General features: G+C 47.1%; 3 protein-coding genes and 1 pseudogene across 3 annotated transcripts; 2 read left to right on the top strand and 2 right to left on the bottom strand.

Annotated features, from left to right (window-relative positions):
- Window positions 1-76,129: 76,129 nt before the first annotated feature.
- LOC134945596 (5S ribosomal RNA) lies at window positions 76,130-76,247 on the top strand (annotated as a pseudogene).
- Window positions 76,248-84,647: 8,400 nt separating this feature from the next.
- Window positions 84,648-183,372, top strand: CDC20B (cell division cycle 20B). Its single transcript, XM_063946513.1, has 12 exons — window positions 84,648-84,869; window positions 86,917-86,988; window positions 131,367-131,586; window positions 131,687-131,826; window positions 141,959-142,055; window positions 152,158-152,247; window positions 168,350-168,546; window positions 170,292-170,386; window positions 180,461-180,686; window positions 181,175-181,300; window positions 181,499-181,616; window positions 182,922-183,372. The coding sequence occupies exons 1-12, from the start codon at window positions 84,807-84,809 to the stop codon at window positions 183,023-183,025; spliced, it is 1,548 nt and encodes a 515-aa protein (XP_063802583.1). The 5' UTR covers window positions 84,648-84,806; the 3' UTR covers window positions 183,026-183,372.
- On the bottom strand, window positions 112,223-127,654 carry GPX8 (glutathione peroxidase 8 (putative)). The gene is made up of 3 exons (XM_063962099.1): window positions 127,390-127,654; window positions 126,188-126,449; window positions 112,223-114,127 (listed from the first exon to the last, which is right to left on the bottom strand). Exons 1-3 carry the CDS (start codon window positions 127,594-127,596, stop codon window positions 113,964-113,966), a joined length of 633 nt encoding a protein of 210 aa, XP_063818169.1. The 5' UTR covers window positions 127,597-127,654; the 3' UTR covers window positions 112,223-113,963.
- Window positions 183,373-190,505: 7,133 nt separating the features above from the next.
- LOC135056645 (granzyme A-like) lies at window positions 190,506-269,198 on the bottom strand. The gene is made up of 5 exons (XM_063962085.1): window positions 269,074-269,198; window positions 233,578-233,731; window positions 217,095-217,239; window positions 197,950-198,210; window positions 190,506-190,948 (listed from the first exon to the last, which is right to left on the bottom strand). The coding sequence occupies exons 1-5, from the start codon at window positions 269,126-269,128 to the stop codon at window positions 190,796-190,798; spliced, it is 768 nt and encodes a 255-aa protein (XP_063818155.1). The 5' UTR covers window positions 269,129-269,198; the 3' UTR covers window positions 190,506-190,795.
- Window positions 269,199-288,358: the final 19,160 nt, after the last annotated feature.

Raw genomic sequence — 288,358 nt, 5'->3', positions numbered from 1 at the left:
GCCAGGGCCAGTAGCATGGTTACTTTCCATGTAAGATACTTCAACTCCACCGATTTGAGCGGCTCAAACCAATGGGATTTGAGAAAATCCAAGACTACATTAAGATCCCACGGTGCCACTGGGGGCACAACCGGGGGCTGTATATGTAGTACTCCTTTTACAAAAGTCTGGACTTCAGGAACTGAAGCCAATTCTTTCTGGAAGAAAATCGACAGGGCCGAAATTTGAACCTTAATGGACCCCAATTTGAGGCCCATAGACAATCCTGTTTGCAGGAAATGTAGGAATCGACCCAGTTGAAATTCCTCCGTGGGGGCCTTCCTGGCCTCACACCACGCAACATATTTTCTCCAAATGCGGTGATAATGTTGTGCAGTCACCTCCTTCCTGGCTTTTACCAGTGTAGGAATGACCTCTTCCGGAATGCCTTTTTCCCTTAGAATTCGGCGTTCAACCGCCATGCCGTCAAACGCAGCCGCGGTAAGTCTTGGAATAGACACGGTCCCTGCTGAAGCAGGTCCCGTCTTAGAGGTAGAGGCCACGGATCCTCCGTGAGCATCTCTTGAAGTTCCGGGTACCAAGTTCTTCTTGGCCAATCCGGAGCCACTAGTATCGTTCTTACTCCCTTTTGCCGTATAATTCTCAGTACTTTTGGTATGAGAGGCAGAGGAGGGAACACATACACTGACTGGAACACCCACGGTGTTACCAGAGCGTCCACAGCTATTGCCTGAGGGTCTCTTGACCTGGCGCAATACCTGTCCAGTTTTTTGTTGAGGCGGGACGCCATCATATCCACCATTGGTTTTTCCCAACGGTTCACAATCATGTGGAAGACTTCTGGATGAAGTCCCCACTCTCCCGGGTGTAGATCGTGTCTGCTGAGGAAGTCTGCTTCCCAGTTGTCCACTCCCGGAATGAATACTGCTGACAGTGCTATCACATGATCTTCCGCCCAGCGAAGAATCCTTGCAGCTTCTGCCATTGCTGTCCTGCTTCTTGTGCCGCCCTGTCTGTTTACGTGGGCGACTGCCGTGATGTTGTCCGACTGGATCAACACCGGCTGACCCTGAAGCAGGGGTTTTGCCAGACTTAGAGCATTGTAAATCGCTCTTAGCTCCAGTATATTTATGTGAAGAGACATTTCCAGGCTTGACCATACTCCCTGGAAGTTTCTTCCCTGTGTGACCGCTCCCCAGCCTCTCAGACTGGCATCCGTGGTCACCAGGACCCAGTCCTGTATGCCGAATCTGCGGCCCTCTAACAGATGAGCACTCTGCAACCACCACAGAAGAGACACCCTTGTCCGTGGCGATAAGGTTATCCGCTGATGCATCTGCAGATGTGATCCGGACCATTTGTCCAGCAGATCCCACTGAAAAGTTCGTGCGTGGAATCTGCCGAATGGAATCGCTTCGTAAGAAGCCACCATCTTTCCCAGGACTCTTGTGCATTGATGCACAGACACTTTCCCTGGTTTTAGGAGGTTCCTGACAAGTTCGGATAACTCCCTGGCTTTCTCCTCCGGAAGAAACACCTTTTTCTGAACCGTGTCCAGAATCATTCCCAGGAACAGCAGACGTGTCGTCGGGGTCAACTGAGATTTTGGAAAATTCAGAATCCACCCGTGTTGTTGCAGCACTAGTCGGGTTAGTGCTACTCCGTCCTCCAGCTGTTCTCTGGACCTTGCCCTTATCAGGAGATCGTCCAAGTAAGGGATAATTAATACGCCTCTTCTTCGCAGAAGAATCATCATTTCGGCCATTACCTTGGTAAAGACCCGAGGTGCCGTGGACAATCCAAACGGCAGCGTCTGAAACTGATAATGACAGTTTTGCACCACGAACCTGAGGTACCCTTGATGTGAAGGGCAAATTGGGACATGCAGGTAAGCATCCTTTATGTCCAGGGACACCATAAAGTCCCCTTCTTCCAGATTCGCTATCACTGCTCTGAGTGACTCCATCTTGAACTTGAATTTTTGTATGTACAAGTTCAAAGATTTCAGATTTAGAATAGGTCTTACCGAGCCGTCCGGCTTCGGTACCACAAATAGCGTGGAGTAATACCCCTTTCCCTGTTGTAGGAGGGGTACCTTGACTATCACCTGCTGAGAAAACAGCTTGTGAATGGCTTCCAATACCGTCGCCCTGTCTGAGGGAGACGTTGGCAAAGCAGACTTTAGGAACCTGCGAGGGGGAGACTTCTCGAATTCCAACCTGTAACCCTGAGATACTACCTGCAGGATCCAGGGGTCCACCTGTGAGCAAGCCCACTGTGCGCTGAAATTCTTGAGTCGACCCCCCACCGCTCCTGAGTCCGCTTGTAAGGCCCCAGCGTCATGCTGAGGGCTTTGCAGAACCCTGAGAGGGCTTCTGTTCCTGGGCAGGGGCTGCTTGCTGCCCTCTCTTACCCCTTCCTCTGCCCCGAGGCAGATATGACTGTCCTTTTGTCCGCTTGTTCTTATAGGACCGAAAGGACTGCGGCTGAAAAGACGGTGTCTTTTTCTGTTGGGAGGGGGTCTGAGATAAAAAGGTGGATTTTCCGGCAGTTGCCGTGGCCACCAGATCCGATAGACCGACGCCAAATAATTCCTCCCCTTTATACGGCAATACTTCCATATGTCGTTTGGAATCCGCATCACCTGACCACTGTCGCGTCCATAAACTCCTTCTGGCAGATATGGACATCGCATTTACTCTCGATGCCAGAGTGCAAATATCTCTCTGAGCATCTCGCATATAAAGGAAAGCATCCTTTAATTGCTCTATAGTCAATAAAATACTGTCCCTATCCAGGGTATCAATATTTTCAGTCAGGGAATCCAACCAGACGACCCCAGCACTGCACATCCAGGCTGAGGCGATGGCTGGTCGCAGTATAACACCAGTATGTGTGTATATACTTTTTAGGGTAGTTTCCAGTCTCCTATCAGCTGGATCCCTGAGGGCGGCCGTATCAGGAGACGGTAACGCCACTTGTTTTGATAAGCGCGTGAGCGCCTTATCCACCCTAGGGGGTGTTTCCCAGCGCGCCCTAACCTCTGGCGGGAAAGGGTATAATGCTAATAACTTTTTTGAAATTAGCACTTTTCTATCTGGGTTAACCCACGCTTCATCACATACATCATTTAATTCCTCTGATTCAGGAAAAACTACAGGTAGTTTTTTCACCCCCCACATAATACCCCTTTTTGTGGTACTTGCAGTATCAGAGATATGCAAAGCCTCCTTCATTGCCGTGATCATATAACGTGTGGCCCTACTTGAAAATACGTTTGTTTCATCACCGACGACACTAGATTCAGTGTCTGTGTCTGTGTCGACCGACTGAGGTAAAGGGCGCTTTACAGCCCCTGACGGTGTCTGAGACGCCTGGGCAGGTACTAACTGGTTTGCCGGCCGTCTCATGTCGTCAACTGATTTTTGTAATGTGCTGACATTATCACGTAATTCCATAAACAAAGCCATCCATTCCGGTGTCGACTCCCTGGGGGGTGACATCACCATTATCGGCAATTGCTCTGCCTCCACACCAACATCGTCCTCATACATGTCGACACACACGTACCGACACACAGCAGACACACAGGGAATGCTCTTATCGAAGACAGGACCCCACTAGCCCTTTGGGGAGACAGAGGGAGAGTTTGCCAGCACACACCCAAGCGCTATAATATATATGGGAACAACCTTATATAAGTGTTGTTCCTTATAGCAGCTTAAATATATCAAAATATCGCCAAAAAATGCACCCCCTCTCTGTTTTACCCTGTTTCTGTAGTGCAGTGCAGGGGAGAGTCCTGGGAGCCTTCCTCACAGCGGAGCTGAGCAGGAAAATTGCGCTGTGTGCTGAGGAGAATAAGCCCCGCCCCCTATTTCGGCGGGCTTTTCTCCCGGAGTTTTAGATATCTGGCATGGGTTAAATACATACATATAGCCTCAATGGCTATATGTGATGTATTCTTTTGCCATAAAGGTATTAAATATTGCTGCCCAGGGCGCCCCCAGCAGCGCCCTGCACCCTCCGTGACCGCTTGGTGTGAAGTGTGTGACAACAATGGCGCACAGCTGCAGTGCTGTGCGCTACCTTCATGAAGACTGAAGAGCCTTCTGCCGCCTGTTTCCGGACCTTCAATCTTCAGCATCTGTAAGGGGGGTCGGCGGCGCGGCTCCGGGACGAACCCCAGGGTGAGACCTGTGTTCCGACTCCCTCTGGAGCTAATGGTGTCCAGTAGCCTAAGAATCCAATCCATCCTGCACGCAAGTGAGTTGAAATTCTCTCCCCTAAGTCCCTCGATGCAGTGAGCCTGTTGCCAGCAGGACTCACTGAAAATAAAAAAACCTAAAAACTTTTTCTAAGCAGCTCTTTAGGAGAGCCACCTAGATTGCACCCTGCTCGGACGGGCACAAAAACCTAACTGAGGCTTGGAGGAGGGTCATAGGGGGAGGAGCCAGTACACACCACCTAATCCTAAAGCTTTATTTTTGTGCCGTCTCCTGCGGAGCCGCTATTCCCCATGGTCCTGACGGAGTCCCCAGCATCCACTTAGGACGTTAGAGAAATAATAAGAATTTACTTACCGATAATTCTATTTCTCGTAGTCCGTAGTGGATGCTGGGGACTCCGTAAGGACCATGGGGAATAGCGGCTCCGCAGGAGACTGGGCACAAAAGTAAAGCTTTAGAACTACCTGGTGTGCACTGGCTCCTCCCCCTATGACCCTCCTCCAAGTCTCAGTTAGGATACTGTGCCCGGACGAGCGTACACAATAAGGAAGGATTTTGAATCCCGGGTAAGACTCATACCAGCCACACCAATCACACCATATAACTTGTGATCTAAACCCAGTTAACAGCATGATAACAGAGGAGCCTCTAGAAAAGATGGCTCACTACAGCAATAACCCGATTTTTTTTTTTGTAACAATAACTATGTACCAGTATTGCAGACAATCCGCACTTGGGATGGGCGCCCAGCATCCACTACGGACTACGAGAAATAGAATTATCGGTAAGTAAATTCTTATTTTCTCTGACGTCCTAGTGGATGCTGGGGACTCCGTAAGGACCATGGGGATTATACCAAAGCTCCCAAACGGGCGGGAGAGTGCGGATGACTCTGCAGCACCAAATGAGAGAACTCCAGGTCCTCCTCAGCCAGGGTATCAAATTTGTAGAATTTTACAAACGTATTTGCTCCTGACCAAGTAGCTGCTCGGCAAAGTTGTAAAGCCGAGACCCCTCGGGCAGCCGCCCAAGATGAGCCCACCTTCCTTGTGGAATGGGCTTTTACAGATTTTGGCTGTGGCAGGCCTGCCACAGAATGTGCAAGCTGAATTGTACTACAAATCCAACGAGCAATAGTCTGCTTAGAAGCAGGAGCACCCAGCTTGTTGGGTGCATACAGAATAAACAACGAGTCAGATTTTCTGACTCCAGCCGTCCTGGAAACCTATATTTCCAGGGCCCTGACAACGTCTAGCAACTTGGAGTCCTCCAAGTCCCTAGTAGCCGCAGGCACCACAATAGGTTGATTCAGGTGAAACGCTGAAAACCACCTTAGGGAGAAACTGAGGACAAGTCCTCAATTCCGCCCTGTCCGAATGGAAAATCAGATGAGGGCTTTTACAGGATAAAGCCGCCAATTCTGACACGCACCTGGCCCAGGCCAGGGCCAACAGCATGACCACTTTCCATGTGAGATATTTTAACTCCACATATTTAAGTGGTTCAAACCAATGTGACTTTTGGAACCCAAAAACTACATTTAGATCCCAAGGTGCCACTGGAGGCACAAAAGGAGGCTGTATATACAGTACCCCTTTCACAAACGTCTGAACTTCAGGGACTGAAGCTAGTTCTTTTTGGAAGAAAATTGACAGGGCCGAAATTTGAACCTTAATGGACCCCCATTTCAGGCCCATAGACACTCCTGTTTGCAGGAAATGTAGGAATCGACCTAGTTGAAAATTCCTCCGTCGGGGCCTTACTGGCCTCGCACCACGCAACATATTTTCGCCAAATGCGGTGATAATGTTTTGCGGTTATATCTTTCCTGGCTTTGATCAGGATAGGAATGACTTCATCCGGAATGCCTTTCTCCTTCAGGATCCGGCGTTCAACCGCCATGCCGTCAAACGCAGCCGCGGTAAGTCTTGGAACAGACAGGGTCCTTGCTGGAGCAGGTCCCTTCTTAGAGGTAGAGGCCACGGATCCTCCGTGAGCATCTCTTGAAGTTCCGGTTACCAAGTCCTTCTTGGCCAATCCGGAGCCACGAATATAGTGCTTACTCCTCTCCATCTTATAATTCTCAGTACCTTGGGTATGAGAGGCAGAGGAGGGAACACATACACTGACTGGTACACCCACTGTGTTACCAGAGCGTCTACAGCTATTGCCTGAGGGTCCCTTGACCTGGCGCAATACTTGTCGAGTTTTATAAACATGTGGAAGACTTCTGGGTGAAGTCCCCACTCTCCCGGGTGGGGGTCGTGTCTGCTGAGGAAGTCTGCTTCCCAGTTGTCCACTCCCGGAATGAATACTGCTGACAGTGCTATCACATGATTTTCCGCCCAGCGAAGAATCCTTGCAGCTTCTGCCTTGCCCTCCTGCTTCTTGTGTCACCCTGTCTGTTTACGTGGGTGACTGCCGTGATGTTGTCCGAATGGATCAACTCCGGGTGACCTTGAAGCAGAGGTCTTGCTGAGCTTAGAGCATTGTAAATGGCCCTTAGCTTCAGGATATTTATGTGAAGTGATGTCTCCAGGCTTGACTATAAGCTCTGGAAATTCCTTCCCTGTGTGACTGCTCCCCAGCCTCGCAGGCTGGCATCCGTGGTCACCAGGACCCAGTCCTGAATGTCGAATCTGCGGCCCTCTAGAAGATGAGCACTCTGCAACCACCACAGGAGAGACACCCTTGTGCTTGGTGACAGGGTTATCCGCTGATGCATCTGAAGATGCGACCCGGACCATTTGTCCAGCAGGTCCCACTGGAAAGTTCTTGCGTGGAATCTGCCGAATGGGATTGCTTCGTAGGAAGCCACCATTTTTCCCAGAACCCTTTCATTGATGTACTGAGACTTGGCTCGGTTATAGGAGGTTCCCGACTAGCTCGGATAACTCCCTGACTTTCTCCTCCGGGAGAAACACCTTTTTCTGGACTGTGTCCAGGATCATCCCTAGGAACAGAATACGAGTCGTCGGAATCAGCTGCGATTTTGGAATATTGAGAATCCAATCGTGCTGCCGCAACACTACCTGAGATAGTGCTACACCGACCTCCAACTGTTCCCTGGATCTTACCCTTATCAGGGAATCGTCCAAGTAAGGGATAACTAAAATTCCCTTCCTTCGAAAGAGTATCATCATTTCGGCCATTACCTTGGTAAAGACCCGGGGTGCCGTGGACCATCCATACGGCAGCGTCTGAAACTGATAGTGACAGTTCTGTACCACAAACCTGAGGTACCCTTGGTGAGAAGGGTAAATTGGGACATGAAGGTAAGCATCCTTGATGTCCCGAGACATCATGTAGTCCCCTTCTTCCAGGTTCGCAATCACTGCTCTGAGTGACTCAATCTTGAATTTGAACCTCCGTATGTAAGTGTTCAAGATTTTAGATTTAGAATCGGTCTCACCGAGCCGTCCGGCTTCGGTACCACAACAGTGTGGAATAATACCCCGTTCCCTGTTGCAGGAGGGGTACCTTGATTATCACCTGCTGGGAATACAGCTTGTGAATGGCTTCCAAAACTGCCTCCCTGTCAGAGGGAGACATCGGTAAAGCCGACTTTAGGAAACGGCGAGGGGGAGACGTCTCGAATTCCAATTTGTACCCCTGAGATATCACCTGAAGGATCCAGGGGTCTAATTGCGAGTGAGCCCACTGCGCGCTGAAATTCATTGAGACGGGCCCCCACCGTGCCTGATTCTGCTTGTAAAGCCCCAGCGTCATACTGAGGGCTTGGCAGAGGCGGGAGAGGGCTTCTGTTCCTGGGAACTGGCTGATTTCTGCAGCCTTTTTCCTCTCCCTCTGTCACGGGGCAGAAATGAGGAACCTTTTGCCCGCTTGCCCACGAAAGGACTGCGCCTGATAATACGGCGTCTTCTTATGTTGAGAGGCGACCTGGGGTACAAACGTGGATTTCCCAGCTGTTGCCGTGGCCACCAGGTCTGAAAGACCGACCCCAAATAACTCCTCCCCTTAATAAGGCAATACTTCCAAATGCCGTTTGGAATCCGCATCACCTGACCACTGTCGTGTCCATAACCCTCTACTGGCAGAAATGGACAACGCACTTAGACTTGATGCCAGTCGGCAAATATTCCGCTGTGCATCACGCATATATAGAAATGCATCTTTTAAATGCTCTATAGGCAATAATATACTGTCCCTATCTAGGGTATCAATATTTTCAGTCAGGGAATCCGACCACGCCAACCCAGCACTGCACATCCAGGCTGAGGCGATTGGTGGTCGCAGTATAACACCAGTATGTGTGTAAATACATTTTAGGATACCCTCCTGCTTTCTATCAGCAGGATCCTTAAGGGCGGCCATCTCAGGAGAGGGTTGAGCCCTTGTTCTTACAAGCGTGTGAGCGCTTTATCCACCCTAGGGGGTGTTTCCCAACGCACCCTAACCTCTGGCGGGAAAGGATATAATGCCAATAACATTTTAGAAATTATCAGTTGTTATCGGGGGAAACCCACGCATCATCACACACCTCATTTAATTTCTCAGATTCAGGAAAACTACAGGTAGTTTTTCTTCACCGAACATAATACCCCTTTTTGGTGGTACTCGTATTATCAGAAATGTGTAAAACTTTTTTCATTGCCTCAATCATGTAACGTGTGGCCCTACTGGAAGTCACATTTGTCTCTTCACCGTCGACACTGGAGTCAGTATCCGTGTCGGCGTCTATATCTGCCATCTGAGGTAACGGGCGCTTTAGAGCCCCTGACGGCCTATGAGACGTCTGGACAGGCACAAGCTGAGTAGCCGGCTGTCTCATGTCAACCACTGTCTTTTATACAGAGCTGACACTGTCACGTAATTCCTTCCAACAGTTCATCCACTCAGGTGTCGACCCCCTAGGGGGTGACATCACTATTACAGGTAATCTGCTCCGTCTCCACATCATTTTTCTCCTCATACATGTCGACACAAACGTACCGACACACAGCACACACACAGGGAATGCTCTGATAGAGGACAGGACCCCACTAGCCCTTTGGGGAGACAGAGGGAGAGTTTGCCAGCACACACCAGAGCGCTATATATATACAGGGATAACCTTATATAAGTGTTTTTCCCCTTATAGCTGCTGTATTTTTAATACTGCGCGTAATTAGTGCCCCCTCTCTTTTTTAACCCTTTCTGTAGTGTAGTGACTGCAGGGGAGAGCCAGGGAGCTTCCCTCCAACGGAGCTGTGAGGGAAAATGGCGCCAGTGTGCTGAGGAGATAGGCTCCGCCCCCTTCTCGCGGCCTTATCTCCCGTTTTTCTGTGTATTCTGGCAGGGGTTAAATTCATCCATATAGCCCAGGAGCTATATGTGATGCATTTTTTTTGCCATCCAAGGTGTTTTTATTGCGTCTCAGGGCGCCCCCCCCCAGCGCCCTGCACCCTCAGTGACCGGAGTGTGAAGTGTGCTGAGAGCAATGGCGCACAGCTGCAGTGCTGTGCGCTACCTTGTTGAAGACAGGACGTCTTCTGCCGCCGATTTTCCGGACCTCTTCTGTCTTCTGGCTCTGTAAGGGGGCCGGCGGCGCGGCTCTGGGACCTATCCATGGCTGGGCCTGTGATCGGTCCCTCTGGAGCTAATGTCCAGTAGCCTAAGAAGCCCAATCCACTCTGCACGCAGGTGAGTTCGCTTCTTCTCCCCTTAGTCCCTCGATGCAGTGAGCCTGTTGCCAGCAGGTCTCACTGAAAATAAAAAACCTAAAACTAAACTTTTCACTAAGCAGCTCAGGAGAGATACCTAGTGTGCACCCTTCTCGTTCGGGCACAAAAATCTAACTGAGGCTTGGAGGAGGGTCATAGGGGGAGGAGCCAGTGCACACCAGGTAGTTCTAAAGCTTTACTTTTGTGCCCAGTCTCCTGCGGAGCCGCTATTCCCCATGGTCCTTACAGAGTCCCCAGCATCCACTAGGACGTCAGAGAAAAGTATTTACTCACCGGTAATTCTATTTCTCGTAGTCCGTAGTGGATGCTGGGAACTCCGTAAGGACCATGGGGAATAGCGGCTCCGCAGGAGACTGGGCACAACTAAGAAAGATTTAGGACTACCTGGTGTGCACTGGCTCCTCCCTCTATGCCCCTCCTCCAAACCTCAGTTAGGATACTGTGCCCGGAAGAGCTGACACAATAAGGAAAGGATTTTGGAATCCCGGGTAAGACTCATACCAGCCGTATAACTCGTGATACTATACCCAGTTAACAGTATGAAAAATAACTGAGCCTCTCAACAGATGGCTCTAAACAATAACCCTTTAGTTAGGCAATAACTATATACAAGTATTGCAGACAATCCGCACTTGGGATGGGCGCCCAGCATCCACTACGGACTACGAGAAATAGAATTACCGGTGAGTAAATTCTTATTTTCTCTGACGTCCTAGTGGATGCTGGGAACTCCGTAAGGACCATGGGGATTATACCAAAGCTCCCAAACGGGCAGGAGAGTGCGGATGACTCTGCAGCACCGAATGAGCAAAAGCAAGGTCCTCCTCAGCCAGGGTATCAAACTTGTAGAACTTGGCAATTGTGTTTGAACCCGATCAAGTAGCAGCTCGGCAAAGTTGTAAAGCCGAGACCCCTCGGGCAGCCGCCCAAGAAGAGCCCACTTTCCTCGTGGAATGGGCTTTTACAGATTTAGGATGCGGCAGTCCAGCCGCAGAATGTGCAAGTTGAATCGTACTACAGATCCAGCGAGCAATAGACTGCTTTGAAGCAGGAGCACCCAGCTTGTTGGGCGCATACAGGATAAATAGCGAGTCAGTTTTCCTGACTCCAGCCGTCCTGGAAACATAGATTTTCAGGGCCCTGACTACGTCCAGCAACTTGGAATCCTCCAAGTCCTTAGTAGCCGCAGGCACCACAATAGGTTGGTTCAAATGAAAAGCAGATACCACCTTAGGAAGAAATTGGGGACGAGTCCTCAATTCTGCCCTATCCATATGGAAAATCAGATAAGGGCTTTTACATGACAAAGCCGCCAATTCTGACACACGCCTGGCCGAAGCCAAGGCCAACAGCATGACCACTTTCCACGTGAGATATTTTAGTTCCACGGTTTTAAGTGGCTCAAACCAATGTGACTTAAGGAAATCCAACACCACGTTGAGATCCCAAGGTGCCACTGGAGGCACAAAAAGGGGCTGAATATGCAGCACTCCTTTAACAAACGTCTGAACTTCAGGCAGTGAAGCCAGTTCTTTTTGGAAGAAAATCGACAGAGCCGAAATCTGGACCTTAATGGAACCTAATTTGAGGCCCATAGTCACCCGACTGTAGGAAGTGCAGAAATCGACCCAGCTGGAATTCCTCCGTTGGGGCCCTTCTGGCCTCACACCACGCAACATATTTTCGCCATATGCGGTGATAATGGTTTGCGGTCACCTCCTTCCTAGCTTTAATCAGCGTAGGGATGACTTCCTCCGGAATGCCCTTTTCCTTCAGGATCCGGCGTTCAACCGCCATGCCGTCAAACGCAGTCGCGGTAAGTCTTGGAACAGACAGGGTCCCTGCTGCAGCAGGTCCTGTCTGAGCGGCAGAGGCCATGGGTCCTCTGAGATCAGTTCTTGAAGTTCTGGGTACCAAGCTCTTCTTGGCTAATCCGGAACCACAAGTATAGTTCTTACTCCTCTCCTTCTTATTATTCTCAGTACCTTGGGTATGAGAGGCAGAGGAGGGAACACATAAACCGACTGGTACACCCACGGTGTCACTAGAGCGTCCACAGCTATCGCCTGAGGGTCCCTTGACCTGGCGCAATATCTTTTTAGCTTTTTGTTGAGGCGGGACGCCATCATGTCCACCTGTGGCCTTTCCCAACGGTGTACAATCATTTGGAAGACTTCTGGATGAAGTCCCCACTCTCCCGGGTGGAGGTCGTGCCTGCTGAGGAAGTCTGCTTCCCAGTTGTCCACTCCCGGAATGAACACTGCTGACAGTGCTAACACATGATTTTCCGCCCATCGGAGAATCCTTGTGGCTTCTGCCATCGCCATCCTGCTTCTTGTGCCGCCCTGACGATTTACATGGGCGACCGCCGTGATGTTGTCTGACTGTATCAGCACCGGCTGGTGTTGAAGCAGGGGTCTTGCCTGACTTAGGGCATTGTAAATGGCCCTTAGTTCCAGAATATTTATGTGTAGGGAAGTCTCCTGACTTGTCCATAGTCCTTGGAAGTTTCTTCCCTGTGTGACTGCCCCCCAACCTCGAAGGCTGGCATCCGTGGTCACCAGGATCCAGTCCTGTATGCCAAATCTGCGGCCCTCTAGAAGATGAGCACTCTGCAGCCACCACAGTAGCGACACCCTGGCCCTTGGAGACAGGGTTATCAGCCGATGCATCTGAAGATGCGACCCGGACCACTTGTCCAACAGATCCCACTGAAAGATCCTTGCATGGAACCTTCCGAATGGAATTGCTTCGTAAGAAGCCACCATCTTTCCCAGGACTCGCGTGCAGTGGTGTGCCGACACCTGTTTTGGTTTTAGGAGGTCTCTGACTAGAGACGATAACTCCTTGGCCTTCTCCTCCGGGAGAAACACTTTTTTCTGTTCTGTGTCCAGAACCATCCCGAGGAACAGTAGACGCGTTGTAGGAACCAGCTGCGACTTTGGAATATTCAGGATCCAGCCGTGCTGTTGTAGCACTTCCCGAGCTAGTGCTACTCCGATCAACAACTGTTCCCTGGACCTCGCCTTTATAAGGAGACCGTCCAAGTACGGGATAATTAAAACTCCCTTTTTCCGAAGGAGTATCATCATTTCGGCCATTACCTTGGTAAATACCCTCGGTGCCGTGGACAGACCAAACGGCAACGTCTGGAATTGGTAATGACAGTCCTGTACCACAAATCTGAGGTACTCCTGGTGAGGAGGGTAAATGGGGACATGCAGGTAAGCATCCTTGATGTCCAGTGACACCATGTAATCCCCCTCGTCCAGGCTTGCAATCACCGCTCTGAGCGATTCCATCTTGAACTTGAACCTTCTTATATAAGTGTTCAAAGATTTTAAATTTAAAATGGGTCTCACCGAACCGTCCGGTTTCGGTACCACAAACATTGTGGAATAGTAACCCCGTCCTTGTTGAAGGAGGGGCACCTTGATTATCACCTGCTGAGAATACAGCTTGTGAATCGCCTCCAGCACTGCCTCCCTGTCCGGGGGAGCTGTCGGCAAGGCAGATTTGAGGAAACGGCGAGGGGGAGACGTCTCGAATTTCAGCTTGTACCCCTGAGATACTACCTGTAGAATCCAGGGATCCACCCGTGAACGAGCCCACTGGTTGCTGAAGTTCTTGAGACGGGCCACCACCGTACCTGGCTCCGCCTGTGGAGCCCCAGCGTCATGCGGTGGACTTAGAGGAAGCGGGGGAGGACTTTTGTTCCTGGGAACTGGCTGTCTGTTGCAGCTTTTTCCCTCTACCTCTGCCTCTGGGCAGAAAGGACGCGCCTCTAACCCGCTTGCCTTTCTGGGGCCGAAAGGACTGTACCTGATAATACGGTGCTTTCTTTGGCTGTGAGGGAACATGGGGTAAAAATGCTGACTTCCCAGCTGTTGCTGTGGAAACGAGGTCCGAGAGACCATCCCCAAACAACTCCTCACCCTTGTAAGGCAAAACTTCCATGTGCCTTTTAGAATCTGCATCTCCTGTCCACTGCCGAGTCCACAATCCTCTCCTGGCAGAAATGGACATTGCGTTTATTTTCGATGCCAGCCGGCAAATATCCCTCTGTGCATCTCTCATGTATAAGACAGCGTCTTTAATATGCTCTACGGTTAGCAATATAGTGTCTCTGTCTAGGGTATCAATGTTTTCCGACAGGGAATCTGACCACGCAGCTGCAGCACTGCACATCCATGCTGAAGCAATAGCCGGTCTCAGTATAATTCCTGAGTGTGTATATACAGACTTCAGGATAGCCTCCTGCTTCCTATCAGCAGGTTCCTTTAGGGCGGCCGTGTCCGGAGACGGTAGTGCCACCTTCTTTGACAGGCGTGTGAGAGCTTTATCCACCCTAGGGGATGTCTCCCAACGTGACCTATACTCTGGCGGGAAAGGGTACGCTATTAGTAACTTTTTAGAAATTACCAGTTTCTTATCGGGGGAAGCCCACGCTTCTTCACATACTTCATTTAATTCATCAGAAGGGGGAAAAACCACTGGTAATTTTTTCTCCCCAAACATAATACCCTTTTTTGTGGTACCTGGGGTAATATCAGAAATGTGCAACACATTCTTCATTGCCGTAATCATGTAACGGGTGGCTCTATTGATAAAGCTGAATATTTATCTTACTTAAATCCCTCTAAAAGGTTAAAGAACACAGTACGCAATTGGCGCAAAAAGTACCGCAAGGGTACGCCCTTAGCGTAGCAGACGCTGTGCACAGGGTGTGAACACAGGCGTTGCAGATACTTACAGAATTAAACTAGAATAACTATACCTTGAACAGTGGGGTATATTTACTAAGCTCCCGATTTTGACCGAGATGCCGTTTTTTCATCAAAGTGTCATCTCGGTAATTTACTAAGCAATAATCACGGCAGTGATGAGGGCATTCGTAATTTTATGGAAGTCCAACAAAAAAAATACAAATGAATACACCATCGGTCAAAACGCGGCTGTTTAAGTATGAATCTCGGTAATTTACTAAGAAGTGCAAAGCAAAAAAAAAACAAACACTGCCGTGAAAAATTACAACTCGTAAAAAATAAGAATTTACTTACCGATAATTCTATTTCTCGGAGTCCGTAGTGGATGCTGGGGTTCCTGAAAGGACCATGGGGAATAGCGGCTCCGCAGGAGACAGGGCACAAAAAGTAAAGCTTTACGATCAGGTGGTGTGTACTGGCTCCTCCCCCTATGACCCTCCTCCAAGCCTCAGTTAGGTACTGTGCCCGGACGAGCGTACACAATAAGGAAGGATTTTGAATCCCGGGTAAGACTCATACCAGCCACACCAATCACACTGTACAACCTGTGATCTGAACCCAGTTAACAGTATGATAACAGCGGAGCCTCTGAAAAGATGGCTCACAACAATAATAACCCGATTTTTGTAACTATGTACAAGTATTGCAGACAATCCGCACTTGGGATGGGCGCCCAGCATCCACTACGGACTCCGAGAAATAGAATTATCGGTAAGTAAATTCTTATTTTCTCTATCGTCCTAGTGGATGCTGGGGTTCCTGAAAGGACCATGGGGATAATACCAAAGCTCCCAAACGGGCGGGAGAGTGCGGATGACTCTGCAGCACCGAATGAGAGAACTCCAGGTCCTCCTTAGCCAGGGTATCAAATTTGTAGGATTTTACAAACGTGTTTGCCCCTGACTAAATAACCGCTCGGCAAAGTTGTAAAGCCGAGACCCCTCGGGCAGCCGCCCAAGATGAGCCCACCTTCCTTGTGGAATGGGCATTTACATATTTTGGCTGTGGCAGGCCTGCCACAGAATGTGCAAGCTGAATTGTATTACACATCCAACTAGCAATAGTCTGCTTAGAAGCAAGAGCACCCAGTTTGTTGGGTGCATACAGGATAACAGCAAGTCAGTTTTCCTGACTCCAGCCGTCCTGGAACATATTTTCAGGGCCCTGACAACATCTAGCAACTTGGAGTCCTCCAAGTCCCTAGTAGGTGCAAGGCACCACAATAAGCTGGTTCAGGTGAAACACTGACACCACCTTAGGGAGAGAACTGGGGACGAGTCCGCAGCTCTGCCCTGTCCGAATGGACAAACAGATATGGGCTTTTTTGAGAAAAAACCACCAATTTGACACTCGCCTGGTCCAGGCCAGGGCCAAGAGCATGGTCACTTTTCATGTGAGATGCTTCAAATCCACAGATTTGACTGGTTTTAAACCAATGTGATTTGAGGAATCCCAGAACTACGTTGAGATCCCACAGTGCCACTGGAGGCACAAAAGGGGGTTGTATATGCAATACTCCCTTGACAAACTTCTGGACTTCAGGAACTGAAGCCAATTCTTTCTGGAAGAAAATCGACAGGGCCGAAATTTGAACCTTAATGGACCCCAATTTGCGGCCCATAGACACTCCTGTTTGCAGGAAATGCAGGAAACGACCGAGTTGAAATTTCTTTGTGGGGCCATCCTGGCCTCACACCACGCAACATATTTTCGCCACATGTGGTGATAATGTTGTGCGGTCACCTCCTTTCTGGCTTTGACCAGGGTAGGAATGACCTCTTCCGGAATGCCTTTTTCCCTTAGGATCCGGCGTTCCACCGCCATGCCGACAAACGCAGTTGCGGTAAGTCTTGGAACAGACATGGTACTTGCTGAAGCAAATCCCTTCTTAGCAGCAGAGGCCATAAGACCTCTGTAAGCATCTCTTGAAGTTCCGGGTACCAAGTCCTTCTTGGCCAATCCGGAGCCATGAGTATAGTTCTTACTCCTCTACGTCTTATAATTCTCAGCACCTTAGGTATGAGAAGCAGAGGAGGGAACACATACACCGACTGGTACACCCACGGAGTTACCAGAACGTCCACAGCTATTGCCTGAGGGTCTCTTGACCTGGCGCAATACCTGTCCCGTTTTTTGTTCAGACGGGACGCCATCATGTCCACCTTTGGTATTTCCCAACGGTTTACAATCATGTGGAAAAAACTTCCCGATGAAGTTTCCACTCTCCCGGGTGGAGGTCGTGCCTGCTGAGGAAGTCTGCTTCCCAGTTTCCATTCCCGGGATGAAACACTGCTGACAGTGCTATCACATGATTTTCCGCCCAGCGAAAAGTCCTTGCAGTTTTTGCCATTGCCCTCCTGCTTCTTGTGTCGCCCTGTCTGTTTACGTGGGCGACTGCAGTGATGTTTTTCCCACTGGATCAATACCGGCTGACCTTGAAGCAGAGGTCTTGCTAAGCTTAGAGCATTATAAATTTACCCTTAGCTCCAGTATATTTATGTGGAGAAAAGTCTCCAGACTTGATCACACTCCCTGGAAATTTTTTCCTTGTGTGACTGCTCCCCAGCCTCTCGGGCTGGGCTCCGTGGTCACCAGCATCCAATCCTGAATGCCGAATCTGCGGCCCTCTAGAAGATGAGCACTCTATAACCACCACAGGAGAGACACCCTTGTCCTTGGATATAGGGTTATCCGCTGATGCATCTGAAGATGCGATCCGGACCATTTGTCCAGCAGATCCCACTGAAAAGTTCTTGCGTGAAATCTGCCAAATGGAATTGCTTCGTAGGAAGCCACCATTTTTACCAGGACCCTTGTGCAATGATGCACTGTTTTTAGGAGGTTCCTGACTAGCTCGGATAACTCCCTGGCTTTCTCTTCCGGGAGAAACACCTTTTTCTGGACTGTGTCCAGAATCATCCCTAGGCACAGCAGACGTGTCGTCGGGATCAGCTGCGATTTTGGAATATTTAGAATCCACCCGTGCTGTTGTAGCAGTATCCGAGATAGTGCTACTCCGACCTCCAACTGTTCCCTGGACTATGCCCTTATCAGGAGATCGTCCAAGTAAGGGATAATTAAGACGCCTTTTCTTCGAAGAAGAATCATCATTTTGGCCATTACCTTGGTAAAGACCCGGGGTGCCGTGGACAATCCAAACGGCAGCGTCTGAAACTGATAGTGACAGTTCTGCACCACGAACCTGAGGTACCCTTAGTGAGAAGGGCAAATTTGGGACATAGAGGTAAGCATCCCTGATGTCCCGGGACACTATATAGTCCCCTTCTTCCTGGTTCGTTATCACTGCTCTGAGTGACTCCATCTTGATTTGAACCTTTGTAAGTGTTCAAAAATTTTTTAGAATAAGTCTCACCTAGCCTTCTGGCTTCAGTACCACAATATAGTGTGGAATAATACCCCTTTTCTTGTAGTAGGAGAGGTAATTTAATTATCACCTGCTGGGAATACAGCTTGTGAATTTTTTCCCATACTGCCTCCTTGTCGGAGGGAGACCTTGGTAAAGCAGACTTCAGGAGCCTGCGAAGGGGAAACGTCTCGACATTCCAATCTGTACCCCTGGGATACTACTTGTAGGATCCAGGGGTCCTGTACGGTCTCAGCGCCATGCTGAGAACTTGTCAGAAGCGGTGGAACGCTTCTGTTCCTGGGAATGGGCTGCCTGCTGCAGTCTTCTTCCCTTTCCTCTATCCCTGGGCAGATATGATCTTATAGGGACGAAAGGACTGAGGCTGAAAAGACGGTGTCTTTTTCTGCAGAGATGTGACTTAGGGTAAAAACAGTGGATTTTCCAGCAGTTGCCGTGGCCACCAGGTCCGATGGACCGACCCCAAATAACTCCTCTTCCTTTATACGGCAATACACCTTTGTGCCGTTTGGAATCTGCATCACCTGACCACTGTCGTGTCCATAACATCTTCTGGCAGATATGGACATCGCATTTACTCTTGATGCCAGAGTGCAAATATCCCTCTGTGCATCTCGCATATATAGAAATGCATCCTTTAAATGCTCTATAGTCAATAAAATACTGTCCCTGTCAAGGGTATCAATATTTTTAGTCAGGGAATCCGACCAAGCCACCCCAGCTCTGCACATCCAGGCTGAGGCGATCGCTGGTCGCAGTATAACACCAGTATGTGTGTATATACTTTTTATGATATTTTCCAGCCTCCTGTCAGCTGGTCCTTGAGGACGGCCCTATCTATAGACGGTACCGCCACTTGTTTTGATAAGCGTGTGAGCGCCTTAGCCACCCTAAGGGGTGTTTCCCAACGCGCCCTAACTTCTGGCGGGAAAGGGTATACCGCCCCTAATTTTCTATCGGGGGGAACCCACGCATCATCACACACTTTATTTAATTTATCTGATTCAGGAAAAACTACGGTAGTTTTTTCACATCCCACATAATACCCTCTTTTGTGGTACTTGTAGTATCAGAAATATGTAACACCTCCTTCATTGCCTTTAACGTGTGGCCCTAATAAGGAATACGTTTGTTTATTCACCGTCGACACTGGATTCAGTGTCCCTGTCTGTGTCGACCGACTAAAGTAACCGGGCGTTTTAAAACCCCTGACGGTGTTTTTGAGACGTCTGGACCGGTACTAATTGTTTGTCGGCCGTCTCATGTCGTCAACCGACCTTGCAGCGTGTTGACATTATCACGTAATTCCCTAAATAAGCCATCCATTCCGGTGTCGACTCCCTAGAGAGTGACATCACCATTACAGGCAATTGCTCCGCCTCCTCGCCAACATCGTCCTCATACATGTCGACACACACGTACCGACACACAGCACACACACAGGGAATGCTCTGATAGAGGACAGGACCCACTAGCCCTTTGGAGAGACAGAGGGAGAGTTTGCCAGCACACACCAAAAACGCTATAATTATATAGGGACAACCTTATATAAGTGTTTTCCCTTATAGCATCTTTATTATATATTTCTAACGCCAAATTAGTGCCCCCCCTCTCTGTTTTAACCCTGTTTCTGTAGTGCAGTGCAGGGGAGAGCCTGGGAGCCTTCCCTCCAGCCTTTCTGTGAGGGAAAATGGCGCTGTGTGCTGAGGAGATAGGCCCCGCCCCTTTTTCGGCGGCCTCGTCTCCCGCTCTTAACGGATTCTGGCAGGGGTTAAATATCTCCATATAGCCTCCGGAGGCTATATGTGAGGTATTTTTGGCCAAAATAGGTTTTCATTTGCCTCCCAGGGCGCCCCCCTCCCAGCGCCCTGCACCCTCAGTGACTGCCGTGTGAAGTGTGCTGAGAGGAAAATGGCGCACAGCTGCAGTGCTGTGCGCTACCTTTAGGAGACTGAGGAGTCTTCTGCCGCCGATTCTGGACCTCTTCTTACTTCAGCATCTGCAAGGGGGCCGGCGGCAAGGCTCCGGTGACCATCCAGGCTGTACCTGTGATCGTCCCTCTGGAGCTGATGTCCAGTAGCCAAGAAGCCAATCCATCCTGCACGCAGGTGAGTTCACTTCTTCTCCCCTAAGTCCCTCGTTGCAGTGATCCTGTTGCCAGCAGGACTCACTGTAAAATAAAAAACCTAAGCTAAACTTTTCTAAGCAGCTCTTTAGGAGAGCCACCTAGATTGCACCCTTCTCGGCCGGGCACAAAAATCTAACTGAGGCTTGGAGGAGGGTCATAGGGGGAGGAGCCAGTACACACCACCTGATCGTAAAGCTTTACTTTTTGTGCCCTGTCTCCTGCGGAGCCGCTATTCCCCATGGTCCTTTCAGGAACCCCAGCATCCACTAGGACGATAGAGAAAAGTGCTAAAAAAAAACAGACCTGCTTTTTTAATCCGTGATTGTATAGGCATGCAGGGATCCATGAGATCCGTGCATGTATATCAGTGGGAAGGGGTGGGAAAGTGGTTATTTTATTAAAAAAAATTGCGTGGGGTTCCCCCTCCTAAGCATAACCAGCCTCGGGCTCTTTGAGCCGATCCTGGTTGCAGAAATATGGGGAAAAAATTGACAGGGGTTCCCCCATATTTAAGCAACCAGCATCGGGCTCTGCGCCTGGTCCTGGTTCCAAAAATACGGGGGACAAAAAGAGTAGAGGTCCCCCGTATTTTTAAAACCAGCACCGGGCTCCACTAGCTGGACAGATAATGCCACAGCCGGGGGTCACTTTTATATAGTGCCCTGCGGCCGTGGCATCAAATATCCAACTAGTCACCCCTGGCCGGGGTACCCTGGGGGAGTGGGGACCCCTTCAATCAAGGGGTCCCCCCCCAGCCACCCAAGGGCCAGGGGTGAAGCCCGAGGCTGTCCCCCCCCATCCAATGGGCTGCGGATGGGGGGGCTGATAGCCTTTTGTGATAATGAAAAGATATTGTTTTTAGTAGCAGTACTACAAGGCCCAGCAAGCCTCCCCCGCATGCTGGTACTTGGAGAACCACAAGTACCAGCATGCGGCGGAAAAACGGGCCCGCTGGTACCTGTAGTACTATTACTAAAAAAATACCCAAAAAAAGACAAGACACACACACCGTGAAAGTAAAGATTTATTACATACATGCACACAAACATACATACATACTTACCTTATGTTCACACGCAGGTCGGTCCTCTTCTCCAGTAGAATCCAAGGGGTACCTGTTGAATAAATTCTACTCACCAGATCCAGGGACCCAGGGTCCGCGGGGCAACCATTTGTAATCCAGGTACTTGAATAAAATAACAAAACGGAGAGCCGAGCCACGCACTGAAAGGGGCCCCATGTTTTCACATGGGACTCCTTTCCCCGAATGCCAGAAACCCACTCTGACTGATGTCTAAGTGGGTTTCTTCAGCCAATCAGGGAGCGCAACGTTGTAGCACCCTCCTGATCGGCTGTGTGCTCCTGTACTGTATGACAGGCGGCACACGGCAGTGTTACAATGTAGCGCCTATGCGCTCCATTGTAACCAATGGTGGGAACTTTCTGCCCTGCGGTTGACCTAAAGTGACGTCACCGCTGAGCAGAAAGTTCCCACCATTGGTTACAATGGAGCGCATAGGCGCTACATTGTAACACTGCCGTGTGCCGCCTGTCACTCAGTACAGGAGCACACAGCCGATCAGGAGAGTGCTACAACGTGGCGCTCCCTGATTGGCTGAAGAAACCCACTTAGACAGAAGTCAGAGTGGGTTTCTGGCATTCGGGGAAAGGAGTCCCATGTGAAAACATGGGGCCCCTTTCAGTTCGTGGCTCGGGTATCCGTTTTGTTATTTTATTCAAGTACCTGGATTACAAATGGTTGCCCCGAGGACCCTGGGACCCGGGATCTGGTGAGTAGAATTTATTCAACAGGTACCCCTTGGATTCTACTGGAGAAGAGGACCGACCTGCGTGTGAACATAAGGTAAGTATGTATGTATGTTTGTGTGCATGTATGTAATAAATCTTTACTTTCACGGTGTGTGTGTCTTGTCTTTTTTTGGGTATTTTTTTAGTAGTAGTACTACAGGTACCAGCGGGCCCGTTTTTCCGTCGCATGCTGGTACTTGTGGTTCTCCAAGTACCAGCATGCGGGGGAGGCTTGCTGGGCCTTGTAGTACTGCTACTAAAAACAATATCTTTTCATTATCACAAAAGGCTATCAGCCTCCCCATCCGCAGCCCATTGGATGGGGGGGGGGGACAGCCTCGGGCTTCACCCCTGGCCCTTGGGTGGCTGGGGGGGGGGGACCCCTTGATTGAAGGGGTCCCCACTCCCCCAGGGTACCCCGGCCAGGGGTGACTAGTTGGATTTTTGATGCCACGGCCGCAGGGCACTATATAAAAGTGACCCCCGGCTGTGGCATTATCTGTCCAGCTAGTGGAGCCCGGTGCTGGTTTTAAAAATACGGGGGACCCCTACTCTTTTTGTCCCCCGTATTTTTGGAACCAGGACCAGAGCCCGATGCTGGTTGCTTAAATATGGGGGAACCCCTGTCATTTTTTTCCCCATATTTCTGCAACCAGGATCGGCTCAAAGAGCCCGAGGCTGGTTATGCTTAGGAGGGGGGACCCCACGCAATTTTTTTTTTGATTTTACACTGTTTAATTTAAAAAAAATAAGAATTTACTTACCGATAATTCTATTTCTCGGAGTCCGTAGTGGATGCTGGGGTTCCTGAAAGGACCATGGGGAATAGCGGCTCCGCAGGAGACAGGGCACAAAAAGTAAAGCTTTAGGATCAGGTGGTGTGCACTGGCTCCTCCCCCTATGACCCTCCTCCAAGCCTCAGTTAGGATACTGTGCCCGGACGAGCGTACACAATAAGGAAGGATTTATGAATCCCGGGTAAGACTCATACCAGCCACACCAATCACACTGTACAACCTGTGATCTGAACCCAGTTAACAGTATGATAACAGCGGAGCCTCTGAAAAGATGGCTCACAACAAATAATAACCCGATTTTTGTAACTATGTACAAGTAATGCAGATAATCCGCACTTGGGATGGGCGCCCAGCATCCACTACGGACTCCGAGAAATAGAATTATCGGTAAGTAAATTCTTATTTTCTCTATCGTCCTAGTGGATGCTGGGGTTCCTGAAAGGACCATGGGGATTATACCAAAGCTCCCAAACGGGCGGGAGAGTGCGGATGACTCTGCAGCACCGAACGAGAGAACTCCAGGTCCTCCTTAGCCAGGGTATCAAATTTGTAGGATTTTACAAACGTGTTTGCCCCTGACTAAATAGCCGCTCGGCAAAGTTGTAAAGCCGAGACCCCTCGGGCAGCCGCCCAAGATGAGCCCACCTTCCTTGTGGAATGGGCATTTACATATTTTGGCTGTGGCAGGCCTGCCACAGAATGTGCAAGCTGAATTGTATTACACATCCAACTAGCAAAAGTCTGCTTAGAAGCAAGAGCACCCAGTTTGTTGGGTGCATACAGGATAACAGCAAGTCAGTTTTCCTGACTCCAGTCGTCCTGGAACCTATATTTTCAGGGCCCTGACCACATCTAGCAACTTGGAGTCCTCCAAGTCCCTAGTAGGCGCAAGACACCACAATAAGCTGGTTCAGGTGAAACACTGACACCACCTTAGGGAGAGAACTGGGGACGAGTCCGCAGCTCTGCCCTGTCCGAATGGACAAACAGATATGGGCTTTTTTGAGAAAAAAACCCACCAATTTGACACTCGCCTGGTCCAGGCCAGGTCCAAGAGCATGTTCACTTTTCATGTGAGATGCTTCAAATCCACAGATTTGACTGGTTTTAAACCAATGTGTTTTGAGGAATCCCAGAACTACGTTGAGATCCCACAGTGCCACTGGAGGCACAAAAGGGGGTTGTATATGCAATACTCCCTTGACAAACTTCTGGACTTCAGGAACTGAAGCCAATTCTTTCTGGAAGAAAAATCGACAGGGCCGAAATTTGAACCTTAATGGACCCCAATTTGAGGCCCATAGACACTCCTGTTTGCAGGAAATGCAGGAATCGACCGAGTTGAAATTTCTTCGTGGGGCCTTCCTGGCCTCACACCACGCAACATATTTTCGCCACATGTGGTGATAATGTTGTGCGGTCACCTCCTTTCTGGCTTTGACCAGGGTAGGAATGACCTCTTCCTGAATGCCTTTTCCCTTAGGATCCGGCGTTCCACCGCCATGCCGTCAAACGCAGCTGCGGTAAGTCTTGGAACAGACATGGTACTTGCTGAAACAAGTCCCTTCTTAGCGGCAGAGGCCATAAGTCCTCTGTGAGCATCTCTTGAAGTTCCGGGTACCAAGTCCTTCTTGGCCAATCCGGAGCCATGAGTATAGTTCTTACTCCTCTACGTCTTATAATTCTCAGTACCTTAGGTATGAAAAGCAGAGGATGGAACACATACACCGACTGGTACACCCACGGTGTTACCAGAACGTCCACAGCTATTGCCTGAGGGTCTCTTAACCTGGCGCAATACCTGTCCCGTTTTTTGTTCAGACGGGACGCCATCATGTCCACCTTTGGTAATTCCCAACGGTTTACAATCATGTGGAAAACTTCCCCATGAAGTTCCCACTCTGCCGGGTGGAGGTCGTGCCTACTGAGGAAGTCTGCTTCCCAGTTTCCATTCCCGGAATGAAACACTGCTGACAGTGCTATCACATGATTTTCCGCCCAGCGAAAAGTCCTTGCAGTTTTTGCCACTGCCCTCCTGCTTCTTGTGCCGCCCTGTCTATTTACGTGGGCGACTGCCGTGATGTTTTATCCCACTGGATCAATACCGGCTGACCTTGAAGCAGAGGTCTTGCTAAGCTTAGAGCATTATAAATTTACCCTTAGCTATATTTATGTGGAGATAAGTCTCCAGACTTGATCACACTCCCTGGAAATTTTTTCCTTGTGTGACTGCTCCCCAGCCGCTCGGGCTGGCCTCCGTGGTCACCAACATCCAAAACTGAATGCCGAATCTGCGGCCCTCTAGAAGATGAGCACTCTGTAACCACCACAGGAGAGACACCCTTGTCCTTGGATATAGGGTTATCCGCTGATGCATCTGAAGATGCGATCCGGACCATTTGTCCAGCAGATCCCACTGAAAAGTTCTTGCATGAAATCTGCCGACTGGAATTGCTTCGAAGGAAGTCACCATTTTTTTACCATGGCCCTTGTGCAATGATGCACTGATTTTAGGAGGTTCCTGACTAGCTCGGATAACTCCCTGGCTTTCTCTTCCGGGAGAAACACCTTTTTCTGGACTGTGTCCAGAATCATCCCTAAGCACAGGAGACTCTAAGTAAGGGATAATTAAGACGCCTTTTCTTCGAAGAAGAACCATCATTTCGGCCATTACCTTGGTAAAGACCCGGGGTGCCGTGGACAATCCAAACGGCAGCGTCTGAAACTGATAGTGACAGTTCTGTACCACGAACCTGAGGTACCCTTAGTGATAAGGGCAAATTTGGGACATGGAGGTAAGCATCCCTGATGTCTCGGGACACCATATAGTCCCCTTCTTCCCGGTTCGTTATCACTGCTCTGAGTGACTCCATCTTGATTTGAACCTTTGTAAGTGTTCAAAAAAATTTTTAGATTTAGAATAGGTCTCACCTAGCCTTCTGGCTTCAGTACCACAATATAGTGTGGAATAATACCCCTTTTCTTGTTGTAGGAGGGGTAATTTAATTATCACCTGCTGGGAATACAGCTCGTGAATTGTTTCCCATACTGCCTCCTTGTCGGAGGGAGACCTTGGTAAAGCAGACTTCAGGAGCCTGCGCAGGGGAAACGTCTCGACATTCCAATCTGTACCCCTGGGATACTACTTGTAGGATCCAGGGGTCCTGTACGGTCTCAGCGTCATGCTGAGAGCTTGTCAGAAGCGGTGGAACGCTTCTGTTCCTGGGAATGGGCTGCCTGCTGCAGTCTTCTTCCCTTTCCTCTATCCCTGGGCAGATATGACTCTTATAGGGACGAAAGGACTGAAGCTGAAAAGACGGTGTCTTTTTCTGCAGAGATGTGACTTAGGGTAAAAACGGTGGATTTTCCAGCAGTTGCCGTGGCCACCAGGTCCCTTCCTTTATACGGCAATACACCTTTGTGCCGTTTGGAATCTGCATCACCTGACCACTGTCGTGTCCATAAACATCTTCTGGCAGATATGGACATCGCACTTACTCTTGATGCCAGAGTGCAAATATCCCTCTGTGCATCTCGCATATATAGAAATGCATCCTTTAAATGCTCTATAGTCAATAAAATACTGTCCCTGTCAAGGGTATCAATATTTTTAGTCAGGGAATCCGACCAAGCCACCCCAGCTCTGCACATCCAGGCTGAGGCGATCGCTGGTCGCAGTATAACACCAGTATGTGTGTATATACTTTTTATGATATTTTCCAGCCTCCTGTCAGCTGGCTCCTTGAGGACGGCCCTATCTATAGACGGTACCGCCACTTGTTCTGATAAGCGTGTGAGCGCCTTATCCACCCTAAGGGGTGTTTCCCAACGCGCCCTAACTTCTGGCGGGAAAGGGTATACCGCCCATATTTTCTATCGGGGGGAACCCACGCATCATCACACACTTCATTTAATTTATCTGATTCAGGAAAAACTACGGTAGTTTTTTCACATCCCACATAATACCCTCTTTTGTGGTACTTGTAGTATCAGAAATATGTAACACCTCCTTCATTGCCCTTAACGTGTGGCCCAAATAAGGAATACGTTTGTTTATTCACCGTCGACACTGGATTCAGTGTCCCTGTCTGTGTCGACCGACTAAAGTAAACGGGCGTTTTAAAACCCCTGACGGTGTTTTTGAGACGTCTGGACCGGTACTATTTGTCGGCCGTCTCATGTCGTCAACCGACCTTGGCGCGTGTTGACATTATCACGTAATTTCCTAAATAAGCCATCCATTCCGGTGTCGACTCCCTAGAGAGTGACATCACCATTACAGGCAATTGCTCCGCCTCCTCACCAACATCGTCCTCATACATGTCGACACACACGTACCGACACACAGCACACACACAGGGAATGCTCTGATAGAGGACAGGACCTACTAGCCCTTTGGAGAGACAGAGGGAGAGTTTGCCAGCACACACCAAAAACGCTATAATTATATAGGGACAACCTTATATAAGTGTTTTCCCTTATAGCATCTTTTTTATATATTTCTAACGCCAAATTAGTGCCCCCCCTCTCTGTTTTAACCCTGTTTCTGTAGTGCAGTGCAGGGGAGAGCCTGGGAGCCTTCCCTCCAGCCTTTCTGTGAGGGAAAATGGCGCTGTGTGCTGAGGAGATAGGCCCCGCCCCTTTTTCGGCGGCCTCGTCTCCCGCTCTTAACGGATTCTGGCAGGGGTTAAATATCTCCATATAGCCCCCGGAGGCTATATGTGAAGTATTTTTAGCCAAAAATAGGTTTTCATTGCCTCCCAGGGCGCCCCCCTCCCAGCGCCCTGCACCCTCAGTGACTGCCGTGTGAAGTGTGCTGAGAGGAAATGGCGCACAGCTGCAGTGCTGTGCACTACCTTAAGAAGACTGAGGAGTCTTCATGCCGCCGATTTCGGACCTTCTTCTTGTTTCAGCATCTGCAAGGGGGCCGGCGGCAAGGCTCCGGTGACCATCCAGGCTGTACCTGTGATCGTCCCTCTGGAGCTAATGTCCAGTAGCCAAAGAAGCCAATCCATCCTGCACGCAGGTGAGTTCACTTCTTCTCCCCTAAGTCCCTCGTTGCAGTGATCCTGTTGCCAGCAGGACTCACTGTAAAATAAAAAACCTAAGCTAAACTTTTCTAAGCAGCTCTTTAGGAGAGCCACCTAGATTGCACCCTTCTCGGCCGGGCACAAAAATCTAACTGAGGCTTGGAGGAGGGTCATAGGGGGAGGAGCCAGTGCACACCACCTGATCCTAAAGCTTTACTTTTTGTGCCCTGTCTCCTGCGGAGCCGCTATTCCCCATGGTCCTTTCAGGAACCCCAGCATCCACTAGGACGATAGAGAAATAAAAAAAATAAAACCCCAGCACGGATCACACAGATCCGGCCGAGATTAATTTTTAAAAAGTCGGCAGTGTTTTGCTAATCACTGCCGTTAAAAAAAAAAAAAAAAACACGAATGACATCGACATCGGAACAAAAGAAAAACCCGAATACGACAGCTTAGTAAATCCGTCGTAACAAATTCAAAAAGTTGCAGTTTTACACTTTCGATGTCATTCGTGATTATTCTCCCACCAAATCGGGAGAATTACGAATGTTAGTAAATATACCCCAATGTATCTATACAGTAAACCTTTGTGCAGTGATAAGGTGTAAATGCAACACAGTGTAACCTTATTAGCTTAAAAGCTGTATGAGCGTATGTGACGCTCTGAGAACCCTTTATCAATATAATAATCAATCAAATACCGGTCTAAGGTTCTAACGCCTTTAGTGAGAGAATGAGAACGTTCACTTTGCAAAAGAATACACTTTACAAATTATACACTACCAAGATAACATAGAATACCTAACCAAGTTACTACACATAAAATACAATAAAAACACAATTACTTTTAAGGGGAAGGAGAAGGAGTACACTAGTCTCATCATCGTCGACACTGGAGTCAGTATCCGTGTCGACATCTGTGTCTGCCATCTGAGGTAGCGGGCGTTTTAGAGCCCCTGATGGCTTTTGAGACGCCTGGGCAGGCACGAGCTGAGAAGCCGGCTGTCCCACATCTGCTATGTCGTCAAACCTTTTATGTAAGGAGTTGACACTGTCACGTAATTCCTTCCACATGTCCATCCATTCAGGTGTCGACCCCGCAGGGGGTGACATCACATTTATCGGCCCCTGCTCCGCCTCCACATAAGCCTCCTCAATCAAACATGTCGACACAGCCGTACCGACACACCGCACACACACAGGGAATGCTCTGAACGAGGACAGGACCCCACAAAGTCCTTTGGGGAGACAGAGAGAGAGTATGCCAGCACACACCAGAGCGCTATATAATGCAGGGATACACACTACACAAGTGATTTTTCCCTATAGCAGCTATATATATATTATATGCGCCTAAATTTAGTGCCCCCCCTCTCTTTTTTACCCTATGTAGTCTGGAAACTGCAGGGGAGAGCCTTGGGAGTGTCCTTCCAGCGGAGCTGTGAGGGAAAATGGCGCCAGTGTGCTGAGGGAGATAGCCCCGCCCCTTTTCCGGCAGACTTCTCCCGCTTTTTAAATGTATATTTGGCAGGGGTATTTTACACATATATAGTCTTTATGACTATATTATGTGGTATTTGCCAGCAAGGTACTCTTATTGCAGCCCAGGGCGCCCCCCCCCCCAGCGCCCTGCACCCATCAGTGACCGGAGTGTGTGGTGTGCATGGGGAGCAATGGCGCACAGCTGCAGTGCTGTGCGCTACCTTGATGAAGACCGAAGTCTTCTGCCGCCGATTTCCAGGAACATCTTCTTGCTTCTGGCTCTGTAAGGGGGACGGCGGCGCGGCTCCGGACGACCGAGGCTGGGCCTGTGTTCGATCCCTCTGGAGCTAATGGTGTCCAGTAGCCTAGAAGCCCAAGCTAAGGACAGGACAGACATTCAAAGTCAGAGAAGAAATATCATGCCACACAAAGGGAGTCATTTATCTCATCACATGCCCGTGCGGACTCCAATATGTGGGACGCACAATTAGGACATTAAAAGTCCGAATATCGGAACATATACAAAACATCAAAAAAGGTTACGATAAACATAGTGTGTCTCAACACTTTAGAGACAAACACACACAGGATCCGACACAATTGAAATTTATGGCCATACAACAGGTGACGAACAACTGGCGGGGAGGTGACTTCATAAAAAGAATTAACAGGGAAGAACTCAGATGGATTTTTACCCTCAAAACCCTCACACCGAAGGGGCTCAACATAGAGTACAACATTTCTTCAGTATTATAGTGGACACTCACCATCTAACAAATAATCACCGTACGGATTAGGCTCATTTAACACGGTATGATGAACCCATACCTCGGGTGATGGGACTACAAATGTAGGGGTATGACAAGACGTCTAGGGACTTAGATTAATTCATAAGTAAACACATGGTCAGTACCATTATATTAGTCCTACACTGAGGCAATCCACTCATCCTTAGAAAGCCATAAACATTTAGGGTCAGTGTAACATCATTAAATCAGGAATGTAACCGCCTCCTGAGCTCTTACTACCAATATACATTAAAGTACTCACACACACTCTGATCATTAACACATTCCTCATTCTTATTTTTATATATATTTTTTTTTTATTATTATTATTATTTTTTTTCATATATATATATTTTTTATTTATTTTTTTAATTTTAATTTTATTTATATTTATTTTTATTATATTTGTTTATTTTCATATTTGTTTATTTTTATATTTATTTTATTTTATTTTTTTATTTTTATTGTTTTATATTTTTTCATTATTCATATTTATTTTTATTTATATTTATTTTTATTTTATTATTATTTTTATATTTATTTATATTTATTTATTTTCAATCACATATCAATCATATCTATTATTCATTTTTCATTCATTAATCATTTTTCACTCATCGTTACTATCTTTTCCTTTCACATCTCTTTCATCCTGTCATGCAATTGCATACATCGATATCCCACGTTACAGACAATTACCTAATATCATCACATACTATCCAAACCAATCATGTTATCCCCCCCCCCAAACCATGTTTATCCCATCCACCTATGTAATTATCATAACTTTTTCAATCTATACAATATATGCACCGACAGTTCTATCATACATTATCCCCCATCTTTTTTCACACATGTATTACCCATTACTAGTAATCAATCAGTGTTAACAGACATCCCAAATTAGGGACAAAGAATACGTCTCTTCCTATCAACATTGGAGAAAGCCGATTATATAATACTGTCCATTAACATAAAGGGGCGTGCACATACATTGGGAACCAATCAGTGCCATGTAACAAGCATATAATGATCCAAGGACTCAAGACTTGTAATCCTAGAAAAAGGCAGATTGCTGAAACGCGTTGGAGGACTTGTCTCACTACACACTGCATTCTACAGACACCTCTCCCCGGCTGGAGAGAGGTATCCCCGAGCAACAGGGGCTAATTGAACACTCCCGCTCACGTGACACATCACGTGAGCGGCAAAGCAGGAAGTCACAGACAGGACCCGGCGGAGGAAGGAGGAAAGCGGCGGCCGCTGACCGACCACGGGGACCGAGACGAGACGGCCTGGACATCAAAGGACACCGGAGGACTCGGGAACGGAAGCTGAGCCGGCACAGGCGCGCGGAACGCACCCCCGGCGGTAAGTGTAAGAACCAAGCCCGTACCCCCGATTCCTCATTTGGTGCACACAGGGAGGTCTGACAGGCGGGACGCCGCAAACTGTCACATACCCCACCACGACTGATACTTACCTAGTTTCAGAGCCACATAGGTAATACCATACCTATGGTAAAGGTGCACCCTTGGGCATACCTGACATTCATCCCGCAAGGGACCTCTGAACATTAGGACTCCTAATTGTGCCAGATTTACGGAGAGGCACATACTTTTACCCACCACTCTTATTATTAATTCTAGAAGTTTTGAGCAGAAGTGTACCATTCAGGAGGGTACACTGAAAAGGGTGGTCTGCATGACACACCTGACAGTGGGAACATACCACCCTAATAAACATCATTATATTACGACATATGGTCATTTGTGAACACTATCATACATCAAATTGTCACATCACTTTCTTCCCATTTTCTTTCATCCCTTCTTTCTCCATCCCTTTCCATCTTCACCCTATCTCTCTCATTCCTTCTCTCCCACAAGTGCGCTGACCTCACCATTGCTTAACATTAGTACGGAGGTAGGACACCTCTAGGCCTAGCAGCACTAACCCCCCATCCCAGTGAGCGCAGTCTCTCTCCAATTATCTAGAAGCCCAAGCTAGCTGCAAGCAGGTAGGTTCGCTTCTCTCCCCTTAGTCCCACGTAGCAGTGAGTCTGTTGCCAGCAGATCTCACTGAAAATAAAAAACCTAAAATATACTTTCTTTTCTAGGAGCTCAGGAGAGCCCCTAGTGTGCATCCAGCTCGGCCAGGCACAAAATTCTAACTGAGGTCTGGAGGAGAGGCATAGAGGGAGGAGCCAGTGCACACCAGGTAGTCCTCTTTCTTAGTTGTGCCCAGTCTCCTGCGGAGCCGCTATTCCCCATGGTCCTTACGGAGTTCCCAGCATGGTTGAGGCTAGATCCAAGTGGCCTAAGGGACCTTTTCCGTCAGGAGGAGGAGCCACGACACAAGGGGGAGGAGCTAGGCCAGCGGGACAGTTGCTCTACTATCCCCGCCACCAACTATTACCTTTAGTAATTAGGTGGCGAGCGAAGCGAGCCACCGAGCCCGAAGAGTGGCGAGCGAAGCGAGCCCGCGAGGGTACTTTTCGGGTACCCTGTTCGGCCGTAGCTCCTCCCCCTGGTGACGTGTCTCCACCCCTAGGCACATCACAAGGTCCCTTCTCCCACTCCGATATAGAACCAACCTTCCCAGCATCCACTAGGACGTCAGAGAAATGTATATAATACATGTAACTATGATAGGGAAGATGGCCCCTCTCAGCTCTGGGCCCCATAGCAGCTGCACTCCCTGCACCTATGGTAGCTACGCCCTTGGGCACAGCTCTGTAGGAAGACTCACTCCTCTATGGCATCAGTTCCTGTGGCACAGCTCTGTAGGAAGACTCACTCCTCTACGGGCATCCATTCCTGCGACCATGAAGGATCAAGTATTTGTCTTTTCCGGGGGAGCTATTTATGAAACACATCTGCACTGTGCCCAATGAGTTACACATAATTAGAATGCATTGAGTCTTTTTTCTTCAGTATTCTGAGCAGTTGGAGAGCCCATGTCCGTGTTAAGCTTTCTGAGACCTAATTACAGCTTTGAAAAGTTAATTATAATAAATGGTCATTTCCCCCTCATCATACAGCGGACTGTGGCAATTCCTAGCCGTAGCTGCCTAATAACACACTAACAGTCCTTATCACCAGCCGCTGCCATTATTTCTATAATATAGCTTTTCATTTTACTTTCTCTTAGTAACGAGCTAATTAATGATGCTAGTGTAGTGTACTGTACAGAGTATACAGTGGACCACCCTGCAGCGCCACCCCGGTCCTGGCCGTCACGCGTAATCACTGTGACCGCAGCAGCCAACTGCCGCCGCTTGCGACTTTTCCTTCTCCCCTCAGGCTGCGCACGTGAAAGCGCGCGCTGCCTTCCTCAGCCCGCCAGCCGCCAGGCTGCAGCTGTAGTCTCGGCCGTTGGCGCTGACAGTTCAACAGCTTTTCTGTCAGGTGACCTTTTTTTTTTCTTTTTTCCTTCGTTCTTTCTCCATGGAGACCAGTCTGTAAGTAGGCGCCGGCCCCGTATCCATGGAAACCAGGACGGTTGGATGCAGAGGAACGGGGAAGTTACTGTAGTTTACCTCAGCGGCCAGAGGTGCACTCCCTGTGCGTTACACATAGCTGGGCGCTGTGCAATCATGTCACACTGTACCAAGAACCACTGTTGCCCTGTCCTAACTGAGAAACAGCTTTAGTCCAGTCACATGTTTTTTTTATATAGCTGCTGTCCCATTGTAACATGGCTTCTATGTGTTACCCTACAGTGTAAAAGCTTCTATGTACAGTACTGTATAAATAATAATAATATTATTATTATTATTATTATTATTATAATGATAATAATAACAACGACAACACCTTATAGCAGTTTCCAAACTTTTTTGAATCACGGCACCCTAGCTTATAATAATTTTTCTCATACCTCCTACAGGATGCTGGGGATGACATCAAGACCATGGGGTATAGACGGGATCCACAGGAGACATGGGCACTCTAAAGACCTTTCATTGGATGTGAACTGGCTCCTCCCTCTATGCCTCTTCTCCAGACCTCAGTTAGAAATGTGCCCAGGCTGACTGGATGCACTCTGAGGAGCTCTACTGAGTTTCTCTGAAAAGACTTATGTTAGGTTTTTTATTTTCAGGGAGATCTGCTGGCATCAGACTCCCTGCTTCGTGGGACTGAGGGGGCAGAAGTAGGAATCAACTTCTTAAAGAGTTTCATGGCTCTGCTTCTGGCTGACAGGACACCATTAGCTCCTGAAGGGAACTGAACGCTAGCCGTGCCTAGATGCTCACTCCCACAGCACGCCGTCACTCCCCTCACAGAGCCAGAAGTCAGAAGACAGGTGAGTGTTAGAAGACAGATCTTCAATCAAGAAAGTGACGGCTAAAGGTACCGTGCGGCTGGCGGGAGCGCAGCGCGCCATGTTGCCCACACATACACAGGCACTGCAGGGTGCAGGGCGCGGAGGGGGCGCCCTGGGCAGCATGAAACCTATGGAAACTGGCATAAATAAGGGGCATAAGTTGCTGAGGCACAGTCCTACCCCCGCCAGTATAAAAAACTACCTCATAAAAGCTGAGGAGAAACACACCATTGAAGAGTGGAGCTTCCTCCTCAGTCACCCAGCACACTGCTCAGCGCCATTTTCTCTCAGGCTGCAGAGACAACACTGGTCCTCCTCCAATACTGAACAAGTATCAGGGTGCAAAACAGGGGGGGCCACAGTGAATTTGGTGCTATATAATTGTGTGATTAACATTATTAAAGCGCTGAATGCCAGTGGGCATTTTGTGTTCACAGACATTGTGTTACTGGCGCTGGGTTGTGAACTGGCAAAATTCTATCTGTGTCCCTCTGACAGATTTTACTGTGGGTCTGTCCCCTATAAATCCTGGAGTGTCTGTGTTGTGGTTCTGCATGTGTGTGACATGTCTGTGGCAGGGAACTCTGTGGAGACATGTTAGGGACACAGAGGTGTAATATGACACCAATAGCCTGACTGGGTGAAAGGTTACATGATAATCTGAATCATATCATTAAGAGGTTGGACTGAATCTCATAAAGAAAATGAAAATAATCTGTTGAAGATGTGATTTTTAATAGTTCTGCCTTTCATCCACAGAGACCTTTCTGGGTCACATACAAATTTGCACAAGTAGTACAAACTGATACCGACATGGACTCTGATTCCTGTGTCGACACTAGTGATTCCAGGGGAATAGGTCCTAAGTTAGCAAAAAAGCATTCAAAACATGTTTTAGCTATAAAGGAGGTGTTAGAAGTTACGAAGCCCCCTCTTTTACCACAAGGAGAGGGTTTACTTTAGTAAAGAAGTAATGTAATTTTCCCTCCACCTCAGGTCTGATTTAACCTGAAAAGAAATTTCTGATTCCCAAAAGGATATCAGGCAGCTTACCTTTTTCCAAAAAAGGTGGGAGTCACCCCTCATTTTAGACAGGGCCCTGTCATAAAAGAGAAAAGGTGTTTCTCTCTGTGCCTGGAATGGCTTCACTTAAGGAGCTGACAGACCGCAAGTGAGTGAGGTGATTTATTGATGTGGCCAATGGGACACTACTCAGGCCTACCATTGTCTCTGAGTGGGTGAGTAGTGCTATTGAAAAGTGGTCAGAAAACTTGTCATTAGACATTGACACAATAGATGGAGACGAGATACTCCTAACGTTAGGTCATATCAAAGACGCTGCTGCGTACGTACTAGAATCCATGAAATATATTGGTTTCTTGGGATCAAGAACCGCTACCATGACAGTATCGGCTCGGAGGGCGTTGTGGATTCGCCAGTGGAATACTGATGAAGATTCCAAAAGAAATATGGAGACTCTCCCGTATAAAGGTGAGGCCTTGTTTGGTGATGGGCTGGATGCATTAGTCTCGGCGGCTACCGCATGTAAGTCGACATTCTTGCCTTATGCTCCTACACCTGCGAAAAAGACACATCACTCTCACATACAGTCCTTTCGGCCCAACTAATACAAAAAGGCCAAAGGTCTCCCCTTTTTTTGCAGGTAGGGGAAGGGGAAAAGGAAAGAAATACGCAGCGTCTCCCGGATCGCAGGAGCAGAAGTCCACCCCTGCTTCTGCCAAATCTGCAGGATAACGTTGGGGCTCCCTTGCGGGAGTCCGCTCGGGTGGGAGCACATCTGAAACTTTTCAGCCAAATCTGGATTCAATCTGGCCTGGACCAATGGGTCTTACAAATAGTGTCCCATGGGTACAAACTAGAGTTTCAAGACGTCCCCCCCCATGCCGATTTTTCAAATCGACCTTGCCAGCTTCTCTTCCGGGAAGAGAGGTAGTAACAATGGCAATTCAAAAATTATGTCAGGATCAGGTCATTGTCCTGGTACCCTTGGCACAGTAAGGAGAAGGTTTTTTATTAAAGCCTCTTCATAGTTCTGAAGCCGGACGGCTCAGTCAGACCGATTTTAAACCTATAAAATCTGAATCTCTACCTGAAAAGGTTCAAGTTCAAGATGGAATCCCTGAGGTTAGTGAATTCCAGTCTGGAAGAGGGGGGACTTCCTGGTGTCAGTAGACATAAAAGATGCTTACTTGCATGTTCCCATTTATCCTCCTCACCAAGCTTATCTGAGATTCGCAGTACAGGATTGCCATTACCAGTTTCAGACGTTGCCGTTCGGACTCTCCACGGCACCGAGGGTATTCACCAAGGTGATGGCGGAGATGATGGTCCTCCTTCATTAAAAAGGAGTCAATATAATTCCTTATCTGGACGATCTCCTGATAAAAGCGAGATCCAGGGAACAGTTGGTGCAGAACATCGCACTCTCCCTGTCAATACTCCAACAACACGGTTGGATCATGAATTTTCCAAAGTCGCAGTTGGAACCGACGACAAGATTGTTCTTTTTAGGGATGATTCTGGACACAGAAGTACGGAGAGTATTTCTTTCAGTGGAAAAGGCTCTGGAAATCCAGAAAATGGTCAAACAAATATTGAAACCAACAAGCGTATCGATCCATGAATGCATTCGGTTGTTGGGGAAGATGGTAGCGGCCTACGAGGCCATACAGTTTGGCCGATTTCATGCCAGAGTATTCCAGTGGGACCTGTTGGACAAGTGGACGGATCCCACCTACACATACACCGGAAAATAATCTTGTCCCCCAAAGCCAGGATTTCGCTCCTGTGGTGTCTACACAGTTCTCACCTACGAGAGCAGGCATTCCCAACCACGGTCCTCAAGGCACACCAACAGTGCAGGTTTTAGTGATATCCAGGCTGCAGCACAGATGGTTAAATCAAAATAACTGAGCTACTAATTAAGTCATCTGTGCTGAAGCCTGGATATCACTAAAACCTGCACTGTTAGTGTGCCTTGAGGACCGTGGTTGGGAATGCCTGTACTAGAGGGACGCAGGTTTGGGATTCATGACTGGGTCCTAATAAACACGGATGCAAGTCTCCGAGGCTGGAGAGCTGTCACACAGGGGGAAAGCTTCCAAGGAAAATGGTCAAGTCAGGAAGCCTACCTTCACATAAACGTTCTGGAATTGACAGCCATTTACAACGGCCTTCTACAAGCGGTACATCTTCTTCAGGATCCCGTGCAGATCCAGTCGGACAATGTAACAGCAGTCGCGTACATAAACAGGCAAGGTGGAACGAAAAGCAGAGCAGCAATGGCAGAGGTGACAAGGATTCTCCTCTGGGCAGAAAGACATGTTAGAGCTCTGTCAGCAGTTTTCATTTTGGGAGTGGACAACTGGGAAGAAGACTTCCTCAGCAGACACGATCTCCATCCAGGAGAGTGGGGCCTCCACCAAGAAGTCTTCGCAGAGGTGACAAGTCTTTGGGGAGTTCCTCAAGTAGACATGATGACATCTCGTCTAAACAAGAAGTTTCAGAGATATTGTTCCAGGTCGAGAGACCCTCAAGCCATAGCAGTGGATGCACTGGTGACCCAGTGGGTGTTTCGGTCGGTATATGTTTTCCCTCCACTTCCACTGATTCCAAAAGTTCTCAAAATAATAAGAAGAACAAGGGTTTGAGCAATCTTCATTGCCCCAGACTGGCCAAGGAGGTCTTGGTATCCAGATCTTCAGGAGTTGCTCATAGAAGATCCTTGGCCTCTTCCTCCTCGAGAGCACCTACTACAGATTTCGGACTTATCAGTTTTCTTTCAAAAACAATTGGCCTCCTTTCCAAAACTTCAGACGTTCGTGAAAGGGGTTCTGCACATCCAGCCTCCATTTGTGCCTCCAGTGTCACCATGGGACCTTAATGTGGTGTTGCAGATCCTTCAATTGGGTTGTTTTGAGCCTCTACAAGAAATAGAGTTGAAGTTTCTCACTTGGAAAGTGGTGATGCTTTTGGCGTTGGCATCCGCAAGGCGGATGTCTGAATTGGGGGCCTTGTCCCACAAGAGCCCTTACCTGATCGTCCATGAAGATAGGGCAGAGTTGAGAACTCGTCAACATTTTCTTCCAAAGGTGGTTTCCTCTTTCCACATAAACCAACCTATTGTGGTGCCAGTTGCTACTGACACGTTCGCTGAGTCAAAGTCTCTAGATGTGGTTAGAGCTTTGAAAATCTATGTTGCTAGAACAGCTCGTATACGGAAAACAGAGGCTTTGTTTGTCCTGTATGATCACAACAAGATTGGCTGTCCTGCTTCCAAGCAGACTATTGCACGTTGGATTAGAAATACGATTCAGCAAGCTCATACTACGGCTGGATTGCCGTTACCGACGTTGGTAAAGGCCCACTCCACTAGGAAGGTGGGCTCATCCTGGGCGGCTGCCTGGGGGGTCTTGGCATCACAACTTTGCCGAGCAGCTACTTGGTCAGGGTCAAACACATTTGCTAAGTTCTACAAGTTTGACACCTTGGCCGATGAGGACCTAAAGTTTGGTCAATCGGTGCTGCAGGGTCATCCGCACTCTCCCGCCCGTACTGGAGCTTTGGTATAGACCCCATGGTCTTGATATCATCCCCAGCATCCTCTAGGACGTATGAGAAAATAGGATTTTGATAACCTACTGGTAAATCCTTTTCTTCTAGTCCGTAGAGGATGCTGGGCGCCCGTCCCAGTGCATACTTTACCTGCCATTTAGTTATTACAGTTACACAAGTTGTGTTATCTTGGTTTCAGCATGTTGCTGCAATTGGTTCATGCCTGTTGGCGTGTGTTATGTTGAATGCCATGTGTTCGGCATGGTTGAGGGTGTGAGTTGGTAGATATCTCACCACTAATTTAAGTAAATCTTTTCCTCGAAATGTCAGTCTCCCTGGGCACAGTTCCTACAACTGAGGTCTGGAGGAGGGGCATAGAGGGAGGAGCCAGTTCACACCCAATGAAAAGTCTTTAGAGTGCCCATGTCTCCTGCGGATCCTGTCTATACCCCATGGTCTTGATGTCGTCCCCAGCATCCTATACGGACTAGGAGAAAAGGATTTACCGGTAGGTTATCAAAATCCTATTTTTTCACGGCACCCCAAAAGTTTCTTATAGAGAAATTTGGAAAGAAATATTAAAATAAGTAAATTGTGTTTATATGTCATCCTTAGGTTCAACTGTATATTGAGGGGAAAGATTTGCTTCTGTTTGTCCACATATTTTATGATTGCCAGCCACCAGCACTAGTTTTGCATATTACATTGACCATAAATAATTTTAATTGGTCCTGGACCACAAATCCAACGCACCCCTGCAACTATCCAAAGCACCCCAGGGTGCCACGGCACACAGTTTGGGAACCACTGCCTTATAGTACTATGGGCCTAATTCTGAGTTGATCGCAGCAGCAAATTTGTTAGCAGTTGGGTAAAACCATGGGGGTAATTCCAAGTTGATCGCAGCAGGAATTTAGTTAGCAACTGGGCAAAACCATGGCCCTCATTCCGAGTTGTTCGCTCGGTAATTTTCTTAGCATCGCAGCGATTTTCCGCTAATTGCGCATGCGCAATGTTCGCACTGCGACTGCGCCAAGTAAATTTGCTATGCAGTTAGGTATTTTACTCACGGCATTACGAGGTTTTTTCTTCGTTCTGGTGATCGTAATGTGATTGACAGGAAGTGGGTGTTTCTGGGCGGAAACTGGCGGTTTTATGGGTGTGTGTGAAAAAACGCTGCCGTTTCTGGGAAAAACGCGGGAGTGTCTGAAGAAACGGGGGAGTGTCTGGGCGAACGCTGGGTGTGTTTGTGACGTCAAACCAGGAACGAAACTGACTGAACTGATCGCAGTTGCCGAGTAAGTGTGGAGCTACTCAGAAACTGCTAAGAAGTGTCTATTCGCAATTCTGCTAATCTTTCGTTCGCAATTTTACTATGCTAAGATTCACTCCCAGTAGGCGGCGGCTTAGCGTGTGCAAAGCTGCTGAGCGAACAACTCGGAATGACCACCCATGTGCACTGCAGGGGAGGCAGATATAACATGTGCAGAGAGAGTTAGATTTGGGTGTGGTGAGTTCAATCTGCAATCTAAATTGCAGTGTAAAAATAAAGCAGCCAGTATTTACCCTGCACAGAAGCAAAATAACCACCCAAATCTAACTCTCTCTGCAAATGTTATTTCTCTGACGTCCTAGTGGATGCTGGGAACTCCGTAAGGACCATGGGGAATAGCGGCTCCGCAGGAGACTGGGCACAAAAGTAAAAGCTTTAGGACTAGCTGGTGTGCACTGGCTCCTCCCCCTATGACCCTCCTCCAAGCCTCAGTTAGATTTTTGTGCCCGGCCGAGAAGGGTGCATGCTAGGTGGCTCTCCAGAGCTGCTTAGAGTAAAAGTTTTAAAGACTCCAGTGTCGACGGTGACGAGACAAACGTAATGTCCAGTAGGGCCACACGTTACATGATCACGGCAATGAAGGAGGCTTTGAACATTTCTGATACTACAAGTACCACAAAAAAGGGTATTATGTGGGGTGTGAAAAAACTACCCATAGTTTTTCCTGAATCAGATGAATTAAATGAGGTGTGTGACAAAGCGTGGGTTTCCCCCGATAAAAAACTGCTGATTTCTAATAAATTATTGGCATTATACCCTTTCCCGCCAGAGGTTAGGGTGCGTTGGGAAACACCCCCTAGGGTAGATAAGGCGCTCACACGCTTATCAAAACAAGTGGCGTTACCGTCTCCTGATACGGCCGCCCTCAAGGAACCAGCTGATAGAAAGCTGGAAAATATCCTAAAAGGTATATACACACATACTGGTGTTATACTACGACCAGCAATCGCCTCAGCCTGGATGTGCAGCGCTGGAGTGGCTTGGTCGGATTCCCTGACTGAAAATATTGATACCCTGGATAGGTACAGTATATTATTGACTATAGAGCATTTAAAGGATGCATTACTATATATGCGAGATGCACAGAGGGATATTTGCACCCTGGCATCAAGAGTAAGTGCGTTGTCCATTTCTGCCAGAAGAAGTTTATGGACACGACAGTGGTCAGGTGATGCGGATTCAAAACGGCATATGGAAGTTTTGCCGTATAAAGGGGAGGAGTTATTTGGGGTCGGTCTATCAGACCTGGTGGCCACGGCGACGGCTGGAAAATCCACCTTTTTACCCCAGGTCACCTCTCAGCAGAAAAAGACACCGTCTTTTCAAACTCAGTCCTTTCGTCCCCATAAGGGCAAGCGGGCAAAAGGCCACTCATTTCTGCCCCGGGGCAGAGGAAGGGGAAAAAGACTGCAGCAAGCAGCCTCTTCCCAGGATCAGAAGCCCTCCCCCGCTTCTGCCAAGTCTTCAGCATGACGCTGGGGCTTTACAAGCGGACTCAGGCACGGTGGGGGCCCGTCTCAAAAATTTCAACGCGCAGTGGGCTCACTCGCAAGTGGACCCCTGGATCCTGCAGGTAGTATCACAGGGGTACAAATTGGAATTCGAGACGTCTCCCCCTCGCCGGTTCCTGAAGTCTGCTCTACCAACGTCTCCCTCCGACAGGGAGGCAGTATTGGAAGCTATTCACAAGCTGTATTCCCAGCAGGTGATAATCAAGGTACCCCTCCTACAGCAGGGAAAGGGGTATTATTCCACGCTGTTTGTGGTACCGAAGCCGGACGGCTCGGTGAGACCGATTTTAAATCTGAAATCATTGAACACTTACATAAAAAGGTTCAAATTCAAGATGGAATCACTCAGAGCAGTGATAGCGAACCTGGAAGAAGGGGACTATATGGTGTCTCTGGACATCAAAGATGCTTATCTCCATGTCCCAATCTACCCTTCTCACCAAGGGTACCTCAGGTTTGTGGTACAGAACTGTCATTATCAGTTTCAGACGCTGCCGTTTGGATTGTCCACGGCACCACGGGTCTTTACCAAGGTAATGGCCGAAATGATGATTCTTCTTCGAAGAAAAGGCGTCTTAATTATCCCTTACTTGGACGATCTCCTGATAAGGGAAAGGTCCAGGGAACAGTTAGAGGTCGGAGTAGCACTATCTCAGGTGGTGCTACGTCAGCACGGGTGGATTCTAAATATTCCAAAATCGCAGCTGATTCCAACAACACGTCTACTGTTCCTAGGGATGATTCTGGACACAGTCCAGAAAAAGGTGTTTCTCCCGGAGGAGAAGGCCAGGGAGTTATCCGAGCTAGTCAGGAACCTCCTGAAACCAGGACAAGTGTCAGTGCATCAATGCACAAGGGTCCTGGGAAAGATGGTGGCTTCTTACGAAGCGATTCCATTCGGAAGATTCCATGCAAGAACGTTTCAGTGGGATCTGCTGGACAAATGGTCCGGATCGCATCTTCAGATGCATCAGCGGATAACCCTATCTCCAAGGACAAGGGTGTCTCTCCTGTGGTGGTTGCAGAGTGCTCATCTTCTAGAGGGCCGCAGATTCGGCATTCAGGACTGGATTCTGGTGACCACGGATGCCAGCCTGAGAGGCTGGGGAGCAGTCACACAGGGAAGAAATTTCCAGGGCTTGTGGTCAAGCATGGAAACGTCTCTTCACATAAATATCCTGGAACTAAGGGCAATTTACAATGCCCTAAGTCAAGCAAGGCCTCTGCTTCAGGGTCAGTCGGTTTTGATCCTATCGGACAACATCACGGCAGTCGCCCACGTAAACAGACAGGGCGGCACAAGAAGCAGGAGGGCAATGGCAGAAGCTGCAAGAATTCTTCGCTGGGCGGAAAATCATGTGACAGCACTGTCAGCGGTGTTCATTCCGGGAGTGGACAACTGGGAAGCAGACTTCCTCAGCAGACACGACCTCCACCCGGGGGAGTGGGGACTTCACCCAGAAGTCTTCCACGTGATTGTAAACCGTTGGGAAAAACCAAAGGTGGACATGATGGCGTCTCGTCTCAACAAGAAACTAGACAGATATTGCGCCAGGTCAAGGGACCCTCAGGCAATAGCGGTGGACGCTCTGGTAACACCGTGGGTGTACCAGTCAGTGTATGTGTTCCCTCCTCTGCCTCTCATACCCAAAGTACTGAGAATCATAAGAAGGAGAGGAGTAAGAACTATACTCGTGGCTCCGGATTGGCCAAGAAGGACTTGGTACCCGGAACTTCAAGAGATGCTCACGGAGGACCCGTGGCCTCTACCTCTCAGAAAGGACCTGCTCCAGCAGGGACCTTGTCTGTTCCAAGACTTACCGCGGCTGCGTTTGACGGCATGGAGGTTGAACGCCGGATCCTGAAGGAAATAGGCATTCCAGATGAAGTCATCCCTACCCTGGTCAAGGCCAGAAAGGATGTAACCGCAAAACATTATCACCGCATTTGGCGGAAATATGTTGCGTGGTGTGAGGCCAAGAAGGCCCCTACAGAGGAATTTCAACTGGGTCGTTTCCTGCATTTCCTGCAAACAGGACTATCTATGGGCCTAAAATTAGGGTCCATTAAGGTTCAAATTTCGGCCCTGTCAATCTTCTTCCAAAAAGAACTGGCTTCAGTGCCTGAAGTTCAGACGTTTGTCAAAGGGGTACTGCATATACAGCCTCCTTTTGTGCCTCCAGTGGCACCTTGGGATCTCAATGTAGTGTTGAGTCTCCTAAAATCACATTGGTTTGAACCACTCACCACTGTGGAATTGAAATATCTCACATGGAAAGTGGTCATGCTGTTAGCCCTGGCTTCAGCCAGGCGTGTCTCAGAATTGGCGGCTTTATCATATAAAAGCCCTTACCTAATTTTTCATTCAGACAGGGCAGAACTGAGGACTCGCCCTCAATTTCTCCCTAAGGTGGTTTCAGCGTTTCACATGAACCAGCCTATTGTGGTACCTGCGGCTACTAGGGACTTGGAGGACTCCAAGTTGCTGGACGTAGTCAGGGCCCTGAAAATATATGTTTCCAGGACGGCTGGAGTCAGAAAATCTGACTCGCTGTTTATCCTGTATGCACCCAACAAGCTGGGTGCTCCTGCTTCTAAGCAGACGATTGCTTGTTGGATTTGTAGTACAATTCAGCTTGCACATTCTGTGGCAGGCCTGCCACAGCCAAAATCTGTAAAAGCCCATTCCACAAGGAAAGTGGGCTCATCTTGGGCGGCTGCCCGAGGGGTCTCGGCTTTACAACTTTGCCGAGCAGCTACTTGGTCAGGGGCAAACACGTTTGCTAAATTTTACAAATTCGATACCCTGGCTGAGGAGGACCTGGAGTTCTCTCATTCGGTGCTGCAGAGTCATCCGCACTCTCCCGCCCGTTTGGGAGCTTTGGTATAATCCCCATGGTCCTTACGGAGTTCCCAGCATCCACTAGGACGTCAGAGAAAATAAGAATTTACTTACCGATAATTCTATTTCTCATAGTCCGTAGTGGATGCTGGGCGCCCATCCCAAGTGCGGATTGTCTGCAATACTTGTATATAGTTATTGTTACAAAAATCGGGTTGTTTATTGTTGTGAGCCATCTTTTCAGAGGCTCCTACGTTTATCATACTGTTAACTGGGTTCAGATCACAAGTTGTACGGTGTGATTGGTGTGGCTGGTATGAGTCTTACCCGGGATTCAAGATCCTTCCTTATTATGTACGCTCGTCCGGGCACAGTATCCTAACTGAGGCTTGGAGGAGGGTCATAGGGGGAGGAGCCAGTGCACACCAGCTAGTCCTAAAGCTTTTACTTTTGTGCCCAGTCTCCTGCGGAGCTGCTATTCCCCATGGTCCTTACGGAGTTCCCAGCATCCACTACGGACTATGAGAAATAGAATTATCGGTAAGTAAATTCTTATTATCTGCCCCCCCTGCAGTGCACATGGTTTTGCCCAACTGCTAAAAAGTTTCCTGCTGCGATCAACTTGGAATTACCCCCCATGGCCCTTATTCCGAGTTGTTCGCTCTCTAGCTGCTTTTAGCAGCCGTGCAAATGCTAAGCCGCCGCCCTCTGGGAGTGTATTTTAGCTTAGCAGAAGTGCGAACGAAAGGATCGCAGCTCTACTACAAAAAAGATTGTGAAGTTTCTGAGCAGCTCCAGACCTACTCAGCGCTTGCGATCACTTCAGACTATTTAGTTCCTGTTTTGACGTCACAAACACGCCCTGCGTTCGGCCAGCCACGCCTGCGTTTCCCCAGGCACGCCTGCGTTTGTATCTGACACGCCTGCGTTTTTCCACACACTCCCAGAAAACGGTCAGTTACCTCCCAGAAACGCCCACTTCATGTCAATCACTCTGCGGCCAGCAGTGCGACTGAAAAGCTTCGCTAGACCTTGTGTGAAACTACTTCGGCTGTTGTGAAAGTACGTCGTGCGTGCGCATTGCGCCGCTTACGCATGCGCAGAAGTGCCGCTTTTTTGCTTAAATGCTGCGCTGCGAACGAAAACAGCTAGCGAACAACTCGGAATGACCACCCATGTGCACTGCAGAGGGGACAGATATAACATGTGCAGAGAGAGTTAGATTTGGGTGGGGTGTATTCAAACTGAAATCTAAATTGCATTGAAAAATAAAGCAGCCAGTATTTACCCAGCACAGAAACAAAATAACCCATCCAAATCTAACTCTCTCTGCACGTTATATCTGCCCCCCCCCCCCCCCCCCCTGCAGTGCACATGGTTTTGCCCAATTGCTAACAAACTTGCTGCTGCGATCAACTCAGAATTACCCCCTATAACATTTCATGTTACTTCTTTGGACAACAATATGAATTTATAATATGTTACTTTAAAATGCAAAAACATTCAATATTGCCTGATGGTGCAGAAGCAATTTATAATTATCTGGAGTGTAATAATAATTATTTCTCTTATGTCCTAGAGGATACTGGGGTCCATTTAGTACCATGGGGTATAGATGGGTCCACTAGGAGCCATGGGCACTTTAAGAATTTGAAAGTGTGGGCTGGCTCCTCCCTCTATGCCCCTCCTACCAGACTGAATGTGCCCAGAGGAGCCCGTCACGCTGAAGGAAGTTCCTGAAGAGTTTTCACTATGAGAGGATCCAGCAGCTCACCAGCGCCATTTTCCGTCTGCAGTGGACACAGACGCTGACTGACAGGGACGCGCAGCTCCTCCAGTGTGACTCCAAATTACCTCAGCGGTACCAGGGGGTCATAGCAGGGGGGGAGCGATTACTAGTGTACTAAGTCCCCTTTCAGGGTACTTAGTCTGCGACCCGGCTAAGCTTGGCATTAGCGATAAGGGCGCGGGCTGCTCCAAACATCTCTGTGTCTCCCTGAAGGGCTCTTTGTGGGTTAATTGTATTCAACCTTTCCTGTGTGTGTGTGCTCTGTCACATTACATTATGTCTTGCAGAGAGTGCGTGTCTTCTACCGCAGAGTGTTCCTCTTCACCAGGGGGTTCACTACTGGGTACTCAGGGTTCACAGACTAGCGGGGCTGAACCGGAGAGGGTTAATTCTCTTAAGGGAATGATCTCAACTCTTTCTACTAAATTGTCCCGCAATGAGAAAGAGACGCAAGACTGTGGATGAGTTTATGAACAGAGACTCAGTCCCCAAGACAGCGTCTCAATCCCCTCCCATTTGTCCGCAAAAGCGATCTCTGGCCCATATCCTGCAGTCTGACTCTGACGCTGACAGGTCAGACATGGAGGAGGGGGAGGGGGACTCAGAGGGGGGGAATGCAGCTCTGTCACAGGGAATAGAGGCTCTTATAGAGGCTATCAGAGATGTTCTGCATATTCCTGATAAGGTATCAGAGGAGTGTGAGGAATCTTATTTTAATGTAAAAAAGAAGTCCTCAGTCACTTTTCCTGCGTCAAAGGAATTGAATACCCTGTTTGAAGAACCATGGGTTAATCCTGATAAGAAGTTTCAGATCTCTAAAAGGTTGCTCTCATCTTTTCCTTTTCCTCTAGAGGATAGGAAAAAATTGGAAAATCCACCGATAGTGGACGCATCAGTCTCTAGGCTGTCACGTAAAATTGTATTGCCTGTTCCTGGTGCAGCCTCCCTGAAAGACACGGCTGATCGTAAAATTGAGACTACACTCAAATCATTGTACACAGCTGCTGAGGTGGCCCAAAGACCCACTATTGCATGTGCGTGGATCACTAAAGCCATTGCAAAATGGTCATGTAACCTAATTGAGGGGTTAGATTCCTTATCTAGGGGGGAAGTTGTCTTACTCTTGCAGCATATACAGGACTCTGCAAATTTTATGGTGGAAGCCATAAAGGAAATATGCGTAGTTAACGCACGCTCCACCGCTGCTGATGCGGCTGACGCGGATTCCAGGAAAGGCCTAGAAGGCCTACCATTCACTAGAAAGGCCTTGTTCGGAAATTAATTAGACAAATGGATCTCCACAGCTACTGCGGGTAAGTCTACGTATCTTCCTTCCGCAGCCCCCCCAACTAAGAAGACTTATTCAGCTTCTAAGTTACAGTCCTTTCAGACGGCCAAGTTCAAGGGCAAATCCAGAGGTGCTTCTACGTCCTCCAGCGGCGCAAGAGGTAAACCACGCAAACCAGCAACAGCTGGAGCTCAGGAACAGAGCTCAGGCTCTGCTTCATCAAAGCCTTCAGCATGACGGTGGACCGCGATGCCTGGAAGGCTGTCAGATGGGAGCCCGACTAAAATTCTTCAGTCACATCTGGTCAAGTTCGTGCCGGGATCCCTGGGTCTTAGATCTTAGATCTTATTTCCCAGGGCTACAGACTGGAGTTCCAAGAGCTCCCACCTCACAGATTCTTCAAATCAGGCTTGCCAGTTTCACAAGAGGCAAGTATAACTTTACAACATGCCATCCACAAACTGGTACAGACTCACGTCATTGTTCCAGTTCCACCTCATCAGCTAAACAAGGGGTACTATTCCAACTTGTTGAACCCGTACTTCCGAGTGTTCAAATTCAAGATGGAGTCTCTGAGAGCGGTGATCTCAGGTCTGGAGGAGGGGGAATTCCTAGTGTCCCTGGATACCAAGGATGCGTACCTTCACATTCCGATCTGGCCGCCTCATCAGGCTTATCTGTGGTTTGCACTGCAGGACTGTCACTACCAGTTCCAGGCCCTGCCATTTGGCCTCTCCACGGCACCGAGGGTGTTCACCAAGGTGATGGCAGAGATGATGTTTCTACTCCGCAAACAGGAAGTGAACATAATTCCGTACCTGGATGATCTCCTGATAAAAGCACCGTCCAGGGAAAGGTTGCTGGACAGCATTGCTCTCTCAACCAAACTTCTCCAGGATCATGGGTGGATTCTGAATCTTCCAAAATCTCACCTAGAGCCAACACGGAGGCTCCCATTCCTGGGAATGATACTGGATACGGAGTCGAAGAAGGTGTTTCTTCTGTTGGAAAAGGCATTAGTAATCCAGTCGATGGTTCGGGATGTCCTGAAGCCAACCCGGCTATCGGTGCATCTAGGCATTTGCCTTCTGGGGAAAATGGTGGCCTTTTATGAGGCTCCTCAATACGGAAGGTTTCATGCAAGACCTGTTGGACAAATGGTCCGGATCGCATCTTCACATGCACCAGAGGATCCGTCTGTAGCCAAAAGCCAACATTTAAAATATTGACGTAGATAATCCGGGTGTAACATGATTTATAGTTGTTAACTAGTAATAAAACATTCTTCAGCAGGTACATTATAATCAACTCAACTTAATACAGAATACAGGTTGAACACAATGGACATTTTGCCTCTTTTCAACCTAAATTACTATGTTACTATGTTACTATCTCCCTTCTGTGGTGGCTACATACTTCTCACCTCGTCGAGGGTCGGAGGTTCGGAATTCAGAACTGGATTCTGCTAACCACAGATGCAAGCCCCAGGTTGGGGAGCAGTCACTCAGGGGGTGCAGTTTCAAGGAAGATGGTCAAGTCAGGAAGTCGTCCTTCCAATCAACATTCTGGAACTCAGGACCATATACAACGCCCTTCTGCAGGCCTCACATCTTGTTCAAGATCGGGCCATTCAGGTCCAATCGGACAATGTGACGTACATAAACTGACAGGGTGGAATGAAAAAAAGCAGAGCAGCAATGTCAGAGGTGTCAAGAATCATCCTCTGGCCAGAGAGAAATGCTGTGGCGTTGTCAGCGGTCTTCATTCTGGGAGAAGACAACTGGGAAGCAGACTTCCTCAGCAGACACAACCTGCACCCGGGGGAGTGGGGACTTCACCCGGAAGTGTTCAGGTGTTTGACAAGTCGATGGGGATATCCACAGATCGACATGATGGCCTCCCGTCTCAACAAGAAGCTCAAGCGGTATTGTTCCAGGTCAAGAGACCCACAGGCGGTGGCGGTAGACGTCCTGACGACTCCATGGGTCTATCAGATGGTGTACGTGTTTCCTCCACTTCCTCTGATCCCAAGAATTCTAAAGAGAATAAAAAGGGAAAAGGTTCAAGCAATTCTAATTGCTCCAGACTGGCCAAGAAGGGCCTGGTACGCGGACCTTCTGGAGATGCTCCTCGAAGATCCGTGGCCTCTACCTCTTCGCGAGGATCTTCTGCAACAGGGCCCGTTCGTCTATCAGGAATTACCGCCGCTACGTTTGACGGCATGGAAGTTAAATGGCTGATTCTAGACAGGAGAGGGATCCCTAACAAGGTTATCCCAACTATGATCCAAGCCAGGAAGGGGGTAACGTCGAAGCATTACCATCGTATTTGGAAGAAATACGTCTCTTGGTATGAGAGCAGAAAATTTTCTGCGGTGGAATTCCATCTAGGAAGTTTCCTTCTTTTGCTACAAGCAGGAGTGTATGTGGGCCTAAGTCTGGGGTCCATAAAAGTCCAGATTTCGTCCCTGTCCATGTTCTTTCAGAAACAATTGGCTTCTCTCCCTGAGGTCCAGACGTTCTTGAAAGGCGTTCTGCACATCCAACCTCCCTTTCTGCCTCCCACGGCACCTCGGGATCTTGATGTGGTGCTGCATTTCCTCCAATCGGACTGGTTTGAGCCGTTGCAGGAAGTGGACGTAAAATTTCTTACGTGGAAGACCGTCACACTGTTGGCCTTGGCTTCAGCAAGACGTGTGTTAGAGCTGGGATCTTTGTCTCACAAAAGTCCCTATTTAATTTTCCATGAGGACAGAGCTGAACTCAGAACTCGTCAGCAATTTCTTCCTAAGGTGGTGTCTGCGTTTCACATCAACCAACCTATTGTGGTCCCGGTTGTCACCGGACAACCTGTTTGTTCTTTATGATCCCAATAAGATTGGGTGTCCTACTTCAAAACAGACTATTGCACGCTGGATCAGACTTACTATCCAGCATGCTTATTCCACGGCATGTGTGCCATGTCCAAAATCTGTACAGGCCCACTCTACTAGGTCAGTGGGTTCTTCCTGGGCGGCTGCCCAGGGTGTCTCGGCTTTACAGCTCTGCCGAGCAGCTACTTGGTCAGGTTTGAACGCGTTTGCAAAGTTCTACAAGTTCGATACTTTGGCCTCTGAGGACCTTCAGTTTGGTCAATCAGTTCCGCAGGAACCTCAGCACTCTCCCACAGGGTTTAGGAGCTTTGGTACATCCACATGGTACTAAATGGACCCCAGTATCCTCTAGGCTGTAAAAGAAAATAGGATTTTGATTACCTACTGGTAAATCCTTTTCTCGTAGTCCGTAGAAGATACTGGGCGCCTGCCAAGTGCTTCGTTCTTCCTGCACTGGTACTTGGTTAAGTAATGTTGGTTCAGCCGTTGCTGTTCCTGTTCCAAGTTTGGTTAGCTTGGCTTTCCTCTTGTTGTGTGTGCTGGTTCGGAATCTCACCACTATACTTATCTATCCTTCTCTCAAAGTATGTCCGTCTCCTCGGGCACAGTTTCCTAGACTGAGTCTGGTAGGAGGGGCATAGAGGGAGGAGCCAGCCCACACTATCAAATTCTTAAAGTGCCCATGGCTCCTAGTGGACCGTCTGTACCCCATGGTACTAAATGGACTCAGGTATCCTCACCGGACTACGAGAAAAGGATTTACCAGTAGGTAATTAAAATCCTATTTTTACATCTAATAGTGCAGTAACATGAATACATACACTGCTATAACAATAGTATATATGTCATGTTACCTAATGGTGCAATGACAATAAATTATTCAATGAAACCTTATAATGCAGTTAAAGTCGGATTGAGATGGTGGGAAACGGGGCCAAAACCTGTCGGATTTGGCCTCGTTTCCGACAGAAGCACGTGGATTGGCGGCTATTCAATACACCCCAGAATAATCCGAAAAGTCAGGAATTCCAACTTGTCGGATAATTCTGGGGTGTATTGAATAGGTCGGAACCCCTTCCGACCTAAAAAAGCCGAAAACTGACGTCTTTCCGACGGACGTCAGCTTTCGACTGCAATTGAATATACCCCATAATCCTGTACTGTATATATTTACTCCCTCTGATTATGTACAACTGATTATGGGATCTACAACTAGGATCAAGAAGCTGAGGATAATACCACAAAACAATAGCCCATAATCAAAGCATGAACAAAAGATATGAACAAAATGTTTGGTACGGTGCAAATTCTCAGGTTTTGTAATAGTGTGTTATTTTGTTTGTGATTTTAGGTACAAAACCTCCAGTAATTGTCACCCATTTTCTGCAGGTAAAATCGCTCTTATATTTGGCAACTCTGAAGATTGTGTAAAGTTTGGGACATCTTCAATTCTTGTCAGGAAAAAGACAGGGATATTTTGAAACCCAGAGTCATTTCATTAACAAATTATAGGCATCCCTGCATTTTTTAACCCATTTTAAAATGTGTGAGAGCTGTAACTGTACAGAGATACCATGTAAAGCAGCATGTTACAGTGCATTGGGCATCTCACTGTTAGATATGTTTGTGTCATGTATGAGCTGCTCCATGCTTGATACTGAGTGACAGTAGTGTGTTCATGGGTTATGGGAGCCGCACTGACACTCTCTGATATACATGCAGGTGTCCGGTGATATAGAATTACATGTCGATCCCACAACTCCACGGTTAAGATATAGACAGAATCAGCACACGGCGCAGTATTCAAACCGTTTTTGACTTACATGATTGTCCCTGTAAGAAAGTATGTATAGGGAGAACGATAGAACGATACGCATGCTTAAAGAGAGGAACACTATGCATAGATCATCTATAAAAAAGGCATACCAGAAGCTGGATGGGAGTACTCCTCCCGTTGCTAAACATTTTGTCACCCTTGGACATAAACTGAGTGAGTTCTCATATATGCCCATTGACCATGTACCACCCCTGAGAAGCGGAGACATAGGCTCCTACTGCAGCAAGAGTGCTGATGGATCTACCGCATGGAGGCGATGACCCCCAAGGTCTCAATAAGGAGTTTTCATTCGTTCCTTTTTTGTAGGTACATTGTGATCTGGTGGGCCCCGTTTTTGTATATATTTTCCTTGTATTTTTTTGTATATGTAGGGGGTAATTCTGAGTTGATCGCAGCAACAAGTTTGTTAGCAATTGGGCAAAGCCATGTGCACTGCAGGGGGGGAAGATATAACATTTGCAGAGAGAGTTAGATTTGGGTGGGTTATATTGTTTCTGTGCATGGTAAATACCGGCTGCTTTATTTTTACACTGCAATTTAGATTGCAGATTGAACACACCACACCCAAATCTAACTCTCTCTGCACATGTTATATCTGCCTCCCCTGCAGTGCACATGGTTTTGCCCAACTGCTAAAAAAGTTCCTGCTGTGATCAACTCGGAATTAGGCCCATTGTACCTTGAGTACATATTGAGGCTATCTATAATATCATTATGTCTTCTCCTATTTCTAGATGTGCACAATTTCTGTTATTTCTATTCATTTCTACTTGTGTGCAGTGAGCTTATTGACATCAAGGTTTCAGTAAGTCACTTATGATTGAGAGTATATATGTGGAGCCTAATGGTTTATTGGTGGTCTTCTGATGTCATCTGGTCCCTGCGCACATGTTAGATGTTATTTGTTAAATGTTGTGTATTTTTCATATTGTTGTTGACACAACTACTGGGAACCTGGGGTCTGGCGTCTGCTGCACTGGGACTGTGGGGACCGACTGCGCTCCACGGACTGGGACTACCGCCCAGGTGACGCGCAGCTTGCGTTCCACGGACCGGAACTTCCAGCCACGTGGTGCGCGGCGTGCGTTCCACCGGCGGGCGCTTCCTTGAGTGTGATGCGTGGCGGGACCGGCCTCGGTGGGCGGCGCGGGACTCCGGGTGTTGGTGGTGAGTGGAGCTTTGTGAGCATAAATTGTGCTCACAGGTGATGCAATAGTTGCACTGCACGCAGACACTTTCACACAAGGCACTATGGCACTTTAACTGGCCATTCCCCTGATGAAGGTGAAACATCGAAAACGGCTGGGAGCTTGCCAGTGGTTTACACCTGCTGTACAACGATGAGTATTTGCTGAGCCTGTTTATAGCTGCTTGACACATGGAGTAAAAACGGTTTGAATACTGTGCAGTGTGCTGGTTCTGTCTATACCTTAACTGTGGAGTTGTGGGATCGACGTGATTCTATATATATATTTCTCTAACGTCCTAAGTGGATGCTGGGGACTCCGTCAGGACCATGGGGAATAGCGGCTCCGCAGGAGACAGGGCACAAAAGTAAAAGCTTTAGGATCAGGTGGTGTGCACTGGCTCCTCCCCCCATGACCCCCCTCCAAGCCTCAGTTAGATTTTTGTGCCCGGCCGAGAAGGGTGCAATCTAGGTGGCTCTCCTAAAGAGCTGCTTAGAGTAAAAGTTTGTTAGGTTTTTTATTTTCAGTGAGTCCTGCTGGCAACAGGCTCACTGCTACGAGGGACTTAGGGGAGAGAAGTGAACTCACCTGCGTGCAGGATGGATTGGCTTCTTAGGCTACTGGACACCATTAGCTCCAGAGGGAGTCGGAACACAGGTCTCACCCTGGGGTTCGTCCCAGAGCCGCGCCGCCGACCCCCTTGCAGATGCCGAAAAGTGAAGAGGTCCAGAAACGGCGGCAGAAGACTCTTCAGTCTTCATAAGGTAGCGCACAGCACTGCAGCTGTGCGCCATTGTTGTCAGCACACTTCATAGCAGCGGTCACTGAGGGTGCAGGGCGCTGGGGGGGGGGCGCCCTGGGCAGCAATGATAGTACCTTATTCTGGCTAAAAATACATCACATATAGCCCCTGGGGGCTATATGGATGTATTTAACCCCTGCCAGGTCTCAGAAAAACGGGAGAAGAAGCCCGCCGAAAAGGGGGCGGGGCCTATTCTCCTCAGCACACAGCGCCATTTTCCCTCACAGAAATGCTGGTGGGAAGGCTCCCAGGCTCTCCCCTGCACTGCACTACAGAAACAGGGTTAAAACAGAGAGGGGGGGCACTTATTTGGCGATATGTATATATATATTAAAATGCTATAAGGGAAAAACACTTATATAAAGGTTGTCCCTGTATAATTATAGCGTTTTTGGTGTGTGCTGGCAAACTCTCCCTCTGTCTCCCCAAAGGGCTAGTGGGGTCCTGTCCTCTATCAGAGCATTCCCTGTGTGTGTGCTGTGTGTCGGTACGTGTGTGTCGACATGTATGAGGACGATGTTGGTGAGGAGGCGGAGCAATTGCCTGAAATGGTGATGTCACTCTCTAGGGAGTCGACACCGGAATGGATGGCTTATTTAAGGAATTACGTGATAATGTCAACACGCTGCAAGGTCGGTTGACGACATGAGACGGCCGGCAAACAAATTAGTACCTGTCCAGGCGTCTCAAACACCGTCAGGGGCTGTAAAACGCTCATTTACCTCAGTCGGTCGACACTGACTCCAGTGTCGACGGTGAAGAAACAAACGTATTTTCCTTTAGGGCCACACGTTACATGTTAAGGGCAATGAAGGAGGTGTTACATATTTCTGATACTACAAGTACCACAAGAAGGGTATTATGTGGGGTGTGAAAAAACTACCTGTAGTTTTTCCTGAATCAGATAAATTAAATGAAGTGTGTGATGATGCGTGGGTTTCCCCCGATAGAAAATTATTGGCGGTATACCCTTTCCCGCCAGAAGTTAGGGCGCGTTGGGAAACACCCTTTAGGGTGGATAAGGCGCTCACACGCTTATCAAAACAAGTGGCGGTACCGTCTCCAGATAGGGCCGCCCTCAAGGAGCCAGCTGAGAGGCTGGAAAATATCCTAAAAAGGTATATACACACATACTGGTGTTATACTGCGACCAGCGATCGCCTCAGCCTGGATGTGCAGCGCTGGGGTGGCTTGGTCGGATTCCCTGACTGAAAATATTGATACCCTTGACAGGGACAGTATTTTATTGACTATAGAGCATTTAAAGGATGCATTTCTATATATGCGAGATGCACAGAGGGATATTTGCACTCTGGCATCAAGAGTAAGTGCGATGTCCATATCTGCCAGAAGATGTTTATGGACACGACAGTGGTCAGGTGATGCAGATTCCAAACGGCACATGGAAGTATTGCCGTATAAAGGGGAGGAGTTATTTGGGGTCGGTCCATCGGACCTGGTGGCCTCGGCAACAGCTGGAAAATCCACCTTTTTTACCCCAAATCACATCTCAGCAGAAAAAGACACCGTCTTTTCAGCCTCAGTCCTTTCGTCCCCATAAGGGCAAGCGGGCAAAAGGCCAGTCATATCTGCCCAGGGATAGAGGAAAGGGAAGAAGACTGCAGCAGGCAGCCCATTCCCAGGAACAGAAGCCCTCCACAGCTTCTGCCAAGTCCTCAGCATGACGCTGGGGCCGTACAAGCGGACTCAAGTGCGGTGGGGGGTCGTCTCAAGAGTTTCAGCGCGTAGTGGGCTCACTCGCAAGTGGACCCCTGGATCCTACAAGTAGTATCCCAGGGGTACAGACTGGAAATTCGAGACGTCTCCCCCTCGCAGGCTCCTGATGTCTGCTTTACCAACGTCTTCCTCCGACAGGGAGGCAGTATTGGAAACAATTCACAAGCTGTATTCCCAGCAGGTGATAATCAAAGTACCCCTCCTACAACAAGGAAAGGGGTATTATTCCACACTATATTGTGGTACTGAAGCCAGACGGCTCGGTGAGACCTATTCTAAATGGGAAATCTTTGAACACTTACATACAAAGGTTCAAATCAAGATGGAGTCACTCAGAGCAGTGATAGCGAACCAGGAAGAAGGGGACTATATGGTGTCCCTGGACATCAAGGATGCTTACCTCCATGTCCCAAATTGCCCTTCTCACCAAGGGTACCTCAGGTTCGTGGTACGGAACTGTCACTATCAGTTTCAGACGCTGCCGTTTGGATTGTGCACGGCACCCCGGGTCTTTACCAAAGTAATGGCCAAAATGATGATTCTTCTTCAAAGAAAAGGCGTCTTAATTATCCCTTACTTGGACGATCTCCTGATAAGGGCAAGGTCCAGAGAACAGTTGGAAGTCGGAGTAGCACTATCTCAAGTAGTTCTACGACAGCACGGGTGGATTCTAAATATCCAAAATCACAGCCGTTTCCGACGACACGTCTGCTGTTCCTAGGGATGGTTCTGGACACAGTCCAGAAAAAGGTGTTTCTCCCGGAGGAGAAAGCCAGGGAGTTATCCGAGCTAGTCAGGAACCTCCTAAAACCAGGAAAAGTGTCAGTGCATCATTGCACAAGAGTCCTGGGAAAAATGGTGGCTTATTACGAAGCGATTCCATTCGGCAGATTCCACGCAAGAACTTTTCAGTGGGATCTACTGGACAAATGGTCCGGATCGCATTTTCAGATGCATCAGCGGATAACCCTATCTCCAAGGACAAGGGTGTCTCTCCTGTGGTGGTTACAGAGTGCTCATCTTCTAGAGGGCCGCAGATTCGGCATTCAGGATTGGATGCTGGTGACCACGGAGGCCAGCCTGAGAGGCTGGGGAGCAGTCACACAGGGAAAAAATTTCCAGGGAGTGTGATCAAGTCTGGAGATTTTTCTCCACATAAATATACTGGAGCTAAGGGCAATTTACAATGCTCTAAGCTTAGCAAGACCTCTGCTTCAAGGTCAGCCGGTATTGATCCAGTGGGACAACATCACGGCAGTCGCCCACGTAAACAGACAGGGCGGCACAAGAAGCAGGAGGGCAATGGCAGAAACTGCAAGGATTTTTCGCTGGGCGGAAAATCATGTGATAGCACTGTCAGCAGTGTTCATTCCGGGAGTGGACAACTGGGAAGCAGACTTCCTCAGCAGGCACAACCTCCACCCGGGAGAGTGGGGACTTCATCGGGAAGTCTTCCACATGATTGTGAACCGTTGGAAAAGACCAAAGGTGGACATGATGGCGTCCCGCCTGAACAAAAAACTGGACAAGTATTGCGCCAGGTCAAAAGACCCTCAGGCAATAGCTGTGGACGTTTCTGGTAACACCGTGGGTGTACCAGTCGGTGTATGTCTTCCCTCCTCTGCTTCTCATACCCAAGGTATTGAGAATTATAAGACGTAGAGGAGTAAGAACTATACTCGTGGCTCCGGATTGGCCAAGAAGGACTTGGTACCCGGAACTTCAAGAGATGCTCACAGAGGACTCATGGCCTCTGCCGCTAAGAAGGGACTTGCTTCAGCAAGTACCATGTCTGTTCCAAGACTTACCGCAGCTGCGTTTGACGGCATGGCGGTTGAACGCCGGATCCTAAGGGAAAAAGGCATTCCGGAAGAGGTCATTCCTACCCTGGTCAAAGCCAGGAAGGAGGTGACCGCACAACATTATCACCACATGTGGCGAAAATATGTTGCGTGGTGTGAGGCCAGGAAGGCCCCATGAAGAAATTTCAACTCGGTCGTTTCCTGCATTTCCTGCAAACAGGAGTGTCTATGTGCCTCAAATTGGGGTCCATTAAGGTTCAAATTTCGGCCCTGTCAATTTTCTTCCAGAAAGAATTGGCTTCAGTTCCTGAAGTCCAGAAGTTTGTCAAGGGAGTACTGCATATACAACCCCCTTTTGTGCCTCCAGTGGCACTGTGGGATCTCAACGTAGTTCTGGGATTCCTATATTCACATTGGTTTAAACCGCTCAAATCTGTGGATTTGAAATATCTCACAGGGAAAGTGACCATGTTGTTGGCCCTGGCCTCGGCCAGGCGAGTGTCAGAATTGGCGGCGTTTGTCTCAAAAAAGCCCATATCTGATTGTCCATTCGGACAGGGCAGAGCTGCGGACTCATCCCCAGTTTCTCCCTAAGGTGGTGTCAGTGTTTCACCTGAACCAGCTTATTGTGGTACCTGCGGCTACTAGGGACTTGGAGGACTCCAAGTTGCTAGATGTTGTCAGGGCCCTGAAAATATAGTTTCCAGGACGGCTGGAGTCAGGAAAACTGACTTGCTGTTATCTTGTATGCACCCAACAAACTGGGTGCTCTTGCTTCTAAGCAGACGATTGCTAGTTGGATGTGTAGTACAATTCAGCTTGCACATTCTGTGGCAGGCCTGCCACAGCCAAAATATGTAAATGCCCATTCCACAAGGAAGGTGGGCTCATCTTGGGCTGCTGCCCGAGGGGTCTCGGCTTTACAACTTTGCCGAGCTGATACTTGGTCAGGGGCACACCCTGACTGAGGAGGACCTGGAGTTCTCTCATTCGGTGCTGCAGAGTCATCCGCACTCTCCCGCCCGTTTGGGAGCTTTGGTATAATCCCCATGGTCCTGACGGAGTCCCCAGCATCCACTTAGGACGTTAGAGAAAATAAGAATTTACTTACCGATAATTCTATTTCTCGTAGTCCGTAGTGGATGCTGGGCGCCCATCCCAAGTGCGGATTGTCTGCAATATTTGTACATAGTTATTGTTACAAAAATCGGGTTATTATTGTTGTGAGCCATCTTTTCAGAGGCTCCGCTGTTATCATGCTGTTAACTGGGTTCAGTTCACAGGTTGTACAGTGTGATTGGTGTGGCTGGTATGAGTCTTACCCGGGATTCAAAATCCTTCCTTATTGTGTACGCTCGTCCGGGCACAGTATCCTAACTGAGGCTTGGAGGGGGGTCATGGGGGGAGGAGCCAGTGCACACCACCTGATCCTAAAGCTTTTACTTTTGTGCCCTGTCTCCTGCGGAGCCGCTATTCCCCATGGTCCTGACGGAGTCCCCAGCATCCACTACGGACTACGAGAAATAGAATTATCGGTAAGTAAATTCTTATTATATATATATGTATACACACACACACTATGGGGGAAATTCAGTTGTTCTAATGGGTGTCATGTCAGTTCCGGCCCTCCCCGCAGAAGTGCAAAGGCATCACACAGCGGCGATGCCTTTGCACTTCAAGAGTAGCTCCCGACCAGTACAGCTTTAGCGTGCTGGCCGGGAGCTACTCATCATTCCCAGGCCCGCAGCGGCTGCGTGCCACTCCCCGCACGGTGTGGCCACGCCTGCGTTGGCTGGACCACGCCCACGAAATGGCGGACAAACGCCGCCGTTTCGCCCCCTCCCGCCCATCGACCGCCTCTGCCTGTCAATCAGGCAGAGGTGATCGTAGCGCAGCAACGAGCGGCCATGCGCAGGCGCAGTTCTGACCCGATCGCTACGCTGCAAAAAACTGCAGCATGCGATCGGGTCAGAATGACCCCCTTAGTGCGTGATATTCTTGTTATCACTCATTACATATGCTAGATGGTGCAACAGCCAATGAACTCCTACCTTTCATGCGGATTGGCTGAAGCAGCATTTAACGTACGTAATGAGTGATAACAAGAATTACACTTGTTGTTAACTCTGCCCCTATATTTGCTTTGTCTTCCTTATTGTATAGCATTGTGCTGATATATGTTGGAACTTTATTCAAAAATCTATATCATTGTCTATAGTCATAGGCGTGCACAGCACATTTTATAAGGGGGTGCACGACTGGAGTGGCGTGCCTAGCACCGCCTACTGGGCGTGCCTAGCACCGCCTACTGGGCGTGTCTATCACCGCCTAATGGACTTGTATACACATATATATTAAAAAAAGGGTTACACACACTCGGGAGAGAAGCTGCCGGGGGAAGTGGAGCAGGGAACTGTGCATACGCAGTACAATCCTGTGATTGGTAGCGCCAATCTCAGGAGTCAAACCCTGGTGTTTTGGGGCCGGGATCCCGCAGATCCCAATCCCAATCTCGGAATTGGCCTCCCTATTCACAACTGGCCTTGCTGCCCTCCAGTAGAAACAATAGATGCTAAGTGGATGGCGGCATTTGCAGGACTTTAAAGCATGAGTTGTCAATGTTTCAATTTATTCAATAAATTTTCATCAGGACATAATGAAAATTATTGTCCTGACGAAAATGTATTGAATAAATTGAAACGTTGACATCTCAGCAGAGGAACGCAGCATGCTTTAAAGTCCTGTAAGTGCCACCATCCACTTAGCATCTATATATAAATATATTTCTCTAACGTCCTAGTGGATGCTGGGGACTCCGTCAGGACCATGGGGAATAGCGGGCTCCGCAGGAGACAGGGCACATCTAAAAAGCTTTTTAGGTCACATGGTGTGTACTGGCTCCTCCCCCTATGACCCTCCTCCAAGCCTCAGTTAGGTTTTTGTGCCCGTCCGAGAAGGGTGCAAACTGGATGGCTCTCTTAAGGAGCTATTTAGTAAAGGTTTTTTTTTAGGTTTCTAATCAGTGATTCCTGCTGGCGACAGGATCACTGCAACGAGGGACTTAGGGGAGAGACTGGCAACTCACCTGCGTGCAGGAGGATTGAAGTCTTAGGCTACTGGACACTGAGCTCCAGAGGGAGTCGGAACACAGGTCAGCCTGGGGTTCGTCCCGGAGCCGCGCCGCCGATCCCCCTTACAGACGCTGAAGAAAGACGGCGGAACGGAGGTCCGGAAACAGGCGGCAGAAGACTTCACAGTCTTCAGAGAGGTAGCGCACAGCACTGCAGCTGTGCGCCATTGTTGTCACACGGCTCACTGACACGGTCACTGAGGGTGCAGGGCGCTGCTGGGGGCGCCCTGGGCAGCAATATAAATACCTATTTGGCAAATAAATACATCACATATAGCCATTAAGGCTATATGTATGTATTTTAACCCAGGCCAGTTATTAAAAAACCGGGAGGAAAAGCCAGCCGAAAAGGGGGCGGAGCTTATTCTCCTCAGCACTCAGCGCCATTTTCCTGATCAGCTCCGCTGGTGAGGAAGGCTCCCACTCTCCCCTGCACTGCACTACAGAAACAGGGTTAAAAGAGAAGGGGGGCATAAATTGGCGATATAATGATATATTAAGAGCGCATATATAGAAACAACACCTTCTAGGGTTGTTATATACATTATAGCGCTTTTGGTGTGTGCTGGCAAACTCTCCCTCTGTCTCCCCAAAGGGCTAGTGGGTCCTGTCCTCTATCAGAGCATTCCCTGTGTGTGTGCTGTATGTCGGTACGTGTGTGTCGACATGTATGAGGAAAATGTTGGTGAGGAGGCGGAGCAAATTGCCTGTAATGTTGATGTCACTCTCTAGGGAGTCGACACCGGAATGGATGGTCTACTTATGGAATTACGTGATAATGTCAACACGCTGCAAGACGGTTGACGACATGAGATGGCCGGCGGACAAATTAGTACCGGTCCAGGCGTCTCAGACACCGTCAGGGGCTTGTAAAAACGCCCATTTACCTCAGTCGGTCGACAGACACAGACATGGACACTGACCCCAGTGTCGACGGTGAAGAAACATACGTAATTTTCCTTTAGGGCCACGAGTTACATGTTAAGGGCAATGAAGGAGCTGTTACATATTTCTGATACTACAAGTACCACAAATAAGGGTATTTTGTAGGGTGTGAATAAACTACTTGTAGTTTTGCCTGAATCAGATAAATTAAATGAAGTGTGTGATGATACGTGGGGTTCCTCCGATAGAAAGTTATGGGCGGTATACCCTTTCCCGCCAGAAGTAAGGGCGAGTTGGGAAACACACCTTAGGGTGGATAAGGCGCTCACACGCTTATAAAAACATGGCGTTACCGTCTCTAGATACGGCCGCCCTCAAGAAGCCAGCTGATAGGAAGCTGAAAAATATCATGACAGTATATACACACATACTGGTGTTATACTACGACCAGCAATCGCCTCAGCCTGGATGTGCAGCGCTGAGGGGGCTTGGTCGGATTTCCTGACTGAAAATTTTGATACCCTTGACAGGGACAAGATTTTATTGACTATAGAGCATTTTAAGGATGCATTTCTATATATGCGTGATGCGCAGAGGGATATTTGCATTCTGGCATCAAGAGTAAATGTGATTTACATATCTGCCAGACGAAGACACGACAGTGGTCAGGTGAGGCAGATTCCAGACGGCATGTGGAAGTATTGCCGTATAAAGGGGCGGTCCATCGGACCTGGTGGCCATGGCAACAGCTGAAAAATCCACTTTTTGTTACCCCGAATCACATATCGGCAAAAAAGGACACAGTCTTTTCAGTCTCAGTCCTTTCGTCCCCATAGGGGCAGGCGGGCAAAGGCCAGTCATATCTGCCCAGGGGTAGAGGAAAGGGAAGAAGACTGCAGCAAGCAGCCCATTCCCAGGAACAGAAGCCCCTCACAGCTTCTGCCAAGTCCGCAGCATAACGCTGGGGCCGTACAAGCGGACTCAGGTGCGGTAGGGGGTCATCTCAAGAGTTTCAGTACGCAGGGGGCTCACTCGCAAGGGAACTCCGGGATCCTACATGTAGTATCCCAGGTGTACATTGGAAATTCGAGACATCTCCCCCTCACACAATTCACAGGCTGTATTCCCAGCAGGTGATAATCAAAGTACCCCTCTTACAACATGGAAGGGGATAGTATTCCACACTATATTGTGGTACTGAAGCCAACCGGCTCGGTGAGATCTGAAATATTTGAACACTTACATACAAGCGTTCAAATCAAGATGGAGTCACTCAGAGCAGTGATAGCGAACCAGGAAGAAGGGGACGATATGGTGTCACTGGATATCAGGGACGCTTACCTACAGGTCCAAATTTGCCCTTCTCACCAAGGGTACTTCAGGTTCCTGGTACAGAACTGTCACTATCAGTTCAGACGCTGCCGTTTGGGTTGTCCACGGCGCCGCGGGTCTTTACCAAGGTAATGGCCGGAATGATGATTTTTCTTAAAAGGAAACATGGACGCTTTCCTGATAAGGGCAAGGTCCAGAGAACAGTTGGAGGTCGGAGTAGCACTATCTTAAGTAGTTCTACGTCAGCACGAGTGGATTCTAAATATTCCAAAATCGCAGCTTTTTCCGATGACACGTCTACTGTTCATAGGGATGATTCTGGACACAGTCCAGAAAAACGTGTTTCTCCCAGTGGAGAAAGCCAGGGAGTTCTCCGAGCTAATCGGGATCCTCCTAAAACCAGGAAAAGTGTCAGTGCATCATTGCACAAGAGTCCTGGTAAAAATGGTGGCTTATTACGAAGCAATTCCATTCGGCAGATTTCCCGCAAGAACTCTTCGGTGGGATCTGCTGGACAAATGGTCCGGATCGCATCCTCAGATGCATCAGCGGATAACCCTATATCCAAGGACAAGGGTGTCTCTCCTGTGGTGATTACAGAGTGCTCATCTTCTAGAGGGCCGCAGATTTGGCATTCAGGATTGGATGCCGGTGACCACGGAGGCCAGCCTGAGAGGCTGGAGAACAGTCACACAGGGAAAAAATTTCCAGGGAAGTGTGATTAAGTCTGGAGAATTCTCTCTGCATAAATAAGCTTAGAGCAAATTTATAAGGCTCTAAACTTAGCAAGACCTCTGCTTCAAGGTCAGCCGGTATTGATCCAGTGGGATAACATCACGGCAGTCGCCCACGTAAACAGAAAGGGCGGCACAAGAAGCAGGAGGGCAGTGACAAAACTGCAAGGATTTTTCGCTAGGCGGAAAATCATGTGATAGCACTGTCAGCAGTGTTCTTTCCGGGAGTGGACGACTGGGAAGCAGACTTCCTCAGCAGGCATGACCTCCACCCGGGAGAGTGGAAACTTCATAGGGAAGTTTTTCAGCATGATTGTGGACCGTTGGCAAAGACCAAAGGTGGACATGATAGCGTCCCGCCCGAAAAACGGGACAGGTATTCCGCCAGGTCATGAGACCTTCAGGCGATAGCTGTGGATGTTCTGGTAACACCGTGGGTGTACCAGTAAGTGTATGGGTTCCCTCCTCTGTTTCTCATAACCAAGGTATTGAGAATTATAAGACATAGAGGAGTATGAACTATACTAGTGGCTCCGGATGGGCCAAGAGGGACTTGGTACCCGGAGCTTCAAGAGATGCTCACAGAGGACTAAGGGCCTGGGGAGCTAAGAAGGGACTTGCTTCAGCAAGTACCATGTCTTTTCCAAGAATTACCGCGGCTGCGTTTGACGGCATGGCGGTTGAATACCGGATTCTGAAGGGAAAAAGGCATTCCATAAGAGGTCATACCTACCTTGGTCAAAGCCAGGAAGGAGGTGACCGCACAACATCATCACCACATGTGGTGAAAATATGTTGCGTGGGTAAGGCCAGGAAGGCTCCACGAAGGAAATTCAACTAGGTCGATTCTGCACTTCCTGAAAACAGGAGTGTTTTGAGTCTCAAATTGGGGTTCATTAAGATTTAAATTTCGGCCCTGTAGATTTTCTTCCAGAAAAAATTGACTTCAGTTCCTGAAGTCCAGATTGTAAAGGGTGTATTCCATATACAGTTCTTTTGTGCCTCTAGGGGCACCGTGAGATCTCAACATAGTGTTGGGATTCCTTAAAATCATATTGGTTTGAACCGCTCAAATCTGTGGATTTGAAATATCTCACATGGAAAGTGACCATGCTGTTGACCAATATCTCACATGGAAAGTGACCATGTGGTTAGTCCTGGCCTCGGCCAGGCGATTGTCAAAAAGAATGGGCGGTTTTGTTTTACAAAACCCCATATTAGAATTTTCCATTTGAACAGGGCAGAACTGGGACTCGTCTCCAGTTTCTTCCTAAAGGGGTGTCAGCGTTGTCACCTGAAACAACCTATTGTGGTGCCTGCGGCTACTGGGGACTTGGAGGACTCCAAGTTACTAGACGTTGTCAGGGCCCTAAAAATATATATATATATATATATATATATATATATAGTTAGGACGGCTGGAGTCAGAAAGTCTGACTTGCTGTTTATATTGTATGCACCCAACAAGCTGGGTGCTCCTGCTTCTAAGCAGTCTATTGCACGCTAGATTTGTAGTACAATTCAGCTTGCACATTCTGTGGCAAGCCTGCCACAGCCGAAATATGTAGATGCCCATTCCACAAGGAAGGTGGTCTCATCCTGGGCGGCTGCCCGAGGAGTCTCGGCATTATAACTTTTCCGAGCAGCTACGTGGTCAGGGGAGAACACGTTTGTAAAATTTTACAAATTTGATACTCTGGCTAAAGAGGACCTGGAGTTCTCTCATTCGGTGCTGCAGAGTCATCCGCACTCTCCCGCCCGTTTGGGAGCTTTGGTATAATCCCCATGGTCCTGACGGAGTCCCCAGCATCCACTAGGACGTTAGAGAAAATAAGAATTTACTTACCGATAATTCTATTTCTCGTAGTCCGTAGTGGATGCTGGGCGCCCATCCCAAGTGCGGATTGTCTGCAATGCTTGTACATAGTTATTGTTACAAAAATCGGGTTATTACTATTGTTGTGAGCCATTTTTTCAGAGGCTACTTCGTTTTGTTATCATACTGTTAACTGGGTTCAGATCACAAGTTGTACGGTGTGATTGGTGTGGCTGGTATGAGTCTTACCCGGGATTCAAGATCCTTCCTTATTGTGTACGCTCGTCCGGGCACAGTACCTAACTGAGGCTTGGAGGAGGGTCATAGGGGGAGGAGCCAGTACACACCATGTGACCTAAAAAGCTTTTTAGATGTGCCCTGTCTCCTGCGGAGCCCGCTATTCCCCATGGTCCTGACGGAGTCCCCAGCATCCACTACGGACTACGAGAAATAGAATTATCGGTAAGTAAATTCTTATTATATATATATATATATATATATATATATACATACTTAAACATATATACATACTGAGTATATATATATATATATATACACACACAGACGCTTTTGAATACATGTAAGCTGCCTTACTTTGATCAAAAATAGATATCATCGTGCGCTGGTCCGCCCCTGCATTTTGTGGTGGAGGGTAGCAGGGTCCGGGCTCAGTGGTGGCGCAGTGCCCGGAGTCTCACTGACTCCGCAAAGGATGATGGGAGGAGGAGCTGCTGCAGCCAGGCATGCGCAGTAGCCCTCCTCCCAGAGCATCCACCATATTTCTTAGGGGCTATCATACATACGCTGACTACAGTGCCCCACCAACAGTCACAGTACCGGCGCCGCAGCCCGCAGTGCACCCACTCCGGCGCTACCGCAGGCGGCTCTGTTCAGATGTGTGACTGCAGAGCCGCTGGTGGCGCCACATCTTCACATCGGCAGCACAACAGATCACAGGCGTGAGACGTGCGGGGGGTGCCGGACATTAGGGGGTGCCTGTGTGCACCAGGCACCCCCCGTGCGCACGCCTATGTCTATAGTCTTCCCCTTCTCGATCTTGTGCAGTGTGAACAGGAGGGCCCCCAACCATCAGTATACATATTTCTCCGGCAGGGTCCACAGGTTATCCACAGGATAACAATGGGATATGATGGATCGACAGCGGATTGGCACCAAACGATCACAAGCTTTCAGGCCTCTTAGGATGCAACGGGCCCGTCCATATATCCCCGCCCACTGGCTCAGGCAAATCAGTTTTTTGTTTGGTGCGGCAGGAGCTGGACCATGGTCAGAGGGCTGCTGTTCTAGTGCAGCCCTAAGCTTTCTTATTTTATTTTTCTCTGACGTCCTAGTAGATGCTGGGACTCCGTCAGGACCATGGGGATTAGCGGCTCCGCAGGAGACAGGGCACAAAAATAAAAGCTTTAGGACTAGGTGGTGTGCACTGGCTCCTCCCCCTATGACCCTCCTCCAAGCCTCAGTTAGGTTTTTGTGCCCGTCCGAGCAGGGTGCAATCTAGGTGGCTCTCCTAAAGAGCTGCTTAGAAAAAGTTATTAGGTTTTTTATTTTCAGTGAGTCCTGCTGGCAACAGGCTCACTGCAACGAGGGACTTAGGGGAGAAGAAGTGAACTCACCTGCGTGCAGGATGGATTGGCTTCTTAGGCTACTGGACACCATTAGCTCCAGAGGGATCGAACACAGGCCCAGCCATGGAGTCCGGTCCCGGAGCCGCGCCGCCGACCCCCTTGCAGATGCCGAAAAGTGAAGAGGTCCAGAAACCGGCGGCAGAAGACTTTTCAGTCTTCATGAGGTAGCGCACAGCACTGCAGCTGTGCGCCATTGTTGTCAGCACACTTCACACCAGCGGTCACTGAGGGTGCAGGGCGCTGGGGGGGGGGGCGCCCTGGGCAGCAATGATAATACCTTGTTCTGGCTAAAAATACATCACATATAACCCCTGGGGCTATATGGATGTATTTAACCCCTGCCAGGTCTCACAAACACCGGGAGAAGAGCCCGCCGAAATAGGGGGCGGGGCCTATCTCCTCAGCACACAGCGCCATTTTCCTGCACAGCTCCGCTGCGAGGAAGGCTCGCAGGACTCTCCCCTGCACTGCACTACAGAAACAGGGTAAAAAAACAGAGAGGGGGGGCACTTTTTTGGCGATATTGATATATTAAGCTGCTATAAAGGAAACAACACTTCTGTAGGGTTGTTCCTATATATTTATAGCGCTTGGGTGTGTGCTGGCAAACTCTCCCTCTGTCTCCCCAAAGGGCTAGTGGGGTCCTGTCTTCGATAAGAGCATTCCCTGTGTGTCTGCTGTGTGTCGGTACGTGTGTGTCGACATGTATGAGGACGATGTTGGTGTGGAGGCGGAGCAATTGCCGGTAATGGTGATGTCACCCCCTAGGGAGTCGACACCGGAATGGATGGCTTTGTTTATGGAATTACGTGATAATGTCAGCACGTTACAAAAATCAGTTGACGACATGAGACGGCCGGCAAACCAGTTAGTACCTGTCCAGGCGTCTCAGACACCGTCAGGGGCTGTAAAACGCCCTTTACCTCAGTCGGTCGACACAGACCCAGACACGGACACCGAATCTAGTGTCGACGGTGAAGAAACAAACGTATTTTCCAGTAGGGCCACACGTTATATGATCACGGCAATGAAGGAGGCTTTGCATATCTCTGATACTGCAAGTACCACAAAAAGGGGTATTATGTGGGGTCTGAAAAAACTACCTGTAGTTTTTCCTGAATCAGAGGAATTGAATGAAGTGTGTGATGAAGCGTGGGTTAACTCCGATAGAAAACTGCTAATTTCAAAGAAGTTATTGGCATTATAGCCTTTCCCGCCAGAGGTTAGGGCGCGCTGGGAAACACCCCCTAGGGTGGATAAGGCACTCACACGCTTATCAAAACAAGTGGCGTTACCGTCTCCTGAAACGGCCGCCCTCAAGGATCCAGCTGATAGGAGGCTGGAAACTACCCTGAAAAGTATATACACTCATACTGGTGTTATACTGCGACCAGCCATCGCCTCAGCATGGATGTGCAGTGCTGGGGTGGTTTGGTCGGATTCCCTGACTGAAAATATTGATACCCTGGATAGGGACAGTATTTTATTGACTATAGAGCAATTAAAGGATGCTTTTCTTTATATGCGAGATGCTCAGAGGGATATTTGCACTCTGGCATCGAGAGTAAGTGCGATGTCCATATCTGCCAGAAGAAGTTTATGGACGCGACAGTGGTCAGGTGATGCGGATTCCAAACGGCATATGGAAGTATTGCCGTATAAAGGGGAGGAATTATTTGGGGTCGGTCTATCGGATTGGTGGCCACGGCAACAGCCGGGAAATCCACCTTTTTACCTCAGGTACCCTCCCAACAGAAAAAGACACCGTCTTTTCAGCCGCAGTCCTTTCGTTCCTATAAGAACAAGCGGGCAAAAGGACAGTCATATCTGCCCCGAGGCAAAGGAAAGGGTAAGAGAGTGCACCAAGCAGCTCCCTCCCAGGAGCAGAAGCCCTCCCCGGCTTCTGCAAAGCCCTCAGCATGACGTTGGGGCTTTACAAGCGGACTCAGGGGCGGTGGGGGGTCGACTCAAGAATTTCAGCGCACAGTGGGCTCACTCACAGGTGGACCCCTGGATCCTGCAGGTAGTATCTCAGGGTTACAGGTTGGAATTCGAGAAGTCTCCCCCTCGCCGGTTCCTAAAGTCTGCTCTGCCAACGTCTCCCTCAGACAGGGCGACGGTATTGGAAGCCATTCACAAGCTGTATTCTCAGCAGGTGATAGTCAAGGTACCCCTCCTACAACAGGGAAAGGGGTATTATTCCACACTATTTGTGGTACCGAAGCCGGACGGCTCGGTAAGACCTATTCTAAATCTGAAATCTTTGAACCTGTACATACAAAAATTCAAGTTCAAGATGGAGTCACTCAGAGCAGTGATAGCGAATCTGGAAGAAGGGGACTTTATGGTGTCCCTGGACATCAAGGATGCTTACCTGCATGTCCCAATTTGCCCTTCACATCAAGGGTACCTCAGGTTCGTGGTGCAAAACTGTCATTATCAGTTTCAGACGCTGCCGTTTGGATTGTCCACGGCACCTCGGGTCTTTACCAAGGTAATGGCCGAAATGATGTTTCTTCTGCGAAGAAAAGGCGTATTAATTATCCCTTACTTGGACGATCTCCTGATAAGGGCAAGGTCCAGAGAACAGCTGGAGGACGTAGTAGCACTAACCCAAGTAGTGCTGCAACAGCACGGGTGGATTCTGAATTTTCCAAAATCTCAATTGACCCCGACGACACGTCTGCTGTTCCTGGGAATGATTCTGGACACGGTTCAGAAAAAGGTGTTTCTTCCGGAGGAGAAAGCCAGGGAGTTATCCGAACTTGTCAGGAACCTCCTAAAACCAGGAAAAGTGTCTGTGCATCAATGCACAAGAGTCCTGGGAAAAATGGTGGCTTCTTACGAAGCGATTCCATTCGGCAGATTCCACGCACGAACTTTTCAGTGGGATCTGCTGGACAAATGGTCCGGATCGCATCTGCAGATGCATCAGCGGATAACTTTGTCTCCACGGACAAGGGTGTCTCTTCTGTGGTGGTTGCAGAGTGCTCATCTGTTAGAGGGCCGCAGATTCGGCATACAGGACTGGGTCCTGGTGACCACGGATGCCAGTCTGAGAGGCTGGGGAGCGGTCACACAGGGAAGAAACTTCCAGGGAGTGTGGTCAAGCCTGGAGATGTCTCTTCACATAAATATACTGGAGCTAAGAGCGATTTACAATGCTCTAAGCCTGGCAAAACCCCTGCTTCAGGGTCAGCCGGTGTTGATCCAGTCGGACAACATCACGGCAGTCGCCCACGTAAACAGACAGGGCGGCACAAGAAGCAGGAGGGCAATGGCAGAAGCTGCAAGGATTCTTCGCTGGGCGGAAGATCATGTGATAGCACTGTCAGCAGTGTTCATTCCGGGAGTGGACAACTGGGAAGCGGACTTCCTCAGCAGACACGATCTACACCCGGGAGAGTGGGGACTTCATCCAGAAGTCTTCCACATGATTGTGAACCGTTGGGAAAAACCAAAGGTGGATATGATGGCGTCCCGCCTCAACAAAAAACTGGACAGGTTTTGCGCCAGGTCAAGAGACCCTCAGGCAATAGCTGTGGACGCTCTGGTAACACCGTGGGTGTTCCAGTCAGTGTATGTGTTTCCTCCTCTGCCTCTCATACCAAAAGTACTGAGAATTATACGGCAAAGGGGAGTAAGAACGATACTCGTGGCTCCGGATTGGCCAAGAAGAACTTGGTACCCGGAACTTCAGGAGATGCTCACGGAAGATCCGTGGCCTCTACCTCTAAGACGGGACCTGCTTCAGCAGGGACCGTGTCTATTCCAAGACTTACCGCGGCTGCGTTTGACGGCATGGCGGTTGAACGCCGAATTCTAAGGGAAAAAGGCATTCCGGAAGAGGTCATCCCTACCCTGGTAAAAGCCAGGAAGGAGGTGACTGTACAACATTATCACCGCATTTGGAGAAAATATGTTGCGTGGTGTGAGGCCAGGAAGCCCCGACGGAGGAATTTTAACTGGGTCGATTCCTACATTTCCTGCAAACAGGATTGTCTATGGGCCTCAAATTAGGGTCCATTAAGGTTCAAATTTCGGCCCTGTCGATTTTCTTCCAGAAAGAATTGGCTTCAGTTCCTGAAGTCCAGACTTTTGTAAAAGGAGTACTACATATACAGCCCCCGGTTGTGCCCCCAGTGGCTCCGTGGGATCTTAATGTAGTTTTGGATTTTCTCAAATCCCATTGGTTTGAGCCACTCAAATCGGTGGATTTGAAATATCTTACATGGAAAGTAACCATGCTACTGGCCCTGGCTTCAGCCAGGAGAGTGTCAGAATTGGCGGCTTTATCGTATAAAAGCCCATATCTGATTTTCCATTCGGACAGGGCAGAACTGCGGACGCGTCCTCAGTTTCTGCCTAAGGTGGTTTCAGCGTTTCACCTGAACCAGCCTATTGTGGTGCCTGCGGCTACTAGCGATTTGGAGGATTCCAAGTTGCTGGACGTTGTCAGGGCATTGAAAATATATATTTCAAGGACGGCTGGAGTCAGAAAATCTGACTCGCTGTTTATACTGTATGCACCCAACAAGCTGGGTGCTCCTGCTTCTAAGCAGACGATTGCTCGTTGGATTTGTAGCACAATTCAACTTGCACATTCTGTGGCAGGCCTGCCACAGCCTAAATCTATCAAGGCCCATTCCACAAGGAAGGTGGGCTCATCTTGGGCGGCTGCCCGAGGGGTCTCGGCATTACAACTCTGCCGAGCAGCTACGTGGTCGGGGGAGAACACGTTTGTAAAATTCTACAAATTTGATACCCTGGCTAAAGAGGACCTGGAGTTCTCTCATTCGGTGCTGCAGAGTCATCCGCACTCTCCCGCCCGTTTGGGAGCTTTGGTATAATCCCCATGGTCCTGACGGAGTCCCAGCATCCACTAGGACGTCAGAGAAAATAAGATTTTACTTACCGATAAATCTATTTCTCGTAGTCCGTAGTGGATGCTGGGCGCCCATCCCAAGTGCGGATTGTCTGCAATACTTGTACATAGTTATTGTTACAAAAAAAAAAAAATCGGGTTGTTATTGTTGTGAGCCGTCTGTTCAGAGGCTCCTACGTTTGTCATACTGTTAACTGGGTTCAGATCACAGGTTGTACGGTGTGATTGGTGTGGCTGGTATGAGTCTTACCCGGGATTCAAAATCCTTCCTTATTGTGTACGCTCGTCCGGGCACAGTATCCTAACTGAGGCTTGGAGGAGGGTCATAGGGGGAGGAGCCAGTGCACACCACCTAGTCCTAAAGCTTTTATTTTTGTGCCCTGTCTCCTGCGGAGCCGCTAATCCCCATGGTCCTGACGGAGTCCCAGCATCCACTACGGACTACGAGAAATAGATTTATCGGTAAGTAAAATCTTTTTTTATAGTCTTACTATGTTTTTGAGCGATCTTTCTTAACAGCGTCTTATACGCATATTGGAAAGAGTCGCTCCAACAACTCTCCGCCGGGTCGCAACAACGCTTACCCATGTGTACAGTGCTGTCTCGGCGGGCGTCTGTGTTAGATATACTAGCAGGTTGTCACAATCCTCACTGTAGTTCTCATATTTGGTGACTTACCCCTGCCATCTGTCCTGGATCCTGTGTCTTTTTGCTCACTGGGATAAACAGCTTGTCAGTACCATGAGTTTCCTGAGTGCAGAGTTAACGTGCTCCACCTGTGGTGATTAATCTTCTGTGTGAATCTGAATTCAGCAATCTGAAGTTAGGCTTAAAAGCTAGCATCTTTTGTTTGTTTGCAGAAGTTCAGGCTTCAGTGTTCTTTCGGCCTGCTAGGCATCACTCCACATCAGAGCCTAGTCTAGAGTACTCACGTGACAGTGACTGTTCACCTGACCTAGAGCTGTCCAATCCTGTGCCAGCCTGAGACTCTCTGAATCACCTGACACTGCTCACCAAGGACCAGGAAGTATAAGTCAGGAGACTTGAGTTGGAGACTCTGCCAGTTCCTTGTGTCACACACAGCTCTGTGTGAGCTTAGAAGCTGAGCTCCCTAAAGGTAACACTTGTACTTCGGTTCCTGTAAAACTCTGCTCTTTTGCTACCCAGTCTGGATTACAGTTGTGCTACCATTGATATCCAGTATTCCACAGTCTCATCTTAAAGACACAGCTGCAGTATTCTACAGTCTCATCTTAAAGTCACAGCTGCAGTATTCTACAGTCTCATCTTAAAGCCATAGCTGCAGTATGCTACAGTCTCATCTTAAAGCCACAGCTGCAGTATTCCAGTCTTGTCTTAAAGACACAGCTGCAGTATTCTAGTCTCATCTTAAAGCCACAGCTGCAGTATTCTTCAGTCTCGTCTTAAAGCCACAGCCGCAGTGTTCTTCAGCCTTGCCTTAAAGTCACAGCCACAGTCATCGTTCTACTTTCAGTTGTGTTTCCAGTTATATCCGATACCAGCCCGGATTACAGTTGCGTTCCAGTATACCGGTTCACAGTGCGGTTCCCAGTCTCACCGGTAACCTGCCCAGTTCTAGCCTCACCAGTAAACTGTCCGGTTCTCAATTTCACCAGTAACCAGCTCAGTTCTGCACAACTCCAGAGAACCTATTTCATAGTAACCTTGAGTACACAAGCACCTACTCCTGTGACAGTATATCCAGTTCTATCTCATCAATACATTCACCATCCTACTATCAACACCAAGTCCCTGGTGATCCAGTGGTCTGGATATGGCTTCCTCTGCCGAGGCCCGGGTTTAATCCCCGGTCAGGGATTTCTCCTTCTCACTGATTCCTACAGTCCAGCCTAATATACACATAGTCCTCCAGTCGCCCGCACAGACTTCACTAACACCAGGTTCACAAAAATCACAGTCATAACACAGGTCCAGCAGACGTGACCAGGCTGTGGCCGGAGCACAGGGAGAAGGTAAGGCATCAATTCCTGTAGTCGCACTGTATTGGAAGGAGACTACCAAACAGTAGCTGATGCGCCGCCACCACGGGTGCTGCAGCGCTAGGCCTTAGGGATCATAAGGCACCAGGAATTGTATGAGGCTGCGATCCCTAGGGTTGATGTCAGTGGTGGGGAGTTAGATGCTCTCCTGGTAGCCCCTCCCCCCAGTTTCCCCCAGTTCATGAGCAGTTTCCACGAGTCTCCCGCCATGAACTGTTGCCTCACTTCCATTTCAGACGCTACCACGAGGGGTCTCAGTCGCAGCATAAGCCGCTGCGTCTGTGTTCACTAAGCACTACCGCGAGGAGACCCGGTCGCAATACAGGCGTCTGTAAGGCCAGTGCGTCTGTATGCACAGTGCGTCTGTGTTCACTTAAAGTTCCCAGAGCGGCGGTGTACACTAGTAGCATCTGGATCCACTCAGCGTTCGCTAACGTATTGATCGATCTTGGAAGTGAGGTGAGTCTCCCTGTATCCCACTCTACCGAGTACGGGTTATACAGCACTAAATTTCTATCTACTTTTGTCAGTATGGATAGTTAAGTTTAAGTGCCTATTGCATATGAGTCTGTGTACATTACTGTGGTTTTCCTCGCAATGCGTCTGAATACTTTAAGATCTGTATAAAACAGAATTCAGTAATATGTACTCCTACATACTTTAAAATGTGTTTGTAGTTGATTATGTGCTCAAATGATTAATATATAACATGTGACTGCCTGCTAGTGTGATTGCTGACTTTAATATATGTTTGTCAGTTGGTCTTCTGATCCTCAATGCTGGTGCATGGGTAGGGGTCAGATTGATATCACTTTAGAACAATAAAGTGGTTACAGTCACAAATTGTGTAGTACACTGTGAAAGTGCTGATTATTTATCATGTCTAAGAGCGGAAAAGGTGACAAGAGTACACTTAAAGTAACACCAACACTCATATCATGTTGTCTTGCAATAACTGTATTATCCTCTCTGATCTGGTACAGGACGGTTCATGTGTAAAATGGTTTGCTTGTCAGCATAATAGATAAATCCCCTTTGGGTCGATGTTTGCACAGACCATGTCCAGTATAGCTGAAAGGTTAATTCCTACAGCTTCGATACCAGGAATAGGGTTCATTATTAACCCATACAGGCAGCTCTCTACCTACGGTATCCCCAACAGCTTCTCTAATAAAACAAGCTGAGAAACCGAGTGTAAATAAATCATCAACTGCACAGGCTACACAGGATGATTCATCAGACGATGAAACCTCTATATACTCTTCTTTGGCATACAACAGGTAAATATAGATGAGTTAATGAGAGCAGTAAAGGCTTTTCTGTCCTTACAGGATTCAGCAGAGCCTGTGTTAAAAAATAAGGTACCTATGTTTAAACGTCCCAAAAAAATAGGGCCTCCTCATTGGGGACCCTAGCAGCTGATGAAAATCAGGGAAAAGGTTTGGGCTATACCCAATAAAGAATATAGGTTCCCAGTAAATGGGATTCCAAATATTCTTTTCCAGCTGAGGACTGTTTAAAAATGGGAAAGCCTCCTATAGAGATACGCATATCATTTGATAGTGCGAAAATATATATGGCCTTTGCCGTCAACGTCAAAAGAGGGATGGTTTTCTGAAAACCATATTGTCTCTGTCTGGGGCAGTCATAAGGCCAGCCATGACTTCACCTTGCAATCTACAGCACACCACACTGGATGGGCCCAATCTCACTAGATCTTGGAAGCTAAGCAGTTTTGGGCCTGGTTAGTTCTTGGATGGGAGACCATCTTGGAATACCAGGTGCTGTAGGTACACTGGGCTGAGGTACTGGAAGGCAGGTTTTTCAGCGCCTGCAAGGGAGCAAGAATCCCATATAGCTCATATAGACACTAATGTTCTAGGGCATCAGCATTAACAATAGTTGCTCGCAGAGCAGTGCTGCTTACATACACGAAAAGCTGATTCAGAATCAAAGAAGGTTCTGGAAAATTTGCCTTTGGCTGGAAGTTTCTGTTGGGTAAGGAGTTAACAGATATTCTGGAGTCAAAATCAGACTCCAAGAAGGTCACATTTCCTTCCACATATAACCCCAAACATAGGGGTCCGGTTTTCGGCCTTGTCGGTCATAAAGGAACATAACAGCCCCAATACAATAAGTTTGGTAATGCAAAGAAGCAAAGGCAACCAGAGGGCCAGCTTCCAAACCAGAGGATAAACCATCAGCATGATGGTGTGGGCCTCCTTCTGGGGGACCCCAGGATAGGGGGCCAACTTCTTCAGTCTGCACAGATCTGGTAACAGTTTACAAACAGATGCCTGGGTGCAAGAAGTGGTATCTCTAGGTTATGTTTCTCTACAAGAAGCATCCTCGAAGTTTTCTGTTCCAGTCCGTCTCGGGTAGAGGCGAAGGACAGGGGTTTGCAAGAAGCAGTTCAGAAATTGCTTTGGTCAGGAACAGGCATTCCAGTAACCCCTGCACAATAGGGACAGGGGGTTTTACTCCAACTGGGTTTGGGTTCAGAAGGATCCTTTCACCCCAATCTCAAAATCCTAAACAATTAAGTTTGGGTACCACGGTTCACAGGGAGACGTTGCGCTCCATAGTTTTGACATGGAGCCAGGGAATTACAGGGTATCCCTGTATAGTCAGGATGTTTACCTACAGGTTCCTATAGCACTATTCCATCAGTGTTATCTCAAGGTTCACCATCCTCCAGCAACATTTTCAGTTCCAGACCTTATCCTGGCACAGGAAAGGCTTCTGTGCCATCTCCAACAGACAATGACTTGTCTGCAGAGGCACTGGTGGTTCATAAATTGGGCAAAGTCATCTCGGGTTCCTTCACAATGGATGACTCACTGTGGGGCTGTACTGAATTCCAGTCTGTAGAAAATGGATTACCTCGGAACAAGATATCCAAGGTACAGTCAAGTACTCAGGAGTTGTTACACAGTCCACGCAGCTATGCGACTGATGGGTTTGATGGTGTCAACATTCGACATGGTAGAGTATTCACAATTCCACTTAAGACCTCGGCAGCGTCTGATTCTAGCCAGATGGAATGGAATACATCAGACAATAAAGAAACAGACTATGGTACTTTCACACAAGGTAAGAAAGTCATCAGCCTGGTTGCTATAGACATCCCATCTAGACAAAGGGAGAATCTTTTGGATATCAGATGGGAGATCCTGACAACAGATGCCAGTCTCCAGGGCTGGGGAGCAGTGTTTGGAAGATTATGGTTCCAGGGACAATGGACCATAGAAGAAAGTTGCCTGCCAATAAATCTGTTAGAACTTTGGGCCATATACATGGCACTGATTCAGGCAAAAGACACTCTTCAAGGAAGACCAGTCCAGATCCGCTCGGACAATTTAACGGCTGGGGCGTACCTCAACCATCAGGGAGGAACGCGCAGCCAAACAGCAATGAAGGAGGTAAGTCATATACTAAAGTGTGGAGAACTCCATCTTCCAGCATTTTCCGCAGTATTCGTTCCGGGAGTCCTAAACTGGGAAGCGGATTTTCTCAGTCGACATGCCATTCAAGCAAGCGAATGGGCTCTACACCCGGAAGTCTTTCAGACTCTGGTAGACAAGTGGGGTTTGCCAGAGAGAGATCTCATGGCGTCCCGTCTGAACAACTAAGTGCCGCATATGGGGCAAGAACAAAGGATCCCAGAGCGATCTTTGTGGACGCCTTGTCAGTGAAATGAGAGTTTATCTGGTGTATCTATTTCCTCCGATCATCCTGTTACCAGGGTGGTGAGGAAGATGAAAGAAGCAAAGGGTGCCGTGATTCTAATAGCTCCGTCTTGGCCCAGAAGGCAATGGTACACAGATCTACAGAGAATGTCGATGGATGCTCCACGTCTGCTCCCTCATTGTCCAGATCTACTAATGCAGGGTCCTTGTTATCACAGGCATCTGGATCGACTATCGTTGACGGTGTGGCTCTTGAAACCTCTATCCTGAAGTCAAGAGGATTCTCGCTACAGGTAAATTCAAACATTGCACAGAGCAAGGAAAACCTCCTCAGCTCGCATTTATCACCGAATATGGCAGGCCTATATTCATGGTGCAGTGAAAGAAATATGGACCCAAAACCTTTACAAGTTTCCTGGGTCTTAGGTTTCCTTCAGGCAGGAATGGATAAGGGTTTGAAGGTGGCTTCCTTGAAAGTACAAGTATCAGCATTGACTGTAGGGTTCCAAAAGAAAAATTGCCAATTTACAGGATGTGTATATTTTTCCAGGGAATGCTGCGCATTCAACCTCCTTTTGTTCCTCCTACAGTGCCTTGAGACTTAGGTCTAGTCCTCAAGCCCTTCAAGTTGCTCCGTTTGAACCACTTAATAAAGTGGATCTTAAATGGTTGACAGCTAAAGTTCTCTTTCTACTGGCTATGGCGTCAGCTAGAAGAGTATCAGATTTAGGAGCGCTGTAATATTGTTCTCCTTTTCTGTTTTTTATCCAGATAAAGCAGTTCTCAGAACTAGGTCTGGGTATCTTCCTAAGGTGGTGTCTAAATTCCACCTTAATGAAGAAAATGTAGTCCCGGTTTTTCAGGTATCGTGATTTTCTGCGGGAGATGCATCGCGGGATGTAGTCCGAGCATTAAGGATCTATGTGGATCGCACAAGTGCCATCAGAAAGACAGATTCTCTCTTCATTTTCTACGGAATTCACAAGAGAGGATGGCCTGCTACTAAATAGACGCTGGCTAGAGGGCTTCGAATGACTATTTCGGAAGCATACTCTCAAGCGGATCTCCCTGTTCCGGCTAATGTCTCTGGTCACTCTACTCGTAAGGTAGGTCCTTCATAGGCAGCACAACATGGTGCTTCAGCAGAACAGATATATAAGGCAGACACATAGTCTTCCATTAACACATTCATTAGACATTATGCTTGGATACTTTTGCCTCTCATGACGCTGAATTCGGGCGAAAGGTTCTCCTGTCCATTCAGGAGCGTCCCTACCACTAAAATTGCTTTGGGAAATCCCATTGTTATCCTGTGGATAACCTGTGGACCCTACCGGAGAAATATACGTCATGGTAAGAACTTACCGTTGATAACGGTATTTCTCCTAAGTCCACAGGTTCCACAGGGATCCCACCCTGACACACCTGGTTTGAGGATCTTGCTACTCACTAACCTCTTCCTTCTTGTACGGAAGGGTGTGCTTGTGTGTTCTTCTCGCCTGATTAGGGCTCTACATGATGCTCCTGCCTAGATGCTTTGGAATCTAACTGATTTGCCTGAGCCAGTGGGCGGGGATATATGGACTGGCCCGTTGCATCCTGGGAGGCCTGAAAGCTTGTGATCGTTTGGTGCCAATCCGCTGTCGCTCCATCATATCCCATTGTTATCCTGTGGAACCTGTGGACTGAGGAGAAATACCGTTATCAACGGTAAGTTATTACCATAACGTATATATTGTAATTTAACAATTTAAAACAGATTTGAAAACTACCAAGTATAAAATTAATGTACAGATAAAATTATCCAAGGTAATAGGAAAAACTGTTAAATCCGATATATGTAGTATATAATGGGAAAGTCGGAAAACACCCTAAAGTTTGTGTAAAAGAAGGAAAAAGTGTCACTAGACAACCTTAAATTAACCATAAAAATTTATCATGTTAAAATGTTTGTTTTAGAATGCAAAAAGTCTATGCATGATGGATTTGCATTGTTAGATACCAATTACAAAGCACTAGTATAAATAGTCCTATAGATACCGGTAAATTACCAGAGCCAGAGGTGTATTAATGATTAGGGGGGGACATCATCACACCCTAACCACTGCTACATAGTTACGCAAATTGCGTCATCACACGGCAGAGGTAGAGCCTGATGTTGCCCATTCAAGGTCTCGCTCACTTCACAAGGAAGAGAAGCAGGAAGTGCGAGTAGGGGCAGGTCTACTCACACCTCCCCAAAATTCTGCAATCCCCAGGACATTCCAGGAGAATAAGCATGTATACTTCCTAGTAATTAATTAGATAAAAGTTGATCTGTAATAGCACAAATAGGGACTGTAAAATGAAGCTATATTTGGGGTGATCCCCAAGATCAAATGTGACATCCTGTGGGACACATAATCCAAAAAAGTGAATTCAAAGTTAAATAAAAAGAATTGAAATAATCCCACTAAATTGCAAGATCTCTTATAATCATTCCCTCTCTATCCTTTCATTTTACATCTGCAGTCATGGTGCGTACTTTGGGCCTAATTCAGACCTGATCGGTGCTGTGCGTTTTCGCACAGCAGCCGATCAGGTCTGAACTGCGCCGGCGCCGCAGTGCGCCAGCGCATGCCAGCCGTCGGCCGTCTCAGCCCTGCGATCGCCTATGCCTGACTGACAGGAAAAGGCGTTCACTGGGCGGGAGGGGGCGGGCCGGCGGCATTTGGTCGCCGTTTTAGGAGCACGGTCCGGGCAACGCAGACGTGTCCGGACCATGCGGGGGCGGGCCGCGGTGGCTGCGTGACATCACACGCAGCCGCTGCAAGCCTCACAGCGATGGGTAGCTCCCTGCCAGCGCGCAGGTGCTGCGCTGGTGGGGAGCTACTCTTCAAGTACAAAAGCACTGCCGCTGTGCAATGATTTTGTACTTGTGCGGGATAGGGGTCGGGCCTGATATGCGGGGCGGACTAGCCTTGTGCTGGGACCCCCCCGCATGTCTGTGTGACTGATCGTAGATGTGCTAAATTTACCACATCTACGATCAGGTCTGAATTAGGCCCTATGTCCCTGTGTTTTATATATGTTTCGTTTTTTCCCACTGCAGTAAAATGTGCTGCCTTGCAAATCAATGGGGTATATTCAAATTGATGTCGAAAGCTGCCATCTGTCGAAAAAGACGTCAGTTTTCGACTTTTTTTTAGTTCGGAAAGGGGTTCCAACCTATTCAATATATTCGACAAATCGAGGAATTCGACTTGTCGAAAAGCACGTGGATCGGCGGAATAGCTGCCGATCCACGTGCTTGTGTCGTCGGTTTTGGCCCCCTTTTCGACCATCTCTGTCCGACATAAAAAAATGTCGGACTGAGACGTGGGACCCAGAGGAGGAGGCGGGGGAGCCGCAGGGAGACGGGGGACAGCCGCGGGCATATAGGGGTAGATCAGCGCAACAGCACAGCGCTGCAGCAGGATGTCTCACAGCCGCGCCGCTCACAGCAGCGTCCACTCGGCTCCAGCAAGTGAGGTCACGCTTGCTGGAGCCAGGTGGACACTGCTGTGAGGTCGGGCGGCTGTGCGACATCCTCCTGCAGTGCTACTGTAGCGCTGATCTCCTTCGTCTGCCCACCGGCTCTCCCCGCGGCTCCCCTCCCCCCTCTCCTCCTCTTGGTCCTTCATCTCAATTCGACTTTTTAAAAGTCGAATTGAGATGAGATTGAATAGGGGTTGTCGGATCCATTCCGACAAATGCATGTCGGAATGGATTATTATTATTATTTATTATTATCCTTTACTTATATGGCGCCACAAGGGTTCCGCAGCGCCCAATTACAGAGTACATAAACAAATAATCAAGCAGGAAAACAGCAATTTACCCTAATCCGACCCTAATTGAATGTACCCCATAGTCTATAATAATATATGATGGACAGTGCCGTTTCTAGCGGCGGGCGAGCCGTGCAACCGCACGGGGCACCCGCCGCGGCACTTTGCAGGTCCTTTTCCCCTTCCTCCCGCTTCCCGAGTAATCCTGTTTGGGAAGCGGAGTTTCGCGGAATGATGCGGTTGCGTCGTGACGTCACGACGCAATCGCGTCATTCCGCGAAACTCCGCCCCCCGAACAGGAGTACAGATGACAAGAGGAGGAGGAGCCAGCTGGAAGGAGGAGGCAGCCGGCGCGGGCCGAAGAGCAGGAAGAGCCTCTTCATACTGTATGTAAGTATTCTCTCTCTCTCTCCCCCCCTCCCTCTCCCTTTCTCTCCCCCCACTTGACACTTGCCTGCAATGCTGTGTAAAATGGGGACTCTTGCCTGCAATACTGTGTAAAATGGGGACTATTGCCTGCAATACTGTGTAAAATGGGGACTCTTGCCTGCAATACTGTGTAAAATGGGGACTATTGCCTGCTGTACTGTGTAAAATGGGGACTATTGCCTGCAATACTGTGTAAAATGGGGACTCTTGCCTGCAATACTGTGTAAAATGGGGACTCTTGCCTGCAATACTGTGTAAAATGGGGACTATTGCCTGCTGTACTGTGTAAAATGGGGACTATTGCCTGCTGTACTGTGTAAAATGGGGACACGTGCCTGCCGCAATGTGTAAAATGGGGACTCGTGCCTGTATACTGTGTAAAATGGGGACTCTTGCCTGCCGTACTGTGTAAAATGGGGACACTTGCCTGCCGTACTGTGTAAAATGGGGACTCGTGCCTGCCGTACTGTGTAAAATGGGGACTCGTGCCTGACGTACTGTGTAAAATGGGGTGGTAAGTTACGGACTACTGCACTGGCGTGCGTGTTTTCCTGTGGTGGGTGTGATGATATCAGATGAGGCCACGCCCATTTTAATGAGGCCACACACCCTTTCCGGGAGCGCGCGCGGGGTGGGGGGTGGTTGGTGGGGGGCGCGCATATATATATTTTTTTTTAATGTCAATGGGTGGGGGTGGGGGGTGCATTTTGAAATCTTGCACTGGGAGCCAAATTGGCTAGAAACAGCCCTGATGATGGATAATGAAAAGCACAAACTCCTGTGAATAATATCTGTATAAACGCTGAGCTCTGATGTCATCACTTTCAGGAAAAGGTACAAAACCAGTAATGCCTCCTTTTCTGTGAATGGAATAGCCATTAGACATCACTGTGGAGATCTGTGTCCTGCACATAGGCACCTGCCCTGATTCATGTTCCTTTCACATGGTCAGCACACAGAAACCTTTGGTGACTTTTTATAACTTTATAATCTACAGCAGGGCTCCCATGACGTTGTGGTGCACTACTAGCCTGAATATTATCATGAGCTGAATCCTGAAAACGATGTACTTTCATGATATACTAATAAAATGATATTAAGCAAAGTCTTATGGTTCTATGGGCACATAGGGGGTCATTCCGAGTTGTTCGCTCGCAAGCTGCTTTTAGCAGCTTTGCACACGCTAAGCCGCCGCCTACTGGGAGTGAATCTTAGCTTATCAAAATTGCGAACGAAAGATTAGCAGAATTGCGAATAGACACTTCTTAGCAGTTTCTGAGTAGCTCCAGACTTACTCGGCATCTGCGATCAGTTCAGTCAGTTTCGTTCCTGGTTTGACGTCACAAACACACCCAGCGTTCGCCCAGACACTCCCCCGTTTCTCCAGCCACTCCCGCGTTTTTCCCAGAAACGGTAGCGTTTTTTCGCACACACTCATAAAACGGCCAGTTTCCGCCCAGAAACACCCACTTCCTGTCAATCACATTACAATCACCAGAACGAAGAAAAAACCTTGTAATGCCGTGAGTAAAATACCTAACTGCATAGCAAATTTACTTGGCGCAGTCGCACTGCGGACATTGCGCATGCGCATTAGCGACTTATCGCTCCGTTGCGAGAAAAAAATAACGAGCGAACAACTCGGAATGACCCCCATAGTAAGAATAATGAAACCAGTCTGGTGATGGTCCTGAAACTACTAAGTACCCTGTTGGTCATGAAGGGGTTATATGAAATCACAGCAGAATATTCCCGCTGCATGTGCAGAATCTAATTGTCATTACAGGCAAATTAATAAACACAACGGCCAGCGATAATCTCACGATCCCATTAAGCAATATAATCATCCCCGCTGGGCAAACTGCTATTGCTCCTAGTGGGGTTACTATGGGACCAGGTGGCCGCTTCTTTCACCCGCCTGTTGGCCGCAGATCCCGCTATCAGCTGCCACCATCGCTTCCAGTCTGGCGCTGCTGTAGGCGCCTGTGAAAGTGATCTGTATCACCAGCCGTTGCCAGTCGCCAGGGGAACCCCCGGGTAAACGTTCTAAATCGCAACGTTCGAAATGTGACGTCGCTAAACTCTGAGAAGGGAATCCCTGGAAGAAGCCAGCCAATCAGGTCCAAGGAACAAAGTTTTCCCGCTGCTGCAGCCGCCCCACTCTGCCTCCACTGAGGGTGAGCACCGCTAACACGCTGATGCCTGAGCGGAGGGAATCCCTGCCGTGACGTCACTTATACAACTTTTTCTCCTCAGCAACCAATCACGTAGCAGCACAGGTGATTCCCGCGGCACCAGCCGCCCGCTTTTTACCTTTATATAGAAGAATAGTCCCCCATGGGAGTAGGGTAGCAGGACTTACTGCAGGCACAAAGAGATAGGTAGATAAGCAGAAGACTGCAATGAGGCTCTTGTAGAGCAAAATATGGAGTGGAAATTGGAAAAGATGTCGTTCCCTAAAATCAAATCAGACGAGAATGTGATGTGGGTAAGTGGACATTGCACAGTGAGATGTTTTATTATTAGAGAGTACAATGAGATATTATTAGAGTGGACATTGCACAGTATAGTGTATAGCGTACAATGAGATGTTTTATTATTGGATTGGTCATTGTACAGGGAGATGTTTTATATTATTAGTGTGTATTGTACAGTGAGATGTTTTATATTATTAGTGTGTATTGTACAGTGAGATGTTTTATATTATTAGTGTGTATTGTACAGTGAGATGTTTTATATTATTAGTGTGTATTGTACAGTGAGATGTTTTATATTATTAGTGTGTATTGTACAGTGAGATGTTTTTATTTATTGTGCATTGTACAGTGAGATGTTTTATCAGAGTGTACATTGTATAGAGAGAAGTTTTGTTAGTGTGCATTGCAAAGAGAGATGTTTTATTAATAGAGTGTGCGTGGCAGTGAGATGTTTTATTATTTGAGTGCATTGTACAGTGAGATGTTTTATTATTAGAGTGCATTTTACAGTGAGATGGATTATTATTAGAGTGCATTGCACAGTGAGATGGTTTATTATTAGAGTGCATTGTACAGTGAGATAGATTATTATTAGAGTGCATTTCACAGTGAGATTAATTTATTATTAGAGTGCATTGCACAGTGAGATGCTTTATTATTAGAGTGCACTGTACAGTGAGATAGATTATTATTAGAGTGCATTGCACAGTGAGATGCTTTATTATTAGAGTGCATTTCACAGTGAGATGGATTATTATTTGAGTGCATTGTACAGTGAGATGGATTATTATTAGAGTGCATTGCACAGTGAGATGATTTATTATTAGAGTGCACTGTGCATTGTACAGTGAGAGGGTTTATTATTATAGTGCATTGTACAGTGCAATGGTTTATTATTATAGTGCATTGTACAGTGAGATGCTTTATTATTAGGGTGCATTGTACAGTGAGATGGATTATTATTAGGGTGCATTGTACAGTGAGATGGTTTATTATTAGAGTGCATTGTACAGTGAGATGCTTTATTATTAGGGTGCATTGTACAGTGAGATGCTTTATTATTAGGGTGCATTGTACAGTGAGATGGATTATTATTAGGGTGCATTGTACAGTGAGATGGTTTATTATTAGAGTGCATTGTACAGTGAGATGCTTTATTATTAGGGTGCATTATACAGTGAGATGGATTATTATTAGGGTGCATTGTACAGTGTGATGTATTATTATTATTATTATAATTATTATTATAGTGCATTGTACAGTGAGATGGATTATTATTAGAGTGCATTGTACAGTAAGATGCTTTATTATTAGGGTGCATTGTACAGTGAGATTTATTATTATTATTATTATTATTATTATTAGGGTGCATTGTACAGTGAGATGGATTATTATTAGAGTGCATTGTTTAGTGAGATGCTTTATTATTAGAGTGCATTGTACAGTGAGATGCTTTATTATTAGAGTGCATTGTACAGTGAGATGCTTTATTATTAGGGTGTATTGGTCAGTGAGATGTATTATTATTAGGGTGCATTGTACAGTGAGATGGTTTATTATTAGAGTCCATTATACAGTGAGATGCTTTATTATTATAGTGCATTGTACAGTGAGATGCTTTATTATTAGGGTGCATTGTACAGTGAGATTGATTATTATTCTTATTAGGGTGCATTGTACAGTGAGATGGATTATTATTAGAGTGCATTGTTTAGTGAGATGCTTTATTATTAGAGTGCATTGTACAGTGAGATGCTTTATTATTAGAGTGCATTGTACAGTGAGATGCTTTATTATTAGAGTGCATTGTACAGTGAGATGCTTTATTATTAGGGTGCATTATACAGTGAGATGGTTTATTATTAGGGTGTATTGGTCAGTGAGATGTATTATTATTAGGGTGCATTGTACAGTGAGATGGTTTATTATTAGAGTACATTGTACAGTGAGATGGATTATTATTAGAGTGCATTATACAGTGAGATGCTTTATTAGATCAATGTGTGAATAACATTGACGTAAGCTGTGCAATAACAATTGTCACTATTTTTCTCTAAGGAAAGTATTATGAAAATTCTTGGAAGGAATTTGAAAAGGATCAGAAAATCAAGTTTGCAGAAAACAAGCAAGGTTGGTAGGGATGTTTATTACCTGAATAAATGATAGTAAATTTTAATTATAATGTGATATATCAATAGCTTTATTGCTGTGATACCGGCTACACATCAGAACTATGTGTACCTGGCCGATATGCCGTCCGTCAGGCCGACATAATGTATCCGCAATACACATCACAACGATATAATGAAGGACTGAACGATCAGTGTTCCACCCTTCATTACACTGCACCTGGTGCATGCGATACCTTCGGATAAGCTGTGCAGCACGGCCAGAGGCGGATTGGCCATAGGGTTTACAGGGAAGATTCCCGGTGGGCCGACGCACCCGTGGGGGCCTGTTTTGTTTGAGGACATGTGGTCCTTTTTATAGACATAATGAATAAGATGCAAAATAATTTGCATATATGAAAATGACTTTGCCACTTAGCCTGTGATTGCAGATGATCTAGTGTATGCTCCGTCTGCCTGCTTGGCTGACATATAAGATTGAGTGAATAGTGATTGGGATACAGTTCTTTCTAAAGAATTATATAGTTTCCTAAATTCTGAAGGTGTATCATATAATGTGCTCATAATATTTAATTTTATTTATTTTTAACTCCCCCCTCGATGCTGGACATGCCCACTATCTGGAAAGTCTTGGGTGGGAGGGTGCTGCTGCCATGGCCCATGGCTAGAACTTACACCTCTGGTGCTGCCCATGTGGGGCCACTAGTACAAATTTTCCAGGGCCGCTTTTTGTTCCCAATCCGCCCCTGAGCACGGCCAACCGGTAGATGTCGCATACAACAGTGGTACAAGATTGTTCTATTTTGTACCCAGCTTTAGCGTGAACCCATTAGTAAGTAGGCAATTGCACATAAAACATCTCTTCTTTATATACATTGTTGTTGTCTATGTATATTGTGAGTATGTCATTTCCCCTCTATACAGTATATGAAGAAAAGCATGCACTAGCTCTTCTGTGTAGGCACTTTGATTTGCTTTCTAGAGAAGTATTTGTATTGGCTCTATATATACTGCACTTCTACTAGACTGTAATTTGTTGACTATGAATTTACATAGAATATACTTATTTGGGTGAAGGAAAGGGTGCTATCAGTAACTTTGGAAATCCTTTGCTTGACACTCTAATGGAATAACATCACAGCATGTAAGTAGTAGGACATCGTCATATCATCAAGTCCATTGAAAGTGCTAGAATGGAATGTGATGGGCCAGTGAGGCAGTGCATTGCTAGCTGGCTGTTGTAAGCTGCTGACAGACAGTTGCTAGGTGCACTCCACACTTTTACATCAGCAAGCTTCTATTGAAAGAGTAACTGTGCCATCTTGTGGAATGTGGTGAAAATACATCATATACAGAACCTTCCTCATGAAGATACTTAGGATGCAAACTCTATGGGCTGATACACACGCGCCAGCTTTTACCGGCCGGGAAAAAGACGGATGGCTTTTTCCCGTGCCGGTATTGTAGTTATCAGTGTGAGGGGTAGGGGCCTTTCACACTGCACGGCCCCGGCCCGGCTGCCGGATTACAGCCGGAAATGTCCACTGGAAGGTCCGGCTACCGGGCCGGCGCTGTGCCGTCTTTGTGGGCAGTGGACCGTGTGTGTGAAGGGGAGCTTTCACACACAACGTTTTTTTTTCAAGCCGTGTCTAATGCTGCGCATGCGCACAGCATTACACACGGCTCAAAGCCATCGTGTTTGAAAGACCCTGCCGGATGGCAAAAAGCTGGACAAACTTTGACCGGCTTTTTGCCATACGGGGAAAACCGGCTAGTGTGTTATAGCCCTTAGGCTTGCAAACTGACCCTCATTCCGAGTTGATCGCTCGCTATCTACTTTTAGCAGCCACGCAAACGCATAGTCGCCGCCCATGGGGGACTGTATTTTTGCTTTTCAAGAGTGCGAACGCCTGTGCAGCCGAGCGGTACAAAAACATTTTGTGCAAAACAAGACCAGCGCTGTAGTTACTTATTCTGTGCGACGATTGCTGTGACGAAGGTCCCGGAATTGACGTCAGATACCCGCTCTGCAAACGGCTGGACACACCTGCATTTTTCCAAACGCTCCCAGAAAACGGTCAGTTGACACCCATAAACTCCCACTTCCTGTCAATCTCCTTGTGATCCGCTGTGCGAATGGAATCGTCGCTAGAAGCAGTGCAAAACAACAATGCTCTTTGTACCTGTACACCGCACGTGCACATTGCGGCCCGTACGCATGCATAGTTTTGCCATTTTTTAAAATGATCGCTATGCAGCGTACATTGGCAGCTAGCGATCAACTTGGAATGAGGGCCTTTGACTGGACTGTTTTTTTTCTCTCAATAATTTGTCATACTGTGTCACAGCGTATCTGCTTCAGGTAGGCAGTGTATTTTTAGCTGGCTGCTTGCTTTACAGATCAGCAGTGGCTGATACTCTGCCACCTGCAACAGAGGCCAGACATCAATTACAATGCTTTATAAACAGGTTTGTTTGTTCTCAACTGTGTGTGGAAGGAAGGCAGTGTAATGTTAGCTGGTTGGTAACTTAAATGCACCGGTTAGCTTGCATCTGCCCCCTTTCTGCATGCATATTCATCTACAGAACTGGATGTTTTGTCCTGTGTAGTATAAACACCTTGCCTGACAGACTTGGACTAATGGTATTTTATTATTCAGCCACACTGAGAAAACATAACCACAAATATAATAAACATTTCAAATTATTATTTTTAAAACATTAAATATCATACATGTCTATTGGCATCATCATCATCCTTATAAAGTCTGCTTTTATTTCTGCCTATTTATATTCTTCTTATGTAGAAAATATAAAACAATTCATATAAATGGCGATTGTGTTTTTATAACATGGTGTATAAAACTAAGGGGCACATTTATCAATGAGTTTTAGCTATTTAAAACTCATTGTTTATGATAAACGGTGCTTCAGCCAATCAGCTCCTGTCATGTGCTTGAAAAATGACAGTTGGGAGCTGATTGGCTGGGGCACCATATATATTATATGCAACGGGTTTCAAATAGCTGAAACTCTGTGAGGAATGGGCCCCAAATTCTTTGAACTGTTTATACACTTTACAGCTATTACATTGTACTGGCAAATGGCTGAAGACGAGCAAAATATCTGTTCTCTGCACAATTTAAATATAGTGTTCTTTGTGAATGTCATGAAAGCTGTACTTTCTTTAGTCAGTGCTTCGTGTGTGTTGTATCTGTGAGTGTTCAGACATTTTATTATAAGCTCACATACAACCCAGGAAACACAGAATAAAGCTAGTATATTTATATGTGGTGATTAGGCAGTGTATTGTTAGTTAGCTGTGATATAGCTATCAGCTACTACGTACACTACCACATCGGCACATGTCTTATCGTCTGGTGGTATAGGCACGTTTGTGTCAGAGGGGGGGTGGGTATGGGTTCTCCGCTAGTACTGAATGGGCCGTTTGATACTTGTAGCAAGATTTTGTACTACTCCTGCAGAAACCATTACAAACCTGCACTTAAAGAATGGTTTCTGCAGGAGTAGTCCAAAATCTGTCATACAAATATGAGCACATTATTACCTAGCAATGGTAAGATATTACCGTATGTATTTATATGCATGTTATGGCCCTGTCACATGGCAGAGAGAACACTGTTGTTGGTAACTTTTAAATTAAAGTGAGTAGGAAAACAGAGCAAGACATGAACACTCAGGGTATACGTTTAATTTGCCGACTGTTGGGATCCTGGCGGTCAGGATACCGACATCGGAATCTCAACAGCTGGCAGTGCCGGCAGCCGGAATACTGGCGCAACAGGACTATGCCCACTCGTGGTTGTCTACCATGCCCATAAAGTGTGAATAGAACCTGTGGTGAGCAGAGCGAGCCACCGAGCCTGCAAGGAGACTGTTTGTGCTAGCTCCACTGCCGCTATACCGGCAGCTGGGATGCTGCTGTCGGTGTATTGGTGGCCGGCATCCCAGCCGCTGGTAATTCATACTGATCCCACACTCAGCAGTAGCAGATACGGGGTAACAATTGTGAGCATTTATTTTGTGTTTATAAAATATAATAGGAAAAATAGGAAAGTGTGTCAAGTGGTGCAATGCAGCTATAGTACTTGATGGTTTAAATTAAATGTCACCACATTTAAAAACAAAGATAGATACAACAAATATAAACCCTCCTAGTACACACAGCGCAAAAATAAAATTAGAATTACGTTCCTGATTGGATGTGTGGAATCAGATGCCTTAATCTAACCTTCCAAGTGAATGGAATCCAGCTCGTTTAGTCCCAATATGAAACAGAAAAAATAGCAAGAGGACAACCAATGTGTAGTACTTCACAACAATGATGAATCAAAAACGTCTTTGAAGAAACAGAAACAGATATCTAGATCCAGCGTACCCCACTCACTCAGTGATAGGTGGATATATATATATCAAGGTTTCTTTGTGTAGTCAACTGCCGTATCCATACACCCTTGGAGTGTGCAATAGGGATAGATGGAAGGGAAGGTAATTCGTCAGAATATGAAGCGTACCCAAAAACTCACAGGTAAAAAAAGGATATGAAGTACATAAAGGTTTCTTTAAGGTGTGTAATTTTACTGCACACAGCGTACCCCAACTCACTCTTGAAGATGTAAAGCAAATCCTATCAAGGTATCTTTACTTGGTTGTCTCGATAGGTAGTCCCTTCTTACAGATTGTCCCATATGTCCTCAAATGTATTACATAGGGAAATGGAACAGAAAGAAGGAGAACCAATGTGTAGTGTGTATCAAATGGTATAGGGACCTAGATAAACTGGTCTCCTGTTTAAATAACCAGATATTGATACAGGTGGGAGCAGTTATAATGAACTTACACTATAAATAAAACAGCAAATGGGATGATATATTACACCTTTCAGCTGAATAACATACAGCAGTATATGGATGGAAAAGGAATGGAGTGGCGTACCCCAACACTTACAGCAACACCACCAGTGTGAAACACATCAAGATTATCACAAACTTTTAATAAACATAATAAAAAATATAAATTAAAAACCATTAATTAGATAAATCAGATGTAATCATATTATCTTTGTCTGTTCCTAAGTCAGAAACAGAAGATGTTAGACAATGTTGATTAGGACCAATTGAATCCCACTTATGATGTATATTATATGTACACAGTCTCCGGTTAGGACTCCCTCCTCATTAGCTTTGGATTCACTTTAAGATGGTAATAATTACCCAGTCCTTATGGATGTTATCCCCAGGACCTCGGTTTAGCAGGTGAGAATCCAATTAGCAGCAGGGGAATAATTCCATGTTGCAAAAGGGCTTGTAGTGTCCAATAGGGGCAAAGAGTCCAATTGTTACCGGAGGTGCCAAGTGGGTCCACAGCTGATGGTCACTGTCCTTAGCTCAACGCGTTTCGCTGGTCTAATGGCTGCCAGCTTCCTCAAGAGCCTCTTCATACACCTTGCTCAGGTATCTCACATACGGCACGGAGTTCAGGATTCTCTGGGACTCGTTTCTTCATACACCCTGCTCAGGTGTCTCACATGCGGCACGGAGTTCAGGATTCTCTGACGGCAATCTTCCTGACTGATTCCAGCTTCCAAACAGCCGCTGTCATCCACGCCGTATAGGTCAGTCGATCCTTTGCAGCAATCTGTCTCCATTCCGCTGCAGAGCGGCAGTGGGCAACGCAGGATACCTGACCGGGGACGCCCGGTAAATGGACCAGCCCACGTGAGAGGTATTTATCACTGATTGATCCACTGGCCATACAAACGTGTTTTAATACTGGAGCTTCACAACTGCAATTTCTTCTTTTTTTCATCATATCGTACATTACGAACATTATCCATCTCTGTCACGGAATAGGGACTTCAGCATTTTTTTGTCATAGCTGTTTCAATATACAAGTCCTAATTGTGCTGTTACTGTGAGTCAATTAACTGAGCTATTACCTTTTATGTTTACCTATTTGCTCTATATGTATTATCCCACAGTTTTTTAAATAAATTACGACAGATTTTTTACTGTTACGTTGGCTCTCTCTATTGTTATTAATATTTATTTCTGAAATCCAGCGCAGCCATTTCTCTTTTTCTTATCTTTGTTTAAAAGGTCTAAGTGATCTTCATATATTGTGTACCACAACTCACACGTGCAAATCAGGCGCCGTTCCTATCAAGGTATCTTTATACGATTGGTCAGACGATCTCACTCCAAGACGTGATTTTTCATAAAAACAAAAAATTTATTGAGCTACACAAGCTCCAAAAAGGAGTGTGCAAAAATACAAATACATGATTAAAAAAAAAAAGGAAAAAGGAAAAAACGAAAAATCCAGTAAAAATTGTATTTGTATTTTTGCACACTCCTTTTTGGAGCTTGTGTAGCTCAATAAAAAATTTTTTTTAATGAAAAATCACGTCTTGGAGTGAGATCGTCTGACCAATCGTATAAAGATACCTTGATAGGAACGGCGCCTGATTTGCATGTGTGAGTTGTGGTACGCAATATATGAAGATCACTTACACCTTTTAAACAAAGATACCTTGATGTGTTTGACACTGGTGGTGTTGCTGTGAGTGTTGGGGTACGCCACTCCATTCCTTTTCCATCCATATACTGCTGTATGTTATTCAGCTGAAAGGTGTAATATATCATCCCATTTGCTGTTTTATTTATAGTGTAAGTTCATTATAACTGCTCCCACCTGTATCAATATCTGGTTATTTAAACAGGAGACCAGTTCATCTAGGTCCCTATACCATTTGATACACACTACACATTGGTTCTCCTTCTTTCTGTTCCATTTCCCTATGTAATACATTTGAGGACATATGGGACAATCTGGAAGAAGGGAATACCTATCGAGACAACCAAGTAAAGATACCTTGATAGGATTTGCTTCACATCTTCAAGAGTGAGTTGGGGTACGCTGTGTGCAGTAAAATTACACACCTTAAAGAAACCTTTATGTACTTCATATCCTTCTTTTACCTGTGAGTTTTTGGGTACGCTTCATATTCTGACGAACTACCTTCCCTTCCATCAATCCCTATTGCACACTCCAAGGGTGTATGGATACGGCAGTTGACTACACAAAGAAACCTTGATATATATATATATATCCACCTATCACTGAGTGAGTGGGGTACACTGGATCTAGATATCTGTTTCTGTTTCTTCAAAGACGTTTTTGATTCATCATTGTTGTGAAGTACTACACATTGGTTGTCCTCTTGCTATTTTCTCTAACGTCCTAGTGGATGCTGGGGACTCCGTAAGGACCATGGGGAATAGACGGGCTCCGCAGGAGACAGGGCACTTTAAGAAAGAATTAGGAATACTGGTGTGCACTGGCTCCTCCCTCTATGTCCCTCCTCCAGACCTCAGTTAGAATCTGTGCCCGGACGAGCTGGGTGCACTTTAGTGAGCTCTCCTGAGCTTGCTGGATAGAAAGTATTTTGTTAGGATTTTTTATTTTCAGAGAGATCTGCTGGCAACAGACTCTCTGCTACGTGGGACTGAGGGGAGAGAAGTAGACCTACTAACTGCGGATAGGTCATGCTTCTTAGGCTACTGGACACCATTAGCTCCAGAGGGATCGAACACAGGAACGCACCCTTGGTCGTCCGATCCCAGAGCCGCTCCGCCGTCCCCCTCGCAGAGCCAGAAGCCGGCGTGAGAAGCAAGAAGACTTCAAAAGCGGTGGCAGAAGACTCCAGTCTTCATATGAGGTAGCGCACAGCACTGCAGCTGTGCGCCATTGCTCCCACATTACACCCACACACTCCGGTCACTGTAGGGTGCAGGGCGCAGGGGGGGGGCGCCCTGGGCAGCAATTAGAGACCTCTTGGCAAAGTGGGCATATATACAGCTGGGCACTGTATATATGCATGAGCCCCCGCCATTATTTTACACAAAATCGCGGGACAGAAGCCCGCCGCTGAGGGGGCGGAGCTTCTTCCTCAGCACTCACCAGCGCCATTTTCTCTCCACAGCTCCGCTGAGAGGAAGCTCCCCAGGCTCTCCCCTGCAGAAGCACGAAAGAAGAGGGTGAAAAAGAGAGGGGGGGGGGGGGGGCACATAAATTTGGCGTAAAAACAATATATACAGCAGCTACTGGGTTAACACTACGTTACTGTGTGATTCTTGGGTCATATAGCGCTGGGGTGTGTGCTGGCATACTCTCTCTCTGTCTCTCCAAAGGGCCTTATGTGTGTGTGGTGTGTCGGTACGTGTGTGTCGACATGTCTGAGGTAAAAGGCTCCCCTAAGGAGGAGATGGAGCTAATATGTGTGTGAGAGGGTGTCTCCGTCGACAACGCCGACACCTGTTTGGATATGTGTAAGTGCTAAGGTGAATTTATTGCACAAAAGATTAGAAAACAGACAGGAAATCTACCCATGTCTGTCCCTATGGCGCAGAGACCTTCAGAGTCTCACAATGCTCACTATCCAAAATAATAGACACTGATATCGACACAGAGTTTGACTCCAGTGTCGACTACGATAATGCAAAGTTACAGCCAAAATGGCAGAAAAGTATTCAATATATGATTATTGTAATAAAAGATGATTTGCATATCACTGATGACTCATCTGTCCCTGACACAAGGGTACACATTTTAAGGGGAAGAAAGCTGAGGTAAATTTCCCTCCTCTCATGAGGAAAAAGAGCGGGAATCTCCAGACAAGTGACTGCAGCTTCCCACAAAGAATTCTCAGGCAGTATCCTTTCCCCACTAGGGCCAGGATGTGATGGGAATCTTCCCCTAGGGTGTCACGTTTGCCCAAAAGGTAGCCCTAGCTATTCTCAGGGATCCTGCAGATAGCGTGCACATTTGGGTACACTACTCAGACCGGCGATTGTGTCGGCATGGGTTTATAGCGCTGTGGCGGCATGGACAGGTACCTTATCAGCAGAAATTGAGACCCTAGTATGTATATATATATATATATATATATATATATATGTATATATATATAGAGATATATATTAAAGATGCTGTCTTAAGAGATATATATCATAAAACATGCCCAAAGAGACATGAGTATACTGGGTCCTAGAGGCAAAGCTATATCGATTTCTGCTTGACGTATCCTGTAGAATTTGCAATGGACAGATGATGCCAACTTAAGTGGCATATGGAAGGCTGAGGATTGTGTGGAGAAGGGTTCTCGGACCTGGTCTCCACAGCTATAGCTGGTAATTCTGATTTCTCTATCGTCCTAGTGGATGCTGGGGTTCCTGAAAGGACCATGGGGAATAGCGGCTCCGCAGGAGACAGGGCACAAAAAGTAAAGCTTTATGATCAGGTGGTGTGTACTGGCTCCTCCCCCTATGACCCTCCTCCAAGCCTCAGTTAGGTTTTTGTGCCCGTCCGAGAAGGGTGCAATCTAGGTGGCTCTCCTAAAGAGCTGCTTAGAAAAGTTTAGCTTAGGTTTTTTATTTTACAGTGAGTCCTGCTGGCAACAGGATCACTGCAACGAGGGACTTAGGGGAGAAGAAGTGAACTCACCTGCGTGCAGGATGGATTGGCTTCTTTGGCTACTGGACATTAGCTCCAGAGGGACGATCACAGGTACAGCCTGGATGGTCACCGGAGCCTCGCCGCCGGCCCCCTTGCAGATGCTGAAAAGAGAAGAAGGTCCAGAATCGGCGGCAGAAGACTCCTCAGTCTTCTTAAGGTAGCGCACAGCACTGCAGCTGTGCGCCATTGCTCTCAGCACACTTCACACGGCAGTCACTGAGGGTGCAGGGCGCTGGGGGGGGGCGCCCTGGGAAGCAATGTAAACCTATTTTTTGGCATAAAATACCTCACATATAGCCTCCGGGGGCTATATGGAGATATTTAACCCCTGCCAGAATCCGTTAAAGAGCGGGAGACGAGCCCGCCGAAAAAGGGGCGGGGCCTATCTCCTCAGCACACAGCGCCATTTTCCTCACACAGCTCCGCTGGTCAGGAAGGCTCCCAGGCTCTCCCCTGCACTGCACTACAGAAACAGGGTAAAACAAGAGAGGGGGGGCAAAATTGTGGCAAAATTATATATATTAAAGCAGCTATATAGGGAGCACTTATTATAAGGCTATCCCTGTCATATATAGCGCTTTTGGTGTGTGCTGGCAAACTCTCCCTCTGTCTCCCCAAAGGGCTAGTGGGGTCCTGTCTTCTTTAAGAGCATTCCCTGTGTGTCTGCTGTGTGTCGGTACGTGTGTGTCGACATGTATGAGGACGATATTGGTGTGGAGGCGGAGCAATTGCCAAATATGGGGATGTCACCCCCTAGGGAGTCGACACCAGAATGGATGGCTTTATTTATGGAATTACGGGATAGTGTCAACACGCTAAAGCAGTCGTTTGACGACATGAGACGGCCGGATAATCAATCAGCACCTGTCCAGGCGCCTCAAACACCGTCAGGGGCTGTAAAACGCCCGTTACCTCAGTCGGTCGACACGGACCCAGACACAGGCACTGATTCCAGTGGCGACGGTGACGAATCAACCGTATTTTCCAGTAGGGCCACACGTTATATGATTTTGGCAATGAAGGAGGCGTTACATATTGCTGATACTACAGGTACCACAAAACAGGGTATTATGTGGGGTGTGAAAAAACTACCTATAGTTTTTCCTGAATCAGATGAATTAAATGAGGTGTGTGATGAAGCGTGGGTTGCCCCCGATAAAAAACTGCTAATTTCAAAGAAGTTATTGGCTTTATACCCTTTCCCGCCAGAGGTTAGGGCGCGCTGGGAAACACCTCCTAGGGTGGACAAGGCGCTCACACGCTTATCAAAACAAGTGGCGTTACCCTCTCCTGAGACGGCCGCACTTAAAGATCCAGCAGATAGGAGGATGGAAAATATCCAAAAAAGTATATACACACATACAGGTGTTATACTACGACCAGCTATAGCGACAGCCTGGATGTGCAGTGCTGGGGTAGCTTGGTCAGAGTCACTGATTGAAAATATTGATACCCTGGATAGGGACAATGTTTTACTGTCTTTAGAGCAAATAAAGGATGCATTTCTTTATATGCGTGATGCACAGAGGGATATTTGCACACTGGCATCACGGGTAAGTGCTATGTCCATTTCGGCCAGAAGAAGTTTATGGACGCGACAGTGGTCAGGTGAGGCGGACTCAAAACGGCATATGGAAGTTTTGCCGTATAAAGGGGAGGAGTTATTTGGTGTTGGTCTATCGGATTTGGTGGCCACGGCTACAGCCGGGAAATCCACCTTTTTACCTCAAGTCACTCCCCAACAGAAAAAGACACCGACTTTTCAGCCGCAGCCCTTTCGTTCCTTTAAAAACAAGAGAGCAAAGGGATATTCATATCTGCCACGAGGCAGAGGAAAGGGGAAGAGACTGCAACAGGCAGCTCCTTCCCAGGAACAGAAGCCCTCCCCCGCTTCTACAAAAGCCTCAGCATGACGCTGGGGCTTCTCAAGCGGACTCGGGGGCGGTGGGGGGTCGTCTCAAGAATTTCAGCGCGCAGTGGGCTCACTCGCAGGTGGATCCCTGGATCCTGCAGATAATATCTCAGGGTTACAGGTTGGAACTAGAGACGTCTCCACCTCGCCGTTTCCTGAAGTCTGCTTTACCAACGTCCCCCTCCGACAGGGTGACGGTCTTGGAAGCCATTCACAAGCTGTACTCTCAGCAGGTGATAGTCAAGGTACCCCTTTTACAACAAGGAAAGGGGTATTATTCCACTCTATTTGTGGTACCGAAGCCGGATGGCTCGGTAAGACCTATTCTAAATCTGAAATCCTTGAACCTGTACATAAAAAAGTTCAAGTTCAAGATGGAGTCACTCAGAGCGGTGATAGCGAACCTGGAAGAAGGGGACTTTATGGTATCCTTGGACATCAAGGATGCGTATCTCCACGTTCCAATTTACCCCTCACACCAGGGGTACCTCAGGTTCGTCGTACAGAACTGTCACTATCAGTTTCAGACGCTGCCGTTTGGATTGTCCACGGCACCTCGGGTCTTTACCAAGGTAATGGCCGAGATGATGATTCTTCTTCGAAGAAAAGGCGTATTAATTATCCCATACTTGGACGATCTCCTAATAAGGGCAAGGTCCAGAGAACAGCTAGAGATGGGACTAGCACTGTCTCAAGAAGTGCTAAAGCAGCACGGGTGGATTCTGAATATTCCAAAATCCCAGTTAATTCCGACAACACGTCTGCTGTTCTTAGGGATGATTCTGGACACGGTTCAGAAAAAGGTTTTTCTCCCGGAGGAAAAAGCCAAGGAGTTATCCGAACTTGTCAGGAACCTCCTAAAACCAGGAAAGGTGTCTGTACATCAATGCACAAGAGTCCTGGGAAAAATGGTGGCTTCTTACGAAGCAATTCCATTCGGCAGATTCCACGCAAGAGTTTTCCAGAGGGATCTGCTGGACAAATGGTCAGGGTCGCATCTTCAGATGCACCAGCGGATAACCCTGTCTCCAAGGACAAGGGTATCTCTTCTGTGGTGGTTGCAGAGTGCTCATCTATTGGAGGGCCGCAGATTCGGCATACAGGATTGGATCCTGGTGACCACGGACGCCAGCCTGAGAGGCTGGGGAGCAGTCACACAAGGAAGAAACTTCCAGGGCGTGTGGTCGAGCCTGGAAACGTCTCTTCACATAAACATTCTGGAACTAAGAGCAATCTACAATGCTCTAAGCCAGGCAGAACCTCTGCTTCAAGGAAAACCGGTGTTGATCCAGTCGGACAACATCACGGCAGTCGCCCATGTAAACAGACAGGGCGGCACAAGAAGCAGGAGTGCAATGGCAGAAGCTGCAAGGATTCTTCGCTGGGCGGAGAATCATGTGATAGCACTGTCAGCAGTGTTCATCCCGGGAGTGGACAACTGGGAAGCAGACTTCCTCAGCAGACACGACCTTCACCCGGGAGAGTGGGGACTTCATCCAGAAGTTTTCCACATGCTTGTAACCCGTTGGGAAAGACCAATGGTGGACATGATGGCGTCTCGCCTCAACAAAAAACTGGACAGGTATTGCGCCTGGTCAAGAGATCCGCAGGCAATAGCTGTGGACGCGCTGGTAACGCCTTGGGTGTACCAGTCGGTGTATGTGTTTCCTCCTCTGCCTCTCATACCAAAAGTATTGAGAATTATACGGCAAAGAGGCGTAAGAACGATACTAGTGGCTCCGGATTGGCCAAGAAGGACTTGGTACCCGGAACTTCAAGAGATGATCACGGAGGATCCGTGGCCTCTACCTCTGAGAAGGGACCTGCTTCAGCAGGGTCCCTGTCTGTTTCAAGACTTACCGCGGCTGCGTTTGACGGCATGGCGGTTGAACGCCGGATCCTAAAGGGAAAAGGCATTCCGGAAGAAGTCATTCCTACCTTGATTAAAGCAAGGAAGGAAGTAACCGCGCAACATTATCACCGCATTTGGCGAAAATATGTTGCGTGGTGCGAGGATCGGAGTGCTCCGACGGAGGAATTTCAACTGGGTCGATTCCTACATTTCCTGCCATCAGGATTGTCTATGGGTCTCAAATTGGGATCTATTAAGGTTCAAATTTCGGCCCTGTCGATTTTCTTCCAGAAAGAATTGGCTTCAGTTCCTGAAGTCCAGACCTTTGTTAAGGGAGTACTGCATATACAGCCCCCTGTGGTGCCTCCAGTGGCACCGTGGGATCTCAATGTTGTTTTGGACTTTCTCAAATCTCATTGGTTTGAACCACTAAAAAATGTGGATTTGAAATATCTCACATGGAAAGTGACCATGCTACTAGCCCTGGCTTCGGCCAGGAGAGTGTCAGAACTGGCAGCTTTATCTTACAAAAGCCCATATCTGATTTTCCATTCGGACAGGGCAGAACTGCGGACTCGTCCGCATTTTCTCCCTAAGGTGGTGTCAGCATTTCATCTGAACCAGCCTATTGTAGTGCCTGCGGCTACAAGCGACTTGGAGGACTCCAAGTTGTTGGACGTTGTCAGAGCTTTAAAAATATACATTTCAAGGACAGCTGGAGTCAGGAAATCTGACTCACTGTTTATACTATATGCTCCCAACAAGTTGGGCGCTCCTGCGTCTAAGCAGACTATTGCGCGCTGGATTTGTAGTACGATTCAGCTTGCACATTCTGTGGCAGGCCTGCCACAGCCAAAATCGGTAAATGCCCACTCCACAAGGAAGGTGGGTTCTTCTTGGGCGGCTGCCCGAGGGGTCTCGGCATTACAACTCTGCCGAGCGGCTACGTGGTCGGGGGAGAACACGTTTGTAAAATTCTACAAATTTGATACCCTGGCTAAGGAGGACCTGGAGTTCTCTCATTCGGTGCTGCAGAGTCATCCGCACTCTCCCGCCCGTTTGGGAGCTTTGGTATAATCCCCATGGTCCTTTCAGGAACCCCAGCATCCACTAGGACGATAGAGAAAATAAGAATTTACTTACCGATAATTCTATTTCTCGGAGTCCGTAATGGATGCTGGGCGCCCATCCCAAGTGCGGATTATCTGCAATAATTGTACATAGTTATTGTTACCTAAATCGGGTTATTGTTGTAGGGAGCCATCTTTCAGAGGCTCCTCTGTTATCATACTGTTAACTGGGTTTAGATCACAGGTTGTACGGTGTGATTGGTGTGGCTGGTATGAGTCTTACCCGGGATTCATAAATCCTTCCTTATTGTGTACGCTCGTCCGGGCACAGTATCCTAACTGAGGCTTGGAGGAGGGTCATAGGGGGAGGAGCCAGTACACACCACCTGATCATAAAGCTTTACTTTTTGTGCCCTGTCTCCTGCGGAGCCGCTATTCCCCATGGTCCTTTCAGGAACCCCAGCATCCACTACGGACTCCGAGAAATAGAATTATCGGTAAGTAAATTCTTATTATTTTGCCTTATATTCCTGCACAGCCTAGGAAAGCACGTCATTATCAAATGCAGCCGTTCGAACAAAGAAACAAGAAAGTCCGAGGTGCGTCCTTTCTTGCCAGAGGCGGGGGCAGAGGAAACCAGCTGCACAACACAGCTAGTTCCCAGGAACAGAAGTCTTCCCCGGCCTCTACGAAAATCCACCGCATGTCGCTGGGGCTCCACAGGCGGAGCTAGGCCCGGTAGGGGCACGTCTTCGTAAGTTCAGCCACAAGTGGGTTCACTCCCTGTTAGATCCCTGGGTAATAGATATTGTGTCTCAGGGATACAAGCTGGACTTTGAGAAGATGCCTCCTCACTGACGGCCCTGCCGCCCCCCCCCCCCCCCCCCCCCCCCCCGAGAGGGAAACAGGGTTAACTGCAATTCACAAATTGTATCTTCAACAGGTGGTGGTCAAGGTTCCCCTCCTTCAACAAGGAGGGGGTTATTATTTGACCATGTTGTAGTCCCAAAACCAGATGGTTCGGTCAGACCCATATTGAATTTAAAATCCCTGAACATATACTTGGAAAGTTCAAGTTCACGATGAAATCGCTCAGAGCGGTCATCGCAAGGGAGGGGGATTTTATGGTGTCTCTGGACATAAAGGATGCTTACCTTCATGTCCCCGTTTATCCACCTCATCAGGAGTACCTCAGATTTGTGGTACAGGATTGTCATTACAAATTCCAGACGTTGCCGTTTGGTCTGTCCACGGCACCGAGAATATTTACCAAGGTAATGGCAGTAATGATGGTGCTCCTGCGAAAGCAAGGAGTCACAATTATCCCATACTTGGACGATCTCCTCATAAAGGCGAGGTCCAGAGAGCAGTTGCTGATTAGTGTAGCACGCTCTCGGGAAGTGTTACAACAGCACGGCTGGTTTCTGAATATTCCAAAGTCGCAGCTGATTCCTACGACGTGTGTCTGCCCTTCCTGGGCATGATTCTGGACACAGACCAGAAGAAGGTTTTCTCCCGACGGGGAAGGCTCAGGAACTCATGACACTGGTCAGAGACCTCTTAAAACCAAAACAGGTGTCGGTGCATCACTGCACGAGAGTCCTGGGAAAGATGGTGGCGTCATATGAGGCCATTCCCTTCGGCAGGTTCCATGCGAGGACCTTTTCAATGGGATCTGTCGGACAAGTGGTCCGGATCGCATCTACAGATGCATCGGCTGATCACCCTATCCCTCAGGGCCAGGGTGTCTCTTCTGTGGTGGCTGCAGAGTACTCACCTTCTCAAGGGCCGCAGGTTCGGCATTCAGGACTGGGTCCTGGTGACCACGGATGCAAGCCTCCGAGGGTGGGGGGCAGTCACTCAGGGAAGAAGTTTCCAAGGGCTGTGGTCAAGTCAGGAGACTTGCCTTCACATCAATATCCTGGAGCTAAAGGCCATATACAACGCCCTAAGTCAAGCGGAGATCCTGCTTCGCAACCAATCGGTGCTGATTCAATCAGACAACATCACCGCAGTGGCTCATGTAATCCGCCAAGGCGGCACAAGGAGCAGGGTGGCGATGGCGGAAGCCACCAGAATTATTCGATGGGCGGAGAATCACGTACGAGCACTGTCAGCAGTGTTCATTCCGGGAGTGGACAACTGGGAAGCAGACTTCCTTAGCAGGCACGACCTCCACACGGGAGAGTGGGGACTTCATCAAGAAGTCTTCGCGCAGATTGTAGGTTGGTGGGAACTGCCACAGGTGGACATGATGGCACCCCGCCTCAACAAAAGGTTACAGAGGTATTGCGCCAGGTCAAGAGACCCTCAGGCGATAGCTGTAGACGCACTGGTGACACCGTGGATGTTCCAGTCGGTTTATCTGTTTCCTCCTCTTCCTCTCATACCCAAGGTGCTGAGAATCATAAGAAAAAGAGGAGTGAGAACAATACTCATTGTTCCGGATTGGCCAAGAAGGACTTGGTATCCAAAGCTGCAAGAAATGCTCACAGAGGACCCATGGCCTCTGCCTCTAAGGCAGGATCTGTTGCAGCAGGGACCTTGTCTGTTCCAAGACTTACCGCGGCTGCGTTTGACGGCAGGGCGGTTGAACGCCGGATCCTAGTAGAAAAAGGGATTCCGGATGAGGTTATTCCTACGCTAATAAAGGCTAGGAAGGACGTGACGGCTAAACATTATCACCGTATACGGCGAAAATATGTTGCTTGGTGTGAGGCCAGGAATGCCCCTACAGAGGAATTCCAGCTGGGCCGTTTCCTTCACTTCCTACAGTCGGGAGTGACTTTGGGCCAAAAAAATTGGGGTCCATTAAGGTCCAGATGTCGGCCCTATCCATTTTCTTTCAAAAAGAACTAGCTTCTCTACCTGAAGTTCAGACGTCTGTAAAGGGAGTGCTGCATATTCAGCCCCCGTTTGTGCCCCCAGTGGCACCTTGGGATCTTTACGTGATGTTGAGTTTCCCGAAATCACACTGGTTTGAGCCACTTAAAACCGTGGAGTTAAAATATCTCACGTGGAAGGTGGTCATGCTATTAGCCTTGGCTTCGGCTAGGCGTGTGTCAGAATTGGCGGCTTTGTCACATAAAAGCCCCTATTTGGTTTTCCATATGGACAGGGAAGAATTGCGGACTCGTCCGCAATTTCTGCCAAATGTGGGGTCATCTTTTCATATGAACCAACCTATTGTGGTGCCTGTGGCTACTCGTGACTTGGAGGATTCCGAGTTACTGGATGTAGTCAGGGCTTTGAAGGTTTATGTAGCCAGAACGGCTAGAGTCAGGAAAACTGAGTCGCTGTTTATCCTGTAGGCGTCCAACAAGCTGGGTGCTCCTGTTTCAAAGCAAACTATTGCTCGCTGGATCTGTAACACGATCCAGCAGGCTCATTCTGCGGCTGGATTGCCGCTTCCAAAATCAGTAAAAGCCCACTCCACAAGGAAGGTGGGCTCTTCTTGGGCGGCTGCCCGAGGGGTCTCGGCATTACAGCTTTGCCGAGCGGCTACTTGGTCAGGTTCAAACACCTTTGCAAAGTTCTACAAGTTTGATACCCTGACTGAGGAGGACCTTGTGTTTGCTCATTCGGTGCTGCAGAGTCATCCGCACTCTCCCGCCCGTTTGGGAGCTTTGGTATAATCCCCATGGTCCTTACGGAGTCCCCAGCATCCACTAGGACGTTAGAGAAAATAAGATTTTACTTACCGGTAAATCTATTTCTCGTAGTCCGTAGTGGATGCTGGGCGCCCGTCCCAAGTGCGGACTTCTCCTGCAATACTTGTATATAGTTATTGCTTAAATAAGGGTTATGTTATGGTTGCATCAGGTTTGTCTGATGCTCTGTTGTTGTTCATACTGTTAACTGGGTAAGTTTATCACGAGTTATACGGTGTGATTGGTGTGGCTGGTATGAGTCTTACCCTGGATTCCAAAATCCTTTCCTTGTACTGTCAGCTCTTCCGGGCACAGTTTCCTTAACTGAGGTCTGGAGGAGGGACATAGAGGGAGGAGCCAGTGCACACCAGTATTCCTAATTCTTTCTTAAAGTGCCCTGTCTCCTGCGGAGCCCGTCTATTCCCCATGGTCCTTACTGAGTCCCCAGCATCCACTACGGACTACGAGAAATGGATTTACTGGTAAGTAAAATCTTATTTTTTCTGTTTCATATTGGGACTAAACGAGCTGGATTCCATTCACCTGGAAGGTTGGATTAAGGCATCTGATTCCACACATCCAATCAGGAACGTAATTCTAATTTTATTTTTGCGCTGTGTGTACTAGGAGGGTTTATATTTGTTGTATCTATTTTGTGTTTATGTTCATGCTCTGGGGTGAGTTGTGTTGGGAGGCTGCCAAAATGTTCCAAAAAAGGCTGCTCCAAGAAATGTTGACAACCAGGAATATATAACTACAGTAGTATTTGTTATTTTTATCTGAATAAGTAAGAAGTGGAATGAGAGATATTTGTGATGGAAAAAAAATATTTGGCATGAAGAAAACTGTGGCACTGGTATATTTTAGTGAAAAATAGCATTTCAAGTGTAGTTTATCACCAGGTTCTTTAGAAAGAGTTCTGCATTACTACCTTTTGCCTTGTGCCCTGTGAGGTCTATTCATCCATATGCAAGCATTTTATGTACAGTGCTATGTCACCTCCTGGGCGGATTGCCTATCGCCCACACCGCAGGAGAGCTGTGAGGAACTCTAACAGCCTGTCTTGGCTTCCAAGCTGACCTGTTGGATTGCTTACGGCTCATTCCAGAGCCAACTCCCTATACAGCTCATACAGTACAGTAGCTCTCTAGCTGTAAAAGCCTTGGAGGGAGCATATGACACTAAACAAAATGTTCTCACCTGGGAAAATGGGGGAGTAGCCTAATTTTCTTGTTACTGCTTCCTACATAAGACACTTTCCTAAATTACAAAAAACCCTGATGCTAGGACACCTTTGGACAAGTCTTCTGTAGCGTGTGCATTAATGAATAAGGCTGTGCCAACGAAGGTGATTTCATTTACTTTTTAATTGTTTACAAAAGCATGCCAGTCACTGACGGTGAAACGTACCAAGTCTTTCACAGCAACTTGCTGATTGAATGTTTGAAACTTAGAAAACAAACAAGAGGCTAAAGTCACGCATGTAGTAGTGTGCAACTTGTGTTGTCTTTGTAGGTTTCAATTATAGTATGTTACATAATTGACTTCTAATGTTAATATACATTTTCCATTTGAAAATATATTACTTTTACTCTCTTTTAATAATTATTTGACACAATCTTTATGTTGGTCAGCTATCACTAAAATATGCAATCCACACGCAATGCCGATAAACTAAGGTGCACGCAAACCACACACAATGCCAATGCAATGAGGCGCACGCAAACCACATGCAATGCCGATGCAATGAGGTGCCCGCACACCACACGCAATTTCGATGCAATGAGGCGCATGCAAACCACACCAATGCCGATGCAATGAGGCGCACACAAACCACACGCTATGCCGATGCAATAAGGTGCATGCAAACTACACACAATGCCGATGCAATAAGGTGCATGCAAACCACACACAATGCCGATGCAATAAGGTGCATGCAAAGTTGCAAACCACACACAATGCCGATGCAATAAGGTGCATGCAAACCACACACAATGCCGATGCAATAAGGTGCATGCAAACCACACACAATGCCGATGCAATAAGGTGCATGCAAACCACACGCAATGCCGATGCAATAAGGTGCATGCAAACCACACACAATGCCGATGCAATAAGGTGCATGCAAACCACACACAATGCCGATGAAATGAGTTTCAAATTTCTGTTTTCTGTAGTTAGCTTTGCTAGGTACCACAGCATTTTAAGTACAAAATCTGACTGGTAATATGCAGGGAATATGACCTGGGAAACCCGGAAAGTGGCATCACTGCATCTACAGTCTCTCCAGCGGGCCTAGTGCTTCCGCAATTGCAGCATTAAACCTAGAAAGCTGTCGCTCTCGCTATGCCATTTACAAGCTGAATCTCCCATATCCAAAATATTCTAAAATCCAAGATTTTTTGAGTGCAATGAAAATAGTGACACCTGATGGTTCAATGGCCCTCATTCCAAGTTGTTCGCTTGCTGGCTAGTTTTAGCAGCCGTGCAAACTATATGCCGCCGCCCACTGGGAAGTGTATTTTAGCTTAGCAGAAGTGCGAACGCATGTGCAGCCGAGCTCTGCATAAACAGTTTGTGCAGTTTCTATGTACAGTAGCTCTGAACCTACTCAGCGCTTGCGATCACTTCAGCCTGTTCGTGTCCGGATGTGACGTCATACACCCGCCCAGCGAACGCCTAGCCACGCCTGCGTTTTTTCAGACACGCCTGCGTTTTTGCAAACACTCACTGAAAACGGTCAGTTGACACCCAGAAACGCCCCCTTCCTGTAAATCTTCTTGCGGCCGTCAGTGCGACTGAAAACTTCGCTAGAACCTGTGCACAACCACAACGGGCTTTGTACCCGTACGTCACGCGTGCGCATTGCGGTGCATATGCATGCGCAGAAATGCCAATTTTTAGCCTGATCGCTGCGCTGCGAACAACGACAGCTAGCAATCAACTCGGAATGACTCCCAATGTACACAAACTTTGTTTCATACACAAAACTCTTGAAAATATTTAAAAAATAACCTTAAGGCTGTGTGTATATGGTGTATGTGAGATATAAACGCATTTCTTGTTTAGACTTGGGGGGTAATTCAGACTGCATCGCTGCAGCAGCAGCAATCGCAGTCTGAATTACCTTGTGGAGTGCGCATGCGCAGTGGCCACACAGCGCGTACGCTCCCCAGGCAGATGCTATCAGCATCTCAAGGCTGCGATCGCCTCCGCCTGATTGACAGGCAGAGGCGGTCACGGGGCAGGAGGGGGCGTTAGAACGCTGTTGGTGGAGCGCGGTCCGGACTGTTGGGGGGGCGGGCTGCGGCGGATACATGACATCACAGGCAGCCGCTGCAACTCTGAACGCTGCTGCTGCACTGGTAGGGAGCTACTCGTACAAAAGCATCGTCGGCGTGCGATGCTTTTGTACCTGTGCGGGGGGGGGGGGGGGGGGGGGGGGGGGCAGGGCCTGACAACATGTGGGTCGGACTAGCCCTGTGCTGGTCGTCACGCCGCATGTCTGTGACGCTGATCGTAGACGTGGTAAATTTAGCACATCTACGATCAGATCCGAATTAGGCCCTTGGATCCTATCCCCAGGATCAGGGCCGTAACTACGTGTGTGCCAAGGGGGCTTGGCACACAGCGCAGTTGCCCTGGGGGCGCACGGCCAGCGGCATGTAATGAGTCAAATTGACTCATTACATGCCGCCTCTGTGACTGCGCCGTGCGCCGCGCTGGAGGAGAGAAGACAGGAGCGCCGGGCAGCGGAGGAGGAGGGAGGGGGAGCAGAGAGCCGCAGCAGCGCTATTTGTTTGGTAGTAAGCGCTGCTGCAGCATCCCCCTCTCCTTCTGTATTGGCTGCCTGGCGCTGCTGTGGATGCATCCCAGCATCCACAGCAGCGCCAGGCAGCCAATACAGAAGGAGAGGGGGATGCTGCAGCAGCGCTTACTACCAATCAAATAGCGCTGCTGCGGCTCTCTGCTCCCCCTCCCTCCTCCTCCTTCTCAACTGACTTCACACTGCACGGAGAGGAAGCTGCACGAGGAGCCTGTCAGCGGGGAGAAGATAAGTATATCCCCCTCTCTCTCTTTCTCTCTCTCTCTCTCTCTCTCTCTTTCTCTCTCTCCTGCAATGTGTAAAAAGGGGTCCCATCTGCTGCAATGTGTAAAAAGGGGTCCCATCTGCTGCAATGTGTAAAAAGGGGTCCCATCTGCCGCAATGTGTAAAAAGGGGTCCCGTCTGCCGCAATGTGTAAAAAGTGGTCCTGACTGCCGCAATGTGTAAAAAGTGGTCCTGACTGCCGCAATGTGTAAAAAGTGGTCCTGGCTGCCGCAATGTGTAAAAAGGGGGACTGGCTGCCGCAATGTGTAAAAAGGGGGCCTGGCTGCCGCAATGTGTAAAAAGGGGGACTGGCTGCCGTAATGTGTAAAAAGGGGTCCTGGCTGCCGCAATGTGTAAAAAGTGGGACTGGCTGCCGCAATGTGTAAAAAGGGGGACTGGCTGCCGTAATGTGTAAAAAGGGGTCCTGGCTGCCGCAATGTGTAAAAAGGGGGACTGGCTGCCGCAATGTGTAAAAAGGGGGACGCTGTCTATTGTAATGTATAAAAGGGGCTCTAACTGGTGTAGTGGCGCTACTGTCCAGCGTAATTTGAATAATGGAGACTACTGTGCACCGTAGTGTGAATTGCTATCATTTTGTTGCCACGCCCCTTCCCGTGAAGCCACGCCCCTATATATTTTTCGCACGCCTAAGGCGCGCACTGCGCCTAACTTGTACGGGGGGGGGGCGCCAATGTCAGTTCTTGCACACAGCGCTAAAATGCCTAGTTACGGCACTGCCCAGGATATCTCATTATCGTTTGCAAATATTCCAAAACACGGAAATATCTGAAATCCAAAATGCTTCTGGTCCCATGCATTTTAGACATGGGAGACTCAGCCTGTACATACAAGTTCAAACACAGCTGGGAGAGCAACAGAGTTGAGCTGTGATTTATCACTGAGTTTACTCTGATCCCCACACTCACTGCGGGCACAGAGGTCTGTAGGCTGGATTTATTCATACTTTATGGCTGTGTGTTGCAACACTTTTTAATATTCACTAATATTGACAAACTATCTGCAAACTACAGTATTTATGAAAGGACTGACAGTCAGTAAACATGAGTAAAGTTTTTTTGCATGTCAGTAAGAAAAAATGCAGAACAGTAAAAGTATGATAATCATTGCTGGTGGTGAGAAAAGTTTTATTAAATTATTGGTAAAGAATGTTTTTGGCAACCCTGAGAAACACTCAATGAATATACTGTATGTCTGGGTAACATAAGCACATGGTAAGGAATCAAACCGGTATTAATTATGAAAATAGACTCAAATCATTTTACCTGTGCAGAATTCATTGATGTTTAAAAAAAGTTTCACAGCAATTAATAATTAATTCTGCATAAGTAACGTAAATGGTAAATTAAATGTTTTTTTTAGAGCTGATTCAGTCACTCGCTGCTCTGACCACTTTAGGAACTTTTGCTGTAATTGCATCTGCGACATTATGCTAAAACTAGTATAAGACTTTTTCCTGGTGTACAAGTGTGCGTCTGGACAGGCTTGGACTGGGGTACAGGGGTAACCACCGGTGGGCCCTACTGCCTAGGGGCCCACCTCCTGCTCTAAGGATCAGGTTCCAGACTGTGCACTTGAATTATACATTATACATATGTTATCTTATACTGGACTATGGTGTATTTTCTACAGTGCATTGCTGTTATTAATCTGTTATTAATCTGGTACATTATCATACATGCAGCAGCTTAATATACTGTATATATATTTATGAAGATGCCCAGACATTGCACTCTCTAATGGTTAGTCAAACCAATGAGGTGCAGACTGGCCACACCCTTAACATGGGCCCCTACCACTGCATTCCCCCCGGTGGGCCCTACATGCCCCAGTCCGACACTGCGTCTGGATGTGCAAGGGCTGGGATGCCCAAGTTGTGCGTCTTTAGACACAGCCATCGGTCGCACCAACGAAACTTACATCTGCCCCATGTTAGGTGCAGATTCTCTGTCAAAGGATTTCTGAGGCCGCACGTCTCAATCACTACTGCGCCTCTGCATACACACCGTGGGGAAGTAAGCCACATAAAAAAACAAAACTTAAATATAATAATCTACATTTTTTTTTAGATTGCTTGTGTTCGACAATGAAACATAACGTACTTTGTAACCCCACATTAGGGAGGAAGGGAATGTAACGGTGTGAGAATAAGGATGTGAGAGATTTTGTGAGTTTTCCTGTTTGTTTTTAAAGTGGCAAGCATTTATATAGCACAATCAACCTGGTTTTGCCATGTAAATGATTGCCACTTAAAAAAAAAAAAAAAAACCTAGGAAAACTCACAAAATCTCTCACATCCCCCAAGATGTATGCGCTACATTTCTATCCTGGGCACATCTCACACAGGCTAACACCCTTCACCCAACACCAAACACAAGCACCAATGGTTTTGCAGCAGATATCTTCTCCTGCAGTTCCAAAGACTGACCAATAGGAAGAAAGAGATGTTGGGACCCCAGTGTCCTCAATTTTTAAGAGATAGATGTATTTAACCACTTGCCTGGCATAGTCGCATCAGATGCAACCAGACCAGCAAGTGTTTTATCAGACCTGGTCGCACAGGATCTGACCAGTCAGATAAATAGTGTCAGGGAAAGGAAACTTCCCTCCGCTGCTACTCTCAGAGGGACCGGAAGGTCCCTCTTCCTCCCTGTACCCTCCCCCAGTGTTTGTGGTGCTGCTGATCACTGCTGATCGGTTAGCATGGCAGGATCCCCACCCCCCAAGTGTAAACTCCCCCATCCCCAAGCCACCCCCAGACCCTCCCCCTGTGTACCTGGCATCTGTCTTGGAGGTAAAAAGTAACACACGCTGGTCACGATGATACCTATGTTCCAATGTTACCGATCTTCCCGACCAATGTTCCAATGTTTGAGAAAAATGATTTATTTTTTTAAACTAAAATCATTTTGGATAAGGTTAAAATCATGTTCTTCACCTGATTCACTCATAAAACCCCCGACAATTTCGGAGCGGTGTTTGTGGAAAAAGATTGTCAGTTAAGTGGTTAAAGGAAATGTGTTTCCCTATATTGGTGTAGAGATCCTTATTTGTCCATACATTTGTTGATATAAACAGCATTTGGGTAAAATGAACCAGACAAACACACTGAAATACTCTTGTTTTACTCAGCACAGACACATGAGACACACACTTCATGTTCACAACATGATTTTCCATCTAGAAAGCAGCAGGTGCACAGATATCACAAAGTTCTATGGCTGGTAACTGTCGCCGCACTCCAAGGAAGCTTAGCACCGCTTGTAGGCTCCCTCCAGAAAGGCAACAACATTTTCTCGTTTTGGTTATGTTGATGTCTTCTTTGGTAACGGAGTGACCAGAGTTTATGATTAAAGATACCATTTAAACACTTGTTGGCCAGACGTCTTATGTGCAACTTCCACAACTAATTAAAAGGGAAAGGTCTTGACAATTACGTAATCCACACAGTCACACTCTAGGGCACAGATAGGCAACCTGTGATTCTTCAATAGTGGGAAATAAAAGTCCCTGCTGGCACTTGTAGTTCCACAACAGCTGGAGAACTGCAAGCCTGCTCCAGGGTAATAGGCTCTATCGGGCTCATTTAGGGAGGTATTTATCAAAGCATGGAGAGAGATAAAGTGGAGAGAAATAATGCACTAACAAATCAGCATCTAACTATCACATTACAGGCTATGGGGGACATTTACTAAGCAGTGATAAGAGCGGAGAAGTGAGCCAGTGGAGAAGTTTCCCATGGCAACCAATCAGCACTGATGTAACACCTATAATTTGCATACTATAAAATTATACAGAGCAGCTGATTGGTTGATGGGGCAATTTCTCCACTGGCTCACTTCTTCGCTCTTATCACTGCTTAGTAAATGTCCCCCTAAATTTGAAAAACGGCAGGAGCTGACTGAATAGTGATTTATCTCTCCACGCTTTGATAAATATTCCCCTTGGAAGTAACATAGGCCCTCATTCCGAGTTGATCGCTCGCTGCTGATTTTCGCAGCGCAGCGATCAGGTAAAAAAACGGCAAAACTGTGCATGCGTATGAGCCGCAGTATGCACACGCGAAGTACTTTCACACAAAACTATGCAGTTTTACACAAGGTCGAGCGACGCTTTTCTGTCGCTCTGTTGATCGGTGAGTGATTGACAGGAAGTGGGTGTTTCTGGGTGGTAACTGACCGTTTTCCGGAAGTGTGCTAAAAAACGCAGGCGTGTCAGGTAAAAACGCAGGTGTGCCTGGGGAAACGGGGGAGTGGCTGGCCGAACGCAGGGCGTGTTTGTGACGTTAAAGCAGGAACTAAACTGAGTGAAGTGATCGCAAGGTAGGAGTAGGTTTGGAGCTGCTCAGAAACTGCATGAAAATTTTCACGAGCGGTTCTGCTAACCTTTCGTTCGCACTTCTGCTAAGCTAAGATACACTCCCAGAGGGCGGCGGCCTAGCGTGTGCAATGCTGCTAAAAGCAGCTAGCGAGTGATCAACTCGGAATGAGGGCCCTAGTGCAAATATCAATGATGTGCAGTTACCTATTGCAGTTAGCGACACGCTACTATTCTGGTGGAGTCTAATAATGGCTGGAATCTGATTGGTTGCTGGGACGTAGTAACCGTGCATCACTAATAAGGCCCTTTTAAGCTGGTCAATGAAAGTGGCGTTTTCCCTTTCTAAATAAATACCTTTGCTTGGATTGAACCGCTCTTTAAGTAGGATGTCAAAAATAATGAAAATTGAGTTAGTTTTAACAGTAATTAAAACCTCAAAAACACAGTAAAAAAAAAACTAAAAAAAAACCCAAAGCTTCCTATGACTCCTGCTGTAGACAGTCCAGTCAGAGAAGCTGCTTATAACTTCAAAGATCTTCCTTCCTCTTCTTAATAATTTCTCTGACAATAGATACCACTTCAGTCTTTATATCGGCAACGTGCTCCTCAGGTCTCCACGTTTTCACCACTTGGCCTTGTGGGTTAACCAAGTATTTCCAGAAGTTCCATTTTGGCTCTTTTTTTGTTGCTTCTAAACAAAGAACAATTAGGAAATCGTTATTAGTGCCGGAGAGATGGTGCAAAATGCAAATGTGTGCTGATTGGGTGCTCAGATCCACACACAGGAGACTGGCTCTTATACTGCATCTTGTGGGCACAGATTTATTAAAATTATAGCAAAAGTTCCACAGGTGGAGGGTGCACTCTCGCAGAAACAAAGATCAGAAAGTGCACCCTCCACCTGTGGAACTGTTGCTATTTCAAGTGGACCCCACTGGGGTTCATTGGGAGCACCCACCATATTGGAATTGTTGAGATGAGAGTGCGGCATCTGCTTGGATATATATATATATATATATATATACATATTTTAAATTACTGATATTGTGGTAATGATCCGAGCCACTAGTAGAGGGTGTGGAGTTGAGGTGGTTAGAAAATACCCGCATGCATTTGCCTATGAGATGGCAGAAAGGTGCAACACTTAACCTCCACTGGGTCAAGGGAGGCCGACATACCACACAGCCTACGCCCCTATAATAATACTTACTGCTGCAGAGCTGCAGAAATTGTGATCTGCGCATTTCCGGTAGAGATTTCTCCTGGAACAAGGCACAGGCACCATGTTCCCGGAGACCTGTGCATACACAGTACACTCTGACACCACTGGAGAGGAAGGGGCCTGCACGGAGCCTGCTCACAGGCACACTCCTCTCTTAAGCTGCCCCTGTTTACCTCACAATGCTTGCTGTATATCAGCGGTGTGTCTACAAGTAGTGCATACTAATGACCAACTTCACTCCTAGTCCCAGGTTCTTAGATCTTAGTTTTTGACAACACCAACACTAAAAATAGGATTTTGGTACTTACCAGGTAAATCATTTTCTTTGAATCCATAGGGGGCACTGGAGTACTCTTGGATATGGACGGCTTCCGCAGGAAACAGCACTGAATATTTAAATTTAGAACACTCCACCCCTCCATAACCCCGAGTACCTCAGTGTTTTTTACTGAGCCGAACAGGAACTATAGAGAGGTTGACAATGGAGTATTACATATAACATAACGGACAACAACGAAGTTGACACATAACGTTACTGACAACTAAACAGTTGACACCATAACCAGCACTTGATAAATTTGAACCAGTCGGTGAGAGTGTGTTACCATAAGATCCTCTGAACTTACCACAAACCAGGTAAAACTGCTCTGGGTGGGCGTCCAGTGCCCCCTATGGATTCAAAGAAAAGGATTTACCTGGTAAGTACCAAAATCCTATTTTCTTTTTCATCCACTAGGGGTCACTGGAGTACTCTTGGGACGTACCAAAGCTTCCCCCGTGGGCGGGAGAGCTGTTTGGCACCTGTAACACTAGGCGGCCAAAGCTAGATGCTGATGCCGCAAACGTATCAAACTTGTAAAAGCGCACAAACGTGTGCACTGAAGACCATGTAGCCGCACGGCAAAGCTGTGTCGTAGAAGCTCCCCGACCAGCTGCCCATGAAGTTCCCACAGAACGTGTGGAATGAGCCGTTACTGATGTAGGCGGCTGTAACCTAGCATGAAGGTAAGCCTGACGTATGGTCAGTTTTATCCATCTGGATAAGGTTTGTTTAGACGCTGGCCAACCCATCTTGGCAGCATCCTAGAGAACAAACAACGTATCCGTCTTACGAACTGAAGACGTTCGGGATACATAAACGCGTAATGCGCGTACCACATCCAGAGTTCCAGAATGTGCTGTCAACACAGGAACTACTATTGGTTGATTGATGTGAAAAGATGACACTACCTTTGGTAAGAAAGCGGGATTCGTCCGAAGTTCCGCTCTGTCATCATGAAACAACAAATACGGTGGCTTGCATGACAAGGCACCCAAATCTGAAACACGCCTTGCCGAAGCTAAGGCTAGAAGAAAAATTGTTTTCCAAGTGAGAAACTTTATATCCACTTGCTGTAAGGGTTCAAAATATGAAGACTGTAAGAAATCTAAAACCAGATTCAAGTCCCATGGCGCTGTAGGTGGAATGAATGGAGGCTGAACTCTGAGGACACCTTGGAAAAAAGTGTGTATAGACGGCAATAGAGCCAATCGTCTTTGAAAGTAAATTGACAAAGCAGATACCTGCACCTTTAGTGTAGATAAACGCAGTCCTCCATCTAAACCCGTCTGTAGAAATAACAAAAGGCGGGATAACTTGAAAGATGATGTCGGAAACTTCCGAGCTTCACACCCTTCTATATGGGTACGCCATATTCTGTAATAATGAGCTGCCGTAACCGGCTTCCTAGCTCGTAACATGGTTGGTATAACTGATTCTGGGATGCCCTCTCTTCTTAAGAGGGCGGTCTCAACAGCCACCCCGTCAAACGCAGCCGCGCTAAATCGGGGTAAAGGAACGGACCCTGTTGTAACAGGTATGGACGTAGTGGGAGCGGCCAAGGATCGTCTGCGAGTAGTCCTCGGAGATCCGAGAACCAAGCTCTCCGAGGCCAATGAGGCGCCACTAGTATGACTGTGACAGACTCTCTTTTGATCCGTTTTAGCACCAGAGGGAGCAATGGAAACGGTGGAAACAGATACACAAGGCTGTACGGCCACGCAACGGTGAGAGCATCCACCGCCACTGCCTTTGGATCTCATGTTCTGGACACATACTGGAGCGTTTGGTGATTGTGGCGAGACGCCATCAGGTCCACCTGAGGATAACCCCATCGCTGAACCAACATGTGAAACACTTCTGGATTTAATGCCCATTCTCCTGGATGAAAATCCCGACGACTGAGATAATCCGCTTGCCAGTTGTCCACTCCCAGAATGAACACGGCCGACAATATCACCTGGTGGTATTCCGCCCAATTGAGGATTCGAGCTACTTCCCGCATTGCCATGCGGCTTCTCGTTCCTCCTTGTTTGTTGATGTATGCGACCGCCGTCGCATTGTCTGACTGCACTTGGACAGTCTGAGAGCGAAGCATGTGCACTGCTTGTCGTAGCGCATTGTAAATTGCGCGGAGTTCCAGGACATTTATAGACAGCAATCTTTCGTGATCCGCCCAGAGACCCTGGAGCTGACAATTTTGAATTACCGCTCCCCAACCTCTGAGACTGGCGTCCGTCGTTAGAATTATCCAATTCCAGCCTCCGAACAGTCTCCCTGCGTTTAAATTGTGTTCCTTGAGCCACCAGAGCAGAGACACTCTTGCCCTTGGCGACAACCTCACCCTGTGGTGAATCTGCAGATGCGAGCCCGACCACTGGGCGAGCACATTCAGTTGAAATGGACACGAGTGAAATCTTCCGAACTGAAGCGCTTCGAAAGCTGCCACCATTGTGCCTAAGAGGCGAATGCACAAGTGTACAGACACTGTGCGTGGCTTGAGCACTAATTGTACTAGATGGCGTAACTTTCTGTTGTGGTAGGTAAATTCTTTGATTGACCGTATCGAGAATCATACCTAGGAATTGAAGGCGTTGAGACGGAATTAGATGTGATTTCTTGAAGTTGACAATCCAACCGTGGTGAACCAGTACATCGTACGTTAGCAGCGCATGTTGGAGAAGCATCTGTTGAGACGGAGCTTTGATGAGCAGATCGTCTAAATACGGAACTATTGTCACTCCCAGGGATCTGAGATGAGCTATCATCACAGACATCACTTTGGTGAATACCCGAGGCGCTGACGACAGGCCAAACGGTAGAGCCTGAAACTGGTAATGGTTCTGGCGTATTGCAAACCGCAAGAATTTCTGATGAGGCTGCCAAATTGGAATGTGTAAGTACGCATCCTTGAGATCTAGCGCAATCATAAATTCCTTTGGCTCTAAACCCGCAATCACGGAACGCAGAGACTCCATCTTGAATCTGTAGTAAATTACGTACTGATTTAGACCCTTTAAGTTCAATATTGGTCTGACTGAGCCATCCGGCTTCGGTACCACAAACAGACTGGAATAATAACCCTGACCCTGTTGATGTACAGGGACCGTAATCAAAACTGCTGAATCCAGTAGGGACTGAATGGCAATTTGCAGAACCGCCCTCTTGTTGTCCGACAGAGGCAATCCTGTTTTGAAAAACCGCAGAGGCGGAAGACAGTCGAACTCTATTTTGTAACCTTTTAACACTAAATTGCGGATCCACCCATCCGCGGATGTGTGGAACCACGCCAAATGGAACGTCTGAAGGCGTGCTCCTACAATCGGAGAACCGAGATGGGCTGGTAGCCCGTCATGCCACTGGTTTGTCGGTAACCTTAGCGTCCTGGCGACTTGTGTTGGTTTGTTGGAAACCACGTCCACGACCACGTCTAGCAGGCGTGGCTGTTCCTCTGCCACGTCCTCGAAAGGACTGAGGTCTAAAGGATTTGAACGAAGGTCCAGCGTACCTCCTTCTTGATACCGGTGGAGGCAATGGTAAGAAAACAGACTTACCTCCCGTAGCCTCAGCAATCCATGCGTCCAATTCAGGACCAAACAACTTCTTGCCATCGTAAGGCAACGCCTCTATACCTCGTTTGACCTCTGCCTCCGCATGATAAGCACGCAGCCAGAGTGCTCTTCGTGCCGTAACTAGCGACGATGAAATACGAGAAGTGAGCTGACAGACGTCAGTAGACGCTGTACAGAGATACTCTACAGCCTCACCCATTTGATTTGCAAGTAGTATCAGGTTTTCGTCATGTAAAGCAGATTTGAGTTCTGTAATCCATATTATGAGCGCCTTAGTGACCCAGATGCCAACCAATCCAGGTCTCAGCATTACTCCTGCTGCTACATACATGGACTTTAGCATAGTTTCTATCTTGCGATCTGAAGGGTCTTTAAGCGTAGTAGCTGCTGGCACTGGTATGGTTAATTTCTTGGTAAGCTTCGACACTGACGAATCAACTATTGGTGGATTCTCCCATGTACATGTTACCGAGTCTGGAAACGGGTAACTAGACTTAAATCTGCGAGGTATAGAAAACCGTTTATCTGGATTCTGTCGTGTTTCTACTAACATCTGATTAAGAGATTCCGAGACAGGAAAATTTATTGGAGTTTTTTGTCGTTTAGTAAATACGACCTGATCATTTGTGAGAGGCTCCTCAGTTTCAGTAAACTTCAGAGACTGACGCACCGCTCTGATGAGATCATCAATGCCGGAATTGTTAAAATCCTCACTATCTGACTCCACTTCGCCCTCCTCACCCTCATCTTGTTCCGTGAGGTCTGGCATGGAATCGTCAGAATGCAACATAGCAGAAACTGAAAATTCATAAGACATATGAAATTTATCCCGTTTACCCAAAATGGATTTGGACCTTACGCAAGGCGGAGACGCCTCCGTTAGTTCTGGCGGTCTCACTCTAGACTCAGATCTTGCCGTTTCCCGCTCCTGTCGAGCGGCGGTCAATTCTGATTGCAACCCAGCCAGTACATTTGCTAACATTTCCCAAGGAGGGGTCGGTGAGGAAATAGGCTGTAAAACTGGAGCAGAAATTGTATTCTGAACCGAATCCACAAAACATACTGTACATGTGGTAGATCCATCCGGTAACACACTGCTACAGACTTTGCAATTATGCTTTTTAGTTTTTGCTGGTGCCTTACTCATTATGGCGACAGACAATACAATACACAAACACAGACACTTGCACGACTCAGTAAAATAGTAGTAAGGTGTCTCTATATATATATATCTGGCCAAGTGCAGTACACGTGGCCAGTACTATGAAATGTGATCCCAAATTCCCACTAACACCCCTGCGCCTCCGGTGGAGTAGAGATGTAGTACTGGAACGTTCTGGAATCACAGCAGGAAGACACAGGAAGCATGGTTAAAAATGGCTGCCATGCTTATACATACAATCACAGTGCAGGTTCTATTCCCACTGATATCCTAAATAGCCTGTGTAACCATCCCTGCCAGTCCTACATATATATATATATACATCATACTGCCATGTTGCTGCTGTACCTTCTCCCCCCCCCCCCCGCTCCGCCGCGGATGCAGTGAGGGCCGGGCAGCGGGTTCGTGGGGAAGCCAGCGGGACGGGGAGCGCGCTGTGAAGCGCCATGAGTAGCAGAGCAGCTGAACAAGCGGCGGCGTGAGCAGCGGCCGGGCTTCTGAGAAGCGGCGGCCGGAGCAGCGGGCGGGCTATGCGAAGCGGCGGCCGGAGCAGCAGGCGGCTATGAGCAAGCGGCGGCCGGAGCAGCGGGCGGTCCATGAGACACGGCGGCCGGAGCAGCGGCGGCGCCTGCAATCAATGTCCCCACACCTCGGGGCGGCAGCGGGAGCTGTCCGCCCCGCACACATACCTGCACTTCGTTGTGATGAGGCTCCGACGGGGCTTCTCAGTAAGCGCCGGCCAGCCTGTGTACAGAAGATCTGTGTGTGGCTGTGAGGGTGCTCATTTAGTGAGGACCGACACGCCCCTGCTGCTATCAGCAGCTTGCACTATCCCTGACCCTGCCTTTTGGAAGGGGGAAAGGGATGTAATAAAAATAGAAAAAATATTCCAAAAAAAAAATCAAATTCAAAGTAATTGTGGACTCAGCCACAGAGCTATTACTACGTCGAGCACAGAAAAAACACTGAGGTACTCGGGGATATGGAGGGGTGGAGTGTTCTAAATTTAAATATTCAGTGCTGTTTCCTGCGGAAGCCGTCCATATCCAAGAGTACTCCAGTGACCCCTAGTGGATGAAAAAGAAATGGTGAATGCACTGAATGCACACAGTACTATGGGCCTAATTCAGACCTGATCGGTGTTGTGCGTTTTTGCACAGCAGCCGATCAGGTCTGAACTGTGCATGCACCGGCGCCGCAGTGAGCCGGCGCATGCCAGACAGCCGACAGCTGTCTCAACCCTGCGATCGCCTCTGCCTGATTGACAGGCAGAGGCAGTCGCTGGGCGGGAGGGGGCAGGCCGGTGGTACTTGGCCGTCGTTCGGGGGCGTGATCCGGACAACGCAGGCGTGCCTGGATCATTGGGGGAGGGACGGGCCACAGCGGCTGCGTGACATCACACGCAGCCGCTGCGGCCCTCACAGGGACGAGTAACCCCTGCAAGCGTGTAGGAGCTGTGCTGGCTGGGAACTACTCTTAAAGTACAAAAGCATCGCCGCTGTGCGATGCTTTTGTACTTGTGCGGGGGGGGGGGGGGGGTCGGGCCTGACATGCAGGGCGGACTAGCCCACATGTCTTGTGACTGATCGTAGCACATCTACGATCAGGTCTGAATTAGGCCCTATATACACAAGCTATAACATATAGTAAATTAATAGAATTTACTGAGAATAATTAGCACTCAGAACATCTCTACAGATAATGCCAGATGTTTGCACACAAGTAATCATCCTGAACAAAAGAGCAAAGGAAATAAAAAGCATTAGAGTGATTACAAAGAAATAACATAACTTTAACTATATGCTGTAATTATTCTATATGGACTGCACAGATAATCACATTGTTTTTCCAATGTGCCGCTGTCAGTGAGGCAGGGATGTGCCGCTGTCAGTGAGGCAGGGATGTGCTGCTGTCAGTTAGGTAGGGAGGTGCTGCTATCAGTAAGGCAGGGATCTCCCGAGGTCAGTGAGGCAGGAATGTGCTGCTGTCAGTGAGGCAGGGATGTGCTGCTGTCAGTTAAGTAGGGAGGTGCTGCTATCAGTAAGGCAGGGATCTCCCGAGGTCAGTGAGGCAGGAATGTGCTGCTGTCAGTGAGGCAGGGATGTGCTGCTGTCACTGAGGCAGGAATATGCTGCTGTCAGTGAGGGAGTGATGTGCTGCTGTCAGTGAGGCAGGGATGTGCTGCTGTCAGTGAGAGATGGATGCACTGCTGTCAGTGATGTGTCACTGTCAGTGAGGCAGTGATGTGCTGTGGTCTGTGAAGCAGGGATGTGTTGCTGTCAGTGAGGCAGTGATGTGCCGCTGTCAATGAGGCAGGGATGTGCTGCTGTCAGTGAGGCAGTGATGTGCTGCTGTCAGTGAGGCAGGATATGCTGCTGTCAGTGAGGTAGGGAGGTGCCGCTGTCAGTAAGGCACGGATGTGCCGCTGTTAGTGAGGCAGGGCTGTGCTGCTGTCAGTGACGCAGGGATGTGCTGCTGTCAGTGAAGCGGCAATGTGCTGCTGTCAGTGAGGCAGGGATGTGATGCTGTCAGTGAGGCAGGCATGTGCTGCTGTCAGTGAGGTGGTGATGTGCTGCTGTCAGTGAGGCGGTGATGTGCTGCTGTCAGTGAGGCAGGGATGTGCTGCGGTCAGTGAAGCAGGGATGTGCCACTGTCGGGGAGGCAGTGATGTCCTGCTGTCAGTAAGGCAGGAATGTGCTACTGTCAGTGAGGCAGTGATGTGCTGCTGTCAGTGAGGCGGCAATGTGCTGCTGTCAGTGAGGCAGGGATGTGATGCTGTCAGTGAGGCTGGCATGTGCTGCTGTCAGTGAGGTGGTGATGTGCTGCTGTCAGTGAGGCGGTGATGTGCTGCTGTCAGTGAGGCATGGATGTGCTGCGGTCAGTGAAGCAGGGATGTGCAGCTGTCGGTGAGGCAGTGATGTGCCACTGTCAGTGAGGCGGGGATGTGCCGCTGTCAGTGAGGTAGAGAGGTGCCGCTGTCAGTGAGGCAGGGATGTGCCGCTGTCAGTGAGGCAGGGATGTGTTGCTGTCAGTGAGGCAGGGATGTTCTGCTGTCAGTGAGGCAGGGATGTGCTGCTGTCAGTGAGGCAGGGGTGTTCTATCAGTGAGGCAGGGGTGTTCTGCTGTCAGTGAGGCAGGGATGTGCTGCTGTCAGTGAGGCAGTGATGTGATGCTGTCAGTGAGGCAGAGATGTGCTGCTGTCAGTGAGGCAGTGATGTGCTGCTGTCAGTGAGGCAGGGATGTGCTGCTGTCAGTGAGGTAGGGATGTGCTGCTGTCAGTGAGGCAGAGATGTGCTGCTGTCAGTGAGGCAGGGATGTTCTGCTGTCAGTGAGGCAGAGATGTGCTGCTGTCAGTGAGGCAGGGATGTTCTGCTGTCAGTGAGGCAGAGATGTGCTGCTGTCAGTGAGGCAGGGATGTGCTGCTGTCAGTGAGGCAGGGGTGTTCTGCTGTCAGTGAGGCAGGGGTATTCTACTGTCAGTGAGGCAGGGATGTGCTGCTGTCAGTGAGGCAGGGGTGTTCTGCTGTCAGTGAGGCAGGGGTATTCTACTGTCAGTGAGGCAGGGGTGTTCTGCTGTCAGTGAGGCAGGGGTATTCTGCTGTCAGTGAGGCAGGGGTGTGCTGCTGTCAGTGAGGCAGTGATGTTACATAGTTACATAGTTGTTAAGGTTGAAAAAAGACAAATGTCCATTGAGTTCAACCTATTGTACATTACATTATTTTATTTAATTATTTTTTCTTTACATTTTAATTAAATGCTGTATCCCTGGATATTTTTTTCAGCTAGGAATTTATCTAATCCATTTTTAAACTTATTGATTGTGTCCACCATTACTGCCTTCTCTGGAAGAGAATTCCAAATCATTACTGCTCTTACTGTAAAGAATCCTTTTCTCCGTTGGGTATGGAATTTTTTCTCCTCTAACCTCAGTGGGTGTCCTCGTGTCCTATGTAGTTTTTTTTGGTAAACAGATCGTTTGATAGATCCTTGTATTGTCCCTTAATGTATTTATAAATATTAATGATGTCCCCTCTCAGTCGCCTCTTTTCCAGTGTGAACATATCAAGCCTTTTAAGTCTTTCCTCATAGTCCAATGCCTCTAACCCCTTAACCAGTTTGGTGGCTCTCCTATAAACCCTTTCGAGTTCCAAGATATCTTTTTTATAGTATGGTGCCCAAAACTGTACACAATATTCCAGGTGTGGTCGCACCAATGATTTATACAGTGGCAGGATTACACTCTCATCCCTTGTCTCCATACCCCGTTTTATGCATGATAACACCTTATTAGCCTTTGCTGCTGCATTTTGACATTGCAAACTGCTACCAAGTTTATTATCGATGAGCACACCCAGATCCTTTTCAACTACCGTTATCCCTACATTTTACCCATTTAGTTTATAGGCTGTCAGTGAGGCAGTGATGTGCTGCTGTCAGTGAGGCAGTAATGTGCTGCTGGCAGTGAGGCAGAGATGTGCTGCTGTCAGTGAGGCAGGGGTGTGCTGCTGTCAGTGAGGCAGTGATGTGCTGCTGTCAGTGAGGCAGTGATGTGCTGCTGTCAGTGAGGCAGGGATGTGCTGCTGTCAGTGAGGCAGGGATGTTCTGCTGTCAGTGAGACAGAGATGTGCTGCTGTCAGCGAGGCAGGGATGTGCTGCTGTCAGTGAGGCAGGGATGTGCTGCTGTCAGTGAGGCAGGGATGTGCTGCTGTCAGTGAGGCAGTGATGTGATGCTGTCAGTGAGGCAGGGATGTGCTGCTGTCAGTGAGGCAGTGATGTGATGCTGTCAGTGAGGCAGGGCTGTGCTGCTGTCAGTGAGGCAGTGATGTGCTGCTGTCAGTGAGGCAGGGATGTGCTGCTGTCAGTGAGGCAGAGATGTGCATCTTTTATTTGAGTAGTGTCTCTGTGAGTGATGATATTGTTTACACTTGTGTAGTGATACTGCTGAGGCTTTGTGATCAAGTTTTAGTCACAGTGGGAACTAGTTCAGGTATGTGGTCACACTTTGAAATGTGCAGTCATTGGGAAATAATGCACGGCTATGTGATTTCGTTTTTCCAATCATTTTAACACACCATTTTATAAATATATATCACTTTGAAGAAATAAAAATATGACTCGTAAGTAATACACACCCTATCTTTAAATTCTTCCCATGTTTTCTCATAAATTGTGACAAAACAAATATAATTTTAGTTTCAGTTTTTAAAGCTGCTGATTTCACAAATATTTGTAATTCAATATATAATGTAACCGCTAAAACATCTTCAAATGACACACAGCATCAAATACATATACAAATATATATCTGTTTATGTCATATACAAGAAACTCCTCTGCTTCTTAAGCTGTATACACACTAGACAATGTGGCTGTCAGCCATCGAGATCACGATTTAACGATAAATCAGGCCTCCCATACACACACTGAAAGACATAGCACATGACTGCTGGATATATCGTTCGGTGGCCTCATCCAGGAGCATGGTGTCGTTCAAAATATCTTCATCGGCCTACATGCAAGCAGGTTAGAAGACTCGATGAACAACCAGGCGGAGTGTGCAATAGTCCGTACACACTTGACGATGTGCAAGACATATCGGCCTGATCCGCCAGATTGGATGATATATCGTCTAGTGTGTACCCAGTTTTAGATGATACAAAGGCGTTGATGAAAAACACAGAGGTAAATTAGAAAAAAACCTAACAACATATTTAAGAGAAATTCTGGATGGCACAAATGAAACAATGAAATAAAGCCACATAATTCCTTTCCTCCTGCCCGCTCCAAACTGCAAATGACTGCCGCTTCACTACACTTGGCATATTTAGAATGGGTGCCAACCCACACCCTGCACCTATTTTTTTCAATACTTACCCTCCGGAGTCCCGCGTTGCAGCAGCAGCGCTGCAGTAATGAATGGGGAAATGGCGCGGCGGCCACTTTACAGGTGTTTCGCATATGGCAGCAGGAAAATCACTGGGAAAATGGCCACCGCACTATTTTCCCGGAGACCCGCGCATGCGCTCTAGACTCTACGACAGCGCTAGGGTCACCTGCCCAGAGTCAAGTGTGATCTCAAAACTCAATTCCTATTTAGTGACATTTATTTCTATAGCATCAGCATATTCAATAACACTTTATAACTGGAAACAAAACAGTAATACAATAATACAATGTAATAAGAGACAGAGAAATAGACGGTCCCTGCTTGCAACCCAAAGTTGGATTGTTAATGCTAGAAAGCATTAAAACATGGTTGATCAAACATTAATGAAATAAAGGCTTAAACAAAAAATAAAGTTTTTTTTCCAATTCTGCTGTGTAATTATGTATTATTTTTTGTTCCCTGCATTGTTTAGTACTGTTCACCCCCTATGAACAGTAGGGATCATTTGTGATGTCTTAGAAATAAATGATAATAATAATAATAATAATAAAACTCTGGAATATCACTAGCACACAAAGGTAGTCACTTACCTACAAGGAAACGGAACGCAGGTTCTGCTTCTGAACCTATAATTCTTATTTTGCTGAATATTGGGAATGTTACGCCATAGTTTCTTTTAGCAAATGATTGTATTTCATGGTTCGGATTTGGTTCTCCTTCTCCAAACTGATTGCAGGGGAAAGCGAGGACAGTGAAGTGGGACGGCCCAAACTCTCTCTGCAATTCCTGCAGTCCTCTGTAGTTCTGCTCTGTGTGCTGACAGGCGCTCGCCACGTTTACAACCAGAGATGCCTGCAGGAGACAGGGACCAGAAACCCCTCTGTGATGACACTGTGGCATAGCATGGACTGTATACACCTCACTTCCATGTGTTGTGCCCTGTATCAAACATGTCTGAGAAACAGGACTCGGTACTTGTGTACTTTACAGACTCATTGCAGAGAGCAACCAAGTACAGATTTTTAACTCTTTCATACCATCCACGTGGACTACGATTGGGAATAGTAACCTGTGCCGAGCTTGGTGTCATTTTTTCCTGTAACATGACCAGGAACCCCAATTACTGTACCGTATCCCATTGCATGGCTCGCGCTGCGGGCAAGGTGCCCCGCTCTGCTACCGATGCGCTCGGCACCGGTTACAATCGTAGTCCACGTGGATGGTAAAGTATGAAAAAGTTAAAACTCGGTACTTGGTTGCTCTCTGCAATGAGTCCGTAAATAATGTCCGTAAAGTATACAAGTACCCAGGACTCTATCATGTCTGTGCAAGGCCTGGCTATGGCACCTGAACATCATACAGATTTCACTCTCACCAGCGTGTGCTAAATGCTATTTCCCCAAATACATTGAGTCTAGAGTCTACATTTAGTATGTGGGTGTATATAATTATATATAAAATGCAAATCAATAAATAAATTATACGGAAACATACATATAGATGACACATAGATAACTATATATATATAACTGTATATAATAATATACGTACGGGTGTACGTATATTATTATATATAGAATGCATATAAATAAATAAATAAATTATATGTTAACATATATATATAGATGCTAATGTGTCCTGGAAGCTCAAGAATCCATTGTACATATTATTTGTCCAAACAGCTTGCAATTAACTTTCGTCACTCTACTGTTTGTATACAGTGTCATCTATTGTTAAGTTAAATAGGTGCAGCCATCCAGGGATACTTGCAGTGAGACTGTACAGTACTTACTTTTCCTCTGTACTTGCTGAGTGACACTGTCCTCCCCACGGAATCCTTCACTTCATATGAATAAAAGTCTTTCACTTTGGGCTTAAAAAGCTTTAACTGTAAAATAAAGAGCACTGCCGTACACAGAACCATGGAGAAGAAGACCAGGAACACTTTAGCCTTTGGGGAAGAACATTTTAAGGGGTAAGGAGGTGGCAGCGTCTCCATTTTGGAGATTTTGCAGGGAAGTTGCAGCAAGTCCCTGGAATGTAACTTGGGGAGGAGCACAGAGGCTGTAACTGGAGGCCAGATGCTTTCTCAGCCCACTGGATAAGACAGAGGAGGGTGTGATGATTGTGTGTTGGTAGGTGGGAAACGCTGTGACTAGCTGTACACAATGTGCCCCACAGGCTTATTGCACCATTTGTGTTGATTGCAAACTATATAAAAATGTCTATATACAGGTTGAGCATCCCATATCCAAATATTCCGAAATACGGAATTTTTTGAGTGAGAGTGAGATAGTGAAACCTTTGTTTCCTGATGGCTCAATGTACACAAACATTGTTTAATACACAAGGTTATTAAAAATACCTTATTAAATGACCTTCAGGCTGTGTGTATAAGGTGTATATGAAACATAAATGAATTGTGTGAATGTAGACACAATTTGTTTAATTCACAAAGTTATTAAAAATATTGGTTAAAATGTCCTTCAGGCTGTGTGTATAAGGTGTATATGAAACATAAATGCATTCTGTGCTTAGACTTAGGTCCCATCCCCATGATATCTCATTATGGGATGCAATTATTCCAAAATACAGAAAAATCCCATATCCAAAATACCTCTGGTCCCAAGCATTTTGGATAAGGGATACTCAACCTGTATAAATTCATCAATACTGGCTAGTAGCTAATTGCAATTGCATTTGTCACATTATTATCTCCAGTGCACCATCAGGGCCTCCTATATTATAAAGCTCCCACTGTACAGACTGTGAGGATACCAGGTTATTGTATTGCGACTGTCTGCCTGTAGGTCAGTCTTGCGCATTGCCACTGGCCTTCCCAGTACCTCACCATGGGTTAAATAAATAGTGGTTGGAAGATACACCCTTTCATAACTAAGATGCACGCACAAAAATATAGCAAATACGTCAACAAATACCAAACAAATTCACCAAACTGGCGCTGGGTAATGTAAATCACTGCTGCTCTAAAAGGGTTCGACTATAGCCCCAATATAAATGGGAGGTAAAAATAGATCACATAGCTAGTGGAAACTTCAGAATCAGTCTTTGAGCTGGTGGGTGCTGTGCGCGTGGTACCATACAGACTGGTGAGTGGGACACAGGTGCGTGAACACATGAATGTTACATACCACTTCAGTCTTTAGGCCCATACACACTAGGCGAGAAAGTAAAAGATCTCGCTCAGAAGGGCCAATCTGAGTGAGATCTATTACAATCTTGTGTGTACACTCAATGTCGCCCTCGTCTGAACATATACAGACTAAGGAGGTCCTCGTTAACGAAAGCCATGCTGCCCCCCCCCCACTCCGCCGTCGCTCCCTTACCTGCTGGCATCGGCAAGTGTGTATGCACTCGCCGATGCCGGCACGCCGCCGGGTCCCCGCCCCCGACAATATCAGCATCAGCGGGGACTCGTTTAGTGTGTATGTGGCTTCAGTTGCGTCTGGTGCAGGGCCGTCCCAAGCTTATTTTTTTGGGTAAGCTTAAATACATTTTGGCGCCCCTTGATGGGATAAACTTATTAAAGGGAAGGGGCCCGCCATAAAAAGGGGTGTGGCCGCACAATTGTACCCCCAGGGATACAGGGCCATAGTGGCTGACAGGTGAGGCAGGAGTGACAGTTAGCTAGTGGGTGACTGGAGAGCCAGGGGTGACAGCTAGTGGGTGACTGGTGAGGGTGACAGGGAGACAGTGAGTGACTTAATACAGAATGGGACTGGTCTGGGACATTCTCATGTAAGCAGCTGTACTGGGGGACACCGGCTCAAACATCTCTCCTCCGCTGAGTCAGCTCCAGGCTCCACACGGCAGTGACCGGCGTCCTGCCCCAGCCCAGTTTGCGCATATTATAATGAGCGGCGTGACATCATGACGCTCCATAGCTCATTACATATGCAGTCAGCACTACACAGAGGGGAGCCGCGTCCGCAGCAGGCAGCAGCACTGACTAATAGAAGTCAGCGAGACAGGCTACGGCTGCCGACTCTCTATCACGGCCAGAGTGCCCTCTATGTGCGGCACCTTACTCAGCTGCATAGTTTGCTTATAAATACTGGGCCGGCTCTGGTCTGGTGCCAGAGCTTGTAAATCAGGGTTGGATGTAAAGCTAGGCACACACAAAGCTAGGCAGTACGAATGATGTAATGGTTAACAAAGCATTACTGCCTCACAGCACTGGGTCCTGAGTTCAATTCCCTCTATAGCCCTAACTGTGTGGTGTTTGTATATTCTCCCTGTACTTGCGTAGGTTTCCTCTGGGTACTTTGGATTCCTCCCACAATCCAAATATATACTGATAGGTTAATTGGCTCCTGACAAAAAAAATGAACCCTAGCGTGTAGGTGTGCACGTATATATGTGTTTAGGGCAGACTATATGGGCCAAGCGGTTCTTATCTGCCATCAAATTCTATGTTTGTTGGCCAGTCTTCCAATTCACGATGCATTGCAACGACCATTGTATAATGGTAGCCCCATATTTACCCATTGATGAACTGAATATCCCATTTCCATATCCGATGTGCTGCACATCAGATGGGACAATGCGATGGATGACGCTATATAGTTAAATTAATATATATCGGTTTGCTGTACCGCAGTTCATTCAGTGTGATGCAATATATTGTTACATTGCATTGCCATGTCACCGGGTCTGCACATTGCTGAGGTGTGTAACCAGCTTAACTCACAACAGCAATCCAAGGCTTACTGCTGGCAGGTGATCAGCAGGCTGACGCATTTCATTGCGTGATGCAATTTCCTCAGAGAATAAAGTGTTTACGCCAGAGGTACATAGAGGTTTAGTTAGTAAGTATATATAAATGTGTGTGTGTATGGGGTCAATACGTTAGCCTGAAATAAACATACTCCCCTCAGCCATAACATCAAAACCAGACAGGTAACGGGAATAACATTGATTGTCTCGGTACAATGGCACCTGACAAGGGCTGGAATATATTAGGCAGCTAGTGAACACTCAGTCCTTGAAGTTGATGTGTTGGTGGCATGATAAATGAGTAAGTGTAAGGATCTGAACGTCTTTGAAAATGACCAAATTATGATGACTAGACGACTGGGTCAGAGCATCTCCAAACCAGTAGGTATTGTGGGGTGTTCCTCGTATGCAGTGATTAGTACCTACCAAAAGTGGTCCAGGGAAGAACAACCTGTGAACTAGCAACAGGGTCATGGGCGCCCAAGGCTCATTGATGCACTTGCGGAGCAAAGGCTATCCCATCTCATCCTATTACACAAAAGAGCTATTGCAGCACAAATTGCAAAAAAGTTCATGCTGGCTATGATAGAAAGGTGTCAGAACACACAGCGCATCGCAGCTTGCTGCGTATGGGGCTTCATAGCCGCAGGCTGGTCAGAGTGTCCATGCTGATCCCTGTACATCGTGAAAAGTAACTACATGGAGCAATGAAAGAAGGTGGCCTGGTCTGATAAATCACGTTTTATTTTACATGAGAACAGCTGGGTGCGTGTGCGTCATTTACCTGGGGAAGAGGTGGCACCAGGATGCACTATGGGAAGAAGGCAAGCGGAGGTAGTGTGATGCTATGGGGAATGTTCTGCTGGGAAACCATGGGTCCTAGCATTCATCGACACGTACCACCTAACTAAATATTGTTGCAGACCAAGTACACCTGTTTCAGCAGGAAAGTGCTCCATGCCACATTGCAAAAATTGTTCAGTAAAGGTTTGAGGAACATTTATTTAGTAATTTATTTCCTCTTACTTTTAGACACCGGAGTTTGGAAAGATGTCATATTCCAGATTCAAAAGAAGCATCTTTAGAAAACATGCTCACCAGATTCCTATAGCAAGCAGCCCTATCTCCAGCAGGTGGCACCATTGTCAAGATCAAAACCTAGAACACACATTTAATTATCCATCCACTGAACTATCTTTGAGTTCATCTGATGACCATTGCCGGACGCCCGAAAAGCTGGTATTACTACCCTGTAAGTGTCATGCCATTATTTAATGTGATGTTTATGTTTTTTTCACTAAAGTGTATACTCATATTATAGTATAGCTTTAAAGTTTCTGACAATGTTTCAGACCTGACAGATGTATCCGGTGCAAGTAATCCAGACTGTGATTCTACACCAGCCATATCAGATGATGTCGGTACCCTAAGTCTACCTAAGAAATCCATCAGGAGGTGTCTACAAAAGAAGTTGACGTTTTGCCATCCCCAGGTAGGCTGGTGAAAACAATGATGCTCGGAAGGAAAGAGAAACAACTCAGCACTATTCCACCAATGACAACAACATGTGCACAAATTGTTGGAAAGGGCCATTTTAGACATTGGACATTTTAGATGTTTACTTAGGGCTACCGCGCAGAGACAGTGGTATGACAAGTAGCTAATGCAGCCGACTGGGCCAAGATGGGGTGGGGCAGGTACAGATCACCACTGCTTCACTGCAGCGGGAATGTTCATAGCAGTGCACAATGGGGGTAATTCAGAGCTGATCGCAGCAGCAAGTTTGTTAGCAGTTGGGCAAAACCATGTGCACTGCAGGGGGGGCAGATATAACGTGCAGAGAGAGTTAGATTTGGGTGGGTTATTTTGTTTCTGTGCAGGGTAAATACTGGCTGCTTTATTTTTACACTGTAATTTAGATTTCAGTTTGAACACACCCCACCCAGATCTATTGGGCCCTACACACTGGGCGATATTACTGAAAGATATGAACGATCTTGTTCATTAATGAACGCGATACCATTCATATCTTTCAGTGTGGAGGCAACAGCGATGAACGATGCGCGGCCCCGCACTTGTTCATCGCTGGTGCCGCATTATGGACGAGATCGTCCATATTTGCCTGCGCTGCTATGGAGCCGGGTGACGGGGGGAGTGAAGAAACTTCACTCCCCCCGTCACTCCCCCCCCCCCCCGCCGCCGTGTCTCCTGTGGCCGTATCCGCCGTTGGGCAGCTCGGCGGCGGATCGACAAATGTGTAGGGCCCATAACTCACTCTGCACATGTTATATCTGCCGCCCCTTCAGTGCACATGGGGAGTAATTCAGAGTTGATCGCAGCAGCAAATTTGTTAGCAGTTGGGCAAAACCATGTGCACTGCAGGGGGGGGGGCAGATATAACATGTGCAGAGAGAGTTAGATTTGGGTGGGGTGTGTTCAAACTGAAATCTAAATTGCAGTGTAAAAATAAAGCAGCCAGTATTTACCCTGCACAGAAACAATATAACCCAGTCAAATCTAAATCTCTCTGCACATGTTATATCTGCCCCCCCTGCAGTGCACATGGTTTTGCCCAACTGCTAACAAATTTGCTGCTGCGATCAACTCTGAATTAGGCCCAATATACCAAGTAAGGCATCGTCATGACTCCTCAATTGGCCATGCTGACCTCAAAAATAGTCACAGGGTGGGATGCACTGATCTAATGATCAGATCAGTGTAAAAAGTAAAACACTGTCACTAAGAGGGCCCATTTATCAAACAATATGTGCGGCTATAGCCCCGAAAATAAACGTTTTTGGAGGGTTTAGCCACAAATTTTAAGAATCTCCCAATGTATGAAGGAGGACTGCAGCAGATATCTCAGATACTTGCTGCAATCTCTCCATTGCTGCCGGCAGCCACAGCTCCCATAGGTTTCTTTGGGAGATGTCTGCTGGACATAGCCACTGTGCATGGCACTCCTTTCAGAGACCCTGTCCCTGTCTGGGCTGGCTGATACATTCACATGATATGATCGTATTCTGCAATGCGATCCTGGGTGCTAATATCGCGCCTAGATCGCATTGCGAATACAATAATTGATAAATGGACTCCTAAAACACTAACTAAAAACTCTATGCAGCAGCAGTCGGTGGCGCCACGGCGTGCATGCGCAGATGAAACTATTTTGCTGGCTGATTGTTTCTTATGACATGTCCAGCCAAGCCTATTCTGCACATGCATGGGTTTTTGATAGCGGAAATCATCAATGGTATATGGTCGCATATGTTATAACCATCGATGGTATCTGCTGAATACTTGCAGAAACAGCCAAAGCAACGTCTGATTGGTTTATAACTTGTTATAATACCCAACACCTGTACACCTGCTTCATAATGCAAATATTGAATCAGCCAATCATGAGGCAGCAATTCAGTGCATAAAAGCATACAGACATGGTCAAAAGGTCCAGTATATGTATTTAACTGGACATGGGTCACTTACTGTAAGTCGGCTCCCTGTCCGATTTAAGCATTTGGGAGCATATGGCAGATTATCATTTGCTCCCATACAATATCACTATATCATTGTAGTGTATAGTCTGCTAGAGTCTGTTTGTAGGAAAGTGCAATGTATACAGTAGTGGCCAAAATTGTGGAAACCTTTTGGAAAATATGCATTTTTCAAGTTTAACATCTTATAGCACTAATATATTATAATTAGTGCTTATAGCACTAATGTATTATTCCAAAAAGCATACATCATTACAATGGCAATTTAATTTAGAACATAATACAACACAATACAATTAACTTTATAACACAATTTTACATTTTGATAACAATTATACGTACTGAACTGTGGGAACGTACATTTCTTAGTTTGGCACAATATTAGTACTTTGTTGGGAAGCTTTTTGTTGCAATTTCATACCTCCCAACATTGGTGGCCAGTGGGTTGGGACCTTTGACGCGCCGAAAGCGCGCCCGTGTCAGAAAAGGGGTGGAGCCTAGGGAAAGGGGGCGGGCCTTGTGTCACTCTCTTTTCCGTCGCTGTGGGGGCATGCCCAGCACTCTCCGTTATGCTAGGCTGCCCCCAGGCTCTCTCTGCACATTGAATTGATGCTGTGCACATGCGCACAGCGTCTATTCACCTGCTGCTTACCCACTACTCTGCATAGTTATTGCTCCCCCCAACTACTCCCCCCTCCCCACTGCGAGACACTGATGTATTTGCTGCTATTTAAAGTGCCATTGATCACATAGATTCGTCGCACACCTTTTGCTGTCATACATCGCCCTAGTATAACACTAACTGGATGCTTCACAGTAAGTGTTGTGAACTCAGGTAGCAAATTTTCTCCAATTTTTCTGCGGACATATTTCATGCCATCACTACCAAATATGGATATTCTGGTTTTGTCACTCCAAATGACTCTGTTCCATTGTTCTTCTGACCAATTAATATGCTATTTAGCCCATTCTAATATTTTCTGTCTTTGAGAGATAAAAGCGACTTTTTCCTTGGGATTCTAGCGTTTAATCAAAAATATTGAAGTCTGCGTCAAACAGTCCTGGCACTGATGTTTACACCACATTCACGTAAATCATTTTGGTTTGCCTCAGATGATTTTTCTGTCTTTCTAGAACAGTTTTTCATTCTTCTATCACAGCATGGTATTGTGGATCTTTTCATACCTTTACCAGTTTGGTTTCGAATGGACCGAGTCTGTTGATACTTATTTCACAGTTTCGAAATTCTTCCTTTAGTTTTGTTGCCACCTACTTTTCTTATAAATTTGTTGTAAGTGTTACCTTCTTCACATAAAGTAATTATTTTGTATCTCTTTCTAGGTGACCAGGCAACTCTTTTTACTTTGCTTGTCATCCTAAATAAGTTACGTAGCTTACTTCAGGAAATTAAAGTAAAATCACGCTTAAAAAACAGCGACCAACTTAGTGATAATCAAACAACTAAGGGGGACATTTACTAAGAAGTGATAAGAGCGGAGAAGTGAGCCAGTGGAGAAGTTGCCCTATCAACCAATCGGCAGCTCTGTATAATTTTAAGTATGCAAATTATAGATGTTACTTCAGTGCTGATTGGTTGCCATGGGCAACTTCTCCACTGGCTCACTTCTCCGCTCTTATCACTGCTTAGTAAATGTCCCCCTAAATAATATGTTTTACTATCAATTATGGTAGCAACAATTGTGAGCTTACTCATGCTAACACCTTACTGGATTCATTTTATGGCATCGCAACTCCTGATTGGTTCTCAAAACAATCACTCCTATTGGATATTTTTGAGTTGAAGAAATCCCCTCTCTTTACAGATAAAGTCTCCCTATCTTTATTTAGCTATAACCTTTTATGCAATAAAGATAATTCATTGCGGTAAACTGCATTATATTGTGTATAAAATTATCTTTCCAGTGATATAATGCAGTTATACACAGTGAAACCCTAAAAACACACATTTTACAAAAGGTTTCCACAATTTTGGCCACTACTGCAGTGTCCACTAGACGGCGATGAGATTCCCTGTAAGTAGTCACCAGATATGTTTGTTTTCTCTTACGTCCTAGAGGATGCTGGGGACTCCGTAAGGACCATGGGGTATAGACGGGCTCCGCAGGAGACATGGGCACTATAAAGAACTTTAGATGGGTGTGCACTGGCCCCTCCCTCTATGCCCCTCCTCCAGACCTCAGATCCTGTGCCCAGAGGAGACTGGGTGCATTACAGGGGAGCTCTCCTGATTTTCTCTGAAAAATAATTTTGTTAGGTTTTTTATTTTCAGGGAGCACTGCTGGCAACAGGCTCCCTGCATCGTGGGACTGAGGAGAGAGAAGCAGACCTACTTAAATGATAGGGTCTGCTTCTTAGGCTACTGGACACCATTAGCTCCAGAGGGAGTCGGAACTCAGGTCTCACCCTCGCCGTTCGTCCCGGAGCCGCGCCGCCGTCCTCCTCACAGAGCCGGAAGTTAGAAGCCGGGTGAGTATAAGAAGAAAGAAGTCTTCAAAGGCGGCAGAAGAATTCAGATCTTCTCTGAGGTAACGCGCAGCGTTACCGCTGCGCGTTACATCAGAGAAGATCTGAATTCTTCTGCCACCTTTGCTCCCACACACAACACACACTGAGGGCACTGATGGGTGCAGGGCGCAGGGGGGGCACCCTGGGCAGCAATAATAAACCTCTAGGACTGGGTAACATATATGTATAGGCTGCGGAGGCAGTATATTACATAATCCCCCGCCAGTATTGTAAATTTGAGCGGGACCGAAGCCCGACGCTGAGGGGGCGGGGCTTGATCCTCCAGCATGGACCAGCGCCATTTTCCTCACAGCACACTGCAAGAAGCTGGCTCCCCGGACTCTCCTCTGCTGAACACGGTGACAGAGGGCAAAAAAGAGGGGGGGGGGGCACTTGTAATTGGCGCAAGGAGTGTTTATATATATTTATATATAGTTATATAAAAGCGCTGTTTATCTGGGAATTTTGTTTCCGGTGTCAGTTGGCGCTGGGTGTGTGCTGGCATACTCTCTCTCTGTCTCTCCAAAGGGCCTTATTGGGGAACTGTCTCCATATAAATATATCCCTGTGTGTGTGGGGGTGTCGGTACGCATGTGTCGGCATATCTGAAGCGGAAGGCTCATCTAAGGAGGAGGTGGAGCAGATGATTGTGGTGTCTCCGTCGGCAACGCCGACACCTGATTGGTTGGACATGTGGAATGTTTTAAATGCAAATGTGACTTTATTACATAAGAGATTGGACAAAGAGAGTCCAGGGATAATACCGGGAGTCAATCAATGGCTTTGACGGTGTCACAGGGCCCTTCAGGGTCTCAAAAACGTCCCCTATCCCAAATAGCAGACACCGATACCGACACGGATTCTGACTCCAGTGTCGACTACGATGATGCGAGGTTACACCCAAGGGTGGCCAAAAGTATTCATTATATGATTATTGCAATAAAAGATGTTTTGCATATCACAGATGACCCCTCTGTCCCTGACACGAGGGTACACATGTTTAAGGAAAAGAAACCTGAGGTAACCTTTCCCCCATCTCATGAGCTGAACGCGTTATTTGAAAAGGCTTGGGAAACTCCAGACAAGAAACTGCAGATTCCCAAGAGAATTCTTATGGCGTATCCTTTCCCTGCGCAGGACAGGTTACGGTGGGAATCCTCACCCAGGGTGGACAAGGCATTAACGCGCTTGTCCAAAAAGGTGGCGCTACCGTCTCCAGACACGGCAGCCCTCAAGGATCCTGCTGATCGCAGACAGGAAACTACTTTAAAATCAATTTATACACATACGGGTGCTTTGCTCAGACCGGCAATAGCATCGGCTTGGGTTTGTAGCGCGGTAGCAGCTTGGACAGATACCTTGTCAGCTGATATTGATACCCTGGATAGGGATACCATTTTATTGACCTTAGGTCACATTAAAGATGAAGTCTTATATATCAGAGACGCTCAGAGAGACGTTGGTCTGCTAGGTTCGAGAGCCAACGCCATGGCGATTTCTGCGAGGCGAGCCCTGTGGACCCGCCAATGGACGGGTGATGCCGACTCAAAGAAGCATATGAAAATTTTACCTTACAAAGGTGAGGATTTATTTGGGGAAGGTCTCGCGGACCTAGTTTTCACGGCTACCGCGGGTAAATCTACTTTTTTACCTTTTGTTTCCCCACAACTAAAGAAAACGCCACAATATCAGATGCAGTCCTTTCGGTCGCATAAGTCCAGAAGAGGTCGGGGCTCTTCCTTCCTCGCCAGAGGTAAGGGTAGAGGGAAAAGAATGCCTGCTACGGCTAGTTCCCAGGAGCAGAAGTCCTCCCCGGCTTCAACTAAATCCACCGCATGACGCTGGGGTTCCACTGAGGGAGTCCGCGCCGGTGGGGGCACGTCTTCGACTCTTCAGCCACGTCTGGGTTCAGTCGGACGTGGATCCTTGGGCGATGGAAATTGTATCCCAAGGCTACAAGCTGGAATTCGAAGAGGTGCCTCCACGCCGATTTTTCAAATCGGCTTTACCAGCTTCTCCCCCAGAGAGGGAGATAGTTTTAGCTGCAATTCAAAAGCTTTGTCAACAGCAAGTGATTGTCAAGGTTCCCCTAGTTCAACAGGGGAAGGGGTACTATTCAACCCTGTTTGTGGTTCCGAAACCAGATGACTCGGTCACACCCATTCTAAATCTAAAATCCCTAAACCTGTACTTGAAAAAGTTCAAATTCAAGATGGAATCGCTCCGGGCAGTGATCTCCAGCCTGGAAGGGGGGGACTTTATGGTGTCACTAGACATAAAGGATGCGTACCTTCACGTCCCCATATATCCTCCTCATCAGGCCTACCTGAGATTCGCTGTACAGGACTGTCATTACCAGTTTCAGACGTTGCCGTTTGGGCTTTCCACGGCAGCAAGGATTTTCACCAAGGTGATGGCGGAAATGATGGTGCTCCTGCGAAGGCAGGGAATCACAATTATCCCGTACTTGGACGATCTCCTGATAAAAGGGAGATCGAGAGATCAATTGCTGAAAAGCGTGTCGCTCTCCCTGAAAGTGCTACAGCAACACGGTTGGATTCTAAATCTACCAAAGTCACAATTGATTCCAACGACTCGGCTAACATCCTTAGGCATGGTTCTGGACACGGAACAGAAGAGGGTTTTTCTCCCAATGTAAAAAGCCCAGGAACTCTAGAACATGGTCAGAGACCTGCTAAAACCAAAAAGAGTGTCAGTTCATCAATGCACTCGAGTTCTGGGGAAAATGGTGGCAGGTTCCATGCGAGGACATTTCAGTGGGACCTTCTGGACAAGTGGTCCGGGTCCCATCTACAAATACATCAGAAGATAAGCCTGTCCCCCAGGGCCAGGGTGCATCTCCTGTGGTGGCTGCAGAGTGCTCACCTTCTAGAGGGTCGCAGGTTCGGCATTCAAGACTGGGTTCTGGTGACCACGGAAGCGAGCCTCCGAGGATGGGGAGCAGTCACACAAGGAAGAAATTTTCAGGGACTATGGTCAAGCCAGGAGGCTTGTCTACACATCAACGTACTGGAATTAAGGGCCATATACAACGGCCTACGGCAAGCGGAGAATCTACTTCGCGACCTACCGGTTCTGATTCAATCAGACAACGTCACAGCAGTGGCTCATGTAAACCGCCAAGGCGGGGCAAGGAGCAGAGTGGCAATGGCGGAAGCCACCAGGATTCTTCGCTGGGCGGAAAATCACGTAAGCGCTCTGTCAGCAGTCTTCATTACGGGAGTGGACAACTGGGAAGCAGACTTCCTCAGCAGACACAATCTCCATCCAGGAGAGTGGGGACTTCATCAAGAAGTTTTTGCAGAGATAACAAGTCAGTGGGGACTTCCTCAAATAGACATGATGGCGTCACGCCTCAACAAGAAGCTTCGGAGGTATTGTGCCAGGTCAAGGGACCCTCAGGCAGTAGCGGTAGACGCCCTGGTGACACCATGGGTGTTTCAGTCGGTCTATGTGTTCCCTCCTCTTCCTCTCATCTCAAAAATATTAAGAATCATAAGACGAAAAAGAGTGCAGACAATACTCATTGTTCCAGATTGGCCTTGAAGGGCCTGGTATTCAGATCTTCAGGATATACTCACAGAAGATCCGTGGCCTCTTCCTCTCAGGGAGGACCTGTTGCAGCAGGGGCCCTGCGTGTTTCAAGACTTACCGCGGTTACGTTTGACGGCATGGCGGTTGAACACCGAATCCTAGCTGGGAAAGGTATTCCAGAGGAAGTCATCCCTACTTTGATAAAGGCTAGGAAGGAGGAGACGGCGAAACATTATCACCGTATCTGGAGGAAGTATGTATCTTGGTGTCAAGCCAAGAATGCTCCTACGGAAGATTTCCATCTGGGCCGTTTTCTCCTCTTTCTACAGACAGGAGTGGATATGGGCCTGAAGTTAGGCTCCATTAAGGTACAGATTTCGGCCCTATCAATTTTCTTTCAGAAGGAATTGGCTTCTCTCCCAGAAGTCCAGACTTTTGTGAAGGGAGTGCTGCACATCCAGCCTCCTTTTGTGCCCCCAGTGGCACCATGGGACCTTAACGTGGTGTTACAGTTCCTAAAATTTCACTGGTTTGAACCTCTTCAAACAGTGGAATTAAAATTTCTCACTTGGAAGGTGGTCATGTTGTTGGCCTTGGCATCTGCAAGCCGGGTGTCCGAATTGGCGGCCTTGTCTCACAAGAGCCCCTATTTGATTTTCCATGTGGATAGAGCAGAGTTGAGGACTCGTCCTCAGTTTTTGCCTAAGGTGGTTTCTTCATTTCATATGAACCAACCTATTGTGGTGCCTGTGGCTATGGGTGACTTGGAGGACTCCAAGTCCCTGGATGTAGTCACGGCCTTAAAAAATTATGTAACCAGAACGACTCGGGTTAGGAAAACAGAAGCACTGTTTGTCCTGTATGCATCCCACAAAGTTGGCGCTCCTGCTTCGAAGCAGACTATTGCCCACTGGATCTGTAACACGATTCAGCAGGCTCATTCTACGGCTGGATTGACGTTACCAAATTCGGTAAAGGCCCATTCCACTAGGAAGGTGGGCTCTTCTTGGGCGGCTGCCCGAGGCGTCTCGGCTTTACAGCTTTGCCGAGCAGCTACTTGGTCGGGTTCAAACACTTTTGCAAAGTTCTATAAGTTTGATACCCTGGCAGATGAGGACCTCGCGTTTGCTCAATCGGTGCTGCAGAGTCATCCGCACTCTCCCGCCCGGTCTGGAGCTTTGGTATAATCCCCGTGGTCCTTACGGAGTCCCCAGCATCCTCTAGGACGTAAGAGAAAATAAGATTTTAAACCTACCGGTAAATCTTTTTCTCCTAGTCCATAGAGGATGCTGGGCGCCCGTCCCAGTGCGGATATATTTTTGCAAGGCTTGTATATGGTTGTTGCTTACATAAGGGTTATGTTACAGTTAAGATCAGTCGTTGGCTGATGCTGTTTTGTTCATACTGTTAACTGGTTGCGTATATTCCAGGTTATACGGTGTGAATGGTGTGGGCTGGTATGAATCTTGCCCTTAGATTAACAAAAATCCTTTCCTCGTACTGTCTGTCTCCTCTGGGCACAGTTTCTCTAACTGAGGTCTGGAGGAGAGGCATAGAGGGAGGAGCCAGTGCACACCCATCTAAAGTTCTTTATAATGCCCATGTCTCCTGCGGAGCCCGTCTATACCCCATGGTCCTTACGGAGTCCCCAGCATCCTCTACGGACTAGGAGAAAAAGATTTACCGGTAGGTTTAAAATCTTATTATTACAGCCCTCTGTTTCCCCCTTTGATCTATAATTGTAATAATTATAATTTATTAACGTGCAGTAATTACCATTGAAATAGAAATGCCTCTGTCCTTTCAGATATGGGGTGTTATGCAAGTGTAATGGACAGTATTGGGATTTTCAAGAGCGAAGAGACAAATTAGATCCTAGATTTTTCCCAACTGCTCTATGTGCTTATGATCTAAAATTTGAGTAATCTAGGCTGTAATACATGACATGTAATTTAATATGCTTAACATGTTTGGGAAATTCAATATAAAGGAATTAAATATACTCAAATATATATTATAAGTAAACAAACTTAATGATTTAAATCACAGATACAGTTTGGAGCTATAGGAGAATATCAGGGAGGATCATCTAAGGAACATGACAGTAATATCCGAATATGTGAGCGAGGCACGTGTACATTGAGAGGTATTACCCTTCGCACAATGGATGTTTGATTTCCTTGGTGATTATTCTGTTTTCTATATTGCAGATTTAATGATGCTTTTACTGACAGCAACCAACAAAACTATTAGGTCAATCTGATGATTCAGTGGTGGATGCAAGTGCCTGACTGGCGTGGCTTACTGTGCATACTAGGCTGACCATACTAGCCCTTGAAACTGGGACACTCATGAATTACACAGGTTCTGTGGCTGATTAAAACCAAGTGACATGCAGACTTGAAGTCAGCCAGCCACAGAACCTGTGTAACTCATGAGCATCCCAGTTTAAAGGGCTAGTATGGTCAGCCTATGCATACACATCTTTGTGAACATACACCCAGATTTCAGCCATTCCTCTCATCGGTCTGCTGGGTGTGCTGTTGGCAGTGGTGCCAAGAGGGGGTGGGCTATTAACCCAGGCCCAGGTCCCTCCCAAATACATGGCAGCTGCAGCTCCTCTCATCCCAGCATATGCTGCTGTGTGCTGGGCTGCAGTGTGGCCCGGTAGGCGCTTAAAGTACTATTTTTTCTGTATTTTTTTCTAAGTGGCAGGGCCACGCCTCCTGTGATGAGGCCCACACACCCTGCAAAGTATCTGAGCCCGACCAGGCTCTCTACTGCCCTGGCTGTGGGTGCAAGGCCAGAGTTAATCAAGAGTTCAGTTAATGGTTGAAAGGAGGAATAAAAAGATTGAAATATTACAAAGAGCTACTAAAAAAAAAATAGGATTTTGATACCTACCGGTAAATCCTTTTCTCCTAGTCCGTAGAGGGTGCTGGGGTCCACTTCATGACCATGGGGTATAGACGGTTCCGCAGGAGCCATGGGCACTCTTAAGACTTTTCAATGGGTGTGAACTGGCTCCTCCCTCTATGCCCCTCCTCCAGACCTCAGTTATAGGAACTGTGCCCAGGGAGACGGACATTTCGAGGAAAGGATTTACTTTAATACTAGTGGTGAGATACATACCAGCTCACACCTCAACCATGCCGCACAACATGGCATTCAACATAACACATGCCAACAGGCATGAACCAATTACAGTAACATGCTGAAACTAATATAACACAACATGTGTAATTCTAATGAACAAAAAACTGCAGGTAAAGTACGCACTGGGACGGGCTCCCTGCATCCTCTACGGACTAGGAGAAAAGGATTTACCGGTAGGTATCAAAATCCTATTTTCTCATACGTCCTAGAGGATGCTGGGGTCCACTTCATGACCATGAGGTTTATACCAAAGCTCCAGTACGGGCGGGAGAGTGCGGATGACCCTGCAGCACCGATTGACTGAACTTGAGGTCTTCATCGGCCAAGGTGTCAAACTTGTAAAACTTAGCAAATGTGTTTGACCCTGACCAAGTAGATGTTCGGAAAAGTTGTAATGCCGAGACCCCCCGGGCAGCCGCCCAGGATGAGCCCACCTTCCTAGTAGAATGGGCCTTCACCGACATAGGTAACGGCAATCCAGCCGTAGAATGTGCATGCTGAATCGTACCTCTGATCCAGTGCGCAATAGTCTGCTTGGAAGCAGGACACCCAATCCTGTTGGGAGCATACAGGACAAACAGAGCCTCTGTTTTCCGTATCCTAGCTGTTGTAGTGACATAAATTTTCAAAGCTCTAACCGCATCTAGAGACTTTGACTCAGTGAACGTGTCAGTAACCACTGGCACCACAATAGGTTGGTTTATGTGGAAAGATGAAATCACCTTTGGAAGAAAATGTTGGCAAGTTCTCAACTCTACCCTATCTTCATGGAAGACCAGGTAAGGGCTCTTGTGAGACAAAGCCCCCAATTCAGACACCCACCTTGCGGATGCCAATGCCAAAAGCATCACCACTTTCCAAGTGAGAAACTGCAACTCTATCTCTTGTAGAGGCTCAAACCAATCCGATTGAAGGAACTGCAACACCACATTAAGGTCCCATGGTGCCACTGGTGGCACAAATGGAGGCTGGATGTGCAGAACCCCTTTCACGAAGGTCTGAACCTCTGGAAGAGCTGCCAATTGTTTTTGGAAGAAAATTGACAAGGCCGAAATCTGGACCTTGATTGATCCCTATCGAAGGCCCGCCTTCACACCAGCCTGCAGAAAATAGAGAAAACGTCCCAACTCAAACTCTTCCGAAGGAGCCTTCTTGGACTCACACCAAGACACATATTTTCTCCAAATACGGTGGTAATGTTTCGACGTTACTCCTTTCCTGGCCTTAATAAGTGTGGGAATGACTTCCTTTGGAATACCCTTTCGGGCTAGGATCCGGCGCTCAACAGCCATGCCGTCAAACATAGCCTCGGTAAGTCTTGATACATGCACGGCCCCTGCAGCAGCAGGTCCTCGCGAAGAGGAAGAGGCCAAGGATCTTTTATGAGCAACTCCTGAAGATCTGGGTACCAAGCCCTCCTTGGCCAGTCTGGGGCAATGAAGATTGCTCGAACCCTTGTTCTTCTTATGATCCTTAGAACTTTTGGGATCAGCGGAAGTGGAGGGAAGACATACACTGACCGGAACACCCACTGGGTCACTAGAGCATCCACTGCTATTGCTTGAGGGTCTCTCGACCTGGAACAATATTTCTGAAGCTTCTTGTTGAGACGAGATGCCATCATGTCTACTTGAGGAACTCCCCAAAGACTTGTCACCTCTGCGAAGACTTCTTGGTGGAGGCCCCACTCTCCTGGATGGAGATCGTGTCTGCTGAGGAAGTCTGCTTCCCAGTTGTCTACTCCCGGAATGAAAATTGCCGACAGAGCCTTTACATGTCTTTCTGCCCAGAGGAGGATCTTCGTCACCTCTGCCATTGCCGCTCTGCTTTTCGTTTCGCCCTGCCTGTTTATGTACGCGACTGCTGTTACATTGTACGACTGGATCTGCACGGGATGATCTTGAAGAAGATGTACTTCTTGTTGAAGGCCATTGTAAATGGCTCTCAATTCCAGCACGTTTATGTGAAGGCAGGCTTCCTGATTTGACCATTTTCCTTGAAAGCTTTCCCCCTGAGTGACAGCTCTCCAGCCTCGGAGACTTGCGTCCGTGGTTACCTGGACCCAGTACTGAATCCCGAACCTGCGTCCCTCTAGTAGGTGCGAACTATGTAGCCACCACAGGAGCGAAATCCTGGCTTTTGACGACAGGACTATCTTCCAGTGCATGTGTAGGTGGGATCCTGACCACTTGTCCAACAGGTCCCACTGGAATACTCTGGCATGGAACCTGCCAAACTGTATGGCCTCGTAGGCCGCCACCATTTTCCCAAACAACCGAATGCACTGATGGTTTCAATATCTGTTTTACCATTTTCTGGATTTCCAGAGCCTTTTCCACCGGAAGAAATACTCTCTGAACTTCTGTGTCCAGAATCATCCCGAGGAAAGACAATCTTGTTGTCGGTTCCAACTGTGACTTTGGAAACTTTATGATCCAACCATGTTGTTGGAGTATGGACAGGGAGAGTGTGATGTTCTGTAGCAACTGCTCCCTGGATCTCGCCTTTATCAGGAGATCATCCAGATAAGGAATTATATTGACTCCTTTTTTACGAAGGAGGACCATCCTCTCCGCCATCACCATGGTGAATACCGTCGGTGCCGTGGATAGACCGAAAGGCAATGTCTGGAACTGGTAATGGCAATCCTGAACCGCGTATCTCAGATAAGCCTGGTGAAGAGGATAAATGGGAACATGCAGGTAAGCATCCTTTATGTCTACTGACACCATGTAATCCCCCTTCTCCAGACTGGAAATCACTGCCATGAGTGATTCCATCTTGAACTTGAACCGTTTCAAGTAGAGATTCAGATTTTTTAGGTTTAGGATCGGTCTGACCGAGCCGTCCAGCTTCGGAACTACAAAGAGGCTTGAATAAAACCCCTCCCCTTGTTGTGACAAAGGTACCAGGACTACGACCTGATCCCAACATAATTTTTGAATTGCCGCTGTTACTGCCTCTCGTTCTGGAAGAGAAGCTGGCAAGGTCGATTTGAAAAATCGGCATGGGGGAACGTCTTGAAACTCCAGCTTGTACCCCTGGGATGCTATCTGCAAAACCCAGGAGTCCAGGCCAGACTGAATCTAACCTTGGCTGAACAGTTTGATACGTGCCCCCACCCAAGCGGTCTCCCGCAAGGGAGCCCCAGCGTCATGCTGCAGATTTGGCAGAAGTAGGGGTTGACTTCTGCTCCTGGGATCCTGAAGCTGCTGTGGACATCTTTCCCTTTCCCCTTCCCCTACCTGCAAAGAAGGGGGAACCTTTTGCCTTTTTGTATTTATTGGGCGAAAAGGACTGCATGTGAGAGTGATATGTCTTTTTTGCCGGTGCAGGAGCAGAAGGCAGCCGAGACTAACGCTTCTAGCCCATCACCAAATAAGGCCTCACCTTTATATGGGAGAGCCTCCATATTCCGTTTGGAATCTGCATCCGCGTTCCACTGGCGAATCCACAACGCCCGCCGAGCCGATACTGCCATGGTAGCGGCTGTTGAACCCAAGAGTCCAATATCTTTCATTGCCTCTAGCATGTATGCGGCAGCATCTTTGATATTCCCTAACTTAGGGAATATTTAATCTTTATCAATCGTGTCAATTTCCGATGACAGGCTTTCTGACCATTTTTCAATAGCGCGACTCACCCACACGCAAGCAATTGTGGGCCTGAGTAGCGTACCATTGGCAACATAAATGGATTTCAATGTAGTCTCCATTTTGCGGTCTGCCGGCTCCTTTAGTGAAGCTGTGCCAGGTGCAGGGAGAATTACCTTCTTTGTCAACCTGGACAGTGCACTGTCTAATACAGGGGGTGACTCCCATTTTTTTCTGTCCTCCACAGGGAAAGGATAAGCTATCTGAATCCTCTTGGGAATACGAAATTTCTTTTCAGGATTCACCCACACCCATTCAAAGAGAGTATTCAGCTCGTCGGAAGGAGGGAAAGTGACCTTAGATTTCTTTTCTTTATAGAAATAGGCCTTCTCCTGAGGTACAGGAGTGGCTTCCATGACTTCCAGAACCTCCCTTATAGCCACAATCATATATTGTATATTTTTTGCCAATTTATGATCTATTTCCCTGGAGTCACTATCGTCGACACAGGAATCAGTGTCCGTGTCAGTATCAGTATTCACAATATTTGCAATCGGTCTCTTATGTGACCCAGAGGGGTCGCCTGCGGATGGAAGAACAGAACCATGAAACATCACATCTTCCACAGATTTTCTCCAGCATTCTGCATGAGATTCAGACTTATCTAATCTCCTATTGATATGATGCATACTATCACGTATTTCTTTCACCCATGCAGGCTCTTGGAGTGTTGGCAGCGCCACCACATTACAACACTGTGTCCCTAAAATGGCTTCCTCCGGGGAAGAACTCCCTGCCTCAGACATTGTCACACTCGTGCACAACACACACATAGACACACTGGGACTTATAGGGGACAGACCCACAGTAAAATCTGTCAGAGGGACACAGTTTGGGAAGGGCCAGTTCACAACCCCAGCACCAGTATCTAATGCCTGTGAACACAAAATGCCCACTGACATGCAGCGCTGTTTTACACAGTAAACACACTTGTAAAGCACCAAATTCGCTTGTACCCCCCCCCCCCCCTTCCTGTTTTGCACCCTGATACTTGTAGTCAGAAGTGGAGGAGGACCAGCAATGTCTCTGCAGCCTGAGGAGAGAGAGAAAATGGCGCTGAGCAGTGTGCTGGCTGCCTGAGGAAGAAGCTCCGCCCCCACAATGGCGTGTTTTTACCTCAGAGATTTTACATAATATTTATACTGCCGGGGGTAGGGCTTTGGCTGGGCATCTTATGCCCCCTTTTAGGCTGTTTATTTAGGTATTTTGATGCCCAGGCCCCCCCCCCCCAACCCCCCGCGCCCTGCACCCTGCAGTGCCTGTGTGTGTGGGCAGCAATGGCGCGCTGCGCTCCCGCCAGCCGCGCGGTACCTCAGCCGTCACTTTCCTTGATTGAAGATCTATCTTCTTACACTCACCTGTCTTCTGACTTCTGGCTCTGTGAGGGGGGTGACGGCGCGCTGTGGGAGTGAGCATCTAGACACGGCTAGCGTTCAGTACCCTTCAGGAGCTAATGGTGTCCTGTCAGCCAGAAGCAGAGCCATGAAACTCTTCAGGAAGTTGGTTCCTACTTCTGCCCCCTCAGTCCCACGAAGCAGGGAGACTGTTGCCAGCAGTTCTCCCTGAAAATAAAAAACCTAACATAAGTCTTTTCAGGGAAACTCAGTAGAGCTCCCCTGGAGTGCATCCAGTCTGCCTGGGCACATTTCTAAAACTGAGGTCTGGAGGAGGGGCATAGAGGGAGTAGCCAGTTCACACCCATTGAAAAGTCTTAAGAGTGCCCATGGCTCCTGCGAAACCGTCTATACCCCATGGTCATTAAGTGGACCCAGCATCCTCTAGGACAGGGATTTTCAACCTTTTTTTACTCACGGCACACCCCACATAAATCATGTTGCTCAATACATAAATCCTATTGCTCCCCACATAAATCAATTACATTGCTCCCCACATAAATACTATTGCTCCCCACATGAATTATTCACATTGTTTCCCCCATGAATCCTATTGTTCCCCACCGGAAAACTAAAATAACAAATATTAGCCCCTACCGGTCAGCTGTCCTCCTTCCTGTCCCTCAGTGGTGGGGGTTGTTCATAGTGGAGTGCTGCGAATACTGAGCAGCGGGCAGTCGAGCAGGTGTGGATGTGGGTGGGCAAGGAAAGCTGTGTATGCAGGCAGGAACTGGAAGATGTGTATGCAGGCGGGTGAGCTGGCTGGGTGGTGAGATTGGTGGCCGTGACCTATTATATCACACCGCCGTGTCTTGAAGGCATAGGTCACGGCCGGAGCATGCAGGGACGTGCAGTCAGGGGAGGCAGGGGAGGCAGTGCCTCCCCTGTCATTAATGATTAAGATAATACAAAGAAGATGCATATGACACATATTCTGTGTCATATGTATCTTCTTAATATTATTCTTAGGATTGCTCCCCTCTGTATGTGTTTGGGAGGCACCGATCGTGGTGCCTCCCGTTGTCACTGGGGAAAGTATGGGAGCGGGGGGCGGGCACGGGCGGGGACTAGCCTTGGGCTGTAAAAGCCCATTGAAAACATATGGGAAAGCGGCACCATTAGTGGTGCCGCTTTCATACAGGGACGTGCTTTCAACCTATGAAAGCACGTCCCTGTCAGTGAGGCCACAGTGATTGGCCAGCGGATCCGTCACTGGATCCGCTGTCAATCACTGTGTGTGCGACGCTGGCGGAGGAGGTGCGGGCGGCTGGATGTGACGATGGTGCGGGCGGCGGGATGCGGCGGCGGTGCCGGTTGCGGCGGCGGTGCGGCGGCGGAAATGTACCTTTACCCAGCAGAGTTTGGCAGCGGAGCGGTTCCAGTTTCAAAAATGGCGCCTCAGCGTCATTTTTGAAATTCAAGATGGCCGCCGCGAGCCAATCACGGCTCGCCGCGTCATCGCCCCGCCCCCGCCGGCTGACTTATATAAGTCAGCGCGAGGCGGAGGAGAGTCAGTCCGACGGCGGAGGAGAAGCTGTGAAGAGCTCCTGAAGAAAGAAGACGCCGCTAGTCCTGCCTGGGCGGCGGCTATGCAAAAGAGCTTAGCAGCCGCCGCCCACCAGGTGAAGACGCTGGAAGCCCTGGGGAGGTGGCGCCCCCCCCAGGTGAAGACGCGGAAGCCCTGGGAAGGCGGCGGCCACGCAAAAGAGCTTAAAGGCCGCCGCCCCCAGGTGAAGGTCCGGTTTAATAAAGCTTATTTTCAAGATGTGTGGTGTTTTTATTTTAATATTTTCTTTACAGGTGGACTACAGGTGCCAGCGGGCCCTTTATGTCCGGGCATGCTGGCACTTGTGGTTCTCCAAGTGCCAGCATGCTGGGGCAGGCTTGCTGGGACCTGTAGGCTACCTGTAAAGAACAATATTACTATTCTTTGCAGGAGGACTACAGGTGCCAGCAGGTCCTTTATGTCCGGGCATGCTGGCACTTGTGGTTCTCCAAGTGCCAGCATGCTGGGGCAGGCTTGCTGGGACCTGTAGGCCAACTGTAAAGAACAATATTAACACAATGAACCCCGCACCCACCGCCACCAGGGGTGTGGTGCATAGCACTGGGCTATCAGCCCAGTGCTGGTTATTGCTCGGGAGGGGGGGACCCCATTTTTATTTTTTGGGGTTCCCACTTTCCGAGGAATCCCCAACCCTGGGCTGACTGGCTGGGGGGGCAGTTTAATGTTATGGCAGGGGGACCCCACACTGAGTGTCTCCCCTGCTATGGCATTACTCCCCCTGGCTGGTTCTGCCTAGTGCTGGTTTTACTGATGTGTCGGGGGACCACACTTTTTTTTTTTCGGAGTGGGGGGGGGGGGGTTGGAGGGCTTGTTAGCTGCCAGTGCCTCCCCAACCAGTGACCTCACCGCACGTCACTGGGAGCATGACTAATCCTCTAAGAAGAGCCCGTGTCAACAGTTCACTCTGTAGATGCAGGAAGCTGCTCTGGCTCCGCGGCACACCTTGCAACTGGTCTGTGCCGCGGCACACTGGTTGAAAGAGCCTGCTCTAGGACGTATGAGAAAAGAGATTTTGTGTGACTGTGCTTGGTGTGTTTAACATGAGAGGATGAATGACTGTAAATTATGAAAACATTACTGTCTCTATTACTCACATTTACCATGATTTGTATAGTCGTAGGAACACAAAGCAGTTATTTGCGGTGGATCTTTTTACTACATAAGATCTATCAGCATTCAGCTGATTTATGTTACTAAAAACAAAATCCATTTTTTTTCCCAGTCAAATTCCTGCCTGTATTTCATTCACTAACCTTATCTAACCAACCTTATCTAGACAACAGCTCTTATTGATCAACTTTTAACTGTTGACAGCCTGGGTACAGCACCCCCTGTGCCAGCGCATGTGATGTCATGATGTTACACAGCAAGCCCAGGGGGAGCACTTACTCTAATGCACCTTTTCTTTTAAATGCCTCAGAGTTTTAGATGTGATATCTTGAAATAAAATGCTAATTAAATAGTAACTTAAGTTTCTTTTTTATGCACCTATAGCGTGCTTCAGAATTTATTTAAAAAGAGTTTAGGAAATGTCACATACAGCAAATAAATATATTGCTCAAAACACTTAAATACACATTTTGTAGTAAATAGGTTTTAACAATGTCAAAATTCAAATGTAGACATGTACGCATACCCTCAAGTGTGCAGCAATGTAAGACTGCAGTGTTCATGGGTTTTATTGAGTTACAGTATATGGGAACACTCATTAAGGACATATACATGTATGAAGCAGTGAAAAGAATGTAGAAGTGAGCCAGTAAAGAAGTTACCCATGGCAACCAATCAGCTGCTATGTATAATTTTAGAGAATGCACTTGATAAATGTTACTTCAGAGCGGATTGGTTGCCATGGGTAACTTCTTTACTGGCTCACTTCTCCAGTCTTTTCCCTGCATCATACATAATAATACAGTATGATACAGAAGGATTTGAAAACACTTATAATGAGTACAATGTTTTGGTCATACAGTACTTCTAACAGGAACATTTGTTAATGCCCATGCACACTAGCTGTCAAAGACACTGGGGGTAATTCAGACCTGATCAACCAGGCACGTCGCACAGGTACAAAGCGGATCGCGCTCAGCGATGGGTTTTACGAAGAATCCATTCGCACAGGCGATCGCAAGAAGATTGACAGGAAGAAGCCGTTTGTGGGTGGCAACTGACCATTTTCTGGGAGTGGTTGGAAAAACGCAGGCGTGTCCAAGTGTTTGCAGGGAGGGTTCCTGGCGTCAATTCCGGTCTCGGACAGGCTGATGTGATTGCAGCGGCTGAGTAAGTCCTGGGCTATGCATAGACTGCACAAGATCTGTTCATACAGCTCCGCTACACATGCGTTCACACACTTGCAAAGTGAAAATACACTCCCCTATGGGCGACGACTATGTGTTCGCAGCAGTGCAAAAAACCCCTAGCGAGCGATCAGGTCTGAATTAGGCCTCTGACTTCTGTTATTATTATGTTTCTGTTTAGATTGTCAACAATGTAAGATAAAAATCTCCGCTGATACCCACTTGCAGCCAGAAGTGAGACTCCACGTGACTGGGCTGCGGAATGATTACTGTAAGTTCCTGTAAGTTGCTTTTCATTTTTACATTATTAGTATTATAGCTACTACTATTATTATTTATCCGAGAGTGGTATGATTTGTCGACATTCAGAATGTTGACATTCATTATGTCAACACGATAATGTCGACATGTTGTAATTGTCAACATTCAGTGTGTTGACATGCTCAGAAAGAGGAAAGTTATCATGTTGACAATGACATAATGTCGACATTTTCAAAATAATAACAGTGTGAATGTCAACAGTCACAGTGTTGGGATGGTAACGGGATCCCGGTGCTTGGGATGCCGGCAGTCAGAATACCGACAGCGGCATTGCGACGCTCAGGATCCCATCACCTACTAGGTAAGTATGGTACCCCTAATCCCTATCCTCCCTAACCCTCCTTACCGGCAGCCTAACCATAACCCTCCACGGTGGTGCCTAACCCTAACCCTCCCCGCAGCGTAAACCCAGTGCTATTTTTCAGCAGGAACTCAGGCACAGATTTATCAAGCCTTGGAGAGTGATAAATTGCATCAACTGTCATTTTTCAAACACAGCCTGTAACATGACGGTTAGGAGCTGATTGGTTGGTACTTTATCACCGTGCAATTTATCACTCTCCAAGGCTTGATAAATCTGGGCCTTAGTTCCTGAACCTCTCATTACATATGACATAATCGGGAACTGGGTTCCTAAACCTGTCCTGGGCCAAAATGTATTTTCCATAAGATAAGTTTTGATTTAAAGTCCATTTTGAGTGCCTTCTTTTATTTATTTATCTATCTATCTATCTATCTATCTATCTATCTATCTATCTATCTATCTATCCATCTACAACTTTTTCGATAGCTCTACCCACAGCCCCGTAGTTCCTGAACCTATTTTTCCAGAAAAATAGTACTGCCTAAACCTAACCCTCCCCGGTGATGACTAACCCTAACCCCCCCTCCCAGTTTAAACCTCACCCCATCACCCCCCATCCCCCGGCTTACCTCTCTGCAGTCCCAGCAGATGTTTGTTTGGGATCCAGAATTTTGGTATTCTGGCGCCAACGTTGCGATCCATTCACGCCAGCCTGTCATATATTGGTTTTAATTAGATTCCTGACATTTTTTAGACTGCATGCAGAGGAAGAGTCCTGCACAAATGTATATTAGAATGTCAGATGGGTGGTGGCTTCTTGGGGCGCGGTCCCCCTGGACTGCTGTGGCTGGTCAGCCTCAGGAGCAACATAGGGTAACATTTCCTTTCATCCCTATTGTGTGTGTTGTTTCAATGTAACTCATTTCCCACCTTCAGTTCTCACTACTTTATTTCTCACCGCATTACCTCTCACTATTTCTCTGACGTCCTAAGTGGATGCTGGGACTCCGTAAGGACCATGGGGAATAGCGGCTCCGCAGGAGACTGGGCACAACTAAAGAAAGCTTTAGGACTACCTGGTGTGCACTGACTCCTCCCACTATGACCCTCCTCCAGACCTCAGTTAGAATCTTGTGCCCGGCTGAGCTGGATGCACACTAGGGGCTCTCCTGAGCTTCTAGAAAAGAAAGTATATTTTAGGTTTTTTATTTTCAGTGAGATCTGCTGGAAACAGACTCACTGCTACGAGGGACTAAGGGGAGAAGAAGCGAACCTACCTGACTGGAGATAGTTTGGGCTTCTTAGGCTACTGGACACCATTAGCTCCAGAGGGATCGAACACAGGACCCGACCTCGATCGTTCGGTCCCGGAGCCGCGCCGCCGTCCCCCTTACAGAGCCAGAAGCATGAAGATGGTCCTGAAAATCGGCGGCAGAAGACTTCGGTCTTCAACAAGGTAGCGCACAGCACTGCAGCTGTGCGCCATTGCTCCTCATGCACACCTCACACTCCGGTCACTGATGGGTGCAGGGCGCTGGGGGGGGGGGGGGGGGGCGCCCTGAGCAGCAATATTAAACACCTTGGCTGGCAAATCTACACAATATATAGCCCCAGAGGCTATATATGTGTAAAATACCCCTGCCAGAGATCCATAAAAAGCGGGAGAAAGTCAGCCGAAAAAGGGGCGGGGCAATCTCCCTCAGCACACTGGCGCCATTTGTTCTTCACAGTGCAGCTGGAAGACAGCTCCCCAGGCTCTCCCCTGTAGTTTTCAGGCTCAAAGGGTTAAAAAGAGAGGGGGGGCACTAAATTTAGGCGCAATATTGTGTATACAAGCAGCTATTGGGGAAAAAATCACTCAGTTATAGTGTTAATCCCTGCATTATATATAGCTCTGGTGTGTGCTGGCATACTCTCTCTCTGTCTCCCCAAAGGACTTTGTGGGGTCCTGTCCTCAGTCAGAGCATTCCCTGTGTGTGTGTGGTGTGTCGGTACGGCTGTGTCGACATGTTTGAGGAGGAAGGTTATGTGGAGGCGGAGCAGATGCCGATAAATGTGATGTAGCCCCCTGGGGGGCCGACACCAGAGTGGATGGATAGGTGGAAGGTATTAACCGACAGTGTCAACTCCTTACATAAAAGGCTGGATGACGTAACAGCTATGGGACAGCCGGCTTCTCAGCCCGCGCCTGCCCAGGCGTCTCAAAGGCCATCAGGGGCTCAAAAACGCCCGCTACCTCAGATGGCAGACACAGATGTCGACACGGAGTATGACTCCAGTGTCGACGAGGTTGAGACATATACACAATCCACTAGGAACATCCGTTGCATGATCTCGGCAATGAAAAATGTGTTACACATTTCTGACATTAACCCAGATACCACAAAAAAAAAAAAAAAAAAAAAGGGGTTTTATGTTTGGGGAGAAAAAGCAGACAGTGTTTTGTTCCCCCATCAGATGAGTGAATGAAGTGTGTGAAGAAGCGTGGGTTCTCCCGATAAGAAACTGGTAATTTCTAAAAAGTTACTGATGGCGTACCCTTTCCCGCCAGAGGATAGGTCACGTTGGGAGAATATCTAGAGATGAGCGGGTTCGGTTTCTCTGAATCCGAACCCGCCAGAACTTCATGGTTTTTTTCACGGGTCCGAGCGACTCGGATCTTCCCGCCTTGCTCGGTTAACCCGAGCGCGCCCGAACGTCATCATGACGCTGTCGGATTCTCGCGAGGCTCGGATTCTATCGCGAGACTCGGATTCTATATAAGGAGCCGCGCGTCGCCGCCATTTTCACACGTGCATTGAGATTGATAGGGAGAGGACGTGGCTGGCGTCCTCTCCGTTTAGAATAGATTAGAGAGACACTTGATTTACTAATTTTGGGGAGCATTAGGAGTACTCAGTACAGTGCAGAGTTTTGCTGATAGTGACCAGTGACCACCAGTTTTATTTATAATCCGTTCTCTGCCTGAAAAAAGCGATACACAGCACACAGTGACTCAGTCACATACCATATCTGTGTGCACTGCTCAGGCTCAGGCCAGTGTGCTGCATCATCTATTATCTATATATAAATAATATTATATATATCTGTCTGACTGCTCAGCTCACACAGCTTATAATTGTGGGGGAGACTGGGGAGCACTACTGCAGTGCCAGTTATAGGTTATAGCAGGAGCCAGGAGTACATAATATATTATATAGTGAGTGACCACCAGACACACAGTGCAGTTTATTTAATATATCCGTTCTCTGCCTGAAAAAAGCGATACACACAGTGACTCAGTCAGTCACATACCATATCTGTGTGCACTGCTCAGGCTCAGGCCAGTGTGCTGCATCATCTATATATATTATATATCTGTCTGACTGCTCAGCTCACACAGCTTATAATTGTGGGGGAGACTGGGGAGCACTACTGCAGTGCCAGTTATAGGTTATAGCAGGAGCCAGGAGTACATAATATTATATTAAAATTAAACAGTGCACACTTTTGCTGCAGGAGTGCCACTGCCAGTGTGACTAGTGACCAGTGACCTGACCACCAGTATATATAATATTAGTAGTATACTATCTCTTTATCAACCAGTCTATATTAGCAGCAGACACAGTACAGTGCGGTAGTTCACGGCTGTGGCTACCTCTGTGTCGGCACTCGGCAGCCCGTCCATAATTGTATATACCACCTAACCGTGGTTTTTTTTTCTTTCTTTATACATACATACTAGTTACGAGTATACTATCTCTTTATCAACCAGTCTATATATTAGCAGCAGACACAGTACAGTGCGGTAGTTCACGGCTGTGGCTACCTCTGTGTCGGCACTCGGCAGCCCGTCCATAATTGTATATACCACCTAACCGTGGTTTTTTTTTCTTTCTTTATACATACATACTAGTTACGAGTATACTATCTCTTTATCAACCAGTCTATATATTAGCAGCAGACACAGTACAGTGCGGTAGTTCACGGCTGTGGCTACCTCTGTGTCGGCACTCGGCAGCCCGTCCATAATTGTATATACCACCTAACCGTGGTTTTTTTTTCTTTCTTTATACATACATACTAGTTACGAGTATACTATCTCTTTATCAACCAGTCTATATTAGCAGCAGACACAGTACAGTGCGGTAGTTCACGGCTGTGGCTACCTCTGTGTCGGCACTCGGCAGCCCGTCCATAATTGTATATACCACCTAACCGTGGTTTTTTTTTCTTTCTTTATACATACATACTAGTTACGAGTATACTATCTCTTTATCAACCAGTCTATATATTAGCAGCAGACACAGTACAGTGCGGTAGTTCACGGCTGTGGCTACCTCTGTGTCGGCACTCGGCAGCCCGTCCATAATTGTATATACCACCTAACCGTGGTTTTTTTTTCTTTCTTTATACATACATACTAGTTACGAGTATACTATCTCTTTATCAACCAGTCTATATATTAGCAGCAGACACAGTACAGTGCGGTAGTTCACGGCTGTGGCTACCTCTGTGTCGGCACTCGGCAGCCCGTCCATAATTGTATATACCACCTAACCGTGGTTTTTTTTTCTTTCTTTATACATACATACTAGTTACGAGTATACTATCTCTTTATCAACCAGTCTATATATTAGCAGCAGACACAGTACAGTGCGGTAGTTCACGGCTGTGGCTACCTCTGTGTCGGCACTCGGCAGCCCGTCCATAATTGTATATACCACCTAACCGTGGTTTTTTTTTCTTTCTTTATACATACATACTAGTTACGAGTATACTATCTCTTTATCAACCAGTCTATATTAGCAGCAGACACAGTACAGTGCGGTAGTTCACGGCTGTGGCTACCTCTGTGTCGGCACTCGGCAGCCCGTCCATAATTGTATATACCACCTAACCGTGGTTTTTTTTTCTTTCTTTATACATACATACTAGTTACGAGTATACTATCTCTTTATCAACCAGTCTATATATTAGCAGCAGACACAGTACAGTGCGGTAGTTCACGGCTGTGGCTACCTCTGTGTCGGCACTCGGCAGCCCGTCCATAATTGTATATACCACCTAACCGTGGTTTTTTTTTCTTTCTTTATACATACATACTAGTTACGAGTATACTATCTCTTTATCAACCAGTCTATATATTAGCAGCAGACACAGTACAGTGCGGTAGTTCACGGCTGTGGCTACCTCTGTGTCGGCACTCGGCAGCCCGTCCATAATTGTATATACCACCTAACCGTGGTTTTTTTTTCTTTCTTTATACATACATACTAGTTACGAGTATACTATCTCTTTATCAACCAGTCTATATATTAGCAGCAGACACAGTACAGTGCGGTAGTTCACGGCTGTGGCTACCTCTGTGTCAGCACTCGGCAGCCCGTCCATAATTGTATATACCACCTAACCGTGGTTTTTTTTTTCTTTCTTTATACATACATACTAGTTACGAGTATACTATCTCTTTATCAACCAGTCTATATTAGCAGCAGACACAGTACAGTGCGGTAGTTCACGGCTGTGGCTACCTCTGTGTCGGCACTCGGCAGCCCGTCCATAATTGTATATACCACCTAACCGTGGTTTTTTTTTCTTTCTTTATACATACATACTAGTTACGAGTATACTATCTCTTTATCAACCAGTCTATATATTAGCAGCAGACACAGTACAGTGCGGTAGTTCACGGCTGTGGCTACCTCTGTGTCGGCACTCGGCAGCCCGTCCATAATTGTATATACCACCTAACCGTGTTTTTTTTTTCTTTCTTTATACATACATACTAGTTACGAGTATACTATCTCTTTATCAACCAGTCTATATATTAGCAGCAGACACAGTACAGTGCGGTAGTTCACGGCTGTGGCTACCTCTGTGTCGGCACTCGGCAGCCCGTCCATAATTGTATACTAGTATCCAATCCATCCATCTCCATTGTTTACCTGAGGTGCCTTTTAGTTGTGCCTATTAAAATATGGAGAACAAAAATGTTGAGGTTCCAAAATTAAGGAAAGATCAAGATCCACTTCCACCTCGTGCTGAAGCTGCTGCCACTAGTCATGGCCGAGACGATAAAATGCCAGCAACGTCGTCTGCCAAGGCCGATGCCCAATGTCATAGTACAGAGCATGTCAAATCCAAAACACCAAATATCAGTAAAAAAAGGACTCCAAAACCTAAAATAAAATTGTCGGAGGAGAAGCGTAAACTTGCCAATATGCCATTTACCACACGGAGTGGCAAGGAACGGCTGAGGCCCTGGCCTATGTTCATGGCTAGTGGTTCAGCTTCACATGAGGATGGAAGCACTCAGCCTCTCGCTAGAAAAATGAAAAGACTCAAGCTGGCAAAAGCAGCACAGCAAAGAACTGTGCATTCTTCGAAATCCCAAATCCACAAGGAGAGTCCAATTGTGTCGGTTGCGATGCCTGACCTTCCCAACACTGGACGTGAAGAGCATGCGCCTTCCACCATTTGCACGCCCCCTGCAAGTGCTGGAAGGAGCACCCGCAGTCCAGTTCCTGATAGTCAGATTGAAGATGTCAGTGTTGAAGTACACCAGGATGAGGAGGATATGGGTGTTGCTGGCGCTGGGGAGGAAATTGACCAGGAGGATTCTGATGGTGAGGTGGTTTGTTTAAGTCAGGCACCCGGGGAGACACCTGTTGTCCGTGGGAGGAATATGGCCGTTGACATGCCAGGTGAAAATACCAAAAAAATCAGCTCTTCGGTGTGGAGGTATTTCACCAGAAATGCGGACAACAGGTGTCAAGCCGTGTGTTCCCTTTGTCAAGCTGTAATAAGTAGGGGTAAGGACGTTAACCACCTCGGAACATCCTCCCTTATACGTCACCTGCAGCGCATTCATAATAAGTCAGTGACAAGTTCAAAAACTTTGGGTGACAGCGGAAGCAGTCCACTGACCAGTAAATCCCTTCCTCTTGTAACCAAGCTCACGCAAACCACCCCACCAACTCCCTCAGTGTCAATTTCCTCCTTCCCCAGGAATGCCAATAGTCCTGCAGGCCATGTCACTGGCAATTCTGACGAGTCCTCTCCTGCCTGGGATTCCTCCGATGCATCCTTGCGTGTAACGCCTACTGCTGCTGGCGCTGCTGTTGTTGCCGCTGGGAGTCGATGGTCATCCCAGAGGGGAAGTCGTAAGCCCACTTGTACTACTTCCAGTAAGCAATTGACTGTTCAACAGTCCTTTGCGAGGAAGATGAAATATCACAGCAGTCATCCTACTGCAAAGCGGATAACTGAGTCCTTGACAACTATGTTGGTGTTAGACGTGCGTCCGGTATCCGCCGTTAGTTCACAGGGAACTAGACAATTTATTGAGGCAGTGTGCCCCCGTTACCAAATACCATCTAGGTTCCACTTCTCTAGGCAGGCGATACCGAGAATGTACACGGACGTCAGAAAAAGACTCACCAGTGTCCTAAAAAATGCAGTTGTACCCAATGTCCACTTAACCACGGACATGTGGACAAGTGGAGCAGGGCAGGGTCAGGACTATATGACTGTGACAGCCCACTGGGTAGATGTATGGACTCCCGCCGCAAGAACAGCAGCGGCGGCACCAGTAGCAGCATCTCGCAAACGCCAACTCTTTCCTAGGCAGGCTACGCTTTGTATCACCGCTTTCCAGAATACGCACACAGCTGAAAACCTCTTACGGCAACTGAGGAAGATCATCGCGGAATGGCTTACCCCAATTGGACTCTCCTGTGGATTTGTGGCATCGGACAACGCCAGCAATATTGTGTGTGCATTAAATATGGGCAAATTCCAGCACGTCCCATGTTTTGCACATACCTTGAATTTGGTGGTGCAGAATTTTTTAAAAAACGACAGGGGCGTGCAAGAGATGCTGTCGGTGGCCAGAAAAATTGCGGGACACTTTCGGCGTACAGGCACCACGTACAGAAGACTGGAGCACCACCAAAAACTACTGAACCTGCCCTGCCATCATCTGAAGCAAGAAGTGGTAACGAGGTGGAATTCAACCCTCTATATGCTTCAGAGGTTGGAGGAGCAGCAAAAGGCCATTCAAGCCTATACAATTGAGCACGATATAGTAGGTGGAATGCACCTGTCTCAAGTGCAGTGGAGAATGATTTCAACGTTGTGCAAGGTTCTGATGCCCTTTGAACTTGCCACACGTGAAGTCAGTTCAGACACTGCCAGCCTGAGTCAGGTCATTCCCCTCATCAGGCTTTTGCAGAAGAAGCTGGAGGCATTGAAGAAGGAGCTAAAAGGGAGCGATTCCGCTAGGCATGTGGGACTTGTGGATGCAGCCCTTAATTCGCTTAACAAGGATTCACGGGTGGTCAATCTGTTGAAATCAGAGCACTACATTTTGGCCACCGTGCTCGATCCTAGATTTAAAGCCTACCTTGGATCTCTCTTTCCGGCAGACACAGGTCTGCTGGGGTTGAAAGACCTGCTGGTGACAAAATTGTCAAGTCAAGCGGAACGCGACCTGTCAACATCTCCTCCTTCACATTCTCCCGCAACTGGGGGTGCGAGGAAAAGGCTCAGAATTCCGAGCCCACCCGCTGGCGGTGATGCAGGGCAGTCTGGAGCGACTGCTGATGCTGACATCTGGTCCGGACTGAAGGACCTGACAACGATTACGGACATGTCGTCTACTGTCACTGCATATGATTCTCTCAACATTGATAGAATGGTGGAGGATTATATGAGTGACCGCATCCAAGTAGGCACGTCACACAGTCCGTACTTATACTGGCAGGAAAAAGAGGCAATTTGGAGGCCCTTGCACAAACTGGCTTTATTCTACCTAAGTTGCCCTCCCACAAGTGTGTACTCCGAAAGAGTGTTTAGTGCCGCCGCTCACCTTGTCAGCAATCGGCGTACGAGGTTACATCCAGAAAATGTGGAGAAGATGATGTTCATTAAAATGAATTATAATCAATTCCTCCGCGGAGACATTGACCAGCAGCAATTGCCTCCACAAAGTACACAGGGAGCTGAGATGGTGGATTCCAGTGGGGACGAATTGATAATCTGTGAGGAGGGGGATGTACACGGTGATATATCGGAGGGTGAAGATGAGGTGGACATCTTGCCTCTGTAGAGCCAGTTTGTGCAAGGAGAGATTAATTGCTTCTTTTTTTGGGGGGGGTCCAAACCAACCCGTCATATCAGTCACAGTCGTGTGGCAGACCCTGTCACTGAAATGATGGGTTGGTTAAAGTGTGCATGTCCTGTTTTGTTTATACAACATAAGGGTGGGTGGGAGGGCCCAAGGACAATTCCATCTTGCACCTCTTTTTTCTTTTCTTTTTCTTTGCATCATGTGCTGATTGGGGAGGGTTTTTTGGAAGGGACATCCTGCGTGACACTGCAGTGCCACTCCTAGATGGGCCCGGTGTTTGTGTCGGCCACTAGGGTCGCTAATCTTACTCACACAGTCAGCTACCTCATTGCGCCTCTTTTTTTCTTTGCGTCATGTGCTGTTTGGGGAGGGTTTTTTGGAAGGGACATCCTGCGTGACACTGCAGTGCCACTCCTAGATGGGCCCGGTGTTTGTGTCGGCCACTAGGGTCGCTAATCTTACTCACACAGCTACCTCATTGCGCCTCTTTTTTTCTTTGCGTCATGTGCTGTTTGGGGAGGGTTTTTTGGAAGGGACATCCTGCGTGACACTGCAGTGCCACTCCTAGATGGGCCCGGTGTTTGTGTCGGCCACTAGGGTCGCTAATCTTACTCACACAGCTACCTCATTGCGCCTCTTTTTTTCTTTGCGTCATGTGCTGTTTGGGGAGGGTTTTTTGGAAGGGCCATCCTGCGTGACACTGCAGTGCCACTCCTAGATGGGCCCGGTGTTTGTGTCGGCCACTAGGGTCGCTAATCTTACTCACACAGCTACCTCATTGCGCCTCTTTTTTTCTTTGCGTCATGTGCTGTTTGGGGAGGGTTTTTTGGAAGGGACATCCTGCGTGACACTGCAGTGCCACTCCTAGATGGGCCCGGTGTTTGTGTCGGCCACTAGGGTCGCTTATCTTACTCACACAGCGACCTCGGTGCAAATTTTAGGACTAAAAATAATATTGTGAGGTGTGAGGTATTCAGAATAGACTGAAAATGAGTGTAAATTATGGTTTTTGAGGTTAATAATACTTTGGGATCAAAATGACCCCCAAATTCTATGATTTAAGCTGTTTTTTAGTGTTTTTTGAAAAAAACACCCGAATCCAAAACACACCCGAATCCGACAAAAAAAATTCGGTGAGGTTTTGCCAAAACGCGTTCGAACCCAAAACACGGCCGCGGAACCGAACCCAAAACCAAAACACAAAACCCGAAAAATTTCAGGCGCTCATCTCTAAGAATATCCCTTAGGGTGGATAAGGCGCTCACAGGTTTGTCAAAAAAGGTGGCACTGCCGTCTTAGGATACGGCCACTTTGACGGAGCCTGCTGATAAAAAGCAGGAGGCTATCCTGAAGTCTGTATATACACACTCAGGTACTATACTGAGACCTGAAATTGCCTCAGCATGAATAGTGCTGCTGCAGCGTGGTCTATTACCCTGTCAGGACAGGGATACTATTTGCTAACCATAGTGCATATTAAAGACGTCGTCTTATATATGAGGGATGCACAGAGGGATATTTGCCGGCTGGCATCCAGAATTAATGCAATGTCCATTCTGCCAGGAGGGTATTAGGGACCCGGCAGTGGACAGGCGATGCTGACTTTAGAAGGCACATGAAGATTCTGCCTTATAAGGGTGAGGAATTGTTTGGGGATGGTCTCTGGGACCTCGTATCCACAGCAACTGCTGGGAAGGAAAAAATTTACCTCAAGTTTCCTCACAGCCTAAGAAAGCACCGTATTATAAGGTACAGTCCTTTCGGCTTCAGAAAAGCAAGCGGGTCAAAGGCGCTTCCTTTCTGCACAGAGACAAGGGAAGAGGGAAAAAGCTGCACCAGACAGACAGTTCCCAGGATCAAAAATCTTCCCCCGCTTCCTCTGAGTCCACTGCATGACGCGGGGGCTCCACAGGTGGAGCCAGGTGCGGTAGGGGCGCGTCTCGGGAACTTCAGCGACCAGTGGGCTCGCTCACAGGTGGATCCCTGGGTTCTGCAAGTAGTATCACAGGGATACAAGCTGGAGTTCGAGGCGACTCCCCCTCGCCGTTACCTCAAATCAGCCTTGCCTGCTACCCTCGAAGAGAGGTAGTACTGGCGGCTATTCACAAGCTGTACTTCCAGCAGGTGAAAATCAAGGTACCCCTCCTTCTACAAGGCCGGGTTACTATTCCACAATGTTTGTGGTACCGAAACCAGACGGGTCGGTGAGATCCATTCTAAAATTGAAATCCTTGAACACTTATATACGAAGGTTCAAGTTCAAAATGGAATCGCTCAGGGCGGTTACTGCAAGCCTGGACGAAGGGGATTACATGGTATCACTGGACATCAAGGATGCTTACCTGCATGTCCCCATTTACCCTCCTCACCAGGAGTACCTCAAATTTGTGGTACAGGACTTTCATTACCAATTCCAGACGTTGCCGTTGGTCTGTCCCCGGCACCGAGGGTATTTACCAAGGTAATGGCCGAAATGATGATACTCCTTCGAAAAAAGGGAGTTATAATTATCCCGTACTTGGACGATCTCCTTATAAAGGCGAGGTCCAGGGAGCAGTTGTTCGTCGGAGTAGCACTATCTCGGGAAGTGCTACAACAGCACGGCTGAATTTGAATAGTCCAAAGTCGCAGCTGGTTCCTACGACGCGTCTACTGTTCCTGGGTATGGTTCTGGACACAGAACAGGAAAAAGGGTTTCTCCTGGAGGAGAAGGCCAAGGAGTTGTCATCTCTAGTCAGAGACCTCCTAATACAAATACAGGTGTCGGTGCATCAATGCACGCGAGTCCTGGGAGAGATGGTAGCTTCTTACGAAGAAATTCCATTCGGCAGGTTCCATGCAAGGATCTTCCAGTGGGATCTGTTGGACAAGTGGTCCGGGTCGCATCTTCAGATGCATTGGCTGATAACCCTGTCTCCAAGGGCCAGGGTGTCGCTGTTGTGATGGCTGCAGAGTGCTCATCTTCTAGAGGGCCGCAGATTCGGCATACAGGACTGGGTCCTGGTGACCACGGATGCCAGCCTTCGAGGCTGGGGGGCAGTCACACAGGGAAGAAACTTCCAGGGACTGTGGTCAAGTCACGAGACTTCCCTACACGTAGATATTCTAGGACTAAGGGCCATTCACAATGCCCTAAGTCAGGCTAGACCCCTGTTTCAACACCAGCCGGTGCTGATCCAGTCAGACAACATCACGGCGGTCGCCCATGTAAACCAGCAGGGCGGCACAAGAAGCAGGATGGTGATGGCAGAAGCCACAAGGATTTTCCGATGGGCGGAAAATCATGTGTTAGCACTGTCAGCAGTGTTCATTCCCGGAGTGGACAACTGGGAAGCAGACTTTCTCAGCAAGCACGACCTCCACCCGGGAGAGTGGGGACTTCATCCAGAAGTCTTCAAAATGATTGTACACCATTGGGAGAGGCCACAGGTGGACATGACGGCGTCCCGCCTCAACAAAAAGCTAAAAAGATATTGCGCCAGGTCAAGGGACCCTCAGGCGATAGCTGTGGACGCTCTGGTAACACCGTGGGTGTACCAGTCGGTGTATGTGTTCCTTCCTTTGCCTCTCATACCCAAGGTACTGAGAATACTAAGAAGGAGAGGAGTAAGAACTATACTCGTGGTTCCGGATTGTCCAAGAAGAGCTTGGTACCCAGAACTTCAAGAAATGATCTCAGAGGACCCATGGCCTCTACCGCTCAGACAGGATCTGCTGCAGCAGGGGCCCTGCCTGTTCCAAGGCTTACCACGGCTGTGTTTGACGGCATGGCAGTTGAACACCGGATCCTAAAGGAAAAAGGCATTCCGGAGGAAGTCATTCCTACGCTGATTAAGGCTAGGAAAGATGTGATCGCAAAATATTATCACCGAATATGGCAAAAATATGTTGCTTAGTGTGAGGCCAGGAAGGCCCCATCGGAGGAATTTCCACTGGGTCGATTTCTGCACTTCTTACAGTCAGGAGTGACTACGGGCCTAAAATTGGGTTCCATTAAGGTCCAGATTTCGGCTCTGTACATTTTCTTCCAAAAAAGAACTGGCTTCACTGCCTGAAGTTCAGACTTTTGTTAAGGGAGTGCTGCATATTCAGCCCCCGTTTGTGCCTCTAGTGGCACCGTGGGATCTCAACGTGGTGTTGGATTTCCTGAAGTCGCATTGGGTTGAGCCACTTAAATCCGTAGAGCTAAAATACCTCACGTGGAAAGTGGTCATGCTGTTGGCCTTGGCGTCGGCCAGGCGTGTATCAGAATTGGCGGCTTTGTCATGCAAAAGCCCTTATCTGATTTTCATATGGATGGGGCGGAATTGAGGACTTGTTCCCAATTCCTTCCTAAGGTGGTATCAGCTTTTCATGTGAACCAACCTATTGTGGTGCCTGTGGCTACGTGGGACTTGGAGGACTCCAAGTTACTGGACGTAGTCAGGGCCCTGAAACTATATGCTTCCAGGACGGCTGGAGTCAGGAAAACTGACTCGCTATTTATCCTGTATGCACCCAACAAGCTGGGTGCTCCTGCTTCAAAGCAGACTATTGCTCGCTGGATCTGTAGCATGATTCAACTTGCACATTCTGCGGCTGGACTGCCGCATCCTAAATCAGTGAAAGCCCATTCCACGAGGAAGGGGGCTCTTCTTGGGCGGCTGCCCGAGGGGTCTCGGCTTTACAACTTTGCCGAGCAGCTACTTGGTCGGGGTCAAACACATTTGCTAAATTCTACAAGTTTGACACCCTGGCTGAGGAGGACCTAGAGTTTGCCCATTCGGTGCTGCAGAGTCATCCGCACTCTCCCGCCCGTTTGGGAGCTTTGGTATAATCCCCATGGTCCTTACGGAGTCCCAGCATCCACTTAGGACGTCAGAGAAAATAAGATTTTACTCACCGGTAAATCTATTTCTCGTAGTCCGTAGTGGATGCTGGGCGCCCATCCCAAGTGCGGATTGTCTGCAATACTTGTATATAGTTATTGCCTAACTAAAGGGTTATTGTTATGAGCCATCTGTAGTGAGGCTCAGTTATATTTCATACTGTTAACTGGGTATAATATCACGAGTTATACGGTGTGATTGGTGTGGCTGGTATGAGTCTTACCCGGGATTCAAAATCCTTTTCCTATTGTGTCAGCTCTTCCGGGCACTGTATCCTAACTGAGGTCTGGAGGAGGGTCATAGTGGGAGGAGCCAGTGCACACCAGGTAGTCCTAAAGCTTTCTTTAGTTGTGCCCAGTCTCCTGCGGAGCCGCTATTCCCCATGGTCCTTACGGAGTCCCAGCATCCACTACGGACTACGAGAAATAGATTTACCGGTGAGTAAAATCTTATTTTTACCACTGCTGGTTTTCAGCTGCCTGTCTCACTAACCTACCTATCTTCACTTTTTTCACTATATATTTTTTCACTAGAGTGTTGTCCTGAGGTCGCTCGGCTGTATGGGTTTGGGATGTGTCGCGCCCTGGATTTGTACCCCCCAATATGTTAGGGACTTGTCCGATTAATGAGGTCACCTGGACGCTGGTGGTCAAGCCGTTATTTATGGCCATAACTATGTGAAGAACCTCGCTCAAAATGCAAAATTTTCTTGCAATGATTATTATTAATACATTGGTAGTGTATGAATTGTGCACCTGCAACCTTGTCTTTGTATGCAGTACTGAAAAGTCCCCGCAGGGTCATACTTCTCATTACTGGTGTGCTGTTTGTTGTGATACAGAATCTGGTCCGCCTCGCCCATTACCTGTCAGCTATCTTCATTCTCTGTGGAAACAGCAGGTGGCACAATGCAGAAAGTGGAAGCTACTAAAGCTGAGTAAACATCCTATACAGTTGTTGGCCCATTTTCCCGATATCGGGTGATCTGGCCGACCATTGTATAGGTGTGTACGCTGTACCGTTACAGAAGCGTTAGCCAAAAACGGTCTTTAACTCTCCCGCAACACTCTGATTTATCAGGCCGACCTCCCGTTCCCATAGAAGCCCGCCCACACTGCTCTGCTGATCGGTTGCATTCACCCAATCAGTGGAGTGATTGTAAAAGTGTATTTCCAGCTTAAGGTTGCTTAAACGTTACAATTCTGCCCAGTGTCGGACTGGGGCATAAAGGGCCCACCGGGGAAATGCAGTGGTAGGGGCCCATGCTTAAGGGTGTGGCCAGGCAATAGTGGAGGTGTGGCCAACCACCACAGAGGCTTGGCTAACCTTTATGACAATGTACCAGATTAGTAACAGCAATGCACTGTAGAAAATACACCATAGTCCTGTACAGTATAATGGAACATATGTATAATGTATAATTAAAGTAAACTAGGATAGAGTTTGGAACCTAATCCCAAGAGGAGGTGGGCCCACAGGCAGAGGAGGTGGGCCCACAGGCAATGGGGCCTACCAGTGGTTTCCCCTGTTCTCCTGTGGGCCAGTCCGAGCCTGATTCTGCCTCAGTTTTAAAAATAATAACTATGTATTGCTCCTGACCGCATCCTACAAGAAATATGAACAATGCGGAAATGGGGAATTTATTGTAAATCTGGACTGATTCAATAATTGATTTATTAATTGCAGCAATTTCACTGACTTTCAGAATTGGTTGTATCGATTTGCCTATTGCGTCTCACCCCGGACTTGTGCATATTTTGATCTGTAGATTTAAACCTCCTCGATTGGAGTTCAGAAAATCTTGTTGCCATAGGATTAAAATCAGCAGCATATATCTGGAATGGTGAAAATAATAGCGTGGCTCAAAGTATTCCTTTACATTCACCGTCAACGTACGTTTCATCAGTGTCCTGGTTAAATGCTGGGACATGTCTGGCAATCGGCACAAGCAATGGAGAAGTACAGGTACGTTTTTATTTTAATATATGCTTTTAGGATGAATCAGGCCCTTAATGTTTAACTAAGACCAAAGTGGATCGCAGTGTATAAGTTTGGCATCCAGGAAAGGATATTTGTACAAGTGCCGGATTGAAATCGTGTATGTTAATTATCTATGTGGGAAGTACTTGAGACATTATTTTTTATATGTTTTATCTAGTTCACTTCATTGACTTTTTTAAGAATTGTACTACATAGAAAGATGAAGGATGCATCTTCAGCATTGGCGTTTGTCACGTCTAGCAAAGTTTGGGGATCCGGCAGTTGAGACTTGCCCAAGGAGGTAGCAGGCTGGGGAAGAACAAAATGAGGGGGTTGGATATAGTTCCTTTGCATGGGATACGGAGCAATGAAGGATGTAGGCGGAGTTTGAGAGTCAATGGAAAGTATTTATTATGTACAGAGCAGAGGTAGAAAACTGAGGTTGATGAACGGTGACTTGAGAACGTGGTCGTAGACAAAGAACTGTGGAACTGTGGGTGAGAGTAAAACGAGGCTGAAGACAAGAACCGTGGACTGCGACTTATGAGATGAAACTGCGGTAGAGGAACTGAGAACTGTGGACGGTAGTTTGGGTCGTGACTGGAGACTGAGAACTGTAGACTGTGGCTTGAAAGATGAAGCTGGAGATAACGAGCTGAGGACTGTGAATGGTGGTTCGAGGACTTGGCTGGAAGCAAGAATCTGCGGACTGTGGCTTGGAGGACGAGGCAAGAGACCCGGGGTCGTCCGTGCCCAAAGGGTCTTACTGAACCGGGTTTTCCAAGAGCGTCTTCACGGGCAGCAGCAGGCTAGGAACGGGAAAACTGCAGCAACAACTGAGAACTGGCAAAGCAGGGTTAGACGTACCAGAATACAGCAGGAATCCTGGGAGCACAGGCTAAAGCACCTACAACAGGGTTGTAACTTGAAGCACTGGCATCCCTGTCCTAAACCAGCCCCCTTTTATAGGAAGAAGTCTCCCTGGATTGGCTGGAAAACTAGGAACAGGAATTATGTCAGAAACTTGGTCTCCAACATGGCGGCGCCCAGTAATGCAGACCTTTTCTGACAACATGCTGCTCACTGCCCCTGGTCTCCTAGGCAACGGCTTAGTGAGGGCGAGCTGCTGCAGCGGCGTCCCGCCGCCACGAGCGGACCCCCTCAACGCCATTACCGCTGCCTGTACCCTTGAACCCAGCGCCGCAGCCCTCCACCGCCGCTGCCCGGCCGCCCGTGAAGCCCGCCCCGCGGCCCCAGTGTTCCGGTAAGACCCCGGACGCTGACAGCGTTTCTATAATGGGTGCAGTGTGTGCAGTGCACACGGGCCCCTGAGTTCAGTGGGGGCCCACACTGCACACACTGCACCCATTTCTCCTATACTTACCTTTCCAGAGTCCATCGCTGACCGTGTGTGGGCCCCTTCCTCTCCCGTAGCCGTCGCTCCGCTGCTAGCGCACTGACTACTAGAGACTCTGACACAGTGCAGGAGTCTACAGCGCATGCACAGGACTCCGAAAAAATGGCGCGGCAACCATTTTTCAGAGTCCTGCGCATGCGCTGTAGACTCTGGCACTATGCCAGAGTCTACAGCGATCAGAGGGCTAGCAGCGGCGCAACGGCTACGGGAGAGGAGGGGGCCCACACACAAAGTCTGCACACGGGTCCCCTCCTCTCTACAGACGCCCCTGATCTTCAGCGATGTAGTAATGGGTTGCTTCATTCTTTTACAGCTGTGGGACATTGAGACACAGAAGAGGCTCAGGAACATGCATGGACATATGTCTGTAGTTGGAGCTCTAAGCTGGAATCAGCACATCCTAAGCAGGTATGCAATTTATAGGGTGACACCTTGGAACAATGGCAGTTATAGGACATTGTCATTCTATGTGCCAACCATAGGCAATTCTATAATGGGGGCAGTGTGCGCGGTGCACACGGGCCCTTGGGTCTAGGGGGGCCCACACACTGCACCCATGTATTATATATTATACATACCGTTCTGGAGTTACGCGACGGAGACCCTGCTGTGCTGGCACAAATCACTTGGAAATTGGTCGTGGCGGCCATTTCCGAGTGATTTGCGCATGTGTACTGGAAGTGTCCCCGGGAACAAGGTGCAGGCACCATGTTCCCGGAGACCTACGCTTGCGCAGTAGACTCTGGCATTATGCCAGAGTCTACTGCTGCCGGAGAGGAGGGGTCCCGCGACGGAGGCTGCACGCGGTTCCTCTCCTCTTTAAAAATGCCCCTGGTGCCAACCATTGTGAGTTTTTGGGGCCTGATTCTGAGTCCCATGTAATGCGATTGCAATTACTTTCTGTGATCGGAAGTCCCATGCGAACATCCTCTGATTTTCAGAGTCAGACTCATCTATACGTCAGAGTCACACTCATCTGTGCAACTGTCCTGCCCCTACCCCTCCGCTTGCACAAGCAATAGCCTTGTTTCACTGCCACCCCTACGCCTTTGCACTAGGCCTAGCATTGTTGCCAGAGTGAATGTGACGGATCTTTGCTCACACACTGAAATCAGAATAGTCCTTGTCTGTACATGCCACCGACACGACCATGGCAAATTTATTCTACATGCAAATCTCTCGTCACCAGCCCTTTGCCACGCAGTATCATCCATCCTGTCGCAAGTGAGAGGTAGCCATGAGGCGTACGTTACGGAATTGCTCATAAGTACTTTAAGATGTGTTCACAGGCTGCAATGCATGCACAGTTTCCTAAAACTAGATTAGTCTGTCCACATTCGGAATTGCGCACAACTCGGAATCAGGCTCTTTGCGCCAGTGATTGTGAGTCTGTGTAAATGTGAGCATGATTCTCATTTGACGTGATGTATGGTTTGTAAATAATGCGATTTGTTAAATGCAGAATTATTCATCAATCTACATAAATTGGCACTATTTATGTGAAGGATGAGTCTCACTCATCCTTAGCACTGAAGATGTAATTTTTTGTTTAAGTGTATGGATGCTTAGGGTAGTCCTTATGATAAGAAGTTAGTTTATTAAAACCAGTATGCACTATTTTGATTCTATAAAAAATTGCAGCATTTGGATGGAAATGTGGGTTAAAACAGGCATACATGTACGAGTGCTAATTAACCACTTAACTGGCAAATATTTTTTCTGAAAACTACTCAGAAATTGTTTTTTTTGATTGAATTAGGTTAAGAACAATTATTTAATTATGTATTGAAACAAAAAAGAAGTAAAAAAAAGATTTTTTTTTTTTTTATAAACATAGGTTTAAAAAGCAATGGTCGATATACCAGGTCATTGATGATCGGAACATCACAACACATGCATACGGATCGTAGTACGCATGCGTGAGGCCAAATAGCAAAAAAAGTGCTGCTTTCTCTGCCCTGAGCAGGGAAATAAGGACTGGCAGCCATGAATTTTATCCTTGGCTGACAAGGAGAAAATTAGCCCCTTAGGCCTCCCCCCTTTCCCCCACCATCACCTCCTTTCTATCTGTCTTTCTCTCTGGCAGAGGGTGGGAGTCAGTGGCGTAATTATAAATTTTACTCCCTCAAGCCAAAAAAGTTTCTGATGCCACCCCATTGGCATTTAATAAGTAATGAATTTGAGCGCCGTAGGCATGCGGCCCCAAAAGGGGTGTGACCGCTCTGGAAGGTGCGTGATCTCACTGGAAGGGGAGTGGCATTGCAGGAAAAGACTACCTTATACCCCAGTTTTGCAATCTGCACATCCAGACATTGGCCACCAATGCCCCTTACATTATTTGTCATTTATCCTCCTTATAGTAATTCACCTTACACTCTGGGGGGAATTCAATTGTTTGAAAAGTCGGTTGGGTGTCTGTTTTTTCCTGTCTATTAGGAAAAAACAGATACCCAACTGACTTTTCAAACAATTGAATACCCCCCATTATGTCACACACCGTAATGCCCATTGCACATTGTCACACACCATAATGCCTATTACACAATATGCCACACACCGTAATGCCCATTACACAGTTTGCCACACACCGTAAAGCTAATAGCTGCAGGGATAGATGGCACTTATGTACTCTTTCTCCTCGAGCAGATGGTGTTTTCAGGGGCCTCCTGTCCATACCTGCGCAGGTGCATCATGAGAAGGTTGTGCATGTGCAACTCTACTTACAAGAATCATGTATGCAGAAGACAATCCTGAGATGGCATTAGAGTTTAGCTTTTTGCAGTCGGCTAAATAATACTGACTTTATAATTTTCATAGCAGGCTATGGGGATTGCAGTAAAATGTTAGACTGGAGGGACTGCAGGTGAAATCTGTGAGGTGCTTGTTCTGTGAGGAAAAACTAATTCTCTGAGAAGTCACATTCCGTGAGAAGTCTCACGATATGAGAAGAGATCACATGCTATGGGTAGAGGTCTCATGCTATGGGTAGAGGTCTCATGCTATGGCCCAGTGGTGCATCCACAACAACCTTGACCTCAACCCCCTCAAAACTGTCGAGATGATAGTGGACTTCAGGAAGGAGTCATCTAGTGCACCTCCACTAACGATTGCTGACAGTGTGGTATCTCTAGTGGACTCCAAGTTTCTAGGGACCACAATCTCCAGGGACCTTAAATGGGGGTCCAACACTGACGCCACTGTTGGGAAAGCGCAGCAGAGGTTGTTCTTCCTCAGGCAACTAAGGAAGTTCAACATCCCACAGAAGCTCCTGCTCCTCTTCTACTCCGCGATTGTGGAGTCGGTACTGGGCTCCTCGATACTCGTATGGTACAGCTCCGCCAGCGCGAGGGACATATGCAGGCTCCAAAAGGTGGTCAGAACCTCAGAGAAGATCATCGGGGCCGACCTTCCCTCAGTCCAGGACCTGTACTTGTCCAGAGCTAAAAAGCGGGCAATGAAGATAGTAAAAGACCAGCTACACCCCGGCCACAGCATGTTTATCTTGCTTCCTTCAGGCAGGCGTTACAGGGCTATCCCCGCCAGATCTACCAGAAGCCTCAAAAGTTTCTTTCCCCAAGCTGTCCGCCTGCTGAACTCCTGAACATTGACTGACTAGACGTACATGTAACTCACTTGTGTCCCTACGGTATACCTATCTGTGTAACTTTACTTGCCCCCCCCCCCCCCCCCCCCCCACACACACACACACACACACACACCTGCTTACCTGTTACCTACTTGGCTGTTGTATAGCAAACCGAAGACAAATTCCTAGTATACGTAAGTATACCTGGCCAATAAAGCTGATTTTGATTCTGATTCTATGGGTAAAGGTCTCAGGCTATGGGAAGAGGTCTCAGGCTATGGGAAGAGGTCTCAGGCTATGGGAAGAGGTCTCAGGCTATGAGGAGAGGTCTCAGGCTATGAGGAGAGGTCTCAGGCTATGAGGAGAGGTCTTGTGCTTTGACAAGAATCATGCAAAAAGGAGAGGTCTCATGATATGAGGAGTGGTCTCAGGATATGGAGAGAGATCCAAGGCTATGAGGAGAAGCATCATGGGGACACAGTAACACCTTTCCTTTTCTCTTGCTTTCACTTGAGCTGCTGCATTTACAAGAGCCTACAAGCATGATGCCCCTGATCTAGCAGGACTTGATTTATTACAGATGATGACTGAAAAGTACATCTATTACTAGCTGCTAAAGTCTATGTACAGTTATATGCCCTCTTGCCCAGATTCCTCACCCCTGCACCACATAGCACTCATCACCTAAAGCTGGGCAATGGCCAAACACGGTGTATGGCCAGCTTTATAAATATAATAATAGGATTTTGATAACCTACCCGTAAATCCTTTTCTCCTAGTCCGTAGAGGATGCTGGGGACAACATCAAGAGCATGGGGTATAGACGGGATCCGCAGGAGACATCGGCACTCTAAAGACTTTTCATTTGGTGTGAACTTGCTCCTCCCCCTATGCCCCTCCTACAGACCTCAGTTGTAGGAACTGTGCCCAGGGAGACTGACATTTCGAGGAAAGGAATTACTTAACTAGTAGTGAGATACATACCAGCTCACACCTCAACCATGCCGCACACATGGCATTCAACATAACACACGCCAACAGGCAGTGGCGTAAGTTTGTCCTAGTTGCCCGGAGGCAAGAAAAATATTGGTGCCCCCCCCCCCCCCCCTATATCTATCTATCTATTTATCTATGTATATATATATATATATATATGTGTGTGTGTATATACAGTATATATATATATTTATATATATATATATATACATACATACATATATATTGCTCCTGCATAGCAATCCTGCAGATTCTAACTATGTGAAGCTACTACAAAACCATTGCAACTAGGCAGATCTATGTAGGGGTCCAGCCACACACTACATAAATCTGCTGAGTCACTCACAATGCTGATTATTTCTCTGACAATTAATTTGCAAGTGTCATATCCAGGATTATAACCCACAACCTATTACACTGGAAGCATGCACCTTACTGATGGAGATATCTGCTGTTGCATAGGAAGTATAAGAATTCTAACTATATGTTACTTGTAATTGTCAGAGAAATAACTTCATAGTTAGAATTCTCATGCTTCCTTTATAGGAGCAAATAGCTTCATCAGTAAGGTGTCTGCTTCCAGTATATCTATAATAAAGAGGGTGTGATTTGTAAGGTGTAGTGGCTAGTGGGGAAGTGCCCCCCTTCAAAGCAGAAGCCCGGCGGCAGCTGACTCCGTTGCCTCCCGGAGTTCTGCCTCTGCCAACAGGCATGAACTAATTGCAGCAACATGCTGAAACCAAGATAACACAACATGTGTAACTGTAAACTAAACTGCAGGTAAAGTACGCACTGGGACGGGCGCCCAGCATCCTCTACGGACTAGGACAAAAGGATTTACCGGTAGATTATCAAAATCCTATTTTCTCATACGTCCTAGAGGATGCTGGGGACGACATCAAAACCATGGGGTCTATAACAAAGCTCCAGTACGGGCGGGAGAGTGCGGATGACCCTGCAGCACCGATTGACCAAACTTTAGGTCCTCATCGGCCAATGTGTCAAACTTGTAGAACTTAGCAAATGTGTTTGACCCTGACCAAGTAGCTGCTCGGCAAAGTTGTAATGCCGAGACCCCCCGGGCAGCCGCCCAGGATGAGCCCACCTTCCTAGTGGAGTGGGCCTTTACCAACGTCGGTAACGGCAATCCAGCCGTAGTATGAGCTTGCTGAATCGTATTTATAATCCAACGTGCAATAGTCTGCTTGGAAGCAGGACAGCCAATCTTGTTGTGATCATACAGGACAAACAGAGCCTCTGTTTTCTGTATCCGAGCTGTTCTAGCAACATAGATTTTCAAAGCTCTAACCACATCTAGAAACTTTGAATTAGTGAATGTGTCGTAACCACTGGCACCACAATAGGTTGGTTTATGTGAAAAGCAGAAACCACCTTAGGAAGAAAATGTTGTCGAGTTCGCAACTCTGCCCTATCTTCATGGAAAATCAGGTAAGGGCTCTTGTGAGACAAGGCTCCCAATTCAGACACCCGCCTTGCGGATGCCAATGCCAAAAGCATCACCACTTTCCAAGTGAGAAACTTCAACTCTATCTTTTGTAGGGGCTCAAACCAATCCGATTGAAGGAACTGCAACACCACGTTAAGGTCCCATGGTGCCACTGGAGGAACGAATGGAGGCTGGATGTGCAGAACCCCTTTCACGAAGGTCTGAACCTCTGGAAGAGAGGCCAATTGTTTTTGGAAGAACACTGACAAGGCCGAAATCTGGACCTTGATTGATCCCAATCGTAGGCCCGCCTCCACACCATACTGCAAAAAATGGAGAAAACGTCCTAAGTGAAACTATTCCGAAGGAGCCTTCTTGGATTCACACCAAGACACAAATTTTCTCCAAATACGGTGGTACTGTTTTGACGTTACTCCCTTTCTGGCCTGAATAAGGGTGGGGATGACCTCCTTAGGAATACCCTTCCTGGCTAGGATACGGCGCTCAACAGCCATGCCGTCAAACGTAGCCGCGGTAAGTCTGGGCACACACACAGCCCCTGCTGCAGCAGGTCCTCCCGAGGAGGAAGAGGCCGAGGATCTCCTATGAGTAACTGCTGAAGATCTGGGTACCAAGCCCTTCTTGGCCAGTCTGGGGCAATGAAGATTGCTCGAACCCTTGTTTTTCTTATGATCCTGAGTACTTTTGGGATCAGCTGAAGTGGAGGGAAAACATACACTGACGGAAACACCCACTGGGTCACCAGTGCATCCACTGCTACTGCTTGAGGGTCTCTCGACCTGGAACAGTATCTCTGAAGCTTTTTGTTGAGACGAGACGCCATCATGTCTATTTGAGGAAATCCCCAAAGACTTGTCACCTCTGCGAAGACTTCTTGGTGGAGGCCCCACTCTCCTGGATGGAGAACGTGTCTGCTGAGGAAGTCTGCTTCCCAGTTGTCTACTCCCGGAATGAATATTGCGAACAGAGCTTGTAGATTTTTTCTGACCAGCGGAGGATTTTTGTCGCCTCTGCCATTGCCGCTCTGCTTTTCGTTCCGCCCTGCCTGTTTATGTATGCGACTGCTGTTACATTGTACGCCTGGATCTGGACGGGACGGTCTTGAAGAAAATGTACCGCTTGCTGAAGGCCGTTGTAAATGGCTGTTAGCGCCAGAACGTTTATGTGAAGGCAGGCTTCCTGTTGTGACCAACGTCCCTGGAAGTTTTCTCCCTGAGAGACTGCTCCCCAGCCTCGGAGACTTGCATCCGTGGTTACTAAGACCCAGTCCTGTATCCCGAACCTGCGTCCCTCTAGCAGGTGAGAGCTGTGCAACCACCACAGGAGCAAAATCCTGTTTTTTGATGACAGGATTATCTTTCTGTGCATGTGTAGGTGTGACCCCGACCATTTGTCCAACAGGTCCCACTGGAATACTCTGGCATGGAACCTGCCAAACTGTATGGCCTCGTAGGCTGCCACCATTTTCCCCAACAACCGAATGCACTGATGGATCGACACACTTCATGGTTTCAATATCTGTTTTACCATTTTCTGGATTTCCAGAGCCTTTTCCAGCGGAAGAAATACTCTCTGAACTTCTGTGTCCAGAATCATCCCGAGGAAAGACAACCTTGTCATCGGTTCCAACTGTGACTTTGGGTAATTTATGATCCAACCGTGTTGTTGGAGTATTGACAGGGAGAGGGATATGCTTTGTAATAACTGCTCCCTGGATCTCACCTTTATTAGGAGGTCATCCAGATAAGGGATTATATTGACTCTTTTCTGACGAAGGAGGACCATCATCTCCGCCATCACCTTGGTGAATACCCTCGGCGCTGTGGAGAGACCGAAAGGTAACATCTGGAATTGGTAATGGCAATCCTGAATCGCGAATCTCAGATAAGCCTGGTGAGGAGGATAAATGGGAACATGCAGGTAAGCATCCTTTATGTCCACCGACACCAAGTAGTCCCCCTCCTCCAGACTGGCAATCACTGCCCGAAGTGATTCCATCTTGAACTTGAACCTTTTCAGGAAGAAATTCAGATCTTTTAGATTTAAGATCGGTCTGACCGAGCCGTCCGGCTTCGGAACAACAAAGAGGCTTGAATAAAAACCCTGCCCTTGTTGTGACAACGGTACCAGGACTATGACCTGGTCTTGACATAATCTTTGGATTGCCGCTGTTACTGCTTCTCTCTCTGGCTGAGAAGCTGGCAAGGTCGATTTGAAAAATCTGTATGGGGGAACGTCTTGAAAGTCTAGTTTGTATCCCTGGGATACTGTTTGCAACACCCAGGGGTCCAGGCCAGATAGAATCCAATCCTGGCTGAAGAGTTTGAGATGTGCCCCCACCCGAGCGGCTTCCCGCAAGTGAGTTCCAGCGTCATGCTGGGGATTTGGCAGAATTAGTAGACTTTTGCTCATGGGAACCTGGAGCTGGTGTGGGCTCTTTCCCCTTCCCCTTCCCCTACCTGCAAAGAAGGGGGAACCTGTCGTGATAGGTCTTTTTTGCCGGTGCAGGCGCAGAGGGAAAAAATTTTGACTTACCTGCGGTAGCCGCCGAGACTAACGCATCCAGGCCATCGCCAAATAAGGCCTCACCTTTATATGGGAGAGCATCCATGTTTCTTTTGGAATTTGCATCTGCGTTCCACTGGCGAATCCATAAGGCCCGCCTAGCCGATACTGCCATGGTAGTGGCTTGTGAACTCAAGAGTCCAATATCCTTCATTGCTTCCAGCATGTAGGCGGTAGCTTCCTTGATATTCCCTAACTTAAGGAGTATCTCATCTTTATCAATCGTGTCAATTTCTGATGACATGCTTTCTGACCATTTTTCAATAGCGCGACTCACCCATGCGCAGGCAATAGTGGGCCTGAGCAGTGTACAGGGCCGAAACTAGGATTTTCCTCACCCGGGGCAAGGCAATAGTTTGCGCCACCCCCAAAAAAAAACAAAAAACCCAACAGTAAAACAAACTCTGTCAGACTAAAATATCAGATTACCAGGAAGTTTGAGAAAAGGGGATACTATTGGACAATATTCCCCTATGTGCCTCAAATGCCCTACAGTATGCCTTACAGCACTGCCGGTAAAAAAAAATAAAAAAAATCCCTGTTCCTCTGTAACTTCTTGGCGCCCCCTCAAATCCTGCACCCGGGGCATATTCCCCCTTAGGCCCCCCCCCCCCCTAGTTACGGCCCTGCAGTGTACCATTGATTACATAAATGGATTTCAATGTTGTTTCCATTTTGCGGTCTGCCGGCTCTTTAAGAGAAGCCGTGCCAGGAGCAGGGAGAATTACCTTCTTTGTCAACCTGGAAAGTGCACTGTCTAACACAGGGGGTGACTCCCACTTTTTTCTGTCCTCAGCCAGGAAAGGGTAAGCTATGTGAATCCTTTTGGGAAAACGAATTTTTTTTATCAGGATTCACCCACATCCCTTCAAACAGAGCATTTAGTTTGTGTGAAGGAGGGAACGTGACTTTGGATTTCTTTTCCTTACATAAATAAGCTTTCTCCTGAGGTACAAGAGTGCTTTCTGTAACCTCCAACACGTCCCTTATAGCCACAATCATATATTGTATACTTTTTGCCAATTTATGATCTCTCTCTCTGGATTCACTATCGTCGACACAAGAATCAGAATCCGTGTCGGTATCAGTGTTTACAATATTTGCAAATGGTCTCTTATGTGACCCAGAGGGGCCGCCCGCATAAGGAATAACAGCATCCTGGAAAATCACATCTTCCACAGATTTTCTCCAGCATGCAGCCTTAGATTCAGACTTATCCAATCTATGGTTAATCAGATGCATACTGTCACGTAGCTCTTTCACCCATATAGGCTACTACTTCCTGTATTACTCACTCTAGTGCACCTTCACCTCCTCTCTCCTAGTAGAGTGTAAGCTCTCTAATGAGCAGGCTCTATTCTATCCTTATTTTCACTTTGGCATCCTTTTTCCTGCTCGTATGTCCTGCTTTCCCCTCTGTCCAGTGAACTGGGCAAGAACAGTATAGTAATATGTAGATGTGGGTGAGATACATCAGTGCATGGAAGAGTTGAATTGTACCTTTGGCAAAACACATCTAGAAAGGCAGCAAAAACTATATTGCAAAACACTATCGCTCCCCTTTTCAGTCTTGTACTGACACTGCTAGTTTGAATCCCTGTGTGAGCTATGCCATAGTCCTAATACAGAAATATGAGTAGGCCACAACTTTAAAATAGATTTAATGGTCTAATAGTAAAAACGAGGCACATATAAGCTCAATTTAAAAAAATATAAACTATATAGAATATTGCAAGTGAGATTGTTAAAACTCCGTAGCATTAATTCCTTCTCATGCATCATCTGCTTGCAATTTCTAAATGGATATTTATGAGATTGTGCTATACATGTATTATTGAAGCACAAATATTTTTCTTTTATAATCCAGTGGCTGCAGGCTTGGCAGCGTACACCACCATGACGTCCGCATGGCACAACACCACATAGGCAGTCTACGTCACAAGCAAGGCATTTGTAGTCTAAAGTGGTCACCGTCGGAAAGACACTTTGCCAGTGGGTCAAGTGATGGGCACCTCAACATCTGGCCCTGTGATCTAGGATCAACCAAGCTTAGCACACCCTTGCAGAGCATTGTGAGTCCCACAGCAGTAAAGGTGAGACATGCTGTTTATTTATGATCGGTCCACCGGAAAGACCATTTACCAGAAGTAAGACACCCCTAAGATCTCTATCCTGTTATTTATGCACTAGAAAAACATTTCACTAATGCTTCCATCTTCATTGCAAAGACTTCATAATATTTTATAAAAACATACAAAGTATTGTTCAGTTTTTTTATAAGTCACTTGAATGATCTCACGTTGTTTGTCCTTGAATAGAGGTAGATGACAAACAAAGACATGGACATAATCTATACAAGAGTTTCCCAAATGCCACCATCACAGTCCAGGTTTTAAGGATATCATTGCTTGAGCACAGGTGACTTATTTAGTAGCTCAGTCAATTTAATTTAACTATCTGGACTCAATCATGGATATCCTTAAAACCTGGACTGTAATGGCATATATTGTGAAACTCTACTCTATGCTTAAATAGAATATGTCAGCATTAACATATTTTACCTGATGCTTGTACCCTTCAGGCGATAAGTTGGTGTCCATGGCTCCCAGAAACTCTTGCCATTGGCGGTGGAATGACCGATGGACATATACGTATTTGGGACACATGTAATGGGAAAAACATACACTCAACCAACACCAACTCTCAGGTACAGATTATATACTGTAGGTGGTATATTGCGGTACTATACAAGAGTATATATAAATTCACAAGTGGAGTAGGTGGCACTGGAATAATCATCATGAATCTCGAGGCAATTACTATTATTTATAATGTTCGTGTCCCTGTATAAGTTTAGTTATGCCCTATATGGCCTATTGTTCACTTACATATATTCCTTAACCAGATCTGTTCCATCCTGTGGCTGCCTGACACTAGAGAGCTGGTCACTGGTCATGGATACCCAAGAAACCAAATGACTATTTGGGATTACCCAACTTTATTAAAAGTAAATGATGTGCACGGTGAGTATACTAAGAGACGATTGCTTGTAGAGTAATTCCTCCAAAATATACATGTTACCAATAATGCCCTAGCAGTGCTGCTGGGGTGATCATCAGGCAAAGTTATCACCTTTAGTTAGTCTTTAAAATGTCTTGGAATATATTGAATATAGGTTGTTCGGAAATGCTAATAGATACTATCTTGCAGGTTATGTGTACCATTAATCTGGTCTCTTCCCCTACAGTCTAATATTTATATGTGTTGGCAACATGAGAAATGAAGACCATCTTTAGTAACATTTTGGGACTACTGAAGTGGATAAGGGGGAAAATGGCATTCTACAATGCCCAGATCCACTGCCCAGTTGGAGTGATCTCTTTGCTAATTAAGGACACTTCTTTATTTGCTCATTAAGATTTGATGTTTGTCCTTTTTGCCCAATAATTAAATATATATTTAGGCAAAACGCAAAGTCTTGGTACATTTTCCATGTGCCATATAAGCAGACAAGCCATGATGGCCTGCAGGTATGGGTGTAATGTTGTTTGTAGGGAATTAACTTGCAAATTGGGCTTGTGCTTGGTGAGAATTAACTGGTGAGTCCCGGACGCCATTGCTTACGGGGGTGATTCAGACCTGATTGTAGCACATCTACGATCAGCTTCCTTGATAGGGGGACGCCCAGCACAGGGCTAGTCCGCCCTGCATGTCAGGCCCTACCCCATCGTACAAGTACAAGAGCATCGCACAGCGGTGATGCTTTTGTACTGTAGGAGTAGCTCCCTACCAGTGCAGCTCCTGCGCGCTGGCAGGGAGTTACTGTACCCGTCTCTGCCCGGGTCGCAGCGGCTGCATGTGACATCACGCAGCCACCGTGGCCCGCCCCCACAACGGTCCGGGCACGCCTGCCTTGCCCGGACCGCGCCCCCCTAAACGGCGGCCAAATTCTGCCGGCCCGTCCAGCGACCGCCTCTGCCTCTGGAGCTAAAGTACCAGCCAACCAGCTCCTAAATGACATTTTTGAAAGCCAGCCTTTGACATGGCAGTTAGATGCTGATTGGCTGGTTCTTTATCTTATCTTCAATCTTCAGTTTGTTATCAATAAGATTGATGACCAAATTCAACTCCTGTGGTTTTTTTTTACCTTTAATTTGTTTCTAGTGTTAAGCTTGTGGGTAAAGGTTTCTTACTGAAGTGACACAACTGGCATCAGCCATAAAGGAGTTTATATTGTAATGAATTCAGTTTATATATGTGTGTGTTCATGTATATTTACATAATGAGCAAAGCCATATGGTCTCATCCTGTATTCTGTATACTAACAGGCCACAGAGGAAGAGTTCTGCACCTCGCATTGAGTCCAGATCACAAGAGGATCTTTTCCGCAGCAGCGAATGAAACATCTTTTATATGGAATTACTGCAAATAAGAAAACAGAAAAAGAACAAGAATTATTAATGATCACAAGATTATGAAAACTTAGATTCTTTTGGGATTTTCATGCTGGGTAAAATAAGAGCTGTGAATTTAAAGTTCTTTCCATATGTGAATGTGAATGTTATGAATCGTATTCTAATCAGGAGCAACTGTTTTAACTCCCTTCCCAGTAATGCCCCTTACAAAACTAAGCTGTGGCTTTAAAATTGCTATTATTATGACAAAGGCTACAATGGTTTTTACATCTCGATGTATTCAAGTTAGGATATCCTTTATAATGCCGGAACAAGGCATATTGGCATTCAATACAAAGGGGGAGATGTACTAAGCAGTAAAAAGACTGGAGAAGTGAGCCAGTGGAGAAGTTGTCCATGGCAACTAATCAGCTGCTCTGTATAATTTTATAGTATACACATTATAAATGTTACTTCAATGCTGATTGGTTGCCATGGGGAACTTCTCCACCGGCTCACTTCTCCACACTTTTCACCGCTACACATACAGGTGGTGTAATACCACATGTATGCAGTGTAGATAGTCTCTATAGTTCAAATTGTATATTTTGGGTGCTGTGAATCCCGACAGGGGTCGGGTAAGTATACGTACCCTACCCTCCAACCCTCCCTTCCGACAGCCTAAATATAACCCTCACCCTCCCCGCAGTTTAACCCTAACCCTCCCAGTGGTGCCTAAACCTAACCCCCCTTCTCCGCAGCATAACCATACCCTGCCCCTGCAGCCTAACCCTCCCCCTCCCTGCAGCCTAACCCTAACCTCCCCAGTGGTGCCTAAACCTAACACCCCCTTTCCCGTGGATTAACCCTAGGAGTCCCCGGTATACTTACATTTGGGATGTCGGTTGTCGGGATTCTGGTGTTGGCATTCCTAGTGATGTCGGGATTCTGCTGCCGGCATTCTGGCCGTGTGTCGGGATTCTGGCGCTGAGATTTGACTACTGGCATCCTGACCACGCCCCCTTTGGGTGACCGAATCCCATTTTTCCTCAGTTCATGTTAATGAATCTAAACTACCAACACACACAATTCTAAAAATGTTAATGTTATCATCTTTTCACAAATGATCTGTTACTGAACAATTTGTTTGTACACAGATTACCTGATCAATCTGATATAATGAGCATGCACAGAAAATAGATGACTATGATGGCTCAGTCTGCCCATACACACAGTGATATAACAGTATAAAGCACTGCGGGATACAAATGTTCCAATTTGGGCAATCAAACAGTAACATCAGAGAGTATTAGCATCTAATGATGATTAAGATGAGGATGTTGTAGCTGAGTGGTAGTCCCAAAATAACGTATGAGTGGTAGTCCCAAAATAACGTATCTGATGCGTTTCATTGCGGTATAAGCCAGAACTTCAGCTGATGGGACTACCACTGCATGGGTGTAGTATGGTATGCCGGCGGCCGGGCTTCTGGCGACCAGCATACCGGTGCCGGGAGCCCGACCGCCGGCATACCGACAGCATGGCGAGCGCAAATAAGCCCCTTGCAGGCACGGTGGTGCGCTACACGCACCGCGCGCGCCACACTATTTTATTCTCCCTCCAGGGGGGTCGTGGACCCCCACGAGGGAGAAAAAGTGTCGGTATGTCGGCTGTCGGGATTCCGGCGCCGGTATACAGTGCGCCGGGATCCCGACAGTCGGCATACTGAAGACCACCCCACTGCACGGATCTTTACACCATGCTCAGCGTGAGAAATATGTGATTGCACTAGAAGAAGATAAACGCTGATATATACTTCAACAGGGTATAGCAGGTGACCCGCTCTGCTGCTAACGCTCAGCTGCCATCATAGTGTTTAAAATACAGAACTACGGAAGCGCTGCCATTGATGCAACAAAACTTGGCTTCTTTAATTCTGTCTGTACCCCTCTCCCTTCCTCCCTCCCTGTTATTGCAGTACGGATAGGTGTCTCTTTGGGGGTCATTCCGACCCGTTCGCACGCACTGGTTCTTCGCTGCGGTGCGAATGGGTCTGGAATGCGCATGCACGGCGTGCGTATTGTGCATGCGCGTCATTGCCGCAACGACGCTGGTTGCAAAGAAAGCGGTCGCAGCGGCGACCGCAAGAAGATTGACAGGAGGAAGGCGTTCCGGGGCGTCCCCTGTCCGTTGGCGGACGTTTTCAGGGAGTGGTAAGGAAAACGCAGGCGTGTCCAGGAGAATGGAGGGCGGATGTCTGACGTCAAAGTCGGCCCCATCATCGCTGAGATCATCGCACAGGGTTAGTATGTCCAGGGCTGGTCTTCTTTTACACCAATTTTTTTTAGCATAGCAGGGCTGCACAAGCGATCGCAGCCCTGCTATGCTAAAATACACTCCCCCATAGGTGGAGATTAGTTGATCGCACCAGCAGCAAAAAGTTGCTGGCTGCGATCAACTCGGAATGACCCTCTTTCTGCTTATACTTTATCCCGGCCTCAATTGTACAAGTAGGCAGGGTAAGCTATGTAAGGTTCAATATAATTTTTTTTTAAATCATATGTAATAGGACTCACTTATGAAGATGAGTATACTTAATTTAATTGTCATTTGTATGTCCAAAATTAAGCACTAATCATTTTTGGTAGTAATAATAATAATAATAATAATAATTTTATTTAGATAGCACTTTTCTTCTAAAGGACTTAAGACACTATACAGAAATCATGAAGATAATACAGAGGTTAGCTTTACCGATAATACAGAAACCATGCAATGAATATAGAGGCAGCCACTGTATAATACTTGCAAATATTATACAGTACATTCTCCTCACAAAGGTTTCATGTAAGGCAGCCATCTTGGGTGCACAATATAGGTTACATTGGGTTGAATAGGCAATACCTGGATGAGCTGACATGCAGTGGGGGAGCCATAGAACACTAAAGCAAGATACATGATCCTTAAAAACGAATCAGATCCAGTAATTGTCTTACCATACTGGGTGCTACAATGTGCCAGATAAGCATTGCATAGAAATAAGGTGTACAAGGGTAAAATGAAAAGTGTCTGTCTGGCCCTTGAAAATATAAGGCGAAGCAGCCATAGGGGACGCACTACATAGATCACAGTGGAAAAGATTAGTAATTTGTTGAAGTGCAATTTAGAAGACTGCAGACCCTCTGTATAACCTGTGTGAGGCGCTGTACCTACCACCTATTAACCTCTATCACTGGATTTTGCAGAGAATGAAGGGGTCTAGTTATGATCGCAGTGGTAGCTTACATTGTGTATCGATGCCATACCGCGTCGATTTGCACGGTATCCGGATGATAGGTCGACAGTAATAAAGACAACATGGTCAATAGGTCGAATTGTAAAAGGTTGACAGGTACAAAAGGTCGACATGACAATGGTTGACCCCTTTTTTTTCCTTTTTTTTTTAACTTCTTCATACTTTACAATCGACATGGACTATGATTGGGAATAGTAGCCTGCCCCAAGTGAGCCATGCGAGGGGACGTGGCACACTAATTGGGATCCTATGTGGAGAAACATACAAAATGACACCCCAAAAAAAACTGTCAACCTTTTTTTTTTGTGTTGACCATTTCCACGTTGACCTTTTCACCTTTTGTACCTGTCAATCTTTTCAGGTGTCTACTTTTTCACTGCTGACCATTTGACCTTGACCCGCACCTGATTTGCACTACTGCAATTTATGAAAATAGACCACGCATGCAATCTTGTTGCAGAATCATGTGCCCTGTGAGAAGCCAAGAAAATGCCTTAGCTGGTAGCGTAATGTTTCAGTGGGAAGCCGCACATGCACATTTGAACTGTCCAGCAGTGAGGAGGAGAAGCCAGATCAGCAGCATCCGAGGACGGAACAGGAAATGATGAGTTTTCTCTGCTAATTCTCCTCGCTGGCGGCTACTCTATGCTCAAAATGCCAGCCTGAAACAATATTATGTTTTTCTCACAAGTTCTGAAAAGTTTAGCTCCTCACCGTTTGACAAAGTGTTATGATAAAGGGAGAAGGGGAAGGGATAATTGTTGCACGGAATACAATATCTTTGAATGGCTCTATTTCTAATTGCAAATATCAGGAACCCCTAATATCGATTATTCATATCATATAGGTGTCATTATAGGGGGTGCTACCACAGATCATGTCATTACTGAGAAGAAAAAGAGAGAAAAGGATCTGTTTAAGGTGCACTGAGAATTTAAAAAGTTACTTTTAATTGATTTTTAAAAATCAATTAAAAGTTACTTTTTAAATTCTCAGTGCACCTTAAACAGATCCTTTTCTCTCTTTTTCTTCTCACAGTTTGACAAAGGTAACCTACTTTGCAGTCGCCATAGCAGGCTGTGGGTATGGGCAATTACTGCAAACATACAAGGAACGTAGAACAAATCTGTGATTTTATTATTGTTGAATAGCAGGAAGCGGTGATAACCCCATTTTCTGGCTGGAGAAAACAGGGAATGGGGATATCATAAATTGATAAACAGACCCCAAAGTTTAATTTGATTAAAATAATATATATTTTATTTATTTATTTAGGACGTTGGAAGTGGTGTTGCAGGATTGTCTTTATTAAGTTTATTTTCATATGTAACAATAACTCATGATGAATAATTTATTATGATGTATTTATTTACATGTAATTTATATACCATTTCCTTATATTATTGCAATATCAATGCTTCGTACATACAAAAACTGTGTATAAATAAATTGTTTCTGTCGTGACCTCCAGACCTAAATATGTTGTGGTGACCCGCCTCACCTGTCTATAAAAATTGTTAGGGGTTCTGATTTTAAAATTAGGATTGTTTTGGTACTGAGCTGTTCCTTATTTAATTTTTTAACCCATAAAGACAATATTTATGACGGAGGGTTAAAGTTACTATATTATATAGTACTTATCAAAGCTGCCAAGTCTTAGCCATTTTTGGCCTCTGGATTTAATGGGACAGTACAAGCAGTGTCAGACTGGGGCATGTAGGGCCCGCCGGGGAAATGCAGTTGTAGGGGCCCATGTTTAGGGGTGTGGCCAGTCCGCAGAAGGGGTGTGGCCTGCCACCTCATTGGTTTGACTAACCATTAGAGAGTGCAACGTTTGGCCCCCTTCATAAATATATACAGTAAATTCAGCTGCTGCATGCATGATAATGTACCAGATTAATAACAGATTAATAACAGCAATGCACTGTAGAAAATACACCATAGTCCAGTATAAGGTTACATATGTATAATGTATAATTCAGGTGCACAGTCTAGAACCTGACCTATAGAGTTACACCTGGTTTTGTATTGAATACACTGTATTTGTTCCTTTAAATCCAGTGACCAAAACCACCAAAGATGTGGCAGCTTTGAAAAACTGCACATAGTAAATGAAACTACAGCATAGTGTCTGTGTACTGTGATATTTGTGCTCTGATAGGCATGTTAGCCATTTCACCCCTGTGGCTGAAGTGTGGACTGTCACCACAGCCAGATTAACGAGCTCGTGCTAACGCCAGTATCCGTGTGACTTCATGTTTATAGTCACACCGCCCATTGTATTTCCATCTGCAGCTGCAGCCATTCTCATTGGTTTTGGCACTTACAGTATCAGAGGGTTTATCTGAGTCCCTGCACATCCTATTACCGCCAGTGTTTCTTTCAACACTTGCAGCACATATACAGCAGGTGCAGCTTCACCATGTGACGAGGGCCTCCTATGGCTCCAGCTTTGCATCTGTGTATGCAGCCGCTTGCCCTGACATGCCTGCAGAGCTGGCCCTAACTAATATGATGCCCTAGGCAAGTTTTGGCTGGTGCCCCCAAGCGGGCGTGGATCATCAAATCGACAGTGTCTAGGTCGACAATGTTTAGGTCGACCACTATTGGTCGACAGTCACTAGGTTGACAGGGTTGGAAGGTCGACAGGGTTTCTAGGTCGACATGTGCTAGGTCGACAGGTCAAAATGTCGACATGAGTTTTTTTTTTGGGGTGTCGTTTTCTGCGTACAGTGACCGGGAAGCCGAATTAGTGCACCGTGTCCCCTCGCATGGCTCGCTTCGCTCGCCATGCTTCCGGCAGGGTGCCTCGCTCCGCTACTGCTTCGCTCAGCACAGATTACCGTTCCAATAGTAGTCCACGTGGATCGTTAAGTATGAAAAAGTAAAAAAAAGTTTTTTTCAAAAAACTCATGTCGACCTTTTGACCTGTCGACCTAGCACATGTCGACCTGGAAACCCGGTCGACCTTCCAACCCCGTCGACCTAGTGAATGTCGACCTGTAGTGGTCGACCTAAACATTGTCGTTCTTCAGACCAGACCCCCCCCCAAGCATCGCCACTAGTTCCGCCTCTGACCCTGCACCTCTTTCCCAATTTCTCTGCCTCTGCTTGGATACAGATGTGTCCTCATACATCTTGCCCCAATACACCATGCAGCAGGAAATGCCTGGCATGAGTCAGCTGGCAGCTCTGCTAATGTTGGGCGCCTTTTTTTGTCAAAAATGCATCTTATTTGCATTACTATGGATGCATAAGCAGCTTCTGCTGAATAAAAAGATATGTGTCATGTATATATTCTGAGTGGAACTGGGGCTGTATCTGCATATGAAATGCTATGTTACAGTGATTTCCAGGAATATACTGTAATATAGCATTTCATATGCAGATAGAGCCGCAGTCACACACAGAATATAGGCATGCTGCATATCATTTTAATCAGCAGAAGCTGCTTGTGCACCTAGGCATACCAAATGCCCTAGGCATTTGCCTAGTTTGCCTATGACTAGGGCCGGCTCTGCATGTCCGCGACAATCCCATAACACCACATGAGACAATTTCTAGGGCACAATAGCCCAACGCCTTGTTCCAGATCAGTAGCGGATCTTGCCACGGGCAAGCAGGACTTTTGCCCGGGGGGGCGCCGCCTTCCGGAGGGCGCCGGCGCCATCCGGAGGGGGCCGCACCAGGGCAAGATCCGCTGCTGCTGTGCCCCCCGCTGCCCGCTGCCCCCCGCTGCCGCTGGCCGCTGTGAAGGGAAACTAGAGTTTCCCTTCGTGGAGAGGTCCTTTACTGTGCGGTGCGCGATGACGTCATCGCGCACCGCACAGCAAAGGTCCTCACCACGAAGAGAAACTAGACGCTACGCGTCTAGTTTCTCTTCGTGGAGAGGACCTTTGCTGTGCGGTGCGCGATGACGTCATCGCACACCGCACATTAAAGGACCTCTCCACGAAGGGCTTCACAGCGGCCAGCGGCAGCGGGGGGCACATTTCAGAGCGCTACAGTAGTCTGTACAGGGGGCGTAAATGACCATGCCCCATGTACGAAGCCATGCCCCCCATTGCCGCCCGGGGCGCACAAAGCCCCAGAACCGGCCCTGTTCCAGATGTATTGTTATTATTTATTTTCCCTTTCTCATCAGTGTGAATGAAACAGTACTGCATCAGTAACCGTAATGTGAACCCCAACCAATAATCACAAAGTGCTGTAGAAGAAAGCATATCCATTATATGATTTCTTTGGTTTGGCATTAATGTGATATACTTTATTTAAGTACCTTAAAATGTTTACAAATACATGAACAAATATTTCAAGGACTTATCCGTCCTGCAGATATTGCAGTGCAATAAAAACTTATCCACGGCTACTTCATACAGAATTATTCAGCACATTTACTATAAAAATGCAATTTCCATAAACAAATTATTTGCTGAAGAAAAGAAGAAAACGTTTTTAATACAGTGGCACGAGGGCATCAAAAGCAAGACAAGAAAGTTCTGGAGCATTAAATTCAATCGTTAATTGTGTTAAGTATCCAGGTCACGTATTCTTTAGTTAGGCGAGTGAAGACGGAGGTATCACCGGGATGTCCACATTTAATGTTCCCAAAAGATGTGATTCCTTTCAGAACACCATTGCAAATTAAGGGACCACCCGAATCTCCCTGTGAAAATAAAATCGATACAATATACTTTTATTTTTTAAATACCTTTTACATACTCTCATTTGAATTGTTGAATTAAATGTTATATTTACACTGTATTGTTTATTTGTATGTTTTTTTATGCTGTATTTCTCCTAATAATGGTGTGATTTCACTGGTTTTTAATAGTCAACAAACTATGGGGAATGTTCAATTAGCCTCCCAAAATTTTTGGTTCGTTTTTATTTATATTTTCGTCAGTTTTTTCCCGTCTTCCCAATTATTTCCTCTTTCTTTTCACCTGGAAAAAAAATATTTTTTGTGCGAAAACACGTTGGATCCGGTATAATGACTGCCGGCATCGAGGACAATTGAATATCGGGAGGGGATGGGGCTGGGGTGTCAATTAGCCGCAGTAAATTACCACGGCTAATTATTTGATATCCCCCTAAAGGTGAACATCTATATAAAATTCTGATGTTAAACATAAAGGAGGGGCATATTACTATTTTATTAACAATTATAAGCACCAATGTTTTTTTTTTAGAAATGGAGCATATATATTATTTTAACTAATTTGCAATTCATATATATATATATATATATATATATATTTTTTTTTTTTTTTTAATGAATGTCTGTGTTATATACACTCCGTGGCCACTTTATTAGGTTCACCTGCTTGACAAATGCAAACATTTAATCAGCCAATGATGTGGCAGCAGTGCATAAAAACATGCAGACATGGTCAGGAGGTTCAGTTGTTGTTCAGACCAAACTCTAGAATGATGAAGAAAAGTGATCTTGGAATGATTGTTGATGCCAGACGGGCTGGTTTAAGTATCTCAGAAACTGCTGATCTCTTGAGATTTCTATGCAGTCTTTAGACTTTACAGAGAATGGTGTGCAAAGGGAAAAATGTTGATATGCATAAGGTCAACAAGAGACTGTAGACATGGTTGACACGCTGCATACCAACATGCTTAGCATGTTGATGTTATGAGCCAGGGCTGTGGCTCATTCCTGTTTTGCATGTCAGTTATGTATTTTATGTTTATAAGTTGTCTTGCAGGCCAGGATTTCCCGTTGCTCTGTTTTAGAATACTCTTGGTTGCTGCCGCTGGTGAGTCTGTGTAATTGCAGCTTGTTCCCATGTGTCCAGCCTCACCTGGCTGCTAATTGCATCTTGTCAGTTTGGAGTCATGCAACAGGGCAGCTGTATGAAATTATTAATTAGGCCTCTCTGTTATATGCTGGCTCAGTGCAGTTCACAGATGCTGGTGATATTTCTGCGTATTCCCTTATTAATTCTGTCACTGGTGTTTTGCAGAGGGTTCTGCTTATGCTGTCACCGCCGGTACACAAAAGTATTGTGTCGGCGTGTGGTCAGCATTTCCTTTGTTGTTCTTTTCCTTTGGCGGCAAGCCACACATACTTTGGTTTTAGGTTTGTTAGTAGCCCCTGGCCTTGTTGTTTAGTCAGAGGGCCCCTTGTTATCACCCTGTCTCGGTTCACTCTTTGTCTCTCATTAAGACCTGAGGGGGCATCGAAGTTGGGCAGACGTAATCCGCCCTTCAAACGCGGCTGCCATGGGCTCAAGCAACCATAGTCTCGCAAGAGTGTACTGACAGCACGGGCGAGACAACGGAGATAGGGCGCCAGGGGCTATTCCCTTTCCATTCCCCTTTGCCAGCATTACGTCCTGGTGCTCTGGACTCGCTTCATAACATCTCCCTTGTTCTGAGCACCAGGAACCTAACATTATCACCAGCCCAACCACAAAAAAGAAATAAAACTTTTTTTCTTTTTTGGCCCAGTCCAGTGTCTAGTCTAGAATCCAGTCCTGTCTAGAATTCAGTGTGCAGAATCCAATCCGGTGTTTAGAATCCAGTCCTGTCTAGAATTTGGTGTTTAGAATCCAGTCCGGTGTTTAGAATCCAGTCCGGTGTTTAGAATCCAGTCCAATGTTTAAAAAAAAAACAGTCTTGTTTTGTTTAGCAAAAATTTAGTCTTGCCTTGTCTTGTCTTGTCTAGTTTTAAATCCTCCTATGTCTACTATGCAAGCCCTGCAGGCATCTCTCTCAGCCCTGAACTCTGCTTTCAGTGCTTTGAGACCAGAGCGACTAGAAGTTTTGCAGCAATCATTTAAGCAACTGCAAAACCTTCTGAATAAAATCTTGCTCATCTTGCCAGAAGTCGTTGAAAGTACATCTATCTCTAAAGAGACTCTTGTTCACAGTATGGTGACAAGAGAATCCTCTGGTTTAATTGAAGAGAAAAGGTTTAAAAGTTTTCTGCGGCCCATGCTCTCAGAAGAGGAGCGTCTGCGTCGCAGAAACTTAAACTTATGCCTATATTGTGGGGGTTTAGGCCACTATCTGCAGACCTGTGAGTTGCGCAAGCCAAAGTGTGGTGACGAGTCTTGCCCTCTGGCCAAGTTGAGTCAGGATACTAGACCTACTCCTGTCTCTACTGTGGCAGAGGTACTTGTCACACAACCCACACTAAAAAGCTCTCTGTCCTATAATTGGGGTCCTTGGGCAAGGGAGCCCCATTATAGATTCAGGAATCAAAAGAGAATGTTTCTCTCCTCTCTTGAGGTTCCTGTTGAAGCAGAGTTGCAGGTTCCTGGAGTGGTGCCCGTTGCCCAGGGTCCTGGAGTGGTGCCCATTGCCCAGGGTCCTGGAGTGGTGCCCGTTGCCCAGGGTCCTGGAGAGGTGCCCGATGCTCAGGATCTTGGTGCGGTACCCGATGCCCAGAGTGCTGGTGCGGTACCCGATGCCCAGAGTGCTGGAGCGGTACCCGATGCTCTAGCTTATAGAGGGACATCAAATATTATAGCTCAGGTTTCCATACCAGAAGGGGTCTTAGAAGCTGTTACCCCAGGTAGAGACTTGAAGAGCGCAACCCCAGAAAGGGTATCTGAAACCATAGTTCTAGAAGGGAACTCGAGAAGCAAAACCCCAGAAGGGATCTTTGAAGTAATATCCCCAAGTGGGGTCTCGAGAGACGCAGCCTCTAAGAAGGGTCTAGAGGTCGCTTCCCCAGGAAAGAACTTAAGAGGTGTAGCATTAGTGGAGGTGATGAAGGTTATAGCTTCAGCAAAAGTCCTGGAAGTCATAGTCCCGGGAGAAGTTTCGATAATTATCGACTCAGAGAGGGAGGCCAATGGCTCGATCCCAGTGAGGGAGGCCGATGGCTCGGTCCCAGTGGGGGAGGCCGACGGCTCGGTCCCAGTAAAAGAATCCGAGGTGCTGACCCGAGCGGGGTTCCCGGAGGCCACTGCCCCAGCGGGGTTCCCGAAGGCCACTGCCCCGGGTGGGGTTCAGAAAGTCACTGCCCCGGGTGGGGTTCAGAAAGTCACTGCCCCGGGTGGGGTTCAGAAAGTCACTGCCCCGGGTGGGGTTCAGAAAGTCACTGCCCCGGGTGGGGTTCAGAGAGTCTCAGCCTCGAGTAAGGTCAATAGTGACCAGGTCCTAGCAAAGCACTCCAGTTAGTCAGATGGGAAGGAAACAGATCCTGACTCTGATGTCTCAACATCCATAATCTTTGATGGGGACTTAGCCCAATTTCTGGCGCTTTACAAACACTATTACATTATTATGTTGTCTAGACCATTTCTGGGCATCACTTCAGAGAACATTGTGCTTTATCTGATTTATTCGTTTAGAGGAGAGCCTTTTGAGTGGGCGACCAGCCTAATGAAAGCTGAAGATCCCATTCTTCAGGATCCCCCAGCATTCAGTGATGCAATTATTAAAAGATATGGTTCCAAAGAAATTGGTTCAGGTTCCTCTAAGTCACCCATCTTGTCTGCTGAGAGTCCACCAAATACTGTAAACTCGGCACAAGAGTCCCAGCCCATTGTTTTGACTGCAGGATGTGCTTTTCTGACTACTTCTTCTTCCTCTAATAATAGTAATTTGCCAGAAAGTTCAGCTCCCAAGGATAAGAAACCTGTCTCTGATTTGAACGCAGCCTTGCTGGGTGGTACCATCAGTTCAGACAATGTTTGGGGAATTACCTCGGTCAGACCTAAAGAGCTTTGTAAAAAGAAGAAGAAGAAAAATAAATAATTTTTTACTCTTGCCTTGATAAAAATAAAATAAAAAAATAAATAAAATTTTTTTTTTCCTTATCTTGTGTCCAGTGGCCACCGTCAGGGGGAGGGCACTGTTACAAGCTGTGGTTGCAGCTTGTTTCTGTTTTCGTGTCTGTTAGACCAGTGTGTCAGGTTTTTTTTTGTATCCCTTGTTTTGGATAGTCTGTATTCTGGGGTCCTTTGACCCCTCCTCAAGGGGGGGGGGGTACTGTTATGAGCCAGGGCTGTGGCTCATTCCTGTTTTGCATGTCAGTTATGTATTTTATGTTTATAAGTTGTCTTGCAGGCCAGGATTTCCCGTTGCTCTGTTTTAGAATACTCTTGGTTGCTGCCGCTGGTGAGTCTGTGTAATTGCAGCTTGTTCCCATGTGTCCAGCCTCACCTGGCTGCTAATTGCATCTTGTCAGTTTGGAGTCATGCAACAGGGCAGCTGCATGAAATTATTAATTAGGCCTCTCTGTTATATGCTGGCTCAGTGCAGTTCACAGATGCTGGTGATATTTCTGTGTTTCCAGTCTGCTTGAGTTCTGAGCTTGGTTCCTGCTAGTTCCTGAGCTTCCTGTGTCGATTCCTGTCAGTCCCTGTGTCGATTCCTATGTCTGATCCCGTGTCCTGCCGTGAGGCGTTCCTGTCCTGAGGTCCAGTACCTTTGCCTGTGCCTGGTCAAGTTTCTGGCTTCTTGGTGTCCACCGGTCTGTCGTTTGGGATTCTGCCTGTCCTCCAGTTCTGAGAGTCTGTGTCAGCAGCATTGGGAGTTCCTGTCCGTTTGCCAGTATTCGTACCGGTTCCGTGAGTAGCGGCACTGCCGCGTCCGTCGGCCTAGGCCGCTGTATTCCCTTATTAATTCTGTCACTGGTGTTTTGCAGAGGGTTCTGCTTATGCTGTCACCGCCGGTACACAAAAGTATTGTGTCGGCGTGTGGTCAGCATTTCCTTTGTTGTTCTTTTCCTTTGGCGGCAAGCCGCACATACTTTGGTTTTAGGTTTGTTAGTAGCCCCTGGCCTTGTTGTTTAGTCAGAGGGCCCCTTGTTATCACCCTGTCTCGGTTCACTCTTTGTCTCTCATTAAGACCTGAGGGGGCATCGAAGTTGGGCAGACGTAATCCGCCCTTCAAACGCGGCTGCCATGGGCTCAAGCAACCATAGTCTCGCAAGAGTGTACTGACAGCACGGGCAAGACAACGGAGATAGGGCGCCAGGGGCTATTCCCTTTCCATTCCCCTTTACCAGCATTACGTCCTGGTGCTCTGGACTCGCTTCATAACATCTCCCTTGTTCTGAGCACCAGGAACCTAACAGTTGACATTGACCATGGATGACATGTCCACATGATAGAGTGTCAACCTGACATCTCTGGTGGCCCAGCGGTCACCTAAATGGTCCCGGCAGCAGCAGCAGCTCAAGCGTAGCTTCCGGGTCCCAGAGGTCATGTGACTGTCACTTCCGCCAGACACCACTGAGGAGTCAGCGGAAGACCACACCAGGTTCCACTCCAGTCAGCTAAGAAAAGGAAACTGAGGCTACAGTGGGGGCAGGTTAAATACTAGAAAAACAACAATTAATCAACCTCAATCCTGCTGTGACATGCAGATGGTAGAGTCAGAATTTGGTGTAAACAACACAAATTCATGTATTCACTCTGTTTCAAACTGCTGCAAGCTTTCTCCATAGAAATCCGATAAATCTTATAGCTACTGTAGTGGTTGCTACTGCTAGTGAAGCACGGCGATAGCCTTCCTTAAACAGTATGGGGAAAAGCTCTATCATCGGCAAACCCCCCCACCCCCCACCCATTTCCACCAGAAACAGGGTTCTTATATAATTAATAAATAGGTCAGCTGCCATTTTTCCCATTGGAGCAGCTGGGTGTTACGTCACGCAGCCGCCCCAAAAATGCAGCCGACCCGCCCTCCCGTTTTCCCTGCGCCACCCCTGCAATGCTCAGTCACCGCCCTCCCGCCCACCCCCTATATCCTCTGTCCACTTAGTACATTTGTGGTCTGCCAGTCACTCTGCTGAGAGGTCATACAACTTAGTCACACCAAATATCTAACTGAAAAGCCATGTGTTATAATTTATTCTCACAATATATACTTAGAACAACAAAAAATATGTTGCTATATCAATCACTGATAATTGAAGAGGTGAGTGGATGGAGCTGTTGTTGTCATAATTTTTGGAAACATTTGCTTTTTAATTGATGATGGTGTTATGTCCTAGGGGTCAAAGTTACAATATTACTTTAAATGTTGGTAGTCTATTTACTGATATATTTTGTGTATCAAAGTGCTATGTCCAATTGTTAAGTTCTAATAATTTATCTGTAACTAACTATCTCAGTTTCTTCTAAACGTAACATAACACCTTCATTCACTCACCTCTTCAATCATATATCACTAACCAACCGGGTCCTAGCAGATCCTAAGTACCAAGACCCAGCACAGAGTTTGCCTTAGGCATAGGCAGTATAGGCAGATCCCCATGGGCATCTCAGCAGGCATCTAATTAGCAATTTTGGGTGGTCGGAGCAGTGGTGGAAATACAGTTAGTAAATAAGTATTTTATTATCTCAGTAATATTGCTAAACTGCAGGGTTTTATTTCTGCTTTGGACTGCGAGAAACTAGATCATGCTTTTGTATTCCGAAAACTGGACTATTGTAATGCATGCTTTTCATGTTAAGATGTGCTATATAAATAAAGATTGATTAATTGATTCTACAAACCTCTTGGTGACCCACAATGACCCACAATGAGACTTCACCACCACACCCTCTGTCTTCCTATTTCCTAGGTGCATGCATTTAATTTACATCCAGCACTGGAGAAAACTCTTCCACCTTCACTAGTTGTACAGTACTTTGATATCTCTTAACTGTATATAGAAGCTGCTTTGACCAGATAAACTGAAGTCACACTTACTTCACAAGTGTCCTGTCCTTTAGGCCCAACACTGGTGCACATCATGTTTTCGGTTATATTAACCTTATTTTTCCACGATCGTTGACATTTTCCTCTCTCTATAAGTGTGACATTAACTTCCATTAGATTGTCGGAATTATCACCATCTTCGGTCAGACCCCATCCAGCTGCTTGGCAAACCGTTCCGGCCTCTGTGTCCTCAAATGTCTCAGGCAAAGACATAAGTTGTACAGCTTTGCCAAGCTTGGCTTTACGATGCAACTGTACACCAACACAAAGGATAAAATATAATAAGTAAACCATAACACCAAATTATTTTAATACAAGTAAGGCAATATAAAAAGGAAGAGAGGGGGGGGGGGGGGGGGGAATGGGGATGAAGACCCTAAGGCCCACTTGGGCTCTCTTACTCACATCACATCATGGGTATGCTTCAGAATAAGAAACAGTTGTGATGGTAACTTTTTACGCAGCCGCTACTATGTAATGTCTCTGTGGGACAGCTCCACTCGCACACTCCTAGTTACAGCCCTGCCTTAGAAGTCTGAAATGTTTTAAATTAAAACTAGTCAGTTAAATAATTGGTATCACTCTGACTTGTTAGGTTCCCGAAATTGGACAGTAGGGAACTGATTTACCAACAAGTTTTATCATATGCAACGAGTTTTAAAACTCATTGCGTATGATAAATGGTGCTCCAGCCAATCAGCTCCTGTATGTGTTTGAAAAATGACAGTTGGCAGCTGATTGGCTGGAACACCATTTATCATGTGCAACGAGTTTTAAAACTCGTGTATGATAAAACTCAGTCCCTAGGTTTTAAAATTCTGGGCAGCATGATAAGAACAGTATTTCCCATCTGCAGTCCTCAGAGACCCCTAACAGCAGAGGTGTATCTACCTATTAGCTAGGATGGCACTCGCCAGGGGTGCCAGCCGAGCAGGGGCACCAACCGACGGTGCCACCCGCGGCCAGGAGGTATATACACTTCATACACTTTGCACCTTTGTTCCCCCTTCCCCTGGAAGTTCCTCACCTGCCCCGGCATCAACTACGGCAGGCAGCAGCTGAAGCCACTGTAAGGGGACGTGGTCCGGCGCCGCACCGCATTACAATAAAGAAAACGCTGCATAAACTACAGCTCCCAGCAGCCCTTGCTGCCGGAGCTCACAGAAGTAAGGGCTGCTGGGAGCTGTAGGTTATGCAGCGTTTCTTTATTGTAATGCAGCGCAGTGCTGGACCCTGGCGCCTTGCAGTGGCTCCAGCTGCTGCCTGCTGTGGTTGTTGCAGGGGCTGGTGAGGAACAGCCAGGGGAAGGGGTAACAAAGGTGCTGCCTCTACAAATATATATGTATGTGTATATATATATATATATATATATATACACATACATATATATATATACACACACATATATATATATATATATATATATATATATACTTATACATACATACATACATCTACACACACACATATATATATATATATATACATATATATATATATATATATATACATATACATACATCTACAATCAATACAAATGACATAGGCTCCTCATGGTGCAGTAATTTACCAATTGAACAGCGGGGAGATTGGAGTGTAGAGCGGCCCCAGCACGCTGACAGCCGGACTTCAATGAACAGCTCGCCTATCTCATATATGGTGGAAACCTATGAGAGGACAAGGTCCGTGATGATGATATGCTAGATTAATTACCTGATCTGGTACGCAGAAAATCTATACAAGTGTTGTCTGTCTGCCTGTTCAATTGGTAAATTAATGCACCATGAGGAGCCTATGTCATTTGTATTGATTGTGGATGGTCTGGAAAATTTAGAGACTGCAAAATCTTGATATGCTCGACTAAACCAACCATTCGGTACGAGGAATATATATGATTGTTGTGCATGTCATTAAGAAATAATTGGAAGTTACTGCACTATGAGGCGCTTGTTTCATCTTTTTTCTCTAACGTCCTAGTGGATGCTGGGGACTCCGTCAGGACCATGGGGATTAGCGGCTCCGCAGGAGACAGGGCACAAAAATAAAGCTTTAGGATCAGGTGGTGTGCACTGGCTCCTCCCCCTATGACCCTCCTCCAAGCCTCAGTTAGGTTTTTGTGCCCGTCCGAGCAGGGTGCAATCTAGGTGGCTCTCCTAAAGAGCTGCTTAGAAAAAGTTTTTAGGTTTTTTATTTTCAGTGAGTCCTGCTGGCAACAGGCTCACTGCAACGAGGGACTTAGGGGAGAAGAAGTGAACTCACCTGCGTGCAGGATGGATTGGCTTCTTAGGCTACTGGACACCATTAGCTCCAGAGGGATCGAACACAGGCCCAGCCATGGAGTCCGGTCCCGGAGCCGCGCCGCCGACCCCCTTACAGATGCCGAAAAGCGAAGAGGTCCAGAAACCGGCGGCAGAAGACTTTTCAGTCTTCATGAGGTAGCGCACAGCACTGCAGCTGTGCGCCATTGTTGTCACACACTTCACACCAGCGGTCACGGAGGGTGCAGGGCGCTGCAGGGGGCGCCATGGGCAGCAATGAGAATACCTTGTTCTGGCTAAAAAATACATCACATATAGCCCTTGGGGCTATATGGATGTATTTAACCCCTGCCAGGTCTCACAAACTCCGGAGAAGAGCCCGCCGAAATAGGGGGCGGGGCCTATCTCCTCAGCACACAGCGCCATTTTCCTGCTCAGCTCCGCTGCGAGGAAGGCTCCCAGGACTCTCCCCTGCACTGCACTACAGAAACAGGGTAAAAAAGAGAGGGGGGGGGGCACTTTTTTTGGCGTTTTTGATATATATTAAGCTGCTATAAGGGAGACAACACTTCTATAGGGTTGTTCCTATATATTTATAGCGCTTGGGTGTGTGCTGGCAAACTCTCCCTCTGTCTCCCCAAAGGGCTAGTGGGGTCCTGTCTTCGATAAGAGCATTCCCTGTGTGTCTGCTGTGTGTCGGTACGTGTGTGTCGACATGTATGAGGACGATGTTGGTGTGGAGGCGGAGCAATTGCCGGTAATGGTGATGTCACCCCCTAGGGAGTCGACACCGGAATGGATGGCTTTATTTATGGAATTACGTGATAATGTCAGCACATTAAAAAAATCAGTTGACGACATGAGACGGCCGGAAAACCAGTTAGTACCTGTACAGGCGTCTCAGACACCGTCAGGGGCTGTAAAACGCCCTTTACCTCAGTCGGTCGACACAGACCCAGACACGGACACCGAATCTAGTGTCGACGGTGAAGAAACAAACGTATTTTCCAGTAGGGCCACACGTTATATGATCACGGCAATGAAGGAGGCTTTACATATCTCTGATACTGCATGTACCACAAAAAGGGGTATTATGTGGGGTCTGAAAAAACTACCTGTAGTTTTTCCTGAATCAGACGAATTGAATGAAGTGTGTGATGAAGCGTGGGTTAACCCCGATAGAAAACTGCTAATTTCAAAGAAGTTATTGGCATTATATCCTTTCCCGCCAGAGGTTAGGGCGCGCTGGGAAACACCCCCTAGGGTGGATAAGGCGCTCACACGCTTATCAAAACAAGTGGCGTTACCGTCTCCTGAAACGGCCGCCCTCAAGGATCCAGCAGATAGGAGGCTGGAAACTACCCTGAAAAGTATATACACTCATACTGGTGTTATACTGCGACCAGCCATCGCCTCTGCATGGATGTGCAGTGCTGGGGTGGTTTGGTCGGATTCCCTGACTGAAAATATTGATACCCTGGATAGGGACAGTATTTTACTGACTATAGAGCATTTAAAGGATGCATTTCTATATATGCGAGATGCACAGAGGGATATTTGCACTCTGGCATCGAGAGTAAGTGCGATGTCCATATCTGCCAGAAGAAGTTTATGGACGCGACAATGGTCAGGTGATGCGGATTCCAAACGGCATATGGAAGTATTGCCGTATAAGGGGGAGGAATTATTTGGGGTCGGTCTATCGGATTTGGTGGCCACGGCAACAGCCGGGAAATCCACCTTTTTACCTCAGGTCCCCTCCCAACAGAAAAAGACACCGTCTTTTCAGCCGCAGTCCTTTCGTTCCTATAGGAACAAGCGGGCGAAAGGACAGTCATATTTGCCCCGAGGCAAAGGAAAGGGTAAGAGAGTGCACCAAGCAGCTTCTTCCCAGGAGCAGAAGCCCCCCCCGGCTTCTGCAATGCCCTCAGCATGACGTTGGGGCTTTACAAGCGGACTCAGGGGCGGTGGGGGGTCGACTCAAGAATTTCAGCGCACAGTGGGCTCACTCACAGGTGGACCCCTGGATCCTGCAGATAATATCTCAGGGTTACAGGTTGGAATTCGAGAAGTCTCCCCCTCGCCGGTTCCTAAAGTCTGCTCTGCCAACGTCTCCCTCAGACAGGGCGACGGTATTGGAAGCCATTCACAAGCTGTATTCTCAGCAGGTGATAGTCAAGGTACCCCTCCTACAACAGGGAAAGGGGTATTATTCCACACTATTTGTGGTACCTCATCTGTTAGAGGGCCGCAGATTCGGCATACAGGACTGGGTCCTGGTGACCACGGATGCCAGTCTGAGAGGCTGGGGAGCGGTCACACAGGGAAGAAACTTCCAGGGAGTATGGTCAAACCTGGAGATGTCTCTTCACATAAATATATTGGAGCTAAGAGCGATTTACAATGCTCTAAGCCTGGCAAAACCCCTGCTTCAGGGTCAGCCGGTGTTGATCCAGTCGGACAACATCACGGCAGTCGCCCACGTAAACAGACAGGGCGGCACAAGAAGCAGGAGAGCAATGGCAGAAGCTGCAAGGATTCTTCGCTGGGCGGAAGATCATGTGATAGCACTGTCAGCAGTGTTCATTACGGGAGTGGACAACTGGGAAGCAGACTTCCTCAGCAGACACGATCTACACCCGGGAGAGTGGGGACTTCATCCAGAAGTCTTCCACATGATTGTGAACCGTTGGGAAAAACCAAAGGTGGACATGATGGCGTCTCGCCTCAACAAAAAACTGGACAGGTATTGCGCCAGGTCAAGAGACCCTCAGGCAATAGCTGTGGACGCTCTGGTAACGCCGTGGGTGTTCCAGTCAGTGTATGTGTTTCCTCCTCTGCCTCTCATACCAAAAGTACAGAGAATTATACGGCAAAGGGGAGTAAGAACGATACTCGTGGCTCCGGATTGGCCAAGAAGAACTTGGTACCCGGAACTTCAGGAGATGCTCACGGAAGATCCGTGGCCTCTACCTCTAAGACGGGACCTGCTTCAGCAGGGACCGTGTCTATTACAAGACTTACCGCGGCTGCGTTTGACGGCATGGCGGTTGAACGCCGAATTCTAAGGGAAAAAGGCATTCCGGAAGAGGTCATTCCTACACTGGTAAAAGCCAGGAAGGAGGTGACTGCACAACATTATCACCGCATTTGGAGAAAATATGTTGCGTGGTGTGAGGCCAGGAAGGCCCCCACGGAGGAATTTCAATTGGGTCGATTCCTACATTTCCTGCAAACAGGATTGTCTATGGGCCTCAAGTTGGGGTCCATTAAGGTTCAAATTTCGGCCCTGTCGATTTTCTTCCAGAAAGAATTGGCTTCAGTTCCTGAAGTCCAGACTTTTGTAAAAGGAGTACTACATATACAGCCCCCGGTTGTGCCCCCAGTGGCTCCGTGGGACCTTAATGTAGTTTTGGATTTTCTCAAATCCCATTGGTTTGAGCCACTCAAATCGGCGGATTTGAAATATCTTACATGGAAAGTAACCATGCTACTGGCCCTGGCTTCAGCCAGGAGAGTGTCAGAATTGGCGGTTTTATCGTATAAAAGCCCATATCTGATTTTCCATTCGGACAGGGCAGAACTGCGGACGCGTCCTCATTTTCTGCCTAAGGTGGTGTCAGCGTTTCACCTGAACCAGCCTATTGTGGTGCCTGCGGCTACTAGCGATTTGGAGGATTCCAAGTTACTGGACGTTGTCAGGGCATTGAAAATATATATTTCAAGGACGGCTGGAGTCAGAAAATCTGACTCGCTGTTTATACTGTATGCACCCAACAAGCTGGGTGCTCCTGCTTCTAAGCAGACGATTGCTCGTTGGATTTGTAGCACAATTCAACTTGCACATTCTGTGGCAGGCCTGCCACAGCCTAAATCTGTCAAGGCCCATTCCACAAGGAAGGTGGGCTCATCCTGGGCGGCTGCCCGAGGGGTCTCGGCATTACAACTCTGCCGAGCAGCTACGTGGTCGGGGGAGAACACGTTTGTAAAATTCTACAAATTTGATACCCTGGCTAAAGAGGACCTGGAGTTCTCTCATTCGGTGCTGCAGAGTCATCCGCACTCTCCCGCCCGTTTGGGAGCTTTGGTATAATCCCCATGGTCCTGACGGAGTCCCCAGCATCCACTAGGACGTTAGAGAAAATAAGATTTTACTTACCGATAAATCTATTTCTCGTAGTCCGTAGTGGATGCTGGGCGCCCATCCCAAGTGCGGATTGTCTGCAATACTTGTACATAGTTATTGTTACAAAGAAATCGGGTTGTTATTGTTGTGAGCCGTCTGTTCAGAGGCTCCTACGTTGTCATACTGTTAACTGGGTTCAGATCACAAGTTGTACGGTGTGATTGGTGTGGCTGGTATGAGTCTTACCCGGGATTCAAAATCCTTCCTTATTGTGTACGCTCGTCCGGGCACAGTATCCTAACTGAGGCTTGGAGGAGGGTCATAGGGGGAGGAGCCAGTGCACACCACCTGATCCTAAAGCTTTATTTTTGTGCCCTGTCTCCTGCGGAGCCGCTAATCCCCATGGTCCTGACGGAGTCCCCAGCATCCACTACGGACTACGAGAAATAGATTTATCGGTAAGTAAAATCTTATTTTTTTTTTTTTCAAATGTGTTTATTAAGTTTTCACAAAGTTTTTCATATAACAAAGTTTCGCAGTATTGTACATGATAGACTTATAAAAGATAGAGTCATGAACATAAATTCGTTATCTCTTGAAACAAAAACACAGTCAAGCCGGATAATATTTCGTCAGGGAGCTGATGAGGGAATCATCTAGGGGTAGATTTAGTCCCTTAAGGAATAAGACATTTTAGATGAATCGCTATAATTGGTGAGTTTGAAGCTTGACATCTAAGCCTGGGTACTGTTCTACAACACAGTTGGGTAGTCTCATAATATATTCATAAACCTCAGAAACATACAGAGTGTAAATATAAACAATTTTAACAAAGGGGGGTGTAAGGGGGAAGGGGAGAGAGAAAAAAGGGGGGGGGAGGGGATTAACTAGGGGTGCTGCCTATATTCCTGAGAAGTGTAGCGTATAAGAACCATTCCTATAGGTGAGTATAGCCTATCCCATAAGAGACAGAATACCTCTCTTCTTGATTGATTACTGAACTGAGCATGGCTAGGGGTATCAGTAAATCCCAGCTCACCGTGGGAAAAAAGCGGAAAACAGTAACTGGAATGAGTTGTTTCCCTAGCATTACCTCACCATATCCTGGGGTTTTCTCTTTGGGTAGATTCTATATATAAGCCCCATTTCTTGTGAAATCCTACTGACCCATTACAATAATCAGACAGTACGTCATACTTGTCAAATGCCATATATTTCTCAAGTAAGTTAATCACTTCCCTCAATGAAGGAGACCTATGTTTAATCCAAGAGTTTAGGATGATTTTTTTAGCTACAGTGACTATCATAGTCAAAATAGGAATAAGTTGTCGTCTCCGAGTACCGAGATCCCAGACGTCAAAGTTGGCAAATAAAAGTGGGAGGGGATGTAATGTCAATTGCATGGTGAAAATGGCATTGAGATGGTGTAGTACCTTATACCAGAATTTCTTCACATGACCACATGTCCAGAAGTTGTGTATGAACGTCGCTGATGAAATCCTGCACTTTGGGCAGCTACCACTTTCTTCCGGCACATAATGGCTGCGTTGCCCCTGAGAAATGTATGCCCTGTGTGTGGTTTTCACATGAACCTCCTGGAGCACCGAGGATCGTACTGTCTTTAGCACTGAGTGATAATGTTTAAGTATAGTGTCATCTTGTATGTCTGTGGGAAAATCTGTTGTCCATGGCCTCACAATTTGTTTCCATGTGGGATCCTTATTAAATTTTAATAAAGTTTCATAAGTGATCCTTGGTTTATATTTATTTAACGTACATTTAAGGAAAATGTGCTCCAATGGGTCTAAAGGTGAATGTTGTTTAGGTGGGGTAGGGAGGGTGAGAGCATAGTGTGTTAGTTGGGCATAAGCATAGTAATCCGCAGGTGTGATACCGTAAGTAGCCTGTAGTCGCACGAATGGGATAATGTGACCCCCTGGGTCAAACACCTGGGATATAGCTTTCAGGCCTTTTTGTCGAAAACGTTGAAAGGCAGCGTTTTTGATGCCCGGGCTAAATATAGGGTTGCCCCCCATCGGTAGCCACTGGGAATAACTGGGGTCCCTACCAAGCGAGGTGTGTATAGTATGCCAGGCTGAGTGAGTATCTCTGAGAAAAACTTGGTTGTAAACCCGTTTGTCTATGGCCGATTTGGGAACATGTAATAAGGCCCCTGGGGATAATGGAGTGAACAAGGCGCATTCCACTTCATAGTTTGTGTATTGACTGCGTTCTAGTAGCCAATCCATGGCATATCGGAAGTGTATGGCTTGAGTGTACAATGATAGGTCAGGGAAACCTAACCCGCCATCCTTTTTGGAGAGACACATTTTTTTGAGAGCTATCTTCGGTTTTTTAGATTGCCAGATAAACTTCGTACAGGCATTATTGAGGGACTTAATGTCTGCCTTAGTTATTTTGATAGGTAGAAGTTGCATAATATAGGTTAGTTTTGGGAGAAGGATGGATTTTATAACTTCCACTCTACCTAATAGGGATAGAGGTAAATCATGCCACTGTTTAAGATACTTTTCTAGTGACGATAGGATCGGGTGGAAATTCAGCTTATAAAGGTCCGCAAGGCTATGGGGGATCTGGATACCTAAATATTTAATATGGGAGACGGCTAGTTTGATCGATGATACATCGTCCGTTTGAGGTAAACTAGGTGGCGGGCCCCTTAGAACTAATAATTCAGATTTGTTTATATTTATTTTGTAACCCGAAAAGGAGCTAAATTTGGATATGATCGAGATGGCCATAGGGATTGAATGCTCTGGATGTGATAGAAAGAGCAGCATATCGTCCGCAAAAAGCGATAGTCTAAGATCAGCCGAGCCTATCGATATGCCTTGGTAGAGGGGGGATTGTCTTAGGGCGACTGCTAGGGGTTCTAATGCAATCGCAAATAGTAAGGGGGATAAGGGACATCCCTGTCTAGTGCCCCTCAAAATGGGGAAAGGGCCGGATAGAGTGCCATTACATAGTATGTTTGATGCTGAGTCTGTATATAAGGTTTGGAGGAAGTGTGTAAATTGTATTGGGAAGCCAAATTTGGAGAGGGAACGGAATAGGTGATCCCAGTGTACCATGTCAAAAGCTTTCTCTGCATCAAGAGACAGGATTGCCCTCCCTGAGTTTGACATGGCACCCTGGGAATCACTCACCGCAGCCAAAACCTTCCTGATATTGGTAACTGGATTCCTACCTTGGATAAAGCCCGTCTGGTCGGTGTGTATTAGGGTCGGTAAAAGGGGTTTCAATCTATCTGCTAAGATCTTGGTCATGATTTTATATTCTAAATTGAGGAGTGAGATAGGACGGTAGGAACCTGGATCGGAGAGGTCCCTTCCTGGTTTCGGCAGTAGTCTTAAGAGTGCTCTGTTAAAATAGATGGGAAGTGCATTAGTGAAGAGAATTGTGTTATAAACTTTAGTCAAAATTGGTACAATGTGATCTGCCAGTAATTTGTAGTAATCCGCCGTGAGTCCATCTGGGCCTGGCGCTTTTCCCCTTTTAAGATGTGCTATACCGTCCCTCACTTCTTGCTGTGATATCTCAGAAATCAGGGTTAGGCTTTTATCTGTAGTTAACTGTGGCAGTGCTAGGTTTTCCCAAAACTCAGTTTCCTGGACTGTGTCAGAGTACGGGGCCGAGTATAGTTTTTGATAATAGTCAAGTAATACTTGCGCTATCTGTGCATTATCCGTGGTAAGCCCACCACTAGTTGTTTTTAGCGGATGGATTATGGAGGGGGGGCGGATACCCTGGAGCATGTTTGATAGGAGCTTGCCCGACTTATTTCCAAATTTGTGGAATTTAGCATCTCTGGAAAAGGAGTAGGACATCTCCATCTTAATGAATACCTGTTCATGAATTAATTTGGCCTTTTGATAAGCGGATCTATTTTGTGGGGTGGGTTTGGCTGCAAATGAGAGGAACGTCCTTGAGACCAGATCGTGTGCTTCTAAATATTGTTTAGTTAGTTGCTTTTTAATTGTAGAAGAGTGTGAGATAATCTCACCCCTTATAGTGGCTTTGGAAGCCTGCCAGAAGATGATGGGGTGTGTTTGTTTAGTGTCTGCGTTATGTGTGTCATAAGTAGCCCATGCATCTAGAACCGCCTGCTTCAGCTTGGAGGAGGTTGCCAATGTAGATGGGCATCTCCAGTTAATATAACTGCCCCTATCCCGTGAGAGTTGGATTTGAATCCAGATCAATGCGTGATCTGATAAATGTATTGGCTCCATATCAGCTATGAGCGTGGTTGATAAGAGTTTGGTGGAAACTAATATATAGTCAATACGTGACATTGTATGCTTGGCAGCAGATAGGCATGTAAAATTTCTGTCCGTGGGGTGTAATATACGCCACAGATCTAGTAGTAGCAGTTGTCGTGCTAATTCTGGGACCCCCAGAGTGGGCAGTTTTTTTTCTGCCAGTGCGCGGTTGTTGTCTATCTAGGTGTATGTTTGAGATCAGGTTAAAGTCACCTCCTAGCAAAACAAACATATGTAGACGTGGAGTAAGAATGGTTATGATGTGTTCAAAAAACTTTCTTTCATAAATATTAGGAGCGTATACATTCATGCAATAAAATAGCTGATGTTCAATCTTTAAAGTGCAAGAGACATATCTGCCAAGGGGGTCCGAAATTACATCAGACACCTCCACAGAAAAGTGTCGTCTCGCCAGTATAGCCACCCCTCTTGCTTTGGAATTATAGGAGGCCGAGGCGAGCACCACCCATCCCAGCATATTCAGTTTCAGGGTTTCAGGTGGGGTTAGGTGGGTTTCCTGTACATATACTAAATTTACGGAGATAGATTAAAATGCGCTTCCGTTTTTGGGGCGAGTTTATGCCACCTACATTCCAGCAGCCTAATTTAAGTGTCTGTGTCATCTAGAAAAAGGAGTGACGTGACACAACCCCACATGCAGTATCCTAAGAACATTTTCAGGCAGCGTAAGAGGTGTGGGAGGGGGAGGTGGTGGTGGGGGGAGGCTAACTGGGGACAAAGAAACCAACTAACAAACCTACATATAAGCATTCCTATTGAGGAATTCTCCTCAACAAACTGTTAGAAGATAAGATCCGTGCTCCTATACCAGAAGCACTATATCATGTGCACTCCTAGGCCGGGGCGCCTCACGTGAACATCATATGGAGCCTGCCAGCCTAATGCACTGGGCTCCTAAGTAGAGCCCTAGGTCATAGAGAGGGGTGGTGGGGTGGGGTGGGGGGGGGGGGGGGAGATAAGCGAAGTGCACATCAGGCAATATAATTTAGCACGATAAGTACTAATAATTGCACAGATAACATAAATCTAATGGTAGATCAGTGATCTGTGGAAAGAAGACAACTCATAATCATACATTTCATTCACATTCAGACATGTGTGATCTTGAGCGAGCATTCTCAGCATATTCCTGGAGATAAGCCTTTGCGTCAGCTGGGCTTAGGAAGTCCAAGAAGGATGACCCATCATAGATACGCAGGCGTGCTGGGTAAAGAAGTGCAAATTTACATCCGTCTTGCACTAGTTGCGAGCAGATAGGAGCGAAATCCTTTCTCGCCTTGGATAACTCCGCAGAGTAGTCCTGGAAAATGAGAATCTTGTTTCCATTCCATGTCAGATCTCTGCATCTGCGTGATGCTGTCCAGAGCAATTCTTTGTGTAGGTAATTAGGGCTTTTAAAAATAACAGCGCGTGGACGCGCTCCCTCTTGTTGGCGTTGCGGCCCCAGTCTGTGTGCTCTTTCTATTATTAAATCCTGGCATCTGTCAGCTACTTTGAGCAAGGATGGCAAGGTGATTCGGATAAAATCAAAGAGCGCTTGACCTTTGACCTCCTCAGGTAGACCTACAATCCTTAGATTTTGCCTGCGTGAACGATTCTCCAAATCCTGTACCTTATTGTGCAGCTGATGTATTTCATTTGCCTGTGCAGAGACTCGCTGTTTTAAAGAGCTGACGTCTGCAAAATTCTCCCCCAATCTATGTTCGGTATCTAGAACTCTCTGTGAGAGTGATGCCAGTTGCAGATTAATTTGAACAGTCTGTGCTTTCAGAAGGGGATCAATAGCCAGTCTAACTGCCTGCACCATATCCCCATAAGTAACAGGGCGGTCCATATGTGGGATCACCCTGTCTGTTGTATCTGATAATGTAGGGGAGCGGGGGGGAGACTCACCCTCTGAGAAGTGCTGTGCTTCGATCCCGGGAGAGCAGACACGCTGAGGCAGGATGGCAGGAGAGGAGCACGCTGTGACTGTGCTGGCATCCGGCGCCATCTTGGTATCCCGGCGCTTCTCCTTGTCCTTAGCTCCGCGGTTCTTGGAGGACGGCATGGCGGTAAGATACTTGTCCATGTACCGGACTCTTCCTCTGATAATCAGTGGTGGCTGGCAGTGTTATGGAGGCGGCTAGCGCCGTGAAATCGGTAGTGAGGGGGCCCGGACAGCGGAGCTGAAGTGATCAGCAGCCGTTCATGCCGCTGCCGGAACCGGAACTCGCTTGTTTCATCTTTATCGATTTTAGATTTTGTTGCCCCTAACCCAGCGGCGTCCTGAGAAACTGAGCAGCCTTCTGTAATAACTGTGGATTAAAGTGTGATTACAATTGATACTATTGGGAAAAATTGTTGAAAGAAGGAGAAGTTGCGCATTGACTTACTACTGTTTACTATATATAATATATATATATTTTCTTTGATGGTAAATCAGCTGCGCCTTCAGTGTTTAAAACCATGACTGATCAACAGTGACAATCAAAATATGCGTACCAGATGAAAGAAGATTATTGGCATGTAGTGGTATCTTTGCCAAGACTTCCTTAGTATTCCTACACCTCCCACGGTCATTCAGACGTTGTGTGGCAATTCACATACGTAGAAGATGGACACAATATATCAATAAAGTGCACTTCATATTATAGAGTGACTCCGTGCTTGCATGCACAAAAAGTGCTAATGTGCTTAGTGTGTAGTTGTGAGTGCCAGCTAATGATAATGCACTTAAAACAGAGAACCTTAAAACAAAACAAAAAAACTCCCAGTAGGGAAGAAAACTCCTGAAAGTGTAATAATGTATTTACACATTTAATACATTCAACAAAATGCAAAACATTAAAATGGACACGTACAATTTTTTTAAAAAGTATAAGCTTATCTGCCTATCACGTGGTACGGTGGGGAACCAGAGGTTAATACCCAATGCGTTTCGTGCCTTTAAATGTTATGGGACTTCCTCAGGGGTCAGTATATATATATATATATATATATATATATATATATACACATACACACACACACACACACACACACACACAGTTACACGCACCTTCCCTACATCAAATATGGGGGGAAGGGGGGGGGGGGGGCTCCAGTCCCTTACTTTCACAGGGGTGCTTGGACCCCTAGATACACCCCTGCCTAATAGTGCATGTTTTACAGCTTTCCTAGTTGGTGCACATGTGTATTCATTACTGGCTGACACATTCTAAAAGAGCCACACAGATGGAGCTAATTATTTAAATGGGTTGGATATGGAATCCCGGCGGTCAGAATACCGATCCCGGATGCCAGAATGGCGGCAACGGGGCGAGCACTAGAAACCCCCTTGTGGTCTCACTGCTCTTGCCACACTGTGGGCTCGGTGTCGTCACCTCACATGGCAGCATTTCAGAAGTTGACATTGTGAGCATGTCGACATTCCCAGAATGGCTGTTGAACCATGGCAATGTTTGAGTGCTGACATTGTGTTTTCCATATTATTAATGTCCACATTTTAACTGTCAACAGTGTTACTGGATACCTTTTTTCCGCTCTACCTCATAATCACTTTACCTCCTCCCAAGGTTCTCCTGTCACTCTTATTGGCTAAGATAATCTTCTTGCTATCCATCAGTTTAGGAAATGTCTTGATGACAAGAGTTAAATGGGACAACATTAGGGTCTAATTCCTGTTTGTACGCAATGGCCGACGTACAAACAACTGAATGATTACTGGCAGACAGCACATGTGCTGCGCATGCGCCAAGGTAACCTTGTGATGCTGCTCGCAGTGACTATATCATCACAGAGTAATTGACAGGAAGGGACATTTGGGGGTAACAATGAGAAGTGGCGGCAAAAATGCAGCCACATCTTGGCTGTTTTTGGGGCATGTATCTTCCTTCAGCTGTGATCCTGCATATAAAGAAACATGGCCCCAGCGTCGCTACTGCTGCTGTCAGTCTCACGAGGGAAGTCAATGTTCCTCCTTATTGCGTTGGTGCTGCATATGTGTACGCAGCACCTGAGGACTGTGCGATGGCTCCGGTGGCCATCTATATTCTATTCTGGGCGGCTGCTTTACTTGCTAAGATTAGCAGTTCCATAGCCTGAAAAATCACAGCTCCGTAGACGTGTGTGCACAAACATGAATTAGGCCCTTAGGCCATAGTAAGATCCAGAATGCACTGAAACTATTAAAGACAACAGGAAAAGGGACAGCAGCCCCAACCCTCTGAGTCTGTGGATAGTCTGCACTGAGGGATAACTTTACACTGTGTCTAACATATACATTCTGTTGTGCTAGATACAATTTAAATCAAAATCAGGACTTGGAAGGAGATCTCTATATATGAGGTAGGTGATTGGTGAAAACAGAATGGCAGAAGCAAAACAACAGGCAATGGAGTTCGCATAGCAATAACGCACATAACTAATATCTTGGTCAGGACATGGCCGTCTTTTTGTATGGGCTCAATGGGCAGTTGCCCAGGGGCCCCAGGAGTATAAGAGTCCTAGGCTGATAGCCAGAGCTGGATTAAGGCTCCGGGAGGCCTGGGGTACTTAAGACAGTGGGACACTAAAATCTAAAATTAAAATCATAACATCTTCAATTACTACAAAGAAAATTACAATTTGGTGGTAAATTTGAAAGAATCTTTCAGAGAGAGAGAGCACACACATGTATACGTGTATATATTATATATATTTACATATGTACAGTGGTCGAAGTGGAAATTTTGAAGTCGGGGTATGGAAAAGTGAAGGTTGCAATTATGCAAGCACCTCCGGGAAAATGGGCGTGTCCTTCAGTGTAGTTTACCACACCATATACCCCTTATACACATTATGCACCACAATAGTAGGACCCCTTATACTATCTAGTACTGGTGCCCCTTTCACATTATAGCACACAGTGGGGGTCATTCCGAGTTGTTCGCTCATTGCCGTTTTTTCGCAACTCAGCGATTAGGTGGAAAATGTGCATGCACATGGTACACAGCGCGCATGCGCTAAGTAATTTAACACAAAACTTTGGAGATTTACACAAGCTCGAGCAATGTTTTTTCATTGTTCGAGTGATCGTAGTGTGATTGACAGGAAGTGGGTGTTTCTGGGCGGAAACTGGCCGTTTTCAGGGAGTGTGCTAAAAAACGCAGGCGTGCCAGGTAAAAACGCAGGAGTGGCTGGAGAAACGGGGGAGTGGCTGGCCGAACGCAGGGCGTGTTTGTGACATCAAACCAGGAACTAAACTGACTGAGGTGATCGCAATCTAGGAGTAGGTCTGGAGCTACTCAGAAACTGCAAAGAATTATTTAGTAGCAGATCTGCTAATCTTTCGTTCGCTATTCTGCTAAGCTAAGGTACACTCCCAGAAGGCGGTGGCCTAGCATTTGCAATGCTGCTAAAAGCAGCTAGCGAGCGAACAACTCGGATTGAGGGCCAGTAAAAGCCGAAATTCACATTATACCACACAGTATGAGCCAAAATTCATATTATAGCAAACAGAATGAGCCAAAATTCACATTATAGCACACAGAATGAGCCAAAATTCACATTATAGCACATGATATGAGCCGAAATTCACATTATAGCACACAGAATGAGCCAAAATTTACATTATAGTACACAGAATGAGCCGAAATTCACATTATAGCACACAGAATGAGCCGAAATTCACATTATAGCACATGAAATGAGCCGAAATTCACATTATAGCACACGGTATGAGGCAAAATTTACAATATAGCACACAGAATGAGACACAATTCACAATATAGCACACGGTATGAGTCGAAATTCACATTATCGCACATGGTAATGAGCCAAAATTCACATTATAGCACATGGTATGAGCCGAAATTCACATTATAGCACACAGAAAGAGCCGAAATTCACATTATGCCACATGGAATGAGGCATAATGTGTATATACACCTTGACAAAGGGGCTTGCACGCCCCAAAACGTTGGAGTTCTATATGTCTGTGTGACAATATATTTTTACATTCAACAAATACCACCTGTGTGCCGCTGTTTTTTTCTTCTATACCTTTGCTGTTGCGGAGGACACACACACACACACACACACACACACACACACACACACACACACACACACACACACACACACACAATAACCCAGGACCTAATGCAGCTCTCACTATTGCTCTGATGCTGGTAGATCACCATCTAATGTATAGGGGTGCTGGCTGGGTGCAGGCTGGCTCCACACGCCATCCTCCCTGTTCCCTGCAGCCTGTACGCCCAGCCAATGGCTGAGCCACAGGCTGCTGCTCCACAGATAATTGGACAGCTGAGCCGTCGCACAGCTGTCCTTCCTGAACACACTCCCTGCGTGCGGCGCCCCCGCCAGCATTTGAATGCATTAGGGAGCCGCCGGGGCAGTGGGGACCGCCATAGCTCAGGTGCCCCGCATGTGGAGCTGCCGCGCTGGCTCCCGGGAGCCAGGAGTGCAGCACCGCAGATTGGACTAGAGATCCGATCTGTGGAGGCAGCGGGGGACCCTTTTAAGAAGGGGGACCCGGGGTACTTACCCCCGGGGCCCCCCTCTTAATCTGGCTCTGCTGATAGCTGAGGGTGCCCTATTTCCAGAGGTACCAGATTTTTGAAAATCGGCCCCGGCGAACTGGAGATAATCCACTTCAAAGCAGTGGTCCCCACCTGGTAATTGCTCTTCCAAGCCAGATATCTCGGGTTCTGTCTGACTTAAGGCCCATACACACTGGGCGATTTTGAGCTGAGAGCAGGTCACTTTTGGTGTTTTGAGCAGCTTTCAGCTCAAAGCCGCCCAGTGTGTATGCCCAAACGATGAACGGTGAGCGCTGAGGCACGCTCCCGCTTCATCGCTGGCGGCCGCCGTTCATCTACTGGTATTACCAGTAGATGAACGGCAGGGTGAATGGCCGCTCACCCCTGCTGACATCGCTGGGCCACGTGGAAAAGCGCTCAGTGTGTATGGACCTTTAGAGTTTTTTTGAGGGCATACTCTCACAGCTTTGACTCTCCCCTATAAAAAAAAAACTAAAATTTTAAGCGCTGGCAAGCTGTGTATGTATATAAAATTATTTTTATTATTTTGTTATCTAATCCAATTTAAAACATCCTATCAGCAGGATAGTATTAAAACAAAAATTTGCACAATTCCCTAAATAAAAATCTCTCTATGTCTTTTCTGGTTCACAGAGGCTGATTTATTTAGGTGTTATTTCTGTGTATACACATATAACTTTAATGTATCTATTCAGTCCCTGTGAGTCAGAAAAGTTTTCAATTATTTCAACTCTGCAACATAGTTATTTCTCACAATGCAAACATGTACAATTATAAAAACAATCCAGGCTTATCTGTGTGGATCCGATATTATTATGTCCACAATGCAAGGCTAATTTCACTTCTGCTCTATCAGTGGACACTGGCAGCTTGTCTCTATGCCCAGAACCAGAGATATCAGCCTTCCAGCAGCTGGTCCCTGCTCCAGCTCCACACGCCTGCTATGCAGTTTTTATATTTTTATTGGTGGATTGCTCTGGCTCCTGAACTCTGATCCCCAAGTCCCCAGTTTTTTTAATCTAATTGAACGCTAAGAAATCTATTTCCAGGAACTGAAGATATCTGCAATCAAGCAAGCTGCCCTTTCACCAGAAAATGATGAATATTAAGCCCACTCACTATCCACCCCTCCCCTGTGTATTAAAACCCCCTACCACCCTGGAAGTCATGTACTCGGGATCCTTCATTCATCCCAATGCCCCTTCTACAGTTTAGTGTTCTTGCAAATTACTGCTCAAGGTCCTATACAGGGCCGATTCTAGCCCTTGTGGCGCCCCGGGCAAAAAGTAGAGGCGTGGCTTCGTACGGGGGCATGGCCAGTTACGCCCCCATTTGTGCCCCCTGTAGCGCCGCTGAAAGAAAAAATAAAATAAATAAAATAATACTTAAATCCCCGCTCCTGATTCCCGATTGCTGCAGACCTCCGCCGGCGCCGCTCCTCTCCTCGGATCTATGGGAGAGACGTCATGACGTCTCTCCCATAGCACAGCATAGACAGACACTAGAGGTCAATTAAGACCCCTAGCGTCTGTGTCAGTCCCACAATGCTGTGCAGTGCGCGATGATGTCATCGCGCACTGCCCGGCAGTGTAAAGAGACGCCACCGGAGCCATCACAAACTCATTCGCAGTTGCTTACGCATTCCCAGCCTATATACAAAAAACCCCCAACACATCAGAGCTAAAGGTTGGTGTATGGCTATGCAGACTGGACACGGCTGTAGCAGCACAGGTGCCATGTTTCTAGCACGTTTCTTTCAGAGACATGAATAATTTTGTGATAGGCAAACTCAGTGATGCGGACCCTAGGCAGCTGCCTCATGGTAGAGGTGGTCTTATCAAACCCAATTCAGGCACAAAGTCTAATCACACAGCCATTTCTTATGTTCTTATGTACATATTCTTACTTTGAGGAGCCGAAGGTCGTTATTGTAATTTGAACTGTTGTAATGTGGGTGTTTGATGGATCTGACCACGTCAAACATTTGTTTGTCCATTTCCTTTTTTACCCTTGAATGAGCTCCAAGAGTAACAGTTACTGTGCTTTGAAACCTGGAAGACAGAGAAGATAATTTACTAAAGTGCAACACATACAGGTGTGGCTGTTTGTCTGTCTCCGCCCACTTGGGGACATAGGCAGATGCCAACACGTGGGTGCCACTCCGGACTTTCCCCCTCCGCGCATTATGGTCTACTCCCCACCCCCCCCCCCCATCCAGGCCACATACCGCTTACCTGGCGGCCCAGGTGAGCAGTCCTATGTCCTAGTACTAGGGGTGGAGGAGGGTTCTGTTACCTTGTGGAGGGGGGGGGGGGGGAGTCCTGACGGCACCCCCGTGTCGGCGTCTGCACATGCCTGTGCAATGGAACATGCTCACATTCACATTTTGAGAACTATCTTGGAAAAGCTCTCGGCAGGGGTGTGCGGCCAGTGGAGGGTGAACCCGACGCTTCACCACTTGCACATAGAATGACACGATGAGTCTGAAGAGCAGCAGATGAGTTATTAGAATGCGCTGGGTGCTCAGTTTCACTCTCCCAGACCCTCTTCTGTAACGTCATGATAGGATGGCAGGGCTGGCCCAGGCAAGGTGAAGAAAGTGCGCTGCTACGGCCCTGGCTGCCTGTGCTCGCATTTGTGCATTTGCAGCTCTGGCTAGAAATACACATGGTAATGGTGGTGCACATGTTAATGAATTAAAGTCCAACAAACTACTACATTAGCACTATCCCATCATTAATTGTTTCCACTATTCTCCTAAATAAACTAATACCATGAACTGCCAGACATTTAGCACAGCAGATTCCGCCAATCCATAATGATTTGATATGATTTTTGCTGGCATTCTGGGAATGTAAAACCATGTAAATATTGGATGGACAGGCGCACACATAAAGAGGGCACAGTCATGTCATGTTGCAGGCATGGGAACACCATGAGGGGGCCTGTATAGCATATATTCATTGACACCCACGCAGCATCACCAAGCCCCATTGCCAAATTTGTGCAAAGATGCATTGGCAGCTTGAAGGTGCAGGTCAATATCTGTGCACTCAGAAGAGCAGAACAGGGCGCCTGGAAGAGTGAGCTGACATAGCCTGCCACACTCATATTCTAGCCTTGCTGTAGGAGCCAGGGCCGCATTAAGGGGCAAATGGACCTGGAACTAACAAGGATCAAGGACCTATTGTGAGAAACAAAGGAGCTGTGACTGGTGCTGTGTGGGTGTGGCCAGTGCTGAGGCTGTGTGACTGGTGCTGTGTGGGTGTGGCCAGTGCTGAGGGTGTGTGGCTAGTGCTGTGTGGGTATGGGCAGTGCTGAGGCTGTGTGGCTAGTGCTGTGTGGGTGGGGCCAGTGCTGAGGGTGTGTGGCTAGTGCTGTGTGGGTGTGGCCAGTGCTGAGGGTGTGTGGCTAGGGCTGTGTGGGTGTGGCCCGTGCTGTCTGGGTGTGGCTAGTGCAGTATACTGTAGGTGTGACCAGGGCAGTGTGGGTGTGATCAGTGCTGAGTGGGCATGTACACCCCCTACACGATCAGCCCCAAAATGGCATCATTGTTAGAGAAAAATAGAAATACAATTTATGATTTATCGCCGACAGTGTGGATAGCTGGGTGGCTGGTCATTATCATACTATCATGATACTGGGCCTATTTTTATTTGTAGGCCTGGAGCAGTAGTCCCATCCGTCCCATTGTTAATTTGGCACTGGTGGTTTCATTCCCTGCTGACACTCCACCCCAATATTACAAAACAGTATGGCATCTTATGAGAAAAATGAATATGCCTGTATCTACAATTTGTAGCTTCTCTTCATTCGATTCTCTGACTGTTTTCTGTTCTTTTGCCGGGAAAAAAGGGCTTTTTGTCCCACTTTAAAATAAGTTCAATATACTGCAGATTAGCACACGATTAACTGAAAGGGCATGCTGGGGCTTGTGGTTCAGCAAACACCAGCATACCCTGATAGTCAATGGCAGCCAGTCTATTCTGGGAAATGTAGTTCCATGAAGTCTGTTAATAGCTTAGGGGCTGATTCAGACCCTGATGCTGATGTGCAAAAACCGCTATGAAATTATTTCTGCACATCTGCGCATGTGTGTGCACCGGTACACACATGTGCAAGGTCCTAAGCTGCGTTCTCTTCAGAACACCATTTAGGACCGGGAAGGGGGTGGGAATGGGGCATTGACGCCACGTTTTGAGGGTGTCAATGCTCTGTTTTAGGCGTGCGGTACCAACAACGCAGGCGGGTCCGGACCTTTTGCGGGGCGGGGGTCCGTGCGATGCTTTCAGCCGTGCGATGCTCTCGCTTGTCTGCGTGGGGTGGGGGTGGGGGTGGATCCAGCATGCGGGGCGGACTTGCCCTGTGCTGTGCGCTCCCCGCATATCAAAGAAATTGATCGTAGATGTGCGTTTTCTTGCACATCTACGATCAAGTCTGAATTAGGCCCTTAGGCAAGAACACCTGGGCACTCATTGCTGCTGGATTCTCTACTGCTTAAAGCCAGGGCCGTCTTTTCATATGAGTTCAATGAGCAGTTGCCCAAGGGCCCTTATGAGTGTAAGGGCCCTAGGCTGATAGCAGAGGGCAGTGTCGAACTGAGGCATGTAGGGCCCACCGGGGGATTGGAGTGGTAGGGGCCCATGTTTAAGAGTGTGGCCAGTCTGCAGAGGGGGTGGGGTCTGCCACCTCATTGGTTTGACTAACCATTAGAGAGTGCAATGTCTGGGCCCCTTCATAAATATATACAGTAATTCAGATGATGCATGCATGATAATGTATCAGATTAATAACAGCAATGCACTGTAGAAAACAAACCATAGTCCAGTATAAGGTAAACATATGTATAATGTATAATTCAAGTGCACAATAGCAGGAGGTGGGCCCCCAGGCAGTGGGGCCCACCAGTGGTTTCCCCTGTACCCCTGTGGGCCAGTCCAAGCCTGGCTGAGGATCTCCTTTATCCAGGAGTACCAGATTTTTGAAAATCGACCCTTGGGTACTGGAGACGACTTCAAAGCAGTGGTCCCCATCCGAGCCTGTTAATTACTCTTCCCAGCCAGATATCTCAGGTTCTGTCTGACTCATAGGCCCTACACACTGGCCGATAATCGTCAAAGATATGAATGATCTCATTCATTAATGAACGAGATACCGTTCATATCTTTGAGTGTGGAGGCACCAGTGATGAACGATGCGCGGCCCCGCACTCATCCGTCGGCTGTGCATACAGGCCAATATGGACGATCTCACAGAGGCGTAAGTTCATACCAGGTGCCCGGAGGCGATAAAGACAGAGGTGCCCCCCCCTCCCCCCCCCCCCACACACACACAGCATCGGTGACCCCCCCACACACACACAAACAGCATATGTCGCCACCATATGCTACTATATATCCCTCAATCTAATAAATAAAAAAAAAACGTAGAGCCTGCAGAATCGGGCCAAGGAAATCAAGTTGCACTGAACCACACTATAATGTATGTATATATATATATATATATATATATATATATATACGGTATATACATACAGAGGGAAAACCACAGCACTCACCACACCAGAAGCGGGGCACAGCTATGCACTTACCACCCACAGGGTGGGGTGCATGTAACACTGCACTCTCCACCACAGAAGCGGGGTACACAGCTGTACTTACCACTCACAGGGCGGGGTGCATGTAGCCCATGACCACATCGCTCTAATAAATACAAACAGAGAACCCAGCACTCACCAAAGTAAACTCACTTATCCTCAACAATTCAATAAATAAATGATGGGGGTTTAGTTGGTGGATTGGCCAATGCACGGAAGCCCGCATACCGATTTTCAAGGTACCCCCACCTTCATGCAGGTCCTACACTATCACAGAGTCTTAAAACCTGACTACCACACTGCTGCATCATCTGCCTGCTAGATGTAATGTGTACCTGCCACAGACTTTATGGCTTTTAAAGGCACACTAGTCACCTATTGCACTGGCTCAAAGATGATTGCTAAAAAACAGCTGAGACAGGTTCAGGATAATAAAGTCCACACAGGGGTGCATGAGAAAGCTAGTGGCCACAGTTAAAAAGAGCTAACCATAGATTAACCCCTTCATATACATACAGAGGGAAAACCACAGCACTCACCACACCAGAAGCGGGGCACAGCTATGCACTTACCACCCACAGGGTGGGGTGCATGTAACACTGCACTCTCCACCACAGAAGCGGGGTACACAGCTGTACTTACCACTCACAGGGCGGGGTGCATGTAGCCCATGACCACATCGCTCTAATAAATACAAACAGAGAACCCAGCACTCACCAAAGTAAACTCACTTATCCTCAACAATTCAATAAATAAATGATGGGGGTTTAGTTGGTGGATTGGCCAATGCACGGAAGCCCGCATACCGATTTTCAAGGTACCCCACCTTCATGCAGGTCCTACACTATCACAGAGTCTTAAAACCTGACTACCACATGCACCCCACCCTGTGGGTGGTAAGTGCATAGCTGTGCCCCGCTTCTGGTGTGGTGAGTGCTGTGGTTTTCCCTCTGTATGTATATGAAGGGGTTAATCTATGGTTAGCTCTTATTAACTGTGGCCACTAGCTTTCTCATGCACCCCTGTGTGGACTTTATTATCCTGAACCTGTCTCAGCTGTTTTTTAGCAATCATCTTTGAGCCAGTGCAATAGGTGACTAGTGTGCCTTTAAAAGCCATAAAGTCTGTGGCAGGTACACATTACATCTAGCAGGCAGATGATGCAGCAGTGTGGTAGTCAGGTTTTAAGACTCTGTGATAGTGTAGGACCTGCATGAAGGTGGGGTACCTTGAAAATCGGTATGCGGGCTTCCGTGCATTGGCCAATCCACCAACTAAACCCCCATCATTTATTTATTGAATTGTTGAGGATAAGTGAGTTTACTTTGGTGAGTGCTGGGTTCTCTGTTTGTATTTATTAGAGCGATGTGGTCATGGGCTACATGCACCCCGCCCTGTGAGTGGTAAGTACAGCTGTGTACCCCGCTTCTGTGGTGGAGAGTGCAGTGTTACATGCACCCCACCCTGTGGGTGGTAAGTGCATAGCTGTGCCCCGCTTCTGGTGTGGTGAGTGCTGTGGTTTTCCCTCTGTATGTATATGAAGGGGTTAATCTATGGTTAGCTCTTATTAACTGTGGCCACTAGCTTTCTCATGCACCCCTGTGTGGACTTTATTATCCTGAACCTGTCTCAGCTGTTTTTTTAGCAATCATCTTTGAGCCAGTGCAATAGGTGACTAGTGTGCCTTTAAAAGCCATAAAGTCTGTGGCAGGTACACATTACATCTAGCAGGCAGATGATGCAGCAGTGTGGTAGTCAGGTTTTAAGACTCTGTGATAGTGTAGGACCTGCATGAAGGTGGGGTACCTTGAAAATCGGTATGCGGGCTTCCGTGCATTGGCCAATCCACCAACTAAACCCCCATCATTTATTTATTGAATTGTTGAGGATAAGTGAGTTTACTTTGGTGAGTGCTGGGTTCTCTGTTTGTATATATACGGTATATATATATGCAAACATATACTGTGTGTATATATATATATATATGGGGGAGCTTAGGTGCGGCACTCCTGGCAGCTTGCAGAACCAACATCAATATCGCATAGTTGAGTACATTGTTTCTATGCCTTTATTGTGGCATATATATATATATATATATATATATATATATACAGTACCAGTATACATACACACATATAGTACCAGTATACATACACACATATATTATATAAATATATATATCTATATATATATATATATATCAAAATATATATACATATATATATATATATATATATTTATTATACACGTGCCAGGCAGTACTTTTGTGTATAGCATACTTTTTAGCTAGGCTGGCGCTGGCTTCAGTTTTAGGGCTCCATACTCGGAGATCTGTACTCCACACCGTTGGATCGTCTCTTCTCTCAGCACCCAGCACACGCGCTGATAGAAGAAGCCGGCAATTGTTGAGGACCGCGGCACAGTGGTTGAACGCACGGGCTCCCGGGACCTTGCTGTCGACTGGAACACAACTGCAGCAGCGGCAGGTACGCTACCACTCGCTGCGGATATGCCCTGCTCCTCTGTGCCCCCTGGTGGCTATCGCCCGGCGGCAAAAGGCTCCATTGCCTCTGGGAGTTACGGCACTGCGATCTCGTCCATATTTGCCTGCACTTCTATGGAGCCGGGTGAAGAAACTTCACTCCCCTCGTCACTGCCCCCCCGCCGCCGGGTCGCCCGTCGGCCGTATCCACCGTCGGGCAGCTCGGCGGTGGATCTTTAAATGTGTAGGGCCCTTTAGAGTTTTTCTGAGGGTATACTCAAAAACTGAGACTCTCCCCTTCAGTGGACACTGGCAGCTTGTCTCTACTGTGCCCAGAACCAGACATATCTGCCTTCCAGCAGCTGGTCCCTACTCCATCTCCACACGCCTGGTATGCACAGTAGTTTTAGATTTTCGTTGGTGGATTGCTCTGGCTCCTGACCTCTGATCTCCAGTACCTCCTGAAAGGTGAGGCTCTCTAGTTTTTTCTCACATTAAAAGCTAAGAAATCTATTTCCAGGAACTGGACATATCTGCAGTGAAGCAAACTTCCCTCCCACCAGAAAATGATGAATATTAAGCCCACTCCACTATCCACCTTCTGCATATTAAACATCTCCTACCACCCTGGAAGTCATGTCCTGGAGCCCCTTCATTCAGCCCAATACCCACTTCTGCAGTTTAGTGATCTCCCTCCCGCTACTTCTCCTACCGGGTTCAGTATGATTTACCAACGGACACAATAACGACAGTCATAATCCCCACAGCCATTGACCGACAGACAAAATACAGGCACGGTCAAAATATGCCGACATGTTCAAAATGCCGACATGTTCAAAATGCTGACATAATTAGAATACCGACATTTTAAACTATCAGCATGAGTATTTCTGGGATTTTTTTTGGTGTCAATGTGGACATAGGTCGACAATGTAATGCGTCCACTGGCATGGCTCGCTGCACTCGCTTTCTTCAGGCACGTTGACTTGCTGCGCTTGGCACACTATTAGATTCCCCCCTCCAGGTCGACTGGGGTGGTAAAGTATGAACAAGTCTGTTTTGGGGCAAAAAAATTCCTTAAAAATGCATGTTGGCATTTCAAATGTCGGCATTCTGGCTATGTCGGCATTTTGATCATGCCGGTATAATGAATGTCGGTATTTTGACCACGCCAGTATTTTGATTGTCGGTCAATGGCTGTCGGGATTATGACCGTTGGTATTGTGTCCGTTGGTAAATCAACTGCTACCCCTCCTACCATCTGTCCAGCAAAGGAGTAATTTTCAGAAATTATGGCTCCAGGTCCTACAGGCTGAGTGGAAGATATAGCACCCCACTACCCCTACCGCTGGAGGATGGGAAGGGGCCCCAGTGCATTGCTTGCCCAGGGGCCTACACTGCTGTTAGGACGGCCCTGCTCAAAACTGCACATGAAACTTGTTGTTTGGTTATTTACATCTGTTCGGCTTGCCAAGCCCACGTTTTCCACATGAAGTCAGGTAATCTGCCACTTACATTGAAATGATTATGACAAGTGGAACTTTAGGTTTGTTACTGTAGCATGTGCACAAAGTTCCACTACTAAGGCTGAAACTAATTGTCTGCTAAGATATGAATCATGGAATCTAACCACAGCTAGTAAGCCAAGTGTTAATTTGCAGTAACCCTAGTCATAATGGGCCCCAGCATTAATCCATAATGATTCCGTTATGTCACTGAAGCTCACCTATAGAACTTTGGATGCAGTCATATTAGCTTGTCAAGATTTAAATAATTGATAATCACGTACTCTAATATGCTGCTTTCACATCACAAAACCTGCTTTTGAAACGGTTCTTTAAACGGGTCTGAGCAGTTAAACCCCCTTCACATCGCATGTTGTAACCAGTATATTCAGGGCCGGTTCAACGCCCCGGGCAGGAAAGGGGCGTGGCCTAATACAGGGGGCGTGGTGAGCCATGCCCCCTGTACATTGAAAGCGCCGCTTGAATGCTGAGCGGTGCGCGATGACGTCATCGCGCACCGCACAGCAAAAGGTCCTCTCCGCGAAGAGAAACTAGACGCTATGCGTCTAGTTCCCTTCGTGGAGAGGACCTTTGCTGTGCGGTGCGCGATGACGTCATCGCGCACCGCTCAGCAGTTACTCTCCACGAAGGGAAACTAGACGCATAGCGTCTAGTTCCCTTCACAGGAGGCGCCGAGGACTGGGACGGCAGCGGGCAGCGGAGGCGGACGGGGGACACAGCGGGCAGCAGTGGCGGATCTTGCCACGGTGCGGCGCCCTCCGGATGGCGCCAGCGCCCTCCGGAAGGCGGCGCCCCGGGCAAAAGTCCTGCTTGCCCGTGGCAAGAACCGCCACTGAGTATATTACCACTTCATTACCGTTTTGGTACCTTTCACACTGAACCCGTTTCACCCATACAAAACAGTGGTTGTCATTTTAAATGTTTATTTCCTGCTTCTGCCTGGTGACATCACACATGGAGACAGCCTATCACCTTCTGGGGCTTGCAAATACCGTTTCAGACCCTTTCACACTGCACAATTAAACGGGTCTGAAACGAATAGGACCCTGCTTTTTTACCGTTTCAAAATACCGGTATTTTGTAAACGGTAAATTGAAGGTGACCCTTTCACATCGCAGCTCAAACCGTTTAGGAAGCCAGTAAAAACGGCAAATTACCGGGTACAAGCTGCGGTGTGAAAGGGGTATAACCTACTGTAGCCCACAAAACAGGAAGATAGTATATATACTGTACACACTACCACAAAATACATGTAATAAATTACTAAAGCAGGCAATTTAAACAGAGCCCTGCCACCCTGGACAATGACTCTACACCAGCCACATACAGGAGTACACTACTAGACTAATGTGCCACAAAACTTCCCAGAACTAACACTGACAGTAAACACTGATATGCGCAATAAATCAAGACATGTGCTACACCATTAAAGCCCACCAATTCTAATCACGCTGCTGCACAAACGGGGGATTTGTATCCAAGACTCGGGGGATCTGTTATATTCAACCAATATCCACTAATACACCAGCAAGTACTCAGAAGTCACCATGTATTGTATTCAGAGCGACTAGAAACAAAACTCAGAATCTACTAGTCAGATTGTAAATAGATAATGTATTACTTTTCCTGCTGTGTTTTTCTCATTAATTACCTACACCTTCCTCGGCAGTGTGGCACAATGAAGGTAATATGGTCCCAGTGGCCAGTAAGACGTCTGACAACAATATGAAATAACACCCCTACCAAATATTTACTTATGTTTTATTACGATATATTATTACAAAAGTCAACAGATATGCACTATAGTCTAGGTCACAAAGAACGAATGAGCACAATAATACAGCCATACTTTATACCACTGCAATCCCTAACACAGGAACCCAGCATAATAAGTACTACATTAATGCTGAACTAAAACTGTGCCCCACCAGTCTGAGAGATCCTGGAGGAGAAATCCAGGGAGCCAATGTAAGTGTGGGCGGAACCCATCACGCCCACATACCAGTACTACACATGCTTGCCTACTCTCCCGGATTGGTAAACTCCAGAATGTTGTTGATCCCCCCCACCGCCGCTTCCCCTCCCCCTATCCCCCCCCCCCCCACACACACACATACACACACTCCCAGAAGAATAGGCCTCTCTGCCGGATTCTGCTTCTTTTAAATTTGGGGTGGGTGGGGCCTTTCTGACATATTTCAGGTCATTGTGCAGTAGGGTAGGTGGGGCCATGGTGGCCACATCCACCACTGCTCTCTTTCACTACTTATATGCTGGGCCTTACTGGGAGATGTTATCCACCTTTAACAGATCTTGTGTAAAGTAAGCAGCGCTGCAAGTACGGCGGTACAGGGTGGTACAGTGTACCGGTAAGAAATTCCTAGCCGGTATGCTGCACCTCTGGGCCGTCCACCATACTGCATCCCGCTGGCTTTGTTCTGTGTGAGGGGAGGAGAACGCAGCGCAGCGCCTCTCCTGCGCTTCAATACTCTTTGATGCCTGGTCTCAGTCTCCATCGGCGGCGGCGGGGTCAATCTGAATAAGGCACCGGTTTGCTAGCCAATCAGAGCTCGCGGACCGGCAGCCGTGGCTCCTGATTGGCTGCTGGTCCGAAAGCTCTGATTGGCTAACGAACCAGCGCCTCATTTCAGATTGACCCTGCCGCTGGAAAATGAGACCGGGCATCAAAGAGAATTGAGGGGCAGGAGAAGCGCTGCGCTCTCCTCGCCTCACATAGAAGAAACAGAGCCAGCGGTAAGGGGTGGGGGATGGGGGTGGGGGCAATGAGCGCACAGTGGGGCAATGTATATCTGGCACTGTGGGGGCATTGTATATCTGGCACAGGGTGGCAATGTATATCTGGCACTGTGGGGGCAATTGTAGGTTTAAAACGAGCGCTAAATTATGCGTGTAGAAAGTGAGTGTGGCACCTGTAAAAAAGAATAATGATTAATACTTAAAAACTTTTGTTTACAGCTCTTTTGAGAAATGGTTAGGTTGGTGGTATCCAGATATAGATGTAAAAGTCTGGAATCTAACTGTCCCTATCTTACCCACGGGGATTCCTCAGCTGTTGGTATCGCTGTGAGGGCTGTCCGTGGCCGGCTTTGTGAGTCCAGCGGGAGAAGGATGTTGTAGAAAAGCCGGATATAGCGACGTCAGTTCGGGTCCGCTAAAGCGGCGTAGATGTTCTTGTCTGTGATACCACTTGTCCACCAACGCGTTTCGTGCTGTTCAGAGCACTTTTTCAAGGTGGTTGTTTGGTTTAAAAGTCGTTTATTTATAGTAAAACTTTATTGTTCCCATCTGGAAAAAACGGAACTTCCGGGACTTCCGGACCGGAAGTGACATAAAAAATTGCGGGAAGCACATGGTAAAAAAGAATAAAAGTGCTTTTTTTTTTCCTTAAAATTTGAAGATTTAAGGGTTGGATATGTTTAAAACAGGTGCCACTTAGTGTAAGGAGTGTGTGTTCATAAAAAAACGTTGAGGTCGATGTCAATATTGTGGCCAGATGGTTGTAAGGTTTTTAATTCAAAAATCCATTTGCTTTATTGTTTTCTTAGATCAATGGTTATGTCTCCTCCTCTCCAGTTTGTTCTTATCTTTTGAATTGGTAAGAACGTGAGTCCAGTCGGGTCTTTATGATGTTTCTCTAAAAAATGGTTTGATAAGCTGTGTGTTTTAAGTCCCTTTTTTACATTGTAGATATGTTCGGCAAATCTTATCTTTGCTTTCCTTTTAGTTTGGCCGACATATTGGTACCCACAAGGGCAGGTGGCTAAATATATAACCCCTTCTGTGTCACACGTAAGGGAGTCATAGATGGTATTGTCTTTTCCTGTCGCAAATGATTTGAAGGCTGTAGTGGGTCTGGTGGATTTCTCCTTATCATTTTTGCAGGCTTTGCAGTTTAAACACTTAAAATAACCTTTGCCCGTTTTAGAACTGCTTTGTGTTTTATTCTTCAGATGGCTTGAGACTAGGAATTGTTTAATAGTTTTAGCTTTGCGGTAAATGACTTTTGGTTTTTCTGGCAACATGGGTCGTAGTGTTTCATCTAGATGCAGGATATGCCAGTGTTTGTTCAGCATTTCTTCTATCACTTTTGAATTGCTGTTAAATTGAGTGATGAAATGGAGACATAGAGAAACATTCTTATCTTTGTTTTTATCTTTTCTATCAATCTGTTAAATTTTTGCAATGTCCGCTTCCAATTTTTCTTTCTTATACCCTTTCTCCAGAAACTTGTTCAGCATGTCTTCACTTTGTGCCTTAAAAATGATCGGATCTGTGCAATTTCTTTTTATTCTTTGGAACTGGCCGCGTGGTATGTTTGCGTTCCAGGTCTGATGGTGGTTACTGGTTGTTGCTAACATATTATTTCCATTAACGGGTTTAATATGTGTCTTTGATTGTAGAGTGTTGTTTTGAATATAGATTTCCAAATCCAGGAAGACAATCTGCTCTTTACTTGTTATTGTTGTAAACTCCAGGTTCAAGGTATTATTGTTTATGTAGGATTTAAATTCTTCAAGGGTTTCCTCTGTACCCCTCCATATGAAGAAGATATCGTCGATATAACGATACCAACACTTGATGTGTGATAGGTATTCGTTATTCGACCAGATGTTATCATCTTCCCATTTGTCGAGGAAGAGGTTGGCATAACTGGGTGCCAATGATGTGCCCATGGCAGTTCCACACTTTTGCAAGTAGAATTTATCGTTATCCCAGAAGTAGTTGTGTGTTAGCACAAATTCGATATTTGCCATTATGAAATTGACCTGTTGGTTAGGGAGGTTTGTCATTGTAGAAAGAAAATGTCTATTATGAGCACATCCTAGATCGTGTGCTATACATGTATATAAAGACTTGACGTCAGTGGTGCAAAGAAAGAAGTTCTGTTCCCATTGAATAGCTTCTAATTTTTGGAGTATACTTGTAGTATCTTGAAGATGGCTCTTCTGTTGAGTAACTATTGTTTGGAGAAAAGAGTCTGTGTATTTTGACAGATTAGATGTGACTGATTTGATACCTGATACTATTGGTCGTCCAGGTGGATTTATGAGGCTCTTGTGAGTTTTCAGTAAGAAATAAAAGGTAGGTATCTATGGATGTTTTTCCAGGATGAAGTCAAATTCTTTTTTGTTCAGAATTCCCGTGGTGAGACCTTCTTCGAGATGTTGTTCATGCTCCTGTAGAAATTGTTTGGTAGGATCACGTTCTAGGACTTCGTATGTTGTGACATCAGAGAGCAATCTTTCTACTTCTTTTTCATATGCTTCTCGTTCCATAATAAGTAATAATAATAATAATGTATATCTGGCACAGTGGGGCATTTGTGTATCTGGCACAGTGGGGGCATTTGTGTATCTGGCACAGTGGGGGCATTTGTGTATCTGGCACAGTGGGACAACACAGTGGAGGAACTAGCGAGCAGTGGGCCCATGGGCGACAAAATGGCTTGGCCCCCTCCCCCATCCCATCCAAGTCCACCCCCTCACCCCTGGAGAGGATCTGGTGAGGGGGACCTGCTCAGGGAAGTGGATACCTAGCAACAGTGCCGTAACTAGACATTTTAGCACTGTGTGCAAGAAACGGCATCGGAGCACCACCCCTGCATGCAAAACAGGGGCAGTGCGCGCCGTAGGCGCACGCAAAAATACATAGTGGCGTGGCTTCGTTGGGAATGGGTGTGGCCACAAAATAATACCAATTCATAAAACGGTGCACAGTAGTCTCCATTATTCAAATTACGCCGCACAGTAGCACCACTACACCAGGTAGAGACCCTTTTACACCTTACGGCGGACAGATTCCTCTTTTTACACATTACAGCAGACAGCGTCCCCTTTTTACACATTACGGCAGACAGACTCCCTCTTTTTTACACATAACGGCAGACAGCGTGCCCTTTTTACACATAGCAGCAGACAGCTTGCCCTTTTTACACATAACGGCAGACAGCGTGCACTTTTTACACATAACGGCAGACAGCATGCCCTTGTTACACATAGCGGCAGACAGCGTACACTTTATACAAATAACGGCAGACAGCGTGCCCTTGTTAAACATAGCGGCAGACAGCATACCCTTTTTACACATAACGGCAGACAGCGTGCCCTTATTACACAGCGCGGCAGACAGCGTACACTTTTTTCACATAACGGCAGACAGCGTGCCCTTGTTAAACATAGCGGCAGACAGCGTACACTTTTTACACATAACGGCAGACAGTGAGCCCTTTTTACACATTATGGCAAACAGCGTGCCCTTGTTACACATTACGGCAGACAGCGTGCCCTTGTTACACATTACGGCAGACAGCGTGCCCTTGTTACACATAATGACAGACAGCGTCCCCTTTTTACACATTACGGCAGACAGCGTGCCCTTGTTACACATTACGGCAGACAGCGTCCCCTTTTTACACATTACGGCAGACAGACTCCCTCTTTTTTACACATAACGGCAGACAGCGTGCCCTTTTTACACATAGCAGCAGACAGCTTGCCCTTTTTACACATAACGGCAGACAGCGTGCACTTTTTACACATAACGGCAGACAGCATGCCCTTGTTACACATAGCGGCAGACAGCGTACACTTTATACATATAACGGCAGACAGCGTGCCCTTGTTAAACATAGCGGCAGACAGCATACCCTTTTTACACATAACGGCAGACAGCGTGCCCTTATTACACAGCGCGGCAGACAGCGTACACTTTTTTCACATAACGGCAGACAGCGTGCCCTTGTTAAACATAGCGGCAGACAGCGTACACTTTTTACACATAACGGCAGACAGTGAGCCCTTTTTACACATAATGGCAGACAGCGTGCCCTTGTTACACATTACGGCAGACAGCGTGCCCTTGTTACACATTATGGCAAACAGCGTGCCCTTGTTACACATTACGGCAGACAGCGTGCCCTTGTTACACATAATGACAGACAGCGTCCCCTTTTTACACATTACGGCAGACAGCGTGCCCTTGTTACACATTACGGCAGACAGCGTGCCCTTGTTAAACATAGCGGCAGACAGCGTACACTTTTTACACATAACGGCAGACAGTGAGCCCTTTTTACACATTATGGCAAACAGCGTGCCCTTGTTACACATTACGGCAGACAGCGTGCCCTTGTTACACATTACGGCAGACAGCGTGCCCTTGTTACACATAATGACAGACAGCGTCCCCTTTTTACACATTACGGCAGACAGCGTGCCCTTGTTACACATTACGGCAGACAGCGTGCCCTTGTTACACATTACGCCAGACAGCGTGCCCTTGTTACACATTACAGCAGACAGCGTGCCCTTGTTACACATTACGGCAGACAGCATCCACCTTTTTACACATTACGGCAGGCAGATTCCCCCTTTTTACACATTGCGGCAGGCAGATTCCCCCTTTTTACACATTGCGGCAAGCAGATTCCCCGTTTTTACACATTGCGGCAGGCAGATTCCCCGTTTTTACACATTGCGGCAGGCAGATTCCCCGTTTTTACACATTGCGGCAGGCAGATTCCCCCTTTTTACACACTACGGCAGGCAGATTCCCCCTTTTTACACATTGTGGCAGGCAGATTCCCCCTTTTTACACATTGCGGCAAGCAGATTCCCCCTTTTTACACATTGTGGCAGACAGTTTTTTTTTTTGTAGAAAGAAAGAAAGAAAGAAAGAAAGAAAGAAAGAAAGAAAGAAAGAAATAATTATACTTACCCTCTCCGCTGGCTCAGGCTCTTCGGTGCAGCGTCAGACGATTCCCGGGCAGGAGAGAAGGAGGAGGAGGGAGGTGGAGGAGTGAGCCGCAGCAGCGCTGTGTTATTGGTGGAGGCGCTGCTGCTGCTGCCCCTCTGCTTCACTATAGGCTGTTCTCGGAAGACAGCCTATAGTGAAGCAGAGGGGCAGCAGCAGCAGCGCCTCAACCAGTAACAAAGCGCTGCTGCGGCTCCCTCCTCCACCTTCCTCCTCCTCCTCCTTCCCCCTTACCGCTGCTCCTCTCCTCTCTCCGGGCGGCTGTGCGCTGCGGGCAGCGGTTGCCCGCAGCGCACAGCGGCATGTAATGAGTCAGTTTGACTCATTACATGCTTTGGGCCCCTGGACAGAGGCGGGCCCCAGTGCAACGCACTGGTTGCACTGGCGGTATTTCCGCCTCTGGGACAACATGTATCTGGCACTATTGGGGTCATATGTGTATCTGGCCCCCCATATGTGTATAACGCTCCCATTTTCATTGGCCACGCCCATTTTTTGGCGTGCGCACATAGTATCTTTAAGCCATTTTTTCTACTTATACCACTGAAAGTAAGGTTTATCATTGCACCTATCCAGTAGCTGTAAGCATTTGCCCAGATTCGTCCATCATCAGCTGTGGAATCTTCATAAATGACCCTTACCGAATCCATTCCGAATGTAAGACATGCATACCCTCCAACATTGTACACTGGAAACCCAATACAAATTAGGAAAAGGGGCATGGCCACGGGTAAAGGGGGCATGGCCACGCCCCGTTTCCTATACTTTAAATTGAGATTTAGTGAGTCAAAAATCGGTACAAAGCCCTTTTTGGCCGGTACAGACCATTAATAAACGGTACCGTACCGGCCAAAAAGGTACAGTTGGAGGGTATGGACATGCCTGACACACAGTGTGTTCTATCAAAGGCACAATATAACTGTTGTTCAATCACTGGTGGAAAATGATATACATTCCTTTACAAAATCACAATCTCTAGTTACAGTATCTAGATGACACCTGATGTACTTACATTTGACAATGAGCTGCTGTTAGCACCCAGTTTCTTCTTATTAAACTTCCTCCACATATTATTTCATAATGTTCTGTCTCAAACTCGATCAGAGCCATGTAAGGTTTGGAGTGAGGAAGAACTTCATCGCCGTCTATGATCCTTACCCTACCTCCTGTGTGAATCAAGAGAAAGAGGTCTCATGCCAATAAACAAAACCCAAATCATACATATTACCGGTATATTCTTAAAAAAAAAACAAACATATATACTGTAGCATTGCAAACTCTACCTAGTTAAATTGCTTAGATTTACATAAAACGTCAGTTACTTTTAAAGCAATTTCCACAATGGCAAAATCCATCACCCATTAAACCAGATGGTGTGTTCACTATTAAGCTGGGGGGTTTTAATAAATAGGGGAAATACAGTATTGCAGTAGGATAGGCCACCAGTTACTATACTCCCTAATAATGGAATCTGGGTTGGAGCCTCCATTTTGTCACATCCCCATTGTGTCCTAAGAAGATAGGACACACCATGTATCAAAGATCAAAATATTCTCTTTCATGATAAATGAAATAATAATGAAGATTTTTTTTTTTAGACCCTACAATCTGGTTTTGCCTGGTAATAACAATTGTATATGAAAAGTCCTGCAATATCTATTTATACTATTAGTCACTGTTATTGTAATATCTACTATAAGAAATATGGGGCCTAATTCAGTAAGGATTGCAAATTCCTTTAGTTCACATGATGGGGGCCGCCCATCGATGGGCAAGGCTACCCAGCATGCTGACCGCTGCCTCCCCCCGTTCAACACACAGAAATTGCGAACGCATCGCAATTTATGCTTGTTAGCAGAAACAAGGATGGCTCCTGCCGGCGCCATGTTCTCGATCGCGGTGGCTGCATGTGACGTCACACAGCTGCTGTGATCATGCCCCCGTTTGAACACCTCCACTCCCCCGTTCTCATTGCACCACCCCCGCAACGATCCGTCTTCTCCCTGGAAATAGAGCGTTGCCTGCCCCGCGACCGCCTCTGCCTGATTGACAGGCAGAGGTGATAGCATTTTCTGTGCCACCCCAGGCTTAGGATGGGCGCTGTGCATGCGTCCTCATCTTTTTCTCAAAACTTGCGGCTGGATCACACACTGCGATCCAAGCTTAATTAGGCTCAAAGTACAGATATATCTGTCACACAGTTCAACAAAAAATCTAATCACAATGGAAAAATATGACATATGTAATAGTGATGTAAATGACAAACCAGAAACCTAGATCTGCAGATCTGTAAAACCATAATGGTTAGCTGTTTTTCTTATCTGCAAGTTATATGTGTGCAGGACACAGATAGCGACCTCTCTAAATGTGTGTTACAAAAGATAAATATCCTGCATACAGTATATGGGGTAATTCAGAGTTGATCGCAGCAGCAAATTTGTTAGCAGTTGGGCAAAACCATAGGGGTCATTACGAGTTGTTCGCTCGTCGCCGATTTTCGCTATGCTGCGATTTGTTGCAAATTGCGCATGCGCTTAGTTATTTAACACAAAACTTAGCTGTTTTGCTGTGGCTTCTGCGGCGCTTTTCAGTCGCACTGCTGTTTGGTAAATGATTGACAGGAAAGGGGCGTTTCTGGGCCGCAACTCAGCGTTTTCCCGGCGTTTGCTAAAAAACGCAGACATGTCAGGGAAAAACGCGAGAGTGTCTGGAGAAACGGGGGAGTGGCTGGCCGAACGCAAGGCGTGTTTGTGACGTCAAACCAGTAATAAACGTACTAAGCTGATCGCAATCTGTGAGTAGGTCCGGAGCTACTCAGAAACTGTAAAGAATTATTTAGTAGAAGTTTTGCTAATCTTTTGTTCGCTATGCTAAGATACACTCCCAGAGGGCGGCGGCCTAGCGTGTGCAATGCTGCTGTGCAGGGTAAATACTGGCTGCTTTATTTTTACACTGCAATTTAGATTTCAGTTTGAACACACCCCACTCAAATCTAACTCTCTCTGCACATGTTATATCTGCCCCCCCCCCCCCCCCCCCGCAGTGCACATGGGGGGTAATTCCAAGTTGATCGCGGCAGGAAATTTTATAGCAGTTGGGCAAAACCACGTGCACTGCAGGGTGGGGGGGGGGGGAGATATAACATTTGCAGAGAGAGTTAGATTTGGGTGGGTTATTTTATTTCTGTGCAGGGTAAATACTGGCTGCTTTATTTTTACACTGCAAATTAGATTGCAGATTGAACACACCACACCCAAATCTAGCTCTCTCTGCAAATGTTATATCTCCCCCCCCCCCCTGCAGTGCACATGGTTTTGCCCAACTGCTAAAAAATTTCCTGCTGCGATCAACTTGGAATCACCCACATGGTTTTGCCCAACTGCTAACAAATTTGCTGCTGCGATCAACTCGGAATGACCCCCATGGTTTTACATGTTGCATAAAATTCCTAGTAAAGGCCATACATACATATTATTGTCCCTCTTAAGGGGCTCCCACTATTTATTCACTGGCTCTAAGGGCCCCATTCGCCAAACAAATTTCTACTTATATCATACGGAAACAAGTGCTCTCACATCATTTAAGTATCCCCACTATTTAGCAAAGGGTTAACAGAGAAGATAACAACATTACCATCTCCAGTATTACCCCACTCCTACAATTCAGGTAGCAGAAAAACATTAAAATAATGAATGACGTTATATGAAGATAAATACTTTTTTCAGACGAAAACTGCAGGGACAGAGAGATCTCATCCAATCAGTCCCTGCAGCTGGCTGGAACTCTGCCCACTCTTCACTCCTCATTCCGTAACTAAACACTGCCAGTATTGCTGGACCTTGTAGTGCAAATGGGAGATCCTAAGGTTGGCTCTTAGGTAAGCTAGCCCTCAATCTGGATGCATTTTTGTATGAGCCTTTATCATGAGGCCTTACTGTAAACAAATCACATTGCCCTATGTGGGCACTGTTATGTAGTGTAGGACTGCTGATATCACAGAAGCCGTGAAGTGGCTCAGCAGCTTCCCATGTATTTGCAAATATATGTAACCAATATCTTGAAAATATATCAACAGATAGGTTCAAGAATTTTTTACAAGTATTAGTCAGTGTGCTGGGTGGATACCATGGGGAAAAAAGCACCACCCTTTCTGTTTGCTGTGACCACTCCCCTTTTCAACTCCTGGTAAGTATCTCCAGAGAGCATGAGAAGTTACCACTGTGTTTGGTTGCAATTGTAATTATTAAAGGTTCTATTTTAAAATGCCTTGGAGAGAGATAAAGTACCAGTCAATCAACTCCTAACTGCCATGTTACAGGCTGTGTTTGAAAAATGGCAGTTAGGAGCTTTTTGGTTGGTACTCTCTCTCCTTCCACTTTATCTCTCTCCAAGGATTACCCCTAAGTTATGTAAAAAAGTCAGAGAAGGAGAGAGAGAGAGAGAGAGAGAGAGAGAGAGAAACTGGCAGCACTCAAAGGATTTTCACACCCAACAGAATACACCGGACAGCCGGATCATTTATCGATGTTTCAATTTAACTGAGTTAAGTTGAAACATTGATAATTAAACCGAGGGTCCGGTGTATTCTGTTGGGTATGAAAATCCTTTGAGTACTGCTAATTTCTTTCTTTAAATAGTTGGCGTAGAAGGCACCAAGGATGTCGTCTATCTTTGTGGAGTAACATCTGCTTAATATATCTATCTATTATTATATATCTATAATAATATGTCTACCTGACCGTGTTTTGGTTTCCACAGAATCCCTCATTTTCTACTTCTTAATTAGAGTTTGAACACTGCTGATTGGCATTCTCAATTGCTTGGATATCTTTTTATATCCCTTTTCTGTTTTATACAGTTCAATTACCTTTTCCCGCAAATCCTTTGACAATTCTTTTGCTTTCCCCATGACTCAGAATCCAGACACGTCAGTGCAGCACTGGATGAAAGATGCAAGGGTCTTTCAGGAGTCCAGAAACTCACTGACCTTTTATACACACACACTGATTACAAGCAAACAGATCACAGGTGAGGATGGTTACCTTTAGTAGCCATTCAAACCCGTTTGTGTCAACTTGTGTGCATGTTATCAGGCCAAAATCTCTATGGTATGTAAACTTTTGATCAGGGTCATTTGGGTAGTTTCTGTTGTCATTATGATTTAAAAATAGGATTTTAATACCTACCAGTAAATCCTTTTCTCTTAGTCTGTAGAGGATGCTGGGGATGCTTCAAGAACCATGGGGTATAGATGGGATCCGCAGGAGACATGGGCACACTATAAGACTTTGAATGGGTGTAAACTGGCTCCTCCCTCTATGCCCCTCCTCCAGACTCCAGTTATAGGAACTGTGCCCAGGGAGACGGACATTTAGAGGAAAAGGATTTATTTTATTATTTTAAACTAAGGTGAGATACATACCAGCTATCACCACTAACACACCGAACAACATGGCATTCAACAACAACGCATGTAACGGCATAACCAACAACAGTCACAGATTGACTGAACTCAACGCAACATGAGCGTAACTATAACCAAACTGCAAACACAGCCCGCACTGGGACGGGCGCCCAGTATCCTCTACGGACTAGGAGAAAAGGCTTTACTGGTAGGTATTAAAATTCTATTTTCTCATACATCCTAGAGGATGCTGGGGATGCTTCAAGAACCATGGGGTTTATACTAAAGCTCTAGAACGGGCGGGAGAGTGCGGATGACTCTGCAGCACCGATTGACCAAACAAGAGGTCCTCCTCAGCCAGGGTATCAAACTTGTAAAACTTCGCAAAGGTGTTTGAACCCGACCAAGTAGCAGCTCGGCAAAAGTTGTAACGCCGAGACTCCCCGGGCAGCCGCCCAGGATGAGCCCACCTTTCTGGTAGAATGGGCTTTCACCGATTTCGGTAACGGCAATCCTGCCGTAGAATGAGCCTGCTGAATCGTATTACAAATCCAGCGGGCAATAGTCTGCTTAGAAGCAGGAGCCCCAATCTTGTTGGGAGCCGACAGGACAAACAGAGCCTCTGTTTTCCTAATCTGTGCCGTTCTGGCGACATAGATCTTCAAAGCTCAGACCACATCGAGAGACTTTGATTCCGCCAAGGCGTCAGTAGCCACTGGCACCACAATTGGCTGGTTTACATGAAATGATGAAACCACTTTTGGCAGAAATTGCTGACGAGTTCTCAACTCCACTCTATCAGCATGGAAAATCAAATAGGGGCTTTTGTGAGACAAAGCCGCCAACTCAGACACTCGCCTTGCAGACGCCAAGGCCAACAGCATGACCACTTTCCAAGTAAGGAATTTTAACTCAACCTTGTGCAAAGGTTCAAACCAATGTGATTGCAAGAATTGCAACACCACATTAAGGTCCCATGGTGCCACTGGGGGCACAAAGGGAGGTTGGATGTGCAGCACGCCTTTTACGAAGGTCTGAACTTCTGGAAGGGAGGCCAATTCTTTTTGAAAAAAGATCGACAAAGCCGAAATCTGTACTTTAATAGAGCCTAACTTTAGGCCCGCATCCACACCTGCTTGTAGGAAATGGAGCAAACGCCCCAGGTGAAATTCTTCCGTAGGAGCTTTCTTGGATTCACACCAAGACACATATTTTCTCCAAATACGGTGGTAATGCTTTGCCATTACTTCTTTTCTAGCCTGAAGAAGTGTCGGAATGACTTCACTGGGAATACCCTTTCGGGCTAGGATTTGGCGTTCAACCGCCACGCCATCAAACGCAGCCGCGGTAAGTCCTGATACACACACGGCCCCTGTTGTAACAGGTCCTTCCAAAGAGGAAGAGGCCAGGGATCTTCTATGAGCAACTCCTGAAGATCTGGATACCAGGCCCTTTTTGGCCAATCTGGAACAATGAGGATCGCCTGAACCCTTGTTCTTCTTATAATTTTTATCACCTTTGGAATGTGTGGAAGTGGAGGGAACACATACCGACTGAAACACCCAGGGTGTCACTAGGGCGTTCACCGCTATCGCTTGAGGGTCCCTTGACTTGGAACAATATCTCTGAAGTTTCTTGTTGAGGCGGGACGCCATCATGTCCACTTGAGGAACTCCCCAACGACTTGTCACTTCTGCAAAGACCTCTAGATGAAGACCCCACTCTCCTGGATGGAGATCGTGTCTGCTGAGGAAGTCTGCTTCCCAGTTGTCCACTCCTGGAATGAAGACCGCTGACAGAGCGCTGTCATGTCTTTCCACGCAGTGAAGAATCTTCGTGGCCTCGGCCATCACCGCTCTGCTCTTTGTTCCGCCTTGGCAGTTTATGTAGGCCACTGCTATCACGTTGTCAGACTGAATCAAGACCGGCAGACCTCGAAGAAGATGTTCTGCTTGCAGTATGCCGTTGTAGATGGCTCTTAATTCCAGAATGTTTATGTGTAGACAAGCTTCCTGGCTTGACCACTTTCCCTGAAAGTTTCTTCCCTGCGTGACTGCTCCCCAGCCTCGGAGGCTTGCATCTGTGGTCACCAGGATCCAATCCTGAATCCCGAATCTGCGTCCCTCCAGAAGGTGAGAACTGTGCAGTCACCACAGAAGGGAAATTCTGGTCCTGGGAGATAGAATTATTTTCCGGTGCATGTCCAGGTGAGACCCGGACCACTGGTCCAGCAGGTTCCACTGAAACACCCTGGCATGGAACCTGCCGAACGGAATGGCCTCGTAGGCCACCACCATCTTCCCCAACAACCGAGTGCAGTGAAGAACTGACACCCTTGCCGGCTTCAGAATCTGTTTTACCATGTTCTGTATTTCCAGAGCTTTTTCCACTGGAAGAAAAGCTCTCTGCAATTCTGTATCCAGAATCATACCCAGGAACGACAGCCGTGTCGTTGGATCCAACTGTGATTTTGGCAAATTTAGGAGCCAACCATGTTGTTGCAGAATCGTCAGTGAAAGGGCAACATTCTTCAACAACTGCTCCTTGGACCTCGCCTTTATGAGGAGATCGTTCAAGTACGGGATAATTGTGATTCCCTGCTTGCGCAGGAGAACCATCATTTCCGCCATTACTTTGGTGAAAATCCTCGGAGCCGTGGACAGACCAAACGGCAATGTCTGAAATTGATAATGACAATCCTGCACAGCAAATTTCAGGTAAGCCTGATGTGGAGGATATATGGGGACATGTAAGTAGGCATCTTTTATGTCGACCGACACCATAAAATCCCCCTCCTCCAGACTGGAGATCACCGCTCGTAGAGAATCCATCTTGAACTTGAATTTTTTCAGAAAGAAATTGAGGGATTTTAGGTTTAGAATCGGTCTGACTGAGCCATCTGGCTTCGGGACCACGAATAGGCTCGAATAAAAACCTTCCCCCTGTTGAGACAGGGGTACCGTGACAATCACTTGATTTTGACACAACTTTAGAATCGTAGTGCTTACTATCTCCCTTTCTGGAAGAGAAGCTGGCAAGGCCGATTTGAAAAATCGGTGAGGGGGCACGTCTTGAAACTCTAACTTGTATCCCTGGGTATCTACTATCCAAGGATCCAGGTCCGAGTGCACCCAGACCTGACTTAAGAGTTAGAGATGTGCCCCCATTGGTGCGGACTCCCGCAGCGGATCCCCAGCGTCATGCGGTGGATTTGGTAGAAGCCGGAGAGGACTTCTGTTCCTGGGAACTTGCCACAGCCTGTGACCTTTTTCCCATTCCTCTCCCCCTCGCAGCAAGGAAAGAGGACCCACGTCCTTTCTTGAATTTGTTGGGCCAAAAGGACTGCATCTGATAGTGAGGCGATTTCCTCTGTTGTGCGGGAACATAAGGTAAAAAAGATGACTTACCCGCGGTAGCCGTAGACACTAGGTCAGTGAGGCCGTCACCAAACAAGACCTTACCGTTAAACGGTAGAGACTCCATCGCCTTCTTAGAGTCAGCATCAGCATTCCATTGATGAATCCACAATGCTCTCCTAGCTGAGACAGCCATGGCATTGGCCCTTGATCCCAAAAGGCCAATATCCCTTAAAGCTTTCTTTAAATATGCTGCAGTGTTCTTGATGTGACCCAAAGTCAAAAGCACACTATCCCTATCTAGGGTATCTACCTCAGAGGACAAGTTATCTGCCCACTTTTCAATAGCGCTACTCACCCATGCCGCAGCAACAGCGGGCCTGAGTAGCGACCCTGTAGTGACATAAATGGATTTCAGGGTATTTTCCAGCTTAGGATCCGCAGGATCCTTTAGGGCTGCCGTGTCAGGGGACGGAAGCACCACCTTTTTGGATAGACGCGATAAAGCCTTGTCTACCGTGGGGATTGACTTCCAGCTGTCCCTGTCCCCAGAGGGGAACAGCTATGCCATTGGAATTCTTTTGGGAACCTGTATCTTTTTGTCAGGATTTTCCCAAGCTTTTTCAAAAAGTGCGTTCAGTTCATGAGAGGGAGGAAACGTTACCTCAGGTTTCTTTCCTTTAAACATACAGACCCTCGTATTAGGAACCGCAGGGTCCTCAGTGATATGTAGCACGTCTTTTATCGCCACAATCATGTACTGAATACTCTTAGCCAGTTTTGGATGTAATCTGGCATCACTATAGTCGACACTGGAATCAGAGTCCGTGTCGGTATCTGTATCTACTATCTGGGCAAATGCACATTTCTGCGGCCCCGAAGGGGTCTGGACCTGTGACAAAGCATCTTCCATGGATTTCCTCCATGTCTGGTTCTTAGACTCAGATTTATCAAATCTCTTAGCCAACTTAGTCACATTTGTGTTTAAAACACTCAACATATTGACCCAATCATCCGTCGGTGTCGGTGGTGCCGACACTGTCACTCTCACAGAACTGTCTGTCCCCACACCAGCCTCCTCCTGGGAAGAGCATTCAGCCTCAGACATGTCGACACACATGCGTACCGACAGCCACAACCACACTGGGGCTATAGGAGACAGACCCACAGCAGAGCCTGTTAGAGAGACACAGAGAGAGTTCTGCCAGCTCACACCCAGCACCTATCCCGGTTCTGAAGTCAGTAACAAGACTGCCCAGACCTGCTAGCGCTTTTTACATATATAATAATTCACCAATCACTAGTGCCCCCCCACCCCCGTCTTGCACCCTGTTACTTGCACAGCAGTGTGGAGGTCAGTGCCAGCGTCTCTGCAGCCTTCTGTGAAGAGAAAAATGGCGCTGGTGAGAGCTATGCGGCTAAGCCCCGCCCCCTACATGGCGCGCTTCAGTCCCGCTCAAAAAATCTTTATACTGGCGGGGGTCCCTTAACAAGTGCCTGGGCACTGTTATACTCTATGCCAGTGCTGTTTGAGGCCCCCCATGCTGCCCAGGGCGCCCCCTCTGCGCCCTGCACCCTGCAGTGCCGTGATCAGTGTGGGAGCATGGCGCGCAGCGCGACCGCCGTGCGGTACCTCAAATGCCGTCTTCTGCCGTCACTGAAGTCTTCTGATCTTCTCATACTCACCCGGCTTCAATCTTCTGACTCTGTGAGGGGGGTGACGGCGCGGCTCCGGGAACAAGCAGCTAGGCGTACCGTAGTGATCGAACCCTCTGGAGCTAATGGTGTCCAGTAGCCTAAGAAGCAGAGCCCTTGAACTCTTAAGAAGTAGGTCTGCTTCTCTCCCCCCACTCCCACGATGCAGGGAGCCTGTAGCCAGCAGGTCTCCCTGAAAAGAAAAAGCCTAAATAAAGTCTGTCTCTGAGAAACTCTGGAGAGCTCCTCAGTGTGCATCCAGTCTCGCTGGGCACAGAATCTAAATGGAGTCTGGAGGAGGGGCATAGAGGGAGGAGCCAGTTCACACCCATTCAAAGTCTTATAGTGTGCCCATGTGTCCTGCGGATCCCGTCTATACCCTATGGTTCTTGAAGCACCCCCAGCATCCTCTAGGACAGTGTTTTTCAAGCACTGTGCCGTGGCACACAAGTGTGCCCTGAGCAGTCTCCAGGTGTGCCGCCATAGAAGCACAGCCAGGCCCGTCAGTGTTTTGCCGCTACTGAGGCCCTGGAACAATCAATACTGGTGGGTTAAGTGGTTGCAGAGCCAGTTCTAATTTTGGGCCCGGGCAGTGTTGGGCTCTTCTGGCTTTCTCAGATGTGGCTCAGGCATTACCTATGGAGAAGCTGCGACATGACATCCTAGGACATGCAACTGCACCATACAGCACCATTATATCTGAGTGTGCCCTGGCAATATTTAAATCTTGTTCAGTGTGCCGCGAGTTGTAACAGGTTGAAAATCTCTGCTCTAGGACGTATGAGAAAGAGTAAACACAGTTGTTTGCCAATAAATGGCTTCACCCAACCACTAACCATGAGTGAAAGAAAAGTTTGTGAGTTTTCATTCATATTCTCTGACAAATGGCCAGAAAATCACAAATTCTGCTAGGGTATGTAAACTTATGAGCACAACTGTATATATATATATATATATATATATATATATATACACTGCTAAAAAAAATAAAGGGAACACTAAAATAACACATCCTAGATCTGAATGAATGAAATATTCTTATTAAATACTTTGTTCTTTACATAGTTGAATGTGCTGACAACAAAATCACACATGAATTATCAATGGAAATCAAATTTATTAACCCATGGAGGTCTGGATTTCGATTCACACTCAAAATTAAAGTGGGAAAAACACACTACAGGCTGATCCAACTTTGATGTAATGTCCTTAAAACAAGTCAAAATGAGGCTTAGTAGTGTGTGTGGCCTCCACGTGCCTGTATGACCTCCCTACAACACCTGGACATGCTCCTGATGAGGGGGCGGATGGTCTCCTGAGGGATCTCCTCCCACACCTGGACTAAAGCATCCACCAACTCCTGGACAGTCTGTGGTGCAACGTGGCGTTGGTGGATGGAGCGAGACATGATGTCCCAGATGTGCTCAATTGGATTCAGGTCTGGGGGACACACTCCAGCCACATGAGGTCTAGCATTGTCTTGCATTAGGAGGAACCCAGGGCCAACCGCACCAGCATATGGTCTCACAAGTGGTCAGAGAATCTCATCTCCGTACCTAATGGCAGTCAGGCTACCTCTAGCGAGCATATGGAGGGCTGTGCGGCACCCCAAAGAAATGCCACCGCACAACACGGTGTTGGGCTGTAAGCACAACCCCCACCTGTGGACGTCGGGCCCTCATACCACACTCATGGAGTTGGTTTCTGATCGTTTGAGTAGACACATGCACATTTGTGGCTTGCTGGAGGTCATTTTGCAGGGCTCTGGCAGTGCTCCTCCTGTTCCTCCTTGCACAAAGGCGGAGGTAGCGGTCCTGCTGCTGGGTTGTTGCCCTCCTACGGCCTCCTCCACGTCTCCTGATGTACTGGCCTGTCTCCTGGTAGCGCCTCCATGCTCTGGACACTACGCTGACAGACACAGCAAACCTTCTTGCCACAGCTCGCATTGATGTGCCATCCTGGATGAGCTGCACTACCTGAGCCACTTGTGTGGGTTGTAGACTCCGTCTCATGCTACCATTAGAGTGAAAGCACCGCCAGCTTTCAAAAGTGGCCAAAATGTCAGCCAGAAAGCATAGGAGCTGAGAAGTGGTCTGTGGTCACCACCTGCAGAACAACTCCTTTATTGGGGGTGTCTTGCTAATTGCCTATAATTTCCACCTGTTGTCTATTTCATTTGCACAACAGCATGTGAAATTGATTGTCAATCAGTGTTGCTTCCTAAGTGGACAGTTTGATTTCACAGAAGTGTGATTGACTTGAGTTACATTGTGTCGTTTAAGTGTTCCCTTTATTTTTTTGAGCAGTGTGTATATATATATATATATATATATATATACACACTGTGAGGAAATGGGCCGTATGCAGAGCAGGCAGTCTTTTCTGTCAACAGCCTGTGGGGACTTTGCAGGGACAGTTTGCTAACGCAACCTCTGTAATTGAGAATATTATTGCTGAATGCCTAATCACATTTTTTATCCTTTTTATTTTGACCTTCTGTTCTTGTTTTAAATGGAATGTTACATGTCTACATGTTAGGAAAAAAAAAAAGATGAAAAATTCACCCAGTGTGGGTAACTTAATTGTAGGAAGCTGGCAGAGTTCGACCACATCTTAACCTACCGGATCTCAAGAGTATTACATGCCATCCATAGCTCTTCAGTAGTGTTCCCCAAATAGAGATGGTGGTGGTGGTGTGGTGGTGTGTGTGTGTAGGGGGGGGAGGCAAGGGGGGGGGGGGGAGGGAGGCAATACCTTGCTACCTGTGGTCTGCACTATAGTGTCTGGCGGTCCAGAAGCAGACTGAAAATCCTGCCCAGCAGCTTTGCTTTTGTTTTAAACACATTGGAGCAGTCAGCCAGCACGATCTACTCAGGCTAGCAGGGGCCACCCTCCAAAAACTAAGATGTCTATGTACCAAGTCTTGGAGAGAGATAAGGTGGATGGAGATAAAGTAGTAACGAATCAGTTCATAACTGTCAATTTTCAATTCCAGTATGTAACATGGCTGTTAGGAGCTGATTAGCTGGTAGTTTATCTCTGTCCACTTTATCTCTCTCCAAGACTTAGTAAACAGACCCCTAGATCTGTTAGATCATTTTAAACTTAGCATAGTTTCATCTTCTAGTACCTTTAATAAGGCCCTACAAGTGCTTTACAGATTTAATTATTCAAGCAATATTTTACAACTAATTATTTGGGTGAGAGGGCATTTCTACCTTACTTAAGGGGGGTACACCGGAGCGACGTTTACTTAATTTCTAAGCAATCTGACTAGATTGCTTAGAAATTAAGATCACATCACTTCGCCTGTAGGGGTGCTGGTGGTAGCGATGCACGGTCCCCGCGCGCCGCTATCGCCGGTGCTAGATTGGCCTGCATGCAGACACAATCTAGCAGGTCGCTAGGTGAAATGAGCGGCCCCCATGTCCATCCGTCCCCTCGCTCAGTACTTCGTGCTGTGCTGAGCGGGGGGAGAGATGTGCGCTGAACGGTTCGCTCAGCACACATCTCCCTCCACATCTCCCATCTGTACGGCTCATTAGAGTTTGGGGAAGAGGAATTACATCTCTGGAATAATGGTAATTTCTCATTATTCTGGTCAGTGCTAGTACGATGAACTGAAGCCATTGTTCCCACAAAGCTGTGCACTCTGGAAATGAAAGCATTGAGCTTGTGAGCAAAAAGATATAGGGTCACACCAAACAGCAGATTTATTCCACCTGAGCTCTGTCCAATGTGGCCACACACACTTGTTTGGTGCTGGTGCAGTCAGACAATGCCACACATGGCCATCATCGTCACACTACATTTTCCTTCTATCTAGATCTAAATTTCAAAATCCCATTGAGGCGTGGATCATAGTGTGTTTTTTTTTTGGACACACTCTGCAAGTTGTTGCCAGTTAGACCTCAAGTGACTTAACTGGTTCACAGTATTGCAGAGCCTAGGAGCCGCCAATAATGTGGCTTCTGACATGTTGCAATGCCATAAAGCAATATAACATGTTAGTCTTATCTTGGCTCTTACTGTTTATCAGGATGTGTGAGGAAATAGTGAGGTGGAACTATCTCAGAGGAAGAACAGTTACAGACAGATAAGGGCCTGAGACAGATAGGCCAGTGCTGTTGGGATAGTTGCCCAAATGTTTAAACTGACACTTGTGTAGTAGTATGATCTACCAACCAATAATTTGATAGAAAATGCTAATTAAATGATAACTAGAAGCTATGGGAGACTTCACCACTTTATCTCTCTTGAAAGCTTGATACATCTCCCCCCATGGCATATGTCTTTTGGAATCATGTCTGGGAGCATTCACACCAGAAAAAAATAGTAGGAGTTATTTTTTAAATAAGACTATCCCAAGTAGAGTCCTCATTGAGCAGTGTTTGATTTGGGTGGTATTCAGTATACCGGTTGTTGGGATCCCGGCGCACAGTAGGCCGGCACTGGCATCCCGACAACCGTCATACCGACACCTTTTCTCCCTCTCGGGGGTCCACGACCCCCCTGGAGGGAGAATAGATAGCGTGGTGCAAGGGGCTCATTTGCGCTTGCCCCGCTGTCGGCAAGCCGGTATGCTGTCAGCCGGGGACCTGGGGCGGGGGAGGGGGGGGGGGGGGGGGTGAGTTATTTGCACTTTGATCTTCAAATTTGTAATTCAACATTTGTTTTACTTTATTTAAAAATGTATAAAAAAGAAGTTACACATATCAGTATATTTTTCAACACACCATATCATATAACAACTAAATTTGCTGGATTTTATTTTATTTATCACTACTAATATATTATATTAATCAAATATATCTTTATTATTATTAAATAATATTTATTATTAGACCTGACAAATGATCTCCTCAATACATGACTAGCGTTAAAGACGGGTGGTCTTCAGGTTGCCGACTGTCGGGATCCCGGCGCCCAGTATATCGGCGCCAGAATCCCGACAGCCGGCATACCGACAGATTTTCTCCCTGGAGGGAGAATAAACAGCGTGGCGCACAAAGCGCGCCACCGTGCCTGCAGCATGACGAGCGCAGCGAGCCCACAAGGGGCTCAATTGCGCTCACCACGCTGTCGGTATGCCGGCGGTCGGGCTCCCGGCGCCGGCATGCTGGTCGCTGGGAGCCCGGCCGCCGGCATACCATACTACACCCTTAAAGACTGTTCTAGTTTACTTGCTACTGTACGTCTATCATTTATACTATGTATCCTACACTAAAGTGATATAAGAGTGAAGCTTTATCACTGCAATCTACTGTCACCCAAATTGTTACACCCTGCTGGAAATGGTAACATTAAACCACTACATTGCTTAGTGGACACATATTCAGATACTAGGTGCTTCATCGCGCCCTACGGGCGCTCTTCACACCGTCGCAAGGGGCTACGCCCCCTTAACCCTTGCATGCCTTTCTGGGGTTCAATATTTGTATTGTATGGAGTATTACCTGCATTCCTTTGTTAGTGGTTAAATATTGCACAATGAAAGGGCGTGCGATGGTGAAGGAGGCGCAGCCCTTTGCGACGGCGTGAACAGCACCTGCAGGGCATGATGTACAGAATGCAGCGGGTGCGGGGGGGGGGACTGCGGATGGGGGAGCGTGTCTGTAGATGCTGCGGGTGGAGGGGGGGGCGGAAGCGGGGGGGGGGGGGGGGCCCAGATGGGGAAGGATCGGGCGGTGCTGTGGATGGGGGAGGGGCAGAGGAGTGGGGGCTGCAGATGGGGGAGGGGTCCGGAGGCACTGCAGGTGGGGGAGGGGCAGGGGTGCCACGGGTGGGAGAGGGGCAGGTGCGGGGATGTTGCGGATGGGTGAAGGGTTCCGGAGGTGCTGTGGGATGGGAAGGGACGGGGGTGCAGGGGGTGGGGTAGGGGGTCCGGAGGCACCATGGGTGGGGGAGGAGCAGGTACAGGTGGTGTGGCGGATAGGGAAGGGGGTCTCGAGGTGCTGCAGATGGTGGAGGGGCAGGTGTGGGGGTGCCGTGGGTGGGGGAGGGGTGGGGGAGGGGGGCGAAGACCACGGATTGAGGAGGGTGTCTGCAGATGCTGCGGGTGGAGGGGGGCAGGTGTTGGGGGAGACATATATGGGGGGTGGATGATGAGGGGGCCTGGAGGTGCTGTGGGTGGTGGAGGGGCGGGGGAGTGGGAGCCGCGGGTGGTGTAGGCGGTCTGGAGGCACAGTGTGTGGGGGAGGGGAAGGTACGGAAGTGTGGTGCATTGGGGAGGGGTCTGGAGGCACTGCCGGTACTGTACCTGCCAAAAAGGTAGTTGGAGGGTATGCAGTAACAGGGCCAGGACAGGGGTGACAGGGTCAGAACAGTGGTGACAGGGTCAGAACAGGGACGGGGCCAGGACAGAAATGATAGGGACAGGATAGGGGTGACATGGCCAGGGTAGGGGCGGCAGGACCAGGACAGGGGTGACAGGGCCAGGATAAGGGTGAAAGGGCCAGGATACGGGTGAAAGGGCCAGCATAGGGTGAAAGGGCCAGGATAAGGGTGACAGGGCAAGGCCAGGGGTGACAGGGACATGACAGAACACAGGACACGGGAGAGATTGGTATTAGGGACAAAACAGTGGTTACAGACAGATGTGTCTTACCGGAGTCACTGCTGCTGGCTGCTGATGTTCCACTCCAACCTGTTGGGATCTGCTGCTGGTGGAGACTTGGCATGGCTGACTCTCGCAGGCTGGAGTCCTGCTTCCTCTACCCGTCCACATCCCTCCCCCCCTCCTCAGTCACACACCGGGGACCTCGCACAGCTGCCGGGACTGTGGTAAGGGGAGACTGGGAGTGACTGGTTTGACCCCAGGAGACGCTGCGGCTGGAGGGAGGAGGGGGTCATAGCATGCACGCGGTGTGGACCTCGCGGCTGCCGAGCACTGTGGAAAGGGGAGACTGGGAGTGACTGGTTAGCTCCCAGGAGACGCTGCGGCTGGAGGGAGTAGGGGGTCGGAGCCTGCAAACAACGCGGACTTCTGCAGCGCCATCTGCCGGATAAAGTGTGTGAAGGAGCTGGGCGCACCTCACTGCGGGCGGCAGCGCTGCAGCTAGCGGTGGGGTTGCCGGGACTGGAGATAACAGGCAGTACGGAACCTGCACAGCGGCAGGTGCCCCACAAAACTGCAGCTAAGAAGTGTGGAGTGTGCCAGAAAGTGACGCTCCTCCACGCCAGAGAGCCCCTGCTGAGTTTGCTGATGTGGGGGGGTCAAGCACACAGTGAGCCGGTGCCCGTCTGTCTGTACTGCATACCCCCTCACACACCCCCATACCTCCCCACTGTCCCGATTTTTTGCGGGACAGTCCCATTTTTTGTGGTCTGTCCCGCTGTCCAACCCGTGGGCCGCAGTGTCCCCCGGTGGGGGGGGGGGGGGTCAGTTGGGAAGCTCCTGAACTCGCTGTTCTGCTTAGCAGAGCAGCGGTGAATAGATGCGCACAGCATCTATTTAGTGGAGACAGGAGGAGAGGGGACATCAGGGGGTACAGATTAAGGGGGGGCTATGGCAGTTGAGCGGGATTAAGGGGGGGGGGGAGGGGGTACGTACCGTGGACCCCACAGTTTTAGGGGCCTCCCCGGCTGGAGTAGCTCTGTCCCAGCTCTGTAGCTGCCCCGTCCTGCCAGTAACAGCAGCAGCATTGTGCTACAGTCAGCACACTCTGCTGCGTGTTGGCAGGTCTGTGGTGGTGCAGGGAGGCAGCAGCCTCCCTGCTTTCTTCTGCCTGTGAGGGTGTGTAGGGGGGAGCGACCACCCCCTCTGGATTTACCCCTAGCTGAGGGGCCAAAATCCCATTAAAAAAAATTATCCGAAATTCGCATAAGGGGGCGTGGTCCCGCGTCCCGCGATTAGGCCACGCCCCCAAACCCAGAGCAGGCACAGCAATAAGATAGGGCTCCCCTGTTTCAAGTGCCCTTGGCCCCCCGGACTCATCCGCCCCTGGGGGCATGGCAGCAGCGCACAAAGTGCTGGGCATGCCCCCTCACTGACAAAAACGGGGGGGCCTCCCGTGAAGCCACGCCCCTTTTCGTTGGCCACGACCCCTTTTTGCCACCTGTGTGTCCCTCCTTCTGCCTGAAGAAAGCTGGGAGGTATGCTCCCCTGCCTGTGCCATGCTCATACCATCTGCTCCTATAGATTTGCCCAGATCTGTGACTCATTTGACTAACTCCGCCCAGTGTTGTGACTCCGCCCAGCGTTAGCAAATGAGTCACAAAGTCACAGATCTGGGCTATTATATAGGAGATTGACTTAAATAAACAATATATACTGTACCCGGATAGTACACAGCGGTTTTTAAAACATTTATTTTTCTTCTCTCTTCCCTATATATTTTAATATGTTGCTGTATATGTTTCCTAAATAAAACTCAGCAACTACTGTAAGGGTCTGATAATATAATTTAATAACGATACACTTGATTAATATTATAGACTATTATAGATTATTTTAATAAAATAGAAATTAATAAAATAAAAAATGTGAACAAATGTAGCTGTTATATGATACAGTGTTTGGGATAGATATACTGAGGCGGATCACTTTCTCTACTATTTAATGCATTTCTAACTAAAGCTACAAAAAATTTGAGTACAATTTGGAAGATCAGAGTGCACCCAGCCAAATCAATTCCTCTTATCTCTCTCCTTCATGCAGTATTCACAGGAAAGTTATCATACAAGCTGTATTTTAATATTAATGTTTATACATGAATATTCCCAGGTATCAAGAGCATAGCTACCATAGGTGAAGGCAGTGCAGCTGCTATGGGGCCCAGAGCTGAGAGGGGCCCACCTTCCCTGTCAAAATTACATGTGTTATATACATTTTTCACCATTGAGTCCTTTCAAACTTTTTACTTGGAACCTGCAATCTATCTAGGTATGCCCCTGGACCTGATCATTGTAGTGTGGTATAAAATGAACTGGAGGGCATTTTAATGTTATATAATATGAACCGGGGCACTGTAATGAGGTACAATATGAACGGGGAGCACTATATATCATAATGTGAATTGGGGGTACTGTGCGGCATAATGTGTACTGGCATCTCTGAAATGTGACATAGGGTGAACTTAAGCACTACTGCGATTCATAAAAGAAACTAGGGCAATACTACTATGGGGCATAACATTAAATAAGGCTCTACTATGGTTCAGAAAATGAACTAGGGCATTATTATAGGGTATAATATTAACAACTGGTGCAGAGAAGTGTCTCTCTAGAAGCATTGGTACGTGGGGCCCCTTCAAAATGTTGCTATGGGGCCCACAAAGTTCTGGCTGCGCCCCTGCCAGGTGTTATGGATTTGGGGTGTGGATTATTTGATCTACACCAAGAAGGTCTACAGTCAATAGGTCTACCACTAATGGTAGACATGCATGGGTCAAAAGGTCCACATAGAATAGGTAGACTGTAGGAAAGGTAGACAGGGTCAAAAGGTTGACATGGAAATGGTTGACGCAAAAAAGTAGACAATTTTTTGGTTGTTTTTTTGGTTGTTTTGTCACTTTTCTGCCACAAACAAGTCCTATTAGTGTACTGCGTCTCCTCGCTTCGAGCAAGGTAAATGCTGCACTCGGCACAGGTTACTATTGCCAATTGTCCACATGGATGGTAAAGTATGAAAAAGTAAAAAAAAAAATTGAAAACCAAAATGTGTGTCTATTGTCATGTTGACCTTTTGACCCTGTCAACCTAATGAATGTCTACCATTAGTGGTAGACATATTGGGGGTAATTCAGAGTCGATTGCAGCAGCAAATTTGTTAGCAGTTGGGCAAAACCATGTGCACTGCAGGGGGGGGGGGGGGGGGGCAGATATAACATGTGCAGAGAGAGTTAGATTTGGGTGGGTTATTTTGCTTCTGTGCAGGGTAAATACTGGCTGCTTATTTTTACACTGCAATTTAGATTTCAGTTTGAACACCCCCACCCAAATCTAACTCTCAACTGCACACGTTATATCTGCCCCCCCTGCAGTGCACGTGGTTTTGCCCAATTGCTAACAAAGGCCCTCATTCCGAGTTGTTCGCTCGTTCTTTTTCATCGCATCGCAGTGAAAATCCGCTTCGTACGCATGCGCAAAGTTCGCACTGCGACTGCGCCAAGTAACTTTACTATGAAGAAAGTATTTTTACTCACGGCTTTTTCTTCGCTCCGGCGATCGTAATGTGATTGACAGGAAATGGGTGTTACTGGGCGGAAACACGGCATTTCAGGGGCGTGTGGCTGAAAACGCTACCGTTTCCGGAAAAAACGCAGGAGTGGCCGGAGAAACGGTGGGAGTGCCTGGGCGAACGCTGGGTGTGTTTGTGACGTCAACCAGGAACGACAAGCACTGAACTGATCGCACAGGCAGAGTAAGTCTGGAGCTACTCTGAAACTGCTAAGTAGTTAGTAATCGCAATATTGCGAATACATCGGTCGCAATTTTAAGAAGCTAAGATTCACTCCCAGTAGGCGGCGGCTTAGCGTGTGTAACTCTGCTAAATTCGCCTTGCGACCGATCAACTCGGAATGAGGGCCAAAGTTGCTGCTGCGATCAACTCTGAATTAGGCCCATTGACTGTAGACCTTTTTAGTGTAGATCTATAGTCCAGATAAAATGGATTTGTCTCTGGAATGACATCTCTGGATATTACCCCTGTTTTTCTATATGTAGTAGATCGAATTCACAGTATAATTTATAATTTACCTTGTAAATAAAATGCATTTTTTTCTGATTTTCCAGTCTTTGTTGGCTAATATTTCTTCTATGATAATTTAGTAATAAATAAAAAATAGGATTTTAATTACCTATTGGTAAATCCTTTTTTCTCGTAGTCCGTAGAGGATGCTGGGGTTCCATTTAGTACCATGGGGTATAGACGGGTCCATTAGGAGCCATGGGCACTTTAAGAGTTTAATAGTGTGGGCTGGCTCCTCCCTCTATGCCCCTCCTACCAGACTCAGTCTAGAAACTGTGCCCGAGGAGACGGACATACTTCGAGAGAAGGAAATACATAGTGGTGAGATTCACACCAGCTCACACATAACAAAAGGAAAGCCAAGCTAACCAACTTGAAATGATTCAGCAACGACTGAACCAACAATACTTAACCAAGTAACAACTGCAGGAATACGAAGCACTTGGCGAGTGCCCAGCATCCGCTGCGGACTACGAGAAAAGGATTTACCGGTAGGTAATAAAAATCCTATTTTCTCTCACGTCCTAGGGGATGCTGGGGTTCCATTTAGAACCATTGGGATGTACCAAAGCTCCAGGTACGGGAGGGAGAGTGCTGAGGTTCCTACAGAACAGACTTACCAAACCTTAGGCCCTCAGAGGCCAAAGTATCGAACTTGTAGAACCTAGCAAACGTGTTCGACTCCGACCAAGTAGCTGCTCGTCAAAGCTGTAAAGCCGAGACACTCCGGGCAGCCGCCCAGGAGGAACCCACTTTACGAGTAGAGTGGGCCTTAACCGTTTTGGACACGACAAGCCTGCAGTAGAATAAGCATGCTGGATAGTAAACCTGATCCAGTGAGAAATCGTCTGCTTAGAAGCAGGACACCCAACCTTGTTGGGATCATAAAGGACAAACAGAGCGTCCGACTTCCTGTGGCGAGAAGTTCTCTTCACATAAATCTTCAAAGCCCTCACAACATCCAAGAACTTTGAGGTAATTGAGGAGTCAGTAGCCACTGGCACCATAATAGGTTGGTTGATATGAAAAGCTGACACAACCTTTGGAAGAAATTGCTGACGCATTCTGAGTTCAGCTCTATCTTCGTGGAAAATGAAGTAGGGGCTCTTGCAGGACAATGCCCCCAATTCGGACACACGTCTAGCAGATGCCAATGCCAACAGTGTGACCGCCTTTCAAGTAAGAAACTTGATGTCCACCTCCTGTAAAGGCTCGAATCAATCCGATTGAAGGAACTGCAGCACCACATTAAGATCCCGAGGTGCCGTAGGAGGCACAAAGGGTGGTTGGATGTGCACAACCCCTTTCAAGAATGTCTGAACCTCAGGGAGAGCAGCCACTTGTTTCTGGAAGAAAATGGACAAGGCCGAAATCTGGACCTTTATGGAGCCCAAGCATAGGCCCACATCCACACCTGCTTGCAGAAAGAGGAGAAACCGTCCCAGTTGAAACTCCATCATAGGAAACTTCTTGGATTTACACCAAGACACATACTTTTTCCAAATCCGATGGTAATGTTTAGACATTACTCCCTTCCTAGCCTGTATCAGGGTAGGAATAACCTCGTTCGGAATGCCCTTCCGAGTTAAGATCTAGCGTTCAACCTCCATGCCATCAAACGTAGCCGTGGTAAGTCTTGATAGGCGAACGGCCCCTGTTGAAGAAAGTCCTCATGAACAGTAGGAGGCCTCGGATCCTTCAGCAGTAATTCCAGAAGATCCGCGTACCAAGCTCTTCTTGGCCAGTCTGGAGCAATGAGGATCGCCTGAACTCTTGTTCTTTTTATTAGTTTGAGGATCCTTGGAATGAGTGGAAGTAGAGGGAACACATACACTGATTGGAACACCCACGGAGTTACCAGTGCATCCACCACCACTGCTTGTGGGTCTCTCGACCTGGAACAGTACCTCTGAAGCTTCTTGTTGAGGCGAGAGGACATCATGTCTATTTGAGGTACACCTCATCGGCTTGTCACCTCTGCGAACACGTTCTGGTGGAGTCCCCATTCTCCTGGATGGAGATCGTGTCTGCTGAGTAAGTCCGCTTCCCAGCTGTCCACTCCCAGAATGAAGTTTGCTGACAGCGCCACTGCATGCTTTTCTGCCCAGAGAAGGATTCTTGTAACCTCTGACATTGCCGCTCTGCTCTTCGTTCCGCCCTGTCGGTTTATGTAGGACATTGCCGTTACATTGTCCAACTGAACCTGAATGGCCGGATCTTGCAGAAGATGTGCCGCTTGTAGAAGACCATTATATACAGCCCTTAGTTCCAAAATGTTTATCGGAAGGAGGGATTCCAGACTTGACCACTTTCCTTGGAAGTTTTCCACTTGGGTGACTGCTCCCCAACCCCTGAGACTTGCATCTGTGGTTAGAAGGATCCAATTATGAATCCCGAACCTGCTGTCCTCGAGAAGGTGAGAAGTTTGCAGCCACCAGAGCAGTGAAATTCTGGCTTTCGGCGACAGGCGTATCCGCTGGTGCATGTGACGATGTGATCCCGACCATTTGTCCAGGAGATCCAGTTGGAAGGACCGTGCATGGAATCTTCCGTACTGTAGAGCCTCGTAGGAGGCTACCATCTTCCCCAGAAGGCGAATGCACTGATGAACCGATACCCTGGCTGGCTTCAGGACATCGCGGACCATTGATTGGATCACCAACACTTTCTCAACCTGTAGAAACACCCTCTGCATTTCCGTGTCGAGTATCGTCCCCAAGAAGTGCAGTCTCCTTGTCGGCACCAAATGTGACTTTGGAAGGTTCAGGATCCACCCATGATCCTGGAGTAGTTGAGTTGAGAGAGCAATGTTCTGTAACAGCTTCTCCCTGGAAGATGCTTTTATCAGCAGATCATCCAAATATGGAATTATGTTCACTCCCTGCTTGCAGAGGAGTAGCATCATCTCCGCCATGATCTTGGTGAACACTCTCGTTGCTGTGGAGAAACCAAATGGCAGTGCCTGGAACTGATAGTGACAGTCCAGCAGCGCAAACCTTAGATAAGCCTGGTGAGGCGGCCAGATCGGAACGTGAAGGTACGCATCCTTGATATCTAGGGACACTAGGAATTCCCCCTCCTCCAGACCTGAGATCACCGCTCTCAGAGACTCCATCTTAAATTTGATTTCCCTCAAGTAGGGGTTCAATTACTTTAGGTTTAATATCGGCCTTACCGAACTGTCCGGTTTCGGTACCACAAGCAGGTTAGAGTCATAGCCCTTGTGTTGTAGATGAGGTGGAACTGGAACAATGACATTTGTTTGAACCGATTTTTGAATGGCTTCCTGTAGGATAGCACTTTCTGTCAGCGAAGCTGATAAGCCTGATTTGAAGAATCTGTGAGGTGGGAGCACTTGAAACTCCAGTCTGTACCCCTGGGCAACAATATCTTTTACCCAGGGGTCTAGGCATGATGACGCCCAGATGTGACTGAAATCTTTTAGTCTCGCTCCCACCTACCCTATCTCCAGGCTGGGAGGTCCACCGTCATGCTGAAGACTCTGAGGAAGCAGAACCTGGTTTCTGTTCCTGAGAACCTATTGGTGCTGTTTTTCTGGATTATTCCCGATCTCCTCTAAAGAAAGTGGAAGGGGGTTTGGATCTTTTAACTTTTGCAGTCCGAAAGGACTGCAGTGTAGACGTAGGTTAAGATTTCCCAGCCGGTGCTGCTGAGGGAAGAAAGGTTAACTTACACGCAATTGCAGTGGAGATCCATGCATCCAATGCGTCCCCAAACAGAGCCTGACCTGTGAAGGGTAGGTTCTCCACACTTTTCTTGGAATTTGCATCCGCAGTCCATTGGCGTAGCCAGAGTCCTCTGCATGCCGAGACTGCCATGGAAGTAGCCCTTGCATTCAGCATGCCAAGGTCCTTCATGGCCTCCACCATGAAACCTGTAGAATCCTGTGACGCAAAAACAATTCAATGTCACTCCTATCCATAGTATCCTCTAGTAATGTGCCTGACCACTTTACTATGGCTTTAGAAATCCAAGCACAAGCAATGGTGGGCCTTAAAGCTATGCCAGTAGCTGTGTATAGTGATTTGAGCATAGACTCAATCTTGCGGTCAGCCGGCTCTTTTAAAGCGGTTGAACCAGGGACAGGTAAAACCACCTTTTTTGACAACCTAGATACAGAAGCGCCTACTATAGGGGGGTTTTCCCACTTTTTTCTGTCCTCTTCAGGGAAAGGGAAAGCAATGAGAACCCTTTTTGGGATCTGGAATTTTTTCTCTGGGTTTTCCCATGATTTTTCAAACAAGAGTTTAACTCCTTAGAAGCCGGGAAGGTAAGTGAGGATTTCTTACTTTCCGTAAAATAAGATTCCTCTACCTGTTTAGGTACCATTTCAGAAATATGTAAAATGTCCCTAATGGCTTCAATCATTAGTAGCACCCCTTTAGCAAGTGATGCCCCTCCCCCCCTCCCCTCCCCCACGTAGATCCCCTTCACCGTCCCCTGTATCAGAGTCAGTATCATTGTCAGCTTGCATTATCTGGGTAAGGGTATGTTTTTGTGGGTACGTACGGGGTGGGTGGGTGGGGGGTCTTAGACACAGCAGTGGGGCTGAGTATGTCAAACCCTCCACAGGTTTTATCAAAAACTGTGTCTCTTTCTCATTATGTGATATCCTTGTCGAAATCTGGGATATCATTCCCCATAAAGAATCCATCCATGGGGGTTCTGATTCAGAAGGCTGGGAAAGTACATTGCAGTCCTGAGTAGATGGAATTGACTCATCAGGAAAAGATAAACACTCTGCATCACAGGACACAGAGTCCTTAGACATGATAACGTGAGATATACACACACACACACACACACACACACACACACACACACACACACACACACACACACACACAAATGTCAGATACAGTTTCCCCCAGAGTACCTTCAGAGAGTCAGAGTATAAGGGGCCAGCCACACAGCGCCCCTGTAGGCAGTTATTATGATAAAAGCCCGGCGCTGACTAATTAACCTTAATAGGGTAATCAGTACTATAATCACACTCCCCCTGACTATAACACCCTAGTACTGCAGAGGTATGCTGGAGTTATGTGGAGGGCAGCGCTCCCTGTCAGCGTGTTCCTATGATCTGCAGGGAGAAAATGGCGCTGGTGAGTGCTGGTTCCTGAGGAAAAGCGCTGCCTCCTGTAATGGCGCGCGGCTTCCCGCACAAATTGTATTATACTGGCCTGAGGATTTTGTTGCTAACAGCGGGATTAGCCCCTGTTAGCTGCTTGACCAGTGTAGGGTGATCCGCGCTGGTTCAGGACGCCCCTCAAAGCGCCTACACTATGTGTTGCTGAGCCTTCCTGGAGCGCAGCCTGTCAGAGCTGCGCTCCCACCCTTTTGCCGCCATTCCCGCCGGCGACTCGCTAACCGGGCCGCCGGCGCTGTACTCACCACTCTTCTTTCTTCTGGGTCTGTTAGGGGGTGGTGGCCGTGCTGCGAGAGTGAGCGGTCACCTCGTGGGCTTGCGATCAGCACCCTCAGCAGCTCAGTGTCCTGTCAGCGGAGCAGAGGACCATTAGCTTCCTACTCCCCCCTAAGTCCCACGAAGCAGGAAGGCTGTTGCCAGCAGCCTTCCTGTAACCTAATTTACTCTAGAAAACAACAAAACTAAGAAAACTCCTAGGAGCTCCCCTAGATGTGACCGGCTCCTCCGGGCACATTTTCTAAACTGAGTCTGGTAGGAAGGGCATAGAGGGAGGAGCCAGCCCACACTATTAAACTGTTAAAGTGCCCATGGCTCCTAGTGGACCCGTCTATACCCCATGGTACTAAATGGAACCCCAGCATCCTCTAGGACGTAAGAGAAATATTATAATCAGCAGTGCCTGTACCCCATGGATGCAGCACAGACCACAGAAAGGGTGGTGGTATCTTGTGGGATTTTGCTTTGTCCTTTTTTAGAAAGCCAGCACACATATAATAATACTATGCGCAAATGCAGACCTGCACACGTATGACATGTATGAAGACCTATGACTCGCTAGGTAGGATGGAGTGTGCACCCTTTATTGTACACCTAGTACAATAAAAGGGTGTTTCTACCCATGTAATGAATTTATTGCAGCTCTTTCAAACTTGACAAATGAGGTGGTATTCAATTGATTATCGCGCCCGATCTCCAGTCTAAAGTGACATGGGTGATATTCAATTTTAGATATTTATATATATTGCACTGATTGCACCCATAGAGATTTGGTTTAGCTGCATAGAGCAGCTAAACCCAACCTGAGTGCCGGGCGCAGTAGCGAAAAGTGCTGTTTGGGCACCCAAATGGGTCACTTTTCGTGCATTTCATCTCGCAACCCCCTGTTGGGGCGAGCTGAAATGCAGGTGCCAGCAGCCATTCGCGTCCTAATGGAGAAAGCATTGAATAGCTTTGTTGGGCACCATCTGCTGGCTGCCGCTAGGAGGAACATTTGAATTCTGCCCATGAAGTCCACCAAATAAGTCAGTTTCCAATATTGTACAAAAAATACAGTATAATAAAATATCACTATGATACAGTTAATTCTTCCCTGCTCCTGTGACTGGAGTTAACTATTTTTATAGAAAATGGGCCGATATATATTAAGTCAAGCGACTCATCCACGCACTTAAAAATATTGAAAGTGTTTGAATCTACCTCCTGGTTTCTATTCAGAAATGTTTTCTGATTATGCGTAAAAATTGATCTGGATATCTATTTTGATTGATGGCATTCTTGTAGATATCCTAAATAGTCTGACCCACGTCATGATACAGTGTGCAGTGTTTCACTTGGTTCTTTGTGTAGTTCTCTATTTGATTCTCAGCCATGTTGCTTGTCGTTCCTTATTATTTATGACCATGATGTTTTAACAGAGGAGGGGGCCCATGTGCAGACTCCTGGTCGCCCCCCTCCTCCTCACGTCGCAGTAGACTCTGGCATCGTGCCCTGGCAGTCTACTGTGCATGCACAGGTCTCTGGAAACATGGCACACGCCATGTTCCAGAAATTAAAACCCTACTGTGCATGCACACCGGCCATTTTGCCCGCATCTTTTTACCGTGACTGCAGCTCCGAAGTGGGACTCTGGAAAGGTTAGTAAAAAAACATGGCTGCAGTGTTGCAGTATACAGTAATTTGCATCCATTATAGAAACGCCAATGTTTTTGACACCTTGCCCTTCCCTCCCCTGTACTTTTCCATTCTCTTTATAATTATATTTTTTTTTATTTCTCTCTATATTTTTTCTTGCAAAACTACACACATTTCTCTAGCATGCAGGGGGGCTGCCCAGCACAGGGCAAGGCTGCTCAGCATTCCAGTTCCTTCCCCGCCAGCTAAAATGTGAATGCATTGCTAAATAGTAATGCGCTCACCTCTTAAGCGAATGCAGTCGCTGGGCCACCATGTTTTGGGTCACAGTGCCACAAAACATGCGCATGACATCATGCAGCCCCTGTGGCCCGCCCCACAAATGGTCCGGACACGCCTACATCGTCCAGACCGCAAGTAACAATCAAAAAAGGAGAAGGGTATCTTGCACCTTAGTAGCAGCTTTGTACTATACTCTCAGGAGCACCACTTCTTGACAAATACAAAAACAACAGAGTAGTCCACAACTGGACACCATATGTAATATGAAATGGTGTGGAAGAATATCTAAAGATACCTTTTGATGTACATCCCATACTGAACTGAGGTCAGTTTAGAGGTGCGAACCTTAGTGTGGAGGAAGAAAACTCCTGAACATTGGAGATTTTCATACCCAGATATAGCTTTCATCCTGGGAGGAAATCCTTTAGAGACTGTTCCTTATTTAATAGCGCTTGTGGACTACTCTGTTGTTTTTGTATATCGTCCAGACCGCGTCCCCCCAATGCCGCAATGCCGTCCCAAAAACGCTGTGTCATCTACCCCCGCCAAGACTTAGATTGCGGTTGTATGCAAAGCGCGCATGCACGGAAGCCACACTTCTATGATCACTTCTGAATTGGCCCCTATATAACTTTGGTAATTGCTAAGTAGTCTGAAACTCCTAAAGGAACAATCTCAGTGTCAGTATTTATTACTGTAGTAAAGTTTTTTTTATCCTAATACCGGTCTAATCTCAGATCTGTGTCCATAAAACATGAAGGCAAATGGGCTGGTTCAGAGTTATGGGCCCTACACACTGGCCGACATCAGTCAAGATATGAACGATCTCGTTCATAAATGAACGAGATACCGTTCATATCTTTGAGTGTGGAGGCTCCGGCGATGAACGATGCGCGGCCCCGCGCTCGTTCATCGCTGGTCCCCCGTCGGCTGTACATGCAGGCCAATATGGACGATCTCGTCCATATTTGCCTGCACTTCAATGCAGCCGGGTGACGGGGGAGTGAAGAAACTTTACTCCCCCGTCACTGCCCCTCCGCCGTCGGGTCGCCCGTCGACCGTATCCGCCGTCGGATCGGCCAATGTGTAGGGCCCATAAGAAGCACAGCAAAAAACATCATACACCAGACCAACTTACATCCAACCATCCAATTAGGTGATTGAAAATCATAATGGCTGGGAGCAAATGACAATCATCATTTTGCTATTAAACACTGGAAAATGGACAAAAACTGTTGACCAGACAAGTTGTTTAAATCAGATTTACCAATTTGTCTGAATGGCCATTTTTGCTTTTTCTCCCCCCAGGGTTTAGGAGCAAATTGCTGATTGTCATTTGCTCACATACATTTCCAGAATTTCATTCCAACCAACCAACCAACCAACCAACCAACCAACCAACCAACCAGTTGGAAGGTTGGATGAAAGTTGGTCTAGTGCAGTGATGGGGAACCTTTGGCACTCCAGCTGTTGTTGAACTATACATCCCAGCATGTCTTGCTACAGTTTTAGCATGGCCAATTAGCAAAACTGTAGCAGGACATGCTGGGATGTGTAGTTCAGCTACAGCTGAAGTGCCAAAGGTTCCCCATCACTGGTCTAGTGCAGTCATTCCCAACCACGGCCCTCAAGGCACACCAACAGTGCAGGTTTTAGTAATATCCAGGCAGCAGCACAGATGGTTAAATCAAAATAACTGAGCTACTAATTAAGTCATCTGTGCTGCAGCCTAGATATCATTAAAACTTGCACTGTTAGTGTGCCTTGAGGACCGTGGTTGGGAATGCCTGGTCTAACGTATGGTGAACTTCCTACCTTGGTAAAACCATGCTGCACTGCAGGTAGGGCAGATATAAAATGTGCAAAGATATTTAGATTTGGGAGGGGCTGTGCCTCAGCTCAAATGTAAATTGCAGAGTAAAAATAATGCTGTCCAGTATTTGTGAGCTACATGCAAAAGCAGCCAGTATTCACCCTTGCACCCACTGCATCTCATTGCAGGTGCAAAGTTATTTGCTCGTCATTGCACGTGCCTTCTCTGCTTTCATGTTACTTGGACAGAATATGGGCCCTTATGTAATAGCCTGTGAGTTGCAGGACTGGCGCGGTTCCGTAGATTTAGCCCATAGATTTAAAGCATACTACTAACCTGGTTTTGCTTTTTAAATTATTGCCACTTTAAATTTATGGGTTAAACCACTGGAATCGTACCAGTTCCTATCACTCGCAGGCGGTTTATTAAGGGCCCATGGAGTTAAGCCATTATTAAGATAAATGCTACAATAATAACAATTGTACTTTAAGGAGCTTCAGGTTACTTAGCAATTACCAACATTACTAACTGCAGTGATCCTGACTGCATCCCATAAAAATCATTGAAGTAAAATATCATTATGCTGAAAAAATGCCACCACTTAAGGGCCCTACACACTCGGCGATGCGCCGCCGAGGTGCCCGACGGCCGATACGGCCGACGAGCAACCCGGCGGCGGGGGGGCAGTGACGGGGGAGTGAAGTTTCTTCACTCCCCCCGTCACCCGGCTGCATTGAAGTGCAGGCAAATATGGACGAGATCGTTCATATTGGCCTGCATGCACAGCCGACGGGAGATCAGCGATGAACGAGCGCGGGGCCGCGCATCGTTCATCGCTGGAGTCTCCACACTGAAAGATATGAACGAGTTCTCGTTCATTTATGAACGAGATCGTTCATATCTTTCAGAATATCGGCATGTGTGTAGGGCCTATAAGACCTTATCAGCCAGCAATACTACATATAGATTTTATCTATTTATCGCAGCATCTTTTCCAAGTACATCTTCAATCCAAACAATGGGTCTAATTCAGACCTGATCGCAGCAGCAACATCTTTCTCTAATGGGCAAAGCCATATGCACTGCAGGTGGGGTAGATGTAACGTGCAGAGAGAGTTAGATTTGGGTGGGTTATTCATTTGTTTCTGTGCAGGGTAAATACTGGCTGCTTTATTTTTACACTGCAATTTAGATTTCAGATTGAACACACCCCACCCAGGGCCGGTGCAAGGTTTCTCGGCACCCTAGGCAAAAGTTCTGCCTACTGCCCCTTCCCCCTAACCGGCCTTCAGGTGAAAAGCATACTGCTGCCCTCCCCCAACCCCAGTCTGTTGCATGGCTGCTCTCTTCTCCCCATCTCCGTAGTCTGTGTGGATTCCTGCTGCTCTCACCCTCCTTCCCCTACTCTTTTAAATGTCTTCTGTTCTATGCCCTCTACCATCTGTTTGCATGCTGCTGCTCATCCACCCCAGATAGTGTACATGCCTGCTGCTCATCTCAGCACCCGCCCCCAAAGACTGCTGCTCTCCCCCTCTTTCCTTATCAAATGCGGACAGTGCACTGTGTAGCCACCTCACCTGCAGGTTGCGATGCAGAGATGGGACTGAGAAGTCTGTGAAAGAGCCTGGAATGATGAGCAGCACCGCATGTCACCCTGCAATACAGGAGCTTGGCAGTCGTGGCTAATGTAGATACGAGTGCTGGGGGGATTGCGGCGGTTGTGAGAGGTAGGACCACGCTACCTTTTTCATGCAGCTGTAACAGGCCACCCCCTCAGGTCCCGGCGCCCCTAGGCAGCTGCCTAAAGCTGCCTAGTGGAAGCTCCGGCCCTGACCCCACCCAAATCTAACTCTCTCTGCACATGTTATATCTGCAGACAAGGCAGGAGATCACTCTGTCATGCTGATTGAATTAGAATAACAGACTGGAAGCTTTAAAAGAAGGGTGGTGCTCGAAATCATTGTTCTTCCTCTGTTAACCATGGTTGCCTGCAAGGAAACACATGCAGTCATCATTGCTTTGCACACAAAGGGCTTCACAGGCAAGGATATTGTCAGGAACTTCAAGGAGAGAGGTTCAATAGTTGTGAAGAAGTCTTCAGGGCGCCCAAGAACGTCCAGCAAGTGTCAGGACCGCCTCCTAAAGCTGATTCAGCTGCGGGATCGGAGCACCACCAGTGCAGAGCTTGTTTAGGAATGGCAGCAGGTAGGTGTGAGTGCATCTGCATGCACAGTAAGGCAAAAACTTTTGGAGGAGGCCTGGTGTCAAAAAGGGCAGCAAAAAAGTCACTTCTCTCCAGGAAAAACATCAGGGACAGACTGATATTCCGCAAATGGTACAGGGATTTGACTGCTGAGGACTGGGGTAAAGTCATTTTCTTTGATGAATCTCCTTTCAGATTGTTTGGGGCATCTGGAGAAATGCTTGTCTGGAGAAGCAAAGGTGAGCGCTACCATCAGTCCTGTGTCATGCCAACAGTAAAGCATCCTGAGACCATTCATGTGTGGGGTTGCTTCTCAGCCAAAGGAGTGGGCTCACTCACAATTTTGCCTAAGAACACAGCCCATGAATAAAGAATGGTACCAAAACATCCTCCAAGATCAACTTCTTCCAACCATCCAAGAACAGTTTGGTGATGAACAATGCATTTTCCAGCATGACGGAGCACCTTGGCATCATGCAACAGTAATAACGAAGAGGCTCGGGGAACAAAACAGCAAACTTTTGGGTCCATGGCCAGGAAACTCCCCAGACCTTAATCCCATTGAGAACTTGTGGTCAATCTTCAAGAGGTGGGTAAACAAACAAAAAGCCACAAATTCTGACAAACTCCAAGCATTGCTTAGGCAAGAATGGGCCGCCATCAGTCAGTATGTGGCCCAGAAGTTGATTGACACCATGCCAGGGCAAAATGCAGAGGTCTTGAAAATTACGCGTCAACACTGCAAATAATTGACTCTTTGCATAAACTTAATGTAATTGTCAATAAAAGCCTTTGACACTTATGGAATGCCTGTCATTTTACTTCAGTATACTGGGATATGGTCAATTTACCACCTATCGGGATTCCGGCACTCAGGATACTGATGCCGAAATCCCGACAGCCGGTGAAATGCCAGCAGTCGGAATCCCAACCAAGGCCTGGTATCCTCGCTTGGTGGGTGGTCCACTCCACCCCCTGAGGGGATATAGAAATGCTCGCCACTGGGCCCAATGCATGGCCAATGGACTCGCTGCATTTCCTGCTGCCATTCCGCCTGTCGGGATTCCACCGTCAATCTCCTGACTGCCGGGATCCCGAACGACGGTAAACCATACTGAACCCAGTAACCCATAGTAACATCTGACAAAAAGGTCTAAAAACACTGAAGCAGCAAACTTTGTACAAACCAATACTTGTGTCATTCTCAAAACTTTTGGCCATGGCTGTAGAATTTCTTTCCACCGTTATTCGTGGCAATAAGATATTAACTTTCCAAAAATGTACTAAAATTCGCCTACAGGGACAGAGGCACCAAAAGTATCCTGTCCCTGTGATGTGTAAAGAAGGGAAATGATTGCATGTATCAGGAGCCAGGGGCCGCTCTGCACATGTGTGGTCAGCAGGCCATACATGTCCAATGGCAGTTGCTGGGGATGGTTCTGGTGGAACCCCCTCCTGGTGATTACAGCTTAATAGTAGCCGATAGGCTACTAAAGGTAGAGACTATGGGGGGAATGTAATAGCGTGTGAGAATCAGAAAGTGAGAGATTTTGTGAGATTTCACATGTTTTTTTAAAGTGCTATTTATTTACATGGCAAAACCAGGTTGATTTTGCCATGTAAATGATTGCCACTTAAAAAAAACTGTAAAATTCTCCCAAAATCTCTCACTTTCTGATCCTCACACCCTATTACATTCCCCCAATTTATTTTCTTACAGTAATACAAATATACTGCATATGAGGTGGTCATCAGACTTAATATATTCCAGCCCCACCTAGTGACTAAAGGTAGCATCCTTTGACTTATACCACTTTCAGACATACGACCCAGGAATTTCCCTGCTTAGACCCTAGGTTTTTCACCTCTGAAATTTCCTGGGGTATTGCTCGAAACCCCCTTTCACACTACACTTGAGACCTGGGAAATTCCTGGGTTGTCCCCTTTCAGACATGAGCCTGGTCTACCCTGGCATTCGAAAAGCCAGGGCTGCCAGGTTACAGTCATATACACACATATACATGTCATATACACACATGTCACACTGATACATGTACACACATGTCACACTCATACACACATGTCCCACTCAAGCAATCACACACCCCTTCTAAAACCAGCTGCTTCTTCCGGCAGCACAGAGCGCACCCCCCTCAAGGCAACATAGAGCACATCCCCCTCCTGCAAAAATAGAGCACACACCCCTGGAACGTGTTCCCGAGATGGTACCTTTCAGACATACAGAAAAACCCGGGTTAATACGCGTTCACACACAGTTCAGTTCACAGTATGTCTGAAAGGGTATTATTCTGTCTCAGGTATAAACAGAGACTAGTAACTACTTACAGTACCTACAGTGAGAACTGCTGACCGCAAGAAGAGACTGCTCATATATTTCTGCCTGATATGGAGACACTGGAACTATTCCAAGGATAATTATAAGGGAAACCTTACAGAACATCTGTAGTCTCTTAATTACATGTACTACCGATATGGTTAGTTGGAGGAGGCAAAGTTATATGTCAAGTAAAGAGACAATTAGTAATAATTGCAACTTTCATAGATACTTTGTTTCCTCACCAAGGAGAAAAAGTCACATCCTTACAGCTGTACTAGAGACTTTCAGAGAAATTACTATTTACAAATAATAAGTATCATATTAAACAAACTTTGCTGGTTGGGTCTGGATGTATTTACGGCCTAATGTGTAGTAGTGATTGCATTACCAGAGAGAAGTTTGTTCCCTTTGGCTTTCACATACTCTTTATAGGGTGTCCGGATTTTAAGTTGACAGTACTTAGGTCAACAGTCAATAGGTCGACCACTATTAGTCGACATGGGAAAAAGGTCGACACAGTGAAAAAGTCAACACGGTACATGCCGACACATTTAAAGGTTGACATCACATTTTGAAAAAAAAAAATATTTTTAACTTTTTCATACTTTACCATCCACATGGACTACGATTGGAATTAGTAACCTGTGCTGAGTCCATCGGTAGCGGAGCGAGGCTCCTTACCCGCAGCATGGTGAGCAAAGCATGCCATGCAAGGGAATACAGTGCACTAATTGGGGTTCCTGGTCATGTTATGGAAAAAAGGAAACCAAAAACATAAAAAAACTCATGTCAACCTTTAGATGTGTCAACCTGCCATTGGTAGCGGAGCGAGGCTCCTTACCCGCAGCATGGTGAGCAAAGCATGCCATGCAAGGGAATACAGTGCACTAATTGGGGTTCCTGGTCATGTTATGGAAAAAAGGAAACCAAAAACATAAAAAAACTCATGTCGACCTTTAGATGTGTCAACCTGCCCCATATATATAGTATTGTTATAATGTTATATGTATGTTAAAGACCTACCTGTACTACATTACTTAGTAAAAAAACTGTACTGTAAGTTACTAATATAATATTATATAGTTATATACATAGACTGTATATGTATGTTATGTTATGTTACCAACATTGCAATAAAGTATTAACTGGTCAAGAAGTTTTCCTGTATATTTGAGGAACTGGGAGAAAAAACTAAGGGTACAGGGTATATTGGTATTGGGTGTGGGAACATGTTATCCACTAAAAACATGTATATTGGAAAAATTACTAATTTAGTGCAATGGATTTTCCCAAGTAGGCCCATCAATACACATATACTGTGGTCGTGGCACTGATATTAAAAGGTACACCACATCCGGTCAAGGGTGGGTACATCAGAGACACTTCGAGTAAATAATTAGTAACCTTATGACGGTGAATAGTCCTGTGGCTCTCCAGCTGTTGTGAAACTACAAATCCCAGCATTCCCTGTGGCAGTTTTGTTATTAGGGAATGATAAAACTGTGGCAGGGCATGCTGGGACTTGTAGTTTAACAACAGCTGAAGAGCCACAGGTTGGCCAGGCCTGCTTTAGAGGCGAAAGTGGTGGAGCTGTTACAACATAATAAAAGAAAGCTCTGGTGTATAGTTATATATAAAAACTCTCTTACCTTGAGAGATGAGCAGGTACGCTGCAGAGAGAAGCAAGAAGAGGAAAGCTTTCATGATTGATACATTAAAATTATGCTCAGTGTGGATATTGTGGGCTGTGAATTCTTAAATACCCAATGTCCACACTAATCTTATTGTAACAATCTACCACTAGGCAGTGATAAGCGACTTCTATGTCAGTGGGAGATTGGGTCACACCCACACAGACAGTTTCAGTAATTAGCCTTTATATGTGGTGTTTACCTGTATTTCTTAATGTTACTAATTGCAAACATGTGCCAGCTGGTGTGTGCAGAAAAATGTGCGCAATGTGTGGCAAAGAGGAGTGGATTTGTTTTATTAATCAACAGATCACAGAATTGTGGTTTCTTAAACAAGCAATTTACAGTTCTGTAAATATTGAAATGATCTGTTTAGTTTATAGTTATGCATGTGCAATGGATAGAAAAACACACTCAGTAAGCAAATATTATATTCCAGTATTCAGTTGTCATGTTAATAATGGTACATGACAGGGGACCTAGTTCTGGAGAGTGGGTGTGGTCAAGCACAGGGGTGTGGCCATGCCTGCTGGGAAAACCATTCTCTGCGAAGATTGTGCCACCTTTGTCTCCATGGCTAGCTTGGAGCTTGAGTCCTCAGACAAGCCTGGGCACGAGTAATTAGTCCCCGCCCCCCGTCTCCCTTCTGCCCGTTTGTCACCCATGTACATGACAAGGAAAGACCATTATAAACAATATTGTCTGCACACAAGAAGTGTTGCTTATAAAGCTGCAAAAAAACCACAAAATAAATAAATAAATAAATAAATAAATGTTGCCCCACGGTCACCAATAAAAGTTTATGTTAAAACATGAGATGAGCTTTGTAGGGTGGAAAGAGTGCAGTTTAGGGAGAATTGCCAAGGTAGTAGATAATATCCTTTTCAGCTATTTGCTTCATCTTTACAAATACCTTTAATGTTCCACAAATTGGGAGTCCTCCTACTTCAAGAGAATGTCCGCTACGGGTGGTTCTGCTACACCTACTAAGTGCAAAATCCAAATACTTTCTTAATATATTTAAAACTAGTAAAGAGACCCAGGTCAAGTCAGAGTCTGCCCCTCAGTTCCACCGCTGCTCCATCCTGCCTCCGCCCCGCTCCCATACTTACTGAGTTGCCGGCTGCAAATTCCTCCTCTTCGCTTGGCTCCTGCTAGGCTAAGGTTTGCCCCGTCTCCCTAGCAGTGGGAGCGGTTGGGGCATGAGATAGGCATACATGCAGCCTAGTTATGGGCAAAATAAATGTAAAGGGCGTTCAGGATGAAGGAGGGGACACAAAGGGTCTGATTCAAGTCAAGTGCTATTACCACACAATGCCAATATTCATGCAACTTGTGCTTGTTCGAAAATGTCTTAAAACCAGCACAGCCCATGCGTTACTCCGAATGTATGCAGAAAGGTGCTGTTGTGATTAACACAATATCTGACTGTGAAGGAAAAGTAATCGATGCTCCTGGGCGGAGACTGGGAGGTGGCTAGTAGTGTGTGCAAAATTGAGCCATTCAGTATCCATATTATGGGAGTATAAAAGGGAGTGTCAGTGCAAGCAGCTGCACTCACAGCCGCAGAGCCGTAAGCATAGGAGGCATGCTCAGGTAGAGAAACCTGCCAAAGGCATGGAGCATATACTGAATTGCATTGTGTATGGACACTGAAAGCGGGTGTCTCAGTGGTTGCTCATTCTGCCAAATGGATGTACACAGGGGAAGGGGTTTGTAGCGCCATTTGCATAAAGTCACTTGTGGTAGGACACACAGTCTCACAAAGCACACAGTGTGGCTGATGCTAAGCTAAGAGCAAGTAAATTTGAAACTTAGCAAAACCATGTTGCTTTGCAAGTGGGCAGCATAGTCTCTGTGAGCGATGGCTTTACTAGTAGGTATGCAGGGTAGACACACCAGGATGGGTAAAACAAATGATTGAGGATCTAGGTAGACTAGGTCAAGAACGTGGCAGCTACAGTTCAATACCTTAAAGTGCAAAATGATGCACTTGGGTCTCAAAAACTCAAAGCCTACATTTAGTATTAATGGAACAATAATAGAAACTACAGAGGAGGAAATGGATCTACAGTAGGAGTCACTATTTCTATTGACTTAAAATAATGTAACAAATCCATGAGAAAGGCAAGTCAGATCCTTGGCTGCATAGGGAGAGGAATCAGTAGCAGAAAGAAGTAATAATGCCACGGTATAGGTTATTGGTACGGCCTCATCTGGAATACTGTGTTCAGTGCTGAAGGCCATATCTCCAGACGGATATAAATACTTTAGAGACTGTACAAAGAAGGACAACTAATATTGTGCATGACCTACAGTACATCACAGAACGTACCTGGGATGACTAAAAGATCTTAATATGTATAGTGTGGAGCAGAGAAGGGAAAGGGGGGAACATGATAGAAACTTTCAAATATATCAAGGATTTTTAACAAGGTACAGAAGGGAAACATTCTTCAAAGGAAGGGAAGTATTAGAACACAAGAACATACTGTATGCTGAAACTGGAGGGAGGTAGGTTTAAAGGAAATATTGAGAAAAAACTACTTCACAAAAAGGGTAGTGGATAAGTGGAATAGCCTGCCATCAGAGGTTGTAAAGGCTAAGGCAGTAGAGTATATTAAACATGCTTGATATAGGCAAATTATATCCTTACAAAGAAATAAGGATCAATTAGTGTTGAGGTTACCAAAAGGTTACAAAAGGCAGACTGAATGGGCCAAGTGGTTGTTATCTATCGTCAAATTCTATGTTTTTAGGATTAGAAGTCTTATCAATTGTGGGATATAACGTTGTAGTTTATCGTCTGAGAAGTAGACTTAGTTCACTTGTTTCCTGTCTGGAGACAACTTGATAAACTGTGAAGAACAGATAACCGTTAATGTTGCATAAGTGGGGTAATATTTAAATATTGTCTTTCCTCTGTAAGATGGCTACAAATTAACAGGATGAAGTTTCAATTTTTAATATGAGGAATTTATATAAAAAGGGTTATATCTCTCCTTTATGTAAGTACTTCTATTGCTAAGTTAGGGCCCATTTCAGTGTAATATGACAGAAAATACAACTTTGGTCTAGGATACATTAACATAAAGGAAAGCAGACAAAAAAAAAATTCCCCCTGCACATCATTATGGACCAGCAAAAGGAATATACGGGTGGTATTCATGTGACCGCCGGTCAGCTGACCGACAGTCACATGACCTCCTCCACCAGCCCGACGGCTCACTATCAGGATGGTCGGCATGCTGACCAACAGGGACTATTTCCACTCTTGGGTGTCCACGACACCCAGAGAGTGGGAATAGAACCCGTGCAGGTCGCCACCGAGCCCGCAAGGGGCTTGCTGCACTCGCCCCTCCCCGCCGGGATCCCGGCGTCGGTAAACTGACCGGCAATCTCCTGACCGCCGGTCAGCAGTACTACACCCGGAATATACATCCTCCTACATGATAATAGTAATGCAGAGATCTCAGTTTCTGCATTACTATCATGTAACATGTATGTAAAAGTACAAGTATGATTCCTAAACAACATTTCCAAACAGGTCATTTCAACTTTAAACTTGACATTTTGTTATGTACTACCTGAACATGGCTAGGCATAACAGATGCACAAACAAAATTCTTAAAGCTCTGTGTGCAAATGCTAGGTGCTTAGGGGACAACATTGCAGAGCTAATTGCAATAGTGACAAGGGATAATCTGGATAATGTGTCTACTATGGAGTCATGGTGCAATGAAAAATATGACTGAGTTTAACAGGATAGAATTTATGTAGGAAGGACAGAATGGGAAGAATAAGAAGAGGGGTAGCAATGAATGTGAAATAAAGCATAAATGCTACTATAATACAAAATATTGAAGAAAAAACTGGGTTACTATAGAAATGGTGGTGAAAGACACTATTTGCACTGGGGTGATCTATAGACCACCAGACCAGTGGCAGGAACTTCACAGGAACCTATTATAAGACATCATTAAAATGGCTTTAAAAGGAGAAGTCATAATCATGGGAGACTTTAATTTTCCTCAGGTAAACTAGGAGGGGTCTTTTGAAAATTCAGCTAGGAATGGCAAATTTCAAAATTCCTTACAGGGAGCATTCCTCAAGCAATTGGCAGGGGAGCCCACTCACAAAGATGCAATATTAGATTTATTAATCAGAAATGGTGACTGGATATCAGACATTTATATGGGTGAGAACCTAGGATCCAGTGACCATCAAGCAGTATGGTTTAATATAAAGACAGGGTCCAACCAGTGCCACATAAAAACAAAGGTGCTGGATTTTTGGTAGGTTGACTATGCAAACATGGGGAGACGTGTTAGTTATTAATTGGTGGATTGGATGAACTTGGCAGGAGAGGTAGAAATTTAAAAAAAAAAGTGAAATACTAAAAGCAACAGACATTTGTATCAAAAGGGTTAGAAAAAGCGACAAGATAAGGAAGCCGTGTGATTTACAAAAGAGGTATCAACTATTGTGAAAGCAAAAAAGATGGCCTTTAGGAAATATAAGCAGACTGAAAATAATAATGACAAAGAGGTGTATCTTGCCAGATGGAAGGAGGCTAAGAAGGTGCGTGCAAAGGCAGAAGCTGAGGAGAAAATGGCCCAGTCAAATCAAATAGAGGAATAATAAGACTTAAGACAGAGAGTGGGAGCTTAGTCGAGGGAGACAAAGCAATAGTCTAAATAATTATTTTTGCTCAGTATTCACTACAGAAGGAGAGGGGAAGGGGCCACAGTTAAGATGCAAAGACATTCGTAAAAATAAGGTGGATGAAGGTATTTTTACAGAGGAGAAGGTCCTAACAGAACTCTCAAAACTGAAATTGGATAAATCAATGGGGCCAGATGACATATATCCAAGGATACAAAAGAAATTAAAGATGTACTGGTAGCACCATTAATAGAATTATTCAACCAGTCACTAGCTACAGGTACAATTCCAGAGGACTGGAAAATAGCAAATGTAGTACCACTGCACAACAATGGAAGCAAGAAAGAAGCAAGTAACTACAGACCAGTAGGCCTTACATCAGTAGTTGTTAAATCCAACAGTTTACAGGATCCTAATCAGCATGGATTTACTTGGGGGGGGGGGGATTGCAGATCATGCCAAACAAATCTTATTTACTTTTTTTTACTATGTGACTAAAATAATAGATCAAGGAGGGACCGTAGATGTAGCTTATCTAAACTTTAATATGGCATTTCACATGATACCATATCGCAGACTGCTAAATAAACGCAAAAGCGTGGGATTGGATTATAAAACAATTAAAAGATAAAAGAACCTGATTGCAGGATAGGAAACAGACCGTTATAGTAAATGGAGTGCATTCTAAGGAGGGGAGTGCTACCAGTGGAGTACCCCAGGGATCTGTACTTGGATCAGTGCTCTTTAATATCTATGTTGGTGACACTGCAAATGGTATTGAAGGGAAGGTATGCCTTTTTACAGGTGACACAAAGATATGCAACAGGGTCGACACACCGGGAGGGGTAAAACAAATGATTGATGATCTAGGTAGACTAGAGGAATGGTCAAGAGTGGGGAAATGACAGTTTAATGCAAGAAAATGCGCAATCATTCACTCGGGTCTCAAAACCCCAAAGGCTAAATATAGTATCAAGGTACTATAATGGAAACTAATGAGGAGGAAAGGAGGAGGAGGATCTAGGAGTCACTATTTCAAGTGACTTAAAAGCAGAAAAGCAAAGAAACAAAGCAATGAGAAAGACAAGTCAGATGCTTGGATGCATATGGAGAGGAATCAGTAGCAGGATAAATGCAGTAATAATGCCCATGTGTAAGTCATTGGTACAGCCTCATCTTTAACCACTTGCCTGGCATGGTCGCATCAGATGCGACCATGCCTGCAAGTGCTCTATCTGACCTGGTCGCACAGGATGCGACCAGTCAGTTAAACACTGCTAGCAGCGGCAGGGAAGAGAAGCTGCCTTCCGCTGCTGCTCCCAGAGGGACCAGAAGGTCCCACTACCTTCCAGCACCCATCGGTCAGCATGGCGGGGTCCCCCACCCCCAGCGGCTGCAGACAATAGCAGCCGCTGGTAAGTGTAAATCATCGCCCCCAAGCCCCCCCCCCCCCCCCTGTGTACCTGGCAGCTGCCCTGGCTCTAAAAACTAAACCGCGATGGTCGCGATGTTACCGATGTTCCAATGGTCGCGCTGTTCCCGATTGATGTTCCGAAAATGTAATTTAAAAAAAAAAAGTAAGATTTTTTTTTTTTTAACTAAAATCACTTTGGATAGGGTTAAATTCGTGTTCTTCACCTAATTCACTCATAACCCCCCCCCCCCCCTCCCCCCCCTCGACAATTTTTGAGCATTTTTTTTTTGGGGGGGGGGAAATCATCCGTTAAGTGGTTAATAATGTGTTCAGTTCTGGAGGCCATATTTCCAGAAGGATATAAATAAACTGGAGGGCATACAAAGAAACGCAATTAAAATGGTGCATGGACTACATCACAAAACTTACCTGGAAAAACTAAAAGTTCTTACCAGGCACAGTTTAGACAGAGAAGAAAAAGGGGGGCCATGATAGAAACACTCAACTATACCAAGGGTTTTAACAAGGTCCAAGAGGGAAACATTCTTCAAAGTAAAAGAAGAACATGAGGACATGCACTGAAACTGGAGGTAGGGAGGTTCAGGGGAAGCACTGCATATAGCAAGCAGCTGGTGTGATAGCTTACTGTGACCAGGAGGCACTGGAGGTACAGAATCAAGTATTTTATAGCTGTTTCTGTTTTCGTCTATATGAAAAGTTAATATATAGTTAAACACATAGAGCCTGGTGCAGATTTAAAAGTAAATTGGGAGAACATTGCATAAAAGTGTATCAAGACAAAAAAATGCATATATATACTGCACGCCATTTGCAGAGCTGTATGCATCTTGTGATGTGTGTATGCATCTGTAATATCAACGGGTGTAGTATGGCATGCAGGCGGCCGGGATCCTGGCGTACAGCATACCGGCACTGGGATCCCGACCGCCGGCATACCGACAGCTGGGCGAGCGCAAATGAGCCCCTTGCGGCCTCGCTGGGCTCGCCACGCTGCGGGCACGGTGGCACGCTAGGCACGCCATGCTATTTATTCTCCCTCCAGGATGGTTGTGGACCCCCAAGAGGGAGAATAGGTGTTGGTATGCCGGGTTCCAGGATTACGGCGCCGGTATACTAAGCGCCGGGATCCCAACAGCTGGCATACTGAATACCACCCATATCAACATATGCCCCTGGTTTACTACAAGTCACCAGTGAGCACTTGTACCTGCCCAATACTAGGTATATGAGACATGCCTTTGAAAAGGTATATTTCTATCGCTGGTCTGCCAGATCTTTATACCAAGAAGAAAAATCCAAAGCCCTTGATAAACATTGATCCCCGCCATCAGAGAAACGATCTGTGAAAGTCTGCAATGCTCTCCTGAAAGAAAAACCGCATTCTCTACAAGGGGCTGCAGTCATGTGACCGGCAGTTAGGAGACCGCCGGTCACAATACCGTCCCCTGAATCCCGCCCACTCACAATCCCGATGGTCGGCATGCCGACCAACAGGGACTATTCCCACTCGGGTGTGTCCATGACACCCATAGAGTGGGAATAGAACCTGTGGCGACCGCAGGTCACCACCAAGCCCGCAGCGTGGCGAGCGCAGCTAGCCCACAAGGGGCATGTTGCACTTGCCCCCTCCGGCATTCCACTGCCGGGATACCGGCATCAGTATGCTGACCGGCGAGGTCCTGACCGCCGGTCACGCATACCTAACCCATCTGTAAGTGCTGTTATTCAACTGCATAGACTGTGGGGGGTATTCAATTAAGTGCAAAGAACCATCTGGAGTTAAAAGCAGTCTTTTTCGAGATTCTTCCCGATGTTTCTGAGATATTTTTTTCCGGGCTATCCAATTTGGTCGCACAAAAAAATAATAATTTATTTTTGCTGTCCTGCGATCAGATAGTCGCCGCCTACAGTGGGAGGGTATTTGAGCTTTGCAAGTGTGCGAACGCATGTGTAGCAGAACTGTACAAACAGATCTTGTGCAGTCTCTGCGCAGTCCAGGACTTACTCAGCCGCTGCGATCACTTCAGCCTGTCCGGGACCGGAATTGACGTCAGACACCTGCCCTGCAAACGCTTGGACGCGCCTGCGTTTTTCCAGACACTCCCAGAAAATGGCCAGTTGCCAACCACAAATGCCCTCTACCTGTCAATCTCCTTGCGTTCGCCCGTGTGATCGCTTTATTCGCACCATCCCATCGCTATGCACCGATGCCCGGTGCAGGCATCCGATGCGCCTGGCCATTGCGGTGTATACGCATGCGCAGTTCGGACCTGATCGCAGGCTGTGAGAAAACGCAGCCTATCGATCAGGTCTGAATTACCCCCATGGTTTGGCCCATTAGCTAACAAATTTGCTGCTGCGATCAGGTCTGAATTAGGCCCTATGGGGGTCATTCCGAGTTGTTCGCTCGTTATGTTTTTATCGCATCGGAGCGATTAGTCGCTACTGCGCATGTGCAATGTCCGCAGTGCGACTGCGCCAAGTAAATTTGCTATGCAGTTAGGAATTTTACTCACGGCATTACGAGGTTTTTTCTTTTTTTCTTTGTTCTGGTGATCGTAATGTGATTGACAGGAAGTGGGTGTTTCTGGGCGGAAACTGGCCGTTTTATGGGTGTGTGCGAAAAAACGCTACCGTTTCTGGGAAAAACGCGGGAGTGGCTGGAGAAACGGAGGAGTGTCTGGGCGAACGCTGGGTGTGTTTGTGACGTCAAACCAGGAACGTCAAGCACTGAACTGATCGCACTGGCAGAGTAAGTCTTGAGCTACTCAGAAACTGCACAGAGAAGTCTTTTCGCAATATTGCGAATCTTTCGTTCGCAATTTTGATAAGCTAAGATTCACTCCCAGTAGGCGGCGGCTTAGCGTGTGCAAAGCTGCTAAAAGCAGCTTGCGAGCGAACAACTCGGAATGACCACCTATGTCTCTCTCTCTTTCCTCATGTTTGTATTTATCTTCCCACTTCTCTGTCTCCCCTTGTCTCTCTCTCCTTGCCCTTTTATTCTCTCTCTCCAAGGGGCTCATTCTGAGTTGATCGCATGCTGCCGATTTTTGCTGCGCTGCGATCAGGTCTCTACTGCGCATGCGTATGCACCGCAATGCGCACGCGAGTCGTACGGGTACAGTGCGGATCGTTGCCGAGCGGTGGTTTTAAGGTAGAATCTATTTGCATGGACGATCGCAAGGAGATTGACAGGAAAAGGGCATTTGTGGGTGGCAACTGACCGTTTTCTGGGAGTGGTAGGGAAAACGCAGGCGTGTCCGGGCGTTTGGAGGGCGGGTGTGTGACGTCGTTTCCGGGACCGAACAGGCTGAAGTGATCACAAGGCCTGAGTAAGTTCAGACCTACCCAGAAACTGCACAAACTGTTTTTGCAGAGCTCGGCTGCACAGGCGTTCACACACTTGCAAAGCGAAAATACACTCCCCAGTGGGCGGCGACTATGCGTTTGCACGGCTGCTAAAAACAGCTAGCGAGCGATCAACTCGGAATGAGGGCCCATTTCTATCTTTCTAAGGGCCAGATGTACTAAGCCTTGAAAAGTGATACATTTCACGGTGATAAAGTACCAGCCAATCAGCTACTAACTGCCATGTCACAGGCTGGTTGGTTGGTACTTTATCACTGTGCAATTTATCACCTTTGAAGGCTTAGTACATCTTGCCCTAAGTGCTCAGTACCTCTTATTTTCTGCTGAAGATGGTGGGGGGTTGTACAGACCCAGGAGGAGAAAATCAGCGTGAGTACAGTAATTCAAGTGAATATATGTGTGGCTATGGAAATTATCACTTTCATCTGTCTCAGGGCTGGTTCTACACCTTGTGGCGCCCAGTGCGAAACTTTCCATAGGGGAGGGGCGTGGCCACAGTTATGCCCCCAGATTTGCCCCAAGTAGTTGTGCCCCCCAGTTGATTTGCCCCAGTAGATTTGCCCCCTGTAGCTGTGCCCCCATTAGTTGTGCCCCGTCGCTTGTTGCTTTGCCCCCAGTAGTTGTGCCCCCTGTTGCTTTGTCCCAGTAGTTGTGCCCCCTGTTGCTTTGCCCCAGTAGTTGTGCCCTCTGTTGCTGTGCCCCCAGTAGTTGTGCCCCCTGTTGCTTTGCCCCAGTAGTTGTGCCCCCTGTTGCTTTGCCCCAGTAGTTGTGCCCCCTGTAGCTGTGCCGCCAGTAGTTGTGCCCCCTGTTGCTTTGCCCCAGTAGTTGTGCCCCCTGTTGCTTTGCCCCAGTAGTTGTGCCTTCTGTTGCTGTGACCCCTGTTGCTGTGCCCCCAGTGGATTTGCCCCAGTAGTTATGCCCCCAGTTGCTTTGCCCCAAGTAGTTGTGTCCCCTGTAGTTGTGCCCTCTGCTGCTGTGCCCCCTGTAGTTGTGCCCTCTGCTGCTGTGCCCCTGTGGTTGTGCCCTCTGCTGCTGTGCCCCCTGTAGTTGTGCCCTCTGCTGCTCTGCCCCCTGTGGTTGTGCCCTCTGCTGCTGTGCCCCCTGTAGTTGTGCCCTCTGCTGCTGTGCACCCTGTCGCTGTCAAACACACACACACACAAAAAAATACTTACCACTGCCCGCTCCTGCTTCCCGACCGCCGCCGCTGCTGCAGCTGCTCCGTCTCTGGCCTCCCGCGGCTCCTCTCTATGGGAGAGGCGTCATGACGTCTCTTCCATAGCAGCGCCGCACAGACACTAGAGGCCAATAATGACCTCTAGTGTCTGTCCCTGGAGCCGGCTGCAGCGGACGCCCACACAGCCCACGGCGTCCGCTGCAGCCGGGGAGCGGGGTGCGGGTAGGCGGCGGTGCCTGCGGGGTGACTGCGGCCGCGTCCCCAGGCCACAGCACCCCGGGCGCAGGCACTGCTTGCCCGCACCAAGAACCGCTCCTCATCTGTCTGCTAGCTACCCCTGCCATGCAAGCACTTCTACCTCTCACTGGACTGTGGCAGCAGGCAGCAGCACCATGAAAGTCGGAGAGTTAGGTGCCCAGGCAGGCAGTGACATATCTGTATGCAGGAGCGGTTAGATCTTTAGGCAGAGTATGCAGACTGACTGATGATGGTGCTGCGCCCATGAGACAGAGCTGGGGAGCAGGAAGGGGGGTCACACAGCCAGGAAGAACATGGGAGCTCCACTGGGCACTGTGCTCCTGCTGTCTGCTCCCACTCTGATGTGAGTGCCCGCTGCCTATTGTGTATTTTCTGTGCCATGTGTGTCACTGCAGCCGCACCGAAAAACACAGACCACGGGTACTGCAAATCACACAGAGATGGGGTCAGGCCATATCTAACTTCAACAAGGGACTGGCGTCCACTGTCTCCCCTTCCTCAGTCACCTGCTATCTCCCTGTCTGCCCTGCCTCAGTCACCCACTATCTCCCTGTCACCCCTTCCTCACCAGTCACCCACTATCTCACTGTACCCCCGCCTCAGTCTCCCACTATTTCCCCGTCACACCTGCCACCCCAGTCACCCACTATCTCCTTGTCACCACGACCTCACCAGTCACCTATCTTCCTGTCACCCCTCCCTCAGCCTCCCACTATCGCCCTGTCACCGACTATATCTCTGTCACCCCTGCCTCCCCAGACACTCACTATCTCCCAGTGGTGGATCTAGACTTAACTTTTAGGGGGGGCGGTTTAAGAATTATGACTCCTCCCCCTAATCATAGCTCCTCCCACTTAGAAATGCCCTTCCCGTTCGCTCCTAAAATTTTCTATTGTTGCCATTACTAATAAAATGTTGCCAGTTAGTGGAGAGAACCCTGCACACTGGTGATACAGACTGGCGAATCGCCATTCCTGCATAGCACACAGAATGATCCGAAATTCACATTATAGCACACAGAATGAGCCGAAATTCACATTATACCACACGGTATGTGCTAAAATTCACATTATAGCACACAGAATGAGCCGAAATTCACATTATACCACACGGTGTGAGCTAAAATTCTCATTATAGCACACAGAATGAGCCGAAATTCACATTATACCACACGGTATAAGCCGAAATTCACATTATAGCACACTGTATGAGCCGAAATTCATATTATTGCACATGGTATAAGCCGAAATTCAAATTATAACACACTGAATGAGCCGAAATTCACATTACAGTACACCGTGTGAGCCGAAATAATCCAGGCACTGGGACAAGGGGAATCCTACCCCCTTATTAACTGTACACTGTGGCAGCGTGGAAAAAAAAACACAGGGGAACCTGCCCCCTTCTTTACTCTGTTAGGCAGAGTATTGCAGCGGAAGGGCTTAAACAGTATCTCACCCCGAGCTGTGGGTCTGTGGATCTTCTGTCACCAATACCTTTGATAAAGTCACGTGACCGTGACGAAACGCGTCAGGACTCCGCCTTCTGCACACCTGGTCCAGGTGAATAATCGTTTGTGCAATCCACATTGCTGCACCTTTACCAGCGCTTACCGGCTCACCGATATCGGCAGCCGCATTCCATCTCATTACTGCGGCTCGTCACTCTCCACTGAGCAGCCACTACAGAAACACTAGACGGCCACACACTCCTCTACAACGGCAGGTGTCTAACACCAGGTACGTGACTAATCCTCTCAGCTGTGCAGTACAGTGGGCAACGCAGGACTTATTAGCCGGGGACGCTCGGCTAATACCAGCCCATCCTGGAGAGGTATTACATGCATCATCATTCATCCGGTGAATAATAGAGTGTATTATCTGGAACCGTGCTTATCCGTTTTACATCTTTTTGCACTACCAAACAGGACTTGTTTTATCACCTGAGACAGATATAGGTGTGCATTTATTTTACTAATCTATTGCTTTTTATGATATTAAATATTTAAATTCTTCTATACACGTTGTGCTCTCTATTATTACAATAACCTCTGACACACAGCGCGGCCACTTTTGTTGTTTCTCCTTCTGTCACCTCCGACTGGCTCTCGGGCTGCGCTCTTTGTCCCAGGTTTCGCTGTCCGAGGTCCGCTTCTGGACTGGAGGTCCTCTGCCAGATCAGTCATGTGTCCCGACTCCCGCCACTCCACTCAAATGGCCATCGAGCTGTCCCTGTCTTGGAGGGACATGGTGACCTACACACTGTGGCTTTAAGGGACATAGTGACAAATACGGGGGCCAGGAGAGGGATTTGGTGACAAACATACTGGGGGAGGGGGGGCATGGTGACATACACACTGGGGCCTGGGACAGTACTGGAGCAGACACACACTTTAGCTGGGGGGGGGGGGGGGGGCGGCACTGGGAAGGTACAAGAGGAGACACACTTTAGCAAGGAGAAGAGTGGGGGAGACATGGTACACACACACATTAGCCAGGAGGGGGACCTTGGCATACACTTTAGCTAGGAGAAGAGGGGGGAGACATGGCACACAGACACATTAGCAAGGAGGGGAGGGGGAGACGTGGCACACAGACACTTTAGCTAGGAGGGGAGGGGGGGAGGAGACATGGCATACACTTTAGCTAGGAGGGGGCAGACATGTTGAGAAACATACTGTATTTTGGAGTCCGTTGGCCCGCATGCTGCAGCATGAGGAGACAGAGAAGGGACGGCAGAGGCAGCAGTGTACACAATCGCTGTAGCCTGTCCCCGCCGGCCTCTGTTCTGACCACGCCCCCTCCTCCCTGTAAGCCGACGGACAGATTGGCTGCTGCTGCTGCACTGTGTCACTCTTGCGCAGCGTTCTCTCTCCCCTTCCCCCGCCGCGCTGCACCGCTCTCCAGTCCGTTCCCGGGCCGCACCGGCAGTAACGCCAACACCGCAGCGGGACCCGGCCATCCATTCCGGTGGCAGTATGTTTAGGGGGGCGTCCTTCCTAATCGCCCCCCGCTAAATCCGCCACTGGTATCTCCCTGTCACCCCTGCCTCCTCAGTCAGTCACACACTATCTACCTGTCACCCTTGTGTCACCAGTGACCTATTACCCCTGTCTCCTCAGTCACTCACTATTTACCTGTCACCGCTACCTCAGTCACCCACTATCTCACTGTCACCCCTGCCTCCCCAGTCACTGACTATCTCCCTGCCACCCCTGCCTCACCAGTCATCCACTATCTCCTTGCCACCCCTACCTCACCAGTCACCCACTATCTTCCTGTCACCTCTGCCTCACCAGTCACCCATTATCTCCATGTCACCCTTGCATTACCAGTAACCTATCTCCCTGCCACCCCTTCCTCCTCAATCTCTCACTATCTACCTGTCACCCCTGCCTCAGTCACCCACTGTCTGTCACCCTTGCCTCCCTGCCACCCCTGCCTCACCAGTCACCCACTATCTCCCTGTCGTCTCTGCCTCACCAGTCATCCACTATCTACCTTTCACCTCTGCCTTATCAGTCACCTATCTCCCTGTCACACCTGCCTCACCAGTCACCTACCTCCCTGTCACCCTGCATTACATAACCCACTATCTATCTGTCACCAACAATCCCTGTCACCCATGCCTCATCAGTCACTCATTATCTACCTGTCATTCCTGGCTCCCCAGTTACCTACTGCTTGGGCTGGCCCTGCTGGTTATGTAGCCTAAACCCTCTGGGTATCAATTGATCTAGGAATTTGTTTTCGGTCTACGGCAGCCAGCGGGGAACACGTAGACAAGAGGGAGGTGGGGGTGGGGTGGGGTGGGGGGGAATATATGAAGTATACAGATTAAGTAAAAGTACACAGTGTTCGTTCCAATCAGAAGATCGGAGTAGAGCGACTGGACAGTCAGTCAGCCCGGTGATTTGTCAGGAGCTCAGCAGGTGGACTGCTTGAGGAAAGAAGCTATTGAGGCTTCTATTGGTTCTGGTGGGAATAGCCCTGTACCTTTTCCTGGATGGCAGCAGGTTGAGCTCGCCATGGGCCAAGTGAGGTGGATCATTGACTATCCTAGTTGCCCGTTTTTTGGCTCTGGACCGGTACAGGTCAACTGCGAGGATCTTCTCAGCAGACCATACCACTCTTTGGAGCCTGCATTTTTCTCTCTCGCTGGCGGAGCTATACCAGACGACGATAATCGAGGAACACAGGACAGATTCTACAATTGTGGAGTAGAAGAGGAGCAGGAGATTCTGTGGGGTGTTAAAGTTCTTAAGTTGCCTTAGGAAGAAAAGCCTCTGCTGCGCCTTTCCAATGGTGGCATTTGCATTTGGTCCCCACTTGAGGTCTCTAGAGATCGTAATCCCCAGGACCTTGAAGGAGTCCACTAGCGGCACCGCATTATCGGCAATGATTAGTGGGGGTGCTTCAGCTGGTTTCTTCCTAAAGTCTACTACTATCTCGACTGTTTTAAGTGGGTTGAGCTCCAGGTTGTTACAGCTGCACCACTGTACCATCCGTTCCACTTCCCGTCTGTTGTCCGATTTGTCCCCTTCTTTTATGAGGCTGATGACGGTGGTGTCGTTGGCGAATTTAATGATTTTAACCGACTGGGACTCAGAGGAACAGTCATTAGTGTACAGGGAGAAGAGCAGGGGTAAGAGGACACAGCCCTGGAGTGACCCATTACTGATGGGCCGAGCTTGGGAGGTGAATCCCCCCGCGTTGACCACCTGTATTCTGTCGGTCAGAAAGTCCACAATCCAGGGACAAGTTGCTTCCGAGACCCCTTGGCGGAGTAGTTTGTGGTAGAGAATGCTGGGTTTGATTGTATTGAAGGCCGAGCTGAAGTCTACAAACAGGATCCTCGTGTAGGTTCCAGGTGTTTCCAGATGTCGCAGGATGTGGTACAGGCCCAGGTTAACAGCATCCTCAACGCACCGATTCGCTCGGTAGGCAAACTAAAGGGGGTCTAGATGGGGGCTTATCACAGCTTTAAGGTGGTTCAGAAAAGGCGCTCCAACACTTTCATGACCACAGACGTCAGTGCAATCGGTCTGTAGTCATTCAGGCTTGTGATATTAGGTTTCTTGGAGATCGGAACGATTGTTGAGATTTTGAAACAGGAGGGAACTTTGCGTATTTTTAGCGATTCATTAAATATTTTGGAGAATATGGGGGCTAGCTGTAATTGTAATTCCACTTCTTTTTTGTTCAATCTCAAAAGGTCATCATATTGCTCTTCAGGGCTATCCTTACTGAAAGCAAGTGTTGTCAGTGTCAGCAAAACAGTATACGTTTCACATTTGCATAGTCAAACTGCAAAGTTGGTGTCAGCTCCTTAGTATTGGTATTAGGCATAAATAGGCAGTTAGTGTGCAATAAAAGTCACCAACAGGTACACCCTCACACAGAGGCGCCTTGGCCATAGGGTTTACAGGGAAGATTCCCGGTGGGCCGACGCACCCGTGGGGCCTGTTTTGTTTGAGGACATGTGGTCCTTTTTATAGACATAATGAATAAGATGCTAAATAATTTGCATATATGAAAATGACTTTGCCACTTAGCCTGTGATTGCAGATGATCTAGTGTATGCTCTGTCTGCCTGCTTGGCTGACATATAAGATTGAGTGAATAGTGATTGGGATACGGTTGGTGTAATAAGCAAGTAAATATATCTTTCTAAAGAATTATATAGTTTCCTAAATTCTAAATGTGTATCATATAATGCGCTCATAATATGTAACTTTATTTCCTTTTAACTTGATGCTGGACATGCCCACTATCTGGAAAGTCTTGGGGGGAGGGTGCTGCTGCCATGGCCCATGGCTAGACCTTACACCTCTGGTGCTGCCCATGTGGGGCCACTAGTACAAATTTTTCCAGGGCCGCTTTTTGTTCCCAATCCGCCCCTGCCCTCACAGAGGAAAAGTAATCAGCTTAATGGATGACACATCCAAATTGTAGCAAAAAGTTATTCGCAATTTTGCAATAGTCCAATAGATGGTGCTAAATCTCTAAAATAGGTGCTTGGTATGAGAGAGCACTCAAATGGTTAAGAGACAGCCGAAATCAGGAACCAGAAGCAATGGATATAGCACTCACCTCATCCACACAGATGTAGTAGAAGACCAGCACTCACATTCAGCATAGATATTTATTCAGATAAGAACATACTTGCTGACTTTCGGGCTGCTCCCTCCATGTCGGCTCACCAGGGGGGTGGGGCTCTGCATGAGGAGATGCTCCAGGGCAGAGGTGTTCGCATGGAGGGATGGGGGTGGGGGTGGCCAGCTTTCGGGAAAGCAGAATTGTCACCCCCATTTTGCCGGAGTGGCGAGGCCAAGGTCTGGGTCGCGAGATGCAGTTATCTCGGCCCTGCAAGCCGTACTGCGACGGCAAGGCTGAGTAAGGAAGGTCGCGATGTTCATCTGAAATGAGATCGCATCGCCAATGCAGGGACCTCCTCCTGCATTGCATTGCTAAGGACTGAAAATGCAGCTGTTTGCCCACCAAGAACTGTTTACCTTGAAATCTGACTGGACCAATACGCAAAACATGGCAATGAATCTTTTGTATTAAACTACTATTGGGGCTCATTCCGAGTTGATCGTTCGCTAGCTACTTTTAGCAGCCGTGCAAACACATAGTCACCTCCCACAGGGGAGTGTATTTTCGCTTTGCAAGTGTGCGAACGCCTGTGCAGCCGAGTGGTACAAAAACATTTTGTGCAAAACAAGACCAGCCCTGTAGTTACTTATCCTGTGCGATGATTGCAGCAATGAAGTTCCCGGAATTGACGTCAGATACCCGCCCTGCAAATGCCTGGACACGCCTGCATTTTCCCAAACACTCCCAGAAAACGATCAGTTGACACCCATAAACTCTCTCTTCCTGTCAGTCTCCTTGCGATCAGCTGTGCGAATCGAATCTTCACTAGATCCAGTGCACAGCAGCGATGCTCTTGTGCCCGTACGACGTGTGTGAGCATTGCGGCACATACGCATGCACAGTTTTGCCGTTTTATTACCTGATCCCTGCTCTGCGAAAATCAACAGTGAGCGATCAACTCGGAATGACCCCCATTGTCCTATAGATTATAAGGTTGTGAAATGGGCCATATTCAGAGTCAGCCTTAAACGCAATTTGAGTCTTTTTCCCATCTCAAAATTGCTACTTTATTTACAACTTTTCGCAAGCTGCGTCTTTTTTTGTGTCTAAAGTATAACTTAAGACTTGTTGTGGCCATGGGGGTCTGGATTGGTCGTGGACTTACATAAAGAGTATCCTACGATAGCTTGATTGTTACTCCCTACCCACCAGGACAGCATTTTGTAAAAGTGTAAAATCAGAAAACCCGGCTCTGGAATCCAGAGCATCAAAATGCCAACAGCGAGTATTAGGGTTATGTTTAGGGTTAGGGGGAGGGATAGAGTTGCAGGAGGGGTCAGTTAGGGTTAGGCTACTGAAGGGGACGGTTAGGGTTAGAATACTGACCATCTGGATGCTGCTGCCGGGATTGTGACTATCAAGATATTGTACCCAACGCGTTTCTGGGTATTACAAATGCACTTACCAAAGCTATCTGAGCTCACAATAATAATAAAAAAAAAATATAATAATCAGATAATATTTTGGAATGTTTCAGATAAATATTAACTTTATTTTGGATTTTGATTACCAATAGAATAAGCCTATAACAGCCTGGAAGATTTTAAATAGAAACAGTGTATAACAGTAGTTATGTGGAATCTAACTGCACAGAGGTGCTGTCTGGTGTGAATATTTTTCCATCCTACTAATTTGCAAAGCTAGCTGGTCACATAAGATGCTGATATTCATGGTGCACCTAAAATACTGAATGAGTGATATGGAGGAGCAGCCCCAAGCAGTCGTTAAGTATCAGTGATGTGCTGGCCGATGTGATGCTGGACTATGATGTTCCTGTCCATTGCCACAATTCTGGACTTACAGCAACAGGAAATGTTGCCCCCACCCTTCTCCATCCACCTGTGCTAAGGTAAGAAGCAGCAGGGAGTGGGAGTGTTGTTTCACAGGTGTGCACACATCCATCCGCATCTTCTGATGGCATTTGCTCCCATAGCAAGCTCCTTCCCTTTTATATGGAGGAATTGTGAAGAGGGTTCATCCTTCCACCAGAAGTCATGCATGCGTGAATCCAAGTTCACTGCCATGTTAGACTCGGAAGTAATAAGTTTCACTTCTACTAGAGTACCCAGGACTTGGGAGGGGGTAGAGGGGGATGCGTCAGGCTGCTGATCTTCAGATCAGCTTTCTCCGCCCTGGAGCAATGTTGAATTGCTCCTGTGCTCGCAGAGAAGTATTTACATATTT

The sequence above is a fragment of the Pseudophryne corroboree genome, chromosome 1 (genome assembly GCF_028390025.1).
Source record: "Pseudophryne corroboree isolate aPseCor3 chromosome 1, aPseCor3.hap2, whole genome shotgun sequence".
NCBI lineage: Eukaryota > Metazoa > Chordata > Amphibia > Anura > Myobatrachidae > Pseudophryne > Pseudophryne corroboree.
This window is presented reverse-complemented; position numbering and strand designations above follow the sequence as displayed.

What these genes read in the sequence shown, in the direction of transcription:
- CDC20B (XM_063946513.1), top strand. Translation starts at nt 84,807, where the DNA reads ATGGAGTGGAAATTGGAAAAGATGTCGTTCCCTAAAATCAAATCAGAC. An exon ending in CAAGCAATGGAGAAGTACAG is followed by an intron (nt 168,547 to 170,291) that starts GTACGTTTTTAT and finishes ATTCTTTTACAG; the next exon opens with CTGTGGGACATTGAGACACA. An exon ending in AAAAGTAAATGATGTGCACG is followed by an intron (nt 181,617 to 182,921) that starts GTGAGTATACTA and finishes GTATACTAACAG; the next exon opens with GCCACAGAGGAAGAGTTCTG.
- GPX8 (XM_063962099.1), bottom strand. Translation starts at nt 127,596, where the DNA reads ATGGAGACGCTGCCACCTCCTTACCCCTTAAAATGTTCTTCCCCAAAG. An exon ending in TCAGCAAGTACAGAGGAAAA is followed by an intron (nt 126,450 to 127,389) that starts GTAAGTACTGTA and finishes TGTCTCCTGCAG; the next exon opens with GCATCTCTGGTTGTAAACGT. An exon ending in TGCGTTCCGTTTCCTTGTAG is followed by an intron (nt 114,128 to 126,187) that starts GTAAGTGACTAC and finishes TTCTTTGTTTAG; the next exon opens with AAGCAACAAAAAAAGAGCCA.
- LOC135056645 (XM_063962085.1), bottom strand. Translation starts at nt 269,128, where the DNA reads ATGAAAGCTTTCCTCTTCTTGCTTCTCTCTGCAGCGTACCTGCTCATC. An exon ending in GTACCTGCTCATCTCTCAAG is followed by an intron (nt 233,732 to 269,073) that starts GTAAGAGAGTTT and finishes TGATTCACACAG; the next exon opens with GAGGTAGGGTAAGGATCATA. An exon ending in AAGGACAGGACACTTGTGAA is followed by an intron (nt 190,949 to 197,949) that starts GTAAGTGTGACT and finishes TTATTTTCACAG; the next exon opens with GGAGATTCGGGTGGTCCCTT.